This window comes from Marmota monax, unplaced genomic scaffold, assembly GCF_021218885.2.
Source record: "Marmota monax isolate L192 unplaced genomic scaffold, Marmota_monax_Labrador192_F-V1.1 WCK01_AAM20220418_F8-fsc00001, whole genome shotgun sequence".
Classification (NCBI taxonomy): Eukaryota; Metazoa; Chordata; class Mammalia; order Rodentia; family Sciuridae; genus Marmota; species Marmota monax.
The window spans coordinates 53506458-53794815 of NW_026693777.1; the positions used below are offsets into that span (position 1 = coordinate 53506458).

Sequence of the window (288358 nt, forward strand, 5' to 3'; positions counted from 1 at the left end):
CCTTGCTTTTTTGAAAATAATATTTCCTCGACCTAAAATGTTTTCAACTCATCTCTAAAAGCCACCTCTAAAACTCATTCTATTTATTCCTCAGTCGAAGAACTTATTCCTCTAGACTTCCTGGAATATTACTCCTATCTCTCTTGAGGAATGTACTATTTTCTACCTTGCATTAAATTATATACAGATATATTTCACTTCTTAAAATGTGTGCATGGTTCATCACATTTCATTTTTTCCATATCCTTATTGGCACATTATGGGATTTGTTGTTACATATGCATACATGCACACAATAAATTTGGATAATATCATTCCCTACTATTTCTTTCCCTTCCCCTGGTCCCTTTCCTCTTTACTGGTCTTCCTTAAATTTTCCCCTTTCATTTCCTTTTCACTCTATGGCTTTGACATATGAGAGAAAACATACAACCCTTGACTTTCTGAATTTGTCTTTTATTTCACTTAATATAATGTTCTCAAGTTCCATCCATCTTCCTGCAATTGACATTTTTCTTTATGACTGAATAAAACTCCATGTGTACATATGTCACACTTACTTTATTCATTCATCCATTGATGGACACCTAGGCTGATTCCATAGTTTGGCTATTATGGATTGTGCTGCTATAAACATGGGTGTGCATGTATCACTACAGTATGATGACTTTAATCCTTTATGATGAATGCTGAGTAGTAGTATTGCTGGGTCATATGGTGGTTCCATTCTCATTCTTTTGAGGAACCTCCATACTGACTTCCAAAGTGGTTGTACTTATTAACAATCTCACCAACCATGTGTTTCTTTTTCTCCACATCCTCTCCAGCATTTATTATTGTTTGTATTTTTGATGGCTGCTATTCTAACCAAAGATTGAATCTGTGTAGTTTTGATTTCCATTTCCTTAATTGCTAAAGATGAACATTTTTCATATATTTGTTGGCCATTTGTATCTTCTATTGAGAAGTTTGTTTAGTTCATTGCCCATTTATTAACTTTTTTTTTTTTTTTTGGGGGGGGTGTTTAAAGTTTGAGTTCTTCATATATTCTAGATATTAATCTTCTGCCAGAAGAGTAGCTAGCCAAGAATTTTCTACCTTCTCTTCACATTCTAAATTGTTTCCTTTGCTGTGCACAAATTATTAAATTTGATGCCATTGCATCTATTAATTCTTATATCCTGAGCTTTAGGAGTCCTCTTGAGCAAGTTGTTTTCTGCATCTTATGTTGGAGTGTTGACCCTATATTTTCTTTTAGGAGTTGCATTGTTTCTGGTCTCATTTCTAGGTTTTTGATCCATTTTCATTTGACTTTTGTATAGGGTGACAGAGAATCATCAATCTTTCTATATTCAATACTAAAGTGTTTTGTACGAGACTGAGACGAATCACAATCTGAAACCATTTTATTACCTTAATTACAAAGCTTTACCAAAAAAAGTTGACTGCTAGAATTTCATTGTCATACATTTTTGTAATTAAAACAAAATCTAAAACCACCAATAGTCAAAATTCTGCATATACAGGTATTTGAACTTCAGAAAATATTAGCTTTAAATAAGACAAAACTGCAAATCCAATCAATAGAAATTAGATCAATTTATTTATTTATTTTGGTATCTCACAAGTATAATTTTGGAAGGGCTGTTTGACAAATTTCAGCATTAACTGCCAACTCTAGACACATTTAACAAAAAAGGCATTTACTCTTGGCCTTTTTAATACAGGCATAATGTCCTATTGCATAACAAATGCTAGAGATTCAGTAGCAGATTTGAGGGTGTAATATTAAAGGAATAAGATGTTTTCTTTCAAATGCCATTTAATTGATAAATAACAGAATACAAGCAATACATTAATGGCTATCATGACCACCAGTGATTTGTAGAATAAAATCCATAGACCTACCTACCCAGAAGGCTGAAATTAGTAAAAAAGTATTCAAATTGGTGTTTTTATCCTTAAATTCAACAATCATAGAGTTCCTTTGATCCTAATTTTATAAGGTGTGGTGGGGATTTGGGGAAAAAAGACAGAAGACTGGCAGTGCATGCTGAGTTGGGACAGTGGCTCATATTAGTCATTATCTAGATTAGGATGTTTTAGAAAATGTGACAGGTCCTAAATTTTGGCATATTGGGATGGATATTAAGGATTAATAATTCATTAGCTCTAAAAAAATGGGCTTCAGGGAGGAAATGAAAAGTGGGAGAAATATGCTTGTATGCTGGGGAATGTGAAAAGGCCACCGGAGAAACTGCTTTGGTGACCACTCAGAAATGCTCTTCCCATATACTACCTGCTCCTGATCACCAAACACCAATTTTACAGCACAATTTAAGTACATACTACATTTCAACTTTGATAAAATTACACTATTTGTATTGTATAAGAACATAAATGTGATTTAGTAAAAAGTACCAATAAATATTAGAGGTATACTTTTGTTACATCAAGTAAAAAGAGCAACTAATTCTCACTGCTGAAGTAATAACAAGTAGAGGCTCTAGAGGCCCACCTTGATGAATAGTTAAGACATATTTTTAGGTCAGCAGCACAAGATTATTCAACAATTTTGTAGACTACAAACATGTTCCTTCCAATTCATCAAACTATCCTATTTCAATTTGCCAAGAACTCTTTAACTATTTTAGATGTAGCCTTCAAGAACAAAATGTTTGTCAAAACTGTACTATCAAAAGAGCTACTGAACATGAAACGGGAATTTACTTCAGATGGTAGCCAATTTTCATGAAGTATTTAATTCCAACTTCAGTTTACTCTAACATTAACTTATGGCAAACAGGACAATGATTAAAATTAGTCACTTTTCAAACCACGACTTCAAAAAAGTAGAAATTAAGCTCATCTCATCAAAATTTTCATTCAAGCAGTGATTAAAGAGCTTGCAAAATGCTTCAATAAACTGAGATTTGAGGCAGAACAAAAAATAGAAAAATTTAAAACCTCTCTATCCCAAGCACCAATGGAAGCTAAGCAATTAATTATATCTACAAATCCTTAATGACAGGTCTTTCCTAATGGGAAATCCTGAGATTTTAAGCACTGTGACTTTACAGAAGGCAGGTTGGTTTAATGAGTAACTACTTGTAATAAAAAGACAATCAACAATATTTTATTTTTGGGCACTTACTCAGTATTTCACAGATCCTCAACAAGTTTTGAGGTAGGTTAAATATTGTATTTTACAAACTAACACTCAAGCAGATGTTATGTCACTTGTCACAAACTACAAGAGTTCTATCATGGTTGGGAATAACATGGCCTCTCTGATCTTTCAGATTAATCTTTTTGATGTTTGGATTTAATGGTGATAGCTTGCAAATGTTCATGGAAAAAAAAGGACTAACTATAATAGAAATTCTATTTAGGGCTATTTAAAAATTCTTAAATGGATCTTATAGTATAAGTTTACATACTATGGAATAACATACTTGGTCTCATTACAAATATATTCATATATTTATATATCATTGATCCTTAAAATTACAAATGAGCACAGTACTGATTTTGTTGCTTTTCTGCCTTTGGGGTGGGTGGCGAAGGAAGGCAATTAGCCTTTAAGCGCAGGTGCTATGTTCAAGGCACCATCTACTATGATTTGGCATCACAGAAAAGCAGTTACAAATGAAGCCAAGACCTAGAAAAGATGCCTGGATCCAAAAGAGGATTTGTGCAAGTCAAAGATGAAGAGAAAAATAGTATCAGTTCTGTCTAGCAATCCTCATTATCCTGCTACCATATTACAGCTTGTGGGAAGAGCTCTAAGACAACAGTAAACCTGTCCTAATAAAGTGTTAAAGTTCTAACTGGATGAACCACAAGTAAAATTAAATTCATATTTTATTAAAGTGACATCTCAGAAGCAACTATCTAAATGTTTTTCATATGAATAAATCTTAGCTATCATGTATGTTACTCGTCACAAGCCTAATTCTTAGTTCATCATAATTACTTGAATTTAATTCAATCTGACAGATTCCTGGGCCAGTTCTCTCAACTATTTGTTTCATTATAAAATTTTTATTTAAACAATTGTTAAATGCCAATAATAATAATAGGGTTAAGTGGTAAGTTAACAACTGAGAAATGAAAGAGGGAAAACACCATTATTGTGTTACAAAATACAGCATTCAGCACAGCAAATTAAAAAGAGTAAGGCTACAGATGCCTATGCTATCATATAAACTAAATAGCCCAAATAGTCAAAAGAAGCAAAGACAGAAAAGAAAAGTTGGGTGGTGGGGCAGGGAGGAGAAGAAAACAGAAGGCAGAATATGGAAAGCCTTTTACTCTAGTGTCTCCAAAGTTAAGTGTGGAAGTAAAAAGTCTGTATACTTAAAAAAAAGTGTGTATAAATTATATGAACTGCAATTTTCGTAAAAGACAAAATGAGATCTGCATAGGACAAAAGATATGCCTAAGCAACATATCATATTTGCACAAGGCCACTGAATGTCATGGATATTAGTAACAATTGTAAAAGCTTAATTCTACGGCAGACTGAGTGAAGATGAAGAATTCAGTTTGGTATTCTATAAGCCCAAGATTGTAAACTACTCTTATTATATAAAAGCTATAAGGACATATTTTTTTGTGTAGGAGGAACTCTTGTGCTTCTCGATGGCACATTATCTACTTTCTAATATGTGAAATTAATACAGACATTTATGAAAGGTTGTGCAAAACTACTGTATTTACAAAAATGGCACAAAAGTGAATTCAACAGTTGATGCACATGCATACTTCATTCACATCTTCAACAATGAAAGGTATTTAACACTACAAAACTAAATAAGAATACTAGCTTCAATGGCAGCTGTTAAGCACTGAAGTCACGTAAGTTACACCAGAATGGGCAAATATTGCCCAAGTAAAATTCTATTGTTAAAGCTGAAACAGGTTTAAGGCCATTCAAGTTCAAGCACAGTTATACAAATCTTTCAAAGCCCCTCCTATTTTCATTTGAATTTGTGATCCTTCTTCAAACTTGTGGCTTAAACTTCTGTTTGACAAAATCCAGAAGGAAAATACAGAAGAAATCAATACAGAGGTTACATTAAATAAGAGTAACATACACAGCTATAATTAAGATAAGCGAAGAAGGCAAAACATTAAAATTGTAAAATTTGCTTATTACTTTTTGGAACCTATATTAGGAGTTAGGTAATATATACAAATATTTTCAAGTAGATTACTTATGTTGCTCTAACATGTCCTTTTCATCAGTGCACTGTTAAAACTAATCAAAACCTCTACACATGTATATTCCCTTACAATAGCAGCACACACTATCGCTACCTGCAAAGCCGTCAGTCTCATTTAAATGACTTAGTGAATGAAAGGAATAAAAAGTGGATAAGTAACATATGAGGAGAAATAATGGGAATTAGAAAATTCATGCAGGTCAGCTCTTTTAATCAGCCAGCCAGCTTGCTAGCAACAAGGGATGGTTTCCGTTGAGGAAGGTCCTGTGGAGTGGGAATATGGTCACCAGTGACCTCTGTCTTATCCGGGGCTGCAGTAGGAAGTTGCTTGTTCTTCATCTTTGCTTTTGCCATGTTGTAATCCCCAGAATCAAAATATTTTTGCTAAAAAAAAAAAAAAAAAAAAAAAAAAAGCAAAAACCAAAATTCAGATTAATGTTTTCATAAACATTAGACTGATTTAAGACATATTTGCAACCCTATGCCAGTATACAATGAGTTAATCTAAATAAATCTTAACAGGAAATTAATAGGATGAAACAGCTATGATTCTCTATTGATTTCTAGCATAAGTCAACAACTGAGAACTCAAGCCAGAACTCTTTCTTCAGGCTTACTTGGACCATTCTGACTTTAATATAGAACCCCCAAGACTGACTTGGAAATAAAAAGTACTGGACTTAGTAAAACATAAAACTTTAATTTACTAACAGAACCACCAGGTGGAAATTCTTGCTTAAATTATTTTGAAAATAAAAAAGCATAATTTACCAACTTGCATTTAGGATATGCTACCCACCTTCCAATCAACCTCACACCCATTAAAATTATTTTAATTGTTGATATTCCATCCTTTAGAATGAGCATTTTTCTGTAGGAATTTAAATCATATTTATGTGATCACTACAAATTAATTTGGAATGAAATGATGGCCTGAGTGAAGAGGGAAAAGGTCTCATGGGATGCCTCCCTTTAGGGACTATCCTTTGAAAAGCTTTATCTGGCCCATGGCCAGAAGGTTTAGAGTTAGAAACTGCTTCTCATACTGGACATTGAGGGCAGGGGTGCTTTATGTCTGAAGTATACCACTAGTATTTTTTTTTTTTTTTTTTTTTGGAGACAGGGTCTCACTAAGTTGCCAAGGCTGGCCTTAAACTTGCAATCCTCTTGTCTCGGCCTCTCAAATTGCTGGGATTATAAGTGTGTGCCACTGTAACCCTGCCTTTCTGCATAATGTTTTTGTTTTGTTTTTTGAGAGAGAGAGAGAGAGAATTTTTTAAAAAATATTTCTTTAAGTTTTCAAAGGACACAACATCTTTGTTTGTATGTGGTGCTGAGGATCGAACCCGGGCCGCACACATGCCAGGCGAGCGCATTACCGCTTGAGCCACATCCCCAGCCCCTCTGCATAATGTTTTAAAATGAGTGTAGAAAAAAAATTTCAGAACTCTGATGCACTGTATATTAAAGAGCTGCTTCTGAATTTAGTGACCTCTGAAAGAGAACAAAACAACCTGTCAAATTTCTTACTGTCAAAAGTACAGAAAGAAATTTATAGTGCAAAGTTTAGGCAGATTTTTGCCAATTTAACAAACTCAGTTTCTAATAATAACTATCTTACAATAAGCAAGAGTTCATCATATAAAGATCTTACTTAATTACAATTTAGACTGCTCTGCTTGGGGGGAAGCAATTAAATTTATTTAATATTACTAGATATAAAACTAAAATCCTTACACAGAGATCAGCAAAGACAATGACACAGCAAAGATGTCAGATAAAGAAGTCCATGCTTTAGGTAGAGGTGAACTAGATTGATGTTTTTCATACTGGGATACACAGATACAGTCTAAGGGTGATATTAGTTATCTCTAACAATTTCTCAATTTTTGTGAGTTGTTAAATAAAAGTATTTTTTAATTCACCAAACATTAAGTCTGATTCATCCGGATTATAATCTTATTAAAAGGTCCTCTTCTCACTCAAACGCAGAGGCCATACCTAAATTGGTATTTATAATAGCATTAACATAAAAAAAAGTGACTGTTTAACTTTAAAGCCATGTTTCTTAAAACTAGATCCTCAGTCTTCTTGGATCAGATGTGGAAAATACAGGCTAGACTGCTTCTTCCTAGCCTCCCCCAGCTCTGACAGTCAACATGAGCATGATGTGCATAATCTTACTATTAAAAGCCTCATGATAATATTATATAATGTTAACATCATAGTGTCACCAATGGGTACAATAACACATAAAAAGCCTTATAAAATCTAACGCAACCCTCTAAATAACAAAGAAACTTGCCAAGCTTACTAACTACTGTGACAGAGTAAAAATCAAAACCCAAAACCCCATGATTCAGACTGTTTTTAAATCAAGACTTTATTTCCCATATATATAAAAAATCATTGACATTCTGTCAGAATACCAAATTAATCTGAGCTCACTTCTCAACTTCTATATAATTATTTCTTGATTCAGTTGGCATTTTCCTCATTTCTCACTATTATCTATAACACCAAGAGGCAATGTATGTAAATTCTGACCTAAAGATGCTTAAAAAAATCATAAATAGTTGAAGCTAGAGGAAAATTATAATGACAACAGTCCCAACATACTGGAGAAAAGCCTGTTAGCTTATAATTATGCTAAATATTAGCAAAGGTTTTTGTTTACAAAAGATTAATAATCAGTCAAATTGAAATAATAATTTAATAGTCAAAGATGATATATTTAACATTTATTTCATAACTAAAAACATGCCCGATGGGACAGTTTTATATTTAGACTCAGTACATGTACATTCCACTTAGCTAGGTTCATAGAACAATTTTCATTCTATTTTTTTCTATTTATCTCCAATATTTTGATCTCTGTAATTATGTTTTAAAATATCCACATAATATTCTATTTTGTTGACTTATTAAAATTTATTTAACCATCTCTACTATTGAAAAGTGATGTTTTTTTTAATTAAAGCTACAAGGGAAAATCTTGAAGATATTTTCCTTATCTTTTTATTAACTCATTAGAGATTATTCATTTAAAGAAAATGAACATATTTAGTTGTATACACTACAGTATAATTTACATTTCATTGATTTCTATCATGATAAGCACTTTTCTTTGTGTTTATTGACTCTGCTAATATCCGTTATATAGGGGTACCTTAATGTTTTTCTTAAAGTTCACCCCCATTTTTCCTAATAATTCCCCTGTATTATGTCTCATGATATAAAAGTTTTACATTTTTATAGAATTACTGTAATTTTTCCTTATCTTATTATTTCAGACCTGTGAATGTCATTTCATGTAAGAGTAAACTACACCATTCTATTTTTTTTGACACTTTAAAGAATCATTAAAACATTCTTTTGGAATGTTTTACATGCACACACACACACACACACCCAAACTCACACACACTACAGATGTTGTTTTTAGTATACAAGCAACAGATACCAGTATATTTAAGAAGAAACACGATATGGCATCTCATTTGGTAAACAATTCTCTTCCATATATAATATCTCATCTTTCCCTGATCCCTGTATGGTAAATAACTGAAATGTGTTTAAGCTTAATATGGAATCCTCTAATTTGCTTTTCTTTCTTCTTTTTTAACAGAAATAAAGAAAAGGGTTAGATGAAAAAACTTAACAAACAGGTTCAATTCATCTCATTATTGAGAAATAATGGTTTATATCTCACACAAAAAGATAACAAGATTTTGAAAAATGTATTTCCAGTAACCTGAACTACCTAAATTACAGTATGAAAATTGTATTAGAGTAACTGTGAAACCTATTACCAAAGGAAGAGTAAGCGGTGCTTTATCCGTGATCATTTCATCCAAACACAAAGTATTTTAAGCCTTTGGATATTGTAGGAGAATCACTTTAAAACAGCTAAAAGTTAAAATATATGGGCAGCAGGGTAACTACCAGCTTCTGGTGAGCATTTGCTTTTGCAGCAAAGAAAGAAAGGGGCTATGTAGCATAGGGTAGGTTTCAATTACACACATATTACAAAGAGAAAACCAAAGTAAACATGACAAAAATACTAATATTTTAATATAAGTGGTGTGTCTGGATTCTGTTATCTTCACTATGCTACATGTTTGAAATAGTTCATAATTTAAAATGGTAAATTTTAAATTCTTTTCAAATTTATGAAATGAAAAGTATATTGAAAAAAGGTATACACAAACATGCATCTGCTAAGTACAGAGCTAAATATGCAGACACCCATTTCACAATCTGTCAGTACACTGAGTTCAGAAGATTTTAAATATTTGAAGGTTTACACATGACCACTTACCCCTTTCTGCAATCGTTTCCTTAAAAAATCTGAACCTCCAGGCTTTTGTCCCAGGTGAGGATACCTTGCTTTTAATTTTGCTTCTTCAGCTTTCTCTGGACTAGTCACTTTATCTTCCATTTCCTGAAATAATTTAAAATAAATTACTTCTTTAGTACAACTCAGTGATTTAAAATAATTCACCTTTTAATATCTGGATTCTGGCTTCAGTTGCTAAATGCCAAGTAACACAGCATCTAAGAAATCAAGCACAGAAGCCTTTAAAGCATCTCTGTCTTGTTTTTCAAATGTTCCATGTGATAGCTCTATTATAGCTGTGATGCATGTGTAGCACCCCACACACTGGATAAAAATATCAAGATAGCTCAGCTCTAAAGTCTTGCTTGCCATTACTTTCCAGTCATGTATAATACATTTATAGTTAGTCACCTTCTATGGAACTCTTCAGCTCTTTGTCTATATTTAGAGAATTTTCCTAATACTGCAAAAATAAAAAAGATCTTTTTGATTTTCTACTTATCTAAAATTATGTTTGATTTGAAGATCAATGGATTCTTTACTAGAAATTAACAGCAGCCTCCTTATTAGCATATTTTCCTGAACAAATTAATACAGAAAAAAACATTTGTAAAGAGATATTATTTTCAACAATCCTCATATCTGTTTTATTGCATAATTTCCCCCATGTTTAAAATAACAAACTGTTCATATCAAAGATCCCATTCTTTAATGTATCAAAACCTATTTTCTGATAATAGTCTATTTATTTTTGACACTAGTCTTGATTTAGTCTACATTTTTTTTTTTGAAGTGCCATATGTTATAGGGAAGCAGTATTTATCACGTCATAGCAAGCACTGCACAAGAGAGATTAGTCAAGAAAAACAAAGCTGTCCTGTGACTTGTAGGTTGGGTAACTGGCAAGGCACATTTTCTAATAAATTCATTTCTGCACACCGGACCAACAAAATCATAACTCAGCATATTTGGTTCTTCTGGATTATTTATGAAGTAAAAAAGCAGAAATGTTAAATTCATAATTGTCAAACTAACTTTTTTATACAGCAAGTAAATCACTTATCTAGGAATTGAAACAAATGTCATATAATTTTTGCAGATTTTCCTCAAAATTACATTCATACATTTTATAATCAGCTCTATTTGCTTGATGTATTGTCAATACTTTCTTCATTTTGAACAATTTCCCTGTGTTTTGTCATACCCTATTATCAATCTTGGAGTATTTGGGGAAAAAAGTATTGCTATCCAAAATACCTTGTTTTCCACAGGGCTTCTTCTTATATGTATATTTTCCCTTCCTGCTTCAAATTTCCTACTTACCTCTTTTATGTTGTAGTTTCATTTGTCTATGTTGATTTTCACTCTCCTTACTGTGGTTACATAATCCACTCACAAGATGTACACAAAATTCATCTTCTAAGCCCAAGAAAGCTGATTTTAGTACATATGTAGGTCTTCATTAACACTTTTATTTGAAGGTGCTGGGATTGAAGGCAGCAGTCAGCTTTGGGTGCTCAGCCAGAGATATTACAGACTTCAAATAATGGTGTTTCTACCAATCATTGCATACCAGAAAGGTATAAACCAGAGAGAGTCAGGTGCGAGGTATGGTATGTAAAAACTGCTGCTTCCACTTTCACCTTAATCCTATGGTATCTTCTGGTATATAAGCATATCAACATGCTTTCCTTAGGAGTTTTTCTAGAATGATTTTAGATATTTTAAATGAGATTTTTGCTTCAATGCCTTTAGAATCTAACCCCCACTTTAAGATAAGATTATACTGAAATTATCACAAAACTTGGAGAAATAACATAAATTTAAGGTTAATAGTTTAGAGTGGGAAGGTGGGCACTTGGTTGGCAACCAATCCACATTCATCACTGCACAGCTGCCTCTATGGCTCAGTCTTTACTGCAGATAATTCCTGTAGCCAAGGGTGTTCCTACTACTGTAATTTGTAAGTGGAAATGGAAGGAGGGACCTACTCTTGGTTTTCCTGGTACAGTTAATTTTAAATGAGTGATTGACAAAAACCCAAAGCTGACTGCTGCCCTTCAATCCCAGCACCTTCAAATAAAAGTGTTAATAAAGATCTACATATGTACTAAAATCAGCTTTCTTGGGCTTAGAAGATAAGAGCTTTCCACTTTTTCCTTTGATTTGAAACAGGAGTTCTCTAGGTCCCTGTTAGTGCAACTTTGTAGATGGATTCAAAAGTTGATGCATTAAACACCAAAAAAGGGTGTTAAATGCAACAAGGGTAAAGATAATATTACTTAAACTACATATTTAAATATGGCAAATACTATTCAAGACTTCCACAATATACTTTTCATGAGTCACACAAAAACATTCCTAACCTTCCTCAGATGTAATCAGTTTTAGGACATTACTGATGTTAAGCAAGTTCAAATGCTTGAACATTCAACTAACATTCTGAAAGACTTCCTTGGTTGGCAACCAATCCACATTCATCCTTCTCGAGAAGTCCAACTACATTCCCCAGAACAAATTCTTATCAGGCCCCACCAGTGGATGCCACTGATGAAAAGGCATGGGAAAAAGAATCCATTCTACTCCTGGTGATGCTACAGACAATGGCCAACAGCAGTAGCCCCTGTGAGTTCCTGCGGCTTTAAAGGAAGTTTATAGCAGCTGCATGGCAGTGGACATAGAGTTAATGGACTTCTCAAGTGATTATTCTTGCAAAGTCAAAGGCTTTGTGCAATCCTCCAATTCTGGAAACATAACCTTCCCCACTTCTGCTCCTTTATCTCTAATCTCATCCCAAGACATGTTCCTTTGTTTGAAATATGTAGAATGGTTTCTATCCTGTCTTCTCACAGGAATAAGATCAGGTAAAATGAGCAATTTATCTGTGTAGTTGTAGTTCAAAAATGGAAAACAACACAGAATCTGGTGTGAATACATGTTTTTGGACATGAAAGAACTCCTAGACATTTACTTCAGCTGGAATGAAAACAAATCTCCAAAAAAAGGTTTGCTACAAGAAGGAAATAGCAAACAAAGAAATTGGTACATATGCACATATACTGAGAAGTCAATATTCTAACTTGAAAGTCTTTTATTATGTGGAGTTTAAATAAAAGACAGGGGGCTAGAGGTATAGTTCAGTGGCAGAGTACATGCATGAGGCTCTTAGTTCAATACCAGTACCAGGGGAAAAAAGGAAAAGAAAATACCATATAGCAATATAGTATATTTTAGTGTTTAAGTATTCTCTAGTATTGTATCACTTATAAGAGTTTATAATATTTACTTTACTTTTAGTTTATTTAAAGAGGCATAAAAAAACTTTAAGGGGAACCAATTAACCCACAGAAACACAGTATATAACTTCCAAACTAAAACGGGGGTAAAATGGACAACATCAATTAAAGGGTGGGGCAGGGGGAAAGATCCGTGGTGGAGGTATCGCAGTGACAAAAAGAAGCAAAGATCAACACGGGAGAAACAAATCCTAAAATGTCATAAAATGTCAATAACTACAGAAACCATAGACAGAAAATAGACTGACCATTTAAATCCAGCAGCTAGATTTACCAAAAACAAACAAACAAACAAACAAACTAATTAATTAATTTATTTATTTATTTCTGGTCAAAAGTCTTTAGTTAAAAAAAAATCTAAAAATGAAAGAACACAGGTTAAAAATAAACATGGAGGGGAGGACTAAGTAAAAATATAGAAACTAGTGAAATAGAAAATACAATATAGAAGATCAACAAAAGGGAGAAGAAAGACAAGTTTAAGAAAAAAGTATTTCTTAAAATTTAAAGCCCTAATCAAAACAGAGATGGTACACCTAACAGTTAGAATTTTGAATTTTTTGCTGTAGGTTACAAATTGAGGAAACAGAAACCCAGGGTACAGTAACTGATATATGCTCATAATGGATCTAAAACAAAATATACCTTAAGAAGCATTATTAGAAACAAAGGATCTACATATTAATTCCTCTAATAAAATAGCCTCAAAATATACAAAAATTTATAGAACTATAGGGAATAATTAATGAGTCTACTTCCATGGAATTCAACACATCTTCCTCAATTATCAATTGGGGTGGGGGGGAACAGACAACATACTTGATTTTAATTTATACCCTAAAATTAGAGAACATATATTCTTCTCAAGCACCAATGGAAAAATTGACAAAACAACCAGGTTATAAAGCCAGTCTTAACCATTTTCATCTATACCACTATCTCTGACTGCAATTCATTAAAGTATGTACGTGTGTATGAATCTAACATTTGGAAATTAAAAAAAAATTACTAAATAATTCACAATTACAAAAAGAAATCTGCTAGGAGTGGTGGTTCATGCCTCTAATCCCAGATACGCAGGAGAATGACAAGTTGGAAGACAGCCTGAGTAACTCAGCAAGACCCTGTCTGAAAGTTAAAAAAAAAAAAAAAATTTTTTTTTTTTTTTTTTTTTTAAGAGTTGGGAATGTAGCTTAGTAGTAAAATGCTTACCTATCAACATGCCAGGTCTGGGTTCCCAGAGTATCACAAAAAGAAAAACTAAAAATCATGACTGATAATAAAAGTTATATATCTATATGTGTGTGTATGTGTGTACATGCGTGCACACATACACACACATAACTTTATTATAAACTTATAGGATAAAAAGGGCTTATATTAAACAATACAGTTAAATGTCAATGACCTATAAGTACACAAAGAAGATTAGGGGTGTAGCTCTTAGTGGTAGAGCAGTTGCCTGGCCCATGAGGTCCAGGATTTGATTCCTCACACTGCCCCGGCCCCAAAAGTCAAAGAAAGAAATGAACTCAAAAGAATATAAAGAGAATAGAAACTAGTGAAAATAGAAAATACAATATAGAGGATCATCAAAAGGGAGAAGGAAAGACAAATTTAAGAAAGAAGTATTTCTTAAAATTCAAATCTGGTTTTGAAGTTTTATTCTGAAAAAGAAGCCTCTTCATGACTACATTTTGGAAACAAATGCTGGAATATAAGTGGATTTACTTAAATGGTTTCTTTCTCTTTCTTTTTTGTACCAGGGATTGAAACCAGGGGTGTTACGACTACTGAACTATATCCCCAGTCCATTTTTTGAGCCAGGGTCCTGATAAGATGCTCTCCTGTCACAGCCTCATAGCTAAGTAATTTCTAAGCCAATGATCGGGGGCAGTGGGAGCAGTGAGTGAGGTATAAGAGAAACACTGGCAGAATTCTGAACATTTCCCTATAGGATTACAAATTGGGAAAACAAGAAACACAGATATATGTGCTCATGATGCATCTAAAACAAAATTCAAGAATTTAAAAATAGTAATCCTCTTTACAAAAACATATACCCCAAAGTTGTACACTCTACACCTAGCACAGGACCTGACATTTATCAATGTTAAGCACATGTATGTTTGTGAATCATACTATCAAGATACATTTGAAATCCCTTCCGTTAATGGGGTGAAAGTAATAAATACATCTAACAAAGGTTTTCAAATAATTAAGGATTATTTTATATTCTATTATAGCTGATGATTATTTCTGAACAATAGAATTTTTCAATCTTCAGCAGAAGTTACATAGTATCAGCAATAATAATCTGACCACTCTCAGCAAGTTCTCTATCTGCTCAGCAATGTGTTCACAATGATAGATGAATAAGTAGAAAGGATTAAGGTTTACCTCTAGACTTAACTTGCTATACACAGACCCAAACATCCACTTTGAACAGACAACTTGAGCCTTCTAGTGACCAAAGATTGTTATCAAAACAGCCCCACAAAGATACCAAAATTAACTGCAATTTTTTAAAACCTGGGGAAAAAAGCAATTGATAGCCACTATTTACTGGGGATATATGGAAACGGTCATGCATCACTTAACTATGGGGACAAGGTCAGAGAAATGCATAGTTAGGCAATTTTGCCACTGTGCAAACATCAGAGTGTGCTTACAACAATTAAGATGGCTGTCACTAAGTGATATAATCATATGGGAACATCATAATGGTGTCACTGTTGGCCAAACTGTGATTATGTGACACATTACTGTATATGGGTACTTAAATATCCATTCTCCCCTCTTCCCTATCAATTTTACTTATTTTATCAATATGACCAAGTGAAAAATTAATTCCGCAGTCTCTTTTGCAGTTAGGCATGACCATGTGACTAAGTTCCAGCCAAGAAGATATAAGCAGAATTGGCATGTGTGGCATCCAAAAAGCCTCCCTGAGGGAAGAGAATACATCATTTGCCCTCTTTGTCCTTTCTGCTGAATGAATGAGAATAAACTTGAACTGCCATATTGGATCATGAGGTGATATGCAAGAATAGCAAGAAATGAGTCCTAACAACTTGAGCCATACTCTTAGCCCTGGACTAGCCTTTTCTGTTGCTTCTTTGACATGAGAAATAACTTCTGTCTTCTTTAAACTATTATTTTCATTTTCCTGTCACATGTAACCAAACCTAATTCTGATTGAAACAAACGAAACAAAAACCAATCTGCTGTATGCAAGACCCTGTAGGGAATGCAAAGGTACTCAGAATTTTTTTTTTTTTATTTTTTTTTTAGAGAGAGAGAGAGAGAAGGAGTGAGAGGGAATTTTTTTTAATATTTATTTTTTAGTTTTCAGCAGGCACAACATCTTTGTTTGTATGTGGTGTTGAGGATCGAACCTGGGCCGCACGCATGCCAGGCGAGCGAGCTACCGCTTGAGCCATATCCCCAGCCCAGGTACTCAGAATTTTGACACACAAAGAGTTGGTCAAGAAGAGGAGTTATGGAAGAAAATATGAAATAAGTTTGAATTGCCAGGCACATCCGGCTGAATTTCTGATGATGATGAACACAGTAGAAACTTGCTCCCATGTGCACATAAAGAAACCCAGAGGTTACAGGACTTGTTCAAGGTCACCCAGCCAGGCAGTCTAAGAGTGAACCTTAGTTCCCCTGACACTGCCTTTGAGAGAATCTAGAGCTGAAATAGGAATCAAGTTTTTATAAGGAACTCTTGTTATGCAGCACATAACCATAATTTAAATAATAGTTCACTTCATCTACTGTGCAGAAAAGCAAAAAAAGTGTATCTTTTAACTGACAGATATATTTTAGTGGAGAGCTCTACTTATAGTTACCCTTTCTAAAACAAATCACACTTAGTTTGATGAATATCATATAACCTTTAGAAAACTTGCTATTAAGATCCTTAAAAAAGTTTAAAGTTTAACACATACAGTGTTAGTTTTTTTCAGATTATTAAAGAGAGTATAAGCTTTTTATACTGTATTACCATCATCTATCCCTCTTTTTTTTCACTATAGTACTAGCACTGCTATTTAAATTGGAGCAATAGTTTCAAAAGTTCTGAGGATGACTCAACCAACAATTTCTGAAAATACTAATCATTATGCTACTAGTACGGGAGAAAAGAAAGAAAGCAGAGGGCCTTGAGTTTAAGGTGCTCAAGATGAGGTTGCACAAGCCTCTTAGTTTAGTGTTATTAAAAGGGGAATTTACAGATGACCATGAGGATTCTTTAATCTAAAAGAAAAATGTAAGTATATCCAGGCATATGAGTTGACATTCATATCTAAGTACTGTCAGGACTTGTTAGAATTTTCATCTGATAGGGGTTCAGCAGACTTTCCAACTGTCCAGGATATCAACTAAAAAATGGAGCTGAATTCAAAATGTAAATTTATCTGTGACTCTAGAGTTAAATGACCTCAGATCTTACTCTTTATATATATATATATATATAGAGAGAGAGAGAGAGAGAGAGAGAGAGAGAGAGAGAGATTTTAGTTGTAGTTGGACACAATACCTTTATTTTACTTAAAAGTGGTGCAGAGGCTAGAACCCAGAGCCTCATACTTGCTAGGCAAGCGCTACACTGCTGAGCCACAACCCCAGCCCTCAGATCTTACTCTTAGAGAACTGAGTTCACCATGTAGCCAGGGGATAGTGAACTTGCCATCCTCAAAAAGTCCCTGCATCTTAATAATTGCTACCATATACTCAATATATTGGACATTTAGTTTCAGAAAACACCAGCCACACAGAACTTATAATTTAGACTGATTTTGTTTGGCGAAAAGTTAAAAGCTAGTAATTTATAATTTCTTTGCCTGCAGATATTCATTGATATCCCAATTAAAAAAATGGAGTCTATCTGATGTTATTTTTCTTAACCTTGGTACCATACTACTACTCAAAGTAAGAAATTGTTGAGTTGCCATTAATCTATGCAGAGTCCAGCTCTTTATTTTTTTCTGAGGTTAATAGGCTAATCTATCATAGAATCATAAAAAGTATTTTTAGCTGAATACTTTGGCTTTAATTGAAAGGTCAACTGGGTACACAAACAATAACCCAATTTTTTAGGTCATCTAACTGTTCTTCCAAAGAGAAGAAACAGGTGATTTGGCTCACAGAAACACAGAAGTGACTTTGCACATTTTCTTCCTGTTTAGGGATAGTATCTATGCCACAGGCACTTAACATCTACAGCCAATCTTCAAGAAGGGACATTGTATTCCCAATAGACTCTGGGTGGTATTAATGACAGCAGCTAAAAATCAAAGGACCTGAAATAAATGTTTAATGTAGACGATCGTTAAGACAAAACATTCATGCTATCCTTAATATTGTTAGAAGATATATGAGGCTGTTCAGATTAAAAACATTTACACTCCAGAAATCAATTCCGCAGAGTTAGGCAACTAACAGAGCTCATCAAAGAAAATTACCTAGAATACTACTGTGTACCAGAAGTCAAAACTGAGTTTGATTACAGTATTTAAGATGTCACTACAGACATTGGTTTGTTATTTTGAATTTATTTTCTGAGTTCCTAAATCCCAATTAATAATGAACACAATAATATCTTATAATAAATAAGCCATATTTAAAATTAGTTAAGTCTGTAACCCTTAACCTATACATACTCAAAAGTCCGTCCTTTTTTTCCAGAGTGTGAAAAATATCCTATAATTTTCACTGAAATATTCCAAAATAATGTAATTTGTTCTATTATTTCTGCTATTGATGTCTTCTTACTTTTCTTCAATTACTTACAGTTAACATAATTAACACAATTATCCAATTCAGGAAAAATCAACATAGTCCAGAACATATGGAATCAAATTGGTTCAAAATAATTTCTAAGCTGATCAGGGACATGGATGAAACATTAAGCATAAACCCTTGCAAAGGCCAAGGGTTTATTCTACCCAAATCCTATTTAAGGAAATAGTTTGATTTTTTATCAAAAATAGTTTGGTAACTCTCCATGAACAATTCAGGAAACAAGATACCATGGAACTTCTCATTTCTTAGCCATATATACGAAGGAAGGCTGGACTATACAAATATTGTGATGGCAGGGGCAAGTATTAACCCAGATAAATAAAGATTAGATCGGAAAGATACTACAAATTAGTTTACAACTAAAATATGGAATCAGGAGACAAAAAAAAGTAGTTTACAAAATATTCTTGTGATTTCATTTAAAACTAACTTAACAAAACTTTTAAAGCTCCAATCTTTGGAGTTTTGGTCGCGCACCATTGGCAGCCCCTACTGGCTAACGTTTTTGAGCTACATACTATGTGTGTCTCCTTATTTTTGGCCTCACAACAAGCGTAGGAAACAAGAACTATGAATGTGACTTTACAGATGAAGAAAATGAAGGGCAAAGAGTTTAGGAGCTGACTCTGGTCACCGGATCACAAGGGTTGGACTTGAAACCCCAGTGCAAGTCTACACCCCGGCCCAAACCACCTCAGCCGCCTCTGGAGTTGCCCGCACTTTTACCACAGCTAGTGGATGCTTCGGCGGGAAAAGGAAACTTCCTAAGCAAAGTGAAGCTCGCAGGAAAACTCAGGTTCCAACTATTAAGCACCGAGTCCTTGGCCCTCCGTGTTTTTAAAATAATGAAAACGGACACATCGAGTGTTTCAACGCCCAGCCCGCTGGCGCCCATCCAGGTCGGGAAGCCCGTCCTGGGTGTGGAGCCTGGCAGTCGAGGGCCGGGCTCCGGGCGCGCCCTCCGCACGCGGCTACCTAGGCCCGCAGCGCCTAGACCGCACTTACTTTCTGCTCCTCCGCCGAGGCCGCCTCCGGGACTTCCGCGGACATAGCGTTCCCTCTGCAGACAAGACGCCGGGAAAAGATGCGATTACCGGGTGGCCGAGGCCGCCCGGCTACCGCCGCCGCCGCCGTAGGCCTGCCCGCCTCCCGCCCTGTTCTCCCGGTGCCCGCCCGGGCCGTCGCCCGCCCGCCACCGTTCCCGCCGCCTTGTGACGACACGAGCCTCGAGCGTCCGGCCGGCGGCCGTCCCCGCCCGCCGCGGCCCTCCCTCCCCTCCCGCACCGCGCCCTACCTGCCCAGCCGCTCTCCTACGGCTCCGCGACGACCGAACACTTCCTCTTTCCTTCAAAGGTCGCGGCTGGCGCCCTACCTCACATCCGTTGGAGGCTGCCGGATGCTTCCTGGGAATTGTAGTCTGTAAGTGGAGCCCTGCCTCCCCGCCCTTTGCTGACTACTCTGAGCCACCTGGTTCCCGCAACCTTCCTGTTTCCACCTTCCACCCTCCCGGTCTCCTCCACGCTGTCTGCTCAGGAGCCACACGTGGGCACCACACAGCTGTGCTTCTCCTTCACTCCGCTCGTCCTTCAAACCTCCAGTCCTGGGTCCCTGCTTCAGAACCCTTCCTCCTGATCCCGCACACTAGGTCGGATCCACCCACTAAATTAGGCTATCCCAAGTCTGGAAAGTAACTCCAGTAACACCTTTCCTGTTCAAATAAGCCACACCAAGGTAGGGATCTTGTCTGTATTTCATTTGGGACCCTCTGAGACCTCAACATTTTCTATTCAATAAATAACGTTTGTTCACTCCCACAACTTTAATGAAAATACCGGCATCCAATTCCCCTAATTTTCTTAACAGCCAAATGCCATAGCTTTATATCTTTCTACTTGACATCTGAATAGCTGCTGTCAGTACACGGTGGTCCCTCAGAAACTTGGAGACAAGACTGCACTCTGAGAGTTAGTAGTAAAAAGATAAAGATGATGAAATGTGGGTGAGCAATCAAAACACTGTGTGGCTGGATAAGGAATTTGGAAACCGTCAAAATTCAACCTGGAAAAATTCTACTGGGATCGCAACTTGAAAAAACAAAAAGTAGCATTACATTCCTTTTGGAGAATAAAAGGATTCCAGAGGCCTACTCTTTGACAAAGATATCCCTTAATGTTTCAAGCTGGGTCAGCTGAGAAACTCCATAAGATTAACTACATATGTTATCCTGCCACATAAAGTAATCTACTGAAAATTTGCCTTTAAGCAAAACTACGAAGAGAAAGGTGAAAGCACTTGTTAGACTAAGTGGAGCACCTAACAGTAGTATTGCTATTAATAAATACTGACATTCTTAAATATATATCTGTATATTCTATATTTGTGATCTTTAGTTAAAATCTGACGGCCAACACACATACAGAAAATTGGTATATGTGACCACGGAGAATCTGCTTCTGAAAGATAGTGACACTTGCATGAAGACAGTTTGAATTTCTGGGGGATGGACTTTGGTCAAAGAAGAATTCACCAAGTATAATACTTTATTGGGGGACTTGTCTGGGAAGCCATCTTTCACAATTAACACTACTCTGCATCATCATGAATCATGTGTCTCCATGTTTAAAACTGTGCTGATCCCCAATACTCTTTTTAAAGCTCTCTTCTCTTCACCCCTAGCAGATGATTCTCTCATGGTTTCTCTGTCTCTCTCTTCTCTCTTTAACCATTCCTTCATAGTCTCGTTTGTTGAATCTTTACCTGCTTTTTAATAAGCAGATTCTAATAGTTCTGTCTTTGGATCTAGTGCTGCACTTTCTGGAAGATCACCTCCCACTTTGTATCTTCAGCTATCACCTGTATATTCTAGATTAAGGCTAATAGCACTTTCTGTGATGATGGAAATACTCTGTGCTAAGTAAAATAGTAGCCACTAGCCATAATATTGCTTTTGAGCATTTGAAATGTAATTAGTACAACTAAGGAACTGAATGTCTAATTTAAAATAATTAGCCACAACAATTTTTTGAATCCTACTTGACAGAGTTGCAATGGTAAGCTCCAGCAACCAATGCCTAACTAAAGCTCCCTCTGGTGATTTTGATGCATATGTGCAGAAAATATGTTCTTGGCTTGGTATTTGGTGGGTATATAAAAACTTTTAAAAGATCAGGGATATTTTTGAAGGTTAGTTGCTATAGCAGAACTGTATGTTCTGAAAACTCTCAATGGCATTTGCATGCCTTCTGGCAGTATACTAAGTTGAATAGCCTATGAGTTGCTACAGGAAATTTCTTCCTAAAGTTTTTTGTTTTAAATATAATTTTTTAGTTGCAGATGGACACAATACCTTTATTTTATTCATTTATTTTTATGTGGTGCTGAGGATTGAACTCAGTGCCTCAAACATGCTAGGTAAGCTTTCTACCACTGAGCTACAACCACAGCCCATTGTTGTTGTTTTATAAATCAAGATTATTTTTCATTTTCCCCATGATTAGTATGCATTGCCTTATGCATAGCTAATTATAAACTGTATTTCTAAGAATACTGCTGAAAAGTGTATTTCTTGTGGAAAAACAATAGAAAAAGGGCAAAATGCCAGCATAATATAGTGAAAGAGACGCAAGCTTCAACCTACATTTGAATTCTGGCTCTTCTACAAACCATCAGTGGAATGTTGGGCAAGCTATAGAATATCCATTGTCTCTCTGACGTATGGTTTTAAGGATTAAGTGACCTGCAATGCCCAGCACATTACAGGAGTTCATAAATTCTCTTCCTCTTCCCAGTGTCCAAGTTTCAGATATATCCCTCATAGATAATTTATGATGGAATAGAATCACCTGATTTCAATGTCATGTAGGGATCGTCTTAGGCAATGAGACGATGAATTCCTACCATTCTGAAAAGCCAACTAGACTGATCTGTTCTTGGTTTTGGATGATATAGTGTGTTATATACCAAAATTTCAAGTTATCACCCCTGTGAGGTGGTAGCTACAAGAGCACAAATGAGGGAGGGGACTTTCACACTCATTTTATATACTAATGCAGTGAGAAATTATTAAAAAATAAACATGTATTGTAAGGGTAAAAGAAATTGAAGTTAAAGTGTAAAAGACTGGGCATTGTAAATTGCAAGGCCTGAGTTAAAATGTAAAGGACCAGGTATTGTTAAGTTCCTATGCTACATGCAAAACCTGAAATTCCTGTAGCTGTTAAGACAATGCTTGGAACCGCCCAGTAAATATTTCCCCTGAATGCCTGGTTGTTTAATAACTTAAGGGCCCTGTGTGGCCTTGCACGTAGGCATCGCAGGGCCTGGATCAATCAGTTTGAATGTGTACCCTGCTTTAGAACTGACCTATCACCCCCGCCTGACCTGTTCCCGCCAATGAATGAACTAATCATGTTTAGGAGTTGTTGTTTGATTTTCCCGCGGTGTATGATGATTTGTTAAAGGAGACTGTGATGTATGTAAAGTCCCCGCCCTCCCCAAAAAGTGTACTTAAGCGTTGCTCAACCCCTGCTCTGGGCTCTGGGCTGCTCTCCTTTCTTGAGTGAGCACGGAGCCCCAGCATGCTGGAATCTCAATAAACCCCTTTTGCTGTTGCATGAGTCGCGGTCCCTTGGTGGTCTCTTCCTCCGACGTTCGACGGACCCTTACAGTATTACAACTTTTTTACAAAAAAAAATTTTAAAGGAGAACAATTGCTTCATTCACAAAATTAAATAGGAAAGAGTGGTAATTCCAAAGATAAAAGCTTTGAAGGAGAAATTTCCCCCTTTTTAACTCTCTAGGATTAACAGAGATCTGGTGGGAAAAATGTCAGGAGGGGAAATCTTTTGTTGAACATCTTAGTTAATTTCCATTTTTATACTTATGAGTATATATTTTTTTCATTCTCACAATAGATTTTAGCATTCTGTGAGGATGGCCTTAGGCCTGAGCCTAAGCAATTCCATTTTAAAAACTCCAGTGTGAAACCTTCAGTCTCAGCAGTCACACCTAATGGAGCCCTCCAGCATGATCCTCAGACAAGTCATTTTCCCTTACCCTGATAAACTGGGGGAAGCCTCTGGCAGGCTGTCCTTGCCTGATAAGAGGGAAAAGGGAGAAGATCAGGGTGGAGACCACCAGACCAGATGTTTCTGACCCCAGGGTAAATGATGTCATGGAGAAATCCAGTGGTAGCTGATCAGGATTGAAATGGGGATCAAAAGCCCCAAAATTTAGTATAATAGAACTGATGAACAGGGATTCAGTCAGCCGAAATAAGGATGCACTTGATCTGAAGGGCCTGATGAGGACCTGGACTGACATCTCAACTTTTCTCATCTGCCTGATCCTTTGCATCTTCCTCACCGCTCTCAAAACTTTACCACCTGTCTGGACGTTTGTGAGAGTCGAAACTTCTCCCTATGACCCTCTCCTCAAACGGTCATCCAGTTTGTTCAGGACCTGATCACCACCAGCCTGAGTGACTGTGCATCTGTTGGATGTAAAGCCTAAGGCTTGAAACTTTTGATCTGACACTTGAACTTAGCACGCAGAGGGAATGTCTGTCATGAGCCTGTCATGATTGTGTTTGCAGTGCTTAGAATTAATCTAGAATTGTTTGCTGTGAATTAATTAATCTAGAATTGTTTGCTGTGAATTGATTGCCTATTGCAATGCCTAGCATTAAGGATTGTCGTTTTCTTGATTAAGAACCTATAGAGTGAAATTGTATTAATTTGAGTGAGTAAAGCATTGAAAAGGGATGAAGCAGGTGGACATTCATTATTTCTCCCCCTCAACTGCATACCTCGCAGTTTTGCTCCTTGTGATACATTCCCATCTAAGAAAATCCCCCAAAACTTTTGCAGACTACTTGTTACCTATAGTTCCTTTTTGAAAGGAGTTATAACTCATTTTTAAAATCTTCAAAACTGCAAGTAAACCTGCAGTAAGTGGGATCTCTGTTATTTACTGTTGGTAGCAATATTAGTTGCTGCTGGAATCTCTACCTGCATATCACTCTCCTGAGATATAATCTAGTAATATAAATTTTTAATAGAAATACAGAATGTATGGTAGTATGAATGTATGGCCTGAGACTAAAGAATTGTAGAAAAATAACCAGGTTGAGAGAACACCAGAGTAGGTGGAGAACAGATAGGGGCTGGGTGACTATACCTCACAGAGGAAAATTATGGGCAAAAAATGGCCCCAAGAAGAAGGTACTCTCATACATTGTCAGTGGGACTGCAAATTGGTACAACCACTCTGGAAAGCAGTATGGAGATGCCTTAGAAAACTTGGAATGGAACCACCATTTGACCAAGCTATCCCACTCCTTGGCATATACCCAAAGAATGGATTTAAAATCAGCATACTATAGTGCAAAGCCACATCAATATCCATAGCAGCTCAATTTACAATAGCTAAGCTAATAGGAACAAACCTAGGTGCCCTTCAACAAATTAGTGGATAAAGAAAATGTGCTACATACACATAGTAGAATATTACTCAGCCATAAAGAAGAACGAAATTATGTCATTTGCCAGCAAATGGATGCAACTGGAGACTATCATGCTAAGTGAAGTAAGCCAATCCCAGAAAACCAAAGGCCAATTCTTTTCTCAGATATGCAAATGCTGACTCACAATAGTTGGGAGGGTGGGGCTGGGGGGTGGGAAGTAGAGGTTCACTGGATTAGCACAAGTGGAAATGGGGGGATGGGAATGGGAAGACAGTAGAATGAATTGGACATAACTTTCCTGTATTCATATATGAATTCATACCAGTATAACTCCACATCATTTACAACCACAAGAGCGGGAAGTTATACTCCATGTATGTGTATGTCAAAATACATTCTGTCATGTATGACTAAAAAGTTTTTTTTTTTTTAAATGAGCCCAAGAAGTAAAGGGACAAAATGTCAACACATGCTTCCTTTCTACAAACTTACCAGGAAGAGCATAAGATATGCCCAGATGTTCATCCAATGATATGACTTGGATATTATTTGAGTGTATCCCCCAAGGCTTGATGTGTTGAAATTTAATGCCCTTGCCAGGTAGTATGAAGGTGGAAACTTACTCCAAATATGGTAGAGATGGGGTCTTTGAGAGGTGATTAAGATTAAAGTTATGAGGGTACAGCCCCCAGGATTGAATCCCAGTGGCTTTATATGAGTGAGAACAGAAGAGATATATATAAACATGCACACACACACACTCCCTGTGCTTGTTGTGTATACCAGGACTCTGCTAACAGAAGAATATCACCAGATGTAGCCCCTTGACCTTGCACGTTTAGTACTGTAAGCCAAAAATAAACTGTTCTTTGTAACTTACCCACACAATGGCATTGTGTTATTAGCAACAGAAAATAGACTAATGCAATCAAATTGTCTAAAAATGTTCAGAAAGGTTGGGAAACTAGATAGAATTCGGGCAAGACTGCATGGTATTTTACCCCCAAAGATACCTACACAAATAGTACTAATTTTGAGGTAAACATCACTGGAGAAATAAAGAAGCAATAATATGATCAAGATTGACTTTTTCTAAATATACAAGAAATCTAGATATATTTATTGAAATATTTATTTTAAGAATTATAGCTGGGGATGGCAAATTCCTAAAATCCCAGCTACTTGGGAGGCTAAGACAGGAGACTTGTGTTTGAGGTCAGCCTGGGCAATGTACTAAAGCCTGTCTTTAAAAACAAAACAAACAGACAAACACAGACTAGAAAGATTATAAGAACTATATATTGCCTAGTAAAGAAAAAAGAAAGAAGAACTACAATGGCTAGCAAATGCACAAAACATGTTCAACATCTTTAGCAATTAGAGAAATGCAAACAAAATACTACACTGAGATTTCAGCATGAAGTATGCATACCTATATGTTTACAGCAGCATAATTCACAATAGCCAAACTAGGGAACCAGCCTAGGTGTCCATTGATGGATGAATGGATAAGGAAAATGTGGTATGTATACACAATGGAATTTTATTCATCCTTAAAGAAAAAAAATCTTGTCATTTGCAAGAAAATGGATGGAACTTGAGAGAGCATTGTTAGGCAAAATAAGCCAAACTCAAAAATCAAGTATCAGGCTGGGGCTGTAGCTCCGTGGTAGAGTGCCTGCCTAGTATGCATGAGGCACTGGGTTTCACCCTCAGCATCACATAAACCTAAATAAAGGTATTGTCTATCTACAACTAAAAAAATATTTTTTTAAAAAAGTCAAGTGTCATGTGTTTTATCTCATATATGGAAGCTAGAGAGGAAAAGGAAAAAGAAAACTATATGTGTGTGTGGGTTGGGAGGAGGTATCTTAAGAAAAGCAAAGGGATACCAGTAGAGAAAAGGGACCAGGGGATGGGGGAAGGGGAAATATTGGGGAACAATATTGGCCAAATTTATATGTGAATGTACAGATATGTAACAACAAATCCCACTATTGTGTAAAATTATAATGAACCAATAAAAATGTGGAAAAAGAATGAGAACATAGAATTTGAGAACATTAATGTCACTTTCACCCCATTTTTTCAATCACACGCACCTTGCTAGTAAGGTTAAGGAATTTCTGGAGCCAATTCCATCAGATACCATTAAAGCTTAGACTGCAATCAAGTCTTTGGCTCCTAGTCCCATGTTCTTTGTATATAGTCTGAAGATAAAAACAACAAATCTTCATAAATTTGTACCACTGAAATTATTTAAGTTTTATGGAATGAAGTAGCCTTTCCTTTTTAACTGATATTTTAAAAGAAACTTATAAAAGGCTTCTTTTTGCTTTTTCCACAGTCTATAACTACATATTCATTACCTACTCAGATTTTCTGAAGTATTCTGTCTAGTACCTGAATCTCAAAGTAAACAAGTTTCCTCCCTACCAATTCCAGACTTCTTACCAGATTCTAGACTCTCCTGGTCTTTTAGGTCTGACCTACTTGAGTCTGTATTTTATAATCTGCAGTCATAGATTTCTGTTAGCACTTCCAGTATTTTTGCCTTATTATCTAATCTGTTGTCATCCATTGTCCCTCCAAAAATATCTAGAAACACTTTGTTTTTTTCTAAGAGTGTGAGAAGATTTATGATGCTCTCAGTCAAGTTTCTGTGCTTGGTGGTGTTTCCAGTTGCCAACAGCCTTCTGTTATGACCCTAAACAAGGAAATGATAAATTGGGACAAGACTCAAGACATATTCCTTGCTTCTCTGAAAGGCAGATTTAGAGACAGGATGGAAATTGATGGCTAATTCACCCAATCACATAAATGTCTCATGTAAAAATAAAAGCCAAATACACGTTTTTAGGGTTTTTTTTTTTTGCATATATTTACAATATAAATACTAAATTTGTTTTCAAAGTACATATTAACAATTTGAAAAAATTATCTAGCCTGGGAGAGCAATTTAATGTAAAGCCTCTATAGTATACTGATTAAGGAAAAATAGAACCGTTTGGGGGATAAGGAATATGAATGGGCATGATGATCTGAACTTGCAAGGGGAATGGGAAGCAGCTTAATTAATCCTCACTGCACTGCCAACACAGCATGTTACAGGACTACTAAGTGAGACAAGCAACCTGGATGGGGTATTGTAAAAACTCAACTTGAGAGATATAAAAAGTACACATGCTTGCATAGTGCATTAATCTTAAAGAAGCTCAACATTTCATTCTCATTTTCAATAGTTTAAATGAATAGCACTTAAAACATCACACAAAATTAAAGACTTGTGCATATATTTCAGATTTCAACATTAATGTCAAAAATACATAGTATGATTTTACATAGGATTTGTGCTACTTTAGAACACTAGAGACAAACATCACTTGAGCATTAAGGAAAACATTAAATATTAAATAACTGAGAAATAAAATGTGTAAACACTAATCTAACTGGGGATTTTGCTATTGCAACATGTCCAATGAAGTGGTTTCAACAGTACAAAAAAGATTAGGACATGAGTGTTTCCAGTCTACTTGGAATATAGATCTCATTTTCAGGAATTCTTTAATAAAAACTGGTCCAGGATAATAGGAAAGGATACACTCTCCTGATTGTTAATTTGGTACACACCATTTTATGCTACTAATTACTTTCAAACTTGGATACCGAGCGTATATTTAAAATATATCACTCCTTATCAACATCTTGGTGAAAACTGAGGGTTTGTTGGCGATTCAGTGTAAGATTTGAGTTCATATGCAGCACCGCTGTCAACCTCCATTGACTTTCTAGAGAACAGGAGCCGTACATCTCTATGGAGGTAGATCTTTCCAGATTTAGAACTCTGGAACCTAAACAAATAAATAAAAGATAAGTCATTTCAGGGAATGAGTCTTTAAAACAAATAAACTTGTATAATTAAAATTTGAAAGTAGGAAAAATTTATTTTGCTACTATACTACATTAACACTAACTCTTTCAAATAATATTTAAGTGCCTCTACCTCCTGAACACTCTGTATTCCTTTTCTCTCTGACAATGCCCAAGGTGCTCATTCCTATGAGTCTGGGTTTCAAAAACAATCTTACTTTTCCTCCATGATTTCACAGCACATGAACCTTTCCTCATTTACAGTGTTAAGTTTCAGTTTATATGAGCTAATTATAATACTTTGGGCTTTTTAGTTCTAGCATCTTCTAGCAACATAGACAAGTCATACACGTCAGCCTCCCATGATTTGGTACAGATCAAAATAGATTCCACACTTGAAAATACTCAAATTTTCAAAATAATCCCAATTATAGGAGTTAAGGAAGAATTCCTATAATTAGTAATAGTCAGCTAAATAAACCTAACCATCATCAAAAGTCAACAAGTGACATGAAAATGGCTATTGAAACTGGATTTGAAACTGTTTCTACCCCCTGCTACTGCTGTCTGTCGCATAGTAAAAAGGGCTGTAGTATTAAACTTACTCAGCAGACAGACCAATACACCCCGTAGTGCTAATTTTTCTTTGTTTCCCCTCAGCCTAGAAGAAATACCCTCTGCAGATTTTAAACTGGTGGAAAGATCTGGTGCTCAGATGTGTATGTCAAAGCATATTTATGACTGGCTCACACATTTCTTCTCTCTGAAGTCTTTCACCTTCCCTATCTGAAATAGAACACGGTAAGCTTTGGAAAGTATACCATTTTTTTCCCAAGTAGATTTCTATATAGCATTTAAAGTATCTGGCCATTGTGTGGGGATTATAAAAGAATAGGCAGTTGATTTTTATTCTGGCAAATGTTACTTACATGTGGATAAGGTTGTTAAACTTTGAGAGTGGGCTATACCAGCTTAATGGTAGAGTACTTGCCCAGAATACCTGAGGCCCTGAGTTTAATTCCTGTAGCACCATAAACAAAACAAAAACCCGTAAGAGGAATGGTGTCATATGGAAGTTCATTCAAAGTTAATCTTTTCTAGGTTGGGCTGGGAGATATTCTTACAGTCTGCTACTTTTTAACATTTATCTTTGTAAAAAAGTTTCCAAGTCTGTTTTTGGTAGATTTTTCATTCCCATAATGTATGTAACATTTCCTATGAGATTCATATCAGGCAGAATCAGGCTGGGTTTAAATACATTGTGCTGGTTCAAAGTGTCTTTTGGAGGCAGAACAACAGGCAGAGATGAGAGAACCAATTAAGCAGTGTTTTGAGGGGCAACAATTACTAGAATTTTCAAGCATGGTACTTAGTTGCATGTACAGCTCACTCCTTATTCACCCCAGGTCACCAATGCAAGGCCGATATATACATTTAAAGATAGCTAGTGTTCACTACCTGTTACAGAATAAAGAAGCCCTCTGCTTGAACCCAGGAAGAAACGTGACTCATGATGAATAGAGCTCCTTATAATAAGGAATAAGTGTATGATGAATGTCATGGACATGTCTGAAAGCTTTTAGGAACCAGAAAACTGTGAGAAACAGAATTATGGGGAACAGGCTATTGAGCCCTCTCTTAATCAACTGATTTTGTTCATGATCCAGAACTACATTAGGATTTCAGGGACACCCTTGGATGATGGCAACTTGAAACAGAAGGGGAAAAAAAATGGGTTCTCACAACCTAGAATTATGAGTCGGGTAATAAAAGTTATAAGAAATTTCTTTTTCCTTTCTTTTTTTTTTGTATTTGGGGTTGAACTCAGACCCCAGCTTTTTTTCCTAAGACAGTCTTGCTAAGTTGCCCAGGCTAACCTCAAACTTGTGATTCTCCTGAGTCGTGCCCCACCAGGAAAATATATTTTTGATGGAATCATTAGAATATTCAACTCTATGACAGCAAAGATTTTGTCACTCCTGTTTCCCTAGCATCTAGAAGTATTCCTGGCACACAAACAGGTGTCAAAGAAGTGAATGAGTGAATTAAGTATAAGAACTTCCCTAACTAATACAGTAGCTTCTAGCCACATGTGGCTATTGAGCACCTGCAATGTGGCTAATTTACAAACTGAGTTGTGCTTTGAGTGTAAAATATATTCTTGATTCTAAGGATTTAGTAAAACAAAGGAATGTAAAATATCTCAATTTTTATATCAATTATATATTCAAATGATAACATTTGGATATGTTAGATTAAATAAAGTATATATTAATTTTACCTGTTTCTTACTATTTTTTAATGTGGCTACTGAAAAATATAGAACTGTATAAATAGCTAATATTATATTTCTATAGAACAGCACTGGTTTAAAAAATGTGTTTCACTGCCTCACATATATTTGAATTTTTCTTGGCAAAATATTTCACATTTGGGCTGGGGCTGTAGCTCAGTGGTATAGAGCACTTGCCTGGCATGTGTGAGGCACTGGGTTCAATCCTCAGTACCACATAAAAATAAATAAATAAATAAAAGGTATTGTGTCCACCTACAACTAAAATATTTTTTTAAAAATTTCACATTAAGGGGCTGGGGATGTGGCTCAAGTGGTAGCGCGCTCGCCTGGCATGCGTGCGGCCCGGGTTCGATCCTCAGCACCACATACAAACAAAGATGTTGTGTCCACCGAAAAATAAATAAATAAATATTTAAAAAAAAAAAAAATTTCACATTAAACAGCTATAAATGAAAAGATCCCTAATTTCAATAAGTAATAACTGCAGGGCTGTATGCCATGTACTTTCTACATCTTGATAATCATCAAGAGTTCCCATGCTAAGCAAAGTCTAAGGAATACAATTTAAAAAAAAAGCTAAAAAAGTTTAGAAGTATCTTAAAGTAACATTTTTATATAAATTTTAAACATTACCTCAAATGTATGAGGTAGCGTAATAACCGTTCTTCTGTATGTCGGATGTTCTCTTTATTAATACTTCTCTTCATGTCTTGTTTAACAGGTACAGAAAAAGTTCTTTGTCGTAGGAATGTCTGATGATTGGCTGGCATATCTCGCAAGTCATATATCACAACAAACATCTTCACCACAGTCTTATTAGGATTAAATAAGGTCTGAAGAAACAATATAAAAATTATTCTTTTAAAACAGTGATTTGTTGATATAATTCAGAATTATTATCCAATAATTAAATAGGCTTTTAAATAATAATTTAATCCCCATTGGATATAATTCAGTTTCAGGGACAAAAGTCATAAACTTTTGAAAATTTACAAAAAAATAGTTCTTTCAAAGGTTCAATTTAATTTTTTATTTCACAATAACATAAATTCCTGTAATAAAATTTTTAGTTACAAATTTCATATTAGTAATAAACATTATATAACTTATCCTTGTTCATATTTTCAGATAGTTCCACTAGCTTACGAAAAATATGCCCTTATTGGCTTAAAATATTATAATTCTTTTATTTCAAACTTAGCTTTTCTGTAGAGTATCAAAAGCAAAATTCACAAGGTGGAATTTTAATTTTTCTCACATTTTAATGGTGAGTAAATTGAATTTTTAAAATAAAACATACAAGTTCAATAAAATCAGAATTTTTGATATCTTAGGTATCTATAGTTATTGTAAAATTAAAAAGAAATGCTCAAAGGGGAGACTTTTCTATTTGAAAATTTTTTCATATTTAGAAAATAAAGCTCATTATTATTAGATCCAAAATAGGCTAAATAATACTTTAGGTATTCACACTTGGACTCATTTCAAAATTTGCAGTGACACTAGGCACTTTTTTTTTTTTTTTGCCTTAATGGGATTGAACCCAGGGGCACTCTACCTCTGAGCTACATCCCCAGCCCTTAAATTTAAAATTGTATTTTGAAACAGGATCTTGCTAAGTTGCCCAAGTTGGAGTCAAACTTGGAATCTTCCTGCCTTAGTCTCCTGAGTCACTGATTACAGGCATCAGTTACCGCCCCCAGCTAGGTTTTTTTTTTTTAATCTTCAATATTATTATAGAAAACAATATGGATCCTTTGTGAAGACTGAAATTATTCAATTGGTACTTGACTATTAATAATTGAAAAGAATGTCATTTTTAAAAGTAATAGTTTTTAAACAAAACCCCAACTGCTGATCTGACTTTAACCAAATTACCAACACATCAATAGGTAACTTGGTGCCCATGCTTTCAGAAGCTCATCCGTGGCACTGGACATCACTCACTGAATCAAAATGAGAAATATATCAATATTATGATCCAAATTTTGCAATCTAGTGAGTCTTAAGATTAAGGCTAATACATTTAACATCCATAAAATCTAGCAAGTCAGGAATTCAAACCATGATTATACATTATTGAACCAAGTAAGGAATGAAAGACATATCCAAATTTCATCTCTAAAATTAACCACTAATGTTGGCCATCTCCAAAATAAAAGGTAAATATATTGCCTCTGGGTTAATGATTCATTGTTATGACAGCTGACAGCCAGATTTCCAGTGACCCACACTTTCTCAGAGGCAAGTGAACAGAAGATTATTACTCCTTTAGTTCAAGAAATCCATTTCACATAAAGTGACCCTGTAATATGTAGTGATTCTTTCTTAGAAAACACATATAATGCAAAGTACTATGTTTCACTCCTGTGAGATATGAAATCAACAAACATACAGAGTCCTTGCAATTTTGGAACAATGGTGATAAGTAACAGTGACAGAACACTGAATACATTGAGGCCAAAGGTCACAAAAAGCTCTTTTGGTCTATACCAGATCTTGAGTGCAAGGAACCAGCCTCCATTAAACATATTACTCTGCAAACTTCATAAAAGACTTGAGGGCTTGAAGGAATATCCTGGATCAGGCTTGGAGATCAAACTCAACTGCACACTGGCCTTGAAATCACATTATGCTTCTGAGAACCCTAGACCAGAATAATAAAAAAACTGTTCTGGGCTAGACGGTCTCTTCTGAGCCAAAACATGATTACCACCCAGACTAAAGGAATGATGCTTTCTCTGCCCTGACATTTGCAGACTTAACATTTATTTCCACTTGGAGTGTTCATTTTATTAGACTGATCAATGTTATAAGTCATTACGGAAGGGAAAATATGATTTTGTTTCCCAAGTTTTCCTGCCAAAACAATACAATATTTGGAGCCTCCTTTTAAATAGGTCAATCTCAATATGGCTTATCACATTAAATAGAAGGCAAAGGTAATGTTAAGTTCTAATTATTTGAAAATAGCTCTACTTAAGTTATGCATTCACCTTGATTAGCTTATTAATGCTTTCCTTTTGGGGAGGTCCCCAAATGGGTCATTCCTGGGGCAGAGCACGGAAACTCCAAACAAAGCTGCAGCCCCACTGTTACTTACCAAAGTTGTTGCAGCAGCAGTAGCAGGAGAAAGGGCTAAGTTCTATATGTATGTGAGAGAATGATTATTGCAATTGTAGGCTATAAAACACATACCACTTGTATTGTTCCTGAAGGAGGTACTCGATAACCCCTTTTACCAAGGGACTCTAAAGTAATCACACCCTTGAAATAAAAGAAGACAAATTGAGTACAAACTCATGCATATTTATATAAAAGACTAAAATAAAAATAACATATCATGTAATTGTTAAATTTCAGAATTCCATTTCTATGAAGAAATACTCAAATTGAATTAGCAGTGATACATTCTAAGAGTAATAAAACAGTGATGTTTCCACTCCTAAACAATTTTCTGTTCTTCTGAGGCTGCTGCAATAAATAATATATAACATCAATGGCCACTGTGCTGAAAATTTCCACTGAAGTATAAGATTAAGATGTTTCCTAAACAAAATGGAAGGATTATTCCCATGTATAGTGAAGAGTGGTCATGAAGAAGCAAACAATTTATTGATTTTAGGGCATGTAAAAAGTAATGAGTGTGGAAGGATCTAAGCCTTGGCCCAAAAATGAAGTAATTATTCTTTATTCAGGGAATTAAGTTACATATCTGGATTTCTGACTACAGACAAGGTAAAAAAATAAAATTAATAAAAAGGAAGAAAAAGAAAAAGAGCATAAGAAAGAGCGTTTGGGAGTCTGTGGTTCCTGACTGATAATCTACAGGAGAAGAGATGTTCAAGGCAAAAAGTAGAAAATGAAGGTTTAATCAGCAACCTTCAAGACTTTTTTCTACATAAAAGCTATACAACTCCATTTTCTAAGGATTAAATATTTCTTGTTTCCAAGAATTAAATGTCATGTTGTATCTTACTTAATTTGATCTTAAGGAATTGCTTTTATTAAGGAATCTAATAATTCAAATTGATTATAAATCAGAACACAATGGATTGAAGACCTAAGAGCTAAGATTTGAGTCAAGGATAAATACAGCTAAATTGGGTCATTTCATTAAAATAATCCAAAAGAGGGAGCTGGGGTTATAGCCTCGCACATGTGAGGCGCTAGGTTCGATCCTCAGCACCACATTAAATAAATAAATAAATAAAATAATCCAAAAGAGGATATCAGGAGACCTCTAGGTTAATCTGGTACTCAAAGAATGGTCCTCAAAATATCATCAGTATCACTAGTGAACTTGTTAGAAACGCAGAATGACTTCTCAGATCTACCAAATCAAATCTGCATTTCAACAAAATTTCCCAGATAATACCTTCTATGCATTACAATTTGAGAAGCACTGCTCTAGTATGTGGAATTGTTTTTCTAAGAAGCCCAAACAATGGGGGAAAATGCAAATTTAAGTAAGTTCAAATTGAATGTGTAAAAGCTTCTCAATAACCAGGGTAACCAAAGGACTACAGGTGGTGATTATGATGATTAATTCTTAGGTAGCTTTAAGTAATGAATGCTGATTTGTTCATTTTAACTATTATTGAGTAGTGGAGGTAGTTAAATAGAATTAATGCTCAACATTTCATCATTCTATCGTTATATATTGTACATGCCAAAATATGCCAACCTTATATAAAAGTAAATATAAAACAGAAATGACCTATTAGGTGACAACTCTTGGGTTTGGAAGCTAGACTAGTGTTGGGAGATAAAAATGAGTGGGAAAAAGGAGAAGGGAGGACCAGATTTTGACATATAAATCCCTTAACTCCAAGTACATATTAATATTGGGAAATAGGTACTGAAAAGGCATACATGAGTCTTGACAAATCCAATTTATCACAGTCATTAAAGTACAAAAACAGAATATCATCAGACTGCATCATTAACCAAAAACAGCAGTGATGCTTTAACAATTTCTCACTCAAAATATTCTACATGTTTAGTGAGGTACTATGCATTCCACTTCTCATAAAAAATGCTATGACATATAATACCCTTCTTCTTTCTAGTTCAAGAAAGAAAAAGTAAAATATACCCAAAATAACAGCTCCTTTTTTCCTCTTTTATGGTACTTGAGTCTGAACCCTTGGGCATTTTACAACAGAGCTATATCCCCAGACCTTTTTTTTTTTTTTTCTTTCCAATTTTAAGATAGGATCTTGCTAAATTGCTGAGGCTGTCCTCAAACTTCTGATTCTCCTGCCTCAGCCTCATGAGTTGCTAGACTATAGATATGGGCCACTGAATTTGAAAATAATAGTTACTTTTAACATTACATTGCTACATGGAATACATTAGTATTCTTCACCATTCTTCACTCCCCATAAACACATAAAGGAAAACAGGTAAGGCAAAAACTACTAATATTCCTATGCTTATTTCTTTTAATATATATAATTCTGATAGTTTTTAGAATAATAGTAAATAATCAATTTATAAAGAAAGACCACATATTTTTGAAAAACTTTTTTAAGTTTAGAGCAACATTATTTTTTCAGTACTGGGGATTGAACCCATGGATATTTTGCCACTGAGCTATATTGTCCAAGCATTTTTCTTTTTCTTAAATTTTAATTTCAAGACAGGGTCTTGCTAAATTGCTGAGGCTGGCCTTGAACTTGTGATCCTCTTGCCTCTACTTCCAGAGTAGCTAGGTTACAGGCATGCTCCACCATGCTCAGCCAGGGGGACACTTTTGTAGTTCAGTTGTAAAGAGCCCCTGGGTTCAATTCCCGGTACAAAGAAAGCAGGGGTTGGGGGGGGGTGGGGGGGGTGAGAATATAAAGATAAGCTAACGCTAAATTTCAGTCAAAATCTTACACAAAACTTTCTCAAATTATTGTGGAATAGAGAACATGCAAAAATAAGTGGAAAACAGAGAGGTGTGCTTTGATTTGGTCAGATTTGAAAGGAAATCATACATGTCTCTGTCAATATGATAATAATGCAAGTAATATTCTAAATTGCCAATGGCACACCTATATTCGATTATTTCTGCCTAGTTTCACCATACAATAGATTCTAAACAGCTAAGTGTTGTCATGTAGCACTTGGAGATTATTTTTACCACTGACTCCCAATTAGAGAGAGAGATTATATGGCTTTGAGTTAATCTTTAAGGAATTCTTTAATGAAAAGCCCTATATCAGCTCTATACCACAAAAAATTTCTATGTTAACATTTTACCTTTATGAGTCATTTGTAAAATTTATGATGAGAGGTAACAAAGTTATTAGAATAATAAATAGGAGAATTGTGTCTCAGTTCTGATGGTCTATGAGATGTGTTATCTTTTTTTTTTTTTTTTCCTTTTTTGACCCAGGGGCACTTTACCATTGAGCTGCACCCTGAGACCATTTTATCTTTCATTCTGATACAAAATAAAGTTGCTAAGTTGCCCAGGCTGGCATGGAAATTATGATCCTTGTGCCTTAGTCTCCAGAGTAGCTGGGATTACAGGCATGTACCACCATGCTCAGCTGATATATAAGACATAATCAGTCCTTTGAACTGACTAAACTACTAAAATATAAATAATATTCCCTGAAGAAAAACATTAGTTTTATTAATTTACGGTAGGAAAGATTTGTGGTCTAAGGTTTGCAAGGGGCTCATTCCTAATAATAATGACCTAGGAAAAAAATATAGTAGATAGTTGATTAAAGATTATTATCAGAGAGAAGGAAGTCAGGGATTTGTAAAAGGATAACTTAATTCACTAACCTTATTTGTACCCTTCTTTATAAAAAAATCTGCAATTATATGTATTTCTGCAATTAGATGTATTTCTGTACTTTCTGGAGACACAGTGACAAAAACCTTTTATCTACTACTAATCATTCATTTTTAATATATTAAACAAGGTCAAGGATTAATGCTATTTTCTATTTTTTTTTTTTGGTACCAGGATTGAATCCAAGGGTGCTTAACAAGAGTACCACAGCCCCAGCCCTTCTTATTTTTTATTTTGAGACAGGGTCTCCCAAATTGCTCGGGTCCTTGCAAATTTTGCTAAGGCTGACTTTGAACTTGTAATCTTCCTGCCTCAGTCTCCTGAACCTCTGGGGTTACAGGTAGCACCTGGCAATGCTATTTTGCTTTTTAAAAGTATAGTTCAAATTATCTCTTGCTTATGAATTTTGCTCAAAGATATTTACTTGAGCTGATTTTTAGTCATTTCAGCCTTTTATCTTGTTTCTAAGCCATCCTAATGGCCATCAGGAATTCTATTTACTAATGACCTTATCTTTCTAGTCTCTATCACTATATACAGAATATGTAAAATGATGAGATTTCTTGATGTCCTGGTAAAGCAAAATGGACATCTTTCGAGCTAAATTTTATATTGTAAGCATTCCAGTATGAGAAGCATTCATTATGGTGTAAAACTTGCCTCAGTGATACTTTCCATTTTATTTACTGTCCAAAATTAACAGCTATTTTCCCAGAACGATCATGGAAAAGTGTGTATATCTTTCTATGGTAAATAAATAATAGGTGGTACATATGTGATAATTTGGCAGGTCTGTGAAGAGGGGACAGTGTCTCTCCTTTTGATAACAACTAATATTGTAAATTCTAATGCGTTAAGACCTCCAAGAGTAAATATTATTGGGAAAAGAAAACAGAACTATGAGTTTTCTATTAAAGTATGAAACACTGATCAGATTCTTGACTAAAAGGTTCTACCTTCAGGATGAAGTAAACCTAAGCAACTTTCCTTGAACAGTGTCAATAATAAGTCAGCTATATAAAAAGTATAACTTTCTTTCCTCTCTGTGGTTTCTCAATTATGTATAAGTTACTTTTTATAGCTTTTAATAATAAAAACATTATTACCAATGTTCTTGAAAACTTTAAAGGTGGGAGAGAGGAAGCAACTGGGCCAAATGGTAAGTTAGAAAGTTCAAGTGGCAATACCAGAGATGTACAGTTCCACATCTATAGTAATTTACATTTCTCAGAGTAAGACTTAACATGAAAACCCTTTTGACTCATTTGACTCCATATTTTATATCATCACTGTAAACTTTTTACAGATTTCCACTGTTAGCCACTTCTCCCTCTTTGTATTTTAAAAAAAGGACTAATACACACTCCAGGATTCAGAATCCTTTATGAAGTTTACCCACAACCCACTGGAATAAGAAGTAGGAAAGACAAAATCATAGGATTGAAGGCTCAAGACTGTGCTCTAATTCTCCTTAGCTCTCATGTTCTCCACTAAGACATTAGCATAAGTGAGAAATGGCTAGTATTTCACAGAACCCTAGGATCAGAAAAGAATAACTAAAGACAAAGCAAATAGGGGAAAGGGAAGTGAAAGGGCCTCATAGAGGCCTTAGGTCACCAGATCCTTACCTAAACTCTACTGAGATAAAGACCACACAGGAAGGCAATCCTTTTGGAAATAGAATACAGAGTAAGCACTTGAGAATTTGTGTAGAATTAACAAAATGAAACTGTAGTGTCACTAATCAATAAATCACACAGAACAGACGATTAGCACCATTCTCAAATGTAAAAGAGGTTAACTGCTTTTTGAGGTAGTTAGTATGAATTCAGCCTCTAATTTTTTCTTAGGAAATATTTAATTGTACTGCATTGAAACAATTAAAGGTATAAGTTAAGTTTGTTGATAATGGCATAAAAAGACAATTTAAAATATACTTGCCATATAAGGAGAAGGAGCATTATCATCTGAAACACTGTAGAATGACACTTCAACTGGAAGAGTCAAATGTGTGGGGCAAAAAATACCACTTGCCCCTACCTCAGCAGTAAAGCCATCAACTATGCCAAGAGGGTCTAAACGATAGTTTAACACAGATTCCTGGAAGACAAAATAATTTGGTAAAAAAATTAGAAAGGTTAGCATACTGATTTCATTTTTTATTTAAAGAAATATATTACATTACCATTCATTCTAGCAGTAGAAAAGTGATTGCTATCCATGCCATGTTCTTTATCAGACTTGAAATGAGCCTCATCTCCCATCAATCTTCTACCATCCTATACAACTGGTTCTCCTCTCACTATTCCAACCAATGCTGAACTCCATTACTTATACCTAACTGTGTAATGTTATTTTTATAGCTATAAGTAAAAAAATGTGCTCTATCAGAGAAGGTATTTATCTATTACATTGTTTATAGTACTAAGAAGAGAGGAGTGCTTGGAAACTTAAAAGATAACATGATGTGTTTTATCAAAAGATGAAGCCAAGCACTTAGAATTTTAATTGAGAAATATTGCTTCTTTTAAAAATAGTTTTTGTATTTTATTTTTTAATTTAAAGAACAGTAAGTGTGGGACTGGGGCTGTAGCTCAGTGGCAGAGTGCTTGCCTAGCATGTGTGAGGCACTGGGTTTGAGCCTTAGCACCACATAAAATAAATAAAATAAAAACATTATGTCTATCTACAACTACAAAAAAAATTTAAAAAAAGAACAGTAAGTGTGTTTTAGAAATAAACTTAAAATTACAGAAATACATTTCTTTCAAGCTTGGTTGCTAAAATAACTTCTTTTTTTTCTTTAAAACAAGTTAGTGGTTATCTTTTCAGGTATATGAAACATTTTAAAATTTTCACAAGCTTTATTGAATATACACGCATTAACACATATATCCATGCATCATGATATGTGATAAAATAATTATTTAATTATTTAAATAATTAATCCTGCAAATCCTCATGAATCCAACAGTCTATGTAGTCTAAATTGGAAACAGTTGACACATCAGAAATTCTAAAGTCTCAGGCTGGGGTTGTGGCTCAATGGCAGAGTATTTGCCTCCCACAAGTGAGGCACTGGGTTCGATCCTCAGCACCACATAAAAATAAATAAAGAGAAATGCAAATCAAAATTACTTTAAGATATCATCTCACTCCAGTCATAATGGCAGCTATTATGAAGACAACAACAATAAGTATTGGCAAGGATGTGGGGAAAAAGGTACACTCATACATTGCTGGTGTAGCCAATTGGTGTAGCCAATTTGGAAAGCAGTATGGAGATTTCTTGGAATTCTGGGAATGGAAACACCATTTGACCCAGCTATCCTTCTCCCCGGTCTGTAACCCAAAGGACTTAAAAACAACATACTACAGGGACACAGCCACATCAATGTTTACAGCAGCACAATTCACAATAGCTAAACTGTGGAGCCAATCTAGATGCCCTTCAGTGGATGAATGAATTAAAAAAATGGATTTTTTTACTCAGCAATGAAAGAGAATAAAATTATGGCATTTGCAGGTAAGTGGATGGTGCTGGAGAAGATAATGCTAAGTGAAGTTAGCCAATCCCCAGAAAACAAATGCCGAATGTTTTCTCTGATATAAGGAGGCTGATTCATAGTGGGGAGGGAGGGGGAGCATGGGAGGAATAGATGAATTTTAGATAGGGCAGAGGGGTGGGAGGGAAAGGGAGGGAGTAATGGGTTAGCAAGGATGGTGGAATGTGATAGACATCATCATCCAAAGTACATGTATGAAGACGCAAATTGGTGTCGTCATACTTTGTATACAAGCAGAGATATGAAAAATTGTGCTGTATATGTGTAATAAGAATTGTAATGCATTCTACTGTCATTTATTTATTTTTAAAAAAATAAATTTAAAAAGTAAATAAAATAATGACATTGTGTCTATGTATAATTAAAAATATTTTTTTAAAAAAAGAAAGAAAAGAAATTCTAAAGTTTCCTGGTCAAAAAGATAAGACTAACAAATCTGTGCCAAAACTGAATTTCTATATCTTCCTCCTTCTCTGTAATCAAACAATATCTTGTTGATTTTACCTCTCAGTTTCAAGGCCTCATCTCTTTTTTTCTGCTCCAGTACACTAGATCAGAACCTTACCACCTTTGCACTAAAATGCAACATCTTCTAGTCAGTCTTTCCATCTCTAGTGTACCACTACTCAAATTGTTGCACAGAGCCCCTGTGCTTCAGTTCCAACTGAAGTATGGGGTATTGGGGATTGACCTAGGGCTGTGCTCTACCAGTAATACAACCTCCAGCCCTGCCATGGTCTTTTATTAATTTTGCATGTGTACCTCTACATATTTAATTTTCTCTATCTGGAATTTCTTGTTATTCCCCACTACCCAAACAAATTTACTTGGCAAATTCCTACTCTTGTAACCAAGCTCAAGTGACAGTTCCTCATTAAAGCTGTCCCCAAAACCTTTAACAGAAATAGTAGATACACAAATACTGAGGAAACTTCTAATATAGTGCTAATTGCTTGGGATTTTAAATTACTTACATGTCTTTCTTCTTTAATAGTTGTTATAAAGCAGGAACTTTATCATTTAGCTTTGTATTTCTAACAGTATGACACACAGTAGGTACTCAACAAATCCTTCTTTCTTTTATAAAAAAATATTTATTTTTTAGTTGTAGTTGGACACAATGCCTTTATTTATTTCTTTTTATGTGGTGCTGAGGATCGAATCAAGGGCCTCTCACATGCTAGGCAAGTGCTTTACAAATGAGCCACAACCCCAGCCCCTTAACAAATGTTTCTTAAATAAGAAAACTATTCTAAAGATGGATAGAATTGTTATAGGAAGGGCACATATAAAAATGTTTATAGATAAAACAAATGACACATATTAGTTGCTAACTTTCTGGATAATTCAAATTTTGTGAATTTAATATACTAGCATATAGTACATTCCAGGTCCTACTTGGTACAATATGACAATGAAAGGAAATAGAAGACATACAGATTACCAACTAACAAAATTTTTCCTGCTTATAGATCACATGACTCTTTATACAGAAAACCCTAAAGAATCTTTATAAAAAACCTACAGAGATTAGTGAGTTGAGAAAGGCAATAGGTGATACACACACAAACACAGTTATATTTCAATATAATTAATTACCAAATTGAAATTAATTTTTTTTGGGGGGGTACGGGGGATTGAACTCAGGGGCACTTGACCACTAAGCCACATCCCCAGCCCTATTCTTTATTTTTATTTATGTACAGAGTCTCACTGAGTTGCTTAGCACTTCGCCATTGTTGAGGCTGGCTGTGAACTTCAGGTCATACTATCTCAGCCTCCTGAGCTACTGGGATTACAGGCATGCACCACTGTGCCTGGCCTTGAAATTAATTTTTAAGTATACTTTACAATATCTCTAAAAAACAGTATACACTTAAGTATACATCTACAAAAAATGTCCAAAATATGTAGGCTGAAAAATATAAAACACGGACTTAAAAAAATTCAAGACTATCTTATTTGGTATGGATTTCATGGATCAAAACATTTAATATTCTTAAGATGTCAGTATTCTCCATAATTGATCTATATCAATTCATCCTATACAAAAATATTAGATGGCCGTTTAGTAGTAAAAGTTAAGCTCATTCTAAAATTTACATTAATAGATAAAGGAACTAGAATAGTTAAAGCAATTATTATTAATATTATTTTATTTATTTATTATTTTGGTATAAGGGATTGAACCCAGGGATGATTTACTACTGAGTTACATTCCCAGCCCTTTTTATTTCTTACTTTGAGATATGGTCTCACAAAATTGATTAGGGTCTAACTAAACATTGAGCCTGGCCTTGAACTTGAGACCCTTCTGCCTTGGCCTCTCAAGTCATCGAGATTACAGATGTGTGCCACCATGCCCAACTTAGTTAAAGCAATTTTGAGAAAAAAAAAAGTTAGGACTCATACATGTTTTCAAGATTAGAAAATTTGACATCCATATGCATAAAAATAAATTTTGACTACACACCTCATATGACCTACAAAATTCAATTCTAGATGAAAACATAAAAGAAAATCTATATGACCATAGGTTAGGGCACTGGTTTTCAAGCATGGGATACTTGGCAATATTTGGAGACATTTTTGGTTGCTACAATATGGGGGTGGTAGTGGGATGGATCCAGTAGAGGCCAAAGATTTTGCTAAATATTCTACAGTGGTCAGAAAAGCTCCCTCTAACAAAGAAATATTATGAATGCCAAAGTTAAAAAGGCTTGGGCTAGGCAAAGATTGTTTTAGATAGAGTAAAGGCAATATACAGTAAAAAATATTCATAAATTAGACAAAAAAAAATATTTTTCTCTTAAGATACTGTTACAAAAATAAATGTAAAGCCACACTTCATATTTGGAGACAATACTTGGAAAACCTATGTGCTTACATGCAAATAAACACAGGAAAAGAGGGTCACCATGATTAATCACTAGGGAAATAGAATTAAAACTACAATAATTATTATTTTTAAATTTTAAATATTTTTTAGTTGTTGATGGACCTTTATTTATTTTTTTTATTTATTTATACGTGGTGCTGAGAATCGAACCAAGTGCCTCATGCATGCTAGGCAAGTGCGCTACCACTGAGCCACAACCCCAGCCCAAACTACAATAATTAAAAAGACTGACCAGTATAAACTTTGGGATAGATGTGGAAGCACTAAGACTCTTGTATACTAATAGTGCTACTTAAAATGGTAAAACTTTCCGGAGCAGTGTGTACCTGTAATCCCAGCAACTCAGGAGGCTGAGGCAAGGGGCTATAAATTGGAGGACAAGCTTGGCAACTAAGTAAGACCCTGTCACAAAATAAAAAATAAAAAGGGCAGGGGGTGTAATTCAGTGGTAGAGTGGCCCTGGGTTTAATCCCCAATACTTAAAAAAAAAAAAAAAAAAGACAAAAGTATAGTCACTTTGGAAAACAGTTTGTAAGTTTCTTAAAAAGTTAACCATATATATATACACCTTTAATACTAACCAGATATTCCATTTCCAGGTAGTTACCCAAATGAAATGAAACCTTATGTTCACAAAAAATTTATGCACAAATATTCATAGCAGCTTTATTTGTAATACGTAAAAACCGAATACAACCCAATTTCCAGAATTAGGTAAATGAATTAATGAACTGTAATCCATACAATGGCAATCAAAGGAATGAACTTTTTTAAAGTTAGGACAACAGGGATAATCTCAAAATAATGGTGTATAAAAGAAGACTCCAAACCTTTTCCCAAGAGTAAATATGGTATGACTCCATTTATAAACAATTCTAGAAAAATACAAGCTATTTTATTGTGACAGAGGGTACTTTATTTTCAACTTCTCTATAAATTTAAATAATATTCTCTACTTTAATAGGATTTTTTAGATCATAGGTTTTAAATAAATTTTAAATAAAAGTTAATGATCTATTCTTAAAAATTTATTAGAGAACATTTATCTTATTATATATTATAATAGGATTTTTGAGATCAAATGGTTAAAATTTTAAGATTAAATGGTTTTTTAGATTAAATAGTTCTTGTATGGGAAAAACAATCCATTTTCAGTGGTTGTTGGTATTATGTTGAACTGAACTGATGGAAGAAGATAATCACATGACAGATGAGTTGAATGAATATAATGAGGTTTTGCAATAGAAAACTCTTAATGGTAGCAAGAAAAGGTGACTAATTAGAAAAAGAAATAAAGGACACCCCTGCATTTGGGTGTTATTCTGGGTCAATGTGTTCACAGACTCCATTTAAGGCCTCACATATAATGTGAAAATACCCAAATTCCCCTCAACAACATTACAGGAATTAAGATTTTGTCCTGCTTCATAAAACAAGACCAATGTGAAAGTTAAGAATTCAAGACTATTCCCCAATACACCTTTCTTATTGACATAGAGTATCTAATTCACTAAGTAAATATCTTCTATAACTTACTGAAGAGAGTATCAATTTTATTGTAAAGAGAACACATATGGGTTAGCAGTCTCAGAACTTCCCTGTATTTTGTCCCCTGAGTCACATGAACAAAATGTATGCATATTTACATAAGTAGAATCCTCTGAAAACAACAATGTATAGATCTTTTAACCATCTTCCCTGTTCTAAAGTTTTTATATATCAGACTGCTTTCTACTCCCTCATAAACATTTTTGTCTTATAAAGGTTGAAGAGCACCTGACTCTCACAATGGTCTAAGCAATCTTAACTCTAAGACAAAGAGGAATAGAGTTCAGCATCTCTGGACTAATTGTTTGAAAATGACATGGAAAATAGATAATTTAACACAAAAATATCTTTTTTTAAAATTTCCACTAAAACTTTGAAAAATAGTCTCAACATTAAAATAATTATAAAGCACAATGGTCACAAAATGTACCACAACTCTGGTAAAGCTATTTAATTAAAAATACAAAATAGAAATTTTTTTCCCTAAAAAAATTCACCAATTAAAATCACTTTTAAAATGGCATTTTTAAGTTCATGTTTAATGTTTAGGTGATTTCTAATTAAAGGCAGAAAGCCAGGCTTTGTGGCACACCTAGCTACTTGAGAGGCTAAGACAGGAGCCAGCTTTGGCAACTCAGCAAGACTTTGAAAGGTTGAGGATGTAGCTCAGTGGCACTGTACTTGCCTAGCATACCTTGGAGTTCAATCCTCAAAACTGAAGACAAAAACAAAACAAACAAACAAACAAAAAAACCCCCAAAATCCATGAATAGATAAACTCATGATATTATGACATACTTTTTTTTTTTTTAAATATTTATTTTTTAGTTTTCGGCGGACACAACATCTTTGTTTGTATGTGGTGCTGAGGATCGAACCCGGGCCGCACACATACCAGGCGAGCGCGCTACCGCTTGAGCCACATCCCCAGCCCCTGATATTATGACATACTTGATCCCAAGTTTAAATATTCATATTATATAAGGAAGTAAATATATTAGAAATCTTTAGCCTTTTGATCTTTCACAAATTCTATTATTTTATAATTAAGAAATAGATTTAGATTTACAGAAAAGTTACAAATAAAATACAGAGAACCATTTGATTTTGTTAATTAATCTCCTTGATCATAAAGGGGTTGTTATCAGCCATCATCACATTTCCTGGGGTTGAGGTTATAGCTCAGTTGGTAGAGTACCTGCCATGCATGCACAAGGCCCTGGTACCACAAACAAAAAAAGAATAAACATTTCCTGGGTAGCAGAACCTTTTTTTTTTTTGAACAGGATCTCACTATGTTGCCCGGGCTGGTCAAATGATCCTCCTGCCTCAGCCTCCTGGATTGCTGGATCTATAGGCATGCTACACCATGCCTGGCTAACAAAGCCACATTTTCAGAGAAGATGTGGTAAACTCTTCTCTTGGCTAAAGTAACAGACACCTCTGTTTAACCTGATTTCACCAAAGTCCTTTACCTCCTCTACCAGTTACCCAATTCTAAGATGTCACTGTAGACAATTCTTCCAACTTCTTTTCTCACGAAAACAAAACATAATTAAAAAGGTGACTTCAAGGTTTTAGAAAAATATAGCTGATTTTTTTTTCCTTTTTGTTAAGAAAGTTAAAAACATAAATGCTATCCTGGACCCAAGTTTAAAAAACTTCAACGCTTTAGTTTCAAAACACATTACCTCAAAATTTCCTAGAAGACTAAGACTTGTTATAGGTGGAGCACTAGAACTCAAAAAAGGTTTTTCATGAATATCTGGATCATCTTCAATGTTTAAACATGGCCGAGTACTAAACAAAAAACAAATCAATAAAAGAATACATTAAAAACAATCTTTTCTAATTTACTTTTTACAAAATTAAATTAGGAGAATCTGAACAATTTTACTCAAACCACCATAATAATAAAATTAATGTCATCAAATTTTAAAACATAAAATTTACAGTTTAAAATTTCAGATTAGATTTCATATCTGTTATAATATTTAATATTATACAGGATATCCATATATCTGATAAAAGATGGAGATATGTATATGTATCTTAATCATGCTAAAGGTTTCCAGGTGGAATTTATGACATCATATAGTGGCAGCTACCAGAAATATTAAATAATTTAGATTTCTATATCAATCTTTATTTTTAGCTGAAAATAAAAATACAAAGGCAAAATTATGTGACCAAAGGATATAATCAGAATGCTGTGGATGTGGGTCAGTGGTAGAGCATTTGCTGAGAGAGAGAGAGAGGAGAGAGAGAGAGAGGGGAGGGAGGGAGGGAGGGAGGGGGGGAGGGAGAGAGAGAGAGAGAGAGAGGGAGGGAGGGAGAGAAAAGAAAAGAATAGAATCTGAATATTACTTGCCAACATGGAAAAAACTGCTAGGGCTTTCTTTTTTGCAAAGGAATAAAAAGTAGAGTTTAATGATCAGAGATATATAAATGTAGCTAAATGTTAAAATCTCTGTGCTTATTATGACTGTTGCTACTCATTGTCTCAATTTCCTTCTGATTTATCCTTAATAACTGTGTATGAATAGTATTATATTGAAAGTAAGATTTCTATTACAATTTGACTTTTACACTTAATATTATTTATTGTGCAAGATCAGAATTGTGTGAAGTTCTGCTTCATGTACACAAAGAAATCTTAAAATAAATACCTTCTAGATGATAAGCTTTTCAGATGCAATAATGAAGAATCCAGATCAAAACAACCCGATTGTGTCTTTCTTTGAGGAACCTAAGGTCAAAATAATCATTTGTAATATCAAAAGACTAATTTTTTCTTGAATTGAGAAAATGACTTTCAAATGAAAGCTACACTTATCTTTAAAATAATAAGATTTATCTCATACCAGTTTACTTCAAATAATATTATGTATTACATATTCTTCTTTGCCCATCCCAATCACTACAACATTCCCAAGTAGTCTAAAGCTTTACAGAAAATAGGTTTGGAAAATAATACCATGGATTTCCAAACACTGTGTATACCAGATTACAGTGACAAACCACCACTTACTCAAAATATCCTAAAAATAAAATACCCAGATATAAATTTATTTTGTGGGAAGGTACCAGAGATTGTATTAGGGATTGAACTCAGGGGCACTCAACTACTGAGCCACATTCCCAGCCCTATTTTGTATTTTATTTAGAAACAGGGTCTCACTGTGTTGCTTAATGTCTCGCTTTTGCTGAGGCTGGCTTTGAACTTGAGATCCTCCTGTCTCAGCCTCCCATGCAGCTGGGATTACAGGTGTGCACCACCTCACCTGGCTCCAGATATAAATTAAGGATAAAATATACAACGTGAAAATTAGATTTGATGGGCTGAGGTTGTGGCTCACCGGTAGAGCACTCGCCTAGCATGTGTGAGGCCCTGGGTTCAATCCTCAGCAACACAGAAAATAAATAAATAAATAAAGATGATATTGTGTCCAACTAAAAAATAAATATTAAAAAATGTTAGATTTGAGGGCTGGGGTTGTAGCTCAGTGGTAGAGCGCTTGCCTCTCACGTGAGAGACCCTGGGTTCGATCCTCAGCACCACATAAAAATAAATAAACAAAATAAAGATATTGTGCCAATGTATAACTAAAAAAATATTTTAAAAAAGTTAGATTTGATTCTTGAATATTAAACGTGTAAAGTATCTGATTCACTGGTCCAATTGGCATTAAAATATCTACATATTAAAATTTTTCAGAGTGGTACAAGGGTACCATGCTATTTATTTTAGTCAGAACTTATTTGTAAAATTTTCAATCTAAACTCTCATGATTTCTGGAATGTTCTCTATCTTCATTTCTTCTAATATTGGGTTTTATTATTTCATCTAGTCTTTCTTTTAGAACATCTGCTAGACTTATATTGAACACATCAATCTACCTTCTGTGGCTCTTTAGATTTTATCATTTATTTCCCTTTTTGTACTTCCTTCTAGGTGCTATGTATGTACTCAGTTGCTAAATTTCTATTCAGCTAATCTATTATTTTATCCATCCAAATTCAATATTTTTTATATCTATAATTTCTATTCAGTTATTTTTTAAAAGCATGTGTTCTTTCATCTTAATTCCCTATCTTTGCCTTCATTTAGCACTTAGAGCATTTAAACAGAATTATTTTTAATTCCCTTTCAGGCTACTCTGATGACAGGATTCCTATATGTGAATTCTTACATTTCTTGTTCCTACTAATGATTTTTTAAAGGTGCTTTGTAATTTTTTCCTCTCTGAGATCATTATCAACAAGGGGTAATTTTTTAAAGAAAATCAGTCCTTAGTGCCCTATAGATGTGGGATGGTTTGCTTCCTCCACTGGTTCACAATTTGGATTTCATGGATTCAGATTTAGTTTTCATGGCTATTTCTTAGCTAGACATGTCTAAATATCATTGTGGGGTTTCTGAATTTATGCTACCTATAAGTGCTTTAGGATTTAGGTCTAATTTCTTCTGGGGGTTTCTTTTTCTCACTCCACATATCCTTGGAATATTTTGAGTAAAGAGGTGAATTACAATTTTTTTTTCTCATTTAATAGAAAGCCAGGCCTTCCCTGGCTTTAATGAAGAGTTTAGTTTTTTCCAGCTATGACTGATGCAGACTTGCATCCTTGACTCCTAGCCTAGTAGGAGCATTATACCATACCTTCACTCTGCATTAGATTCAGATTTCCCAGAGGACTACAATTTTCCCCAAGTTTGTACTTGGGGACTTATTTTTCTTATTCTTATACTACATTATGTATTTAGAAGTTGTTGTATTTTATCCAAGACTTCTATGTTTGAAAGGAAGAAGAGTTTTCCTGTATTTATTTCAGTCCAATATATTGACCAAAGTCTTGTCTTACCTCATGTTTAACTGAGATGGCAGCCATATCAACTAATTACAGAGTACTTACTATGTACCAAGAATCATTCTAATTATCATCATAATACTAAGGTAGGTTCTATTTCCCCTATTTAGAGATGAAAACCTGAAGGTCTCAGAGATTTTTTCCTTACCTAATGTTACAAAACTATGGTGAAGTCATTGTGACTCCAAAGAGATGTTTTAAACCATTGCACTCAAATCTATAAACCTATATGTAAGCACAGAGTAGGGATATTTATATGTCTCACAATAAGACAACTAAATTCATGAGTTTAAAATCAAAGACAGGTATCAATTTATTTATTTATTTTTAAGTTTTGGGGGAACACAACATCTTTGTACGTGGTGCTGAGGATCGAACCCGGGCCGCACGCATGCCAGGCAAGCGCGCTATCACTTGAGCCACATCCCCAGCCCCGACAGGTATCAACTTAGTTCCCAGATGAACACATTCATCAATTCAGTACTTACTGAGATATAAAAACTTTTTTTTTGGTACTGGCAATTGAACCCAGAGGTGATTTACATTCTCAGCCCTTTTTATTATTTTTTTTAAATTTTGAGACAGGGTTTCTCTAAGTTGCTGAGGACCTCACTAAATTGAGGCTGACCTCAAACTTGCAGTTAACCTACCTCAGCTTCCTGAGTCACCGAGATTATAGGCACCATACCCAGCTACAAAGGCTATTATATAAAGTCCCCTAGACATCAGGGGGCTTTTTTGGCATTAATAACAATAAAAATATTGTTATTTTATGAAAATTTTAAAGAATTTTATGAAAATTTTTAATTCTAATACAATAAATATAATTTTTATTTATTTTTAGTGTTTTCCCCCCATATTATCACCTGGGTGTTATTGTGCTGTCAAATAATAAAATGTTTTACAACTGAAAATTTATTTCAAAAGCACTTAAATTTTTTACAAGTAAAATTTGAATATAACTCTTGCAAATATTTTAAATGTTTGTAGGTTTTCAGAATGAGATAAGATTAAAAAAAAAAAAAAAAAAAAAAAAAGCACTTACAGGACTTGAAAGAAGAGGCAATCCAGTTCGAGGATGAAAGGCTCTGGTTGAGGTTCCATCCAAGGAATGGAAATTATGTTTTCGCCAGACACTTGATTGTTTCAGTGTGGTCCTCTGTTAAGAAAATAGATTTTTTTTTTTTTTTTAGAGTCCTGGGGATTGATCCCCAGGGGCTTTCTACTACTGAATGTCATCTCCAGTCCTTTTTATTTTGAGACAGGGTCTTGCTAAATGTCTAAGCTGGTCTTGAGCTTGTGATCCTGCTGGGATTACAAGTATGTGCCATAGCACCTGGCTAAGAATTAGAATTTAATGGTATATTTAAATACCATTTAAAGAACTTGTGTAGCTTTTTGGTTTTTAGATTCATCCTTAATGCATTTGAGGTTTATATCCCTGGTGCTGAAGCTGATAATGTATCTCTATTTTGTCTACACACACACACACACAAACACATTCTAATTAGAAAACAATGCCTAAGGTATTTTAATATGCTGAATAAACACAAATATTCTAAAGTATGCCCCAACAAAATTGCCTTCTTAACATGTTAACTCAGAATCTAGCATCTAGTAAGCTAATATTTATTTTAATTTATAAAAATACAATGATTCACAGGTGGAAAAACTTAGTACAATATTCTAAAGCAAAATTTTGTTAAGTATCGTTTTCAGAGGATTTAATTTGGTGATACAGAAACATATGAAATATTACTAATTTAAAAATGCAGCAGCTCAGGAGGTTGAGGCAGGAGGATTGCAAGGTCAAGGCCAGCCTCAGCAATGAAGGGATACCTGGTCTCAAAACAAAAAATAAAAAAGGATTGGGGATGTGGTTCAGTAGTAAAGTGCTCCTGGGTTCAATCCCAGGTACCAAATAAATAAATAAGCAGTCACAGCACTATGGTTTTGATGTTAGTCAAAAAAGAAGTAAACCATATGTGGTAGCATATGCTTGTAATCCCAGCTCCTCAGTAGCTGGGGCAGGAGGATCACTTAAATCCAGGAGTTTGAGGTCAATCTAGGCAATGAAGTAAGACCCTGTCTCAGAAAAAGAAAAGCTAATTTTTAAAAATTAGGAAAATGTATGTAAAGATCAAAATTTCATAAAGAGCATATGAATAAAAATTAGGGGGAAAAACGATTAATTTAGATCCTGGTGCTACCATGTACTAGCTTTGAGACCTTGAATAAATTACTTTAATCTCTGGCCTATAGTTCTCATCTACAAACTGTAGTAAAAGCACCTAACCTCACAGGCTAGTGAAAAGATTCAGTAAATTAACATGTAAAATACGCAGATGAGAAAGCTTGAGTACACAGTAAACAGCACATGATTATATTTAAAAGAAGCACATGAAAAAAAAATGATTACAGTGGCTTGAAAAACAATGGCCAGATTAAGCTTCTCTATTAGGCATCACAAAGAATAAAAAATGATGGAGTCTTGTTATGCTGCCCAGGCTGTAACTTGGGATCTTCCTGCCTCCACCTCCCAAATAGCTGGGATTACAGGTGTTCACCGCTAGGCCCAGCAAAAACCCTAATATTCTGAAGGCCAGAGAAGGTTTTTGTGACAATTGTAGTTTTATGGAATGTATTTTATTTAGGTAGAACATTACAGGTTTATGAATTATTTTTAAATCTATTATTCAATCATTAATGCAACTCTGAGAGAGGCAAAAGACATTTAGCCTTCTTGTAAATTGACATGAGGTTTTTAGAAGTTATTTGACTTATTTGGTATAACTCAAGGACTAAACTGTGAAGCCCAAACTACAACTAGATGTTTTGACTAATAGCTTAGTGATTCTCCTAGAGACATGCCTAAAACTATTAACTGGGGTGGGGCATAAATATTGGGCAAACAGTATGTACTAGGTCAGAGTAGCTGACAAAAAAATCAAGCTAATGTGAGTTTCTTTTCAATTCCTGTTTATCTCCAATTATTCATAAATATTAAAATTAAAAAAACAGTAAGAATTAAAATGAACCAAGGACTTGTATAGTCCACAAATTTGTCCTTCATTATATAAGGCAGAAGGAAGAACTGTGGATTGAAAGTCAAAGACCTGAGAAAGGGCATGGTGTGCCAGTTCAACCCCCAAAGACTTTTATAGCTACTGGTATGTCATTTATTCTGAGTCTCAGTTTCCTCATCTGTCCTACCTGTCATAGTAAAGTACAAAAAGAACCAAGTGTTTTCTAATCATGTATTATAACTGAAAGCAATATATAAATACTATACAAAATCCAAGTGTTTTTATATCTGTAAAGCATTCATTCTCCTGAATCCACACACCAAATATTATTTCTTCTGAATAGAAAAAAAAGGAACAGATCTTTTAGATTGCAGATAATGGGGAAGAAACAGAGTTAAAAGGTCTCAATAATAGACTAATAAATCAATAAAAAAATTATTGTCATAAGAGCAGTTTTTAAACAATGAGATCTTTATTTTTTCTATGTACCTGGTACTTACCGTCAAGAGAGTATGTTATTTGTAAGGAGACTAACAGTTTGTAGAAAGCTAATTATATCAGAGTGAGTGTTCTATGGATAATGGACACCTCAGATCTTTAATAACTAAACTAGATCTTCTGTGAAGAAAATTCAAACCATAACAGTTGAGAATTATATTTGAAATATAAGATGCTACCTACCAATACTTCTGTACTTTTTAGTCGTTCACATGTAGACAAACAGTCTTTTATACTCTTTCTTTGAGAACAATTTTGAGGTTTTTCATCAGTTGAGTCTTCTTTCTTATCCTTATTTTTTAATTGGTTTATCTTTTTGCATTTAAATCCTTCATCATCTTTATTGAGATAATTTTCTATGCTATTAAGTCGAGTATTTTGCTCACATATCTTTGGCCTTTTTGAGTCTTTATCTGAACAATTATTTTCATACTTGTTCAGATATTCAGACATTTCCAACATAGTAACTTTTAACTTTGAGTCACTTGTCTTTGAATTATCATACTGGAGATTGTCAAAGGATTCTGGATTACAATTTTCATTTTTTATTATTTTTTCTTTGCACTTACTTGTGCAAATATGTTTGTCAATACTGTTACATTCTGAATACTGTTTATCAATTCCATTGCTAATTTCTTGCTCCTTAAATTGAGACTCAGAAAGTGTATTTTCCAATCTGCTTTTCAAATCTAACTTACTTTCATTGCAATGAGACATATTTGAGGAAGTCAATACACTAGAAGCTTTGTTCTGTGTCTCTTGATATATATTTTGGATGATTTGACTAGGACTGTTCTGACACTGATTTCTTATTTGAGGTTTTAAAGAAGACTTTCCTTTACAAGAACTAAAAGATTTATTAGGTATTAAATTTTTCTCATCACTGTTGTCTCCTAACAAGGAAAATTTTGTATGAGAAATGGAAATGGAAGAGGCATCATCCTTAGTTTTCTTTAGCAAATTTTTGTCTTCATATGAGCTCCTAAATACTTTAGAAGGAACCAAATTGGAATCATGCATGTTGAATGAGGGACAAGGAATATGTGATGCTGTTGGATCAATGTGCTCCAAATGATGAGCAATTCTTGCAATAACATCTTGTCGTTCCTGGAGTAAAGAACCTATCAAAGGATTAATTTCTCCAACAGAACGATGAGAATAAAGACCATTAGAAATGCAAGTTTCACTTTGGGAAGTTTCTAATTTTACTTGAATTTTCCCCTCATTGGTGCCTTCTGAGCAAGTAAACTCTGGATTACCAAAAGAAACAGAGAAAGTTTCTTTACATTTTCTCACATTTTCATTTTCCTGTGAAACCCGGTAAAGTTTGGAATTAAGTGAACTAGATTCTTGAGTTGTAAATGGATGTCCAGAAACATGTGAAGTGCTTGGATCACAATGAATCAAATGCTGAGCAATTCTTGCAATAACTTCTTGTCGATCCTGGATTAAAGAGTCTATTAAAGGGTTAGTATCACCAACTGTGTGCCAGGAACTCTGGTTGCTAGAGACACTAGAATCAATCATTGAAAATGATTTTAAAGTTCTCACTGATGTCTCATGTGACTTTATATCTCCTATACCACTGAAGCCCAAAATATTGGCTTGAGATGTCCCATAGTCAGATTTATTGCCAGAGCCTGGATATAGTTTGACATTTTTGATGGCTGCAGTATACTCTGGAGTTGTGCCCCTTTTTCCATGTAATACACTTTCAGAAGCCATGGTCCAAGCTGGTTTGCTACACAGACGCTGTGAACTCTTTGGACTACATTGTTCTGCTTCATTAGAATTGCGGTGCTGATGAGTTTTAAGTTCATGTTCTTGAATTCTTTTCTCATACAGGCCAATGTTAGTGTGAATACTACATGTCAAAACTGGGTAATAAGATTGTCTGGGTAAAGACTGAACGCTGACTTTCAAGGCCACATTGTGAGAAACGTTGGGAACAGGAAACACATGTTCAATTGGAGTCTGTGAAAAATTCCACTGAAGGTCTACATCAGCAGCACTGATTCTAGAGTCAAACAGTAAAATACAGAATCAATGGATTATAAAAGTCACATCTTTATCATTGTATATTAAAGAATATAAAGCAGTTGCATACTTATCTTTGTTTGCATTAATTACCACTGAAATTTACTTTTAGCCACTTTGCCATGCATATTACTCTGATAAAATGAGTCTGAGATTGTGGCTCAGTGGTAGAGGCACTGGGTTCAATTCTTAGCACCACATATAAATAAATAAAGGTCCATCAACAGCTTATAAAATATTAAAAGAAAACCCAACATAAGTGGTATCTTATGCTTAGAAGAGATGATCTTTTTAAGAACACCAGACTATTTAAGTATTCAAGCTCAAGAATATTATCATCAAAAATATATTTGTCAAAATAAAAAGAATAAATGGATTCAGCTAATTTTATTGTGCAAGGTGACTAAGATAAACTATTTCATGACCACCTGACTAAAGAGCTAATAGTTGCTTGGTAGGGGATATGTGTATGTGTGTGTGTGTGTGTGTGTATTTTAGGTAAGGTCTCGCTATGTTGCCCAGGGTAGCCTCAAACTCAACTCTTTTCTCTCAGCCTCCTAAGTAGCTGGGACTAAAGGCATGCACCACCATGACTATGTATATTCATATTTTTCAAGATGCCAAAAACTCAGGACTAGGGATGTGGCTCAGTAGTAGAATGCTTGCCTACCCTGTGCGAGGATCTGGGTTCAATCCCCAGTACCACACACACACAATAAAATTATCAAACTATATAGTTAAAATATGTGCATTTGCCAATCATGTGGTACATGTCCGTAATTCCAGCTACTAGTGAGGCTGAGGCAGAAGGATCTCAAGTTCAAGGCCAGTCTCAGCAACTTAGTGAAACTTAAAAAGGACTGGGGATATAACTTGTAGTGGTAAGATGCCTCTGGGTTCAATCCTCAGTAGGAAGGAAGGAAGGAAAGAGAAAGAAAAGAAGAGAAATTCAGAATCCCATAAAATATTTCCACTTTATAGTGGTAGCAGCAAATTGTTCTTCTCTAAAGTAAGTTTATCAAATTTATTTCAACAAGTAAAATTCACACTGACTCAACCTAAATTTCTCAAACTTGTTTTGAGAAAATTCTCATTAAATTTTATCCATTTATATTCAGAAATGAAGAAAAGAAACTGTTTTTTTAAAAATCACATTCAGTAAGTTAAGCAATGTGAATATACATGTCCCTTTTTTGCCTTAGACATACCTGTAAAGAATATTTCGTGGAATAGCACCATGAGAAACACTCAGCCATGCACTTAACTGAGAAAAAAACACAAACGAGCGGACAGCCAACAGAAGAGTCTTCTCTTCAATGAATCGATCACCATTCCTAATGAAAGTAACAAAGCCTAATTTAATTGTCATCAAGCACACATGATTGAATTTTAGGAAGATGAAGCTGAAATTAACATATCACTCAGGAGGTAGGCTTTTAAGAGCAAAAGAATGAATGTACCAATGTCGAATTTATGATTACTTAACATAAGTATTAAACATCTAAGTATTAAATTTTACTACACAGAGGAATTCTAAGATATGATATAATATTTTTTAAAAACTATAGGAAGTAATAAAAAAACTTGATTTATCAGGATCAACTTCAAACTTAAGCTCAACAACTTACTGTCGAGGAACTGGCTCCAATATCCATCTTTCTAATAGTAATGCATCTTGCTTAATTGCAGGATCATTTAGGTCAATGCCTTCTGTGGTAGGCCCATCATCACTGTAGCAGCAGTCTGGTAGTAGCATCACTTCCACCATGATTGGAAGATTATTCTTCCACAACAATGTGACCTCAGACCTGGTTCGTCTGGCTTGGCGACACTTTGAGAAAATGAATATAAGCAAAATTTCTCAATAATCTGCCTAATTTTGTATTTAAGTTTTAAAATTGTAAAGTAGAGGGGCTGAGGTTGTGGCTCAGTGGTAGAGTGCTCGCCTCTCATGTGCGAGGCCCTGGGTTCGATCCTCAGCACCACATAAAAATAAATAAGTGAAATAAAGGTGTTTTGTCCAACTACAACTAAAAACTAAATATTAAAAAAATTGTAAAGTAGATAGATATTAATTAGAAAGGAGTCACCTATTGCAGAGCTTTTGGATTTTCTCATTAAATAATGTATTCATGCTAGTGAATTCTGAGTTCAGGGATTAGTATTGAGTATTTAAGATGCAAATTTTCTTGGGGAAGATATCTTTGTTGTATCTTGTGAAAAAATAACTGCCATACACAATGTCTGACAGGTCTCTGAGTTAACCCAGCCTTGTCTACTTTGTTAATTTCATAGGAAAGATTAATTAATTATTTCTGTGTATTAGTTACTAGTTATTGAACCCAGGGGCATTCTACCACTGAGCTTTCACCCCCAGCCCTTTCATATTTTTATTTTAATACAAATATTAAATATTTATTTTAATACAAATATTTCAGGGTCTTTCCTGAAACTTGGAATGCTCTTATCTCAGCCTCCTGAGTCACTGAGATTACAAGTGTGTACCACCCACCATGCTTGGCTTAATTCTTAATTCTGAAGACCAACTCATTTTCATTAAACATTCAAAACAGGTAAGATATTTTTTAAGTTTAAAAATTTGGACTAAATTTGATAAACTAATAACTGGGAGAAAAGTTCCCAAGCCAAATTTTACTCTACCTACCAAAATATTTTAACAGTTATCATTCAAAAAATTAATACAATAATAAAAGGTATTCTCCCATTTAAAAAAAAGAGCACAGAGGGAAATTGGTTAATCTGAGGAAAATAATCATCAATTTACTGAATGAACAAGAACATGAAGTGGAAGAGACAGGGCTGAAACTCTAAAAGAAAACTCAATCAAAGAGAGTCAACCTGAGAGCATGAGAGGACAGGTGTGAATCACCCTGCTGACTGATCCACAAAACTACCTGCCCTGCTTTCAAGAGCCTTGTTTAAGAGCCAATTTTATATTTAAATGTGAAAATTATAATTGTGATATAATGAAGGTGATAATAGAACTTACATTAGTTTACATATATTTTTTTAAGCATTCAACCTGTGATTCTTACCTGGGCCAACTTGTCACTACATTCATGTTTTGTAGTTACTGGATAACAAGACTGTGCTGGAGGGCAATGGAAACTTTCCGTTCGACCTTTTACAGAACATTCAGGTGTTCGACCTTCTGTTATTAACAAGGCCAAAGAGACCAAGAACTCCTCTGCATCATATTCAAAATATTCATCTAGAGTATCTGGAATCAAAAGAAAAAAGAAAATCTCTGCATCATGTTCAAAATATTCATCACATTAACATACTTTTTTTTTTGGCAGTACTGGGGACTGAACCCAAGATCTTGCACACTCTAGGCAAGCCCTCCTCATTGAGCCAAACCCCCAGCCCTTAAGTATTCTTAAAAAGAACTCATCTATGTGCCTATAATAACAAATGTTACATTCCATATTCACTAACAAAAAGTGAAAGGAAAATACAGAAAACTCTTGATTCACAAGTATACAGAATTATAAAGAGATGATGGATGATTCCAAATTCCAGGTGAACAGACTGGTTAAAATTATGGCATAAATAAAAAAAAATTACGGAAAAATTATTTTTATCTAAATTTCAACTAGACTAGTCAAGATTTAAGAATATACACATCATCTAATGGATAATTATGTGGTTTTAAACATCAGGTACAACTTTTTTTAAAATATATCATTAATAGCCAAAAGGTCAAAATGTCTTTTATGTCATATTTTTTAGGTAAGATGTTTTATTGCCATTATTAAGTATTAGAAAGAAAACACAAGTCCAATTGTGTCTCTCCCTTTCTCTCTCTCCCTTCCTTAACTGATTCCTTGTTCTCATAGCACTAAATCTGTGATATGGACATTCACAGTCACAGGGTTCTCGCTGCTTTGTTATATAATAATAACAGTTTCAAAGGGACAAATGCTATAATAAGCTAGAATCAGAAGGAGACTTATTTTGCAATACAAGGAATGTGATATTTTGGTTGTTACATAGTTCCAAATAATCCAACCTACCAATGTTTTCATTTAGTTTTAGTAATTAAAAAAGTTCTCAAAGTGCTCTAAGTTTTTAACTTTAAAAATTATTAATTTGCTATACAAGTTGAATACTCATGAACAAATGTGCACACAATACTTCATTTAATTTATAATTTTGAAAACGTTGTTCTTATCTTTGCCAATTAAACAACAAATATTTCAAGTGTTCACTATACTATATTAGGTGATAGGGGGACATAGAGATATAATGTACATAGTTCTTAATTTCAAAGACTTTATGATTTAGAGATGACTTAAAGAAAACAGTACACCATACAATGGGTAGAAAGAAAAGTACAACTTGGACAGAGAATTTATGTAAAGAAAGTAAGAGAAAGGAAGGACTGGATCCAGATTATGAACAATTTTGCAGGAAGTAAACTTTATTGGCCCAAATTTAAGAACTTTCAGAAAATTCTCTCTAAAATAATCATGTGCAACATAAAATGACAGCCAACACTTGATAATAATTTATCATTGTCCAGTATTACCAGTGCTAAGTAGTTTCTATACATTGATTCATTTAGCTCCATCATTTAGCTTCATTTTAAAGATAACTGAAGCATAAAGAGACAAAGTAACTTGTCTAAGATAACTCAAATAGGAAGAAGCAAATTTGGAATCTGAACCCAGTTTGGTTCCAGTATCAGCCTCTTAACTAGCATACAGGCTGTCTTTCATTATAGCTATAAATTTTACTTTTATATACTTCAATGTATTTTTTGAAATATAAATGAAAATAAGATATACATTTCACATAATTGATTTTGGTATTCTTATTTAAAAATATAGAACTGTTTTCCAAAAATAGGACCTAATTTTTATAATACTGTGCCAATGGAAAGGTGGTGGTGGGGGGTCAGTGTTTCTCTGGGAATAAAATTAGGTCATAAATCAAGGGTCCTCTGAGATTCACTGAGTTAAATTATGGTGTCCTTCATAAATAGGGAGGCAAAAAGCACACAAAAGAAATCTATTCAACACCTCCCTGGTGGGTTTTCAAGGGTAGCTCAGGCTTGCCATGGGCTATATGGCATGTTAGCTCCCAGGACATTCTCTGGGCTCACCCTGTTCCCTCTCCCAGCATGTGGTATAATCCCAGAGAACTAAGAATTATAGCAGAAAAGTGGCTTCTAATCTAATGAATACTGAATGATGCCAAGAAGTAAGTTACTCCATGTGAGGATGGTCTACAGCCTAAGTAATGTCTCATATATGTGCTATTATTTTTTAAAAGCCTATAAATACTAACTGTATTACTAAAATATAAATTCATATAAAAGCATCATTGAATTAATACCAACTTTACATCATTATTTTATCACATACACTGAAAGTAAAACTTCAATAGTGTTAATGTTACTAAGCTTTTGCCTCACGTAATTGTCCACGTACATGACAAGTTTCAGGATAACTGCTGAGGAGTATCTTATCAGCTTGCTTATGGTTGCTAAGCACTCACACAACTCACAGTGACCTTAGCATCATTTAAGTCATGTAAATGAAGGCCTTTATCTGTACCTGTGAATTACTGGGCTGGAAACAACTCTTTATTTCATTGGATAGAATGTAAACTGTTATCAAGGAAATTGGCTAAAACTGTAACTTATTCATGGACGCTAAAAGTTAGGGCATAAATATACCACAAGGGGAAAGTTTTGACATTAAAATCTCAGGAAACCTGAGTTCTAGCCTCAATTTATCCAGTTTATAAATACTCTCCAATTAAGAGATATAGCACACGGGTCCACACTGGTAGACAAAACTGGTAGACAAAACAATTAAATACAAATTTACTGTGGTAACCACTAGTATAGAGGTTAGAAGTGTGGGCTGAGCCGGGCGTTGTGGTACACGCCTGTAATCCCAGGGACTCAGGAGGCTGAGTCAGGAGGATCCTGAGTTCAAAGCCAGCCTCAGCAAAATCAAGGCACTAAGCAACTCAGTGAGACCCTGTCTCTAAATAAAATACAAAAAAGGGCTGGAGATGTGGCTCAGTGGTTGAGAGCCCTTGAATTTAATCCCCAGTACCTGCCCACTCTCCCTCCCCCACAAAGAATAAAAACCATAGCTGTACAGGGGCATGAGGTGAAGGACAGTAGATAAAGAAGACTTCCACAGTAGTAAACTGCTACATAAGGCAAGTCACCTCATATTTTCCTCTGTAAAACAGAAGTAATATCTGCCTGCAAGAACTCTAACATCACACAGGTGCAAGCTTTACTGTCTAGAGTACACACTTTAGTTCACTGGATTAGACAAAAAGGAATGAAGGGAAAGGAGAGGAGATGGGAATAGGAAAGACAGTAGGATGAATCAGAAATAATTTCCTATGTTCATATATGAATACACAACCAGTGTAACTCCACACTATGTTCAACTATAAGAATGGGATCAAAATTATGAAGAGCTGCATCTCATGTGTGTATGTCAAATATACCTTACTGTCATGTATCTAAAAACAAAACAAAAAAAGAGGATACAATTTAATTTTCTTTAGTTATTATAACCTTGTTCCCCAACCTGACCCAATATAACTGATTTAAAGTGAGCTCTTGACCCAAGCTGGGCCAGAATCTCTTTCCCAGGACACTGGAATAAGGACTCAGAGATGTTAGTTGGTTCCTGCCTGCTACCTTGATCTGAGACAGAATACACTCAGTACCTATACAGGGCTACAGGCTGACAAAGGCATGGAACAGTACCAGAAGAGAATGAAATAAGAGGAACAGTGAATGAGAGATAAGAGACCTAATGGCTACAGGAAGCCAGATAAAAAGTAGTTGTCTCATTTTCTGACAATGATCCAGTCCCTCGGGAGGACTGTTAATATTCCTATTAATATTATTCCTATTAATCAATTTCTTTAAACTTCTTGAGTGGGTTATTTGTAATTAAAAAAAATTAATAACTAAAATGTTTTATTATGAGATTACAGAAAATGTTTGTCAAAAAATAAAAAGTATTCTTTGATTTCTTTCTTAAGGGTTCTGTAGTTTTCATTGTATATGTCTTTCACCTCTTTCATTGATTCCAAGTATTTTATTTTATTTTTGAGGCTATTGTAAATGGAATAGTTTTCCTCGTTTCCCTTTCTGAGGATTTGTCACTTATATACAGAAATGCCTTTAGTTTATGGGTGTTGGTTTTATATCCTGCTACTATGCTGAATTCATTTACTAGTTCTAGGAATTTTCTGGTGGAACTTTTTGGATCTTCTAGGTATAGAATCATATTGTCAGCAAATAGTGCTAATTTGAGTTCTTCTTTTCCTATCCATATCCCTTTAATTTCTTTTCGTCTAACTGCTCTGGCCAGTGTTTTAAGAACTATGTTAAATAGAAGTGGTGAAAGAGGGCATCCTTGTCTTGTTCCAGTTTTTAGAGGGAATGTCTTCAATTTTTCTCTATTTAGAATGATGGTGGCCTGGGGCTCATAATAGATAACCTTTACGATGTTGAGATATGTTCCAATTACCCCTAATTTTTTTAGTGTTTTGAATATGAAGGGGTGACCAATCAAAATCCCAATGGCATTTCTCATAGAAATAGAAAAAGCAGTCATGAAATTCATCTGGAAAGATAAGAGACCCAGAATAGCTATAGCAATCCTTGGCAAGAAGAGTGAAACAGGTGGCATCACTATATCAAACTTTAAACTATACTATAGAGCAATAACAACAAAAACAGCATGGTATTGGCACCAAAATAGAAATGTAAACCAATGGTACAGAATAGAGGACACAGAGACTAACCCACAAAATTACAATTATCTTATATTAGACAAAGGTGCCAAAAACATACATTGGAGAAAAGATAGCTTCTTCAACAAATGGTGCTGGGAAAACTAGAAATCCATTTGCAACAAAATGAAATTAAACCCCTATTGCTCCCCATGAACAAAACTCAACTCAAAGTGGATCAAGGACCTAGGAATTAAACCAGAAACCCTGCGACTAGAATAGGAGAAAAAGTAGGCCCTAATCTCCATCATGTTGAATTAGGCCCCAACTTCCTTAATAAGGTTCCCATAGTGCAAAAATTAAAATCAAGAATCAATAAGTGGGATGGATTCAAGCTAAAAAGCTTCTTCTTGGCAAAAAAAAAAAAAAAAAAAAAAAAAAAAAAAGTCTGTGAGGTGAATAGAGAACCTACATCTTGGGAGCAAATTTTTATCCCTCACACATCAGATAGAGCACTAATCTCTAAGGTATATAAAGAACTCAAAAAGCTAAACACCAAAAAAACAAATAACCCAATCAATAAATGGACCAAATACCTGAACAGACACTTCTCAGAAGATATTATATAATCAATCAACAAATATATGAAAAAAAAGTTCATCATCTCTAGAAATTAGAGAAATGCAAATCAAAACTACTCTAAGATTTCATCTCACTCCAGTCAGAATGGCAGCTATTAAGAATACAAACAACAATACGTGTTGGCAAGGATGTGGGGAAAAAGGTACATTCATACATTGCTGGTGGGGTTGCAAATTGGTACAGCCAATTGGAAAGCGGTATGGAGACTCCTTGGAAAACCTGGAATGGAACCACCATTTGACCCAGCTATCCCTCTCCTCAGTCTGTACCCAAAGGACTTAAAAACAACATACTACAGGGACACAGCCACATCAATGTTTACAGCAGCACAATTCACAATAGCTAAATTGTGGAACCAACCTGATGCCCTTCAGTAGATGAATGGATATATATGGTGTATATATTACTCAGCAATAAAAGAGAATAAAATCATGGCATTTGCAGGCAAATGGATGGAGGTGGAGAATATAATGCTGAGTGAAGTAAGCCAATCCCCCAAAACCAAATGCCGAATGTTTTCTCTGATATAAGGAGGCTGATTCATAGTAGGGTAGGGAGGAGGAGCATGGGAGGAATAGATGAACTCTAGATAGGGCAAAAGGGTAAGAGGGTAAGGGAGGAGTTTAGAAATGATGGTGGAAAGTGATAGACATCATTATCCAAAGTACATGTATGAAGATATGAATGGTGTGAATATACTTTGTATACAACCAGAGATATAAACAATTGTGCTCTATATGTATAATATGAATTGTAATGCATTATGCTATCATATATAACAAGTTAGAATAAAAAATTAAAAAAAAATTTTTAAAAGACAAGAGAGACATATTAACCTTCAGCCTTATTTTAAACAAAACAAATAAGAGACTACCCTCCAAGGTACCTCTCTAGGCAGGAATGCTGAGGATTGGTTGTGGGCTGAAGCAGCTCAAGCCTTGGCTCATTATCTTTCTGGTGCTGAGGCCTATGAAAGATGGCACAAAAGCCAGAGCAAGGAACTAGAAAGACTGCTTCCTCCCTTAGGACCTGTAGCAATTGATCCTAAAGGTTATGTCACCATAGCCATCCATACCAAACCTAGCTCCAAACAAATGGATGAAACAAATTTGACAACTAAAGTCATAAAAGAAGCTACTGCAGGCTAAGCTCTGTTAATATCTTTCCAAGGTCCTAGAATTCAAGAAGAGTGATTTGGATTTGGATAAAGGATAAAATCTCAGGAAAATGTGGGGAAGCTTTTGACCTTCACATCTCCAAAGAGAGCTTGCAGAAATTTAAAAAGGAAAAAAAAAAAGCAAAGAAAATAGAAAAATAAAACCTTGAGAAATTTTTTTTATTGCTAACAATACAGCAGCTATTAAATTGGAAAATAGATTTAAACACATAGACGGACATTTTAAAATAAGAATAACACTTGAAAAGTAAAAATTCTAAAAGTACTATGAATACAAGTTCTAAAATACCTGACCCCAAACAGCCTGGAACATGTTATTCTGATTTCATGGCATTACAACATATCAGAGTTGGAAGGATATTTTTTAAAGACCTTATTTAACTTCTTGCATTCTGTGATGGGGTTTGATATCCAGGTGAGAAACGTATTCAAGAACACATCTTTTTTTTTTTTTTTTTAATATTTATTTATTTATTTATTTTTAGTTCTCGGCGGACACAACATCTTTGTTGGTATGTGGTGCTGAGGATCGAACCCGGGCCGCACGCATGCCAGGCGAGCGCGCTACCGCTTGAGCCACATCCCCAGCCCTCAAGATCACATCTTGCAAAATGGTAATTAGAACCCAGATCCCTTGATTCCTAGTTGAATGCAGATTATCCTGATTGTTGACTAACATGATAGTATTTCCACAACTGTCAATTCTGGGGACTGCCTTCTAATTCAGTTTACAAGTGACAGAGGAAAACCTGTCATACTGCTTTGTAGCTTTACCTTATATTTTAAGATGCTTATCTATATAAATGTTCTTTATATCTTTTTAAAAATTATAATGAGCATTTTGTTTAAAAAAGTAAGCAATAATCTAGACTTGTAACTTGGGGTTAATTATTTGGGGGAAGTCACTGAATGTTATTCCTCCTCAATGATAACTTGCAATTGTCTAACCCAATAGCTCTTAAGGAATCTCTAAAAATCCTTAAAAGAAAAAAGAGGTCTAAACTCCATCTCTTACCACTTTCCCTCTCTCCTACTACAATTCTAGCCTTGTTCAACTATTAGTTCCTAGGACAAGACCAATTCATTCATACTTGACACACTCTGCTCAGAATGCTCTTCCCCCTAGTTTAAAAAAATTCTTTTTTTTTTTTTTAGTTGTTGATGGATCTTTATTTTATTTATTTATATGTGGTGCTGAGAATTGAACTCAGTGCCTCACACATGCTAGGCAAGTTTAGTTTTAAATGGCTAACTCTTTGTCATTCAATCAGTTTCAATGTTATCTGCTCAGAAAAGTCTTCCCTGACCACCTTCTATAGATTTTCACATAATCATTTTTATATTACTTTTTTAAAAAAATAATTATGGTATAGTCCTTAGCTCCAATATTTTTCTTTTCAATTTTACTTTTTGTTTTCCTCTGCCATCACTAGAATATAATATGTAAGTCTCAATACTAGAAAAAGTTTCTGGTACATGCTGGTTTTATAATATTTGTTGAATAAAAGCAGTCTTTTTTTACCTGATATTACTGATATCAATTCTAGTTCTTAGTTAATTTAAATGTTTGTTCTTTAAAAGAGGATAAGTATGTCACACTACTAAGTTCTAATTTCTTAACACCAAAACTACTATGCTGCTATCTACAGGTTTCTACAAATACCTGAGTTAAGTAACCGAACTATGAATTTAGAGATAATAGAGGTTTCAAAAAGTAATAACTCTGATTACTTTAAATATATGACACTGGATAGGGCTTTCATTTACATGTCATTTACATGTTTTCAGTTAATAGGAATTTTATAATTTAGTATACTTGTTTATGTGTTTGCCTTAGAGAACTGATAGTATTCTGTTGCACGTCTTATGTATGTGTAAGCACATTCAATCCCACAAACATGTGATCATATCTTCTCTCTTTTTAAGCATTTTTTTCAGTGTAGACATCCTTGTCAAAAGTATATGTATATTATTATTTTAGACATAACTATACCACAATATATTTAAACAGTCCTATATTGTTAGACATTTTGGTTGATTCCATTTTTTTTAAACAGACATAAACATTTTCATAAATATCCTTGAACATTTGACTCAGTATACTTGTTTGATTATATCCTTGGGATAAATTCACAGAAGGAAACTTTTTATTCACATTACCAGATTGTCTTCTATGAAATTAAAGGGATATTATTTTTGGATAAAATTTCTTCTTAGTAACCCCTGAGGTTTTTCCCAGACCTCTTTTTCCTATTTATTCTGTAGTAAGAAGAGCCAGGAATCTTTGTACTACTTTGGCAGGCTTTAGAAATAAGTCAAACAGCATATATAGAAGTCCAGCACTGGGAAAGATACTCTTCCTCCATTCCCTTTAGACAAAGTTCAGAAGTAGCTCTGAGCTATCTTTGGTTTTTGTTCTAAGTGAAGGATCCAAAGACAGCAGCAATATGTATATATTGGCTTAAAGGAACTCTCTATTAGGGTTTCTTAAGAAGGAGAGAGTGGTTGTAGTCTTCTCTCCTAGGGTTTCCCTAAACTTCTAAGAACAGATTCATAGACTCTCAGCACTGAAAACAAGTCTAATTCAACTTCCCACTTGATCCCTTCAAGGACACCTCCCTGGCAAATATTTATCAACCAGTCTTTGAATACCTCTAATGATGAAGAATTTATTTCCCAAGTTAGTCCATTTAATTATGGATCACTCTGAATGTTCAGTTTTCCCAATGCCTAAGATATTCACTTTTCTTGTTAGAACAAATGGGAATTTTAAGTAGTTGGCAAAACTCTAGAGCCAGAAGAACTAGCCTCTAAGAATGACTAGTCTTGAATCAGTCTGACTAGCTCCCAGACTGATTCAAGCATCAGTCCTCACAGTCTTAGAGAAAGAGGGCACCCAGAACTTTGTTTTGATTAAATACTTATCCATCTTATTCCTAATACAGAAAACCCGGTCTATGAAAATCCTCTAAGTTCAGATTTGATTGTTGTTGTTTGCTTGTTGGCTTCCTAACTATATGATGAATCCAGTATAAACTTAACAGTGGGGTCAGAGCCACCATATACAATCAGATACTAGACTGTTCAATGGCAGATGCTGATGTAAATGTTACTTTTGAGTTACACTTTGAGGTGTCCCTAGTTAAGATTCCTTTGGCTTCTTCAATTAATCTTTTTTACCAGTCTCCCCTAGTCTTTGGTTTCTGATTCCAGCCAAACTGCTGCCTATACAATGTTCTATTCATTTTCCATCTTGTGACATTGCTCACTTTTTTTTTTTTTAACATATTGAGCATGCCTCCTTCTTCCTTCCTCTGCTTTCCATTAAACGGGGTTTGTTTTTTAAAGAACTTCCCAGACTCCCTATCTTTTCCACAAAAGAAGCCTTTCCAAACTTCTCTCCACACTGATTTTTCACTGACTTTGTACTCCTCCCCAGAACTTACATAAGTCACCTAGGCTATAAATGATTACTTCAGGGTGCTGGCACACAATCTAAAGTCATGAATTTCATCTCCACATGGGTACATTTCACTTTGTTCCAGGGACAGACTGTACTGCTAATTTCCCAACCTTCTTCAAAGCTTGGGGCACTGATCACAAATGTGAACATGACAAAGGAAAGGACAGGTCAATGCAAATCAACATCACTTTTGGTAAAATTCAGTGCTATCTTGAGAGCTATATAGCTACATCAGTCCATCCATTTTTTTTATAATAACATTCTTAACATTTCATAGATAGATACCTACTAATGGGTTGAATTCTACAATCATTGAAGTATTTTTTGTTTTTCATTTATATGCTCCAATTTCAAAAATGTGTCTTATAGGTTTCTGTTATGAGAATTATAAAGTACCTTAGCAAAAATTTAGTCTAATCTACTTTACTTCTACATGAGGAAAATATGGTACAAGTATATCAACTTTCTTGCTCAAAATTGTATACTGCAAAATAGAATATATTTCTTCCTCCTCTTCTTCTTCTTCTTCTTTTTTTGGTACCAGGGATTGAATTCAAGGCCACTTAACTGCTGAGCCACACCCCTAGCCCCTTTTTATTATTATTTTTAATTTTAAGACAGGGCCTCACTAAGTTGCTAAAGCTGGCTTTGAACTTGAATCATTTTACCTCAATCTCTCAAACCACTGGGATTACAGGCATGCACTTCCATACCCAGCTAGAATACAGCCAGTACTCTTTATTCCCAGTGCAATCAATTAAAAATACTATGAGATGTTTTTAAACAGAGAGTAAGAGGCAAAGTTGACTCTAGTGACAAGTAAAAAGCAGTGGCTGTGGCTCTAAATAAAAGAGTAATTTTATACATGTACTATTATTTTAATGTTAATTATACAAAAATGTTCTCACAGAATAATATCTTGAAATGCTATTTTTTTGTTATGTTAGCCACGAACAAACCATAAACTAAAATTTTAAAACACTAAACACACTAAAATGAACAACACAAGTGATATATAAACAGACTCAGGGACCTTTTAAAAGCAACCCTGTAGGAGACTAGGGTTGTGGCTCAGCAGTAGAGTGCCCAGCATGTGTGAGGCACTGGGTTCGATCCTCAGCACCACATATAAATAAATAAAATAAAGGTATTATGTCCACCTACAACTAAAAAATATTAAAAAACAAAAAGCAACCCTCTAAACTTGAGTATGTTTGTTTAAATTCAATCAAATATCTCCACTCTATATCTATACTATATAATAACCATCAAAGTTCATCAAAGTTATGACTAAAGCACTGCAATATGAGGTAGCATCTTAAAGGCTGTATGTTTTTATAATGAAATACCGTGCTTTAAAAATTGGCTATATATCTATGCTAAGCCCAAGACCAATATCATTCTAAATGGAGAAAAATTAAAAGCATTCCCCCTAAAAACTGGAACAAGACAGGGATGTCCTCTTTCACCACTTCTATTCAACAGAGTCCTTGAAACTCTAGCCAGATCAATCAGACAGATGAAAGAAATTAAAGGGATATGAATAGGAAAAGAAGAACCGAAACTGTCACTGTTTACTGATGACATGATTCTATATTTAGAAGATAAAAAAAAAAATCCACCAGAAAACTTCTAGAACTAGTAAATGAATTCAGCAAAGTAGCAGGATATAAAATCAGTACCCATAAATCAAATGCATTTCTATTCCTCAGTGATGAACCCACTGCAAGAGAAATTAGGAAAACTGCCTCATTCACAATAGCCTCAAAAAACAAACAAACAAACTTGGGAATCAATGCTCTTGGATAGGCAGAATTAATATTGTCAAAATGGCCATACTACCAAAACTGTTATACAGATTTAATGCAATTCCTATTAAGATTCCAAAGACATTCTTCATAGAACTATAAAAAGCAATCATGAAACTCATTTGGAAAAATAAGATACCCAGAATAGCCAAAACAATCTTTAGCAAGAAGAGTGAAGCAGGAGGCATCACATTCCAGAACTTAAACTATACACAGAGCAATAGTAACAAACAGCATGGAATTGACACCAAAATAAAAATGTAGACTAATGGTACAGAATAGAAGACTTAGAGACAAACTCACATAAACATGGTTATCTCATACTAGACAAAGGCTCCGAAAACATACATTGGAGAAAAGATAGCATATTCAACAAATGATGCTGGGAAAACTGGAAAATCCATATGTTGCAAAATGAAATTAATCCTCTATCTCTCACCCTGGACAAAAATCAACTCAAAGTGGACCAAAGACTCAGGCAATAAAACAAGACCTGTGCCTTATACAAGAAAAAGTAGGCCCAAATCTTTTTTTTTTTTTTTTAAGTTTTTGGTGGACACAACATCTTTGTTTGTATGTGGTGCTGAGGATCGAACCCAGGCTGCACGCATGCCAGGCGAGCACGCTACCACTTGAGCCACATCCCCAGCCCCATAGGCCCAAATCTTCATCATGTCTGCTTAAGAACTGACTTTCTTAAGACACATCTAAAGTGCAAGAAGTGAAATCAAGAATCAATAAATGGGATAAATTCAAACTAAAAAACTTCTTCTCAGCAAAGGGAAAGAATCAATGACATGAAGAGAGAGCATATAGAATGGGAGAAAATCTTTATGACACACACCTCAGAACACAAATCTCTAGGATATATAAAGAATTCAAAAAAACTTAACACACACAAAAAAAATTAACCCAATCAAGAAATAGGCTAAGGAGCTGAACAGACACTTCACAAAAGAATAAATACAATCAATAACAAACATATAAAAAGTTCATCATCTCCAGTGACTAGAGAAATGCAAATCAAAACAAAGATTTCATCTTACTCTAGTCAGAATGGCATATAAGCAAAAGTGTTGATGAGAATGTGGGAAAAAAGGTACACTCATACATTGCTGGTGGGACTGCAAATAGGTGCAACCACTATAGAAAACAGTATGGAAATTCCTTAGTAAACTTGGAATGGAACCACCATTTGACCAAGCTATCCTACTCCTTGGTTATACCCAAAGGACTTAAAATCAGCATGCTACAGTGATGCAGCCACATCAATGTTTACAGCAGCTCAATTCACAATAGCTAAACTATGGAACCAACATAGATGCCCTTCAACAGATGAATGGATAAAGAAAAATGTGGTACACATACGTAATGGAATATTACTCAGCCTTACGAATGAAACTATGGCATTTTCAGGTAAATGGATGGAGCTGGAGAATATCAAGCTAAGTGAAATAAACCAAACCCCAAATATTTTCTCTGATAGCGGATGCTAATCCATAATGGGGAGGGTGGTGGATAGGGAAGAATAAAGGAATTTTGGATTGTGCAGAGGGGAGTAAGGGGAGAGGAGGGGGTCTGGGGATGGTAAGCATGTGGAATGCGATGGACATTATTACCTTATATACATATATGACTACACCATGTTCAGCCAGAGGAAGAAGTTGTGCTCTGTTTACAATGTGTCAAAATGCATTCTACTGTCATGTATAACTAATTAGAACATTTTTTTAAATTGGCTATAAATTTTCATTGAAACGTATCCAAATATTTAATTAAACAAAGATAATCCCCCATCCTTTTTTTAAATATATTTTTTTAATATTTATTTTTTAGTTGTAGTTGTATACAACACCTTTATTTCACTTGTTTATTTTTGTATGTGGTGCTAAGGATGGAACCCAGGGTCTCGCACATGCGAGGCGAGCACTCTACTGCTGAGCCACAACCCCAGCCCCTCATCCTTTGGAGTTGTTTTATCAAGTGCTTCTCCATTTTAATTCTTATGGTGTAGTATACAGAATAGTTAAGAGCTGAACTTGAGGTCTGGCCACCAGTTCTGTTACTTGCTAGCTGTTCAGGGTAGTTAAAAGGATTGAGTTTTGTATAATTTTTAAAATACTACCTGGCACATAAGGAGCATCATATAAATATTTGTTAAATTTAAATATCATAATATAGTTCTTTTCCCCATTTAAAATAAAAAACAACTAACTTCATAAATCATTTGCCCAAGGTCATACACATTATCAGTAGATGGAAAACCATCTTGAAGCCTACTTTCAATAATAATATTTATTAACAATTCATAAGCCTACTTTTCAATAATAATAGTTATTAACAATTCAAGTATAGAAATTCATATTTACCTTTATTTCAGATAAAAATGACTGAAAGGCCACCTTCCCACTTGAGGTACAGATTCTAGAAAGCTCTTCAGACAGATATATTTTTTAAGATTCCTAGTATTAAAATAATTTGGGCAGTTATATCTTTTCCTCTTCCTCTCTGCATCCCTCCCTTCTTTGCTGTGCTGGAGCTCTAACTCAGAGCCTCTGCATGCTAGGCAAGTACTCTAGCATAGACTTACTTACATCCCCAGCCCTCCTTTCTTTCTTTTAAAGCTCTAAACCAAGCTTGGTCCCTTTATCATCAAAGAAAATTAAGCAGCTTTTCTGGGCAAAAGGACAAAGGAAAGTTTAAAAAGTGTGTGGGAGGGCAAAGTGTTGGTTTGTGTAGAATTCAGGAAATAAGGAGCTTAAAGGAATCTTCTAGAACATGAATTTTTTTTCAGTTGTCAATGGACTTCTATTATTTAATTTATTTATATGCGGTGCTGAGAATCGAACCCAGTGCCTCAACATATGCTTGGAAAGTGTTCTACCACTAAGCCATAACCCCAGCCCCTAGAACATGAATTTTCATTAATTTACAGGTGAGGAAACTGGACTTCAGAGAGGTAATGTGCCTTGCTCAGACACACAGTAAAATAATGGTAAAGGGAGAGTTTAAGCCTAGGACTCCAGAATGCAAAATGCCAAAAATTTAGAAACTTTTTTCCAAGTCTCATCCTGCATGCACTTACCTAAACTCTAACTCCCCATCAGTCCAATTTCAATTCTCTGTTCATGGTTCTTCCCTGAGCCAGAACTGAAATTGGACTGAGAGATGTTAGCTCAGTGGCAAATCACCCCTGGGTTCAATCCAGAGAACCAAAAAACAATGAACACTTATGCATAGTTTACCGTATATATTATTTCTAGAATGAATTTTACTTTTTCATGTAAGAATAAAATTTTCAAGCAAGAAACCTATCTACTATTAAACATAACACTGACCCAAGAAACATATCTAGAATTGAACATAACACTGACCCAAGAAACTGCATGACTCAAGATGTTCTCTTTGGAAATTGAATAGGAATGGGCTGGGGATACAATTCTGTGGTAGAATGTTTGCCTAGCGTGAGCAAGGCCCTGGGTTCAATCACCACTGCTGCAAAAATATTTTAAAAAATTTAAATTGAAAATTTAAATTGAAATTGAAATTGAATAGGCAGTCTTTTGCTTTAACATTAGCATAATATTTGTTTTGTGGGTAAGTAAATGTCACTAAATACACAATAGACCCAGTCTGTGACAAAGTTGTACCTTGCTTCCCAAGGGTGCTATTTACATTTTGTAATGTAGTCCTTAGAAGTCATAGATTCTTTTCTGCTTATAGTAAAATAGATCCATATCTATGAGAAAGTTAAACCTCTTACAACTATATGATTTAGTTATTTAATATGGTTATTACCTGCTTGAACCTGTAAAAACACAGGGTAGGGACTTTGATCCATCTTGTTGACTAAGCCTCAATATCCACGAACTATATGATTGGCACATAACAAGCATTCAAAAATATTTATGAAATTATATGATTTATTATAAATATGTGAGCCAATACCATACTCAGATAAGACCCATGACAGTATTTCTTTTTTCCCCTTTGCTATTTTTTAAAAATGTTTTCTTTTTAGATATACCTGACAGTAGAGTATATTTTGACATATTATACATCCAAGGGGAATAACTTATTAGGCATTACAGTATTTCTTAAATAACTCTCCCTTTATTATCAGAAGTCAGCCACATATTCATTGATTAAAATACTTTCAAGGAGAAAAGATTCATACCATCTAAATTTAATTCAGAATAGTGTTCCTAAGTAAAAGCACCTTGGGCTGGGTACGTAGCTCAGTGGTAGAATACTTCTCTACCATATGTAAGACTGGGGTTTGATCCCCAAAACAACAACAAAAAGTTATAGAACCTCAATTTAGTGAGCATAAAATATTGACTACAGCTTGTAATAATTTCTTTTATTGGTCTTAGATATGATATCTTAAAGATTAATTTTATGGGCTGGGCTTCAGGGTACATGCGTGTAATCTCAGATACTTGGAAGGCTAAGACAGGAGGATCAAAAGTTTGAGGCCAGCCTCAGCAACTTAGTGAGACCCTGACTCAAAATTAAGAATAAAAAAGGCTCTGAGAGGTGGCTCAGAGGTAAAATGCTGGGTTCAATTCCCAGTACCATCACAAAAGAGGATTTTCTGAAGTTTTAAATAAGATTCTAATTTTAAATCTGAAATATTAAAATGTGATACTTTTCTGTAGAACTCTGATAGTAAAACTCTGTGGCATAACTGGGAGAAAAAACTAGGTTTCACGATCAAAGAGGTTTAAATTCAAACAGTGAACAACTCTAGGCAAGCTAAAACAATAACTGTCTCACCCCAACCCAGGGCTCAAATATGCTCCCAGTCCATGACATAATAAATCTTACCTCTGTGAAATCTCTGAGGGAAAAAAAAAAAAAAGACTCTAACCTTTGGAATTTGGCACACCTTACTATGGCAGGAATTATTAGATTTGTTTTTGGTTAATATTTAAGATTTAAATAGCAAACCCAATGTAGCTGATAAGTATTTAGTTTAAGACTCACTATAAATGGACTACTTTATTTAGTTAGAAAACATTCTTAGTGAAATTTTCTTACTTAAGACCAGAATTATTGACTTCATGAGGTATTTCCTTTATACTATATTTGATTAAAGGAATGTCATGAAGCATAAAATCTTCCTACTTTAGAAAATGGAATGAGATTACCTACAATATAACTGACGGCTAAATAAAAGTAAAAACTAAATAAAATACATGTGAAGAAAAATTTTGAAAACAAAATGATCTTTAATAACTGTTTTTTAATTGCAATAAGTAAAATATTCATTGGAGAATTCAGCTTTACTAAAAAGGGAATAAGATCCAATGAGTCCAACCTTGGGCAAGTTCAGGCATGTTTTTAATTTCTTCATTTATGAAATCAGAGTAAGTGTTAGGAGACAAAGGAACTTTTTCTCTTTACTCAAGTTGGGCTTCTATACACAGGGAGAACAGGACTTTACCACAAGTCTTATCTTCCCACCAGGAGATATGTTGGAGGGAAAACCTATGATTTCTATATTTATCAATTTTAACTAATTCTTTTACAAAGTAGGTGGGTAACATGACTGGTTTGACTTGAGTAGTCATCAGGTTGTCTCCAGTGAAGACAGAGTAATAGGAATGTGATTTATTCTCACACTTTGAACTAAACAATTTTTTTAAAAAATCCTATTTTCTGACACTGGTGACAGTTAGTTCAGGACAATGATTTCTAAGAGGGAAATAAACAGGTGAACCTCACAATGGTTAAGGGAGCAAATTATGTTAAAGCACAGGGAAGAAGCCAGACAGAGCCTGCCAGCTGCCCTGAATGAATGACAAAAGAATTAGAAGGGGAGGTGTCAAGGTAGTTTAATACCAGAGAAAAGAAAAGTAACATACCAGAAAAAAAAGCTCCACAGAGATGAACTAATTAAAGACATAAAACAAAACTCTCTCAATGAAGAATTCTGTTAAACATCAAAGCAGAATTTTTTTTTTTTTTTAGATACAGAAAAACTGAAAAAAAAATCATTAAAAGTTTAACAAGAAAAATTGTTAAAGGAAACCCTTCTGGCAGAAGGAAAATTCCATTTGGAATCTGGAGCTACATAAAAGCACTGGAAACCATAAAATATGTAGATAGATATGATACTGTTAGTGATAATGAGGGCTTTTTCTTAATGATAAAGGCAATTCATCAAGATAACATAACAACCCTAAACAAATGTCAGTAAGAGAAAGATACCTGCAAAAATCTCCCAATATTTGGAACTAAATGACTGGTATGATAACAGTCATTGGATGATCCCTTTATTCTGAAGTGAGGTCACTAAGTGCTATGGGCTAAAACTATGTCCCCTCTAAAATCCATAAGTTGAAGCCCAACCCCTAATGTGATTGTATTTGTAGATAGGGATTTTAGGAGATAATTAATCTTAATTAACCTTAATGTTACACGAGGTCAAATGGGTGGGATCCTAATCCCATAGGATTGGACGGGGAGGAAATGGAAAAAGGAGAAGAGGGGAGAGGGAAGGGAAGAATGAAGAGAAAAAGAAAGCATTCTCTTTCTCCCCAAGGTTCATATGGAGCTCACATAAGCAAGCCATGGACACTGCCCTCACCAGAAACCAATTTGGCAGCACCTAGGTCTTTCTTGGGTTTACCATTCTCAAGAAGTGTGAGAAAATAAGTATCTATTGTTTAAGACACACCATTTATGGTATTTTGTTATGACAACCCAACCTGACTAATACACCAAGGTTAAAAGCCAGGAATTAAGCTCCATATTTCCTATCCCTTCCTGAATTTCAGAGGAGACAGAACTGCACTTAGCTCCAGATTTCTGAATAAAGTATGGTGGGGCTTGTACTTAGAGCTAAGTATTCTCAGTTCATAAAGGAGGGAATAAAAATACCACACAAAAACTAGGGTTTTCAGAATTCTTACACTGGGAGGATTATTAGTGTACAATTCCACAAAAGAGGTTCTTTAGTTCTTATTCCACTAATAGTCATTGTATGTACATACTTTTGATTGGCACTCAGAGGACAAAATGGCATTTAAATGACTTGAATGTGTACCCCAGAAAGGATGTGTTAGAAACATAAGCCCCCGTGCAACAGTGTTGGGAGGTGGGGTCTTTGAGGACTCCACCCTCATGAATGGATTAATGTCAATTATAAACAGGTTTGAGAATGCAAGTTTAAACTCTTACTTTTTTGTACACATTTTCTTCCCCTCTAGCCTTCCACCATGGATGATGCAGCACAAATGCCCTTACCAGATATCATCAGCTCCTCAGTCTTGGACCCCTGGGTCTCCAGAATTACTGGAAATAAATCCGCTTGTTTGTTTGTTTTACTGAGACAAGATCTTGCTATGTTGTCTGAGTTGCCCAGGCTGACCTTGAACTCTAGATTCTCCTGCCTGCATCTCCCAAGCAGCTAGGATTACAGGAATCTGCCACTGTACTGGGCTAAATCTAAATCAGGGATTCAGTCATAGCAGCACAAAGTAGACTAACACAAGCTCCTTGAATTCAAAGCAATTATAATAACTATTCAGCCATCTTACATATTGTGATTAGAAGTGAGGTATATCAAACATTGAATCATTAGTCATAAAAAAATGTGTTGTATGGCATGATTACTTAATGAAATCAAGATGGAGACAATGGGCAAGGGGAGAAAACTGGAGAAAAAGATGAGTAATATGGGAAAAGAAAAAACAAATACAATGACGAATACATGTAGAATTCACAAAGTCCGGCATCATCTTCTACATTCCCTTACCATTTCAATCCATTCCACCTCTCTTGTTGGAATTTGATCTAAAATGCAAATATGATTATACTGGGTTAAGTCTCTATAACTATTTCCCCACTATTTAATATTTAAAGCTCAAACTCCTACTTTTTAAAAAATTTTTTAAAATTGTCAATGGGCCTTTATTTTATTTATATGCAGTGCTAAGAATTGAACCCAGTGCCTTGCACATGGCTAGTAAGCGCTCCACCACCGAGCTACAACTCCAGCCTATAAACTCCTACTCTTTTAAGAACTGGTTAACAAGTTGCTTATTAGGGGTATGTCTACTCCTTCTAGTATATATTTATTATTATTATTATATTGCTATTAAAGCTAATAATCAGTGAATTATCTCATTCATTCCTATTTCATACATTAGAATATTTCATATAAATAATGATATCACTGCAAGCACAGATTTACTTCTTTCCAATCTTTATGCTTTCTACTTCTTTTCTTGCCTTATTATAATGGCTATGTATGCAGTGTGATATGGAAGTGGCTTCACTGAGTACCTTATTTCTGATCTTAACAAGAAAGTGTTCATGGGCTGGGGTTGTGGCTCAGTGGTAGAGCATTTGCTTAGCATGTGTGAGACACTGGGTTCGATTCTCAGCACCACATACCAATAAATGAATAAAATAAAGGTCCATCATGTCTAAAAAAATAAAAATTAAAAAAAAAAGAAAATGTTCACTATTTTACCACTGAGGATTATCAGATGTAGATTTTTCGTACCTGTTCTTCATCAGGTCAAAAAGGTTTATTTGTAGTGCCAGGTTATTGAACTAGGGTTTTAGGCCTGCAAAGCACAGGCTCTACCACTAAGCTAAACCCTCAGGCCTAAAATTTGTTTACTAGGTTATTTTAATAAATAGCATGTAAAACAGATTCCTCAAAGAAATGGTATCTATTATTTTAGAATGCCTCAGAAAATCCAGTTAAAGAAATTTTAAAACAACAACAAAACCAAAAAATATCTGGATAAGAGGAGGCTGGGATTGTGGCTCAGTGGCAGAGTGCTTGCCTCACATGTATGAGGCACAGGGTTCAATCCTCAGCACCATATAAAAAAATAAATAAATAAAATAAAGGTGTGGTATCCATCTACAACTAAAAAAAAAAAATTTAAATAAAAAGGGCTGGAGGGCTGGGGTTGTGGTTCAGAGGAAGAGGGCTCGCCTAGCATGTATGAGGCACTGGGTTAGATCCTCAGCACCACATAAGGTAAAAATAAAGACATTGTGTTCACCTATAACTAAAAAATAATTTTTTTTTTTTTTTAAAAAAAAGGGCTGGAGATATTGCTCAGTGGTGTGATCCTGGGCTCAATCCCTGGTAGCAATAAATAAATAAATAAATAAATAAATAAATTTCTGAATAAGAGTTGCTGAAGAATACGCTATTCAGTGTATTCTTATCGTAGTTAAGAAATAACCATGTATTTAAAAAACTTACATTCTGCATTATAAAGGCAATTCTAAGAGGAAGTTGACAGCTATGAGTACCTACATAAGAAAATCAGAAAGATCCCATATAAACAATGATGCATCTCAAGACTCTTGAAAAACAAGATGAAACCAATTCCAAAACCAGTAGAAGGAAATAATTAAGATCAAAGTCTACCTTCAACAAAATGAGAATAAAAAAGCCATACAAAGGCTCACTGAAATAAAGAGTTAGAAAAAAAAATAAAGAGTTAGAAAAATAAATAAAGAAACAAAGAGTTAGTTCTTTAAAAAGATAAACAAGCCAAACTTACCAAACTAACCAAAAAGAAAAAAAAAAGACTGAAATGAAAAAAATTAGATATGAAAAATGAGAAAGCACCAAAGACATCACAGAAATCCATGGATCGTTAGGAACTATTTGCAAAAGCTTATATTCTAATAATCAGAAAAACCTAGAAGAAATGGATACATTTCTAGACACGTATGACCTGCCAAAATCGAACAAAAAAAATAGAAAATCTAAACATACCAACAACTTGTAAAGAGATAGAAAAAGTAATACAAAGCCTTCCAACAAAGTCCAGACCAGATGGATTCTCAGCTGAATTCTACCAGACCTTCAAAGAAGAACTAATGCCAAAAGTCTTCAAAGTATTCCATGAAATAGAAAGGGATGGAATATTTCTAAATTTATTCTATGAAATTTGTCTCATACTCATATCAAAACCAGATAAGGATACATCAAGGAAAGAAAATAAAGTATTAGCAAATCATGTTCAATAACATTTTTTTTTCGTACCAGGCATTGAACTTGGAGGCACTCAACCACTGAGTCAAATCCCCAGCCCTATTTTGGGTCTCAATGATTTCTGTGGGTTTGCTAAGGCTGGCTTTGAACTTGAGATTTTCCTGCTTCAGCCTCCAAAGCCACTGGGACCAATAACATATTAACGAGATTATACATCACAACCACATTAATTTTATCTCAGAGACACAAGGATGATTTAACAAATGTAAATCAATAAAAATAATTCACCACATAAATAGAATTAAGCACAAAAACCACTTAGTGATCTCAACAGATGCAGAAGGCCTATGAAAAAAATCAGCACCCATTCATGAGAAAAACACTGAAGAAACCAGAGGTAGAAGGAACTTACCTCAGCATCATAAAGGGTATATACCCAAAGCCAAAATCTTAGTGAATGGGGGAAAAACTGAAAGCATTTCCTTTAAAATGTGGAACCAGACAAGGATGTTCACTCTCATCACTCCTATTTAATATATAGTGCTAGAAATTCTAGCCAGAGCAATTAGGCAGGAAAAGAAAATAAAAGGGATAAAAAATAGGAAAACGAGCTGGGCACGGTGGTGCCTGCCAGTAATCCTAGTGGGTTCAGAGGCTAAAGCAAATTCAAAGATAACTGCAGCAACTTATCAAGGTCCTAAGCCACTAAGCAAGACCCTGTCTCAAAACAAAAAATAAAAAAGGGCTGGGGATGTGGCTAAGTGGTAGAGTGCTCCTGAGTTCAATCCCTGGTACCAAATAAATAAATAAATAGCTTTCCTACATACCAACGATAAATATGCTGAGAAAGAAATCAGGAAAATGTTTTCATCCACAATAGCTTCAAAAATAAATAAAATACCTAGGAATAAATCTAACCAAAGAGGTGAAAGACCTTTATAATAAAAACTACAGAAAACCAAAGAAGACACAAGAAGAAGGAAAGATGTTTCATGTTCATGGACAGGCAGAATTATTATTGTTAATGTGGCCATACTACCCAGAACAATATACAGATTCAATGTAATCCCCATCAAAATACCAATGACATCCTTCTAGGAAAAACCAATCCTAAAATTCCTATGGAAGAATAAATGACCCCCAATAGCCAAAGCAATTCCAAAAAGTCAGTGCTGCAGATATCACAATACCTCACTTCAAATTCTACTACAGAACTATAGTAACAATAATTGCATGGTATTGTCATAAAAACAGACACAAAAGTAAAAATAGAAGATTCAGAGACAAACCCACACATCTACAGTCATCTGATCCTTGACAAAGGTGCCAAAAACATAACACTGGAAAAAAGACAGTCTTTTTAACAAAATATGCTAGTAAAACTGGTTATCTATATGTAGAAGGATGAAACTAGACTCTTACCTTCCACCATGCACAAAAATCAACTCAAAATGGATCAAAGACTTGGGAATTGGATTAGAAACTACTCAACTCCTAGAAGAAAATATAGGGTTAACACTCTAGCATATAGGTACAGGCAAGACATTCTCAATAGGAGCCCTAAAGCTCAGGAAATTATGCCAAGAGTTAATAAATGGGAAGTTATCAAATTACAATGCTCTGCACAAGAGAGTTAACAATTAAGAATGTGGAGAGAGAAGCTACAGAATAGGAGAAAATCTTTGCTCCCTACTCTTCTAACAGATAATTAATTTCTAGAATACAGAAAGAATTCAAAAAACTTTATACCAAATAACCCAATTAATAAATAGGCAAATTAATAAATAGACACCTCTTAAAAGAAGAAATACAAATGGCCAACAAATATATGAAAAAATGTTCAACATCGTTAGCATTTAGGGAAATGCAAATCAAAACTACATTGATATTTCATCAGAAAGTGTCAGGGACTAGAAGGAAATTCTCCTTCAAAGAATAGCCTGACAGCCCCCTGGGAGACATCCTGTAGCTACCTATCTCCCTGGAACATCCTGAGGTTATCAGGATCATCAGATATCCTGCAGCTGGCAGTTTTACCACCCACATCCAGCAATTGCTGATTAGAGAGCTTCCCCATCCCCAGCATATAAATACTCCTGTGTGAACAATAAAAGTTTGCAGCTTGATCAGAACTCCTGCTTGCTGTCATCCTTCGTGTCTCTTGTCCCTTCATTCCTCCCCACCTAGGTTCGCGGCCCTCATTGATGTGTCCTGCTGGTCGGGACATTTGGCGCCCAACGTTGTGTGCTCGAGCCTTTGACTGAGAAGGAACACCATCCTCCGGGAAGACTTGGCCAAGCGGAGCTCACGATTGCCTCGGCAGACACGACCGAGAGACAGATCCAGGAGGAAAGTGGGGACGATGCACGGTGAGTGACCCACCATGGGACAAGCAGTTTCGTCACATGATTTGTTTTTGTCAGGCCTCAAGGAGGCCCTCAAGACACGGGGGGCACGTGTTAAGAAAAAGGACTTAAAATTATTCTTTTCATACATAGGAGAATTGTGTCCGTGGTTTCCCCTTGAAGGGACCATTGATGGTAAAAGATGGCTTAGAGTAGGAGACTGTTTAAAAGATTATTATGAATCCTTTGGCCCAGAAAAGGTGCCTGTTCCCACCTTTTCTTACTGGAACTTAATTAATGAAATTCTTAAAAGTTCACCCTTTGACAATGGTACCTTAAAACTTGTCAGGATTGGGGAAGAGGCTATGCAAAAGACCTCTCTGTCCCCCTCGGCATGCCCTTCAGTTAGTATAGAAATAGACCCTTCTCAGTGTCCCCAGGACCCTGGGAACCTTCCTGTTCCCCCTCAAAATCCCACCCTAATGAATAAGGCTCCAACGGTTACCAACTGCCTTTATCCAGTTTTAAATCCCGGAGACACATTGACCCCTGGGGAGGAGGCTACCTTGGAGAAGGAAGCAGCTCGCTACCATTCAGAAGACCCGCCACCTCTCAGGACCCTGCCACAGCCTATAGGACTTACACATCCACCTCCCTCCTATATCCCTCCTGCCTTTTGTGCTCTGGCCCTTCAGGGGCCAACTGCCCCCTCAGATATTTTTTCTCCACTTCCCCTGCCTAACCTGGCTCCCTTGCGAGAGTCTCTCCAACATAGACGGGAACAGATCCAACTTTTAAAAGAATTAAGATCCCTTGACTCTGAGCTTCGCTCATTAGCCTTAGGCACTGAGTCAACCCGAGCTGGCTCAAGGCAGTCTAATACAAAGGCTAAGCCGAGCTGTAGGCCTGTTCTCGCCTTCCCAGTCACCCGCAGTCAGATAGATAAGCCCGCCCAGGCTGACGACAAAGACTCAGAGGAGGATCAAGAGGAGGAAGCTGGGGAAATGGATCAAGGGGACAAAGCGGGGGAATGGCAAGAGGAAGATCAGGACTCAGAGGATGAGGAGTTCACCCCTAGGCAGGAAGGAACCCAGAGTGTCTACAAAAAATTAAGCCTGCGTTTTCTTGAAAAACTTAAAAAGGCTTGTGCTCACTATGGCCCCACTGCGCCCTACACGTTGGCTTTATTAGAAAGCCACAGTGCACAATGGCTTACTCCCAATGATTGGAAATTTTTAGCCCGAGCTACCCTCAGTGCTGGAGACTTCCTGTTATGGAATGCAGATTCAAAGAGCACTGTTGGGAAACTGCTCAAAAAAATTTAACTAAGGCCTCCTCTAAATCCTGGACTTATGTTAAGCTAGTGGGCAATGCGCCTTTTGACACTAACCCTAAACAGGCGCGTTTCCCTGCTGGACTTTTGGCGCAAATTCAGACAGCTGGCTTACATGCTTGGAGACGCCTCCCTCAAAAGGGCTAGGCTACCACTTCCCTGGCAAAAATTCGACAAGGGCCTGACGAGCCTTATAGCGACTTTGTTGCCTGGCTTAACCTAGCTGCGGAATGCCTGCTTGGACCAAGCGAAACCGAAAGCACCTTTGTAAAACATCTTGCTTTTGAAAACGCCAACCCGGCATGTCAAGATGTTCTTCGACCACATAAGGATAAAGGGGAACTTTCTGACTTTATTAGACTCTGTGCCGGGGTGGGTGCAGCCCATGCCATGGGTCTCGCCATAGGTGCCGCCTTTACCAAGGCCTTTCGCAATCCTGGCTCACGTACTTGCTTTACTTGTAAACAACCTGGCCATTTTGCACGCGAGTGTCCGACAGGCAAACAAAGCCTAGGGATAGTGTCTCCTCATACTGGGGCTAAACCGCCCCCAGCCACCCTTTGCCCTAGATGTGGTAAAGGTCGTCACTGGGCCAATAAGTGTAGATCTAAGACAAATGCCCTTGGACAGCCTATTTCTTCCCGCTTCTCGGGAAACTCCTTTCGGGGCCAGGGGCTGACCTCCCCAAGGACAAACCCAGGGGCAATAAGGTTTGTTCCCTCCCAAATTCCCAACCTACCTCAAAATCCTTCTCCATGATTGCCTCCCTCCAACGAGCCACCCCAGGCAGCGCAGGATTGGACCTCTGTGCCACCACCGATACAATATTAGACTCCATGCAAAGGCCCCAGATAATACCCACTGGAATTATGGGTCCCCCTCCATCTCATACGTGTGCCCTTATTCTTGGAAGAGCCTCTACTACCTTACGAGGTGTTCAGGTCTTCCCTGGCATTATTGATAATGATTTCACTGGAGAAATAAAAATACTGGCCACAGCTATTAATGGAGTTGCGGCCATCCCAGCAGGAACAAGACTTGCACAATTAATACTCTTTCCCTTAGATTCCGGAGGCACGTCCACCGCCCAAACCCTACCGCGGGGGACTGCCTCCTTGGGCTCCTCTGATGTGTATTGGGTTCAGCCCATTTCTCACAATAGACCCACCCTTACCCTACTTATTGAAGGAAAGGAATTCCAAGGAATTCTAGATACTGGAGCTGATGCCACAATTATCTCTCAAAAACACTGGCCATCAGGTTGGCCCCTCACCCCATCCTTGACTGACCTTAAAGGGATAGGACAGTCAAAAAATCCTCTGGTCAGCTCTAGGGCTCTTAGCTGGACTGATAAAGAGGGTAATAATAAGGGAACTGTCACTCCTTTTGTTGTTCCTGACCTCCCTGTTAACCTATGGGGCCGAGATATTTTGAGTCAAATGGAAGTTATTCTTGCCAGTCCCAATTCCATGGTGACTCATCAAATGAATTTTGTCCCTGGTACAGGCCTTGGGAGACTGAAACAAGGACTGGTTGAGCCCATACAACCCATACAAAAAACAAATACATATGGACTTGGGTATTCGGATTTTTAGTGTCGGTCCCTGACCCTCCTGTACCCCATGCAGATAAGATTATTTGGGAGACTCAGACTCCTGTGTGGGTGGATCAGTAGCCCCTTACCCAAGAAAAATTGGAGGCTGCCTCCATGTTAGTGCAGGAACAGCTGGCAGCCAGCCATGTAGAGCCCTCAACCTCACCATGGAATACTCCTATTTTTGTTATCAAGAAAAAATCAGGCAAATGGCACCTTTTACAAGATTTGCGTGCCATTAATACAGTTATGCGCCCGATGGGAGCACTACAGCCAGGCATTCCCACACCAGTGGCTATTCCCAAAAACTATTGTAATAATGATGGTGGAGGACCCACTGATGCTGTCAAGCATCTTCAGATAATCAAACTTTTGAAACCCCAAATCCCTGAGCTCACATATCATCCTTAATGCTGCCTAAATCCCAGCTCCCAGATTTAGATACCAATACATTAGATATTTTGGAAACTACCTTCTCCTTGCTTAATAATTCCAACCCCACACTTGCTGGTATTGTAAAATGGTTATTGACTTAAAAGATTGCTTTTTTACCATTCCTTTACATCCTGAGGATAGACCCTATTTGGCCTTTAGTCTCCCTCGCATTAATTTTCAGGGCCCTATGCAGAGATTTCAATGGAAGGTTCTTCCCCAAGGTATGGCCAACAGCCCTAGTCTTTGCCAAAAATACGTTGCTCAAGCAGTAGACCCTGTGAGAGCGCGATGGCCACAAATTTATATTTTACATTATATGGATGATTTGTTAATTGCTGCACCTAATACCCATGACCTTAATAATTGTTACTTGGACCTTTACAAAGCCCTCACTACCTTGGGACTACAGATAGCTCCTGATAAGGTTCAAACACAGGACCCTTATACCTATTTGGGCCTTAAACTTCAAGATAATCAGATCCAAATTCCTAAAATACAACTACGTGTGGACCATCTTCACACCCTTAATGATTTTCAAAAATTACTGGGGGATATTCAATGGCTAAGACCATATTTAAAATTACCCACTTGTGTACTTTTGCCCCTTAATGATATTTTGAGAGGTGATTGCCACCCCTCCTCCCCTCAAAAGCTTACTCCCGAGGCACGACAGGCATTAAACCAAGTCACAGAAGCCATTGCCCAACAGTTTGTTACACAAATTTCTTATAACCTTCCTCTGGTTCTGGTTATTTTACACACTCCTCATTCACCCACAGGAATATTTTGGCAGCGGGATCCACATTTTAAAAATAAAGGCTGCCCCTTGCTTTGGGTCCATTTACCCACCACATCCTCCAAGGTTATTACTGTTTATCCTGCTCAGGTAGCTTCTATTATTATTAAATGTCGCTTGCTTTCTCGACAACATTTTGGCAAAGACCCTGATAATATTTTAATTCCACATACTAAGGACCAAACCCAATTTTACTACAGACAGGGGATGAATGGGGTATTGCCCTATCAGGCTTTTTGGGAACAATTGATAACCACCTCCCCAATGACCCCCTTTTACATTTTGCCCAATTACATCCATTTATTTTTCCCAAAATTACTCAAAAGGCTCCCATTCCTCAAGCCCTTACTGTCTTTACAGACGGTTCCAGTAATGGCCATGCGGTCTTTGTTGTCAATAACCAGCCTACCACCTTTGATACTGTCTATCAGTCAGCACAGCTTGTGGAATTGTTTTCCATAACACAAGTTTTTATAACATTTTTTGATAAGCCTGTTAATATTTATACAGACAGTGCCTACATTGCTCATTCTGTGCCCCTGCTGGAGATTTCACCCGCCATTAAGGCTTCTTCCAATGCGGCCTTTCTGTTTCACCAGCTTCAGCAGCTAATTCAGGCCAGACAACACCCATTTTTCTTAGGACACATCAGGGCACACTCTGATCTTCCCGGCCCTCTAACACAAGGTAATGCCCAAGCTGATGCAGCAACTCGGTCCATCTTTCCAATTTTTGTTGGCTCTGTTCAAAAGGCCACAGAGTTACACAATCTTCACCATCTAAATTCCCAGAGCCTTCGATTACTTTGTAAAATTACCAGGCAACAGGCACGAGAAATAGTAAAAGCATGTCCTGCTTGCGCTGTCTCCCTCCCCATTCAACACTTGGGAATTAACCCCCGAGGATTACTGCCCAATCAGGTTTGGCAAATGGGTGTTACCCATTTTCCTGAATTTGGAAAAACCAAATATATACATGTTTCTATAGATACCTTCAGTGGCTTTATTTTTGCATCACCACATTCTGGAGAGGCTACCAAAGATGTCCTTTCTCATCTTGTTTCAGCCTTTTCCGTAATGGGTAAACCAATACATATTAAAACAGATAATGGTCCTGCATATACCAGTGCCAAGTTTTAAACAGTTTTGTGCTACCTTACAAATTTGTCATACTACTGGAATTCCATACAACCCTCAGGGCCAAGGTATTGTGGAACGTGCCCACCTTACCTTAAAGACTTGGCTAACCCGCCTTAGGCTTCTGCCCTTGTATTTACCACTCCCAGGGATCGCCTTAACCATGCATTATTTGCCCTTAATTTTCTTACCCTAGACAGTGAAGGCCATTTGGCCGCAGACAGACACTGGCATCCCTCGTCCAATTCTCTTCGCCCACCTGTTATGTGGTGCGATCCCCTTACAAATAAATGGAAAGGCCCAGATCCTGTCCTCATCTGGGGACGAGGCTTAGCTTGTGTTTTGGACCAAGAGCAAGCAGCTCCAAGATGGTTACCAGAACGCCTGGTTAAACAGGTTAATGACTTACCTCAACCCAGGGACGGAGGCCCTCCCCCTGAGGACAAATTTTCCTCTTTTGCAGATGCAGCCAACAATCTGTGTGAGGATCCTGCTTAAGGCACTTCTGCTAAACAGGTTTGTATACGGAGGCCTTAGCCCTCCACCTTCCAACATCAGGGAGTACCTTTTTGGCCCCCCCTGCGAATGCAAGGGAGGATCTTGGACTCAGGCTCCCACTAGTTGGACCCAGACTGCTGACTGCTTGACTAAGGTGGCTTACCTCCGTGCCGAGGTTGACCATAAACTCTGAGGAGTTCATCAGCCTGAATGGGTATGTGTTAACAAGGCAAAGATTATTCCCCCCAGTACAAGTAAAGCTCTCCAAAATTGTTCTGCAACTTGCATGCATACCCAGGCGATGCATGTCTCTTGTTATGCGTCAGCCTCAATTTGTGTTAACAAGCAGGGAGAACAATTTTTTGAAGCCACCCTAACTAAAACTCATGCAGCAGGGGGGACCACTATTCATTATACCCCTGTTCTCTTTGACCGGGGAGGAGAAGGCATATACACCAAGTTACAGTCAGCTGGATGCCAAGGCACTGTCGGTAAACCCTCCTGCTGGCCCATTAAGGCCCCTACAGGGGTCTCTGATGGTGGAGGACCCACTGATGCTGTCAAGCATCTTCAGATAATCAAACTTTTGAAACCCCAAATCCCTGAGCTCACATATCATCCCTTAATGCTGCCTAAATCCCAGCTCCCAGATTTAGATACCAATACATTAGATATTTTGGAAACTACCTTCTCCTTGCTTAATAATTCCAACCCCACCCTTGCTGGTAATTGCTGGCTCTGCACGACAACAGGGGCAATCATGCCTATGGCAGTTCCTATTAATTCTATCTTAGACAATGATAATACATGCCAACCCGGATTTCCTTTTAAAGCACAGCCTATAGGCACTTTTACATCATGTCTTTTAGGCGCGATGCAGAATAATACCTATGATATTGATGTTGGAGTTACTTCCTTTGGAAATTGCTCAACAGAACAAAATTATTCCTCACCCACCCCATCTCTTTGTCCCCCCAATGGCACAGTTTTTATGTGTGGAGGAAACTCGGCCTTCCCCAGGCTTCCAGTGAATTGGACCGGTGGCTGTGTTCTTGCCTTATTACTCCCTGATATAACTATTGTCCCAGGAGATGAACCTCTACCCATTCCTAGCCTAGACACCTTAGTCAAAAGACACAGGCGGGCAATACAGGCCTTACCACTCCTTGCCAGCCTTGGAATAACAGCTGCTGTGGGCACAGCTTAGGCACGGCTATACACTCTTACCTATACACTCTTACCGTCGCCTATCTCAACAACTTATAGATGATGTACAAACTCTATCAGGAACCATTATAGATTTACAGGACCAAATAGACTCCCTGGCAGAAGTGGTCCTTCAAAACAGACGAGGCTTAGATTTGCTGACAGCTAACCAGGGAGGTATTTGCTTGGCCCTAGGGGAAAGATGCTGCTTTTATGCCAATAAATCAGGCATAGTACGCACTCAAATTAAGCAGCTTCAAGAAGATTTAGAAAAGAGACGAAGGGAACTATTTGAAAATCCCCTCTGGACTGGGCTTAATGGATTTCTACCCTACCTTCTTCCCCTATTAGGCTCTTTGTTGGGTTTACTTTTAATGGTGTCCATAGGACCCTGCATTATAAACAGGCTGGTAAAATTTATTAAAGAACAGATTAATATTTTGGCCTCTAAGCCCATACAGGTCTACTATCATCATCTGGAGATGGAAGACGGCGCTGCCAACATTTAAAAGGATGTTCTACCCTTCTCACAGGCTTATTTCTTAAGTTTACATCCCCACAGATCTCTCTTTCTTATAAAAGTATAAGTAACAGCTCTGACCAACCATCTTCTGCCCTTGCCATAAGGGTTAAGTTATTGCTCCTCCATGGACCCCTCCGCTTGGGGGAGGACGCACCCATGGAGTGAGGACGTTAGGCCATAATAACGGAGGGTGCAGGAAGGACTGCAGGAGGATGGATCCACGGATCCCAAAACCCAAGACCTCTGAGTGACACGCTCTGGTGCATGGCAGTTGGCATGCTTCTCCCTCAAAATCGTCTCCTCCAAAAACATGCCAAGGCCACCACGAAATCTCCTAGTGAAGACGCTCGCTCGGATCAGGAGATATTCTAAGGCCTCCTAGAGGAACAGAGCCTCTATCACCCCCTAAAAACATGGCCAATAAGGTGTGGTCAAATATTTTATATAAGAAAGGGGGAAATGTCAGGGACTAGAAGGAAATTCTCCTTCAAAGAATAGCCTGACAGCCCCCTGGGAGACATCCTGCCTGGGAGACATCCTGCAGCTACCTATCTCCCTGGAACATCCTGCGGTTATCAGGATCATCAGATATCCTGCAGCTGGCAGTTTTACCACCCACATCCAGCAATTGCTGATTAGAGAGCTTCCCCATCCCCAGAATATAAATATCCCTGTGTGAACAATAAAAGTTTGCAGCTTGATCAGAACTCCTGCTTGCTGTCATCCTTCCTGTCTCTTGTCCCTTCATTCCTCCCCACCTAGGTTCTCCTTGGCCCTTTGATGTGTCCTGCCAGTTGGGACAAGAAAGGCAGTCATCAAGAATACAAACAATAATAAATGCTAGAGAGGATGCAGAGAAAAAGGAACACTTTTACACTATTGGTGGGACTGTAAATTAGTAAACCACTATGGATTTAGTATGGAAATTCCTCAAAAGACTAGGCATGGAACCACCATACCAGCTATACCACTCCTTGTCATTTCTCCTAAAGAATTAAAGTCACAATACTATAATGATTCATGCATATCCATGTTTATAGCAGCAAAATTCACAATAGCCAGACTATAGAACCAGCCTAAATAAAGAAAATGTGGTATATATATATATATATATATATATATGTGTGTATACATACATACACATACAATGGAGTTTTATTCAGCCGTAAAGAAAAATGAAATAATGTCATTTGCAGGAAAATGGACGGAACTAGAGACCATTATGTAAAGAGAAATAAAGTCAAACTTAGAAGGTCAAGGGTCACATATTCTCATATGTGGAATCTAGAGAGGAAAAAGAAAAAGAAAGGTGGGGGTGGGGATCTCATGAAAATCAAGGGAAGATCAGTAGAGGAAAGGAACAGGAATGGGAGGAAGGGAGGGAGTGGGAACTGTTGGGGAGTGATTGGCCAAAGTATATTGTTATAGTGTGTACATGAATGAATATGTAACAACAAATCCCATCATTATGTACAACTATAATGCACAAATTAAAAAATGTTAAAAGAAAAAAAATTTATTTTCCATAAAATGCCAGAGAAAACATAAACCTTATTCACCAAAAGTAAAACCTAATATAAATTACAGATTTCAGATGATATGTGTCACTATAGGTTCATCAGCTGTAACAAAATGTACCACTGTAGTGTTGGGGCGGTAAAAAAGACACATGAAGAACTCTATACTTTTTGCTCAATTTTGCCATGAACAACAACAAAAAAAATTTAACTATCTCCTTTATAATGCCAGAAAAATTATTTTTATTGTTCTGCAAGTTTAAAAAGGAAAAACATCAATAATGAAAATAATCTATAATTTTATCCTAAAATTATATTTAAGAAGAGTCATAGGGAAGCATGAATTTTGAAAAAAAACAACAAAATTACTCAGGAGAAAGCATCTTCAATTAAAAAAAAAAAAATGATCAGTGCTCAGAAAAGTCCTTAGTAACCCAAGACAGAAAAGGGGCTTCTATATAAACCTAACAGTTTATGTCTCAAATATTTTAATGCCTGATAAATATGAATACACAGTACTTACAAGTCTTCAGTGCCTGAAAAATAGACAAGGTTAACTACTGGAAGAATGAAGATGTGCTATGTCTGTAATGTTTGCTATAGGACTTGTATTACAAACAAAATTGTTAAGCGGCTGAGGGAAGCACAATTTTATACTACCTGCCATTCTCAGTCTACTGATAGCACCTTGTTTCTCATACAACATTTGATGCTAAATTTCTTGGACAAAATTCTCTTGGATTAGACTTGAATATCTGTATTAAATTTTCACATTTTAGAAATAGCCAAAATAACAGTCTCCAATGATTAGTACGCTGTTGTATAATAATAGCTTTCAGAATTAAAAAAAAAAATACAGTGGTCTCAGAAATACCAATTTAGTGCCAGTCAGATTTTTGTTGGTAAAAGGACTTGTCTATAGAAAATGACTGAAAAAACAGTTGATATCTTTCATTTACACTGAAGAAAAGAAGGCTGGACATTTATCCAACAAACCTCTTATTTTAAGGAAAAATGGAGGAGATAGAGATGCGGGTGTTCATAAGAATTGCATTCATACTTTCTACTTATATATTTCTAATAAAGCTATACTAAAGTAAAAATACAGTCATCCAAAAGTATATTTAATAAAAACTGATTCAAGTAAATTTATATCATACAAAATGGTGTCAAATAAGAGGATATTTATTAGAAATTAGTTTCATGGTTAAGAGCATGATTAACAGACAATTTGAATCCTGGTTATGCTTCTAACAGCATATGCTAACTAACAAAAATTGTTTAGTCTCTCTGAATTTTACTTTCTTGAAAAATGGGCACAACAGCTATCTTAAAACATTGTTTACTTCACAAGGTAATGTTTGTTGTGTTGAACACAGCATCTAACATACAGTGAACACCCTTATGAAATATAAAATTCTACTGATCCTTAATAATTTCATTGTTAAGTTTTCAATAGTTCTAAATGTTCTGGTTTTGAATCCTAGCTGTACCTGGAACAAACTAGAAAGCTTTAAAAAGATAAAACAAGATATTTAGAAGCAGAACTAGGATCAAATAGTTGGTTAACCATATTGGGTTCATTTGTTTACAGGATAATAAAAAATAATTTATGTGAGCTGGTTCAATTTTTTAATTTATTTTAATTTTTATTTTTTAACTTACATAGTTACGGGAGGCCTGAAAGAGAGGCTGAATGGATTCAAATCTAAGCACTATTAAATAATGGGGAGGCTTTCAACTTTTTGTAAAATCTTTAAGACCCTCTTTCTTCTTTCCCTGCCTGCCTGATGATACCCTGAAGTCAGTAAAAAAAAAAAAAAAAAAAATCATACTTAGGCTTTCTAAATAAATGACAGAATTCCTAATACGGTATAAATGTTTGTCTCTCTCCAAAATTCATGTTGAAATATCATTCCTAATGTGATGGTATAAGGGGCAGGGCCTTTGGGAAGTGATTAGTGCTCTTATAAAAGAGGCCCACCGTAGGTTGGTTGTCTCTATTTCAGGATACAGTAAGAAGGTACATCTATGAAGGAGAGGAGGAGCCCTCACCAGATGCTGAATCTCAGTCTACACTACTGTGAGCAATGAATCTCTCATTTATAAATTACCCAGTCTGAGGTATTTTGTCATAGCAGTCCACATGGATTAAGATAGTTCCTAATACCAGGTTAAACTTCATTATTAAAAGTGATTTTTCTTCACTTGCCCCTTAAAAGTCCCTATCGATGTTAAATTCAGGACATTTAAAAATATATTTACAATATAAAATTTTAATTTCATTAAAGTCAATACAGCAATATTTATATTGGAGTTTTTCTGGCAATTATTTCCACTAATTTTCTCTGGTAAAAGATTAAAGAAGTATCAGAGGAAAAAAAAAAAAAAGTCTAGACAGGTTATGTAATCTTCCCCAAAATACAGAAAAAGTCTACAACTGACACATCTGGGTCCATGTCAATACTTGGTTCCCTAGTCAACACTGCATCTGCTAAGTCAAATGCAAATCTCACAACCAATTTTCTGTCTTTAACCACTGAAACAGAGTTAGCCCATAAGCAGTCTCCATGATGTCCTAAGGATTTAGTAAACGGATAATTGTAAATGCTATTATTACATTTGATAATAATTTGAAACTGCTGAAAATATTTTACTTAGCATTTAAAAACAAGGAAACAACCACTTTTCGGTAATTTTACTATTTTTTGACCAAAATTTTAATTAGTTATTAAATGTGCTACTTAGGCTTTTTAATACTGCTGACATGGACATGAAAAAACAGTACTGAGATATCAGTGAGTGACAGAAATAAGTTGCAAAACAGTGTATGAACCACCATCTTTTATTTTCAAAATGCACACAAAACTGTGCAGTTCTACAACCATATTAATTATTTACAGAAAAACAAATCAAATACATATTACACTGTTGCTATTAGTCAATTCTGGGGCTGTGAGACAGCACTACGGGGAAGTCATTAGTTTACATACTTAGAAGTGCCCAATTTAGCAAATAAAAATAAAGAATGCCTAGTTAGATTTGAATTTCAGTATAGGACATACTTATACTAAAAAGTTACTCATTTGTCTGAAATTCAGACTTAACTGGGGCATCATATTTTATTAGAAAACTGGCTGATCAAGTAAATATTACAGTATGCCAATGTCTAAACTTTACATTTATAGGGTACATATAGGATTACTGTTATATATCTATCCAGCAAAACACAAAAACAAAAACAAAGCCTATCATAAATATCCAAATGAATTCATTTCTCCTTATAATAAATAAACTGAATGATCAAATATTCAAAAGAAGGACTAGAGGTGTGTCACTCAGTATAGTATGTGTGCTCAATGTGGGAGAGGCCCCTGGGTTCAATCCCCAGCACCAAAATCAGCCAACCAAACAAACAAAAAAGAAAACAAAAAAGTCCAAACAATACCTTTCTACAATGGAAAATTATGTTAAAGTTGAAGATACTCAAAAACATCCTAGTATGAAAAAAACGAGTTAAGTCAGGTGTAGTGACATGCCTGAAATTCCAGCTACTTGAGAGACTGAAGTAGAAAGATCACAAGTTTGAGGCCAGCCTGGGCAACTTAGTGAGACCTTGCTCAAAATAAAATAACAAATGGGCTAGGCATGTAACTCAGTAGTAGATTGGCCCCAAATTCAATCCCCTGTACTGTAGAGAAAAAAGATTAAGTTATAGAGCTTATATAGTATGATCATTTTAGTTTAAAAAGTTTTAAGATATACAATATCATGCATACTTATATGTGGATAAGATAAAGACTGGAAATATATACACAAAACTGTAGACACTGTTTATTCCTGGGAATAAGGCATAAAGGGAAGTAAGAAGGAATTAGCAGTTTTTCCTACTTGTTTATACACTTTTTAGCTTGGATTTTGTTTCAAACAACCATATTCCTTTTCTATATTTTTAAATCAAAATTTAATAAAGTAGCAAGTGGAGGGAATCAAAGACACTTGCAAAGCTTTTAAAATTGCAGTTTAGCAATGTTTACCAAAAAAAAAACAAAAACAAAAAAACAAAAACAAAACCCTAGAACCAATGACTTTCTATTTGATAAAGATATATTTTTAAAAGATTACTGGAATAAGATACAGACATCCTCAAAAGACTAATTAGATATAAAAACATTATGGTCTCTACCATTTATAATCTTTACAAAACAGAAGAGAATTTACTAACATTTTGAGTCACTGAAGGAGAAGTATAAAGTATCTATCATACACTATTGGTTGTCAAATTTTAATATGTATTACTAGTATTGTGGTGGACAGAATAATGCACCCCCCTCAGAAAGATTCATGTTCTCAATCCCCTGGATCCTGTACATACATCATTTACATTCAAAAGGAATTTTCATAGAACATCCAGGAATGCCTAACATGATCACAAGGATCTTTATAATACATGCAGAAATTCAAAGAGATAAGATGTTAGTTACACTGCTGTCTTTGAAGATCCATAAAGGGGCCTTAAACCAAGGACTGTAGAGACTCCAAAGCTGACAAAGTCAAGGAAACATTTCCTCTAGTCATTTGGACCCATTTTAGACTTCTAACCTCCAAGAATATGAGACAATAAATTTGTGTTGTTTTAAAGTGCAAAGCTCTGATAACTGGTTAGAGCAACAACACGATCCTAATACCAGTATACCCTGGAATCAACACTCAGAAATTTTGACTCAAATGGTCTGTATGTTTACCAAGAAAGCTCTATAACTTTCATACAAATGACCTGTGAACCACATTTAAGAAACAGTACCTTATATCATGTACCAAAATAAATACCTCAAAGGTAGAGAACCAAAATATAATTGTAAAGGGGAAAACTAGCATAATTTTTGATACACATTTATTTGACTTAAAGAGTACTAAAAAAACCTCAGCTTTGAAATAGTATGAAAATACACAGAAAAATATTGACACATTAAAAATATATAAAATCTAAATATTTCTGAAATATAGGAGAAGGCTGGGGTTGTAGCTCAGCCACAGGACACTTGTCTAAATATGCAAGGCCCTAGGTTTGATTTCCCAGCATTTTAAAATTTAATAAATTAATTAATGAAAGAACTCTATCATATTATCAATAAAATAGTCCTATTTCTATATTATTCTACTCAAACGTTAAATGAAAAGAAAAATAATTCACATAAATAAAATAAAATGGGTAAACAGAAATGTTTGCTCTCTAATCAAAGGAATGAAAATCAAAATAATATTAAAGATCCATGTTAGATCTAATATAGTAGGAAAGGTTTTTATAAGTTTGAAAAAAATTATGGTAAATGGCTATTATCAACATGATGAAACATCCTCCAGCTCTTAAAAATCAAGGAACCAAATTCCTTGAAATAGAATGAGTACTCTTAGAAAAATGCATGATAAAGTCCATTAACTTAAATATCCACATACACAATTTATATTTGTGTGATTTTTCAAGTATATAAACATAATGACATGTATCGACAATATGAAAATTGAAATAAGCTTTCAAAAGCTGAAGGATTAAAAACTACCAAAGCAGGGTGCAGTGGTGCATGGCTATAATCCCACTGAGGCAGGGGGATTGAGAGAGTTCAAAGCCAGACTCAGCAATTTAGCAAGGCCCAAGGCAACTTAGCAAGACCCTGTCTCACAATAAAATATAAAAAGGGCTGGGGATGTAGCTCTCTGGTTAAGTACTCCTTGATTCAATCCCCAGTAAAAAGAACAACAATAACAAAATGAAACTACTGAAAAAGTTTTACTTTCTAAATAAATGCAAAACTGGAAGAAGAAAAAAGAAGATACCATATATAAAATGTTGTACTAAAAGCCAGAAGACCTGGATTCTAATTTCAGCTTTGCAATAAACTGGCCTTTAAGTCCTTGGGAAAGGTCAATTAAACTCTGTGACCCTTGGAAAACTCATTTATAAAATGAAGGGCATGAAACTAGATGGCCCCTTCCAATGCCAATGATTTGATTTCACATAAACCAATTTTTGTAATTATAACTGATCCTACCTCTAGCCTAACACAAACTAAAAATAATCATAGGAGTGTTGGACAGAGTACAAAATCTGTCCCAACCACAACTGTTTTGCTTTTTTGTGATTTGAAACCTTAGAATCACCTATGACTCCTCCCTATCTCTTGTCCCTTAAGTCATCAGTGTGGTAAAGTCTGACTTCTTCTATTTTCAATAATCTCCCACATCTGACCACTTACCATTCCTAGACTGTTGGGGCACTGGATGCCTAAAGGGGAGTAATGAAGGATGAGGTAAAAAATAAAAACCACTCCCTACTTTTTTTCACCTCATCCTTCATCACTCCCCTTTGCGCATCCAAAGCTGTGGCCAAACTCATTCTCTCTCCTAGGATCACCTCAAACTGTTCCACCCTCTGTATTCCACTAAATCACTAGAATTCCTCTTGTTCCCAGCATTCCCCTCCTGGCAGGTCTCATGAAGCTGTACTATGGAAAAAATGTGGTCAGAAGGTGACTCATCCTTTTGTTTCTTCCAATTCTCTTAACACTCTTCCTGCTTTTCTAATCTTCAAATGAATTTATCAGTGCTTCCCCAGAATTATAGCCAACAACTCAAAAACCTCTTCAAGTAATTTTTTAAAACCTTCATTTCAAAGGTTTAAATCTCAACATTTATGAAAACCTTTTAAAATATTATTAAAACCTTCACCAGTTTCTGAATATATGTACTAATTCTGAATATATGTACTAAGCAAAATTCGATGTTTGTTGCTCTTATTGAAAAGGTTTTTTCATTATATTTTCTAATATTATTTCTATTCTTGAAGAAAAAAAATTAACTTTATCATATTCTACATATTTAAAAAGTCATCTATGAAACAGTCAGATGATCTCTATTGCAGTTCATATGCATAATCCTTCATTAGGTCTTCAATCCACTACTATCTTCCATGGCTTTTACTGTTTTGTTTTGTTGGAGTTCATTAGATCTTATACATTTCCTTCCTAAAACTTAGCACAAATGAAGCACCATGAAAACAAGACCAACTGCTTTACCAATGCTTAGCATGTAGTGCTTTGCATGAACAGGCATTTGAATGAATGTCTAATGTCTCATTGTTTTCTTATTTTCAGCTTATTTCTAGTCTAAGTGATAAAAAGCTTGCTGTTACCCTTTCCAATAATTATTACTTTAATTTTCTCTTGGATTTAATATTTTAATTATCAACTGTTTTACCATCGTCTCAATATAATTATCTTAAATGGAGCAAGGAAACATTTGTTTTAAAATGGTTAAGCTGCATTAGGCAATATTCATGAAATCTCTAGTATGAGAGCAAAATTTATATTATAAAAAAAATAAGGGGAAAGAGCACTTTTCTGAGTTCTACTTTCCATATTGATTATTGGAATTTCTAGACCGCAACAGTCTTTTAAGGGATTATTGATCCAATACATTATAGCAAACTACTAAATGCTTGTGTGAGAAGTTGAGGGCAAACTGATGCTCTCAAAAGAAAACTAAATTCTATGTAATTTTAAAGATGGGCTAGATGTTTGATATTTGTGTCCAAACTTTCAATAAAAATCAATCTTTTCTATAGAAAGTAATGGGAAAACAAGCCATTATTACCACCTTAAAACAGAGTTAGTTTTATGGGGTAAGACACACATAAGTCTAATTTACAATGATGCAATAAATGAAAAACGGGTAGATCAAGGTGCTATGGTAATTGGAGGAACTGAATATTGGACAGCAGAGAAAGCTGGTAAATGTTTCAGAAATAGAACTACTCAATGTACTGAGGAAATTTACTGGTATCCTTTGTTTTGTCTCCTTAAAGTTGAGGCTACCAGAATTAGGCTTTTAGTCATGCATCACAGATGCATGGGCACAAACTTAGAGCCAAACAGATTTTATTCATTGCCTTCTCACCTGCACTAACCCTACATAATTTCATTTGTCTGTGCACAATGTAAAACATCAGAACTAATTCATTATTGTTTCAGGGAAACCCTCAAGTAGAAAATGTTGTCCTTTTCACTATCCCTTATGGGAATATTCCTGATTATATAATGCTATAACTCCAAGCTCCATACAGAAAGAACTCTGGGACAGTGAGCTAAGAAAACATGGTCACAGAAGGAAACAAAGTCCTGTCTCTCAAAACCACAAGTTCTAGATTTAGCTCAGAAGAATACTCTGTGCTAAAAGGGCAGCAATCTACTATTCTAATGCTATTTTGTTTTGTTCCAGTTTACTAGTTTCAGATAGTTGGCACATAGTTTTCAAAAATCACCCTTAAATTTAACCTAATTTAGTTTTAACATTTTTCTCTCCTGGGGATATGTTTACAACATAGACTGGTACCAAAAAAAATGCACTGTCCTTTCAACTTCTTTCCTTCTACCACATGCATGACCCCTACTTTTAAGTACTCTCAACATTCATATTTTCCACTGTGTGTGTGTATGCGTGAAACCTAACACTCCTGGGGAAACTGAAAGACGATAAAAGACAGAGATGTTTTTAATTAAGAGTTGAGAAACGAACACATACAACAAGATTAGTTCAGCTTGATTATTTTAAACAAAGATGGAATTAGGTAACATTCATAATCGAGACCTGTCATTTCTAGTGTAGGATGATTTCTGGAAGAGATTTCAGGTGCGGCTTTGTGGCTAAAAGGTGTCTTTTAGGTTTCCTCTAATCTCAGTGTACAACTCAGAGACCTGAGCAATGAATTTCAGGCTAGTCTTTTGTACTAGGTTCTTTGTCCAGAATATAGAGTTCAATGCAGGAATACTGGGTATTCATCAGGACAAACTATCTGCAAAAGTACTAATTTATGGAGTGCTTGCTGGTACATTTTACCATTTCCTCTGAAGCTAAAAGACAGTGTGCCCCATATTCACTATGTACCACTCTGACGGAATACATATCCTTATCCAGTCTGTTTTAAGCCTCATATTTTTAAAAATGTTTTTAAACTCTGACTAAAATGAAATTATGTTTAATAAAATGTCTTAACCTAAGAGAATATATAAGCCTCTGGATATTTTCCACAAAATTATGTCTATACATACACAGATACAATGTTTTTTTTCTCCTAGCAGGGGATTGACAGTTTTCAGCATATTCTCAAGTGGGTCAGAATGAGTCAATGGCATTAAAAAACCATTCTTTCCCTATGTGGATATTTTTGAGATAAGTGATTTAAGGTAAGTATGCACTGCCCAAAACAAATAAACCAATATAATTCAGTCAGGTAAAATCAAGACATTTTTTATTTTTAAAAGTGTTCCTCTCCCATGTTGTCAATTGCAAAGTGGTCTGTAGGCACAACATAGAAGCATACTGCTGGATTCCTTGACAGTTATAAATGGAGTGTACTTAGAAAATATTGTTTTCTCTTTTTTCATTTGCTTGTTCTCTAATTCTCAATAAGCCAAACTATATCTTTAGTAAATTAATAATGAGAAAAGTCACTATGTTCAGACTTTTAGATACACAATAATTTATATTTATATTTATGTAAGAATCAAAAAATCCAGGATGGAACTCAGATTAAATGTTTCCCCCCTAAATAATACAGAATTATCATTAGCTCATAGCAGTGAAAATACTGTGGTCAGTTGAAATTTTTTGTACTTCTGAAAATGATAAATAATAATAATAATAATAATAATAAATAATCATTTTTCTGAACAATTTAGCTTTGAAGTTTGAGTTTTCAAAACAGCTCTATTCCACCTGATTTTTAGTCTCTAAGTTTTTAAATTCCAAGACAGTTACACTAATCATATTTGTGATGATATTTAATTTATAACTCCCAGGCACTGGGTTTGTCATTAAGATGGATGGCAAAAAAAAAAAAAAAAAAAAGTTGGATGGCAATTAAGAGTCATCTTTAACTCAATGCTGCTAGCTGAGGAATTCAAAACAAAACTCAAAAACAAGTAACTTCCCACTTAAAAAAAAAAAATCCCAAGGAATTTAGCAACTGATTAATTAATCAGCTCAGTATTTGGAGAGCTATGAAGCACACACAAAACAATAAAAACAAACAAACATCAAACAAAAGTTTCATTTACTTTCTCTTCTCATTTCACTCATTTGTAATTTCCTTACCATTATTTACTATTATCTATCTTCAGATATTTACTCATGTATTTCCTCATCAGCCCTGACTTCTCTGTCTGGATCCCCATATTTTCATGGCTTTCTAATTCATAAAGCATTTTAGAAAATTGAGAAACTATATCTGTAAATGTAAAGCTCTAGGGGAAAGTCTTAAAATTCTCATAATAATGAGAAAAGTCACTATGTTCAGACTTTTAGATACACAATAATTTTAAAGAAAAGGAGAGTCTATTATAATAATATCTCACATTTTATTGTTAATACTTGCTCGTTTTTCTAAGTAGTTTTCATAGATTCTTTATCTTTAATCCCACAATTACCCTCAAATCTCATTATCCTGATAAGGAAACTAAGGCTCAAACAGATAAAAGCACTCCCAATAACTCATAACTAAATAATAAATCATATAGGTAGCCACTCAAATTTTGATCCTCAACAAAATAGGGATGGGGTTGTAGCTCAGTAGTAGAGAGCTTGCCTAGCATGTATGAAGCACTAGGTTCAATCCTCAGCACCACATAAAAATAAAAATAAAGGTATTTTTTTAAAAAAATAAGAATATTAATTAAAAATTAATAACATTAAATATTAATGCCACATATTTAGCAATACAAAATAAAGAACAGGGACATATATAACTGGCTAATTTTCCTCTCATACACTAGATGACAGGAAGCTTATAGCAAAATCTGAGGCCTAACTATATAGAAGTTAGTTGATATTTCTTATATCCAAGCATGATTACTTCCTATAATTATAACATTACATTCCTATACTTATCAGAAAACTTCTCATTCAATTTGATGTTCAGAAGTCTCAGAATGAGTAAAATTGAGGAGACCAGTAAAGAAAGAAAAAGAATCTCAGTTTCTCAATTAATAGTCTTCATGTGGTCAATTTTATAATGAAGTCCCATAACAAAGGACTATACAATCAGATTCAATTAATATCATAAACAACTGTATTTTTATTTTATTTTTTTTTTTTTAAAGGGAAAGACTTTATTTATTTTTTTTTTTTAATAATAAAAATCCTCCTTTATTATCAAATTCTTTTTTTTTTTTTTTTTAATTTTTTATTGTGGGTTGTTCAAATACAACTGTATTTTTATAACTAAAGTCTTGAATTTAGATAGTGATATGTGAATATTTAAAGAAAGATGCTATATCTTTGCAAAGGCAAAAAATGTTATGCAATAGTACCACTATGTGAAAATGATTGACAATAGCCAAGCACAGTGGCATACACCCATAATCCCAGTTAGTTGGGAGGCTGAGGCAGCAGGATCATTTCAGCCCAAGGAATTTAAGGCAAGGCTGGGCAACAAAATGAGACGAAACAAGAGAGAGAAAGAAAGAAAGAGAGAGAAATGGAGAAAGGAAGGAGGGAGGGACGAAAGTCTGACAAAAAGTTGTTAAGACCAAACTTCCTAGCCCAGCTGACTATGAAAATATATCTTTCTTGGATTCAAGAGGCTATGAAGAAGTAATTGAATTTCTAAAAGCCAAAGAAGCATTATGCCATGTAGCACTTATGGCATACATTTAAATACTTGCGGTATCAAACATTTATGATAATACTTAAAGTAGTAATGATATTTTGTAGTTATTTATTTATTGATCAGATGGTGAAATAAAATTCATTTATATTATATAGAAATGATAATATGTTGATAGATCTATATATTGATAACATTCTTGATATGTTGGATTTTCAAAGATTTTTTTTAAATTTTTTTACTTGTTCTAATTAGTTATAATGACAGTAAAATGCATTTCAACTCATTGTACACAAATAGAATACAACTTCTCATTTCTCTGGCTGTAGATGATGTGATCACAACAGTTGTGTAATCACACATATAGACAGGGTAATAATGTCTGTCTCATTGCACCATCCTTCCCACCCCGTTCCCATCCCCTCCCCTCACTCCCCTCTACCCAATTCAAAGTTCCTGCATTCTTCCCTAGCGTCCGCCCAGGCCATTACGGATCAGCATCCACCTATTAGAGAAAACATTTGGCCTTTGGTTTGGGGGGGTTGGCTTATTTCCCTTAGTATGATATTCTCCAACTCCATCCTTTTACCTACAAATGCAGTAATTTCATTCTTCTTTAAGGCTGAGTTATATTCCAATGTGTGTATGTATATATATCACATTTTCTTTATCCATTCATCTGTTGAAGGGCACCTAGGTTGGTTCCATAGTTTAGCTATTGTGAATTGAGTTGCTATGAACATTGATGTGGCTGCGTTACTGTAATAGGTTGATTTTAAGTCCTTTCAGTATAAACTGAGGAGTGGGATATCTAATGATTTTAAAAATCTTCCATAGAAGACCTAGATCCCTTTCCATCCTGTGGTTTTAAATTACATAATTTAAGAATTATAAATGAAATAATATATTTACATTTTATAGACTATATTTATATAGTTTCAAAATAAACAAAAAAAATCAATATTTTTAAAATCAGTTATAGCAATCACTGAATGTGATAAACACTAGCATTTCTGTTTGGTTTTGTTTATCAGCCAAAATAGCCAAAACAAAAATTACTGTATTATGTCCAAATTATAGCTCTGACACATAAAAAGGCAATGAAAATCCTATTGTCAAATAATTTTGAACTGAAATATGATAGCAATACTACTGTAATTGACCAGATTATAAACTTCAATTAACCTGATATTTTTTATTTTTATTTTTTTGTTATAGATAAACACAATATCTTTATTATGTTTGTTTGTTTGTTTTTAATATGGTGCTGAAGATCAAACCTAGTGCCTCATGTACAAAGGGAAGCTCTCTGCCACTGGGCCATAACCCAGCCCTACCTGAGATTTTAATACTGAGCAGAAACTGGTATCTGGGATTCTGCCAAAAATATTCCTTTTGAATACAATGGTAATGACTTTGTGTGATATAGTAGTACATTCAACTTCCTTATCAATATCATATTTCTCTATCTTATGCAGTATATAAATGAAAACAGCCTGCTTTTAAAAGTGCTATTAATTCTTATGCAATAAACCAGACAGAGAAAGGTAGTAAACTAAAACTTTGGCTTTTGTGATTCTATAATTAGAAAATAAAATTAGTAAAAAATGAAAATGATTAGACTGACCCCATGTGGTTAGAGTCATATTTAAATCAACTTAAGTCTTCTCTCATCCCTCTACCTTCCTCTCTTCCACTCATGTCCTCCCTCCTCTTCTGAAAATGAATTTTTCATAGTATGGAAGTCAACAAGTCCAAAGAATAACATTTTCTTGATTTGGCTACAATTTTCATTATAACTTCTATCAGGTTCAAATTTTTTAAGCTATACCTAACAAACTATAAAAACTAGGAAATGTCAAAGTCTTTCAAAGTTCAACAACATGCAGGTCCACATAAAGTACTTTGTTAATGTTTAAGGACAACTTATTTTGTAAATTGCCACCAATAAAATTTTAAGTTATTTTAGCTTAATAAAAATATGTATGTATTGTTAAAAACAAGCAGTAAAGGGGGCACAGATGCATGGATATATTTTGAGTTATTTCCAAAGAAAGGTAACAGCTCTCTTCACTTATTATAAAACTAACATTGATAAAACTTTGATAGATATTTTTGAAAATAACAAAACCAATCCTATTCCAAAATGTGACATATGTAGAGAAAAAATAAAACTCTAATATTAATTTTGAACCAACTTTACTCATTAGACACACTTCACTGAGTGAATTTAAAAGGAACCATTTAAGACAACTACGTGAAACTGAAAAATTCGTTATTAGCTCAACACTGATTGTTCCTAAAAATGGGCATTATGCTAATTAGCCTGCTCGGCTTTAATCAGTTTAAAAGAATCATTAGCTAAATCAATTATATAAACTCTTATTTCACAGTATTTGAGAAAATACAAAAAAAATTCTGTTTCTCTAAAATACTTTAAAACTTTCATTTAATCTGTTAGACAAATCAGTTTTTCCAGATCCCATATAAATTGCAACTTGTATTCTGTTCCAATTATTACAAATATTGAACTAAGTGGTTTAAAATAATAAAATTTTACTGTATTTTCAGTATCAACTAAATTGGACGTGGACTTATTGCATATGGGAGGCCCATTTTAATTCTAAAATACTATCTTAACCATTTGTGGTACATTGCCCTCAAAATCCTTTACTCTTCAGTTTTCTAGATGAACACTTAATAGACACTAAATTTGCTGTTCAATTATATTTCTTTTATTTGAACTGCACAGAACTAGTCAACAGATCAAGCTATTAAGAGACTGTAATTTGAAGTTTATAATCTGGTCAATTACAGTAGTAATTGACTAGCATATATCAGTTGTTCAAAATTATTTGACAATAGGATTTTCATTGTCTTTTTAAGTGTCAGATCTATAATATGGACTTGCTTTTAAAAAAGACAACATAACAATTAATTTATATTAAAAATCTCACTAATCTAAATTCTGATGATCTGTCAAATTCAGAAATAATTAATCCAATTAAAAATAGATAACATATTTAAATACATTATTAACAGCTTTTATTTTAAAAACATCTTCTGCCCCCATATATAGTTAATACTTCTGGCTAACTCATATTCCCTTCCCAGTATTCTTATTTCTATCACATTTTTTCCCCATTAACGTGAGGGCACTGTATTTGGTTTCTTTTCTTCCTACTCATTGTTCAGATTAGCATTTTAATAATCTTTTAAGCAATGCTGTTCAAAGAAAACAGGCTATATGAAGCAAAGAAAAATTTCCTAAATCCCATGTTTTTCGAAGTGAGATCATTTTCCTAGACCTAATTTATTAAAAATCCATGCAAAACAAGCACCACAACTGGTAAACAGCTACAGAAAATTGGAAGCTTAAAAATAAAGCCGTTAAAAACACTTCATTACACACCTTCTCTGTGCTGCCCTTTGTTTCCACTGAAAACCATACTGGAATCTTTGTATGAAAGAAGTTGCCTTCTGGCTGTCAATAGCTATACTGTCAGTGACTGAAAGATCCAGATGTCTGCAGCGGTTAAAACAAATGTTCAGCTTGGGGCGCTGATTCCACTTCCCTCCCAGTAAGGTTTTTCACAAAGGCAGCAGAGTAAGAGCACACATAGCAACAGCACTCACAGCTGATTGGATGAAGCTTGTGCTCAACCTTCCCTGCTCGCTAGGTCCACTACAGCTTCCTGTCTACTTGGCAGCACTGTCATGTTTTCTTTGCTCCTCTTAGGAACTCAGCTGTGTTTAAGCAACTTGAAAGGAAAGAACAGTAGACTGATAATAATGACAAAGTATTCTAGCATGAGCTCCTAAAACGTACTTCTAGTTGTTTTTAAAAGAGAGGAATGCATGAGATGAAAATTTATCTCAGCTAGTGTTTCACATAAAACTGAGGACAAAGTAAGGGTGGTAAAGGAAATTAATTATTTCACATTTCAAGTAAATCAGGTTCTCAACCAAACAAAACCCTTTGAAATGTGGAAATAGAAAAATTTATAAATAATTTTTTTAAAAAAGAAAAATCTACAGCAATCAGAATAAAGTATCAAACTCCATTTACCTAGAACTAGGAATTATTCTACAAGGAACATCACAAATTCCTAGAAAAGCACAACCAGTTAGATATTTAAAATGAGATATGGTCTTAAAAGTAAGCAGTACCTTTTAAGAAAGCAAGAAAAACAAGTTACAGAGTGATTAGAAACAGATTCAAAAAGGAAAAATGAATCAGTTATTTAGTAAACTCTGAAAATCCAAGACTTAACGATGCATTTACAGTAAATGTCTCTTATTACACAAAACAATTTAACTTTGTCTTCAAATTTACTTTATCTTCAAATCACCTAGAGATATAAAGGTATAAATTCTTTGTTTTCATGTTTCAAGCACTAGGTTTTAGCATACCATGCTATCTTCAACTTTATCAACAAAAATCCTTTCCCAATTTACAAAGTTGTTTAGAAGACTCAATGCAGGTAGTAGGAATGAACAGATATGAAGGATCAGAAAAATTTCTCATTTCAGAAATATTTCCCCGGAACATCACATCAACAGATTAGTATGTTTCAAACTTTTAAGGCAATGGAAAACTTTATTTTTTTTTTATCATCAGTGATAGCTCTAGGATTTCAGGAAAGTTTTGTAATTTCAGGCCGTAGCATATGAATGCTGTTTATCATTCAGATCTTTGTTTATTTGAAGCGTCTTTTTTTTTTTTTAAGAGAGAGAATTTTAATATTTATTTTTTAGTTTTCGGCAGACACAACGTCTTTGTTTGTATGTATGTGGTGCTGAGGATTGAACCTGGGCCGGAAACATGCCAGGTGAGCGCACTACCACTTGAGCCACATCCCCAGCCCCTATTTGGAGCATCTTGAGTGGGAAGAAGTGCAAGATGGTGGAAATACTGGCTACTAATGTACCCCATGAGCACCATGGGGCTATTTTTAAATGAGAGGTCACAAACAGCACTGCAGTTTCACAAAAGCCCCAGAATTCACAAGATATCACCCCTGAAAAAGCTTCCAGAATCCCTGAGGTTCTGCAGTATAAAAGTAAATATAACCTATGAAGAAGAGTTAGATCTCACAAACATTTAAGGAAAGAATCTGATCACTGGTGAAAAGGAAAGCTTCTAAATCCCCTGAGAAATAACAATAAGGGATGCATGTTCAGGAACACAATAAGCCTGTGAGGTAGATAATTCAGAGAAAGAATGGCATGGTAGAACAAGGTTTTGGAAGTCAGGCCAAACTAGGTTCAAAACATGAACCTGCCATTTACTAACAGTGAGACCAAGTATAAAATACTAACACACTATAAGCTTCAGTATCTTCATCTGTAAAATCTTCCCTGATCCAAAACTTGTCTCAGGTACCCCATACTTTTTTCTTAGGCTGAAGCAGGAGGATTGCAAATTCAAGGCTAGCCCCTGCAACTTCATGAGATCCTGACTCAAAATGAAAAAAATAAAAAAGCTGGAGATATAGCTCAGTGATAGAGTGCCCCTCGGTTCAATTTTTAGTACCAACAAAATAAAACAACAACAAAGGAATAATAATATATATTTCCTAAGGAAGAATAATATATATTTCCTATGTGGTTCTGTAATATTTCCTCTCAGTTATAATTCTCAAACTTCTTAAAGGCTAATGCTATCATAGATCTGTGATATAAACTATTAACATTATAAAGAGAATTTACAGACAAATATTAAACTTTAGTCAGAATATGTAATTATAAATGAATAGAATGTACATCAAGAGATGTGCCACCTTAAAAATGGGGGGGACGTGGGAAAAATAGAGGAACTTTGGGCAAAGAAGAGGGAGCGGTGGGGAAGAGACATGGAAGCAGGAAAGATGGTGGAATGAGATGGACATCATTATCCTAAGTACGTGTATGACTGCACATATGGTGCAACACTACATTGTGTACAATCAGAGAAATGAAAAGTTGTGCTGCAATTGTGTACAATGAATCAAAATGCATTCTGCTGTAATATATACCTAATTATATAAATAAATAAATTTTTTAAATGCTTCCTTTGAGCTGCTAGTTTTCTAAGAAATTTCAGAATGGCATTTTATATATTTCTGAAAAAGACTTACCTTTCCCTGATTTTTTAATCTTGGTAAACAAATACAATGGACATACTGTAAAATAATGGCACATTATCTACTTTCTAAACCTTGAGTCTACAAGCTAAGAATTAACATAACAGGAAATTCTAAACAAGTGCTAGACTTCGTTCTCAATTCTCAAACCACAATAACAACAACCCCTCCCTTCCACTAAAATCTAGTATTTTCTTCAATTGGACCAGTTTAAGAAATATATTATCCTAATGTAAATAAATAGGAAAGAAGATCTTCTATAAAAGTTTTTTAAACTATGTATTCCAAATATAAAATGGAAAAACTTCAAAAATCAACTACTTGAGATCATCTCTGCTTTCTGACAGTAGTAATAATTGGGAACCATCTACTGATAGTAAGATATTTTAGATATAATAGTGCCATCTTTGATATGTTCTAAACAAAAACATTGCTCATAGAAAAATAATCTTTAAAAATAATCATTAAATAACTCCTAATTATATTAAATATATTAAACAGCTACTAGATCCTGGCCAAGCATGATGCTAATCCCTTTACAAAGCCATCTCCTCGGACCTCCAGATAGTTATTGTCCCCACATCTAAGGACACTGGCTTGCTACTTGACCAAGTAACCAGAAAACAGTGGTCAGGACCAGGATTCAAATTCAGGTCCTCCTGTATCTAATGTATATTCCTTTTATGGTACTGAGATACTTGGCTTCACCACTGAGCCACATTCCCAGCCATTTTTATTTTTTATTTTGAGACGGCGCCTTGCTAAGTTGCTTAAGGCCTCACTAAGTTGCTGAGGCTGGCTTTGAATTTTCGATCCTCTTGCCTTGGCCTCCCAAGCCACTGGAATTACAGGCATGCGCCACAGTGCCTGGCTAGTGTGAGCCCTTAACCAGTACTGTCTTTCCCGTAATAATTCTTTCCTTACATGTATTTCCATAAGGCAAATAGAATATCACACAAAAATTAAAGTTTAAATGTAGAAATCTTACATTCACATTTTTTATCTATTTCATTTAATAACCATCACTATAGTCTCATTACACATCGAAACTATCATTACACACTATTTATAACAAGAAAACTGAACTTGACTGCTAAAACAGGGAGCCTGGCTGTAGCTATTAGTATGATCCTGAGGATAATAATAAAAAATTCAACTTGTAAAACTTCACTTTGTGAACAAAGATTACTTACTCAATTCAGACAAAGTAAAAGGAAGTAGCAAAGGACATTGATCCAGGAATCACATATTTGAATTCTGGCCTAGACACTAACCAACTTTGTGATCTTAAGCACTTTGAAATTCTTCATTCTGTTTTGCCTACGATGTTAGTATGCTATAAGGGTCAAATAGAATAAGATAAAATTGTTTTGAAAACAGCAATGTAACATACAAATAGAATATATTCATCCCTGATAGTCTTCTCAGGGGTTGAGAGTAAGGTCCTGATATAGCAGTGGGTCATACAAAACCCAAACTCTTTATGGAAAAGATCCTTTAAAGCAGCAAAACATAGTGAAGAAGAGTCAGGTAGTCTAGGGATTCAAACTATGTTATCAAATTATTTAGTCTATCTGAGCCTATGGATCAGATCCTATAATAAAGGATCTCATACTCATACCCAGGCACACTGAACATACACAAATAGAGGACAGTACATTAACAGTATCCCATGTTAACAACAATGGGGACAAAGGGAATTGAATGGAAGTGAAGAATGAGATTAGGAAAGACAGTAGAATGAACTGGACATAACTTTCTTGTGTTCATATATGAATACATGACCAGTGAAACTCCACATCATGTACCACCACAAGAATGGGATCATAATTAGATAAGTCATGCTTCATGTATGTATAATATGTCAAAATATACTCAATTGTCATGTCTATCTAAAAAAAAAACAATGGGGATGAAATAAATCTTGACTAATGAAAGTTTTCTATAATATTGTTTTTTTAAAAGAGTTCCTTAAATACTTTCATATTTAAAAGCTCAATAACTAATTTGCAAGAGGGACTATACAATAGCTACAATTCAATGCTGTTAACTGTTATGGAAAATAGGGAAATTTATGACTTAAAAATACCAGAGTTTTTAAGAAAAATAAAATAAAAAACCAAAATATTATTCTGTTAGGTCAGTACAGGATAAATTAAGCTACATGTTGCATTATTTCTCACTCTCATAGAGATTCCTAGCAATCATATTTGCCGAGATGATTACCCAGTCTTTGTTTTCATTAAGATAATGGTACAAATAAGCCAACCAGCCAAAGAGCAACCCCAAAATACTAGGTTTTTAAAAGTCAAAACACATCCTTAAAATTAATATACTAAAAAGTACCTTAGATACTTAATTAACAGCTTCATCTTTCAAAAGATTTTGGATTATGATGACCTAGATTTGTTCCAGGAGCAGTGCCTTCAGAGCCTTGTTTACAAAATCTAAGATCTTGGAGAGAAGAAAATGTTCTAGCCTGTTTTTTTTTTTGGCATCATTCATACTACATTGTTTAAAATGAGCTAGAACAAGGGTTATTTATAATCTAAGCTACTGAATGTTTTGTCTAATAATATATTGTACGCATTTTGGACAGATTTAATAAGCATCAATATCAAGTATAAGAATTCATTTTTAATATCCTATAATATTTAGTCTTTGTAAATTAATATCACCATTATTACATAAAATGTGTGTCAAGGTATACATGGATTCACCTTCCTTAAAGATATGTTCTGGGATATTGCTAATGTCCTATTATTATAGTGTTAAGAATGTTATGTTCATTTTAATCTTAAAAATCTAGAACCAGTTATGGATTTTTTATTCTGATAAATTGACATTTTATTAAAATTGTTCCATGGTGATGATAAATTCCATATTTTCTTGTTGATATTGTAATTTTGTGAAATAATATTTTGAAGATAAAGAAACTGAATCACAGAAATCAAGGCAGCTAGGTAAATTACCATCACCTACCTCATACAATTTCAAATCCTATGTTTTTCCCCAACTACCTATCACTGATATATGTCAAAACCTCTATTAATAGATGCAGATAACAGAAATCTGGCAGAGTGAAAACAGTTATATACACTTACTAAACATCATGGTAGCTTTAAGAACTCAATCATTAAGTGCCCAAAGATTCAATACTACTTGCTTGCGTTGTTTTTTTCTTTTTTTAATTTGCTAATTCGAGACTATTTCATAGAAGCTTGTTTCCAAGTGATATGACTAAACTCCTCTGGCTAATCATAACTCTTTAAAATGCTAAGATATCTAAAACTGAATTAGTTTAACTGTGAATAAGATTCACCATTATCATTATTATCAGGGATATATTTTCTTTTTCTTTTTTTTTTTTTTTTTTTGAGAGAGAGAGAGAGAGAGAGAGAGAGAGAGAGAGAGAGAAAATATGAATCTTTTTTGTAGATGGACACAACACAATGCCTTTATTTTTATGTGGTGCTGAGAATCAAACTGGGTCCCGCTCATCCTAGGCGAGCACTCTACCACTGAGCCACAATTCCAGCCCCAGGGATATATCTTCAACTCCCGAATTCAGGAGGTAGGAGTTTTTTCTTACACAAATGCCAGAATCAACCTTTTAAACAAAGCTTTCTATTTTCAGTGGCAATTTCAGCCAAGAAGGTACTTGTAATTTGAATACAACAACATTTCTAATATCTTAGACCATGCAGGTTTTAGCTGTACAACCTAGGAGAAAAATTAGTAAGGTGCTCAATTTATGAGCACTTGTGGGGAACAAGTTTCCATTTCTCATTCTAAAAAACAAAATATCTAACATGCACTCCTATCCCCATATTCAAGTCAAAAATAATTGAGATGACCACAAATACAAAGGGGAGAATAGAGTTTAAGGATTCTGAAGGCCATCTGATAACTCTTTTTCTCTGGGTCAGTTCCCCTACCCCCTAACTCAGTTCCTGATTTGTCTGTTGACTCAGGAAGAAAGTCAGGGCTCTTTTTTTTTTTTTACCCTCCTATAAGTTCCTGAGAACAGAGGCCACATTAGTTGTTGATCGTCACTGTATTTCCAACACATATATGCCAGGGATTCAATGAATATCTGATTCAGAGAAGACAGGGAAAAGGGTCCAAATGTCTGAAGTTTTACTATATAGAACAATAAATTCTAAAACTATTAAGTCATATTTAACCAATGTAACTCTATAATCACTAATTATTTATGTAGAACTGTTCATAAGAATTCAGACTGATTGTTTTGAATAAAAATTGCATTCAGTAAAACATTTTTTAATTCTATATTCAACTTTAAATTTTTATTGATACATTATAATTATACACAATAGTGGGAGGCACTGTTCATATTTGTACATACATTAACAGTTTGGTCAATTTTGTTCCCCAAAAATATCCTCTTTACCTCTCCTCTTCCCTTTCCTGGTCCTCTTTCTGTTCTATTTTCATGAGATTCTCCCCTGCCCCGCCCCCCTTTTTTTTCCCTCTAGCTTTCACATATGTGAGAAAACATACGACCCTTGACTTTCTGAGTCTGGTTTATTTTGTTTAACATAACAGTAAAACATTTTATAAATTGGGCATTGCTAAAACAAAATGGGAATTTTTGTGCTTTGTACTAAACCAAAACACACGTTTTATGTTGTCAATCCCTTGATTTTACACAAAGACCCAAGTAAATTATAAAATATTAGATACAATATTCTATACAACACAACTGGGGCAAATTGTCCATATTTAAGCTATCTAAGTACAGAATGAAACACCAGCTAATGAAAGACGAGATTTGAGTACACTAGCAGAAAAACAAAATCATTAATAGAGTGACCATAAAATTTGTTGTCCAAAGAATGACATATTTAGGGTAAAAGATGATGATGATGAAATAAGATTGGACATAGAAACAACAGGTTGTATAGCAGGACCATTCCAGGTAGCATTGAATCCATACCATCCCCTTAGATAGGATGAACCTAATAGTTAGAGATATAAAAGTTAAACCAACTGCTGTAATTTTCTGTGAACTTCTTATTTTGTAAAACTATTAGTTCAAATATAAAATTTATAATATCTTAGAACTTATTATTTGAAATATTTGACAAAATGTGTTCCATTTTTAAATATCCTTTAAAAAATGATATTCTATGCAACTTACTAGCTTATTGTCTGAAGGGAGGAGAAAAGTCAGTGCTTTTCCACAAGGGACTGGCAGTTATGAATCAAGCAATAGGTACTTCTATGCTTTTTTAAACATTTTATAAAAGCCAATTCTGTGCAAAGCACTGTGACAGATGTGAAGGGTACAGTAAGGGAAAAAATCAGAGTATTTCCCTGTCCTTAGAGAACAAATTTTCTAGGGAAGGAGACAGTAGAAAATGAGGAAATGAAGAAAGTACAAATTGTGTGTGGTAAGTGCCTGTTCTTCCTTCAGTACCTAGAGCATACTTGTCTCTAAATTCAGGATCTTTACAAATAATATCATGTTGGCCTGTAACTCTTCACACAGCTGGCTCTTTTGTTTTCTCTGCTTATTTTCTCAGAGAGGTCTTACTTAACCATTCTAAACAGAGGGCTTCTCCTTACTCTTAGTCTTTCTTAGCCTTCATAGATTTCCTTCAGAGTACTTGGTATATATGCTTATTTTACTCACTGAAGAGAAGCTAATATATTAACAATTACAACAGGCCTGTTTATTCAGAATCAAATAGTATTCTAAGCTTACTTCATTTGATCATTACAATAATGCTTTAAGTAGGTTCTACAGGATAGAGGTACTACATTATAGAAAATGCTAGACTACTAGGAAATTTGAGTTCAACTATTGTAGTTGGACAGGTTCTTTCTTTTCTCTAGGAGTTGTTTTCTCAACTGTGAAAATGAGAGCGATTCATACTCTCTAAGGACCTTTCCAACTCTGATTTCTAACAATAAAATGATTGTGAGAGTAATTTCAGAATAACAAAAGCATTTTCATGTTCTGAGCTCTTCACAATGAAATTTAATCTGTACAACTATGTAACCTGAGGACTACAGAAGCATGCCTCCAGGATCAGCATTCACTCAACACAATAATTACCAAGACATGAATATACTTCTTCAAAAGCATAGGTATGTTCCTTACCCCAGCTAGTAGCTAGTGGGCCAATGTAAGGACTGACATGCCCAGATACACAATACTAAAGAAAGCAGTTCTGAAGGACAGAATATTAGACCTAAAGAAATCTCTGAAGGGGGCTGGGGATGTGGCTCAAGCGGTAGCACGCTCCCCTGGCATGGGTGCGGCCCGGGTTCGATCCTCAGCACCACATACAAAGATGTTGTGTCTGCCAAAAACTAAAATGTAAATAAAATATTAAAAAAAAAAAAAGAAATCTCTGAAGTCATCTAACTATTAGATGGGCCAAATGATGTTCAAAAAGATTGGTGATTACTACACAGGGCTACAGAACTAAGACTAGGAATCTGAGATATATTACATAAGCCTCATTACTTTTTGATTTTTTCTTCTTAAAACTTGGGTTAAAAGTGTTTCTTTGGTTGGGGAGGGGAGAGGACAAATGTCCATCTTTCCTTAACACAGCTAGGGAAGCTTGTCAATATTGTGGAGACCTTTCTCACTCTAATAGTTCACATGAAGCTGGTGCGTACTAAGGCCTCTAATTCCAAAGAATTTATTACATTTCTGCCAGCAATTGTCTACAATAAGAAAAAGAATCCCTAATTTTACCCTGAGTTTGTCTCCCTTCTACTTTTTTATTTTTTGAGGCAGGGTCATGCTAAGTTGCCCAAGCTGACCTCAAATTTGTGATCTTTCTGCTTCAGCCTACTGAGTAGGTGAGATTAAAGGCATGTAATCTCAGAATGAGCCACCCTGCCTGGCTCATTCTACTTGTAACACACAGTTACTTTAAAATAATAGTGTAGTTTACAACTTTGACCAGAGCATCATAAAACAATAGACATGGTATTATTAATATTGAATACCATGTTAATATTCTCAAAAGCCTTTGTAAAAGGAAATACCAATCCTTCACTTGCCCTAAACAAAGAATGGTGGAAAAGGAAAAATACATAAAGAAGAAAAAGCAGAGATCAGTGTTAGATAATTTTTATAAAAGCAAGTCATAATGTAATTCTGAGAATTAAAAGATTGAATTTAAGACTACTAGATAACACTTAATATTCCTGTATTGGCTTTTGATGAAATGAAATAAACAATTATTCTTCCATAAGACTCCCTTTAATTATACCAAAGTACTTAATAGTGCCCCACTGTCAAATGAATGAAGTTCAATCTCCTTAGTTTGACATTCAAAACCCTAATCTCCTCCTATTACTAAGCAAGCCCTCCGATTTACATTATTCAACTCACCATTCCTTAGACAAATGAATTCTACCTCCACTTCATAACTCAGAATGTCCTTTCAGTCACCTAAACCCCTAATCTCTTTAAATTTTCATCTATTCAAATCATACCTGTCTTTTAAGGCTCAATACAGCTGCTACCTCTGTCAAAAGACAGTTCTTGCCCTGAAATTAATCTCCCCAGCAGAAATTAATCATTTCCTATGAACTCTGATAGTAGGCATTATTTTTACCATTCATTCAGTTATCAAATGTCTTGCATTATATTTTTCTTCCTTCTTGTATTATACTTTTTTTTTTTTTAAGTGAAGTGAATGACAGCTTGTGTAAATAGGGAAGGGTGGGAGGAATAGGGAGTATTCACTTAAAAGGTACCTGCACTACAGTGTTATTTGGCAGTGGTTTTATATATATATATATATATATATATATATATATATATATATATATATATATATTTTAGAGAGAGAGAGAGAGAGAGAGAGAGAGAGAGAATTTTAAATTTAATTTTTAGTTTTCGGCAGACACAACATCTGTTTGTATGTGGTGCTGAGGATTGAACCCGGGCCATGCGCATGGCAGGCGAGCGCGATATCGCTTGAGCCACATCCCCAGCCCCTTGTATTATACTTTCAATAGGGCAAAGAACACAACCTATATCTCAGAGGTCCTACCACAGGATACTTCATTAGTAAATACTATTGAATGAAAAGAAAAAAATTTTAGCTCAATGGCTTATACAAAGCCAGCCATACCGTTTTCAGATTACATATTTGTTGTAAGACAAAGAGTTGTATGTGATGTTAAATGACACATACTGTATCTATTTAACCATAACTTTGCTTAGTGAGATCTCAAAAAAATTGGGGGATAAATATTCATTTGGGATGTTACAGTTGAAACTAAATATGTTGTTTTGTTTTGGTGCTTATTATCAAATCCAGGAACACTTTACACCAAGCTATATCCCCAGCTCTTTTTATTTTTTAGTTTGAGACAGGGTCTCACTAAGTTGCTTAGGCCTCACAAAATTACTGAGTCTGACTTCAAACTTGCAATTCTCCTGCCTCAGCCTCCCAAGCCACTGGGATAACAGGCACATGCCAGCATGCCAGACTATGATATATGTATTTACATATCTCTAATGCCATAAAAATCCAAATTCATTACATAGTACATCTGAATTCTACTCAACCATGGAAGCATAATGTTTCTTTCCTTTAATATTTATTTCTTTTAATTATACACAATACCTTTGTTTTTATTTTATTTATTTTTATGTGGTGCTGAGGATTGAACCCAGGGCCTCGCATACGCTAGGCAAGTGCTCTACCTCTGAGCCTCAATCCCAGCCCTAATGTTTCTTTTTTACCAAACTGAAATACTGATGAATCAAAGGAAATCAATGTCAGAGTTTAACTTCATAAAAACCTACTCTGTCCTTTGCTCAGTCCTTGCTATAGTAGAAAACCAAGGACTGATAAAATCCTACAGTTGAACACAAATATCATGAGGACAAATTCACATATATGATGACACAAGCACTAAAGCTTTAGAAATTATCTCCAAACTGAATCCCCAAAATTGCTTATTAGATGACAAAATGTAAAAAAGAATTTTCTAGATGTTAAAATAAAGTTTTATAAATGACCTGATTTCAGATATTAATACTAAATTATTGCAGTCAAGAATATGTTTGGTAAGTGGGAAAATAAAATATGGAAACTTCCTATAAATTAAAAATATTAATCCCCAAATACAAATTATAGTTGCACACCAATATACATTTTTAAATCTGAATAATGGTCAAATTTAGAATATAAGAAACCTGAGTTATAGCTAGATTTTCAGACTAGCTTATTAAAGGTTTCTTAACCTATAATGGCCATAACTTGCAGTACATGAAACAAGTATAAATTTTGGGTTTATAGAAGCAGAAGGGCCATGCTCCAGGCACTAAATAAATACCAGGTAATATTCTGAAATAAAGAAAAGGGTAATTTGGGGTAACAACTCACCATTCTATATTTTCCACCAACCTCCTTCTAGTATCTACCCTTATTCCAATCTCTTTGCCCTAATGCAACTCTAAACTGCTCATTATAGTGTATTATCACCCAGAAGTAGTTGTTTATAACCCCAGTTACCTATTTTTCACCCTCCCATTGCATTCTCAGGAAAGACTATGTAATTCAATGCTGGTTTTGATTTCTTCTATTTTGCATACTGCAGAAGAAAAAAATTGACAGTAACAAAGGTTTATTGATCTCATATATCTATTACAACTAGTTGTGTATATGTGTGTGTTTAAGACAATGGGGATTAAACCCAAGGGCATTCTACCACTTTATTATACTCCCAGCCCTTTTTTTTATTTTTTAAAAATTTGAAGCAGGGTCTTGCTTAGTTGCTGAGGCTAGCCTTAAATTTGTAGTCCTCCTGCTTCCGCCTTCCAACTTGCTGGGATTACAGCTGGGCACCACCAAATCTAGCACAACTAGTTTTAAGAGAGTATTTAAATACTCATTTCCTCAGAAGAGCTGTTCTAAGTCATCTATCCTTGAAAGTAAAGGAAAATTGAACTAGGCAAAATTCCTACTCTGTGCTAGGCATATGCTAGGTGACACACCCTATGTTCTCAGTTCACCTTTCCCACAAGGCTTGCTGTGTTACAGCAAAAAATAACTATCATTCCAACAGGCTATGTAATTTTCTCAAGGTCATTTGCCTAATAAGTGTTGAAGTTAGAATTTCAGGCTAAATTTTATCCTAAAGACTTAGGGTCTTAAGTCTTCTTACATTACCATCATGCAAAAAAAGGAACCATATGAGCTAACCAAATATGTCCATTATTTCAGTACTATTCAAAAAACATAATCAAATATATATTTATTAATCCAAATAAATCTCTAGTTGGTATAATTTCAGTCAGGATAACAAGATCAATAATATTCAAACTTAATAAGTAACATAAGTTATAGCTAGATTTTCAGACTAGCTTACTAAAGGATTCTTAACCTTTTATGGTTAAGAACTCTTATTTCAAATGCTTTATTTCAAAAAAACAGAATTTGCTCATTGTGTGAATAGATATTTTTAGATGGAGAGACCCCAAAATTTAATTGATTATTTTCAAGAACCCATGGTCCTCTGTTCATCAATAAAAATGACACCACCCTTAAGGTAAATTAGTCAACATTTATTTAGCATTTCACATCTTACAAATTCTTTGACACATTATCTCACCTGAAACTCAGATGCAACATTCTGAGCCAGGTACATTATACAGATGAAAAAATAGGTTTGGGATTTGAACCAAGTCACAAACCAATAGGTGATAGAATGAGTCACAAATCTAAACTCTAAATCCTTTAAGTCTCTTTACTGTTATATCCTATTTTAACTTCTTCTACTTATAAGCTGAAGTTTAACAATTTAATTGCTCTCTCCATCCTTCCCTTCCCATCCCTCTGAAACAGCAACAGCAGTAAATTCAATAGGAACAAGTGGAGAGAGGTCAGTGAGCTTCCAGCAAATGTTTATGAATGGATCATTTTTGAATCAGATATATGTGTGTGTGTGTGTATGTATGTATGTATATATACAAAACGGAGACAACTGACTCCAAACAGCTTTTTCCTATTCTTTATTTTAGAGTTTTTAATTTCAATTCAATGGGAATTTAATTAAAAAACACAACATTTCTTTAAGTTATAGGCAAGTGTTTATTTTTGGTAGTACTAGGGATAAAATGTAGAAGGCAAAGCTTGCCCCTGGACTACATCTCCTTTTTTTTTTTTTTTTTTTTGGTGGGGATTAAACCCAAGGGCATTCTACCACTGAATTATACTCCCAGTCCTTTTTTAAAATTTTTTAAATTTTGAAGCAGGGTCTTTAATTTTGAAGCAGGGGAGACAGTCTTCCTAAGTCGCTATGGCTGGCCTCAAACTTGGCCTCCAACTAGTGTTCCTCCTGCCTCAGCCTCTGGAGTCACTGGGATTACAAGTGTGCACCACTGCACCTGGCTGGGCAAGTGTTTTAAGTGTACTTGAAAATGAATGGAGTATAAAGTTGTAATAACAGTCTAATGTTCATTAAGTCAAGCAAATCCCTAAATTGGTAGAATTCCAGTTGGTATCAGTGAAATAATAAACGACTACTAACTATTTGCTGCTATTCCTATTTACTGTACAAACACAAAGGCATGCTAGTCATTCATTCATTCAACAAATATATATTAAGCACTTCTTAATCACCTATAATGCGCCTACCATGTGCAAGACTTTCCTGGGTGATGAAACCACAGCTGTGAACAAGAGACAAGATTTCTGGCCAGTGGAACTTCAAATCTAGTTGTAGAGACAGGCAATAAATAAGGAAAAAAGATAAACTGAACACTTAAAATACATAGAGTAAACCTCTCTGAAAAACTTAAGCCTACATAGGAAGGATGACAAAGAGCTACCCATATGATGACTGGGGAGAAAGTATTTTTAAGCAGAAGGAATAGTGCATATATAAGACCCTAAGTGGTAATCAAACACTTAGTGGGGCTGTGCATGGTAGGCAAGAGAAAGAGATGAAAAAGGCCTTGTTATAATTTTACCTGATGACTGTCTTTCATAGGGAAAGGAAATACAAGAAAGCTCAACTCAGATTATTGCTAGGAGTTTAGATATATACATGGGCTCTTAGCTTAATGCTTTGATTAGTTACTGGCATTTTTACCCAGTCCATCTGTTTCAGTTTAATAAGAAAGTCTGACATAATCAAGGAACTACTCTGATTTTTTTCACCCATTTAAGCAAAGACAGAATTAACTACTTACAAATTTGCTTTACCTTCTAAGAAAGAAGTACTGTTTCCAGGTCTAATAATTTTTTCCTTTTCATTACAAAAAAAGTCAGTATTAAGTTATTCCAAATTTTAAAAATCCTTAGCCTCAGAAGGAAGGATTAGATACAAAGATGAGAAGGGCAAAAGAATAAACATAAATGTTCTTTATTCAACAACTAAATCTTTTTCCATTACTTGTTCACAATGCAAAATGCTCAGACACCATGGGTTTCTTCACATTCTGAAGATAATTGAATTTTAAGTCACTCTTCTTATATACACAGGGTCTCAATTCTACATTCCAATTATCTTTTTTCTCATCCTTCAAAGAAATGACATTATTCAGTTCACTAAATCATTTTCTTCTTACTGGATGATAGGCGAAGACATAGATAGGGTACCTCTATTTGAACCCCTTTACTATCTGAATCTCAAGTTGTATTCAGCCAGTAATTATTTAACAACTACCAATGTGTCAAGACTCATCAATATAAATGGATGGCAGGCCAACAAACAGTAGCCAGCTTTTAAATTGAGATTACAATGACTATACAAAATGTGCAGCTAAATTAGTCCCTTAGTTTTGTCGTCCTCAGCTTTCACTAAATGATTGGCTTCTTCTTAAGAAAATGTCCAAAAATAATAACAGCTCACATTTGCATTCTTCCTGTCAGCCACTGTTCAAAGTATATTATAGATATTAACTTAATTCTCAAAATAACACTAATCCAAGGTACCATTACTTCCTCCATTGTAAAAATGAAAAGGCCAAAACAAAGAGAAGATAAGTAGCTTTCTAAGATCACAATACTCATCAAATATCTGAGCTAAGTATTCCTCAAGCCTATTTTTAAACCACTTTGGTCACACTATCATACAATACTTTAAGACAATTTACTGCTACCAATCAGAAGATTAAGATACTCAAAGCTCACTTCAAATTTGGGCTTGCCCTTTTATTATTTGTGTAAATTTGGAAAAGAAACCAAACTTCTCCCAGTGACTCAGTTTCATTTAGCTATAAAACGAAGATGACAACAGCATCTACTTCTTGAGTAATTGTTGAGGATTAAAAGAATTACATATACAAATCATTTGGAATCATGTCTGGTACATGGTATGCCTAAGTATTAGCTGTTATTACCAATACTATCACTACTACCTCTACCTAGGAATTTAGCAAAAGATCAGTCTTTTTAAATCTAGTCAACATTTTTTTTTCTTTTCCTCCAACATCTATCATTTCTGTTGCTTGATTTACATAAACTAACAATGAACTACTCTCAAGAAGTAAGCAATGCACCTAATTCCCTTGCCATTTTCTTCTAGTCCTTTTATCTTCCTCCTATTTCACATACCTAGGAAAGAATCATTTGAAGTTAACAGGATTATATTATGCCATAAATACATTCAGAAGCCACAGTAATACTAAGCCTAATACCAAAATTTGTAATATAATAAAAAGAGGGAAAAAACTAAGAGAGAACTCCTCTCAGTTTTAACCACACACACACATGCAAATGAAAAAGAAAAGAAAAAGAAAGTAAATTGTTTGGCATTTTGATTGTGGAACAGGTTTTGCACTAACAGGTTTTATTTAGTCATCATGACTGGGTGTTTAAATATGAATTGATATAGTATATTTAAATTATTAACTTCTGGATAATTAAAAATTTTGGTTCTTAATCTTTCATAAGTTTTGATAAGCTCAGGGAGCATTTAAAGATAAGATTAGAAATTCCATATATTTATAACATAATATGAACTATTTTAATTATTTGTACACAAATAACATTTTAGACTTTTCTTGAAACACTGGGCCTTCAGTATTAATATATCTAGGACAGGTCCCAACTTGTACATCCTTGAGTCCAAGGTAGAATAACATTGTTTGATTTCTTTCTCTAGTTACCCGGCCCTAGTCAGCAGTTAACACCATTTAAAAATCTAATTATTGCCAGAAAATGTATTTCAATCATACATATCACCCCTACATACAGAATTAAGCTATAATTATAAAAGCAAATGACAATATAAATAATAGATTATACATACATTCAAGTATCCTTAAGGTTTTATATTTTTTCAGACAACTGTATATTAAATGTCTACTAAATCTGCTTGACCTTGGCAGACTGAATACAATGAATGTAAAACAAGATAAAATAGTGTTAGGTTATTACATTAGATTATTTTCTTATCTCTGTTGAGTATATCTTGCAACTAACATACAAGCATCTGTAATGTTTTAATTAGCCATACAAAAGGTATTAATCTAATACTTTTTAATGTCAACTACTGTCATATTTTATTCTAATAACTTGGAGTTTGTAATCATTTCCATTTTATAGACAAGGACACTGAGATAAAGATTAATGTGATAAAGATTACATAGCAAGCAAGTAATGGAAAGTATATAAACACAGGTCTGATTCCAAAGCCTGTGCTAATGATAACATCAGAGACTCACAGTTGGCAGCATTACCCAAGTAATGTTATATAACTGCCTAAAATTTTTAAAAATATTTCTAACCTTAAAATATGTTGACAATATTTGACTATATTGACTACTGTGAAATGTAGCCATTGTTCCATACACTAACATCTTATCTAAAAGTAGAATAGAAAATCTCCTAACTAACCTTCACTTAATTAACTGGCAGAATTGACCAGGGCACATCCATCATAAAAACAAACTGACAGACATTGCTGATACTGAACACCAGTGGCTAAAGGGTACTTTCTACTTGCCTGCACACTTCTGTTTCCACTAGTTGAGTTACATGTTTAATAAGAATCTGGTCTTTTCTTCCTTATAAATCTGTTTATGACATTCTACTTATAATTAATAATAACTATTATAATAAACCAAGGAAACAAGGGCAAAAAAATTATTTCTGTGACAACTAAATTTAATGCTTTGGGAAAAGTACATTTTGATAAACACAATTTGCGGGGTTGGGGGGCGGGTTTTGCTGAGAAACAAATCCATAGCCTTGCACACTTTAAGACTGCACTGTAACACAGAGCTACATCCCTAGCCTCAATATTTATGATGAACATAAATTCCTACTTTCCAAAAACAAATTCCTGTTGAATTATAATGTGCTGATAAAATTGTGTGTAAAAAATCTTAAAACTTTGAAATTATTAAAAAATATAAGATTTCACCCCTTGCTTTGGAAAAGTCTTATTACACCTTAATGAAAACAAAACTAGAAACTTTAGGTGTACATTGTTGCTATGCTTTATACAAGAAAGATCATGTCCAATTCTAAAAAAACTCAGACCCTATCTCATTTTCAAAAAGAGCCTTGAGGGCTAGGCATGAGCTCTTGTCCAGCATGTGAGAAGCCCTGGCTCAATCCCCAACATTGGGGGAGAGGGAAGCAGAAGAAAAGCTCACATGAAAAGACAGGTGAAAAAGTTAAGGTTGCTATATTTTTCCATGATTCCCCACTTAAATTGTTTCTATTAGCCAACTATCACACCCAATCATAAGATAAGAGGCTCCAATTACACTTAGAAATTTGAACTCCCTGAAGCACAGCTGTATTCAACTAAGCAAATATCTGAGCATCTATATTAAAATCTATACTTACATTCTGAATGAATACTTGAGAGGTTCTATTATTTACTTATTTTACAAAAAACTTAATATTAAGTATGGTTATCTAGTTCTTTAGTCCACAGATTAAAAGCAGGAAATTAAAGGAGGCAAGAATAAGCATTATAGGAACAAAAACTGTTGATACCAAGAGAATATAAAAATCACACAAATCTAAATATGTATGTGTAAGTATAGATAAATAGATAGATAGATAGATAGATAGATAGATAGATGGATGCAAGCAATAATCTGGTAGTTTAAGCTAGATAAACTGGACTAGTTCAAGCTAGAAAAAAAATCTCATAAATTTAAATATCTTTTTCAGGCATCTCTAGATTATGATCCAGCAAAAAGTTGAAACTCACAGCAGTGTCCTTTTATCATGAACTAAAAGTTAAATTACATTGACTCTGCAAATTCTTTTTCTTTCTATAAGAAAAGGGCAGAGGACCATTAATATTTTAGGTATCTCTCAATATATCATGATTACAAAGGAACATATTTCTGGCATTAGGAGTGATATTTAAGTTATCTAGAAATTTCACTCATGAAATAGTTCCTTGGAAACCAATGTATTAGTATTTTTAGCTAAAGCCTACAACTATGCCTTTCAAAATCAATAGGTTGTGACAGCCAGCAATTTAAAAAGTGAAAAAGAACAGAAAATAGAAGATCATATTGCACATAGTAAGGGTAATACATTTACGAAAAACATTTCAGTATTTTTGTACTAATTTGCTAAGTAAAAGATATTAATTACTCTGGGTCCTGGTCCAAAAATCTGTAAGCTTAAAAAACTTCATTTATTATTATGGAATATAATCAATACTAAATTTGTAATCCCATCATTTTCCTGAGAATACTAAAGTAAGACAAAATTTTAAGGGGGGGGTGTCGCTTTCTTTGGAATTTTTAAAATTATTATTATTACTTTGTATGTGTGGTACTGGCGACTGAATCCAGGATGTTACACATGCTAGGCAAAATACTTTACTACTGCACTATATCCCCAATCATTTATTTTATTTTGAGACAAGGTCTCACTAAATTGCTCACCAAGATTGGCCTTGAACTTGAGATCCTCTTGGAGCCTCAACCTCCCAAGTAATTGGGATTACATGCATACACTAAATTGAGCTCTTTGGAAATCTTTATGAATGAATTTATTTTCCCTCCTTATCTATTCAGGTGTATAATTAAGTATTTTATTTGGTTTAGCACTAGTTTAGCCTAAAATATGTGATGCTATTTTTAAAACTGCTATGACTTTAAAGCAACTTTTAACAACAATCCAAAACAAATAGTGACTTTGATTTTATTTGCTTGTTTATTCTGAGATGCAATTACTGACCTTGGTGCCATTTTTCCAAAGTCACTAATGTAATCTAAAAATCTAAACTTCACATTGTAAGCAAGCAACCTGCTCAATAACAGCATACTTACTAATACTTCATACATACCTAGCTATTGCCTGATTCTAAACAAAATTAATTTAAGCCACTAAATATGTCTTTGTCTGCTTCTAATGCATTTTAATAGATATTATGACCAAAGAAATGTTTTAGACAATTTGTCTAATTACTTATAAACAGAAAAATAGCCAGTTAATATATATCTTTTTAAAGTAATCATCTAATTCATAGGATAAAATACTATTTTGAATCCTAAAGTCTCAGAGTTGGAAGGAACCCTGTGACCTAGTCTAACTATCAAATATGATAATCCCCTCTTTACAGTGTTCCTTCGAATCAAACCCATAGCTGACTAAAAGCCCTAGAACTACATTAAAAACTTCTAAATCTGGTCCTTGCCATTAATCAGAAGACTGATAATCCCTTTGAAGTCCTTGAAAAGCACAGTGTAAATATTATTCTTTTAAGCCCTGAAAATACAGGTTTAGAAAGGAAGTAGCATGTACCTATCACCAGGAATTTTGGTAGCCTTAATTGTCCATATGATATATAGAATGCTTGAGTACTTTGCAATCTTTTGGAGTCTGCTTAAAGCAAAAAAATCAGCTAATGAAAGCGTAATAATAGTTGTCAACAATCTTAAATGTTCGCTATCAAGTTCAAATTCGCAAGAGCTTAAAAGGCTTGTTTAAAAATCTTGTAAATATCATTAAAGTTGAAGTTGGATTCACTTTACCTAAAAGTATCACTTTTAAATGATACCAATAATTGTGGCAACAGATATAAATGCTATTTTTGATTAATTCCTTTTAACATACACTAAATTTTCTATTGAAACTACTGCTCTACAAGCACTTTTGAAGAACTGTCCTCCCCTCCTAACCCTCTCTTCCATATGTCCTCCTTTTCCTCACCAGCTGGAATCTGTCACAGAAACAGATAATTAAATATGATACAGAAATAGTTGATTCTGCTGCAGAATTAGGTTAACACGTCTAAAAGGAGACACAGAAAACAAAACAAAAAACAGGTCCACTTAAATAAATCATTTACCTCGGTCTGGCTTCATTTTCACATCCAATTTCCACCCAGAGTGCTGTGAAATACACTTGGGGGTTCTTTCAAAGCGCTCACTGTTGATTCGAGGGCTTCTACTTAGTTTTCAAAATGCTAAAAGAGATCAAAATAAAATTAAACTGGTCCTGCTCTAACATCAAGACTGTACAAGAATACTGTTAAGTTAGGCCTATTGTGGTACAAACTACTGTTGACAGCACCATCGGCAGATGTGAAAAATGCAAAACTCTTTGCATGGTCTCCCCCATCTCCTCCCCAAGGAGCACCCCTCTCCCCGCCCCTCAACTCTCCAGGCCAAGGTGTCCTTTTCTGACACAGCGTCTCCGAACCAAAGCAAGGTCTATTTATATCCCGGAGGTACAAGCAAGAAGAAAAAGATTCAAGCAACACAAACTAACCAACCCCTTTGAGGGGGAAACAAAAGCAAACCAAAAAAAAAATGCTTCTGGGAACAGTGGTACCTCCTCAATGCTGGTCTATAAATTCTTCCACCTGGTGCCAGGGGGCTGGAAACTCTTCCGGACCCTTGCGTTTCCCAAGAGCTCCGCCCGCCCCGCCCGGCCTCACCTGTGTAATTACCCTCTGGCTAGCCTTCCTGAGGCAACAGCGGCCAAGTTTACACAATAAGAGGGTCTCAAAGAAATTCGAGTCATCTTCTGGCGCCCAGCCCCCAGCTCAAACGAACTCTCCCGGACTGTCCCGGGTCGCCCTCTACAAACCCCGTCCCTACGTGGCCCAGCCTGAGGTCTGCCCCCAAGGAAGGTGTTTACAGCTGAGCGCTCGCTCACCCACTGCTCTGTGCAGCCTGCTCGCCGCGGGCCCCTTCCGTCCCGCCGCGGCCCCGGATTTCCTTCAGCCCCGCGGCACCGAGCGCCGCGCCTGCCCCTCTCCCTGCTGGAGAGTAGTTTTCATGGCGCTCTCGGGCTGGCCCGCTCCTCGACTCCCTCGGCAGACCTCTGCTGACTAACTCGCTCTCTTCTCCCGTCCCAATACCTCCTCCTTTTGGCACTTCTCTCCGCCGCTAGTCCAGCAGCTCACATCACACTCCCACCTCAGACCCGAGGCTCCAAAAGGCGCAGGGCCGGCGAGAACCGAGTGTGGCGCGCAGCGGCCCCCGGGGCTGCGTTAGGGGACCATGGGGGTCCGAGACCGCAAGCCCGACTCGGCTCCCCGGCGCCCCTGTGGCCATCCACCCCCGCCTCAGCCGACGCCTCGCTCCGCTCCCTGCCCTCAGCCCCTCGCCCTGCCCGACTCGCACCCAAGCCCCGCGGCCCCGGGGTTCGCCCGCTTGTCGCCCCGGCCGGCCCGCTTGCCCCGCGCCTCTGCCAGCTCCTCGCCCGCCCGCTGTCGCTAGCTCTGGCGCCCCAGCTCTGGATCCCCCTTGCTCGCCCAGTTCTTTCTCTGCTGTTTGCCCTGTCAAAACACTGCCTGGGTCACGTGTCCCAACAACAGCCAACCCACCGCTCGTCACTTCCTCCCCGGCGGCCTCTGCGGCGCGGGCGCCCGGTTGTTATAGCAACGCCGCCGCGCGCCCGGGGGCTCTAGTCTGCGGGCCCGGTTTTCCGTGCAAGTGCCTGGCGGGCGCTAGGGCGCCAGAGGTGGCGGCGCCGGCGGGCCCGCCCGCCCAGTCAGGAAAGCTCGAGACGTTGAGCTTTTCGGTCTCGCTCTCGGAGCTGACTGAGGCGCACCATCTGAGATCAGGGATTGGAGCTGCGCTATTAGAGCACGGAGTAACCGGGGAGATGTCATTCGAGGGCCTGCCCCAGACGTGGAGGATAGTCTCCTCCTTCTCCTCCTCCACACTAGATGCTGGCGCAGACCTGTGACTGAGCCCCAAGTGGATTGCAGTGCACCGTAGTACCCGGGTTTAAAGTGGCCGGGGCAGGAAGGTGGGCAGCCATGCATGTCATGGAGCGGGGAGTTGAAGGAGAGGAAGCTCTTCCACCGCCCGCCCCAGATTTTCCCAGATCACTAGGGGTTCTAGTGGGATTCAGAACCCAAGCTTCTGAAGCACTGGCTGTGCTAAAAATAACTCTTATAACTTCTAAAACACTGACTCATGGGCACTGTTCTAAAACATGACACCATGTTATTGTTGGGGAGCTGTAATTTTGTTGTTGTGTTATAACAATGTGACATGATGACATTTCGTGTTGTGATGTTGTGTCATCACTTAAACACAAACAGATGGCAAGAATCTGTTGTAGATTTAAAAAAAAAAAAAAAAAAACAATCCTAACCAGGGCTGCAGCTATTAGCTACTAAGATTATAAACAAAGTACACATACATGACGTTGTGAGCCCAAACGGAGATAAGAAGTACAGAATTTGCAAGGCTCTTTGGTTTCATTAGGGAAAAAAACATTTTTTTTTAGAAATATTTTGCATACAAGTGTCACAACAGGAAAGTACTAGGACAGGTCTAAAAATGAAGTTTTTTTGTGAACTACAGACTGGCAATTGCTTTTTCCCCCCCTTCAGATCAAATACATGAAATTGTTCTTATGAAAAAAGGATGTTTAGATATTTACAGTAAAATAGCATGCACAATTGCAATGGTTCATTTTTAACTCCATAATTGTAACTAATAAGAACAGGGCATACAATTGAGAAGGGTAACATTTCTTTTTCACTGAAATGTTCTGGCCTCATGAAGATGAAACTTCTGACAAATAGCAACAGTTCTTTAATATTTAAACAGTTTTTTAATAGTGGTTACAAATTTTGATTCCTAGTAGATATGACACTGATATTATTGGATACTGTATTATGTAGTTTTTAAAAATGCACTGAAGTTTTAGTTGTTCTACAATCACTTCTCAATTAACCTTGGTAATGGGAGACTGAAGCAACAGTTTACAGATAATACAAAATCCTAAATTTAGCTCAACAGCTGGGTCAGATAACAGCTATTGTAAAAGGCTTACTGGGTGAATAGGCAGCAAGATCTGTGATTTAGCTCCTCTACCTATACCTAGTTTGAAAGAAGTATAAAGATCAGAGAAATGTTAAGTGCACAAGTCAAGAATATTGGATAATCTGGAGCACAAACTATTCTCTTTTTGAATAAGTTTTAATAGCACATGGATAAATGAAGATGTCTGACGATTTGTTGGACTAACAAATATTTTTTATCGAGACTTTTAAATCTATTTAAAATTTTGATATCATAGCCAGATACAATGGTGCCTGCCTATAATCCCAGCAGCTCTGGAGGCTCAGGCAGGAGGATTGCAAGTTTAAAGCCAGCCTCAGCAACTTAGTGAGGCCCTAAGCAACTTGGCCAGACCCTGTCTCAAGATAAAAAAATGAAAAAGCTGGGGATGAAGCTCAGTGGCTAAGCTGAGCCACTGCCAATCTGTAGTTCACAAAAAAACTTCATTTTTAACTGGGGTTAAATCTCCAGTTCAAAAAAAAAATTTAACATTATTAAGTACTGGACAAAGTAAGAAGTATATTTCTGACTCCTTAATTATTCAAGTTATTGTTTCATTCATGCAACATGCATTTACTGAACACTATCTGCTATGCACATACTCGTCTCTGAGAATACAAGTCACCCAAACCACACAGGGTCATCATTCTCATAAAGCTTATAGTGCTATACAGTTGGATAGTGGCAGTCAAGTCACATTCAACAAACCTTAGTTTGACATTACAAACATGGGGTGTTTAGACTCTGAAGTAAATAATCTCTTTCCTTTCAAATTCTAAAAGAATCCTGTAAGTGTATAAAACATGTCCAGAGTGTTTAGAAATAAAGCCCTAAAATGAGAATCACTCTAATTTTTGAAGAACAAACATCTCTAATTTCTACTTGGTAATGGGTAAAACAAGTCAAGACAGCTGGCAGGAATCTAACCCTTTTTTCATCTGACTTGCTCTCATTTTGTTTTCCCCTAATGCTCCAAAGCCATATGAATAATTAGCTTCAAAAAAGTTAACTCATCTTCAACATAATCATCCCTTCAGCTTCTACATATCTTATTGAAATGAGCAGTGCATAACAAAAACTGTATTTAATGAAGTTCATTGAGTTATTTTTCTTGCTTAAAATGATGAAAATAATTTGTTCGCTTACAATTATGCACAGTTGTTATTGTGACTAGTGTTATGGAACCAGGCCAGATACCCAGGATGAGCTCTGCCAGAGCAGGGACTGATACCCTGTTCTTCTATCCCTACCACGTAACAAAGTCCCTTACACAGAGTAGGAATCCAATAAACCTCATCCTTTGTATTAATAAACTTTTCTTGTATGTATCCATAAACCATATTCCTAATGCTGGCTGGAATTTTTCTCCCTAATGGGATAAGGCTAAAGAACTGAGAAATTGGTAGGTGGCACAAACTTCATTTGTGAATGATATATTTTCATTATACTTTGGCATTGTCTTAAAACAGCAGGAACCTCTGGTGGGTTGAATTGTGACCCTCTGAAAGATATGCTAAAATTCTACCTCCCTTATTTGTGAATGTGACCTTCCTTATTTGGAAATAGGATCTTTGCAGATATAAGCAAGATAAGATGAAATCATATTGTTGGGCCCCAAATCCAATGACTAATGCCAACATAAAGAGAGAAATTTTTGAAGACAAAGGAGACCCAGAGAAAATGACCATATGACAAGGAAAGACATTGGAGGTTTTAAGATTAGTCACTAAAACATGGAGATCTTTAATATTGCAAAAGCTACAGTAGATCAGTTGAAAATATTAAGAAAATCTCTCAGATATCACAAAATTACTCTATAGCCCATAGCTAATGGATAATAGTGAAAAATGATTGTGAATCATCAAATGAAAACATACTATTTTAAACATAACAATTGGTAGATTTTTTTCATCATAAAGTATGTGGAAATAAAAATGTAAATTAGTTAAAATATATAGTAAACTTAAGTCTTTCACAGTAAGTAAAAAACAACTGTGACACAAAATGAAATGCAAGCTGAACAAACTTAACTATTGAAGCAAGATCAAATGCAAACTATCTTTTCCATATATAAATTATTTCTGACTATTCACTTACATTCATTGTGGTTTATTTCTTTCTAAGTAGGAGAGATTATGGAGTCGCTGCTAAGGTATTGGCTTCTGTAAACGACACTCTACCTTTCCTTAAATTGGTTGGCTGGTTTATCCTTTTTTTGAGGTTCCTGTTTGTCTAGTCTCTATAACCACAGGTATAAGAAAGTTAAAAAAAGAAAAAGAAAAAAGATTATTTCTGTTTCCTAACTGCTGAAGTGACTGTAGTACTTAGAATATATAGGCCTGTAAACTTCAAGGCAAGGAAAGTTCTAATGCATTTGAAGGTTTGCTGAGTCAAAGATTTGCTGAAGTTTGTCTATGGACTACCAAGGCTTAAGGTCTTTTCAAAAGTTATAATAATCACTCATTTGCAACAGTAATTGTGTTTCACACTTCACATATATTATATATTTGGTCCTAAGTGGGTGATAATTGGTAGGTGGCACAAACTTCATTTGTGCCATGGATTGAAAATTGAGGCTTAGTGAGACAAATAACTTTCTTAAGATTATAGTTAATAAATGGAAGGAGCCTACTTCCTGTGAATGGATTAATTTAATTTCCACTGTAACATTCTGAAGCAGGTTAAATAATTCTGAAAATTTCAAGTGGGGAAACAAAGGCTCAGAAACATTGAGAAATGGTTGTACATTTGGAATTTCAATTGGTTTATATAAATTTAGGCTCAATATTTTGGGACATAAGTTCTAAGTAGATTACCTCTGGTTTGGTTAGTTTTTGTCGTATATAAATTCCAAAGAGCAAATAGTCACACTCAGATAATAACAGCAACTAAAATGTCTTAGATACTTAAGTACTAAGCACTATTCTAAATGCCTAATATGTATTAGTCCATTTAATCCTCACAACATCCTTATATAGTATTATTATCCCTATTTTTTAACCACATAAACAGTAAAAGGAAAGATAAATAACTTGCCTAAGGTTAATCAATTAGGTCAGAACCAGGATTTATTGAGAGCCACAGCCGAAGGGGCCCCAGCAAACTTTCAGCTGCCGGCTGATGATTGGCTCACAGCGGCCCCAGCAACACCTAGCTGATTGGCTCCTCTGCGGTGATGCTCATTGGGCTGTTTCCCTGCCCTTTCAGACCACGGAGCTGCTCATTGGGGGACTTTTTTGGCTCCGCCCACGTGACCCAGCCAATCAGCCTCAAGAGCAGGAGGATTGTGGGAGGTGGAGAGAAGCTTGTGGGGGAGAGAGAGGCTTGTGGAAAGCCGGTGGTGGCAGTTGAGGCTCTGAGGGTTTTTCCTGAGAGGCTGTTTTGTTTGGCGTGTGTGGTTCTAAAAATAAAGTTAGTTTCTTTTGACAAGTGGCTCCTGATTGTGCCCAGCCAGACTGCGGCATTTGGTGGCTCGCACGGGGAGCGACTGAGGGTAAGTGAAACTGCTTGCCCCTGAGGGCAGGGCGAGAAGATGGGTAGCCATTTTAAGATTCCTCTTTTATTTTGCTTCACTTTTGTTTTAAGTTGCCTGTCCCTGGAGATGAGTAAGACGGAAGAAAAACCGCTCACATCTGAGGAAAAACTATTTACGTCTGAGGAACAGATAGGGAGAAAGGACGGATGCACATGTCAGGAGGATAGAAAGGCTATAATGACTTTTTGTTGTTCGCATTTTATTTCATTCTGTCTCGGTTTTGTTTGGCGTCATCTTGTTGGGTTGTATTATAGTAGAAATACGGGATCAGAAATTAGTAAAAAACAAACTGAAAGAGTGTTAAGTAAATTGTTAGAGGAAGGAGGCATCTCAGTAAAATCAAGAACAGTCAGGGCATACGTTGATACAATACAAAAATGTAGCCCATGGCTTTTTAAGGAGGAGTTGTTAAATATATCACAATGGAACCATCATGGTGAAGATTTAAAAAGAATAGAAAAGAAAAGCCCAGGGACTCTGCCAGTTGGCACTTTGCCATTGTGGACGTTCATATCTTGTTTGCTTAGTCCAAAGCCTTCAGTTCAGACAATGGTAGAGGAAGGAGAAGACATATTGATTCAAGTAAAAGAGAAGGTCTCTCAAGTTAGTCAGACAGAGGAAAAGATTCAAGTAAAAGAGAAGGCCTCTCAAGCTAGTCAGACAGAGAAAGAAAGTGTAAAACAGAAAAAGCCATCAGGGGGAAAGTTACAACAGGAGACTGCTACTAACACCTTTCTATCACCAGAGGACATAAGTGTCCAACTAACAAGGCCACCTCCATATGCTGGGAGGTCCCCAACCCCCGCAGTTGATAGTTGGGATCCTGAGACAAGATCTCAAATATTAACATGCCCTGTATTTGAGGCAGGAGGGCAGCAATTTTACCAAGTTTTAAATTTCAAAACAGTGAAGCAGCTAAAAGAGGCTGTAACAACCTATGGTCCTCAAGCACCCTTCACTGTAAGCATGGTCGAATCCATTAACAACTTGAACATGACGCCAGCAGATTGGGCTAATATGTGTAAAGCTGTGCTAAATGGAGGACAATACCTGTTATGGAAGGTTGCCAGTGAGGAATTTTGCAAGGAGACGGCTAGGCGAAATGCAGCAGCTGGTTATCCTCAGAGAAATCTAGATATGTTGTTAGGAAAGGGACCTTATGAGGATCAGCAGCAACAAATTGCATATGATCCTGGTGTATATGCACAAATTGCTGTAGATGCAATTAAGGCATGGAAGACTTTACAAGGACATGGAGGTTTACAAGGTCAATTATCTAAGGTAATACAAGGAGCTAATGAACCTTATGCTGAATTTGTAGATAGGCTTATTCAAACAGCTACCAGAGTTTTTGGGAATACAGAACAAGCAATGCCATTACTAAAACACCTGGCTTATGAGCAAGCGAATCGTTGGTGCAGAGATATCATTAGACCATGGAAACATGAAGATTTAAACACATATATTAAATTATGTAGAGACATTAATGAACAAGAGCAAGTCGTGGCAGCTGCAGTAAAACAGGCTTTAGATGCCAGAGACATTAATGAACAAGGGCAAATTGTGGCAGCTGCAGTAAAACAGGCTTTAGATGCCAGGCCAAGAACATGCTACAATTGTGAACAAACAGGACATTTTAAAAGGAATTGCCCCATTGGAGGAGGGTTTAACAAAACTAGGTATCAAAGGAGTAGAATACCAGGTATTTGCCCACGATGCCGTAGAGGGAGACATTGGGCTAATGAATGCCGTTCTCAAACCACCATAGAGGGTACTCCATTATCAAAAAATGAACAAGGACCAGGTGTTTATCCACGATATCGTGGAGAAAGGCATCGGGCTCCATTGCCAAAAAATGGACAGGGGGGCCCAATGCTCCGGGGCCCAAAACCACAAATATACGGAGCACTGGAGGAACCCAGCAACCCCATCAGGGTAGTGCCCAGGACACATTGTCCATCAGATCCCTCATCAGACAAACCAGAGGGAGCGCAGGGTTGGACATCTGCGCCTCCGCCGGAGCAGTACTAACTCCAGAGATGGGAGTTCAAATCATTCCCACAGGGGTGAAAGGACCTCTTCCCAAAGGAACAGTAGGCTTATTATTGGGACGCAGCTCTTCTACTCTAAAAGGACTTATGATAAGTCCTGGGGTAATTGATCCCGATTATGAAGGTGAAATAAAAATTATAGCCAGTTCTCCAAAGGGTATATCAGTAATTTCACCAGGAGATAGAATAGCACAGTTACTAATAATACCCAGCCTACATGATAAATTTTCCAGTCATACTGTAGAAAGAGGTTCCAAGGGATTAGGCTCCACAGGTGTAGATTGGGCTATGCTTTCTTTAAATTTAGATTCTCGACCCATGCTAAAACTAAATATTCAAGGACATGAATTTAATGGGCTACTGGATACAGGTGCAGACCTTAGCATCATCTCTCGTCAAGAATGGCCAAAACATTGGCCATTACAACAAGCCACTCAAACGCTTCGAGGCCTAGGAGTGGCGACTAATCCCCATAGAAGTGCAATGGTATTAGATTGGAAGGATCCTGAAGGATGTGAAGGAACTATACAGCCATATGTATTGGATCATCTTCCCGTAAATTTATGGGGACGAGATGTCCTAGATCAATTAGGTTTGACATTAACAAATAACATCAACCAAAATGCACCCACTATTATGACTAGACAAGGTTTTAGGAAAGGAAAAAGATTAGAAAAACAAGAACAAGGTATAGCAGCACCAACACAAATAGATCAAGGAACAGACAGACATGGGTTGGATTTTCAGAAAGGGCCACTGAGACAATAAAAATTACTTAGAAATCAGAAAGACCAGTATGGGTTCCTCAGTGGCCCCTGACTAAAGAAAAGATACAAGCAGCCCATGACCTGGTCAAACAACAATTAGCAGAAGGACATATACAACCTTCTGTATCTCCCCATAATACTCCCATTTTTGTCATCAAAAAGAAATCTGGTAAATGGAGATTATTGCAAGATTTAAGAGCCATTAATAATGAGATGGTTATTATGGGACCTGCTCAATCAGGGATTCCTCAGTTGTCTGCTTTGCCAAAAACCTGGTATGTTTTAGTTATAGATATTAAAGATTGTTTTTTTTCAATTCCAATTCATCCTGAGGATAGTCCACGTTTTGCATTTACTATCCCTGCACTGAATCATGAAGGTCCTGATCAGAGATATGAATGGAAAGTACTCCCTCAAGGGATGGCTAACAGCCCAACTATGTGTCAAATTTATGTTAACAAAGTAATCCAGCCACTTAGAAATCAAAATCCTGAACTACAAATATTTCACTATATGGATGATGTATTATTAGCACACAAAGATAAAAACACATTGCTAGAATGTTATGCCACACTTACAAACTTATTAAAAAATTATAATCTAGAGATAGCAATAGATAAAGTACAATTAAATTTTCCAATTAATTATTTAGGAGTTCTATTATCCTCAACCATGGTCCGTCCACCAAAAATTCAAATACGAGTAGATCAACTCAAATCACTTAATGACTTTCAAAAGTTATTAGGAGACATAAATTGGATAAGGCCTTATCTAGGCATACCAACAGGAGAGTTGGGACCTTTATTTGATATCCTAAAAGGTCCATCAGATCCAAATTCACCCCGAATGTTAATGCCTGAAGCAAGAAAGGCATTAAAAATCATTGAAACATATATGGAAAATATGCATTTGGATAGAATTGATATAAGTTTGCCTTTATTATTTATTGTACTACCAACAAAAAATATTCCTACAGGAGTATTTTGGCAAGAAGGTCCATTATTATGGATACATTTATCTTATTCTCCTAACACTATTCTTACTAGGTATCCTGAGGCTGTAGGACAATTAATACTCAAAGGAATAAAAGCAGCAAAGGGAGTGTTTGGAATTTCTCCCAATAAAATTATTACTCCATATACTATGAATCAAATTGATGAGTTAGCTAATGAGTTAAATACTTGGGCAATAATCATGTGCAAATCTAATGTTTCATTTGATAACCACTTACCATCTAATCCTTTATTGTCTTTTTGGTCATTGCATCCTGTAATTTTTCCAAAAATGACAAGAAAAACACCTATCATGAATGCTCCAAATATATTCACTGATGGGTCAAATAATGGTACAGCAGCAGTAGTTACCCCTGATCAAACTTTTACATTTTTAGTACCCAAACAATCAGCTCAAAAGGTAGAGCTTAATGCAGTTTTACAAGCTTTTGTGATGTTTAAAGATTCTGTATTTAATTTATTTTCTGATAGTCAGTATGTAGTTAATGCTATAGTATCTCTTGAAGATGCTGGTAGGATTTCCCCTTCTTCTACTGTTTTCTCTTTGCTTTCCACTATACAAAGTCTAATCTGGGACAGAAAAGATCCATTCTTTATAGGACATATCAGGGCACATACAGGATTGCCTGGAGCCCTTAGTTTGGGCAATGATTTAGCAGATAAAACTACACATGACATACATATTTTCTCTACACTAGAAGAAGCTATAAATTTTCATAAAAAGTTCCATGTCAATGCTAATACTTACAAAAGCGCTTTAAAATAACTAAGGAACAAGCTAGACAAATAATAAAACAATGTCAAAATTGTGTGACCTTTTTACCACAAGTTAATCTTGGAGTCAATCCTAGAGGATTGATACCTAACCATATTTGGCAGATGGACGTCACACACTTGCCAGAATTTGGAAAATTAAAATATTTGCATGTTACAGTTGATACTTCTTCTGGATTTTTGATGGGCTCCCTTCATGCCGGAGAAAAAACTAAAGATGTTATAGCTCATTGCTTACAAAATTTTGCCACTGTGGGTGTTCCAAAACAGTTAAAAACAGATAATGCCCCTGGTTATACTTCTACCTCTTTTAAACAATTTTGCTCAACATTTGGCATTACTCATATAACAGGAATCCCATACAATCCACAGGGACAAGGCATAGTTGAAAGAGCTCATCAAACTATTAAAATGTACTTATTAAAGCAAAAAGAAGGAATTGGGAAGGGGTATATATTCCCCAAAGATAAACTTAAAATAACCCTTTTTACTCTAAACTTTTTAAATTTGGATTCATCAGGACTTAGTGCTGCAGAAAGGCATATGTGTCCAAAAAATGTGCATAAGCCCAAGGTACTTTGGAAGGATATTCTAACAGGACAATGGAAAGGTCCTGACCCAGTAATTGTCTGGAGTCGGGGGTCTGTTTGTGTGTTTCCACAGGGAGAACAGCAGCCGATTTGGATTCCAGAGAGATTAACCAAGGTCCTGACCCAGTGATTGTCTGGAGTCGGGGGTCTGTTTATGTGTTTTCACAGGGAGAACAGCAGCCGATTTGGATTCCAGAAAGATTAACTAAAGCGATTTCTACAAACCAAAAAGAAGATGATTTGGCTCAAATCCATAACAACTGATATCCAAAACTCCAGTTTGGCTATTCTTACATCTGCAACAGAACCAGGATGCTTAAGCCATTGATGAGGTTAATGCCCTCATGATCCAATCACTTCCCAGAAGCCCCACCTCTGAACATTATTACTACAATGGACATCAAGCCTTCAACACATGAGATTTTGTGGAACACTTTATGTCCAAACCATAAAACTTAAGTGATTACTGAAGACCTGAAGCCAACCCTATGCTCTAGAACTGTTCTAGCCAGTACAGAAGGCACAAGTTACCTGTGGCTATTGAGTTCTTGAAACCTGACTAGTAAAACTGAGGAACTGAATTTTGAAATTTATTTAAGTATAAATTTCTAATAATGAAATCTAACTCATTTTGTAAATTAAATATTTTGGAACTACTTGGGTATGTCAATGTTTTTTAACTGCAAATTTTAGGAAATCTAACTCCATATCAGTATTTCTAAAGAAACATTAAGCTCCAAATTGAAATGTGCTGAAGTATAAAATATATACCAGATTTCAGAGATTTTGTGTGGAAAAATATAAACTATTTCTGTTAATTCTTTTAAAATATTGATTACATGTTCCAATTATGATATTTAAGATATATTAGGGCCACTCAGAGTAGTACAGCAACATGGGAGGCTGAAGCATAAGGATAGAAAGTTCAAAGCTAGCCTCAGCATTCTAGCAAGACCATGCCTCAAAATAAAATAAAAAGGTTTGTGGATATGACTCAGTGGTAGAACACTCCTGGGTTCAATTCCCAGTGCCAAAAAGAAAAAAAAAATGGACTTTTTTTTTAATTTTATGTGGTTAATGGAAAACTTAATTACATATGTAGCTCACACAATATTTCTATTAGATAGTATTGCTATATGACTTAATGGCTTACCCAACAACAAAAACATGCTTGAAAATCACCCATGTTCTTCAGTCAAGTGATATGATGTAAGGAAAATTTGGGGCTGACAAAACTTGCTGCTTGCCCTAATCTTATCAAGAAATCAGTGCACCTTAATGAGAATTGAGAAGGTGCACCCTACATCCAGTGGGAACATTTGCATAGAAATTATTGTTCTCTTTATGTCTGTTAGAAGATCACACACAGAACTACCTTACCCCAAACAACATGAGCTATTTTCAGAAGCAATAATGAGTAGACATCACTAAATAACTGGATTGTTCACAAGCTGGTAGAGATATTAAGTATATTATAAATCAAGTTACTAATCCTTTAAATCATTTCACCAGAATATAATTTGCTCATTGCATCAACTGAAAATGCTACAATTCATTGTTTAAAAAAAAAAGAATTTCATACCATGACTTGAAAAGTAGATATAAACAACAGTAGTGATCTGTTTCAAAATAAACAATGTAAATTAAATGATCAGATTTTTCCAAAAAATTTTTTAAAGAGTTTTTTCCCTTCAAAAAGTTTTTTAAAGAAAAATCTTTCTTGCAGGGCATGGTGGCGCAAGCCTGTAATCCCAGCGGCTCAGGAGGCTGAGGCAGGAGGATCAGAAGTTCAAAGCCAGCCTCAGCAACAGCAAGGCACTAAGCAACTCAGTGAGACCTTGTCTATAAATAAATTACAAAATAGGGCTGGGGATGTGGTTCAGTGGTCCAATGCCCTTGGGCTCAATCCTCAGTGCAAAAAAAGAAAAAAGAAAGAAAGAAAAACATTTCTTATGTTAATATCTTAGGCTTTTTTAGGAAAAAAAGTTTTTAAGCATGCACAAAAAGTATAGAAATTTTCCATCTCCTTTTCACAAATGGGAAAACTCATAATTGATACTAATTTCTTCACATGTAAACACAGCATAATAGAGCAGTCTAAATTATACCTTTGATAAATCTAATTTCTGCTGCTTCTGTGAGAACCCCAAAGCTCAGTTCAGCATAACGAGAATTGTAGAAGTGACTCCTTTATTTGCTTGCTGTGTATATCTCAATAATTTTATACTGCCTTGCTTCAGAAAGAAACATTAGCTGCTTTCATATTTTAAATTGCACAAGCAAATTCTGTACCTGAAACTCAAAGTAATACTCTTTATTTCTAAAATATCAGCTCTGTCAGTACATGTATGATTACAAGAATGGTGTGTTTCTACACCATGTACAACCAGAGAATCAAAAATATTGCACTCCTTTTGTGTATGATGAATTGAAGTGCATTCTGCTGTCATGTACAACTAAGTAGAAATAATAATAATAATAATAATAATAATAATAATAATAATAATGTCATTTCTGTCTAACATAAGTTTAATTCAAATCAGCATTCATTGAACTTTTTAGGACAAACACTTTCCTGGGCCCTAGAGAGACAGAGACCAGAAAAGTAAGTACTTATTACCCTCGAAAAGCTTTATTAATCTAGAAAGGAGACAGCCATGTGAACATGAATTGCAATTTAGTCTAATGACAGCAAAAACATCATGCATACAGAAAATAGGTGGTATAAAAAGAGGTCTAGCAGAGGAGGGTCATTAAAGAACATATTAACTATGTTTGGGAGGATGAAGAGAAGATTAGATAGGCAGAGTAGAATGGGATGGATTTGGGCAAGTTGTTCCTAACAAATGAAACTACATGCCACTGACACATGATAGACCTCATCAAGACGCCATATTGCAAGATCAGATTCAATGTAAATGATAGATGATAGATGAAGCATTAGAGATGTTTGTTTTGGCCAGTCTTCATGCCTCTCCATATCCATTCCTTTACCAAGTAACTTTTTTTTAGTTGTAGATGGACACAATGCCTTTATTTTGTTTATTTATTTTTATGTGGTGCTGAGGGTCGAATCCAGTGCCTCACACTTGCTAGGCAAGTTCTTTACCACTGAGCCATAGCCCCAGTCCATTTGCCAAGTAACTTGCAGGCCCTCTAATTAATAGGTCAGAATATATTTCCCAGATCATGGTTCAGTCACTTGACTTACTTTTATAAATAGAATAAGGCTGATGTGACAGTGTTCTAGTTCTGAGCTAGCTCTGAAAATGTCTTGCCTGTTTTTCCTCTTGTATCTCCACTATTACCATGAAAATCAGATGTCTGGGTCAATCTGCAAATGCTGGTCCCATGAGGGGGAGACTAGAGCTAACTTATGGAATAGCCTAACTTGGATTAGCAGAACCACCACAGCTGACCAATAAATCCATAAGAATAAATTATCGTTTTAAGACACTAAGATTTGGAAGGGTTTGCATTTAGCATTATTGCAACAAGAGCAAACTAATACAAAAGTGGTGGTGGGATGGAGTAGAGAAGACAGACTGGAGAGAAATTTAGGAGCCAAAATTGATAGAACTTTGGAAGTGATTGATTGTAGGCAAAGAGAGAGAGCAACCTTCCCATGCCCTGCTTCCCACCTTGAATTGTTGGTAGACTATTGTGCACTTTAATAAATGTAAGAGAAATGTCAGATTTGCTATGGAGGAGTGGTGGGTGATGGGAACAAAATTAGTTAGTTTTAGACACGTTGTGTATTAAAAACCTGCCAGTATCTAAACTGACATTCTGAAGATAGAAAAAGATTCTCCTCTGGAGCTCATGGATGAGGTCCCATCTAGGTATGTATATTATTCAGAATGCATCAGCATACAAATGGTTACTACTCCATCAGAGTAGATGAAGATATTGATATTGTGGGATATTAAGAAGCAAAGGGTACTCCACAATGTTGACTGTTGTGAAGAAGTCAAATAAGGTAAGGACTGAGAAATGTCTTTTTGATTTAGTAATCATGTGTCACCTATAAAAGAAGAAACAATTTTGAAACATTTTTTTAACAGATGGAGAGAGGTTGCCTAGGCCCAATTAAACTCACTATATATTTAGAAAATAATCCATAATTGGGAAATTCAAAATGCCATTGCTTTGACTCAAATCACTATTTCACACTAGGTCAGTGTGGCACAAAGTTCTGAGAATAGTCAGTAGATTTATCCTGAGCACATATTTTGGGAATTAACATCATTTGTACTAGATCCCAAGAAGACTATTATCCATGATCTCATGAGATGTACCAGCAAAATATAACATGCAGAGATTTTTCAGAAATTGTTTTTCTGGAAGTAATTTATTTATTTTCTAATATATAGGAATATCACATATGAAAAACTAAAAAATCTTCCTCGTTCATACTCATGAATGTCCATATATTGAATTTTTCTGCAATGTGCTATATAAATTTTCTTCTCAGTAGATTATGGCTCATTTCTGTCTCATCATAATACACCATGACGATCCCAGGAAACATGACTAAGTATCCACAAGGCAAAGATATTTTGTGAAGATGTGGCAACATAAATATGAAAATAATCAGTATGCGTTGGGATTGTTAGATACTGATACATGGCAGTTCTTAATTATTACCTTTAATAGCAAGAAGCCATTGGCTTGGAGAGGTACCTCAAAGTACCTGCCTGCCCTTGTTGCTGTGTAACCCTAACTCCCTTGGCCACAAGTATTTGAGCCAAGGATTGGTATCTGACCTGAAGGCATCCCTTTATAAGGTGGCCAAGTGGTATACAAAGTGGCCCAGTGTTGAAGAACTGAGTCCAATAGCAGTGTATTATACTGATTAGTGACTGGCTAGGCATATTCTTCTTAATATTTTTTAGTTGTAGTTGACACAATACCTTTATTTTATTTATTTATTTATTTACTTATATGTGGTGCTGAGAATTGAACCCAGGGCCTCGTGCATGCTAGACAAGTGCTCTACCACTGAGCCACAACCCCAGCCTCCCTGGCATATTCTTTATGATCGTGATAGTGAAAGGGGTTGTGATATGCTTCAGACATACAGAGTTAGTAGCGGTTGCCGGTGTCAGAGATCTCCCAAATGGTAGGCAAGAGCACCGCAGAACCCAATTCTCAAATAACACCAAGTGCTTTTCAGCCAAGAGCTGCACTTAGGTTCCTGGAGGTGCCAGTCCCATGTGATGAGAATGATAATATATTTTTCTGTGAAGCTTGACTATACACCTACTGAGAATTTTTTCTCTTTCTTTTAAGGGCCCATTAGTCTTTCCGATAAAGCCGCATAACAAAGGTACCTAACCATTTGATACTTGAAAATATCATAATTTTACATGATTTTCAAATCATGAGTGAAAACTTTAAAATATATTATTAGATTCTCTACATATACCAGTTCATTGCTCAATCAAAATATGTGCTGATTACCTACTATGTAGAAGATATGTACTATTTAGGAAGTTAGTAGGGAACAAGATTGATACGACTCCTGCCTCCCTAGCGCTACTAAGGAGACTACTCTGTAGTTCTTAGACTACTTGTGCCTTCATATGTACAGTATAAACAAACCTAAACTTCACATATCTCAGAAGTTTGTGATCTATGTTTGATTGGTTTTTTTAAAAATATATATTATCTTCCAAATACATTGATAAGGATATAACATTAAAACCCATGTGTTATCATTTTAATCTAAAGATTAATATCAGAATAAATCTTGTATCAGAATAAACACTTAGTTCAAAGCTTCTAAATTTTTTTTAAATTGTTTTAAGTTGTTGATAGTCCTTTATTTATTTTACATGGTGCTGAGAATCAAACCCAGTGCCTCACACATGCCAGGCAAGTGCGCTAAGGCTAAGCCACAGCCCCAGCCCTCAAAGCTTCTAAAATTTAGCACAGCTGAGACAAAGCAAACAACAGAAAGTAGAGTTAGTAAAATTATAAGCTATTAACTGGACCAAAGGCCCTAAGTAGAGAGATAACAAGATAAAAATTTCAAGAATCCAAAAGAAGAGAATAATATGATAGTATTTGTAGGTTAGCATTGGTGGGGTTTTTTCCCCCTCTTTTTGAAAAGTAACTATGCCCATTTCAATTTATTTTTATTTTTTATTTATTTATTTTTTTGTTAGAAAACTGCTTTAATCGAGTTCTGTCTGCATTACAAGCCCGGGGACAGGCAATGGAATGTACTCGTGGCCACTGCGCTCCATGTACAATACTGAGCCTGTAGTTGCTGTTATCAAAACATATACGTCACCTTAAAAAACCCGATGCGCCCCTCCACATCTCAACAGGTATACACAATTATAAATATTTACACCCTTGTCACACTCTATGAAACTGGGAATCCGAGGAGACCAGCCCTGCTGCTGGCGTGGTGGGACCAAGGTGTCCCCCAGGGTAGGAGGGTGGTCAGGACCTGGAGGTTCCCACCGCCTGGAGTCCCAGCATCAGAGCAGACAGGAACAGAACCATGACTTGGGTCCAAAATTTAAAGGAAAAGGGGGAAAAAAAAAACTCTGAAAGTTCTAGAGTTGGTCTTCCTAGGCAGATCTGGGAGGCTGAGTAAGGCTACTGAGGCAGGCGGTGCACGGCAAGGCCCTGCCCCCACGGAGGCTGGGTCTTGCCTGTGACCAAATTGATTACAAAGAATAAAATAGAAAGTACAGCATACAAAGTAATATCAATTTATTTTTAAGAATATACTTATATTTTAAAAACAGGTCATGTGTGTACGTAAGACTAACAGCATGGCTTACACACACAGACCAAGTCCACACTGGTAAGCTTTTGAGAATCATTTAATGTGTTAGTAGTATTGGCGCAGGCAGACAGTAAGAATACATAATAGTGCTTTGGGAAGTGCAGGAGTAATGTTTAGGGTAGGTAAAGAAGGAGCCTCATCAGTGGAAGCTATAGTAGGAAAAAATCCCCAGTTGTGACATGTGGAAAGCTGCTCATCTCCACAACAGAAATGGCCCAACCTACCCAGATGGCCTCCCAACTGGGCTGGCAGCTGCAGGGGTAGAAGAACTTGGGCACAGTGGGCACAGGGATAAGAGGACTGGACCCAGAGAAAACTCAAAAGAAACAGAATTCAGACAAGCGTGTGGGTCACTCACACACACCCATAAAGGGATTGCACTGTACAATTTCACAAAGGAGCTCCCAGCCTCCCTGTCACACTTTGTCACTACATCAGACCACCTCAAATGCTGACACACAGACATCCTTATTGAAAGGAAGGCTGTCCTGTGTGGTGAGGACTGGTCTTTTGGTGAGAGCAAAGCTATCATAGCTACATCATTAACTGAACACCCCTAGACAAAAAACAATGTTAATTGCTAATTGCAAGTATACAAGCTAAAATTACTTCATTTCCCATTCCCCAAGGCTGGGTCTAGTCAATCATTTTCTATACAACAGTGATTGTGCTTCAACAAATAGAATCATGGAGTAGACAGCAATAAAAGAGAATAAAGTCATGGCATTTGCAGGTAAATGGATGGCTTTGGAGAAGATAATGCTAAGTGAAGTTAGCCAATCCCAAAAAACAAATGCCGAATGTTTTCTCTGATATAAGGAGGCTGACTCATAATGGGGTAGGGAGGGAGAGCATGGGAGGTATAGATGAATTCTAGATAGGCAGAGGGGTGGGAGGGAAAGGGAGGGGGCAGAAGATGAGCAAGGATGGTGGAATGTGTGGACATCATTATCCAAAGTACTACGAATTGGGTGTCAACCTACTTTATATACAGAGATATGAAAAATTGTGGTATATATGTGTAATAAAAATTGAATTGTAAAAAAGTACACATATAATAAAGACATGAATTGGCATGAACATACTTTATATACAAAAATATGAAAAATTGTGTTCTATATGTGTAATAAGAATTGTAATGCATTCCGCTGTCATGTATTTAAAAAAATAAAAACAATTAAAAAAAAAAGAATCATGGAGTAGAGAAAGAAATTAGGTCCTAGACGCTAATATTTGTACTTACTGCTATAAACTAAGTTTTAAGGTATTTCTCGAGTCAAAAATAAAAGCAACTCTCTATGGACCCACTAAACCCATGACAGACTTTGATCTGTCATACTTGTTCATGTCTTTAAGTTAAGCCCATGGTAACAGACCCTGTCCAGTGTTTTAAGTGCATCTAAACTGAAGAAAAACTAGAGACAATCCTGCATAATTAAGTCTAGTCTCTGCACAGGAAGCTACAGTGGCTGGCTGGCTGGCCTGAATGTTGGTTGCATTGAGGAATAGAGAAGTAGCTTCAGATTTGGAAGCCTTTGAAAGTTCTCACACTCAAGATGCTGCCATTCAGCTCCAGGTTCTCTTTGTTGGCTCCATGCCTACTGGCACAGGGTGTTTTCTTTCCAGAACAAGTGGAACTGACCACTGGCTTGCTGCCAGAAGGAGGAAGTCGAGACACAGGGCAGTGGTAGATTGTCCCCGCAAAGACAGGCCTATGTTCCTATTGGCTGTAGCACTGGACATGATAGCAGTTTTCAGCTTCTGCACTTTGCCCGGCGTGTTGGGAGGCAGAACTTGCTGCTTGCTGGGCATCAGGGAACACTGCCATACAGCATCTCTGTCTCTGTCTGCTTCTTGTTCTTTAGTTGTCTTTCCTGCTTGGCTCTTTTTCTCTAATAGATTCATCTCCCATTGTTCTGCCACATACTCCATGAATTTCTGTCCATTCACCACAAATGTTTTTGATTGCTCCTATTCCCACATTTCAATCCGTGCCTTCAACTCTTCTTTTATCGTAGGGAGCTTTCTCTAGAGCTTAGATTATCGCTTTCCTTCTCTTAAAAGGTTTCCTTCCCGGTTTGTAAATCAACTTGGATCTGAAGCTTTTCTCCCAAACTCTAAGAAAAGCCTCCAGCTCTCTTCCCACTTTCTGGAAACCTTCAAAGAGTTCTTTATGAACTTCAAAATAGTTTCTTCTTTTTTTTTTTGTCTTTTTAAAAAATTTGTTTTAATTAGTTACACATGACAGTACAATGATCTTGACATATCATACATTTGAATCAGATGGGATATAATTTCTCATTTTTCTGAGTGTACACGTTGCAGAATCACATTGGTCATGCAGTCATGTATATACCCACAGCAATAATAATGTCTATTTTATTCTGCTGTCCTTCCATTTCCCCCTTCCCCTCCCCTCCCCTCCCATCACTTCTCTCTACCTAATCTAATGTGACCCACTGCCTCTTTTTATTTTTCCCCCTCACATCATCTTACCTGTATTCTGTATAACGAAGGGGGTCTCCTTCCCTCTTCCGTGTAATTCCCATTCTCCCTCCCTTTCCCTCCCACCTCTCTTCCCTATCTAAAGGTAATTTTCTTCTCATGCTCTTCCCCCCTACCTCATTTTGAGTCACCCCCCCCCCCTTATATCAGAGAAGACATTCGGCATTTGTTTTTTTGAGATTGGCTAACTTCACTTAGCATAATCTGCTCTAATGCCATCCATTTCCCTGCAAATGCCATGATTTTGTTATTTTTTAGTGCTGAGTAATATTCCATTGTGTATAAATGCCACATTATTTTATCCATTCACCCATTGAAGGGCATCTAGGTTAGCTTCACAGTCTAGCTATTGTGAATTGTGCTGCTATAAACTTTGATGTGGCTGTGTCCCTGTAGTATGCTGTTTTTAGTTCTTTTGAGTATAGTCCGAAAAGAGGAATAGCTGGGTCAAATGGTAGTTCCATTCCCAATTTTCCAAGGAACATAATAGTTTCTTAACTGCACAATCTCAGCATCATGTAGTTTGAGCAGGTTTTCAGTGTAGTCCTCAGCACAGTAAGGGGCAAAAACTCATCCCTGCTCCTGGCTATAAAACCACTGGTCCCAATACTGAGCAGCTCCACTTAAATTGCCTCAATCACTTTCTTCATGTTTTGCATTTTCTTCCAGCCAATCAGCTTCTAATTGCAGCGCTTTTCTGACATTGGCTTTTGATCCAGTCATAACCATTGCCACAGCTTCTCTCTCATCTTCAGGTATCTGCAACCTGTCCCAGAGTTCCCAGATTTGAGCACGCAGTCCCTCACACACGGTTTCATTTTGTGGTTTTTGTATTTCCAGCTGCCGCAGCAAATTTTATAGCATTGCAGTTTTCTCCAAAGACAAACTAAAGGCATCTTAATCTTCATATACCACATCTCTTTCAAAGCTTGTGTCTGGTGTGTGATCTAATTCCTCCATACACAGTATGATCTGTCTATGTTGACAAACTCCTCATGCCTAGATACTTTTGTTTCCATCAATGTTGTCACATATTGTCTGACCTGGTTCAGCTCTTCTGAGCTGGGAACAGAAATGCTGTCAATGTCATAGTGGGGCATGCAAAGAATTTCACACAATTTTTTTTTTAGTTGTAGATGGACACAATACCTTTATGTTATGTTTTATGTGGTGCTGAGGATCAAACCCAGTGCCCTATGCATGCTAGGTGAGCACTCTGCCACTGAGCTACTGCTCCAGCCCCACACAATTCTTGATCTTGTTCTTGAAGTGACTTCAGTTCCTGTTTTCTCTCCTTTTTCCTTTTTTTTTTTTTCATTTCAATTCTACCTGAGCATGCAAATCTTTTTCTAGTTGATTCTCCCTCCTCCTGAAATCAATGTAACTCACCGCACAGGTGTTCAGATCTTTTGGACAGATGGATATGTTTTTGATAAGCCTCTCCTCAGGCTCTCTTATTCAGCAACCATCATATCCAGGACACCCTTGATATGCTTCTTTACAACCTCAGTTTTTCATAACAACATTTCTGGTCCTCTGGAATCCCAATCTATTCCCATATTTTCTGAAGATGATTTAGGGCTTTCTGGAGACATACTATGGACTCCTCTGCCAGTACCTCACTTCTTCACTCCAAGTAGCCCAAGGGAATTGAGACCCCCTACATCCTCCATGAGGGTTCAAGGGCAGCAACCAGCCACACACACTGGAGATCTTGCTCGGGGTAACCACTCCAGGGTAGCACTTTGCAACAGCCATGATGTGCTACCTATAAATGAAAGTAGGTCCTGAAAGTAAAAAGGCTGAACATTTTTCCTCATCCTAAGTAAGAGATAAGCTGAAAATTAATGGCATGGATTTCCCAAGATAGCAGGCTGAAAATAAAGAGAGAGGTGATTCATTAAATTAGATTAAAGAAAAATGGACTAGATGGGATCTGATGTTTGGTGAAATTGAAATGTCAAGGAATTGACATTGATGCATTCTGTGATGATCCTGTTGGTAACTAAATAACCAAGCAAAAATTTTTAATACTATATTTCTTAGACCAACTGAAATTAAGAATGTCTTCCTCAGTGGAGTTAAGATGGCCCAGGGCAAGAGGAGAGTGGGGAAAACACTGTTAAGCTCTTCAAGGTTTCTCAGACTCTTTAGGTATTATTTCATTTGAGCATTGAGGAAATGAAAATGTGTTCTTAGATATATCCTACCACTCAAATTTTTACAGGCTTTCTTTCAAGATACCCACATTCCTAAATACTACAACTTTTTATTGCTGTATGAGATATAATCTGGTTGCTAAAATACTATTGTGGAAATTCTCTCTTGTCTTCAGTTAAACAGATTGCTATTTAAATGTCTGCATCTCTCTAAGAGAACACAAACATCCTTAGAAATTAGAGAGATGATATAAATATCTACAGAAGCTAACTAATGACCAGAGTCAGGGGGTTTTGTTTGTTTGTTTGTTTGTACTGAGGATACAACCCAGAGATGCTCTACCTCTGAGCTACATCCCCTGTCCTTTTTATTTTACTTTTGAGACAGGTTCTCACTAAGTTGCTGAGGCTAGTTTCAAACTTGCCATCCCCTTGCCTCAGCTTCTTGGGTTGCTGGAATTATAGGTGTGTCCTGCTGCACCTGGCCAGAGAATTTTATTTATGTATAATTTGAACATGCAAATTTGAAAATTAAAACAAATGGATGTGGGGGGGAAGGGCGGTACTGAGGATTGAACTCAGGGGTGCTCTGACACTGAACCACATCCCCAGCCCTTTTTATTTTTTATTTCGAAACAGAAAGAAAAAATTGCCTAGGCTGCCCTCCAACTTGAATTCCTCCTGCCTCAACTTCCCAAATTGTTGGGATTATAGGCAGGTGCCACTATGCAGAGCACAGATGGATACTTTCAAAGAAACTATAAGCTATAAAATGGAATCAAGAATCAGTAGAGAACCTGAATAGACCAGCCATTATCTAAGAAAGCAGTTGGTCAAAGATCTCCTTAAAAATACACCAGACTGTGCCAGGTGCATTGGTGCAGGCTTATAATTCTAGCGGCTTGGGTGGCCGATGCAGGAGGATCACAAGTTCAAAGCCAGCCTCAGCAAAAGTGAGGTGCTAAGCAACTCAGTGAGACCCTGTCTCTAAATAAAATGTGAAAGAGGGATGGAAATGTGGCTCAGTGGTCAGTGATTAAGCACCCCTGGGTTCAATCCCTAGTACTAAAAAAAAAAAAAAGTCTGAAAAGACTTTGAGACTTCCACCAAACCATCAAAAAACAGATAAGTCATTTATTATAGAAACTATCCTAGAGTAATGAAAAAAAGATAAAAACTCCCCATTTCATTCCGACACCTACATAATCCCAATAAACCAGAATGGAAAGTACTCCTCCATCCATCCAGAAATATAAGAAACAAACCCCACTTATTAATGTAAAGAAAAAATCCCAAATACATTATTAGCACAGAATCTAGCAGTGGATTAAGTGAATATTACATCATGAGCAAGAGAGTTTATTCTATAAATACAGGAGTGTTTCAACATTATGAAGTCTATTAATATAAATCACCATACTAAGGAAATAGAAAATAATCAACTTGTGTTGAAAAATGCACTTGACAAAATTAAATACCCGTTAGTAAAATGTCCTTGAGAACTCAGAAGAGAGGAAAATCTTACTTACAGAGCATTTATCACTATTTCATAGCAAGCCTCATACCTAATAGTGAAACATTCGAAGCAAGAAGTCCCTTAAAATCAAGAACAAGAATGCTTACTTCCATCATTACCATTATATTCAAAGTTTTGGTCACTACACTAAAACAGGAAAAGAGACATAAGGTACGTGTAACTAGAAAAGCTGAGACTATTTCAGAGGGTTATAAACTAGTAAATACATAGAATTTCAGTGCTATGTTCGAATAAATGATCTACATTTTAAAAACTAATGGATTAGGGCTGGGGATGTGGCTCAAGCGGTAGCGCGCTCGCCTGGCATGCGTGCGGCCCGGGTTCGATCCTCAGCACCACATACAAACAAACATGTTGTGTCCGCCGAAAATTAAAAAAAAAAAAAAAATTAAAATTCTCTCTCTTAAAAAAAAAAAAAAAAAAAAAACAACTAATGGGTGGCTTCTAGTATACCACCACCAGCTGGAAATTGTTAGGGAAAAGGGATCTATTCACAATAACAAAACCATTTTTTTTTATATATATATATACCAGGGTTTGAACCCAGGGACACTTAACCACTGAGCCACATCCCCAGCACTTTTTTCTGTTTTATTTAGAGACAGAGTCTCACTGCGTTGTTTAGTGTCTCGCATTTGCTGAGGCTGGCTTTGAACTCGTGATCCTCCTGCCTCAGCCTCTCAAGCTGCTGGGATTTCAGGCACGCACCACCACACCAATAAAACCATTTTATTAGTCGAAAACTGTTAAAGACTTGTATGGAGAAAAAAAAAAGTTACATAAAAGAAGATTTTAAATGAATGGAAAGAAAGACCATGTTCCTGGATAGGAAATTAATGCCTTATTATCTATTTTTTTAATGGGGTTTCATTATGTGGGCTTAGCTGGCCTTGAACTCCTGGGCTCAAGGATCCTGCCTCAGCCTCCTGAGTTGCTGGCACTATAGGCACACACCACCACGCCTGGCAAGAAAGTTAATGTTTTAAAGATAAATATTCTCAGTCTATAAATTCCATGAAATCCTAGTGAAAATTTCTGAAGCACTTTTTAAAGAAATTTAACAAGTTGATTTTAAAAGTTTATGAAGGGCCCTAGAATTACACTTAGCACAGTGAAATGCTTACTCTAAGAGAGGCATGTGAAAACTAACACTAACTAATGGAATAGGTTCTTCAAGCATTGCTTCTCATGCTTACAAAGAAAAAGATACTAGTTGAGAGAACAGCAGATATGAGTGCCTACTCTCTTTAATGTTCTCTCACACCTAGCTCTCTGCTTTTGTTCAATAGATTTGGTGTGTCCTCTAAATTAAATGTGTTATACAATGTGACTGATTCACATTTTTATATATTCCTTCAAATACACAAGGTAGAATTTTGCAACTTTGCATGTACATCACCTTGTATGACTCTCTTAGACCCCTAGCCCAGTATTCTTTAATATATGATTGCTTAGAATTAAAGCATGCAACAATTCATGGAAATTTGAACTAGTGCCTGTGATTGGATCGATTAGAAAATATAAAACAAAACAAAACAAAAAACATTATGACAAAACACCACTGTTTTAAAACAGTATCGTTACCAAAATATTATAAAAATCCATAGCATATATTTTTATTTTTTAATACTGAGCTAACCGTCAGTATTAACCCTCAGTTGCTAAGGCTGGCCTTGAACTTACAATCTCCTGTCTCAGCCTCCCTAGTCACTGGTATTATAGGCATGAGACACTCTACCTGCCTAATTCATGTTTTTAAAATCAAATTTAGAAATATATTTTGTCTCACTGGCCAACAACTACCTCACGGTAATTGGCTTCCAAGTCTAGATTCTAGCACCAATCATCTTTCCTCTGACCTCCAGACCATCCAGCTATCTAGAATAAGTTTTTTGTTGTTGTTGTATAATTTGGCAGTGCTGGGAATCAAACCCAGTTCATTGTGCCTTCTAGGCAAGCACTCTACCACTGAGTTACACCCTCAGCCCCTGAGAGGCTTTTTTCCAAATAGGGTTGTCAAGAGTAGGCCTCACAGGGGTGAACTGAAGGAGGTTAAGGGTGCAAAGACTTGAATAAGTTAAGGGAATCAGTGTGTGACCACCTAGATGAAGACCATTCCAGGTTGATGGAAGGAAGAGTCAGTGCAAAGGTTCAAGGCAGGAGCATCCCCTTATATGTTTGAGAAGAGCGAGAGCAGCTGGAAGTCAGTGAATGGAGGTGAGGGGAATAATAGGAAATGAGACTCAATCCCCACTACTTCCAAATTCAAAACAATAACAGGGATGGAAATTTGAATCATGTGGGGCCATAATGACTATTAAAAGGACTTCGACTATCACAGGATGTTGAACAGAGACATTATGTCATCTTACTTATGTTTAAAGACTACACTTGGACTGCTCTGTTGAAATTGGGCCCTAGTGGGGCAAAGGAAGACACAGGAGACCAATTAGTAGCCTGCTATACAGGTACAAGCTGGTATGTCTTGGTGTGCCATCCTCTCTCTTACCCAAGCTAGAAACCTCAGTGAGGTCCTTTAGTCATTCCTCTCTCTCAGTTCCCCAAGCACTTCCCTAACTCTCCCCCAACCCACATCTGGATTCAATTCCCAAATACCACCACTGCCCTATACTCCACTACTGTAGTCTCTATTCAGTCTTATCTGGACCACTGAAATGGCCTAACTGATCTGCCCCTCCTTCTAGCTTATCCTTCTTTCCAGTCTATCAGTAGGGGTCTTCTTTTACTTACTGAGGATGTAACCTGAGATAAATACATAGAATTCATGGGGTCTCTGGGAGAAATGTATAGAATCCATGGGGTATTTTCACTTACATATAAGTGAAATTTAGTATATTTTTTTTACTATGAATATAAGCAACAAGCCATAGCATTAACAATGCTTATGACTATCACCAACAAAAATTACAGATATTTTCACCTCATATTACAGTTGATATGTCTATTTTATGACATCTCTTACACTCATTTCCACTTTGAAATTATAATAACATTAGACCTACCACTAGATTTTTTAAATGTGCTAATACCGGAGCAAATATCACGATTAAAAATATTCTGTTTCAATGTTATTGAATTTCTTTTATTTATATTTCCTTATATTTCCTATGTATTTTAATTTAAACATTTAAAAATTATATTCTGAGGAATTCATATGCTTTACCAGACTGCCAAAGGAGTTCAAGGCCAGAAACTTCTGTTCTAATCATATCAAATCTTCTGATCTGATCTTGTTACTTTCATACTTTGAAGATTCTTAGGTGGCTTACCAGGATACAGGATAAAGTCTCAAATTGTTTCGGATTTTTTTCTTTGTTCATTTGGCTTGTTTGTTTACAGTACCAGAGAGAGAACCCAGGACCTTATGTATACTAGGTAAGTGCTTTACCCCTGAGTATAATCCCATCCCTTAATACAATGTACTATTTTATGTTTGAATTGCATTTAAAAAAAAATAAGAAACAGGGTCTCTCTATGTTGCCCAGGCTGGCCTTGAACTCCTTGGGCTCAAGGAGTCTCCTTACCTCCACCTCTTGTATAGCAGCCCCATGCCAAGCACAATGTGTGGTAAATCCCAAATAGTGCTGACAAAGTTCTCCAGATCTTCACTTGACTAACTTTCTGCTTTGCTACAAGTCATTCCCCCTTTTCCCCACCTCACATTCTGGCCATCTCAGATCCCTGCTGGTACTTGGCCATTTCATTCCTCTGGGTATTTGTTTCTCATGTTCCCCTTTTCTACAAAGTCTACCCAACCAAGAAAAACTCCTGCTCCTTCTTCAAGATGTACCCTCTTACAATACTGCTTCCTCTCAGGCCAAATTAGTTTCTCCTTCATCTTTACTCCTCCAGCACATGATATTTGGCTTTATACATCCCATGACAAGTCTTGGTTGACCTAATTGCCTTTCTTGCTCAATAGTAACACACCATGGGTAGGATCTGTTTTACACACCTTGGAATCCCTAGAGGATGTTGACAGATGCTTCTGTGGCAAATTGAATTGAACTAAATTACTACCATTTTAGATAATCTGAGAATATGACTCACTTCCTTAACTCATAAGAATACAATGAAATATACCTCACATCTTTTCCTCAGTCTTCTTTAGTTCAATAGGGTTTTATATAACTCAGCAGGAATATGCAAATTAAAACCATAATAATAAATCATTACTCTCACCCTCAAAATGCTGTGTGTCTGTGTGTCTGTGTGTGTGTGTGTGTGTTCCCAGGAATCAAACTTAGGGCCTGAGGTATGCTAGGCCAGCACTTTACCTTTTTACTTTTTATTTTGCCCAGGCTGGCCATGAATTTGCAATCCTCTTGCCTCAGTGTCCTCAATAGCTGGTATTGTAAATGTGTACTACCAAACCTGGCCAGAAAGATTAAGAATTTTTTGCCAGGGGAGGAGCAAATATTTCGAATTTATTTTCCAACAGACACACAGCATCAGCAGGTTCTGCACAGGTTTCTCCATAGATTACATATTTGGTAGGTATTGTGAGCTCAACAGTGAGAACACTGGTGTGTTCTCTGTAGCAACATCTATGGCACAGTTAAACAGGTACTGTTACTGTGTTCACTTACAATTTCAGAAGGAAAGGCACAACTTGGTGAAAACATTTTTTTTTTTACCCTAAAGTCAAGTGCAATAACTAAGAGATAAAACTTTGGGTAACAGTCTTGATCCACATTTCAATAAGGGCATCCACACAGCCAGAAAAAATCCTCAGCCCCAACATTGGTGTTTATTTCCCCTTCCATTCAATCATTAGAGCAATATTTCATCATTTACATTATTACATGCATAAAAGGGAGTTTTTAAAAAAGGAATCACAAAGACAATGGCAGTGTCTAGCTGTTCCCACCAATATGACAACTCTTAGGTTTAAAGCAAGGCCTGGGAATACTTTAGCAGTCATAAAATAGGGAAATACAGGCTATGGCTACAAAAATAAAAAAAAATAAATCATGTAAATAAATTAATGCTTTCACACCCAGGACTTCCCAGTTCTAATTGTGTTAGCCTTCATTTAGCTCAGGGAAAAATAAAAATCTTCATTATTACTTGGCATAAATTTTTTAGGGAAATTTTTTAAAAAATAAGAATCTGCAATAGGAAGTACACCCTTCCATGAGTTTCTTCTCAAGAATGAAAATGCAGTTCTTCAATAGAGTAGGCACTGGCAAATTACATCAAGTCACCTAAGAATCCCCCAACAGGTGCTACCTCTTCTGGTGTTGGGGAAGATGAAGGCATCTGGACTTGTGGGGAGTGGTTGTTAGTCTTGGACCTTCAAATGGACTGTCTTTAAATAAGCAGCAACTTATTTACAATTTCAGAAGGAAAGGCACAACTTGGCAAAAACATTTTTTTTTATCCTAAAGTCTAAAATAAGTCCAAGTGAGGGGATCTTAGGTTGAAGAAATTTTTCATTCTACAACCTTAGATTTTGTTTTTCTTTTTTCTTTTTTTAAAGTACATTCAAAAACAAAAACAAAAAAATGGGCATAAGGTTGGAAGGCATGTAAAATAGGTCCTTAAGTAGACCTGCAGACCTTGTCCATCTGCCCACATATGTGCTTATGGTTACCATGAAACAGAGAGTACCCTCACCCACCCAATTAGGGTAAGTAGTCGTCTTTTTCATAGGGTGCAATAAGTTCTGTTTCACCTTGAAAGAAGCAACAGTCATTGGAAACAATCATCTAGGTTGTACAAAGCTTCTATGTATGTTGATTGTTGTCACAAGTAACAAAGATACTTTGCAACACCCGCTTCGCTCCCAGATTAAAATAATAAAAAAAAACAAAGATTCTAGCTTGTTATGGTATGCTTTCTTTCAATCTTTCCTGTTATTGTTTTCATTTTTTTCCAAATAGCATAGCAATAGTTGTGATGTAAGACTGTCCAAGGTTGCAATACAACAATAAACATCATTTGCATATCAGTAAGAAAAAAATATGAAATGCTTCATAAACTTGCATGTTGTCCTTGCACAAGGGCCATATGAATCTTTTCTGTATTGTTCCAATTTTAGTATATGTGCTGCTGAAGTGAGCACCCAAAAGGCTGAAATTTAAAAGATTGATAATATCAACTTTTTTCATGGATACAGAACTCTCATACATTAGTGTGGTGGGGCCCTCAAAATAATGTCTCTTTGGAAAAGCACTTGTTAGTTTCTACCAGAGCTAAACACGTATTTGGTTTATGATCCAGCAAATCTATTCTTTACACCTAAGAGAAATAAGTGCTTACGTCTTCTCATTTGTGGAATATATGGTTTTAATGGTTGTTTTCATAGTATCCCAAAGCTGAAACAACCCAAATGCTCATGAATAGACATAAATAAATTGTGGTACCCTTATCCAATGGAATACTACACCTCAATTTAAAAGAATTAATCAAGCCAGGCACACAATTGTAAATTCAACTACTCGAGAGGCTGAGGCATAAAGATCACAAGTTTGAGGCTAGCCTCAGCAAATTGACAAGACCCTGTCTCAAAAAAAGAGAAGGTGGAGAGTTGGGGGCTGGGGATGTAGTTTCGTGGTAGAACATCTGCCTAGCATTTGTGAGACCTTGGGTTCACTCACTAATGAAAGGAAGAAAGAAGGAAAAAAAGAAAGAAAGGAAGGAAGGAAAGAAAGAATAAAGAGGGAAGGAGGGAAGAAAGGAAGAATGGATCAGCTCCAGCAAGATGGAGAAATCTCGCAAATCCTATGTCGAATGAAAGAAGCCAGACACAAATGAGTTCTGATTCTATATATACAAAGGTTAAGACAAGCAAGACTTGAATGTTTATAGAAGTCAGAATAGTGATTAATCTTTCAGTGACTAAACCGAAAAGTATACAAGAGAACCTCATGAGGTACACAAAATGTTCTATAATTTTAACCAAATGGTGGTTAACTGGATATGTATACATGCAAAAATTCAACTTGAACACTTAAGATTAGTACTGTTTATATACTTTACTGTTTGTATGTTATTACTCATTAAATAATAAAATAAATAATCTTTGATAAATCCACAAAAGTTGTAGTGATTTTGGAAACTCAAGCCATGGCAAAACTTTGGAAAATGTTTTAATGTGGTCCAAAACAAACTGCCATTTGACCCAATGGAACAAATAAAAAAGTTATTTTTGGATGAGTAAAAGGAGAACAAAAATAGAATTATTTTGAAAATAAAAACATTTTACATAAATGTTCACTGTTATCAAGCCTGCCTCAGCCTTGGACAAATAAAAAAATCTTAGTTAACCAAGGTGTACAAACCCATAGTTCCAGCAACTTGGGAGGCTGAGGCAGGAGGATTGCAAGTTTGAGACCAGTTTGGGCAATTTAGTGAAACCTTATCTCAAAATAAAAAAATAAAAAGTCCTGGGGGTGTTGTTCAGTGGTAGAGAGCCCTGGATTTGATCCTCACTGCTTGGGAAAACAAAGAAAAAGCCTGGGTTAAGCCAAATACCTCAGAAATCATAAAGTATCATGACAATGCAGCCTTTTAACCACAAGGACATTTTTACTATCCACTTTCTCCTTTCTTTTCCTTGTCCGTGCCTTCATATTAGTAGCACTTGGGACTTAAGAACATTTTTATTTTTGTTTCAGAGAGTCAGAAGGCGGAAAATGCCTTTGAATGAGATCATTTAACTAGGGAGAAAGAGACTTGGGCCTCCAAGTTCCAATACCCCACCACCACCCATGTCAAATGTATCCAATCACCACTTAGTCTAATTCCTTTAGTTCTATTTTATGACAGCCACTGTCTTTTAAGACACTCACTGTTGCTCTAATGCAGCCTTCTTTTTGTCTCAGAAGATCTCTCCACACTGCCACCACAACTTGACTGAAATACAGTGATTTACCTCCCCCAAATTGGATCTGATCATGCCATTCCATTTGAGTGATTCCCTTTGACTCAATAAAATTTGAACTCTACGATGGTAACTCTGTGATGTTATATGTACATATATCACCCTCTCCCAGCAAGCATCTTATGTAGGTCTTGAGACTGTGAGACCAAATGGGAATGTATCCAGTAGCTTGGAGAGGATCATAATTCCCCAGAATTCTAGGGGTGTCTCTGTTGCCCCTAACTGTAGTATTTGGATTTAGTGTTTGTGGGAATCTGAAGGATACTGGTGACATCAGTAGCAATTGAATTGTCAAGTCTACAGTGAGATGTCTTTATCTGAAGGAAATAAAACTCAACATGTGGCATCACAGATATGGTTAATGCTCAGAATATGTATGGCATGACATCAAGTACTTTACTCTCAGTGTATAAATCCACTTGAGGTGTGTATGTGTGTGTGTGTCTGTCTGTCTGTGGTGTAACCTGGGATCAAACCCAGGGAAATGCTCTACCATCAGCCCTCAATGTAAAAACCTTTAAAATTTTTTGTTATTGTTGTTGCAAATGGACACAATACCTTTATTTTATTTATTTATTTTTATGTGGTGCTGAGGATCAAACCCAGTGCCTCATACGTGCTAGGCAAATGCTCCACCACTGAGCTACAGCCCCAGCCCTGTATAAATCATTTAAATCTAAGGTTTCTATTTTTTTTAAGTGTTGGGGATGAAACATGGGCCTTGTGCATTCTAAACAAGGGATCTACCACCCTAAAGTTTAGATTCTTGACATGGAATTCACAGAACCATCAATGCAGGGAGTTCTCCTACCAGTTTTCCAGGAACTCCCTTAGTATCTTCTTGGTGGGACTTTGCTTGCCCAAATAAAACTTGCTTAGAACCAAATTAAGTAATAAAGCCCTCAGAAGGAAGAGAGAAGCAGGAATTATAGGAATTACTGTCAGGGTGTGAAGTGCCCAAATCCAAATATTGCCTACCCATCTCTAGATCTATAATCCTGTAAAATATAACCCATAGGACAGGGATTCAAAACTAGAATCTTAAGGATTGGCTTCAAGGAGTCAATGCCTTCCCCTCCAACCTTTAGAAAAATTGTGTAAAGTTCCCATATGGATGGAAAGCAAGTCCATAGCTTTCAGATAGATGTTCAATGAGATCCAAGACATCTTCATAAAATAAAACAAAACAAAAGCCTTATTGTGACTAGGCTTATTATTCATACCTAGAAGCAATTGTCCTTCATAAAGCACACTCAAGGAAGTGATATTAAGCAACTTGAATGTTGCGGAGTAAGATGCTTATGATTCCTGAACACAATTAAAGATAATTAGGATGTAAAAATTATGATTATTTTGGTGCTGGGGCTTGAATCCAGGGCCTTGTGCCTCCTAAGCATGATTTCTAGCACTGAACTACACCTCCAGCTACTATTGTTTTCAAACTGCTGCTTTTATTTATTGGAAAGTAAAACAGACTTCCTGGTTTTACCTTTCGCATGAAAGTAATCTGTGGTTCAGTTTTCAAATATATTTCCTCAAACATATTTATTTAACAAAAGAAGACTTTACCAAATGGAAAGATATTCCTTGCTCTTGATTAGAATATTCAAAGATCAAAATGTCAGTTCTCTCTAAGTTAATTTATGCATTTAACATGATCCCAATAGAAATAATAACAAGCTTTTTTTTTTCCCCTGGAGCTAAATAATACTAAAATTCAGGTAGAGAAATAAACACATGAGAACAGGTAGAAAACCTCAAAAGGAAGATCAATGTGGGGAAGAGGAGAGGATATTTAAAATAAGGTGGTACTAGCATGTGACAGTTGTTGCACATGGACACAATACCTTTATTTTATTTATTTATTTTTATGTGGTGCTGAGTGTCAAACCCAGTGCTTCAATAGAATAAAATGGAAAAAGTATATCTAGAAATATAGTAAACGAGAAAGGTGAATTCTCAAATAAACAAACAAAGCAAAATAAAAAGGACTTTTAAGCTCTCAGTACAATTGGATAGCCATTAAGAAAAATAAGGTCTTCATACCACACACAATCAACCTTTATGGGTCAAAAATCTAAATGTAAAAAGTGAATGAATATTAATATAGAATAAAATGTTTTAACTTCTCTATGATGTAGGTATTGGGAAAATATTTCTAACTATGATTAAGACATGATCAAGATATGATAAATTAAGATATGATCAAGAAGAGATGAGGCATCAACTACACAGATATTTTAAAATGCATATAAAAACACCTTAAGTGAAAATAATATACAAATGACAAATTGAGAGAATATTTATAACATATTAAGATAAAGGTTTAATATCTCAAATGTATAAAGAACTTCAAAATTAAAGATCAAAAATTTTACAGAAAAATAGGCAAAAGACATTAGCAATCACACACACACAAAAGTGACATTTGAGGACTGGGGATGTAACTCAATTGTAGAGCACTTGCCTAGTAATGTGCAAGGCCCTGAGTTCAATCTCCAGCACTGAAAACAAAAAAAGAAAGAAAGAAAGAAGAAGAAAAATGGCATTTGAAAGATGCTCAGTTTCACTCATAATAAGCTATTCTTCTTATAGGTATTTGCCCAAAGATTTAAAAAAAAAAAGTATGTTCAAAGACTTATATGCAAATGTTTATACTAACTTTATTTGTAGTATTCTCAAACTAGGTAAAGCCTAACTGTTCATGTATATTCACATAATGGAATACTATTCAGTAATAAAAAATAATGGATAAATCTCAAAATATCACTATACTGAAAGAAGCCAGACAAAAGAGTACACATCATATGATTTTGTTTTTATACAAGTCTATAAAGTGAAACTTTATCTATAACGACAAAAAGCAGATCACATTTGGTTAAGAGGAATAAATTCTAATTTTCTATAGCATAGTAGGATAACTATGATTGACAATGATTACTTGCAAATTTCAAAATAGCTAATAGAGATTATTTTTGAATGTTTCCAACACTAAAAAATAATAAACCTGTAAGGTAATGAATTTGCTATGATATTATCATTATACATATAATACTACACTGAGATACTATTTCTCACATATCAGATGGACAAAATCATAATATAACCTGTTGGAGAGTCTTTGGAGAAACAAAACCCATATGAAAGGAATTTGCTATATTTATCAAAACTACCTACATGCTTAACATCAACTAGAAATTTTGTTTCCAGGAATCTATTTAAAAATAGATCATTAAGCATATAAAAATACATATGCACAAGGTTACTTTGCAGCATAGGTTAGTGGACCAAAATATGGTATATGTATTTATTAGAGTAATATGCTAATATTACTTTTATCATTATACATTGTGTATATGTATTGAGATGTCAAATTGTACCCCATAAATATGTACATTGCTGTGTGACAATTAAAAACATATCTACTTTTTTTTTTTTTTTTTAAGTAAACTAAGGTTCTCTGGGCATGGGGGAAGGCAAAAAGAGCCCTGGGGGTTAGACTAGAGAGAGTTATTAGTGAGAATTCAAGATTTCCAATAGGGCAGTGTTTATTAGTCAGATTTTTCACTGCTGCAACAATAAGACCTGTCAAAAGCAATTAGAGAAGGAAAAGTTTATTTGGGGACTCACAAAGAAACAAATAATTAATAATAATTTAAAGTAATATGCAGCTGTGTTTAAACAAACAAACAAACAAACAAACAAACAAAACCAAGAAGGCCATTTGAACTGATTTGGCATGACTTCCAGGACATATTAGGCAAAATGAAAAAGAGTAACGAAGTATGTAAACTTTTTTTTTTTTTTGAGAGAGAGAGAGAGAGAGAGAGAGAGAATTTTAATATTTATTTTTTAGTTTTCGGCGGACACAACATCTTTGTTTGTATGTGGTGTGAGGATCGAACCTGGGCCGCAAGCACGCACGCCAGGCGAGCGCGCTACCGCTTGAGCCACATCCCCAGCCCCAAACTTTTTATAAGAAAAAAAAAAAATTGAGGAAAAGACATAGATCCATTATTTTTGCAAAAAAGAAGAGAAAAGAAAGATAAAAAATTTTTCTCCCTACAAGGGGTAAGAGAGGAATGGGTTAGAAAGGTTGGTCAAGGAATGACATGAGTATAGATTTTAAATAATTTTTGCTTTTAGAGGCATATTCTACATATTTAAAGTATAAAACAAAGGCAAGATGGGGTATAAAAGACAAGAGGATTGCGAGTTCAAAGCCAGCCTCAGCAACAGCGAGGTGCTAAGCAACTCATTAAGACCCTGTCTCTAAAAAAAAAAGTATAATTGAAGGCAAATAAACAAATGAACCCAATTCTGTTTCAACTGAGAAATAAAACTGTAGTGAAGAGGGAAAAGGTACTAATTAAAAAAAAAGAGTACTAATTCAACTCACCTGTGAATACAGTATTTTGAATATAGACTCAAGGTGTGGAAAAAAGAACTACAAACAAATCCTGTGCTCTAGTTGGTTAGCTTTCCATAGTGGCATGGGTTTAGTAACTCTGAAACTATTTTATATATATTGTAGCAGTGAGCAGATGAGTAAATGCAATGATATCACTGGGAGTTAGGGTTTTCATAGGGAAAGAAGAGACACACAAATATGAAATGGGGGAAGGCAAAAAGAGCCCTAGGGGTTAGACTAGAGAGAGTTATTAGTGAGAATTCAAGATTTCCAATAGGGCAGTGTTTATTAGTCGGATTTTTCACTGCTGCAACAATAAGACCTGTCAAGAGCAATTAGAGAAGGAAAAGTTTATTTTGGGACTCACAGTTTCAAAGGCCTCAGTCACAAACAAATGGCTTCATTTCTTGGGGCTCAAGGTGAGGCTGAATATCATGGCAGAAGAGTGTGGTAGAGGAAAGTGGCTCAGGACATGATCAAGAAGCAGAGAGACTAAGCCCAGCTCACCAAATACATTCCTCAAAGGCATGCCCCAATAACCCACCTCCTCCAGTCACACCCTGCCAGCCTACAGTTACCACTCAGTTAATCCTGATCAGGGGATTAATGCACTGATTAGCTTCAGTCTCCCATAATCCATTTCACCTCTAAACCATCTTGCATTGTCTCACATGTTAGCTTTTGGGGGACATCTCATATTTAAGCCATAACAGGCAGAAAAGTACTGATACCCTAGTGGCAAGGAGCATGCCATCATCAGATCTGGGTTTTTCAATACTATTTCTCCACTAAAGGCTCTTTGAAAAGGCATATTACAGAACTAGATTCAGGAGGTACAAGATGAGCTTGGATATAAAAAATTGTTCAAAAAAGTGATGAGGACATGTCAAAAGAACACAGAAACCTCCCTGAAAGTCCCAAATCTGGAAAAGCAAACGTCAAAATAATAACAATAATGATTATAACCTAATGAATAAAAATAGCAATTCATAAGTACATATGTGTCACATGCCATCCATGGGCTGCATGTGGGCCACCACACATCCAGCCTAGTGGATAGGAACAGCTGGTTGTCACCAGTGGTCTGTGGGCTATGTGTGAACTGCTGCACATAGTAGCCTCCTGAGGGGATAAGTATGGCATTGGGAACTTCCCATGGCACCTCCCATAGGGACTGACCACATTATGCAGGTAAACTTCTTCCTCAGGGTCTGCCTAAGATCCCGCATAGCACTTGAGATGGGTGTGACCTGCCAAGATGTCAATCAACCTCTTGACTGCAAGACATCAGAAGCAAGACTCTGCCCTTGAAACCTTATCCCTGCCTTTGATGTACCCCCTTAAATAAACCATTGGAGCTATCTTTCCTTTGTCTATTCCAGCTTTTGAGTGGACTGGATCTATCAGGGGCTCTGCTTTTGTAAACACATTTCTGACTCTCTGACTTTTGTTCTTCACTAATTATTTTAGACCTTAAGTTCTCAGGTGGCTTACACCCTCCCCAGCAGGAAGAAGAAACACCCAATGAGATATTGGTGGTCACTCCCTAAGCCTATGTATAACAAATAAAATAATTCAGCAATAAAATAAAATGAAGTACCAATACATGCTACAATACGGATGAACCTTGAAAACATGACCCCAAGAAAAAGAAACCAGTCACTAAAAGTCACAAATTGTCTGATTTCATTCATATGAAATGTCTAGAAAGGCAAATCTTGTAGAGACAGGAAGTAGATTAGTGATTGCCTAGGTCTGGGGAAAGCATCTTTGTGGAGTGATGAAATGTTATAAAATTAACTATGGTAATGGCTGTACATCTGTGTGACTATACTGAAAACCACTGAACTGTAAAAGGGTAAATGGTCTGGTATGTAAATCATGTCAACAAAGCTGTAAACAAAGAAAAGCAAGGGGAAGACTTCCTCACAACAGAATGTCCTGTGATAAATGTTGAGGCAGCAGTGGAATAATTAGAAAATTATTGTTTTGCAAACATCATATAGAATGGTTTGAACAAAAATGGATGCTAAATCTGGAGAGGAAAGTTTAATGAGGAACAGGATATTTGCGTTGTCTCACTGTCTTTCCATGACTGTTTATGAGTTGCAAGGCAACAAGTAGTGAAAAAATAGACAGTGACTGGGTGATTAAAATTAACATCATCTAATAGAGACAGATAGATATCATGTGTCTCTAGAAGTGACATTCTGAGGATACAAAATCACCTATGTAATAATCCAACCTGTAGTTCATACTCTGAATCTACTTATGAGGAAAGACCAGATAAACCAATTCAGTCATATAGAGTAATTGACCTACATTCTTCAAAAATGTCAACATCAACTGGTGCAGTGGCACACACCTGTAATCCCAGTAGTTTGGGAAGCTGAGGCAAGAGGATTGAGAGTTCAAAGCCAGCCTCAACAACTTGGCAAGGCCCTGAGCAACTTCTTAAGATCCTGTCTCTAAATAATAAAATAAAATGAGCTGAGGGTGTTGCTCAATGGTTTAATCTCCAGTAGCTGCCCCCCACCCCCTTCGCAAAAAAGTCAATCAACATCATGAAAGCAAAGACTAGGGAACTATTCCAGATTAAAGGTGGTGAAAGAGACAGGATTTAATCCTACAGTAGTGAGAAAAATTTTATCACTTTGAACAATTAACAAAATGGGAATATAGACTATAGATTAGATAAAATAATGAATAAACTTCAATGAAATGTCTGTAATTTGCTAATTATATTGTGACATGTAAAATAATACCCTGTTCTTCGGAATTATACATTGAAGGACCATGATATTTGCCATCTACTCTCAAATGATTCATTTAAAAAAGTTGTAAGATAGTGGTGCGGATAGTGAAGGAGAGAGCAAAGAAGGGAGACAGAATGTGAAAGCAAATAGGGGCTGGGTGACTGTAATCCCAGCTACTTGGAAGGCTGAGGCAGGAGGATGGCAAGTTCAACGCCAGCTGCAGCAAATTAGTGAGGCCCTAAGCAATGTAGGAAGGCCCTAAGCAATGTAGAAAGACCCTGTTTCAAAATTAAAAATAAAAATGTCTGGGGATGTAGTTCAGTGGTAAAGTGCCCCTGGGTTCAATTCCTAGTACAAAAAAAGAAAAAAAAAAGTAATAATAAATAAAGGTAATTTTTGAAAATTGGTCAATCTGGGGTCAGGGTATACAAAAATTCTCTCTATTATTCTTAGAAGGTTTCTATAAAAAATGTTTAATAAAAGTGTGTTTGTGAGAATAAGAAATGCTCATTAATGGTCCAAAATGGCATTGTTAAATTAATTTGCCTTTTATAGGTGAGCTCCTGAATTCAGTTTTGCTTTGAATAGCCAGGAAAATCTTAGTCCCCAAACCACACTATGCCTATGTCACAGAAACCTTGTTACAGAGGCCGAAATCACAGGAGATTTTGGGATGCTTTCTGGGACTTCAGGAAAGAGGAGTAGAGTTATCCTGGGAAAGCCACAGTGAAAATTAAATTAGAACAGTCATAAATAGGACAAATAAAAAAATGGACAAAAGAAGGGAAGGAGGTAAGTGAGGCTTCATCAGCCCTGCTTTCAGTGAACATGAAAAACATTTATGTAGGCTTCTCATTCAGTAGTAAACACCCTACTCCCTTAAAACCAGCAACTTCGAAATGCTAGGTGAGCAGCAAGAGCAGGCAGGCTAATAAATACCAGGAAAGAGGCCGCAGGCCAGTTTCCAAGACAAATATGAAACTTCAAAATAACCATAGGAGCCAAGCACTGTGTTGCATGTCTGTAATCCCAGAGACTCAGGAGGCTGAGGCAGGAGGATCACAAGTTTCAGGCTAGCCTCAGCAACTTAGCAAGACCCCGTATCCGAATTAAAAAAAAAAAAGGGATGTGGAAGTAGCTCAGTGGTAGAGCACCCTGGGTTTAATCTCTGATACAGAAAAAAAAAATCATCATCATCACCATCATCATCATCATCATCATCACAGGATTGGTAGCTGAAAGGGAATTAAATATCTTCTAATATAGAAGGACAAAGCTGACCCACTTGCTTGTGTGTGTCTTATTGGGTCTACACGATTGGGTCTGCCCTCCATATTCTTTACCTCATCCTCAACCTATTACAAATCTATCATCCTCCTGAGCCTCTTCAGTCTCTTCGCCCTGCATCCTGTATCCCTCCCATGCTTCCCGTCCTATTTTATGTCTTTATCCCCATCACCCCCTTTAATTCCTCCCTTTTCTTCAAGTACCTACCAGGTCATATCCATACCAGCCACTGAAGGGAGGAGAGCTGAGGCCCTGGGACAGCAGCAGCAGGGGAGTAGGTTGGTGCTCTACTGTAAATAGAGCAAGGCAGGAGGCGGAGCCTGGGAGGGAGGAGCCCCGAGGGAAGTTAATTAAAGAGATTTGCCCATTAGGAGTCCTGAAGGAGGAGGGGCTTGAACTGCCATAGCTTGCCTAACCCCCAAAATAGTTTTGCTGTTAAAGCCAGGTCCCCATATCGCAGCCTGATTCCTTTCAGGATTATAATGAGAATGATGTTGAACCTTATACCCTGACATTTTGTGTTGTTGAGTCAGTATTTGCCCCACAAGAACACCGAACTACCAACGTCCAGAGCGAGTGAGATGATGAACAATCCCTACTGTGCCGGGTTCCTGGCAGCTGATGCCAAAGAAAGGCAGCACTGAGATCAGGTGTCTTGAAAGTCAGAGGCCTGTGGGCAAGTATGAGAGTTAGCACCTGCAAGACTGCAGCTGAAACTTCAAGTTTCTGTTCCTGTTATACATGTATTTATATTATTTTGGGTCCATGAAAAACAGGCTGGGGCCACCAGCAACTTTGACCCTTGCTACTGTTTGCAGTTCTGCTCTCCCTGGAATCCAGTCTTCATCGTGGCCTAAAAGGTCCTCCCTGCTCTTTCCCTGACAACCTTTCAACTTTATCTCCTACCATGTATGCTTCTGCCAAACTATCTTCTCAATGTTTCATGTAGCTTAGATAAGCCAAATGACTTCTGCCTTAGGGTCTTTGCACTGGTTATTTCTGCTTTGTGGAACGTTCACCTGACTGACCCTTATTTTACTCAACTATCTGGCTTCCTGTCATTCATTGGTCAGCTCATGTTTTTCCTCTGACTCTTCCCTCTTGGTTCATAGCTATTAATGCTGTCTGAAATCACTGCATTTATTTACTTGATCTCCAGTATTGTCTTGCTGCTGGTTCCATGAAGGTAGAGTTTGGTTTGTATTGCTTTTGTTATCCCCCCCTTTCAAGGAATAATGCCTGAAAACATCTAGGTGTTTATTGTATGCATAGGGCTACATGAATGAGACGTTATTTATTCATTGATTAAATAGTATTTCATACTTAGTGTGTGCCAGGCACTGTACTGAGTGCTGGAGATTCAACAGTAAACACTATGGGCAAGTTGGGGGTGTAGCTCAGTGGTACAGCACTTGCCTAGCATGGACAAACCCCTGATCCCTAGCATCGTAAAACAGACACTAAAACCAAAAGCAAGATAGGCAAGGGCTCCTCCAAGGAATTTACTGGTCTAGAAGAGAAGAAAACCATTAAATTAATAATCAGTTAATTGAATTTTTTTTTTTAAAAAACAAACAAAGGTAAGCATGGTGGCATACACCTGTAATCTCAGTGACTTGGGAGGCTGAGGCAGAAGGATCACAAGTTTGAGGCCAGCTTCATCAATGTAATGAGGCTCTAAGCAGCTGAATGAGATCCTGTCTTGAAAGATTAAAAAAAAAGGAGGGGGGACTGGGGGTGTAGTTCAATGGTAAAGCTTCCCAGTATTTAATCACCAGTACCAAAACAGACAGACAAACAAGATACCAGTGTTTATTCAGAGTGTTATGAATGTACATAACATTGTTGGTGGGGGAAGTGAGCTTTCAATCACAGAGCCCAGAATTTTCTGGAATCTGCCTCATGTTTGTGAATTGATAAAGGGATTTTATTCCCAGAAATTTGATGGGATCCCAAACATCAAATGACCCAGGTCTAGTTCTGACTAATTTTTTTGCTGAGGGGTCTAGTTAAGACTGCCCTAGGCACCAGCATATTTTTCAGGCTTGAAGTGTTTTACTGGAGACTAATCTCTGAATCCACATTTCAACATCCAAAGAATACAGATTCTGGGAATGTCCTAGGGCTCTGAGTGTTCTTTGGAGCTTATAAAAGAGACCTGGCATGAGGAAGGGATTGCAGTAGGCCAGTGGGCCTTCCTTAAAGTATCAGAAGTGGATTGGGACCAGAACACTTCCCTCTAGAAGTCAAACACAAGAAATCTTGTTGGAAACTTCAAGTTTCCCCAGACTCCCAAGTCTCTATGTGATCCACTACCTATCTGGCCCCTTAAGGCACTTGATTTTCTAAGTCCTACTTCTAGGCATCCTGAGAGTTTTAGGATTCTGAAATCCCTGAAAATTTTTTGTTAAACAAATGCACTATTATTTGGCTCCTGTATCTCCTGAACTCAGATGTACACCCTAGGCCATTTGATATAAAGGCTCATTAATATAACACAACTGTGTTGCCTGGGTTTCAAGGCTGCTTTTACAAGTGTGAAAAGCAATCTGGGGTATAGATTGTAAAAGAACCAGAGCTGGAAGAAACCTTAGAGATTATCTACTTTAACTCCTTTATCTTGAAGATGGAAACTGAGGCTTAACCTCTGTTGGACACCTATCCCAAGAAACATTTGTCAATGCCAAGCCAGAACTGGAAGCCAAGTGTGCTTTCTGAGAGTAGCTTTTTCAAATATAAAAACTGCATCTGTATATCTTAAAATATGCCTGGATCCTGCACCCTTAAGAATCAAGAATTTATATCAGTCCTTAGGAATCTTTTTCTTTTATGCTACATATTTTTAGGCAATATACTAACTCACTCACTTCCCCAAGCCTCTGCTTTCTTGTCTATAAAATGGGAATGATACTGTCCCTGACTGCCTTATGTGGTCATTGTGAGGATCAAATGAGGTAATGTTTGTGGAAGCACTTTGAATAAACTTTGTAGAGGGATTATGCAAATATAGGTGGTTGATGGGTTTGGATGCTCTTTGCTAATATGTAGCTCTCTCAGTTCATAATTTGATTGGCTTGAAATGTTCATAGACTCACCAGTGCACTGAGTCATTTAAACTAGCTGCTCTCTTTTTTACCTCTTTGTGACACACAATGAATAATTGAGGCAAAACTGCAAAGCACGTTTCCAACGATACTTAGAGATAAAACCCAAGATATCACAGATATCTCCCTACCGTGCTTAGGAGCTGGAGGATCTTCTGTTTGTTTTGAAAAATTCTGTGTGTTGGACAACAGTTAGGCAGTCCTACCACTAATGTTTGTAGGGCTCAGGGAGGAAAACAAACTTTTGGCCCAAATGCCTTATGTCTTAATATTTAGAACTGTAAAAAAATTAAAAAGCTGACTGTGTGTTTAAAAAAAAGTGCTCTGTCATATGCACTTTGATAAAACAAGCAGGAAAATCTGAGTTTGAATTTTAAATTCTCATATTCTCACAGAATCTTTCTGTGGCATCACACAGAGAGCTGAACCTGGCCCCTAGACCCAGACCCCTGAGCCCTTGATCCATAGCCCACTCACTCTTCTTCCCTGGACACCATTCTGCACCAAGAACACCTCTGGCACATATATGTAGATGCCTCACCTCCCATATCCAAACTGCATGTCCACAGCCCCTTCGAAACAGCCATGCAAGGCCACCCTTTAGACCTGAGGGTGTGCATACTGGTTCCATATTCATCACAGGAAGCCAGACCCCAGCAAAGATCCTGAACAGGCTCTGGAAACAGGCTCAGGACTGTTCTGATAAAGAAATTCAGAGTTCAAAAAAAAGTATTTTAGTAGTGGTCTGAAAAGTGGTCTGAAAGTGGAGACTTGACTCCAAGTGGCATGTCCCCCATCTCTGCAGTGTCCTCATTTTGCCAAGAGAGGCACAGACAGAGGAGGGCAGGCCAGTGGCTCCTCTTGCCTGTTTTTAAGAATGGGACCGCAGTGAGAGGCTCCTCAAAAGTGCCAGTGAGTCTGTGTGGTGGCATACACTTGTAATTCCAGCTACTCAGGAAGCTGAGGCAGGAGGATAACAGTTTGAGGCCTGGGCAACCAAATGAGATACTGTTTCAAAAATCAATGGAAACTTTGCCAGGTGGTGCACACCTGTAATCCCAGTGGCTTGGGAGGATGAGACAGAAGGGTCCCGAATTTAAAGCCAACCTCAGCAACTCAGTGAGAACCTGTCTCTAAATTTAAAAATATTTTTAAAAGGACTGGGGATGTGGCTCAGTGGTTTAGCGTCCCTGGGTTCAATCTCTGGTATATAAAAAAAATAAAATTTAAAAAATGATTCAAGCTTACCCATGTTGAAATGGAACCAGGATAGGTGTCCATTAACAGATGAATGAAGAAAGAAAATGTGGTATATATACATGATTGATTTTTATTCAGCTACAAAGAACAAAATTATGTAATTTGCAGGAAAATTAATGGAACGGCAAAGCATCATGTTTAGTAAAATAATCCAAATTCAGAAAATTAAGAGTTTTATGTTTTCTGTCATCTGTGGAAGCAAGAGAGGAAAAAAAGGAAAAAGGGGATCTCATGGAAATGGGGGAAGGGGATCAAGGAGAGGGAAGAGATAAGGGCAAATGGAGATATGGGGGGATGAAATTTATCAAATTATATTATGTACAAGTATGAATATGTCACAATGAATCCTATTATTATGTATAATTATGTACCAATAAGAAATGTTTTTAAAGGCTGGGGATGTAGCTCAGTGCTTGCCTAGCATGTGAGAGGCACTGGGTTTAATCTCCAAGACCACAAAAAAAAAAAAAAAAAAGTCCCAATCACAAGGCTGTAATCAGAGAAGTGAAAAGGAGATGGTAATTGTGAAAGTCTTAGTGCATGCCTCTAATCCCCTGACTCAGGAGGCTGAGGCAGGAGGATTGCAAGTTTGAGGCAAGTCTCAGCAATTTAGCAGGGTCCTTAGCAATTTAGCAAAATTGTCTCAAAATAAAAAGATAAAATGGGCTGTAAATGTGACTCAGTGGTTAAGCATCCCTGGATTCAATTACCAGGAAAAAAGAAAAGAAAAAAAGTCACATGTGGAAGTTTTTATAGTACTTAGGGACCAAATCTTCTATGATTTATGTTAACCTGTATGAGTTTTTCCTGAGAAACATTTCTTTCCAAATAATTTCAAACACAATTCTTACCATTCATATGTGTTCAGAATGGTGCAGATATTTAAGCATTTGCTCCATGAGGAAATATAGGAACACTTGTTTTATAGCAATATCTTATAGTAGCACACTTTAGGAAAATGTGTAATTTTTATTTAAATATTATTTCACCTCAAATCATACAGTTGAGCTTCTTTCTGCAGTTATTTATTTATTTATTTTTATGTGGTGCTGAGGATCGAACCCAGGGCCTTGCATGTGTGAGGCGAGCACTCTACCACAGAGCCATAACCCCAGCCCCATTCTGCAGCTTTTATGAATAAGAATTTGATCAGCTGTAAAATTGGCTCATTAAAATTGCTTTATCACTATTTTTTTCTATGGTGCTTGGGGTCAAACCCAGGGTCTTATGCATGCTAGGTTAAGTGGTCTACCAGTCCACTTCTGGGGTGGAATGGTGTGAGGTTTTACTAAGCCTGAGTCCTTAAAAGTCTGAGACATGCCTTTTCCTATCACAGGTCAATCCAGCTGTATAATAGGTGGGAAACAGGTAGAGGGATTATAATTGTTCTGATTGGAGTGCGGCCATGACAACCAGCCAGTTAATCATTCAGTCATAAAATAATGGTTATTTGTCATTTCATTGCTTTTTATGAGACATGGCAATAATGGCTTGTGCCAGATAACTCTGAGAATGTAATTAAATTCTAGAATTATTATTCTAAATCTACTTGTGATAGGAGAAGCAAAAGTTTAGTTTTCTTTAGAAGTAATCCATTAAATGTTTGCTTGAAAGAAAAATTTTTAGTCCTATAAAGTTTCATTTATCAAAACAACCACAGAATTCCCAAATGGTTTTTCCTAAAAAGTAGTTAAGGATTTAAAAAATGTCCCACTCCTTCAGGAACAAGACCAGGATGTCCACTTTCACCACTCTTATTCAATATAGTATTGGAAGTCTTGGCCACAGCAATAAGAAAAGAGAAAGAATGGGTTTCCAAGCCAGACACTGTGGTGCACGCCTGTAATCCCAGTGGCTCAGGAGGCTGAGACAGGAGGATCATGAGTTCAAAGCCAGCCTCAGCAACTGGTGAGATGTTAAGCCACTCAATGAGACCCTGTCTCTAATTAAAATATAAAATAGGGCTGGGATGTGGCTCAGTGGTTGAATGCCCCCAAGTTCAATTCCTACCACAAAACAAAACAAAACAAAACAAAGGAACAAACAAAAAAAAAATGGGTCTCCAAAGAGGAAACAAAGAGTCAAAGTATCCCTGTTTACAGAGGACATAATGTTATTTCTAGAAAAACCTAACTACTCCATCAAAAAACTGTTGTAACTGATAAATAAATTCACTAAGATCACAGTATATAGAATCAACATACAAAAATAAATACCTTCTTAGTCAGATGTGGTGGCACATGCCTGTAATCAGAAACTTAGGAGGCTGAGGCAGGAGGATCACAAGTTTGAGGCCAACCTCAGCAACTTAGTGAGACTCACAACAGCTTTGTGAGACCCCATCTCAAAAAATTGAAAGGACTAGGGATATAGCTTAGTGGTAAAATGTGCTGGGTTCAATCCCCAGTATAAATAAATAAATAAATAAATAAATACCCCCCTCCTTTATACTCCCAAACCAAATTACTGACAATGGTTTCTAATAACTATGAAAAATACATAGAATAAACTTAACCACAGAAATAAATGATCTCTACAATGAAAATTACAAAACTCTAATGGAAGAGAACACAGAAATAAATGGGTAGACACCCTTTGTGCATGGATTGGAAGAACTAATAATGTTAAAATGCCCATACTACTCAGAACAATCTATTATAGATTCAATGTAATTCCTATCAAAATACCAATGATATTCTTTAAATAACAAGGGAAAAAAATCACAAAATTCATCTGGAACCACAAAACACCTCAAATAACCAATGCAATCCTGAACAAGAACATAGCTGTATCTAACTTGAAAACATATTGCAAAGCTGTAGTATCAGAGAACTGGCATAAAAACGTACACATGAACAACTGGAACAGAATGGATAATTCAGAAGTAAGTTCATGTATTTACAGCCAACTGATTTTCATTATCTATACCATATATGTGTTTATATTCATACACAAATACACATTTACACATATACACACAAATACACACACATACATATACATGTATGGGAAAGGAAAGCCTCTTTAATAAGTGGTGCTGGAAAAACTAGGTATCCATATGCAGTAGGAAGGAACTAGATCCCTATCTTTCTTCATGTACAAAAATTAACTCAGAGTGGATCAATGACTTACCTATAACACTTTGAAACTTTGAACTCACTATAAAAAAATGTAGGGGAAATGCTTTAGGACATTGGTGTGGGCAAAGATTTTTTAGGTATGAGCTCTAAAGCTCAGGTAACACAAGCAAAAAATGGGATCATATCAGACCAAAAACTTCTGTACAGCAAAGGACACAATCAACACAGTGAAGAGACAACCTGCAAAATCAGAGAAAATATTTGCAAACTATTCATCTGACAAAGGGTTAATTTCCAGAATACATGAGGAACTCAATTCAATAGCACAAAACTGAATAATCTGGTTTTAAAAAGTAAAATGGGGCTGGGGGGTGTAGCTCAGTGGTAGAGCGCATGGTTGACGTGCTTGAGGTTTAATCCATAGCATAAAGCAAGTAAACAAATAACAAAAACAGAAGGGAGAATGGCCTGGATAGACACGTCTAAATAGACGTTTCTCAAACGAGGTTAAATGAACCAAAAATGATATGCATAACATTAGTAATCATTAGGGAAATACAAATCAAAATCACAATTAGATATTATCTCACCCCAGTTAAAATGGCTATTATGAAAAACACAAAAAATAATAAAATACTGTGTGCTACAATTTGGATATGTAATGTTCCTCAAGGACCCATGTGTTAGGGCATTGGTCACTGGCCTGTGGCACTGTTGGGTGGTGGAGAGACTTTGGGGAGGTGGGGCCCAGTGGAAGGAAGCTGGGTCATTGGGGGTGTGCTCTTGAAGGGTACACTGGGACCCTGAGCCCCCCTTCTCACTGACCACTATGAGGTGAACCAGCTTCCTCAGCCATGAATGTACTATGATTCCACAGGCCCAAAGTGACAGGGCCAACTAACCGTGGACTGAAACTTCTAAAGCATGAGCCAAAATAAACCTTTCCTTCTTTTAAGCTGTTTATCTCAGGTATTTGTCACAGAGACAGAAAGTTGACTAACACAGATGGCAAGGAGGCTGAGAAAGGGGAACGTTTGCTGATGGTGGGAATGTAAATAAGTACAGTTGTTATAGAAAACAGTGAAGTTTTCTTTAAAAACTAGAAATAGAAGTTCCATATGATCCTGCAATCTCATCACTAGGTATATATCAGCTGCAGGCATTGGTCAGTAAAATCAGGATGTCAAATAGACATCTTCACTAGGTTGTCTCCTGCAGCACTTTGCACAATAGCAAAGACATGGAACTAACCCAAGTGTCCATTGATGGATGAATGAATAAAGAAAATGTGGATTATATACATACTAGAATATTATTCAACCATTTAAAAAAGTATGAAGTTCTGTCATTTGCAGTAACATGAATGGAACTGGAGGATATTAAGTTAAATGAAATAATCCAAGCACAAAAAGATGATACTACATTTCTCACTAATATGTAGAAGCTGAAGTTGGAGATATATATATATATACATATACATATATATAATTTTTTTTTTTGGTAGCAGGGATTGAACTCAGGGGCACTTAACCGCTGAGCCACATCCCCAGACCTTCCTTATATTTTATATTGAGACAGGGTCTTACTGGGTTGCTTAGAGCCTCACTAAATTGCTTAGCCTGGCTTTGAACTCACTATCCTTCTGCCTCAGCCTCCTGAGCTGCTGAGATTATAGGCGTCTGCTACCACGCCCGGCTCACACAGGTGGAGAAGAGAATGGTGGTTACCAGATCCTTGAATGGGTGTGGGGGAGGAAGGAATGAAAAGAGAATGCTCAATGGGTATAGGGCTGAGTTGCATAGAAGGAGTAAATTCAATTATTCTCTGTCACAGTAGCAAAACTAGGGTTGATGACAATTGGATATTTTAAAATATCTGATAGAAAGGAATTTGAATGTTCCTAACACAAAGAAATGAGATATGTATGAGGTGATAGATATGCCAGTTACCCTGATCTGATCATTACACATTATATTCATGTATTGAAATGTCAACAGTACCCTATAAATATGTACAACTACTATGTGTCAATTTAAAAATATGTCAATAAATAAAGTGATAATAACCCTTCTCTAAAATGTTCCGCTCTTATCTGTGCATAGACTTGAATGTATCCCCAGTTGAGAGGCTCTAGAGCATTTCAGTAATTCACAGTGTACCCCAAATCAGAGCCCAAGGAATGCTGGGAAGAACTGAGCAGGACACAACCATATGGTGACCCCATCCTCATCTCTAAATATATGTGCTTCCAGCTCCCAGAATGCATTTGACAAACCCAAGGTCTCAAATGGGATGGGAGAGGAGGGTAAAAACTAGGAGGTGTGTACAATATGGCTAAGAAAATATATCAGAATAGATTCTTGTTCTTCAGGGAGCACTGAGAAGCTAACGAGTAGAATTCCTTGCTAAGCCACTTCTCTGGAGTTGCTGTTGACAAATTAGAGACACCAGGCAATCACATGCTTCCTCCCTTCTGGTTCTGAATCAGTTGAGAAATAGGTACATCAGTCCAGTGGAAATCAAAATACTTCCTTACTAATGGGAAAGCTGGCAAGGAGAACATAGCTTTCACCTCTGATCCTGGGGGGGACTATTGCTGAAAGCTGGGTCCTTGTGCCTGATGACAATCCAATAATGAGGACACAGTTTTGAGAAAAAGGAAAAAGATGGTTTATTGCTTTGTTAGAAAAGGAGAAACACAGGGGACTCCTGTCCTAAAGGCTGTGATTCTGCCCATCATGGGGAACAGGGTTTTTAAAAAATAGGTGATTTAGAGAAAATGAGATTAGGAAGGAGAAATTGGGAAGGAGATCAGGGAAGAGAAGGTTAGGGAAAAGAAGATCAGAGAGGAGAAGATCAGGTAGAAGAAGTTTGGGAAAAAAGAAGAAAACACATAAGTTCAAAGCCACAAGGAAACAGTCAAAGCATCAAGTGAACCCCTGTTACAGGACCTTCTACCAAATAGACTTCCATTCTGTGGCAGAGAGAGCTGCTCTTCAGAGCACACTTTACCCACCTCTGTTGAGAAGGGGGTCTTCACCCTTATTCTCTATCAGACAGGGAGATTCAGAGGGGGACACTGCCCTTCAGAAGTAGGGCCTGAGCCTTCAGCAAGCTCCCCTAATGCATGGGAACAAAATCAGAGGACAGTGTGCAGGCAGGTCTCAGCCAGAGAGAGTGAACAGATGACCTTTACCCTCATCTGCCTGGTCATATGGGTCACTCCTTCCCATATGCAGGGCTGGGAGCAGCTTTCTCACTTCTCTGAAAGGACAAAGTGTGGGTAGAAGTTACTATTTTAGGGGCCAATGATGGAACAGGATAAGAAGGAAAGACATGTTCCTGAAAGACATGTTCCTTAGCTGGCATGTAACTCAGCCTTATCCTCTCAGAAGAACATTCCAGAACAGGTGGGTCTGAGACATTAGATTTCTAAATGAGCTCAAGTTTTAATCAGGGTAGAGCTGGCTCACATCCACTCCCTGTTGCTTATGGGTGGATAAATGTGGGGAGGCAGATGTAATTTGCAGTCTGAACTTTTGCAACTGAAACTCTGAGATCAATCCTGGAAAGGAGCCAAGGATTTGCTCCCAAGAACCCCGCAGGACTTGTGTGGAGAGAAGAAAGCAGTTTATTTTTTACTTTAAACTGTTCTGAGGAATGAGAGGTGTGTCACTCTTCTGAGGCTGTCAATCAGAAGGAGAAAAAGCCTGAGGCTGAGTGGGGGTGTCTAGAGCGTGTTGGAGGGCCAGGTTGAGTTTCAGCAAAAGTGTGAAAATCGGGTTTATTTCTGATACCTTCGGTCTTCCCTTCCTTTCACAAAAGTCCTCCTTCATGATTCCTTCATCTTCCAGGTGACCTTCCCTCCACCTAAACAAAAACAGGCATTCCTTCATTCCTTCATTCCTTCAAGTGCACCTCACAGGTAAATGATAGGAGAAAAATTAATTAATTAAAGTAATTAACAATGAAATGTGAGTCTTAGGTCTCATTAGCCACCTTGAATGCATTCGTATTTTAAAAGAACAGTGCGTTTACATGAACAAATATCTCATCAGTATAAATTTCAGGCAGAATTCTGAAGCTATTTGTCTGGGAATTGGAGACAGAATTGTTCTCAACGTGGAGCAGACAATACAGGCTTCTGTGGAATAGAGAATGAGTAAGGACCAGGCACAGAATCAGCAGAGGTCAAGAAGGATGAAGACAAAGAAATGATCATTGATTGGTACAGAATGAGGTCATTGGTAACTTAAAGAAACTGGGGAGAAGTAGTGATGATGCACGATTATGCTGTGTGAATTCAACCCCCATTAGTTTGGGGGTACTTATTATCTGCCAAGTCCTGGGCTGGATGTAACAAAGCCTGAGGAAGAGAATACACTCAGTAGAAAGAATGGGGCATTGCTGGGAAGGGGAGTAGAACAGAACCTTTTAATATTCTGGACATTTAACTGGTGAGTAGACTTCCCTTTTTCTAAGGGAAGTCTGAGTCTTAAACAAATGTCAACTTCTCCTTTGCTGCAGAGCTCAGGAGCATGCTCCCCCTCCTGCTGAGGTCTGCCCTGGGCCAGTCTTCTTACCCGTCCAAATGTATATTCTGTTCCTCCCCCAGGCCATCCTTCAGTTCAGCCAAGTTGGTTCCCCAGGGGTGCCTCCTGTTCTTTATTTCTTCTCTCTGCCTCTGCTCTTACCTCCCAAACCAGGGCTTTTTCTGATCCTTCTGAACCCTGCACATCCTTCAAAGCTGGCTCAAGTACTCAGATACATCCTTCTCTAGGCTCCCCTGAGTACCAGGATCTCTCCTCTCTCTGAACTCTACGTATACTATTAATAATCATAAGAACAACAATTATAGCAATAATAATAAATACTTTACATTGGAATATTACTAAAGTTTTAAAAGTGACCCTACATACTTGGTTACATTTGTGCAACACAGGATTATTCAAAAGATAATAAGGGATTAATATTATTCTTGTCTTTAAAAACAACAACAACAACAAGGAAACTGAGGTCCAGAAAGAATAAATGCTTTTCTCAAGGCCCGTGTTCTAGGAGGCATTGTGTCTACCATTTTGGTCCCTCTGATTTAAGTTATAGTTTATGATTAAATGTGCCTGACAGAAGCTGGGTATTGTGGCACATACCTGTAATTCCAGCTACTCGGGAGGCTGAGATGGGAGGATTCGGAGTTCAAGGCCAGACTGGGCAACATAGCAAGACCTCCTTTCAAATAAATAAATGAGTGTTATTTTACAGTGTTTTCAGATATTTTTTCCTGTTGCTAGTCTTAGTTCTCTAGTGAGATTATACACAAGGAAAATCTCTTTTTTTATGTTTTTCCTTAGCACCCAGAATTATATTAATTGGAGTATAGAAAATGCTGCTGTGAAACCGGACAAGGTATATCTGCAATCCCAGCGACTAGGGAGGCTGAGACAGGAGGATTGCAAGTTTCAGGCCAGCCTCAGCAATTGCTCTAAGCAACTTAGCAGGACCCTGTCTCAAAATAAAAAAAAATAGTGCTGAGTGTGTTGCTCAGTGGTTAAGCACCTGGGTTCAATTGACAGTACCAAATAATAATTTATAAAAATAAAATTAAATGCTGCAGTGACAATGTGGAGAGCTGCAGATTTAAGCTCCTGAGCACTGTATGGGTATGGACACTCAAGTTTGCTGGGAGATAGTAGGGTCCTATGAGTCCTTTTGACTCTGTTTCCTGTAGCACATGTGGGTTGAGGAGGAGCTCTGTGAGATGGTGACATTGCTAATCTAAAAGGCTGTCAATGATGGTATGAAAATGGGAAGGAAAGAAACATATTTCTTTAAGGCCCCATGATAAGTTTGATCTGGATGTATGAACTCTAACCCTTTGAACCATCTGATGTGAAATTTCTGCCTCTCTCTCCTATCAATAGTGGCCTTTTGACCTATACCTGGTCCAGTAGGAATAAGGGGAAGCACAAACTTCTGTGATTGTCACCGCAATAATGCTGGAAAAGAGCTGGGAAGGTCGGCCATTGTGCTAGTGACTTGTCCCCTTGAAGGGGAAACTAGGGAGGCATGAGATAGCCCCTTTCTCTTCTGGGGCTTTGGGAAGGAAAGATGGTCTATGGGTCACCAACCTGGCTCTGTGGTTGAGGCTGGAAGAGAGGAAAGAATGGGGCTCTGCACATGCTCCCAACCAGACTTCTTTGAAGGTGGGGCTACTGAAGATCATTGCGGTGACAGGGTAAGAACAGTTTGGGATGCAGTTCAGAAACAGGCTGACCACATTTCCCAGGAATGAAGAGGCTTGTTGCTTATGTAAATTTGTCCTCCAATTAGGATATTCAATCTCAAAGTATAATGACATCATGATGATCTGCTTACATTTACATTGATGAACACCATGGGGCATTATAGTTTCAATACTCGAAGTAAATCCTATCAAGTGTTGATCATTGTGTAAAAGAGTAATTTGAACCAGCATTCAAATTTGAGCATGTAAGCATGCCAGCAAGATTACTGATACAGAAAATACCAATGTATGCCTCCCAATTTCTGAATCACTCTTGTGGATAATTTTTAATAAACATGCAACAACTACTTCACTTCTAAATAATGACATCAAATGTTCCAGAGAACTTGACCTTCTCCAGAGGGAAATCAATCAAACTATGAAAATATAACAAACATCCTGAAACAAACATAATAGCAAGGGAAATAAAAATAATATGTATTTTGACAAGAATTATTTCCTCTTCCAGAATTTTTGCTTTCAGATTTGTCAGACTAGCAATTCCTAGAATTGGCTGTGAAAAGAAAATGAAAGAAGTAGTTTAAAAAGTCTGAGTAAAAAATATTTAGAAGTCAACAATGCAAATATGGAAATGGTTTCCTATCTTCTTGAAGTTTATATGTATCCTTAGAATAAACCCTTATTCACTGAATAATAATAATAATAATAATTATTATTATTATTATTTTGCATATCACAACCTGGAGGAGGAACCTGACTGATACAGGCACTTACCATTCACCCTTCCCCATGTGTCATGGCCAAACCCTGATAAATTTGTCCCCAACCATCCTTTCTAACCCATCTCTTGACTGAAGGCCCTTAACCCTCTTACCAGGTGCCTGCAGGGCCTCCTAGCAAGACCTACTTCCAACACTCAGAAACATAATTTTCTAATTTGTTTAAAATTCATTCCAGTGAAGAATCTCCATGAGTTTTGGACTCATTTGTTTAAAAACTTTAAATCTACCCTCTTCTGAGTAGTATGCTATTACCACTGATTGAAATCAGAGAATATGAAAATTTCTTAGCTGAATTTCAACAAAAATGCTTGCATAATGGATATATAGGATTGAAAAATAATTATCATGATTTATAAGCATATTTATTCCTTTAGATCTGTTTTACTTTGGTGAGGTATCATTTATCAGCCATGACCAGCCACTAAAACACCTCAAAATATACTAGTCTTCTATAAGTCAAGATTTTCAAAATAATGAATCATAGCCCAATTTATCACTCACAACTAAACTACTAATATTGTCTTTTTTTTTTTTTTTTTGGTACTAAGGATTTAACCCAGTGGTGCTTAACCACGAGCCATATCCCCAACTCTTTTTAAAATTTTGAGACAGGGTCTCCTAAATTGCTGAGGCTGGTCTTGAACTTGTGATCCTCCTGTCTCAGCTTCCTGAGTAAATGAGATTACAGATATGTACCACCATGCCAAGGTTATTAGTATTGTTTTAAGGAAGGACAAATATTTTAAAATTGTTTTGGGACTGAGATGGTAGCTTGGTGAAAAAAAAAAATGCATGTTTAACATACATGAGTCCTTGGGTTCAATCCCCAGCAAACATAACAACAACAAAAATAATTAAAATAAATACTTTTAAGTATTTTATTTAAGATACTTATTTAAAATTATTTTGATTATACTTTATATTGCACATATTAGTAAGATAGTGCAAATATTGTAGATAGGGCCACAAACTCAAACCATTTCAATAAATGAGGTGATTCAAAAGATTGGCGGACCCTTGGCCTACAAGATAAATCATTAGATCTTTTCCAGCTATCTTCCTCTTGACTTTCCCCTCCAGCCATTCTCCACCACAACAACTCACTTCATTCTAGCTTGCCATTTCTGGAAGATCAATCTCCCTTCCTGGCTTCACTTCTATCAGGCAATCTCAGGTGACCTCCTCCCTCTTCCACCAATCTAAATGGTCATTTTATTCTTTTTACAAAAAAAAAAAATATGGTTTTTAATGTTTTATTTCTTGCCCTTAATAGTGATACAGGTACTAGGTTAAATTATGACTACATCTAACATTTTAATTCTTGGCCAGATGTGATGGTGCACACCTATAATCCCAGAAAGCTTGGGAAGCTGAGGCAGGAGGAGCACAAGTTCAAAGCCAGCCTCAGCAATTTAGCGAGGCCCTAAGCAATTTAGCAACACCCTGTCTCAAAATTTTTAAAATAAATAAATACATAAAAAGAGCTAGGTATGTAGCTCAGTGGGAAACTGTCCCTTGGTTCAATCCACAGTTAATAATAACAATGATAATAATAAAAAAAATAATTCTTTTCCGTAAAAAAATTTTAATTCTTTTCCGTTTTGTATTGGTCTACAAATTATATACTAACATTATAATTTTATATTGACAGTGTTTATTTAGACTTACATACATAGTAGCCAATGTGTGGACTCATTATTTCTTGTAGTACACCAGAACTTTTCCTTCCACAATCATTTTTCATTTTCCTGCAGTACATGGACAGTAGATGTTGCCGGGAGCCCTTTCATATCCCCTCAACACCATTTTCCAGCCTAGCTGGTCCTTCCACCTCTCCACACCTGTGACTCTGCCTGAGGGCTCTCCCTGGCTGCTCCAGTTACAGTCAGGAGCAGACAGAAGGTGTGAGGGGATAGGAATACCTCCTGGGAGCAACCTTCAATCAAGACCTGAAGGGAGATGTCCATAGTCTCTCTTTCCTTTAGGCAGGAAAATTCTGGGACATTTTCTTACTGGTCCCAGGCTTCCTCAGTTGGATTAAGCTCCAGTTGTTCTTATGGCGACCTTGCTTGACAGTGTGGCTTTTTTGGCTTCCTTTCCTTTCCTCTCTCATTTCTCTACTTGCCTGCAAGTATTTCCTGGGATCATTTCTCAAATAAGCTATGCACTGAAACTCAGAGTACACCTCAGAGGGAACTCAAACTAAGATCATTCAGAAGTTCCCTTCATATAGGTCTGTCGGTGGTAGATTCAATTTGTGTTTGTCTGAAATGCTTTCATTTTATTCTTGCTCTCGAGAAATAGTTTTGCTGGATATAAGTGATAGATTGTCAGCTGTTTTCTCTCAAACTTTGAAATTGTTATCCACTGTCAATTGTGGGGTTTTTTTGTTTTTGTTTTTTGGCAAGGGGCGATTCCTGGGGATTGAACCCAGGGGTGTTTTACCACTGTGCTATCTCTAGCCCCTTTTATGTTTTATTTTGAGACAGGGTCTCATCAAGTTACTGAGGGTCTTGCAAAATTGCCAAGGCTAGCCTCGAACAGGCCTCTACCTGCCTCAGGCTCCTAGTCTCTTTGATTACAGGCGGGCGCCACCACACCCGTATCAACTGTCAGTCTAGTTACTATTCTTTTGTAGGTGATCTGTCTTTTCTCCATGAGAAACGATCTTTCCTTTGTTTTTGTTGTTCTCCAGAATTCATTATGATAGAACTAGGTTTAGATATTTAAGAAATTTGTCTTGCTTTGTACAGATTATTCTTACTGGATCTATGGATTCTTACCTTTCACCATTCTGGAAAATTCTAAGCAGCAATCTCTTTATATATTGCCTCTTTTGCGTACTCTCTGATCTTAGTCTCTGAGACTTTAATTATATGTATGCCAAATATTTTCTGATGTTTAAACATTTGAAGATTTATGTTCCAATCAGCCAATTCCTGCTTCAACTATTTCTAATCTGTTTAATCTCTCAATTGAATTTTTGGAAAAAAATTTTAGTTCTTTTCTTATTTTAAAAGTTCTATAACAGACCCCGCATGGTGGCACATGCCTGTAACCCCAGGAGCTTGGGAGGAGAATCAATATGAAAAAATAAAAAGGGATGGGGATGTGGCTCAGTGGTATGCTCCTTATTTCAATCCTCAGTACAAAAAAAAAAAAAGTTGTATGCGGATCTATTTCTACTCAACTCCCTCATTTTTTATTGTCTCTTGGAACTGAGGATTGAACCTGGGATGCTTAAGCTGAGCCATATCCCTATTCCTTCTTATTTTTTGAGATGGGGTCTTGCTAAATTGCTTACAGCCTTGCTAAATTGTTGAGGCTGGCTTTGAACTTGTGATCCTACTTTCTCAGCTCCAGAGTTGAGGATTAGAGACATGCGTCACCATGTTCTGCTCAACTTTTATTTTCTTTATATGTTTCATATTTTACATTCTTTATCCAACAATTCTGATATTTAAAGTTTCAGGGGGGTCCTGTCATTTTGATAATGCTCACTCATGGTGATCTTTCCCCTAATTAATCTTTGGTTATGAATGTATACAGTAGCCACCCCACCTCCATTTTCACTTTCCATGGTTTCATTTACCTGTGGTCAACTGTGATCTGAAAATATTAATGAAAAATTCCAGAAATAAATAATTCCTCAGTTTTTATATTGGGCACCATTCTGAGTAGCCTGGAAGAAACTCCATCCCACTCTAGACATAAATCTTCCTTTGTCCTGTGTATCAACACTGTATTTGGTACCTGTCCTTTGTCACTTAGTAGTTACCCATTGTCACTTGGTTATCATATTAATCGGTTATGGTGTCACAGTGCTTACCTTCAAGTAACCCTTATTTTACTTAATAATGACCCCAAAGTGCAAGAGTAGTGATATTGGCAATTGGATATGCCAAAGAGAAGTATTTTCTTTAAGTGAAATGTTAGAGGACTCAGTGCCATCTATAGTTAGGAGGCATCCACTAGGGGTCTTGGAATATATTCCCCAAGGATAAGGAGAGACTAATCTATCTGATTTTAATCTGTAGGAACCCTCAGGACCTAAACTAACTAATTAACTAACTAGCTAATTCACTTCTTTCAGCAGAAATTCTCATTTGTGTCTGCACACAGGCTACACTCCCTACTTGACATTATTTGGCTCATTCCCAGGTCCTTGGCTTAAGCTGAAGTCTAAGACTCAGCATCTTCATTTTATTGCTGGCCAAGTTTTAGGTTCTGTTGTGGAATAAATTGTGTCCTCCCCCATATTCATATGTTGCATTCCCAACCTACATTATCTCAGAATGTAACCATATTAGAAGATAAGGACTTTAAAGAAATGATTAACTTAAAATGAAGCCCTTGGCCTGGGTTTGCGGCTCAGCGGTAGAGCACTTGCCTAGCATGTGTGAGACACTGGGTTTGATCCCTAGCACCACATAAAGAAAACTAAATAAACAAAATAATAGTATTGTGTCCATCTATAACTAAAAATAAGAATTAAAAAATGAAGCTCTTTAGGTGAGACCCTAGTGTCTGTCTTTCTTTCCTCCTTCCTTTCCTCTCTTTTTTCCTTTCCTGGATACTGGGGATTGAACCTAGGCACTCTCCACCACTGAGTTATATCACCAGCTGTTTTTATTTTTTGAGACAGGGTCTCACTAAATTGCCAAAGCAGATTTTGACTGGTGATCCTCCTGTTTCATCCTCCTGAGTCGCTGGAATTACCAGCCTGCACCACATGCCTGGCTGACCCTAATGTCTTATAGAGGATGAGGCACTAGGGAGGTGTGTGCACACACTGATCATTGGAGAGATAGCTAGAGGGCAATCTTCAGGCTGAGGAGAGAGGTCTCCAAAGATCCTAACCTCCTCAAGACCTTGATCTTGGACTTCCAGCTTCCAGAATCCTGAGAAAGTAAATTCCCTTTGTTTCAGTCACCCAGTTGTGGTATTTTGAGATGGCAGCCCTAACAGTCTAATACGGGCTCTCTAGGACAGTTTGTTGGGATTCTCCCTCAGAATAATTACAACTTTCCCATGCACCTTTTGTTCACTAGTTGGATTCAGTTCACATTTTTATCTTGGAGCCTGGGAAAATTCTCTTAATTCCTGCAAGCTCACTGATGCAAAGAAAACTATGTTTCATTGCAGGTCTGGTTGTTCCACTGGGGTATCTATTCAGAGCCTCTAATCTGCCATATTGCCAGAGGTGCCCTCACACTCTATTGCTTTCTGAAGGAGCAATTTTTAAAAAAAAATTATCTTTTAGTTTGTTCTTTTTATGTATACATTATAATAAAGTGTATTTTGACATAATAGATATATATATGGAATATAACTTATTTTAATTAGAATACCATTCTTGTAGTTGTACATGGTGTGGAGCTTCACTGGTCATGTATTCACATATGAACACAGGAAAATTATGTCTTTCCTTTTCCCATCCTCTCCCTTCCCTTCATTCTCCTTTCACTAATCCAGTGAACTTCTCTTCTTCCCCCGGTTCCCTTATTGTGGGTTAGTATTCATATATCAGAGAGAATATTTAGCCTTTGTTTTTTTGGGATTGGCATTTTTCACTTAGCATGATAGTCTGCAGTTTCATCCTATCAACAGCAAATGCCATAATTTCATTTTTTCTTTGTGGCACACAATGGAATATTACTCAGCCATAAAGGAACAATTTCAATCTTCATTCTTCTATGATATCTTCCCAAGTAATCTTCTTCCATAGGAATCCTTCCCTTCTTAAACTCTTAGCTATATCTTCTAAAAAAGGTTAGGTCTTAGGCCTAGTTCTCTTAGGCAGCTCATAAGGCAATCCTAGCCACAGTATGCATTGATTTCATGTTCAATAATCAGAAATCTGTTAGCAGTCAATATTATATTAAACAGACTGCATGAACCATAAGATTGATTACAGTTATCAAATGGTCTAAAAATGTTTTAACAATTAAATGATCACCTCTATGGCCTGATTCACAGAGAAAAATCTTTGGTTTATTGGTCAGAAAAAAACCCTGAAGGAAATGGAAATTGAAGTAGATCATATGGGTAATCCTAATTTATTTAACAAATTCTGATCTTTCTGAAAAACAACCCGAATAGTAGAAACTAAATGTATCTTGTACTGCCCCAGGTCAGAAAGGAAAACACAGTCACATGTTATGACTCACATATTCTATTTGGCAATGATTTCCAGATTCTTCTTCCAGTTAAGAAGCCAGGCAGAAGGACCAAGATTGTGAAGTCTGTGTGGCAATATGTATTAGACCATAGCTACATAAAGTTACTTAGAGTGTGGAGACTTGGTAAATGAATTTCAATTTTAAAAATTACTGAGATCTCAGGGTTCTGCAAGTAATTGTATCATTTCATATGGCTGAACAAAACAGAAAGGAATGAAGGGAAAGATATAGCTACGTAGACACAACAATTTAAAATTTTATTTTTAGCTGGACGTGGTGGTATACATCTGTAATCCTAGTGGCTCGGGAGGCTGAAGCAGGAGGATGCCAAGTTCAAAGCCAGCCTCAGCAACTTAAGGATGCCCTTATCAACTTAGTGAGACCCTGTATCAAAATAAAACAACAACAACCAAAACAAACAAACAAACAAAAATTGAAAAAGGACTGAGGATATGACTCAGTTGTTAAGGATCCCTGGATTCAATCCCAGTTACCAAAAACAAACAAACAAACAAACAAACAAATAAATAAAATTTCATTAAAAAAAAAACTCCCAACAGATAAAACTCAATCAGGAAGAAGGATGAGTAGTTAGGAAGCTGAAGGGTGGAAAGATGGGATGGGAATGTAAAATAGATTCCATAGTTGAAAGGAACCGGCTACCAAGTTTACCTATTCAGGTGACTCAGATATCTAGAAGCAACCTTCTTCCTTCCAGTCTTGTGGGGCTTCCTAAAGGGGTTCCAAACATGCATTTGGAATCTGAAACAAGGTAGGCAGCTTTAAACTACACATAATCCAGTTCTTCCCTCACAACTGGTAAAATTCTAAGTCCACAATACAGGATATAGTTCCTAGTTTACCCTGATCCAAGAGACTGCAAGAACTTCAAGTTTATTCTTAGGCCAGTGTGAACCCCCAAAACCTAGACTGAATTTGATTTAGACTCTTGAATGAGCTCCATTTTCCAAAAGACCATGGAATTAAAGGGTCACTTACAGCCTTGTAATCAGGACTATGGTAGTCTCTACAGATTTATCTTCCTGTTGTGCTGCTTTCTTGAAACAAACTCATTACCTGCTCAAGGTTAGCCTTTTCTCTTCAGAGAAGAGACAATTATCCCAAAATGATTACAAACTAAAGTTACTTGTAACCCCAGCACTTACTCTACTGGAGGCCTGTGAGGACACACATTTACTTATTATTCCTCTTTCACTAAAAAAAGATCTGTAAATCCTGTTGATCACTGTGGTGCACACCTGTCGTTCCAGCTACTTGGGAGGTGGAGGTAGGATGATTTCTTGAACCCAGGAGTTTAGGGCCAGACTGGGAAACATAGCAAGACCTTGCCTCAAAAATAAAATAAAATGTCTATAAATCAGTATTCCTTCACTCTTTCTTCTGTGAGGAAAAAAATTACCCTCCTGCAATTTTCAAAGACCTTTTCTGTGCAGCACATATGTTTCAATTTCCATCCTCATCTCATGGGCAACATGATCAATTTCCTGTTGATTTTATTTCTCTCATGCATGTGCCATTAGATACTATGACTAATGCATGCCACCTTCAGAGAGGATCTAAATAACCTACTTGTAATTCTAGTTCTTTTGTAATAGACTCACATCTGGTTTCTCTTCCTGGTCTAGTTAAGGCAGGTGATGCATGGTTGATTTTTCTATCCTCTTCCCCATGGACACAAGGGTGAGGCTAGCTACCCATCTCTGCACTGCACTTCTGAGTTAGAAATAAAGGAAAGATAATTTCCAAAGGGCTTCTGGGAAGCCTAATAAATAGCTTTTGTTTATTACAGCTTTTATGGTCCAAATTCTCCGAGGTGCATATAACCAGCACACTGAGGTAGAACAAACGAGTCTGTGTCATATCTCAGCTTTCTTATCTCATAGCACACCCCAGAGAATACCTGAAACCCCCAGGTAAGTCAACACCAAGGTTAAAAATACCTCTCTTGCTGACTGGGGAAAAAACAGGACTGTACCTTGTAGAGGGATGGTAAAGGCCACAGCCACACCTGCTGGAAGCTGTTGCTGGACAGCCATCCATATATAGGTGTAGCCCACCATATACTTCCTCCAGAGCACTGTGGGGACAAACTGGGAAAGACTTTCTTCTGAGTAAAATACTTTCCCACCCTGATAACTGGCCACCTGAATCTCTTATCACAGCTGTCTAGCTGAAGTCATGTTAAAAATGCAAATTCTTCCAAGAATGGCAACATTATCTATCAATATATTTTTTAAAAACTTGAGATTATTTAAAAAGTCATAAGTGTGCTGGGTGCAGAGGTGCATATCTGAAATCCCAGCAACTCACGAGGCTGAGGCAGGAGGGTCAGAAGTTCATTGCCAGCCTTAGCTGCTTAGTTGCTTAGTGAGGCCCCTAAGCAACTTAGTGAGACCCTGTTTCAAAATAAAAAATAAAAAGGCCTAGGGATGTGGCTCAGTGCTACAGCACCCCTGGGTTCAATCCCCAATACTGTCCCTGCCCCCCACCAAAAGTCATAATCACATGTGGTAAAAAAAAATCAAATAATATAAACGTTTATATAGTAAAATTTGTCTTCCTCCCAGTTCATACCCTCAGAACCCCAATTCCTCCCTCTCCACTGCCCACCAGAAATCATACTTAGCAGTCATTTGTAACCTCCCAGAAATGTCCTGAACATACTCAGGTATATGTATGACTATGACCCTTTGTAGATGCCCTCCCTTTTCTTAACCTAAGCATGACCGCACACTTGAGTTTCCTTGCTCCCTCTTCTTCCTTTCAATTACCTCCTTGTTTTTCTTTTTTTTTTTTTTTAATTTTAATTTTTTATTGTGGGTTGTTCAAAACATTACAAATTTCTTGACATATCATATTCCACACTTTGATTCTAGTGGGTTATGAACTCCCACCTTCACCCCATACACAGATTGCAGATTCACATCAGTTACACATCCATTGATTTACAAATTGCCATACTAGTGTCTGTTGTGCTCCGCTGCCTTTCCCATCATCCACCCTCCCCCCTCCCCCCCTCTCCCCTCCCCTCCCCTCCTCTCTCTCTACCCCCTCCACTGTATAACCCTGAGGGTCTCCTTCCATTACCGTGCAATTTACCTTCTCTCTCCCTTTCCCTCCCACCTCTCATCCCTGTTAAATGTTAATCTTCTTCTCCTGTTCTTCGTCCCTACTCTGTTCTTAGTTACTTTCCTTATATCAAAGAAGACATTTGGCATTTGTTTTTTAGGGATTGGCTAGCTTCACTTAGCATAATCTGCTCTAATGCCATCCATTTCCCTGTAAATTCTATGATTTTGTCATTTTTTAATGCAGAGTAATACTCCATTGTGTATAAATGCCACATTTTTTTTATCCATTCGTCTATTGAACGGCATCTAGGTTGGTTCCACAGTCTTGCTATTGTGAACTGTGCTGCTATGAACATCGATGTAGCAGTGTCCCTGTAGCATGCTCTTTTTAGGTCTTTAGGGAATAGACCAAGAAGGGGAATAGCTGGGTCAAATGGTGGCTCCATTCCCAGCTTTCCAAGAAATCTCCATACTGCTTTCCAAATTGGCTGCACCAATCTGCAGTCCCACCAGCAATGTACAAGTGTACCCTTTTCCCCACATCCTCGCCAGCACTTGTTGTTGTTTGACTTCCTAATGGCTGCCAATCTTACTGGAGTGAGATGGTATCTTAGGGTGGTTTTGATTTGCATTTCTCTGACAGCTAGAGATGTTGAGCATTTTTTCATGTACTTGTTGATTGACTGTATGTCCTCCTCTGTGAAGTGTCTGTTCAGGTCCTTGGCCCATTTGTTGATTGGGTTGTTTGTTCTCTTATTGTCTAATTTTTTGAGTTCTTTGTATACTCTGGATATTAGGGCTCTATCTGAAGTGTGAGGAGTAAAGATTTGTTCCCAGGATGTAGGCTCCCTATTTACCTCTCTTATTGTTTCTTTTGCTGAGAAAAAACTTCTTAGTTTGAGTAAGTCCCATTTGTTGATTCTAGTTATTAACTTTTGTGCTATGGGTGTCCTATTGAGGAATTTGGAGCCCGACCCCACCGACTGTAGATCGTAGCCAACTTTTTCTTCTATCAGACGGCGCGTCTCTGATTTGATATCAAGTTCCTTGATCCATTTTGAATTCACTTTTGTGCATGGCGAGAGAAAGGGATTCAGTTTCATTTTGTTGCATATGGATTTCCAGTTTTCCCAGCACCATTTGTTGAAGATGCTATCCTTCCTCCATTGCATGCTTTTAGCCCCTTTATCAAATATAAGATAGTTGTAGTTTTGTGGATTGGTTTCTGTGTCCTCTACTCCTTGTTTTTCTTTGCAGACTGACTTGCTCAAAGGGTCACTCCGTACTAGGAGACTCTGGCACTGCCTGCAGTTCCCTGATCTCCACCATAGAGGGCAAAGTTTTAAGGATGACCTTAAACCTTAAACATTTCCTCAAGAGAAGCAGCAGTCATGGTCACTTTAGGGTGGCTTGTTTTCATAAGACACAAGCTCGTAGAACTAATTATTTATTCCACAAAACCTGGTAAACTGTTTAAAATTGTTTTGAAATTAGAAATTCTTAGGGCTGAGTATGTAGCATGGTGAGAGAGCTTGCCCAGCATGTGTAGGGGCCTGAGTTTGATCCCCAGGGCCACCTCAATTCAAATGCTCTTGTAAACCTTGAGAACAAGGTAGAACTTCACATTCAACCTTCATCTAGCTGAATTTGTGTTTGTTCTTGGTGTGGCACTTATGGGTTTGGGGCCAGAACAGAGACCAGGCAGAGGCAATGTGAAGTAGGAAGGATTGGACCATGATCAGCATCAGGAGTGGGGTTGGGGCAGGGCTGTGAGTCAGAAAGTAGAATTAGACAAATCCACTTTCAAGAGAAAATAAGGGAGTTTCCTGTAGAAGAGTCAACTATTCTGATAGTGTTTGTTCAGGTTTCTTCCAAGTCGTATAAGACCATATGTCTATGAGTTACTACAGTCTAAAAGTAGAGTTATAAGTAGCTTCCCATCTATATAGTAAACAAGTAGTCTTTGTGTTTCATGAAATTAAGTTAAATATGGTATACTCTGATATATGTTCAATACTTTATATAATTTGTGTATTCATCATCTATGGAATTCAGCTTTCTAAGTGATGCTTTTTCCCCTTACAAAATATTCTTAGAATTCTGGCACTTTAGAAATATTTAGCTTGAATCTCAAACTTTGAAGGCTAACTTCTAGGTTATAAGAAAATCAAGGGGTAGAGAAACAAGCTAATTAGCATTGCAAAGAAGCCATTCAGTATACCCAGGAGGCCTGGCAGTCCACAGGGCAGTGGATTTCAGGTCGGCAGCAAGTCAGCAGCATGACAAAAAGGATCTGCTATGGTTTAAGGATCATAGGGACATAAAAATCAGGTGCAATGTATTCAAACAGACTGACTCTAAAGGATATTTTTTAGGGATAATTTGGGAAATTTTGAATATTAACTGGGAATGATATAATCTTAAGGAATATTCCTTGATTATATAACTCAATTTGATTAAATGTGAAAAGTATTATTTGACTCTAGAAAAATATTCTTATTTTTAAAAGATGTGCCCTGAAGTTTAAAAAACAAACTTTTTTCTTCCTGGAACTTTGAGTATTTAAAACAAGGGTAACCAGATTAGGGTAAACATGGCTGTGCTAGCTATGTTTTCCTTTTTGTTTGGTTGCTTAAAAACAGGTGCCATTGACAACCTGGGGCAGGATGTGTAGGGAAGAAATTACAGCAAATCAAAATGTTTGCAGTCATACCTGGCTGCCACCCTAGAGTTGCCTCTTTGTGAGTATTGAGTTCTTGTATTAAGTTTTGCACCGTCAGCAGGGCAGCCATGTGTTATATAAAGTCAGGATTCTTGCATCACAGTGTTCGAGCCCTCTTACCCACATCCTATCACATTCAACAGTATGTGTGGCAAGAAACTCCAGCAAAAATGGGCTGCTCCAGTCCTAGTGTGTTGAGGTTCAAAGTGAACCACTAGGACCCCTGCTTAGGAGGGAGGGCAGATACATTTGGGGGTTTTAGTTCTCCCAAGTGCACAGACCTCAGAATCATGTCTATACCTCTACCATCTAAGTCTTGTTTAGGAAGAACCAAGGAGAAGAACCACCTAATATCTGGGCTCTCTGGCTTCCTAGGCTGAACGATTTGGACTAACTTGTTAGATTCCCACAGAGACAGCAAAAAATACAGTGGTCCTAATCCCCATCTGGACCAGAGACTCAGGAACAGCTCCTATTGGAATGGATTCAAAAAGCTCATCCCTGTCTGTCCTAATATCTCTCAAGCTTAGGCCCCAGGGACCCTGGGCTCTGGCTGATTTTGAGACCATGTCCTTCCACCCATCCTTCTGACCTTCCTGAGTGGGCTGGGGGAGTTGCAGAGAGCTGGGCCAAATGTAAACTGAGTGTTTCAGTGCTGCAGGGGAGCTCTCTGAGCAGGCACCACAATGCCCATCTGTCAATTAGCAGCAGGCTATGGATTAGGAGTGGTAGAAAGGATGTCTTTAAATAGATTTCTTTGTTTGTTTGGTTTGAGGCCTAGTGATTGAGGTCACTCTGGGAGAAGCTTCAGAAGCAGCAGGAAGCTCTGGTCGGAGGCTTTGGGTTTTACATTTCACAACCACTATCCTTCCACTTGAATTGGGGAGAAGACAAGGTCAGCTGGGTGGAGGACAGAAGTGAGGAACAGAAGTTCTCAATCTAGAATAAATACATTTCAGGGTGGGGGTGTAGCTCAGTGGTAGAGTACTTACCTAGTATGGGCAAGGCCCTGGGTTCATTTCCCAGCACCACAAAAAGGAAAACAAAACAAAACAAAACTCCACATATTTCTTATGTCTTAATCATTGCTGGGAAGGTTTGGCATGGCAGGCTCCACTCACCTTGATCATGAATCCTTGGTGCCCCACTGCTGGAAAACAACCCCTGTCTTTGTCCCCTTTGAGCCCATTCTTTAGGGCAAAGGGCACCATCGTGAAACAGGTTTTTGCTCCATAGACAGAGAAATGGAACCGGATGCAGTGTCACACACCTGTAATCCTGGTGCTTGGGAGGCTGAGGCAGGAGGATCGCAGGTTCAAAGTCAGCCTCAGTAACTTATCTAGGCACTGAGCAATTCAGTGAGACCCTGTCTCTAGATAACATATTTTAAAATGGCCGGGGATGTGACTCAGTAGGTAAATGCCCCTGGATTCAATCCCTGGTACAAAAAAAAAAAAAAAAAAAAGATAAAAGAAAGAAATGGACTCAACCAGTCTTGGCTTTAAGTCCTAACACTGGCACTTGGTAGTGTTGGTATTTTAAACAAGTCTCTTGGCCCCTGGGGCTCAGTGGCTAATAAATAAAGCTGAGATAACTGTAATCAGGTGTGGACTTGGGCAACTGCCCATTGATATGAGCCTGTGGGCTTGTGAGGGAAGACAGAAGAGAACTGAGTGGAGCTCTTTCTAGGCCACAGTTCTAAGAAAAACCACCACCACCACCTCCTGCTTCAGCCTCCCAAGTAGCTGGGATTACAAGTGTGTACCACTTTGTTATTCTTTAAACGGTGTGTCATTAAGTACCAGAGAGGCATGATGCCTAGGGCTCCTTCATGATGTTCCAGGGTAGGGGTGGGAGGTGGGTGGGGATAGGGTGAGGGTGGATAATTTTGCCTCTAAGGCTTACATCACTGTTTGCTAGTTCATTCCTGTGTGCCCCATCACTTAACTTTCCATAAAAATGGCATCTTCCTATGGTGACTGAGCATCAAATAATGATATTATTCCCCTTAGTTCCTGTATTGGGACTATCTCATTGTTTTAGTGACCTTTCAATCTCCTCTCCCTTTAGTGGGGGGGGGGGGGGGGTTTGTTGATGGGAAAGTGGTTAGGTGCTGCCATCTACTGGCCAAAGTGTATGTAAGGAGATGTGGACTGGAAAATTTAAGGTCCACCTTACTATCACAAGTTCCTGTGTTGCCACTTTTCACATAATTTTGTTAGCAACCTGTAAGCAAAGAAAGGTCTCACAACAGTGCTTTCAGAGAAAAATTAATCTGTAAATCGTTGCATAATAAAAATTAAGGTTTTTTTTCAATATTGAACTAATTTTAGATGTACAGAAAATTTGCACAAAAAGTACAAGGAATTCCGTTTACCCTCTACTCCGCTTTCTCACTAAGAGGAACACCTCACATAGTCTCAGTACAATTATGGAAAGCAGGAAAATAATATTTATACAGTACTTTTTAAATATTTTTTTTCAGTTGTAGATGGACACAATATGTTTATTTATTTATTTATTTTTATGTGGTGCTGAGGATTGAACCCAGGGCCTCACATCTGCAAGGCAAGCGCTCTACCACTGAGCTACAGCCCCAGCCCCTATACAGCACTTTTAATTACTGTATGGGCATAATTTGAATTTTTCCAGGTTTTTCACTCATATTCTTTCTCTTGTTTAGGATGCAATCATAGTTCCTATATTGTGTTTGGTTGTCCTATCTCCTGGGGCTCCTCTAAACTGTGACAGCTCTTCAGTCTCTTCTGACCTTCACACTTTTGAAGAGTGTTGGTCAGTTATTTTGTAGGATGCCCTACAGTTTGTTTGATTTCTCATAATTAGACTGAGGTAATGCGTCTTTGGGGAAAATACTACAGTGTTCTTAGTCTCACATCAAGGGATACATAATGTTGATGTCTTATCAGTCAAAAGTGATGCTAATGCCCAACTATTGGTTAACTGTCAGACTTCTCCACTGTAAAGTTCCTATTTTTCCCTTTATAATTAATAAGTCATAAGAATTTGGGGGAGCTGGGCTCAGTGGCACCTGCCTATAATCCCAGCGATTCCAAAGTTGGAGGCAGGAGGATTGCAAGTTCAAAGCCAGCTTCAGCAAGGCTTTAGCAAGGTCCTGAGCAACTTAGTAAGACCCTGTCTCAAAAATTTTTTAAAAGATGAAAAATGAGCTGGGGATGTGGCTGAGTGTTTAAGGGCCTCTGGGTTCAGTCTCTGTGCCAAAATAAATAAATAAATAAACAATCAAATAAATAAATAAATAAATAAAATAATTTATGGGGAGATACTTCTGAGATTGTGCAAATATCCTATTGCTCATTTTACTTTTACCTGTTGATTAGCTGATTAGCATTCATGGATGTTTCTGGCTTGCAACAATTCTCATTGTGGTATTTGTCTAATGATTATTGTCTATTTCCATCTCTCCTCTTTTTAAAATTGAAATTCTACTATAAGAAAGAACTTTCTTTTCCCCACATTTATTCATTCAATTATGTACTTATCTCATTATAGGCTGATGGATGTTTATTTTATTCTGTAGATTGTAATCCAATTCTTTCTTTCTTGAGGTGCTGGGGATCACTATTTATTTTGTTGCTCAGATTGTCCTAGCTTAGGCTCTGGGAGTTCTTTCAAGTTCAGCTCCTGTGCCTTTCAACATGCTCTATCATTTTTTAAAAACAGAATTTTATTGCGGTATACTTGACAAATAAAATTGTATATATTTTCAACGTACAACTCAATCAAGTTTATCAACATACCCATCATTTAATAAATGTTTTTGACATATAATTCACATACCATCAAATTTACCCTTTTAAAATGTATAATTCAGTGTTTTTGTAAGTTCACAAGATTATGCAATCATCATCATTAATTCTAGATATTTTTATACCCCTCCAAGAAAGTCTATAAGCATGATCAGGCACTTCCCATTAATCCTGTCTCTCTGGCCCTGGCAGCCACTAATCCACCTTCTGCTTCTATGGACTTGCCAGCTCTGGACATTTCACATAGATGGAATTATAAGATATGTGGCCTTTTCATTGGCTTCTTTCACGTAGCATGATGTTTTGAGGTTCATCAATGTTTTAGCATGTATCAATACCTCATTTCTTTATATAGCTGAATTATTCAGACGTACAATGCTTTATTTATTCATCGGTTAGTGAACATTTGTGAATTTCTCTTTCCCACTATTATGACTAATGCTGTTATGAACATTCATGTACATGTTTTTGTGTGATATGTGTTTTCAATCCTTTTAGTTATACAGCTACCAGTATAATTGTTGAAGTAGGTGGATTAACTTTTTGAAAGGCTGACAAATTGTTTTCTAAAGTGGTGACACCTTTTTATATTCCTAAAAATAACATAAGAATGTTTGAATTTCTGTATAGTTTCTCCTACCCTTGGGGTATTTTTTTTTGGTAACTTTTAAATTTTTTTGGATGGAGTTGTTTCTTTTTTAATTATTTTTCATTATTGCATTATAGTCATACATAATATTGAGGTTCATTTTGACATATGTATACAAGCATGTAATATAATTTGCTCCAATTCAGTTCCCAGTGCTTCTCCTTTCCCTTCCTGCCTCCCTCCACCTGTTCCCCTTCCTCTATTCCACTGTCTTCCTCCTATTTATTTATAGTTTTTTTTTTTAAAATTAGTGCTTTATAGGTAGACATAAAGATGAATTTCACTGTGGTATGTTCATATATGTACAGAAGATAGTTTGGACAATTTCATTCCATCTTCCTCCCATTTCCCATCTTCTGTCCTTCCTCCCCGATCTTTTTGTTTGTGGGGTGTGTGTGTGTGTGTGTAGTGGATATAAAGTAATATTTCACTGTGATTTTGGTTTTCATTTCCCTAATGACTTAATGATGGCAAGCATATTTTCATGTTTTTTGGAGAAGTCAATGTCTACTCCAATTCTTTACCTTTTAAAAATTCTTCCCTTTTTTTTTTTCCCCTCTGATACTGGAGATTGAGCCCAGGGATGCTTTACCATTGAACTATATCCCTAGTCCTTTTTATTTTTTATTTTGAGACAGATTCTTGATAAATTGCTGAGGCTGGCCTTGAACTTGTGATTGTTCTACCTCAGCTTCCCAACTTTCTGGGATTTGCTTGTGCACCACCACACCCAGCTTCTTTGCCCATTTTAAAATTAGTGTATTTGTCTTTGTATTGCTGAGTTGTAAGAGTTCTTTATGTTTCCCATATACAAATTCCTTGTCAGATATGTGACTTGAAAATGTTTTCTCCTATTCTGTGATTTGTCTTTCACTTTCTCAATGGTATCCTTTAAAGCACAAAGGTTTTTAATTTTGTTACAGTTAAATTTCTTGCTTTCTACAGTTGAGTGTTAAATCTTTTGTTGGTGTGTTTTCAGTGTCATAGCTAAGAAACCAATATCTAATTCAATGTTGTAAAGATTTACCCCTTTGTTTTCTTCTAAAGGTTTTGTAGTTTTGAGACAGGAGCAAAGGACAGATTGTCAGGGAAGGTAGTAAATGGGGGGTTGATTATCAAAGAAAAGGAAATAGGTTGCTAACACCTCCGAAACCACCCCCCACCCCCCCTTTCTGGGGGAGATCTGCACTTTGCAACAGAAGCCATTACCCCTTGGGCTGCTCCCTCCTGCCCTTAGGCACCAAATGCAGGGAAGAAAGAGAAGGTGCAGAGTGAGAGGAAATCTGGGGTCTACAAAAGGGCAAGACACACCCCTGCCTGCAGGCACCCAGCTCTGGGCCTGACTTCTTTCCAGAGAAGTCTGCCACCCTTGATCTGTCTACTTGCTGTGGCAGTGTTTAATCTTTAACATCAGGTGAATGAGGATCGGATCCTGATTTCCAAGACTGTTATCAGTTTTAGCTATTACGTTGAGGTCAAGATCTAGTTTGAGTTAACTAATGTATATAGTCTGAGGTAGATGTACAACTTCATTTTGCTTGTGGATATTGATTTGTTTTAGCACCATTTGTTAAAAGAATACCAACTTAAGTTCAATGATTTATAAAAACATTGTTCCTATATCCCATGAAGGTCATTTTTTGTTTGTTTGTTTTGGTACTGGGGATTGAACCCAGGGGCCACATCCCAATCCTTTTTTTTTTTTTTTAGAGAAAGGGTCTGGCTAAGTTGCTTTAGGGGCTCACTAAGTTGCTTTAGGGGCTCGCTAAATTGCTGAGACTGAATTTGAACTTGTGATATTCCTGCCTCACCCTCCAAAACCGCTGGGATTATAGGTATGTACCACTCGCCCTGCTGAAGGTGAGTTTTATGTGTTGATTTGGCTGCTCTTTAGACCTCCCATTGCAATTAAATACTAAGCTAGGTGTGGCTATGTTTTGTAGCTTGATTATTGTTAATCATTTGTTGAGTCTGAATAAATGATATTATGCTATATAGGTGTGCACAGCTATTCAGATTCCCAGAGATAAGTCAGAACTTTCCAAGGTCCTGTATGGTTATCTCATTCCCCAGCTTTTTCTTTTGAGTTTTTTTGATTAGCTTCACTATCACACTGCATTGGGAAGCTGCAATATTAAACACTTGTCTCTGTTTTTTGGGTTTGAATCCAGGGGTACTTAAACACTGAGCCACATCCCCAGCCCTTTTTATATTTCCTTTTGAGACAGGGTTTCACTAAGTTACTTAGGGCCTCACTAAATTGCTAAGGCTGGCCTCAAACTTGTGATTGGTCTTTCTGCCTCCGCCTTCTGGGTCACTTAGATTACAGGGCAGTGCCACAACACCTGTTTTTTTTATTTTGTTTTTTGATATGGGTTTTTACCAGGCTGGTTCTTCAACTCCTGGTTTGTAGGGATCAGGCACTTGGCTCTGGTTCTTGTCGGCTAATGCCCTAGGGACAAGGATGTTAAAAAAAGGTGTCAAAAGATCTCAAGTTTGAGACTAGTCTGGGCAACTTAGTGAGACCGTCTCAAAAAATAAAACTGATTGTGTATGAAGTCTAGTGGTAGAACACCCCTGGGTTTAATCCCTGGCACCTCCAAAAATAAGTAAATAAAAATTGAGAAAACTGAGTCAGGTGAAATTTTTTAAAAAAGTTTGTGAAAGGGGGCTTCCAGGAAACTTCCAGAGAGTTCAAATAATGACAGTGATCTGAGAAGGGATCTTTGGAGAGGTCCAAACCCCTTCTGCCTCCTCTAGTAGCTGCCAGACTGTTGGTTTTCTTTCTGATCCTTGAGTTGTTTGGTTTTTAAGGCTAGTGTAGAACTGGGGATGGGAAAATGGGAAGAGCTCAAGTTAAAATGTCACACAGCTGGTGTGTTTACTGAAATTCTGAAGAATGTTAACCATTCTTGGTTGTTGCAAGCCTTTGGCTAATACCAGAGCTTGAAAAAGTTTATTTTTGATTTATTATTATTATTATTATTTTGCCGGTACACTTATTGCTTTTATGGAGGAGGGGCTTTGTGTAGCTCCTCTGCCATTCCTCCTGCCCTCAGGATGAAAGTACAGAGCAGAAGTCCAGGTGCCCTCTCTGTAAGGGAACAGGGCCATGATAATGGTCTTCAGAACTTTTTAAAAAAAATTTTTTTTGGTACCAGAGACTGAAACACAACCCCAGTCCTTTTTAATTTTTTTTTTTTAATTTTTGAGACAGGGTCTCACTAAATTGCTTTAGGGACTCTGCCTCCAGAGCTGCTAGGATTACCGGTGTGGGCCACAATGTCCAGCTCAAAGATTTTTTGAAACCTTTTGTAACTTTGCCATAGTTACAAAAGTCTGTTTCTGTACTAAATCTGTTTCTGCAGTAAGATGCAAAGGCCCTTGGGCTCTGGTTGTGTACAAGTGACTGTCTTGTAAGCAATGGGTAGTTGCTCTCAGAGAAGAGAATGCCATCTGCCCTTTCTGAGAACAGTGAACTCATCATGGTGTCTCTGTGAGGCTGCTAAGAAAGTCCACAGACATTTCAGCTCTGAAAGTCTCTTAAAAACTATTCTTTCTAGATGAGGCTTAGGTGTAAGTGTAAAATCAAAGCTAGATGGAGCATTGGTCCACCTGGAGGGTGTGTGTGTGTTGGAAGACAGGACAAAAACAAATAAAAACATCATCAAAGACAGAAAAGTATGGTGGAGATGAGGGGCAGGAGCTGTGCTGAAGAATCACAGGGAGGGGACCAACTATCTCAGGTGGTCAGACATGAGGAAAAAACATTTAAGAAGGATGAGGCATGGTGGTGAGAGCAATTTTGCTGGGTAAAGGGACAAACAGCAATGCAGGCAGAAGGAATGGCCTTCAAAGGCTAAGGAAGACTGAGGTGCAGAGAACAGCCTGGAGCAGAGTGGTGTGAGGTCAGAGAGGATAGTAAGGGGCCAGTGCATGCTGGGCCTATGTGACTGTGTGTCCTGGTTTGCCCAGCATATCGTTGGTTTGTTTGTTTATTTGTTTATAGTACTAGGGATTGAACCCAGGGGTACTCGACCACTGAGCTACATCCTCAGTCCTAATTTTCTGAGACACTGTTTCCCAGGCTAGCCTCAAACTTTCAATCCTCCTGCCTCAGTCTTCCAGGAGCCAGGATTACAGGTGTGCACCCCTGTACTCGGCCAGCATATGATTTTGACAATACAGTGCCCCTGATCACAAGTCATGGTGATCATTATAATATTAAGAATTTGGGGGCTGGAAGTGTAGCTCAGTGGTAGAGCCCATGCTTAGCCTGCATAAGGCCCTTGCGTTCAATCTTCATTATAGAAAAAAAAAAAAAAGATAAAAATTTTATCCTGGATGCAATGGAGAGCCATGGGTTTGGGGACAGAGAAAGACCTTCACTGGGGAAGGTGAATTAGGCCACAATGTGAGATGAGGGAAGGTTACAGCCAACCAACCAGATCTCACTCAGACTGTTCCAAAGAGCTCATGGTGTTGGCCTCCTTTTTTAGATTTTGTTACATCAGAATCATTTAATGCAGATTTGTATGCCCTATTTCAGACCTGCTTATTCAAATCTGCTAATGAATCCTGTATTACTGGGTACTCCCCAGGTGGATCCAGCATTTTGGAGTCAACTGCCAGTTGCCACCCAGGCATGTTTCTCCAGATGCCATCGACAGCAAGGAGTGAGCTGTGCTGGCATGTGCTGGCAGAGGTTTAATGTTTACTAGTCACCTGGGGATTTTGTTAAAACCCAGATTCTGATTTAGTAGGTCTGGGTTGGGGCCTGAGATTCTACATTTCTCATAACTCCCAGTGATGCTGTTGCTGGTGGCCATTGGATTTTACTTTTAGTAACAAAATAGGAAAGTGGCTCAAATGACTAAATTTGCTTTGTCACCCCCTAGCTATGTTTTGATTAGCTTAAAAAATAATAGCTATGTGTTATATGCTTGCTCTCCATAAGGCACAACACAAATACCACATACTTGCAGTCATTTTATGAAACAAGTACAATTGTTATGTCCTTTTTATAAAGGACACCGAGCCTGAGAGACACCAAGTGATTGCCCAGAGTCACAAATCTGGTGACCGTTACTATTAGCCTGTACTACACACCCCACTCATTCACTTGTTTACCCTGAGAATCTCCTGGCTCTTTTAGAAACTCTTCTCAACTAACTATGATCTCTCTTCATTCTTGCTTTCCAGGAATCCAGTATTTTCTTGCCACATGTCATTTGTCTGAAAAGAAATACCTCAGTGGTAGTGTAAGGCTTTCTGGCTGTCTTCCTCCCTCCAACAATCAAACCATCTTCATGGGACAGGAACAAACTGAAGGCACGACAAGGAAATTGAGTTGAAACATGCATGAGAATCTGTATGTCTGTTTTCTATTATTTAAAAATATGGGGGTATCTGTTTTCTGCCAACCTATTACCAGGATGTCATTTTTTAAGCAGCTGTGGTTTCTCACACTGCTGGATAACCCAAAGGAAAAAAAAAAAAAGCATAGATATCATATCGTATGACTGAAATTCTTGTTGTTTTGGCAAGGTGACTTTTAAAACCTAACCCTTTCCCCAAACAAAAACCCTTAAAGATGAAGCTAAAGGCAAAAATACTCTTGCTTCGTGTTTTATAAGGAACTGACTGATCCCATAAACACGGTGTGGTCCTGGCCTTGACAACTTGACTAAATTCATTCCTAGAGATGGATGTGAAGATTTCAACACCTGAGTAGAGAGCAAGGTGCACTCCCTTTACTCAGCCCCCTCATACTCAGGAGCATATCTTCAGAACGCATCCTGCGACAAGACTAGTCACAGCTGGGTGCCATGGCACTACCTGTAATCACAGTGACTTGGAAGGCTGAGGCAGGAGGATTGCAAGTTCAAGGCCAGCCCTGGCAATTTAGCGAGACCCTGTCTTAGAGTAAAAAAAAAATTAAAAGAACTGGGGATGTAACTCAGTGGTAGAGCAAACCTGGGTTCACACCCCAGTACAAAAAAAAAAAAAAAAGACTGTAGTCACTAGGAGAGATGACAGAAACAGAGATAACCCTAACCAGTGGAGTAGAAATTGGAAAAACTGCTTTGAAAAGAAGAAAAATCAATTAAATGTTATTGATAGTTATTTGCTCTCTGCAGCCAGGACTATTTTCAGAGTTTTTTTTTTTTTAATTGGTTGTTCAAAACATTAAAAAACTCTTGACATATAATATTTCATACATTAGATTCAAGTGGGTTATGAACTCCCATTTTTACCCCAAATACAAATTGCAGAATCACATCGGTTACACATCCACATTTTTACATAATGCCATATTAGTAACTGTTGTATTCTACTACCTTTCCTATCCTCTACCTCCCCTCCCCTATTTTCAGAGTTTTAAAGAAATAGAAGAGAAATACCACCTTGGGAAGGTTTCCATTTTTCTTCTGGCTTGTCCTTATCCCTGGGCTTAATTTAAAACATCTTCCCCAGGTACTCTTAGCCCCCTCAGGTTTTCCCTGCAGGGCTTTCCAAATCTTCCCAAATTGGTTCCACTGTGGGGACAGTGTTCAGGACACCTCCAGGAATCTCTTCTTTCAATGTGAGGTTCAACGTTTCATCCTCCAAAAACTTCTTATGGAAAGATAATTGCTTTTTCCTTTCTGCTGTCCTAGAACTTAGACTTTTAGCTGGAGACCTCTACAAGGCCATTTGAGGGGTCCACATTCATAGGCCTCTTGATTAGTCACAACTAAATAAAAGAGGATCCTAACTTCCCAGGCTCCCCTAGCTCCTGAGACATAAAGCGCACAAGCAGGCACGAATGTGCATCCCCACGCATGTGCATCCCCAGGCATGTGCATTCCCACACATGTGCATTCCCACCATGTGCATCCCCATGCATGGTGTTTTGCTAGAGAGGACTTGTAAGGGCCATCATTTCCAATAATAATTGGGTTTCTAGAAATTGCTAACCTCTGGAAACAGTGTTTCACTTCTGTTGAAAGACACCGTTTTGCTCCAGTAGGGAACACCTTTTTTTCCCCCTTTAATTAAACTTTCTTTGATAATGGCACTGGCTTTTGTTTCCCAGGGTGCTGTCCTCTCAGCTTCACCCTTTCAAAGGAAATGCATGAACACCTTGCTTAGGATGGCAGGTGGAATAAAAACAAAAGAAGGCAAGAATTGTCTAAATTTAAAGTGCTGGAAAATCCAACATTTTTATTTACTACATTTTGGTGACTACATAAATGCTGAAACATTTTAACACTGGAAAGCATGATGGCATCATCGCTTGCTTTTTTTTTCTTTTTTTCTTTTTTGCTTAGCAAACACAGCAGATGATATTGCACGGCATAAAGTGAGAACAGTAGCGAAGCTTTTAAAAAAATGAAAGAAACCTTAATGCAGTACAGGAGATACTCATAAACAAACCAGAATAATGCCTAATGCATTACACTTCTTGTTGCTACACACAAAAATACAGAAGCATTGGACAAAGAGTAAGAGAGAGACAAAATATTAGCAAACAACCATAACTGGGTACAATAATCATTTCATCTGAAATGTAGATGCAACGTAGAAACTACCACTGTTTTCTAATTGACAAAGAAAATGACAGCAACATTTGTCTTTTATCAAAAATTTCTAAGCCCCTCATGGTTAGGTTTTTAATTCCTTATGTCTTTTTTTGTTTGTTTGTTTGTTTTTTTGTTTTTTTCTTGCTAAGGAAGAACTCCCTCTGCTCTTGGAAGATTTTTCTACTCTACTGATCTTTTAAAATTTTTATTTTATTATTATTATTTTTACCTGATGATTGTCTTAGGCACCCTCCTTACATAATAAACCATCAAGCTAACTTGAACAGGGAAACTGAGTCACACTCGAACAATAGCTAAGGTCAGAGATGTACCAAAAACAGGAAAGGGGAAAAGGACAGGTCTAAGTGAGTGACAGATGGGCTGAATCAGATGGGACAATAAACACAGGGAGATACGAAGACAACTACCCAAGCAAGTGGAAGACAATGTTTTAAAGTTTATTTTTCTTTAAAAAAATACTTGTCACTTGGTTCAGACGGCAAATCTAAAATGAGCCCACAATGATTATGTAATAAATGCAGAACATACCACAAAAAATCAAGACTAACACACACACAAAAAAACCCAGAAAATGTGACCTTGCAAATACAACTCTGCTCCGTGCTTCATTGCTGATGTCAACTCCCTCAACAATTTTTGTCCAGTTTCTATGACTAACTGACCAGCATTTGTATTAAAAACACGTAATCCATCCATGCTTACCAACAGAGCACTGAATGATCCTGCAATTCAGAGCAGATTTATTGCCCTATTAAAATACAGAATGAGTATAAAAGTGTTCCTAAGAAAATGTAACTTTTGACCCAAAATCTAAGCCCTCCCTTTCTTTCCCCACCCAACACACCTGCAAAAGAAAATAAGGTAAAATTCTGTGTCGAAAGGGAAAATATTTACATCTATGAGTTTATGAGACATAGTCAAAGCAATTTATCTCACCAAAATGAAACAAAACAATGGCACTGGCTCTTCTGAGGATGCCCTTCATCATTTAGAATTCTGCGTGTGCTAATACAAAGTATGAGGGGTGGGGGGGTGGGCTGCCTGGGTTCAGGGGCCTGGGCAGGGATCAGCTCTAGTGTGTAAAAACTAGTGGGAAGATGAAGAGTAAGAAGAGACAAACTCAAATAGCTCTGGGGTGGATTCATTCCCGGGGAACCTTTGACATTCAAAGGTAATTCTTCCAATTGTGGTAGGGATATGTGGGAAGGTTGCGGGGTGGGGGCAGGAATATGCAACTCTGAAACATTTTTTTTGAAGAAAACGAGGCTGAACAATTGTTTGGGTTCTTCCAGGAGCTGTCAGACCCACCAGGATGGATCAGCTTGACTTTCTTTTTAAGGGCATGACTCTAGTTAAGCTCTCAGCTTTGCAAAAAGAAATGTCTCCAGGCCCTGCCCCTGCCTGGAAGAAATTTAGAAACTTAGGGAAACAGAGGATTTCCAAATTCAAGTTAGCTTGTCTCTGTTTTTACACTCTTTACTTCTCATACCTGTTCGAATGTTGAAAAAAAAAAAGTAGAAAAGTATCTCACAAATGTCGGTGCTTGGAAACATTAAAAAAAAAGTCTTAAATTCTTTGTATTTTCAGGTCTTAACATGCAAAGTAATTTTTTTTCCAAAAAATAAAAAAATTTTAAAATAATAAAATTAATAAATTAAGGGAAGAACGTGAATAATGCCTTTCTTCTTTCTAAATGACAGAAAGGACTACCTTAAAACACTCTTTCTGGCATATACAAGTTTTTGAGGGCAGACCTGGCAGTGTTCACAGCACGTGTGGAAGTGCCTGCTAAGAAAAACTAAAGATAACACCCTGCAGTTAAGAGAAGCTCCTGCCTCCAGCTAATCTTAGCATCAAGAACAAAAAGATTGTAACAGAAAGCTTTGGCCATTTGATTCTACTATATACATTTTAAAAACTACACAGTCATAAATTAAAGCAGTGATTAAATAAGCTCATATAAAATGTAATTAAATTAAAAAATCACAGCACATTATAGAGAAAAATAGGAACCAGTTTCACAAAAAAGAGATTATATATATATATTTATATATATTTTTTGTTTGTTTTTACCCTGTGGAAACAAATTTTCTACGAAACACAAAACTTTCATAAGTAACTGTCAAAATGAAAACCATTTCTTACTCCATTCTTGCATTTTTACACAACCCTTAACCCACCTGGGGAACATATCCAGAAATTAAGTCCTTCCTTGAGCAACAGAGCAGTTCTGCCAAGAAAATAAACCCCAAACCAAAGGGGAAGGGAAGGGAACATCCCAAACATACAAACTACAAAATAAATAAGAATTATAAAGTTTTTTTTTAAAGTAACCTTAACAATTATCAAACTAGTAAGTTCTGCCTTATCACATAGACTCTCTATACAACATAACCCTAAAACTTTATTACTATGAGGTATTTGGAGAAATTGGTAAAAGTGATGCACGGCCTGCCTGGTGAAGGGACCCAGGGAAATGGAGAGGACCTCGAGAGGGAACAAGGAGGAGCTTTGGTTTATCAGCAAGAAATTGGGGGTGGGGGGGAAGTCATCCTTTGGTATCAAAGAAAGTTTCATTGCATGGTTGCACGGAAAAAGCACCACGGTGAATAATTATTCCTTTTTTTTTTTTTTTTTCATTAGTGGCCTTTCTAAGAGGCTGAGGTATTCAAAGAGTATAAGGTGAGAGAGGTTAACAGCGGTTTAACACTTTGGTTCAAGCAAGGCACTCATCCTAGGAGTTTACAAAGTTTGCAACATGTTTGCCTAGAGATTTACAAGAAGAACTAGCAGTAATAAGAGTAGTATTTCCTAACGTTGTTGTTACCGTTACCTTATCATTATTAAGAATGAAGACAAGTTTACACACTGAGTGAAGAGTGAGGAGGGGAGAGGAGGTGGGGGAAGGGTGGGGGCGGAATTCCCTCTGCAGACCAAGGCCGGCATGAAAATATCTTTGGTATTCTTTGGTATCATCAATGTGATTAAAATCACCAATGGAAATTGAGTGAGGTAGCGTCTTTGGTTCACACTATAAATAGTAGATCTTTACACTTTTTTTTTCTTTTTTTTTTCTTTTTTTTAACACGTGGAAGTAGCTATTTCTTACCTTCTGCTTCTTTGTCCTTACTATTTAGGAAATAGTTACCAAATGTACTGTAAAGCTAACCACACCACAATAATAATCCAGAAGGCCAAATGTGTCTCAAAACAGCCTCTGTCATTTGAATGCACCCTAAACAACTAGATAGAAAAGGGAGAAGTGCTTTCTCTTTGTTTGCTAGATGCATAGTTTTCATCCTTTATGTACAAAGAAGGGAGGAAGTCCTTGGGAAAAATGTCTTTATAGCTCATGTGAAAATGTCCTAGGACTCTTTGGTATAGCAAAATTTGCATTTAATCTGCAAAAAGATGGGTTATTCACCTGGGGTAGCAATGGGAGTGGAATGAGTCCAAATGTAGCATAGTGCTTTTACAGTTTCCTGGAAAACTAATTACACTTTTGGGGGGCACAATGAGTGACATGTTCAGTTAGAACTTCTGGACTTCCCCATACATTTTCTTTGGTCTTTGGGGTCTATTCCAGCTGTATCAGGGATTGAACTACTGAGTTCCTGACATCCAGAACTCTCTAACCTGAACATTTACTGTAGTCTGGGTTTTTGTGTTGTCCAGACTTCATACCTCTTGGCCCTCTTTTAGGAAAGCTTCCAATTATGAGAGAACCTGAATGATGTATGTCCAAAAACAAAAAACAGACTAACTTCCATTCTACCAAAAAAAAAAAAAAAAAAAGGATCATTTGAAATGCAGTTTTGTTATTTATAAACATACAAATGAAAGAGCAAGATATCTTTTTCAGTTGAATTTTTGCTAAAGGATTCAGAAATGAAAAGTGAACAAATGGCACGTGACCTGCTCTGTTAAATGTGGTAGGTTCAAAAACAGGAGCCATAAATTAATGCCACACTAAGGAGGAATGGAAGCATTTTTTACTACCTGCCAGTTCAGAAACACATAAAGAATCAGTCATACATGATGGGGTAAGTGTATTGCTTGTGAGGAGCTGCTTGTTCATTATGACTTTCTAAAAAGAAAAGGTTGTGTATGCTTAAGTAGTTAAGTAAAAAAAAAAATTGCTTTTCAGGCTCTGATTTGTGCATCTGTTTATGAGAAAATATATCTCTAGGCCCTGAAATTGCATAATGGGTGCAAATTCAATGCTGGTATGAAAATCATCTTTGGTGTCAGCAAGTAAGATAACTGGTTATTTTTTTTAAAAAAAAAACATTGTGGTTGGATATTTAATGTGTAGTGATATTCTTTGAGACTGTGTCTACACAGCACCAAAATAATTGGTTGAAAATGCAAAATGCAGTTGGATTAATTTTGAGGGTAGTACAGTAAAAAAGAAAAAAACAACATGGTTGTCTGAATTCAGTTTTTTTTTTTTTCCTGGAGTACTAAAATTTGGTAAGATTGTGTGTAGACACAGTTTGAATTTCCCTGCATTTTAAATTCTCATGCTTTAAACAAATAAGGCTTTCCTCCCTCCTAAATTATAAATACATTATATAGCTGTACCCCACCTCCCTCCATTCCTGAAGAGAGAAAATACTATTCATATGTTTCCTTTTTGTTTATGTCCTTGATAAAATCATACTTTTAGTAAATCTTGAAGGGTAGCCATTTAAATAGTCTCTCAACAGCTGAACTATAATTGTGCCATATTTAGAAGGGAAAATTTTAAGCTGAAATTTTGGATGACATTTAAAAAAATACTAAGACAAAATATGTCAAGGCAAATGTAGTATTCCATTAAAGGAGAAGTACATGTAGTTTCCTTTTCTCAGTCTACAGCAGACTTCAGGAGAGACAGACAGATGGCCTGTTGGTTTAGCTTCAGCCCTCCAGGTGCCTGACTGTTTTAAACAGAGATAAGATGCTGAGATTTGATTCTAAGGAGTTAGGTTTTGTGTCAAGATAATTTAATTTTTTTTTCTTCAGCATTTGAAGTGAATCTCAATAAGCAACTCATTGTTAGGATGATAATTTTTAGTTTTATATTTCTAGATAGATGTGGTAATTAACTAAGAGTATCCAATTCTTTACCTAATGGTAGTACAGACATCTATTTATATAAGTTATGATTCAAGAGACGTTTCTGGGAATCAAGTGATTCACAAGGGTACCACTAGTACAACATTATTATCTTATTATTTTTGCCTTGACTTACATGGCCTCAATTGAGTGATTTGAAGAAACAGAAATTTAAAATTGTGTATTTGGAAGCTCAGGCCTATTTTTTAATCTGCCTCTGGAATCTATGTTATAAAATTTCCAGTTTCATGCAGTAGCAAGAAAGAATGTAGTATGCTTTGAAGGCTATGCTTAGTGAAATAAGTTGCATAATACTAATAGAACCAAAAATCTTGTGTGCCATTAGAATTCTGGCTTTCTCTATGCAGTTCCACCAATTCCAACACTTCTCGGTAGCACATATTGTCTTATAGATGTCCAAGTCATAAAGTGTCTGAGATTGGCAATAAAATCACTATGAATATTTTTTAGGATGATTACAAATTCTTGGACATTCATTTTAATAATAATGTTAGTCTGCTCACCTTATTTATGTTTGTAAAAAAATTTAAAGATATTTGGTACCAAATGCATTAAGCAAATTGAAGTCAAATTAATCTAAGTTCTTTTACTAAAACTCGTCACTTTGGCATGTTCACTTTAGCCACTTTGAACAAAGTTTCTAATTTAGTTGCCCTTGTTAAACTTAGTTTTCTAGTGGTGCAAATGGGGTCCTATTTTAGAAGGATCCTTGAGTTTTCTCAGCTATGTACAGATTATGGTATTGTGTCCATTTTTCTATGTAAGTGACATTTATGAATCCTGGAGAGGAGTGCCCCACCTGGATGTACATGTGTACTGCATCGACCTCTCTGCCATGATATTAATTGCTTCCCTGAAGCTACATTCTTTCTTGCCATTTCTGAAAACTCATATTTCAAATGCTTCAAGAGTCATAAATAATAGCTGTGGATCTATGTGGCATGTGTATTCCAGCGAGATTAGTTCATACGTATAACTTTACATAGTATCTTGTGTAAAAATAGCTTTGGTTATTAAAATCATTGCAATAAAATACCTGAACTATAATATCAAGTGTGTTCTTTGGTACCTAGGTGATTTTTTTTTTAATGGATGGACTCTTGTTTCATTTCTTAAAAAATATCTGAACATTCCTTAACAAACAAAGAGAATGCACTGGTTTAGGTGTCATTCAAATTTTCCTTGCTGGGTTTGAATCTGCATTTAGGTTGTGAGCCTGGCAGGTTCAAACACTGGGCTAGACGAGCAAAATCACACTCTTAATCCAATGAACTCAGACAACCCCACACCATATTGGTTGCACTCCTACAGCACAACTCTTCCTGAAGACCAGCCCTGCCTAAGTTTTAAACCACTGGTGGTGTACGTGGTGTGTGTGTGTGTGTGTATGTGTGTGTATGTGTGTGTGTGTACATGCGGGTGTACCCACACACAGTACTGAGACACCATACACCTTCATGGTACAGTGGAACAGATAACGATCTTAAAACTGTCCACACAATGGCTCAAAATCACTATGCTCCAAACCACTAAACAGCCAAGCACAGCGAGAATGATCAGGGATTGAAGGTGTGAGATCCAGTGTTTTCCCACTCATAACTTCTTGCCGAGTCGTCGCCCTGCTGAAGTGTGTGTCTCCGAACAAAGTCAGAATGCAGGTGAGCTAAGTCTTTGGTTTCTTTGGACTATAAATATCACTTTTTTTTTCTTCAAATATTTCTAAGTATAAACCTGCTATCTTGAGGTCCTGGTCTTTAAAAATTTTTTTTTTTTTTTTTTTATTTAAAGCTTTTCCACCGAGGTTTTAGTTTGTGGTTCTTTCTTCATGCTTTGGTACAAGTGCTTGATGAAGAAGATGAGTTGCCTGAATTGGAGCTGCCCTCGTCCTGCCACTTGTCCAGACTCCTCCTCCTTGCGTTCATGAAGAAGTTGCTGACCGTGCTCAGCTCCAACCCCAGCTGCTGGGAAATGGTGATTTGCAATTCTTTGGATGGACGCTTATTTTCCTTGAATATTGCATGTAGAGTTCGACGCTGGACATCTGTGAAGACCAACCTGGGCTTTTTGGGTGTGTTGCCTCTATCTTTCCCATGTTCTTGCTCTTTCCTTTTGCATGCTGCAAAGAAACAGAAGATGTTAGAACAAATTACCTGGGGGATCAGGAATAGAAGGACTGAGCCAATAATTTTTTTAGCCATTCCTGGTGGCCTGCTTTCTCTCTGCTGAAATCTGATTGAAATGCCACAGAGGGGTCAAAGGAAAGTATAGGAAAAGAACAGAGAACTGGGACAAAGGTAAGGTGTACTGGAATAGCTCTAGCATCTAAGATCTTAGGCATGGGTTCCATCTTTGATGGGTATCTGCTTTTTGACTTATGTATATCAGGTAATTCCATCTGGGCCTCAGATTCCTCATTGTAGAGTACAAACCTCTTAATTAATGAACTGATCACTTTAAACTATGATTTTTCCCTCTGCAGAGTGGATATAAGAATAATTACCTTGCGGGTTATACTATGAAATAACATATAAAAGCTCATGGTAACTGAAATGCTTCACTAATGCAAGGTATTATCAGCAAGAACTGATTTTAAGTAGACCTTAGAGGTTTATGGTCTGCTTTTGGTAGAAGAGCAACAGTCCAACTGAGAGTCTAAAGGAATAAAAACGAATTGCATTTGTTTCCCTGCTGATCTTTTTTCTGTTCCAGGAAATTCTGCACATAAGATTTTGGGGCAAGGGTTGTGGCTCAGTTGGTAGTTTGCCTAGCACAGATGAGATTCTGAGTTTGATGAGATTCTAGATTTGATTACCCAGAATTGAGAAAGGAAAGAAAAGAAAAGGGAAGGGAAGGGAAAGAAAAGAAAAAAAAAGAAAACTCTAGCCATTTTCATTTGGGGGTTTCTCTGTATCCATTTGGCTTCTTGTATAAGTCTTGCTCGTGGAGTCCCCTCCTCCCTTACCTGGTTTCCCATTGAGAGACCCAGTCCTTGTGCCTGCCTTTCTGGTCCTGTATCATGAAGCTGCTTCTTAGATGCTAGAGCTATTCCAGTACACCATTCCAGTGTGGCCCTTGGGCCCCCACAGGTTGGTGCTAGACCAGCATCTTTCTCATCTTTCCAGCCTAATGTGACTCACTGACTTCCTCATGCCAAAGGGCACTAAGGGCTACATTACTCACAACATCCATCCCCCTCCCCATCTCCATTATCAATCAATCCCTAACCATACACCCCAGTAGAAACTGTGCTCTATTCGTGTTGATACAGCTTGAAAACAAGCCTCCTGTGCCCTGACTCCTATCAGACTGTTGCCTTTTGGGCCCCTACATAGGCGCTCTGGAACAGCCACTGCCATCTTCATACTGGCTGGCTACACCTCTCTCTCCAACCATAAGAAGCAGTAGAGCATGTAGACCTCCCTGGGGGGTCAGGATTGCCACTCTCACACCTTGTACCTCTAGTTGGCATCCTTGTCTGCGGCCGCTTCCTTTTTCACCTCACTCTCTGTGTGCTGTGGGTTCTCAGTCCCTGGCTAGTTGTTTCACCAGCTTTGGCTAGATTCGGGCTCTGTGCTTTCTCTAGATGGCTTGCTTCTCTGTCTAAGCCTCTACCTTTCATTCCTAGTTATTCCAGATCCCAGATTTCCAAGTTCCTCTACAACCTAGGTACCTGCCATACAAATTAGCTCTGCAAGAGATCAGCTGATGTGCTAGTAGGTGAAAGCTGAAGAAGCCTCCAATCTTTGGAGTCCAATCAAAAGGTCTCCAATTTTTTTTTTAAATAAAAACAATGTGTTATTTAGTTTTAAAAAAATGTTCACAAGGCCAAGGGTGTAGCTCAGTGAAGACATGCTTAAAGTATGTGATGCCTTGAGTTCCATACCAAGCACCTAAAATTTTTTTTTTGAGTATAGACTCCCTTATGTTATTTATAAATTAGACATGTGTTACTATACTACTATATTATGCACATAATAAAATACAGGAATTTTAAAAGGGGTAACACAGACACGAATAGACATAGGAATTCTCTTCTCCAGATATATCAGCTTGCCCAGGCTCTGGAATGCATTCACCCCACTTAAAAGACCATTGGTCCAATCATTAGTAAATACTAGAGAAAGAGCTTCAGAAGTAAGATTCCCTAAATAGAGTTCTTCCTTCTGGGGCCTGCAGCTCTCACGGAGCAACCAAATTAAGTCCCTGAAAAAAAAAATGAGTAGATTAAAGTCAACTCGCGTTAGTTTGAGTTAACCCCAGTAGGAGGAGACTGGTACATGATGACCATGGCTGACTAATTCATTCATTCACACTCTATGAATATAATCCAGGCTCAGCTCATAAGAAGGTCTGTCTAGTGGTCATGTAAGCAAATAATTGCAAGCGTATTATTACCTCTCTTTGAGGTTAATAAGAAAGGCATTTCAGAGAAGTTACTAAGATGAGCCCTAAAGGCTAAATGGATGTCTGCTGGTAAGAGAAGTGGGTATCCTTCCCAGCTGAGGAGCAGCATTGGTAAGGGATAGAGCACCATCATGGTATTTGTGGCTTAAGTGTGCATGTGAGGGGAAGAGCCAAGGGAGATAAACTTCCATCAGACAGATCATATTTGAATCATCTTGTGGGTAAGGAGGAGTTACTGAAAGGAGGTAATGTGATTAAGTTTGGGATCAGAAAACCCTTCTGGTGGTGTTGTGGGGGACAACCTAGAAAGCAGCAAGACATTGTGGTGAATGATGTCCTATTCTACTCTGCTTCCTTTGAAGGCTGAGGCCCTCATACCTGGTTGCTGGTGACTCTCAGCTGAGATCCCTGGGTTGGGATGGGTGCTGCTCACATCCAGTGGCAGGTGGGAGCAGTAGGAGATGGCAGGGTGAGTGGTGGTGGTTAAGGAGAGTGGAATTTGTTACTTTAAGGTCCCCTCACCTCAACCCCTTACATCAAGTTTGGATAAGTCGTAAGGGTCATACAGTTCCAGAGCACCCTGGAGGAATGATTGAAGTTATTCTTGCAACTACAGTGCAGTTCAACTTACTTTCTCCACTCCTCACAAAGGTATTAATTTCTCTCGCATGCACTCTCCAACAACCTTCCCACGGAAATCTCAGAAACTTAAAGTTTGCTTCCCAGAAAGCCCGACCTAAGATAGAAGACAGAAAACTGCAGTAATGAGTACCCCAAATTAGACAATGGCAGTTGAGGACAGAGAAACCCTTCTTAGGAGGTAGAATTGAGAGGAATAATAACTTGGCTGTGATGGTAGAGTTTAGAACATCTCCCCGTGTCTGGTTGGAGGGAAGTGTTGGGACCTTTGGGAATGCAGAGATGCATTTTATGAGGGCAGCAATTACTTCTATATCGGATGAAATGTACTGGAAGTGCTTGCAGGACATTCTGTTAAAGATCTTCAATAGGTGGTCATCCAGCAGATAGTAGGATGAATGGGGTTTGGAGCTCAGGGGAGAAGTCTGGGCTAGAAATATAGACTTGGACATCATTAGGGCTCTAGATGATAAATTACACAACATGCACCTATGGAAAAGTAAATAACAGTGTTGGTTGAAGCCTGGACTTATCTATCATTCAAAAGGAAGAGCTAAGGGAAATCACATAGATCCATTTTCTACCTAACCAGATGTACTTTTAAAGGACTCCAGTCTGGTCTCAGTGCTTAGCAGGATTGAGGGGGCTAAGGCTACCCTGGAGCCAGCATTTCCCAAATAGCATCAGAGGAATGATGGGTCTCTAGCAAAGGTTCTGTGAAAAGATGGTTTGCAGATCAAGAAATTCAGAGAAAACTATTAAAACTGTTAAATACAGCCTCTTCCTCAAAATTCATAATGTGTGTTAAAGCACACCCCCTATATATATATATATTTTGCAGATAACATTGACTAATGTATTATATGGTACTAAGGCTGGGGGACTCAGTTTGGAAGTTCCTGTCCTATGATCTCAAGCACTGTAGCTACTACAATGCCAAAACCTGGAAAGCAAGATTTTGTTGGAGCAGGGACCTGGCTGACTAGTTTTCAGTTTCCAGGCCATCCTAAATAGTGCAGGTAGAAGAGAAACTTACAGCCCATGTGGGGATTGAGGGTTGTGTCTATGAATAAATGGATGCAGTTATATCTGGAGAGAACTCTGCAGAAGTTGGAGAGAAGGCAGAGATAGCAGTAGAGTGGAGAATCGACTAAACCTTGTTGAGGATTCCCTGTGACCAGAGGAGGTGAGGAAGAGCAACCTATAGAAATGAAGTCATACTTCTAGAAGCTTTCACAGGACTGTAACTGTTAGAACCTTTGAGAGCATATGAATGGCATTCATGTTTTGGAATGTTTGAGGAATGCATTTTGGGGTAGAGATTATCCATCATAAGGGAGAAAGCCATCAACTGGAGGTTGGAGGGTCTACACACATGTGCGGGGTGGAGAGATAAAGAGTAAAGTGAAAGTGGGAAAGAACAAGCACTGATGCTGAGGGAATAGCAATGCAAGTATTTTAGGTGACAGTAGTGTTTTCTGTATGGATATATAGTTTCCATTAAAAAGAGAGAAATATTTATCATAGAACTGGATTTACTGTGAAAGGTAGTACCGAAGATGAAGAAGATCCATCATGAATCACCTCCATGAAGGTGGGCAAGCAGGTATATTTGCAAGATTCAGCGGCCAATTATAGTGGCAGTGTCTCAGACAGACAGGTGATTTTTGATCTCTATGTGTAAGGTCGCCGCCCATTGCAAGTGCCATGAAGCAGGATGAAGCAGACCTGGAAGATGGTAAAAGTCAGAGAATGTGCCCAACAGAAGTAAAAGGTGATAATAAAGAAAAAAAATTTTAAAAAAGAGCATGAGGACATGGGCAAGGACAGAAGCTTCTATTTCAGGCATGCCTGGGGACTTGCTCTGCCTATAATAGGCAAGGCAGAACCAAGTGTGTTTCAAGAAATGGATGCAGTTATGTTTGGGGGATGAATCTGCAGGATGTTAAAAGGTACTCTGTGAACAATGAGTTATGAGGTCAAATCAGTTAATAATTACACAAGCTTCTTTAATGCAGGACTTCTCAGAGCCCTTGATATGGAAGTGTTGTACACCAACATTTTCTATCATATGGGATCCCCCTAATAATCCAGGAACTCTTTTTTCAGGGCATTTCTCTCAGAAATAGCATTCCTTTGAAGAGTGTTTCTCAAAGTATGATGGGCATGCTGGTCTGCAAACTGTTACTGACCTACAACAAGATTGGTGCAGAAAATGGAGAATAGTTAGAAATGTTTACGGAAGCTTGACACTGTGCAACATTCAAGTGGTTATTTTTCTACTAATACATTTTTATTGTATTGTCAGAACTACTGGTCTGGGACAGATGAAAATTAGAAAACAAACCAACAAACAATTAGTTCCTTACAACTTGGAGTTTAAGAGGCCCTATCTTAGGACATACTTCATAATATGGTATGTAATAACATTCCAGAATCAGACGCCAGTCAAGCATTTTTTTATCTGAATGCTTTCATATTTATAAAGTACAAAAGGCAAAGGGAAGCTCTGTAATTCCACAATAGTTTTAGCTAAGCATATGTACTTCAACTAATATCCATTTTCCTAATGTAATTCTACAAAGTCCCTTACAACATCTAAAGTGTTGACAGTTCAAGAATTTGTTAGGGATATCTGAGCACAGATGTATTGCCAGGAAGATGGCAGGGCGAGATGGATTTATAATACAACTTCTTAGATGAACCTGGATTCAGAAGACATAGTAGCCAGCTCTGAGGCCACTGATAGAAGCATGATCTTGGGGGCTGAGGATATGGTTTAGTGGTAGGGCACTTGCCTAACACGCTCAAAGTCCTGGGTTCACCTGGATTCAATCCCTAGCACCACCAAAAAAAAAAAAAAAAAAAGTTTTTATTGGGTATTGTGGTGCCTTCCTATAATCCCGGAGACTCAGGAGGCCCTGAATTCAATCCCTGGTATAAAAAAAAGGTGTGATCTTGGGCAATTCCCTCATCTTCTTTGAGCTTAATGTCCCCAGTTGCAAAATGAAGGGTAATAGCTTTCTTACACTTCTCAGGATGGTAATAAGCATTAAGTAAGATAATACATGTTGGATGGATTAAAACCATTAACCCTTAAGGAGTACTGTAGATTCTTCTTCCTTCTTTTGTTAAAATACAAGTATGAATACTGGACTTACACATTAGGCATGAGTCTTTGATCTGACTCTAACCTTTGGTATGAACTTGTAGAAATCCTTCAATCTCTTTTTCTGCAGATGTCTTTAAATAAGCAGGCAGTATTCTAGGACCCCTGTGGGTTCTAAAGCTCTTATGCACAGCTGTGGTGTCTCTTGTTTTCCAAAATCTATTACCTCAGTTAAACAACGTCCAGGGTAACCTTTCTCTCTTTTGCAACATACAGCTTCTATGTTGACTTTTCATTGTATCATGCCCATCCTTCATGATTTCTCAAAGAGTAACTATTTTGCAATCAGCTGGTACTGTAAATAATCCAAACCCATGTTCATCTGAACAAAGGTGGCAAAACATAAACTCACAGACCTACGGTTGCTTCCATCTGATGAACTTTAGACAATAAAGTAATAACAACTGCCATAGAGTCCAGTTAAGCCTTTGTCCTCCTAGGACTTGAGTCATTACACAACCGATGGATGGACTGGTTATTTTTACTGAGTTTCTACTTTTGCATTAAAATCGTAGAACAATTTAACATGCTTCCTGATGGTCTTGGTATATTTGTCCTAGGGTTGGCTGCTTCATACAGATGAGGGGGGAAGGTATAATCAGGTGTATGTCACTCTGTGCTCCCAGTCCATAGGGAGGGGGCATCATGGGAAAGTCTTGGTCTAGTTGTCTGAGGATTTGGGTTCTGCTCCTGGCTCTGTGGCTAATTAGTCAAATGACTGGGTTAAATCCTTGAATCAAGCTGGCTTCAGGTTTCTTAATAATAATAATAATAATAATAATAATAAAGGACTGGACTACATAACCATCTACATGACTTGATGCATGTCTACAACCTTCAGCACCAATTCAGGGGAAGTGGCAGACAGTGTGGACCCTGATTACTGTTGGTTTCTGAGTAATCATTGGACACCCTGAGAAGTGTGAGGTTTGCACTATTCTCTCGAAGGACAACTGGACAACCCCTCTGGTCCATGTCTTGTCTTTTGGCAGACTGTTCGTGTACCACTGCCTCAATCTTACTCCTGGAAGGCAGAGATAAGGCTGAGGTGGAACAGATGAAGATGAGAAAGGCTTTTGGTAAAGCACCTTCAGGAGAGGTAGGAAAGAAATGAGGTTTGTGTGCCTAGTGAATAATCATCAGGTCTTGTAAGATTAGAAAGCTGAAATTCATAAATGGAGTTATTTTTTTAAATTATTTTCTTTATAGTCTTTTTCCATATTTTTCATTGGTGCATTATTATCATACATAATAGTGGAAATCATTTGTGGGATTCATTGTTACATGTTCATACAATGGAGATATTCTTTTTTTTTTTTTTTAAGTACTTGGGATTAAACCCAGGGACTGAGCTACATTCCTCAGAGGGAGGAGGATGACAAGTTCAAGGTCGGCCTTAGTAATTTAAGGAGTCCCTATCTCAAAAAGTGTGTGTGTGTGTGTGGGGGGGTGGGGTCTGGGGATATAGCTCAGTGGTAGAGCACCCCTGGGTTCAATCCCCAGCACTGAGAAGCAAAACAAAGTAGTAGCTGGGCAGGCACAGGAGGTGAGCCCTCAGCCTTCAGCCGACTGCCACTGGGAAAGAGTCCCTTCTGGCCTGTTTCAAGGACAATAGCTGGTTGGTGTTGATGTTCAGTGAGCCCCCAAAGACCCTCTCTTATGGGCCACAGATGTTTCTCAAAGTAAACTCCAGGAGACAACTCAGGTGGACGAGCAAGTGTGCAACAGATTTCATTAAACAAGACCAGGGTGGGGAGAGACTCCTAAGGAGAAATGATGGAAGTGACTGCAGCTTCGCCTGAGCACGTCTTCCAGGCTGGTACCCACCCATACTGTGGAGATTAAAGAGTTGGGCTATTGACTGGAACAGCCTCAGGATTATAGTTCAGCCTCCAGGCATTCTGGGTCAGAATGTTATCTGCCTTGCCTGGAGTTCTTTTTCTGTGCTGTGTACATATTTACAAGCAGAACCTCCAACTGTTTTAGGAACAAGGCAGGTTTTAAGTGGCAAACTGCAGGGTGCGGCATAACATGTGGTTTGAAAGGCCACACTAGCGAGTTCTCACTGATATGGCCAAGGACAGCCTTGGCGTGGGAAGAAAACTTCTGCACAGATTGTCTGGAAACTGATGTCCAGCATAGGGAGGTGGAGCCAACACACTCTGCTGGACACAAGCTACGTTGGCTATGTGTCTGTGTACGTGGGGGTAGCTAGAACAACTATGGAAACTTCTGGACATGCACATGAAAAGCCTAATACAAACACTCAGCAGATTTTCCCAGCAAAGAATTATCATCATAACTCACACTGTATTTTGTTTTTCAGTGCTAAAACACCTCCAAAAAAACTTCATGTGTGACTTTACAAAACTCAGGTGAGGTATAAAATGGGTATTCCCTTTTTTGTAGATAAAAGACTATTGGAGAGGTCAGGTGACTTGCCTGTGGGAACAAAGCTGATGAGTGGGGAACATGGGCCTTCAACTTCACTGTGCCCTGGGCGTTGAGGTGAGTGTGGTGGACACATCTCGAGAACCTTCCCAGGATGGTGAGATGGCAGGAGCATATGAAGTAGAGCCTAGGGAACCCCGGGTGAACTGTTGGCCAGTCAGGCAGCAGGCCAGTAGTCAGCCAGACCTGTCTCTAGGTAGCTGAAATGTCTGTGCTTTATCCATTCAATGAAGTAGTCTGGATGGAAGTTGAGATGGAGGCAGTTTGGGCAACATAGTGGGCAGCACCTCCATGCTGGCCAGGGAGAGGGACCTGAGTCAGGAGGGGGCTAGAGAGCATAGATCAGCTGACTCAGTGTGGAAGAAGAACAATGGGGCATAGAGGGCTTTGGCTAAAGTCAACAGAGGTAAGTCTGCTCCATCCATTCAGGTGGGAATGGTCATCCAAACTTCCCACCACTACCCTGCCCCTTGTTGCTTTTTGAAAAGATCTATCCAGGACAGGCACCTGCCATCCCATGTTTGCTGCCTGAAGTCCTTCCAGAGTCAACGTATACAACACTTTGATCCATCTTTCTTCTCTAGGTAAAGCTCAGTGGTAGCCCAGGAGAGGGGGGCCCCTGGACTGTGTAAAAAAGGTGGACCGCCAGGAGGGATGGAACAGGACCCCCCCCATCCCTGTGCTAAGCCCATATGTGAAAGGCCATGCATGGCCTCATAATAACGATTATTATCTCTAATTGACAAAAGAGCAGCCTGAGGCTCAGTGAGGGTGAGGGCCTGGGCCAAGGTCACCCCAATGATCTTGGTGGAGCTGAGGTTTGAATCAATATAGGAACCAGTGATATTACTAGAGGTACCAGGAGGTGTGGCTCCAGTGAGCCCTCAGGCACAGACTGGGGAAAGCAGAGAACACAGGGCCCTTTTTGTGTGATTCTAGGATATCTTAGCTCATTTCTCCCACCAAACTGTCTTTCCTCATTTGTTCTGTTTTCCTGCTTGCACAGGCTGGGAATCCCTGTTGAGTGAATGCATTTCACATTCCAAATACACTGGCCTTGTTCTCTTGCTGGCTATTTTAGCCCCAAAACACACCTTTCCTGAGCATAGGCTCAAGGATTTCTACACTTGGCAGGAAGAGACACCTACTGACCTGAACCTTCCTGCCAAAGTGCTCTCTCTCTATTGCAGCTTCATAGCTGCTGGTGGGAAGAGAGGGCAGGGCCTTGTACCTGATTGTTTAGTTGGCAGCAAAGGGGAGTATGGTTCTTTTCCAAAAGTTTGGCTCAAGAATTTTGATTTTTAGATTAAAAAAATGAATTTTGATATCTAAATTCCAAAACTTCTCCTCCCTCCTTTATTTAAGAAATTTTTAAAAATTTTAAGATTTTATTTATTTATTTGTTTAGTTTTGGTGCTGGGGACTGAACCTAGGGGTGCTCTACCACTGAGCTACATCACCCAGGCCTTTGTTTCTATTTTATTTTGAGACATGGTCTCACTGCATTACAGAGGGCCTCGCTGAGTTGCTGAGGCTTGCCTCAAACTGTCAATCCTCCTGCCTCAGCCTCCTGAGTTGCTGGAATTACAGGCATGTGCCACTGTGTCCAGTTAAATTTCTAAACTTCTGTTAATGCCTGACCTACTAGAATTTTTTTTAACCTCTATTTAATTTATTTCTTTTTATGTGGTGCTAAGGATTGAACCCAGTGCCTCATGGGTACTATACAAGCATTCTACCGCTGAGCCACAACCTTAGCCCCCCACTATAGTTTTGATACATCAGTGTTCCTTATTTTTAAAAAGGCCCTCAGTAGTTTGGAACCCAATAATTGGAAATATATGATATGGATCTCCTGGTTATGATGCTTATATGACAAAACAACCAAAATGGACAAATTACATGCTTGACAAATTACATGCTTATTATGCATTTTTATCTCATATAGGCCAATTGTGAATTAAAGTATATTGGTTCCACTTCTATAATTAATAGCTGCACATATTACTTTATAATATTTGTAGCAACTGAAAGTCATAAAATAGTATTCCTTTAAAAATAATCTACTAACCAGGTGTGGTGGCGCATGCCTGTAATCCTAGTGGCTTGGGAGGCTGAGACAGGAGGATCGTGAATTCAAAGTTAGCTTCAGCAAAAAGTGAGGTGCTAAGCAACTCAGGGAGACTCTGTTTCTAAATAAAATATGAAATAGGGCTGGGGATGTGGCTCAGAGGTCAAGTGCCCCTGAATTCAATCCCCAGTACCAAATACATACATATATACATACATACATAGTAAATAAATAAAAATAATCTACAACTTTACTTTTCACTAAGGTATCAGATATTTTCCACAATTAATTTCAAATTAGTGAAATTTGCCTTGTTTGCAGTTCTGGAATTTGTCTCTAGAATCAAATTGCAAATGCTAAGCTGCCAATAACATTTATCATACAATAAACTTCTCAAGGGCCTCCCAAAAGCCCCAGAAGAAAGCTCTATTCAAGGACCTTGACACTCTTACCTCAACAACCTTACCCATCTCACTCCCCATTACTTGTCCATCTGCTACCCATCACTCCTGTTCCACTCTCAGAAGTCATTCCTAAACATTCGATGCACTTCATACTTTTAGTCCTTTATTCAAGCTGTTCCCTGCACTCGGAATGTCATTTCTTTTTTCTATACAAAAAGTTACCTATGTAATCAAGGCCAAGATCAAGCATGGAACACCAGAAGGCTTAGGTTCCCTGCCTGTTGTCTTCCTTACTAAAATGGGTAGTGATTGGTTCATGTGCCTTAGTTTAATATAGGGGAGAAAAGGATTAGATTTATGGATGACAGCATGTATCCACAGAGTCTGTGCAGTAGAAATCATAATAACATATTAATGAGATGATCTTAGGGGGTTAGTCTTGAAGAAATTCAAATCCAAGGGATGAAAGACTCAAATAAAGAATGCTTTATAGTCAGGTGCAGTGACACACATCTATAATTCCATCAACTATCGAGGCTCAGGCAGAAAGATCAAAAGTTTGAGGCTAGCCTGGGCAACATAGACCCTCTCTCAAAACATTAAAAGGGCTGAGAATGTAGCTTTAGTGGTAGAGAGCCCCTAGATTCAATCCCCAGTACCACCAAATAAAGAGAATGTTTTATAAATAAGGTGAAATGATATACTGCAAAGTCATTGAACATTTTGCTCTTTGAACCTCTGACTACTAGTGCTCTGGATCCCTGGTTGAGGATATCATTCTTTTCTCCTGGGCTTCAGGGCTAGCCTAGATTCTGCAGTGGGAGTCTGGGGGTATCCTGAGAAGTTCTTAGTCTTGGCTATGAACTAGAACCATCTAAGAAACACTATGAACACTGGTGCTTGGGACTCATCTCCAGAGACATTGATCTGTTTAGTCTACCAGAGGTCTAAACCTGGGGTTTTTGAAAGTTCTCTATGTAATTCTAGCTGAGAACCATTACTCTAAATCAGTGCTTCTCAAACTTGAATCACATGAACATCTTGTTAAGGTGAAATTCTGACTTAGTAGCTCAGGGTGGGGCCAGAGATTCTGAATGTCTAACCTGAACTAGGTGACACTGAGTTGCTGGTCCAGGGCTATGTGCTGGGGAACAAGGGCCTAGAATCCACACTGTGAACTTTAATCAAGGTATGGTCCAGATACATCCACATTACCTAGGAGCAGGAGCAAGAAGGGGTGGCTTGTTCAAAATGCATATTTGGGAACCTTATCCTATACCTAATGAACTGGATTCTTTGAGAGTATGATTTACAAATGAACATTTAAAATAAGCTTCCCAAGTAATGAAACCACTTGCTTTGAGGCCAATATTTTTTTCCAATTTTCAAATATTTATTATCAACTGTTTCAGTTGTTTGCTTACTCTTATTAAACTGATTTAAAACAAAACAAAACAAAAAAACCCAGACCAAGCAGAGCAATTCACAAGCACCATCATCAAGCAGACTGCAAATCTATCATTGTCACAGAGCAAGAGGACACTTAAAATCACCTTAAGAAAACAGCTTTTCTACAGGGGTACCCACATCCACTTGTCATTCCTGGACCTCACAGCCCCCTTTTAATTGACTAAACCTTAACCCAGTTTCTTTTGATAGTCTGAAATATGGAATCACCAAGTGAGGTACCCTTTTAGAACCTGTTGAAAATAGATCAAACATGGAGATAGCCCAGATCCCTGATCTTAAATGTTAAAAATATTTTACATTAGTACATAGAATATTCTTAGATACATTCTGTTATACTCTAAAGAGCTTTAATTCCTCCTTGATAATGTCTTCCATTTCTTCTGAGACCTTTCCTTTATAATCTTCAGTTCTATTGCTTTTAACTTCTCCTGATACCCCAGTATACTCCAGTGGGGATGAGGGAGCATGCTCATAATTTGTCATCAGGTAGCTTTGATAGGTTCTTTCTTTTCCTTTTGAAGTTGAAGCTTTTAACTTCTATTACAACATTTATTCCACTTTTAATTCCTTCTTGCTCATTCAAAAAAATTAAATTGCTTTTGTTAATTTTCCATACTCTTCCCCAAACTTCATTGCCAGGACTTTGAAAAATGGTAGCTATACCTCCCTGCCACCTTTGACTTATTTTTCCTTGGAAATTGCCAAAGTCAAGCTTAAAATCCTTCAGATGGGCCATACAACAGAACAGGGCCAAGGGGTTTCAGAAGTGGATCCTCTCTCTCAGTTGGTTGCTGTCATAGGCAAAGAACAGAAAACTCATCCTTCTGGCCCACACTTTCCTCCCTTGCATCATGAGTTAGCCATGTCTCACCAGAGTCCTGTACCACCCTGTGGGGAGGGAAGCAGAGGTGCCAGGAGCCAGCAGAAACCTAGCCTGGCTGCTGGGGCAGACATCCCTGAGGCCAGTATTTTTAAACTTTCAAAAGAATCATCCCATACACTTATCAAAAACAGAGACTGATGGAATCAGAATTTTATGAGAATTGTCTGGGAGTATGTGGTTCTAATGATAGCAAAAGTTGGGCAAGAACCAGAGAAGGGTCAGATATTATTGACTGTGAAGTTTTTTTTTTTGTTTGTTTGTTTGTTTGGTTTTTGCTTTTGGTGCTGGAGATTGAATCCAGGGGCTCACAGGGCTATGAGCTTTTTAGCACTAACTGACATATCCTCCTTCATCTTGCCAAGTGCCTATAGCAGAGGGGAAGGAGCTATGGGACTTGAAAGCATTCTCTTGGGTAAATAGAGTATTTCTGGCCCAGAGAAAGGAAGAACAGTGTTCCTGTGTCACCCCCTGATTATCCACCAGGCTGGCACCCATAAAAATATTTTTAAAATGCTGAATATTTTGATCTGTGCTTCTCAAACTTTTGCATGCCTTAGACTCACTTTGAGATCTTGTTGAAATATAGATTACTGGGCTCTATCCTACAGTTTCTAATTCAGTAGGATTTCTAACAAGCTGTCAAGTGATAAGTGGGGCATGTGTAGAGGGGAGGGGGTAAGAATTGCTAATGAATTTTATCTAAAAATGTTTGACCAGTTTGATTACTTTATGAGTACGTATGAAGCAATTTTGAAACTACTTAGATGTATTATAATACTGAGCATGTGAGTTTGTGTGTGAGAGAGATGGAAGTAGATTGTTGGGTATCGGGGTTCTCACTGTGGGGATATATTGCAATTGGAGGTGGAGGTACTTGTATAGGCTCATTATTTTAAAAAATCTGTACATAAGCATGTTTACATAAACATGCACAAGTGTGTTATGTATGTATAAGAGTGCATAAGTGCATATATTTGTATATTTGTATCTATGTATATATTAATTGTATGTATATATTCGTCATGGTTTTGTCTGAGAGGGTGGAAAGACAGTCACCCTAGCAGCCAGAAGCATACTCAGCATCAAGGTTTTCTCCATCTTTAATACCATACCTGATCAAAACAAGCCAGTGGCAGAGTAGATAAGATTAGGACATTTTTTTTTTTCAATGCCAGAAAGCCGAAAAAAAAAAAAAAATAGTGGGAACATGTCACAAGGGCATAGGAGCCAGGTTAAAGGGATTCCCACCAGTCAATTCTGACACAATCTGAGCAACAAAATACTTAAGTACAACAATGAATTATAAACAATTGGGAGGGAAAATGCATGAGTCCACAACAGTAAATGGATAAGTGAGAGAGAAAGCAGGCTGTTACAACTCATTGCAGAAAGCCGAGGGCTGCCTGTCAAACAAAGCAGGAGTGCTGGAAATGGAAAATAATTTTGGAACCATCAGAAAACAAATTGGATCATGCAAGAATCAACCAATGCTAGTCTATGGGGAATTTTGATAAGGAGTGGGATATTTGCATGGTCTAAAAGTTTTTCCCCACAAATTGCTTATTAGTTGTAAGGAATGGAAAAAATGTGTTATGATCATACAGTGGAGAAATTAGACAACACTTCAGGTGATTAAAATTAACTCACCAGTTAAGTGAGGGACAGACAGTTGGGGGCCTCCAGATGTGATCCTCTGAGAAGGATATACATGCAGCTTTCTGGATAAGAAAGCATAAGCTCAATGGAATCACCAGGAAACATCAGAAAAACACATTAACTAATTTATTAAAAACAAGGGGTTATGAAGACAAACAACAGTAAGTGTTGGCAAGGATGTGGGGAAAAAGGTACACTCATACTTTGCTGGTGGGACTGCAAATTGTTGTAGCCAATATGGAAAGCAGTATGGAGATTTCTTGGAAGATTGGGAATGGAACCACCATTTGACCCAACTATTCCTCTCCTCGGTTTATACCCAAAGGGCTTAAAAACATCATACCACAGGGACACAGCCACAATAATGTTTATAGCAGCACAATTCACAATAGCTAAACTGTGGAACCAACCTAGATGCCCTTCAGTGGATGAATGGATAAAAAAAAAATGTGGCATATATACACAACAAGATATTCCTCAGCAATAAAAGAGAATAAAATCATGGCATTTGCAGGTAAATAGATGGAGTTAGAGAAGATAATGCTAAATGAAGTTAGCTAATCCACCCCCGAAAAACAAATGCTGAGTGTTTTCTTTGATATAAGGAGGCTGATTCATAATGAGATAAGGAGAGGGAGCATGGGAGGAAAAGATGAACTCTAGATAGAGCAGAGGGGTTGGAGAGGAAGGGAGGGAGTATTGGGTTATAAATGATGGTGGAATGTGATGATTATTATTATCCAAGGTACATGTATGAAGACACAAATTGGTGTGAGTATACTTTGTATACAACCAGAGATATAAAAAATTGTGCTCTATATGTGTAATAAGAATTGTAATGCATTCTGCTGTCATATATAAATTAAAAAAACACAAGAGGTTGTATTCTTCAAACATGTCAATATTGTGACAAAGGACGATTGTAGGAATGTTTCATAATAAAAGAGGCACAACAAATATGATCACTAAAGCTGAGACTGGATCCTGCACTTGAGGAGAACAATGCTCAAAGGATATTATTGGGTCAACGGTGACTATGTAAGTGAATGTCCCTATTCTTAGGAAAAACACTCTTGAATATTTAGGGGCAAGGGGCCATGATATATGTAACTTACCCTCATATGGTTGAGGAAAAAAAAAATCTGTGTATGAGAAAGAAAGAAAATCGTAAAGCAAATAGAATAAAATGTTAACAATTGGTCAAATTTTTTGTTGTTTTTGTTACCCAGGATTGGTACCAGGGGTGCTTTACCAAGGTGGTACATTCCTGGCCCTTTTGATTTTTTTATTTAAGAGACAGGGTTTCACTAAGTTGCTTAGGGCCTCACTACATTGACCTCCCAAATAGCTGGGGTTACAGGCATGCACCACCCTGTTGGCTTCCATTTTCAACCCACCTAGATGGTGTTACCCTATGCCAGTTATTCAGACTGCAGTACCTTGCTGAGTTTGTAAACACATTTCTAGGGAGGAAATGTTCAGTCAAAAGAATTAAAGGGGGGCTGGGGTTGTGGCTCAGTGGTACGGCGCTTGCCTAGCATGCATGCGGCACTGGGTTCGATCCCCGGAACCACGTAAAAATAAAAAATAAAGGTATTATGTCCATCTACAACTAAAAAATTTTAAAAAAATAAAAAAAAGAATTAATGGAAGCAAGAACCATTCACTATTTTCCTTAGAAAGTTATAATGTGGGAGATGGAAGAGGCCCTTAATTGTTTTAAAAGAGGGTTACACATATATACACATGCTTACACACTTGAAACGCCATAGACTGTCTTCCAAGAATTCAAAAGAAACTGATCATGGATTTCCTTTAGGGGAGGAGGACTAGGTAACTATGGAATAGATTAGGAGAAAATATAGTTTTCTCTGTATATCTATTTATGATATTTAACTTTTTTTGTTTGTTTGCTTTGGTTTTGATATTAGGAATTGAACCCAGGGATGCTTTACCACTGAGCAACATCCCTAGCCTTTTTTGTATTTTATTTTGAGGGTTTCTCTCTCTCCCTCAGGCTGGCCTCAAACTGTGATCCTCTTGAGTCACTGAGATTACAGGAGTGTGCTACTGCACCCAGCTGGGCTGTTTAACATTCTAAAAAAAGATGTGCATATAGCATATATTTAAATATAAATATCTTTTTAAAATTTTGGGCTTATGGGACAACCATAAAAAATAATTAGACTAGAGAAAGGCCTTTTTATGAAAATATCTTGTCTTTAGAATGCTTATCAAAGATGGGTTTGTGAAAACCAAGACTTGCCAACACTTGTCTGCCCACCAACAGGTCTGTGTTCATATCTCCTCTCCTATTGTCCTCAGTTACAGACAGATGGCTCCTGATCTACTATTTACTGGGGATTACTTTGTTTCTCTAGCAGCAGGAATGGATTCAGATTAACTTTTTACCTTGGTTCTTCAAGACTCCTGTATGCCCAGGGCAGCAGTTGGCTGAGAGAAGAAGAACCATCTCAAAACTGGATCTGAGGGAGTGAACCCAGAATCTTCACCTCATTAGCATCATGCTCATATCACCTCTCATCCAGTGACAAGTTTGGGTGAAACACAGACAATCTGATTTGGTATCTCAAGTCTATACAGAGCCCGAAGAGCCCATATATCTTAATAAGCAAGTTTGAGAAGGCAGTCTCTTCCTAAAGTGTCTATCTTTATAGTTACATCAACATAGCCATTCTGTGGTTAAAGGTATATCCAAGCACCCAACTTCCCAAGCCAGGGCCACAGGAATCAGTTGCTCCTCCTTTTTCACTCTTCACAAGATCTTCTTGATTTTAATTTAGAAATAGCTTTCAAAACTTGCCCACCCATTTTCTCTACCTTGGTTGAGAGTGACATATGATCAGACCCTCCTTGCCATCCTTCCTAGCTTACTACTAGTTCCCTGATACTTCTACTCCTAGTACCTCCCACTCGGGCACACTTTCAAAAGCACAAATCTGACCATTTCCTGCATGACAGGTCACAGTTTCCTTTAGGTCCTGCTGTCATAGGCCAAAGGCCCTTGACTGCACAGACATACAAGGTCCTTTGTCATCCTTTTTAAGTTTTCTTTCCATTTCATTTTCTTTTGGCACAGCACTGTATTCCTACCTAGATCATGGCCCTCACCAGAGATATGGTCAGTATTTCCCCACATGCTTTTTCTCCAGGATGTGACACATCATTCCTCTTTTGTGCCCCAGGGCCTAGCACATGAGAAATATTTGGGCAAATGAAGAAACAGGGACCCTCTGAATGATGTAACATAGCCTTTGATGGTGCTTCTTAGACATTACATACAAAGAAATCTTCTGGGGCTCTTGTTAAAATACAAATTCAGACTCAGGAGGTCTGGCATAGAACCTAGTCTGCATTTCTGATAAGTTCCCAGGTGATGATGATGATGCTGGCCAGGGAGCCACACTTTGAGCAGCAAGGATATAGAACAGTAATAACTTTAGATGGAGGAGCATGGGGATCAATTATTTCTACAGGGATCTTGAAATTTTTAGTGAATTTTTTTATTTCAAAAAGATCAAAAGGCTGGGCACAGTGGTAATCCTTGAGACTCAGGAGGAAGAGGGAGGAGGATCTCAAGTTTGAGACGAGATTCTGCAACTTAGTGAGACTCTGTCTCAAAGTGAAATTTAATAAAAGACAGGAAGTGTTGCTCAGTGGCAGAGTGCCCCTGGGTTAAATCCCTAGTAACATATGCACACACACATACACAGAGATCAAAAAAAGTCAAAGATTTTATATACCCACCACTTAAACAGTGAGCTATGGAGATATAGGGTATTCTAGAAATGAGGGTAAAATAATTAAAAAGCATTTGCTTTTAAATTATTGTATTGCTATTCTAATACTTAATTTGGAATCACATTAGATTTACCTGGGAAGCTTTTTAAACAACACATATTCTCCTTCATCTTTTCCACCAATCTGAATTTCTCCCTAGAGTAATATGAAACCTCCGGTCCATGGCTCCCACCACTGAAAACTACAGCCTTGGAGAAAGCTTTTGTTATTGATGGGACTATACAGTGTCACTCAGCTGTGCTGGGGAAGCAACAAACTTTCAGTTATATAGTAATTCATATACAAGAAATCTTCCTGGAAACCTCTTCCTCCATTTCTGACCCAAGTCTGACTCATCCTCTAGGTCTTCAAAATTGTCCCTTCATCATACTCAGCCCTCTCCTCCCTGGAACCATCCCCCAACACACACACATGATGTGAACTGACATCTGTCTCTTCCCACTAGACAAGTGTGTTGTACATTCCATCCCCAGTCCAGACCACAGAACCTGCTAGAATAAGTGCTCAAATGAATGAAGAAATCAACTCTTTTTTTTTTTATCTAACGAATTTCTTCTTTCACTTCTTAAACTCTGTCCACAATTGGCTACATAAAATTCCTTAGGAGAGGGCTGAGGTTGTGGCTCAGTGGTAAAGTGCCTGCCTGGCATGTGTGAGGCACTGAGTTTGATCCTCAGCACCACATAAAAATAAATAAATAAAATAAAGGTACTGTGTCCATCAATAACAAATAAATAAATAAACAAATAAACAAACAAACAAATAAATAAAATCCCTAGGAGAGCTAATATTTGGTATAGAGCTAAGACTTGCTTAAATGACAACACAAGATGTCTTGGTATCTGTTTGCTGTAAACTGTTTGGGTTGGGGGAGCCAGACAAAAATAATCTCTTCCTCCTCAATGTTCAAATTGAGTAATATTTATTGCTTACAAAACAATATACATCATGTTTGTAAGTTATGAAGCAGTAACAAAATGAACACTATGAATACACCACCCAACAGAACTAGAACGTCAGCTGCCTTGTGAAGCCACAAGCATGTCCTCTCCTCTACCTCCTTGCATCCCCTCACCTGAGGCAAGCATTCTCCTGAATTTGTGGGTTTTTAAAAATTATTATTATTGTTATTATTTGGTGCTGGGGATGGAACCCAGGGCCTTGTGTAAGTCTGCACAAGTGCTCTCCCATTGAGCAACATTCCCAGCCCCATTTTTTATAGCTTTATATGATTTATTATTTTTAAGTGGTGCTGAGGATGGACTCAGCACTAATGCCTCACATGTGATAGGTAAGTGCTCCCATTTTTTTTTTTTTTTTTTTTTTTGTGGTGCTGGGGATTGAACCCAGGGCCTTGTGTATGCGAGGCAAGCACTCTACCAATTTGTTTTTATTAAAATAGTTTTTTTAAATCACATATTTGTGCATCTCTAAACAGTAAGTGGTTTTGCCTTGCTTGCTTTTGATCTTTGTAAAACTGGTATTGTTCTGGTATGGTTTTCTATAGCTTACCTTTTTTTTTTTTTTTAATCAACATTGTTCCAAAGACTCATATACATTGTTATGTACAGCTCTGGCTCATTTATTTTTATAACAGCATATTATTGCACTACATGAGTCCATCATTATGTATTTATGCTTTCCTTGTTAGTGGACATTTAAGCTGTTTCCAGGTTTTTGGTCTTAACAACAATGCTCCTATGAACAGTCTTTTTAGGTTTCTAGGCATACTCATGAGTTTTTCCAAAACATATACAAAAGAATAGAATTGCTAGATATGTGCAGGTACAGGGTTACAAGTGGATGCCAAATAATAATAATAATAATAATAATAATAATAATTATTATTATTATTATTATTATTTTGAGTTTCTGATGATCCCCATCCTCAATAACAGCTTGTTTTACCAGGACATGGAATCCCAAACTGGCACTTTTGAAGGCAGCATTCCTGACTGGATGGGCTATTTCCTTGGACCACCTGGCTGGAAAGCCTGGCCTGAGACTCCATTCATAAGGTTGGGCCCTGAGTCTCACACCTTGCTGGACCTTAATATTGGGACAGAGCACTAAATTGAGATAAGAGACCAGGGTGCCTACTGGACTTTGCTGTGGACACAGTAAAGAAGGCAATCCATCATAGAATGTGGGACCTGGCAGGAACCCTAAGGCCAAATACTTCATTTTACATTTAAGGAGACTAAAGCCCAGAAAGGTTAAGTTACTTGACAAGGTCTAAGAGTTAATTACTGCAAGAACCTTTCTCCAGGGCACTTGATTCCTAATCCAGAGTTGTTGTTTTTCATCCAGTAATTTAAGATGGTATAACATGATCCAAAAAATTAACAATGATGCTAAATATTCAGATAACTAATTTGTTTTCAAAGTAGTTGTTTGATTAAGTAACTGATGAATTTGATAACTAGCTTTTTTGGCTTATGATGTAATATTCAATGAGATAAATAGTGCACAACTATGGTTTCAATATACAAATTAAACTACTACAAGACTCAGGTCTCTTGAGGAAAGGTATTCCTAATCATTCTTGCCCTTGGATTATCCCCCTGCCCCAAGGAAAACATTAGGCACCTCTTTAAGAAGCCATTTTTGTGAGAAAGGCAAACTTCAAATTCATTCATTACTTTATGATCACCCATAATTAAGCTATCCTAAGAGGCTGGGAACCATGGAGCTTATGGCAAAACAACATCAAAGAGTTGATGGTTTATAATCCAAAGCCTCTTTCCACAGGAAGGTAGAAAAATATTGAACAGAGAGCAATTTGCTGTAGAGGTACTTAGCACTCTTCAGAGCATGTATAATAATCAAATGTAGCATAATTGTGTGCAATAGGAGTCTGTCCCCATCCATCAAAGGCAGTAAAAAATGGAATTGAGAGGCAAAGAAGGACAGCTTAATAACAGGAAAGGTGCTTGTGTAAAGGAAAGTGGCTTCCAAAGCCTGTAGTGGAAATGTCCATTCTTTTTACTTTAGGAATTCTCTTCTCCACTCCTAACCATTTGCCATGCACCCTGCCACCCAAAGAATCCATTTACCATTTAAAAATAATTTTTGTTTTTCATTTAACAACATCTGCAGATTGATAACAAGAGCTTTCTGTGAGGTATTCTCCTTTTTATGTCAGGAGGGTTTTATTACTTCAGGGTGGAGGGCTTGGAGGGAAAGAACCTCAAGTAATTTTGCCTCAGGAATGCTGACCAAATGGTATTGAGATACTTCTAGTTCAAGTTTTCCTCCTAGCAGTCATTTTAATCAGCACTTCCCGTATTTAATGAGCTTGTAGTGCCATTACATAATCACCCAGCTCACTGGATTAATGATGAAAAGAGGAACTGATTTTTTCAGTTGCATCATTTGAAGTAAATGTTAACTTTCTTTCTGAGTCCTTAGTTACCCTAACCGCATTAGTGTGACAAATATGTCTTTGTCTAGCATAAGTAATTAGAATTTAATCACTTTAACTGCATCTTAATTACCCCAAATGAATTGGAAGGACATTTAATAGCAAAGATTAAATTGCCTTAATGAACGATTTTTGTGACTCCATCAATACTTGAATCACGTTAGCCACTCCTCTCACGCACTCCAGTAGAGGAACCGGCAGTGAGCACAGAGGTCACTAGGTGGCGCACTTCTCTCGTTTGTTTATTTAATTTCCCCATTGATCTGTTTTAGAAGACAACAGGAAGGAAAGCGAAAAGCACATAGTTTATTGTGTTCTTCTGATAACCTCTCTTTGGGACTATGAGATCATCACCAGATGTGAAAACGAAAGGAGTGATTTCAGAAACTGTCGATTCTGAGTACCCTATGGCATATGCAAAGAAAGATGAGAAACACATGGGTGACTGGAAGCACGCAGGGTTTGAAGGAAACTGTAAGTTGCCCTCTGGACAATTGCCAACATATAATCAGAGTTTTAGTGAATTGATTATTTTGTATGTATGCAGAGTCCTAAAATATGAGTAACAGTCAAGCTTTGGAACTGAAAGGCAGGCACTGATGTGGAGCCAAGAAATGTAATTGCTGCCCAAGTGCAGATTAGAATACCGATGCTTGAAAATATGGAAGGATCTGGGCCCTTGGGGCCTCCTCCAGGCATGGGTCTCAAGGGGCCAGCCCTACCCACAGAGCACATCTAATGAGATGGGTCTTGCCCATCAATAATTGTTTAAGTGAACAAATGGATAGAGACTTGGGTTCCATGTATAGCTCTGTTACTGCCTTGCATTCCCCCTGGCTGCTTCTTCAAAGGAGAGCAATAAAAAATCTCTTTTAAAAGTCTTGAGTAAAAATGAAAGAAGTTTCCATAAGTAACACTCTTTGAGAGTCCCAGAGGGAAAATACATTCTCTCTAATTTCAAGAATTTTATTATGCACAGACTTCCCATTGGGTGTTTATGACCATGAATCAGACATTTCCACACTCTAGGTCCACTGACCTGGTGGACCTGAACCCACAACAGAATCATGAGGTAGAGGATAAAAGAGTTATGGGTTTTGAATTGGGAATGCTGAGTTTAGGGCATCAGTGTTTTCCAGTTGTATTAGTACAGGTAAAATTATTTAACATCCATAAAGAAAGCAACAGGGAAAATCATGGTAACCACATAGACTACTGGTTCCAAAACTTCCCTGCACATTAAAATCACCGGAAAGCTCTTAAAAATGCCAATATCCCAATGCCTCATTATGCAGGGAGTACTGGCATAATATATATATATATATATATATATATATATATATACATATATATATATATATATATATATATATATATATATATATATATATATATATATAATGCCAGCTACTTGGGAGACTGAGGCTAGAGGATCTCAAATTCAAGTCCAGCCTGGGCAACTTAGCAAGATCCTGTCTTAAAAAAACAAACAAATAAATAAAAACAAAAACCTGATGCCCAGGTCATGTTCCATACAAAATATATCAGAATATCTGTTTTTACAACCAGATATTAGGGTTTGTTCGTTTTATCTCTAAGTGATTCCAATGTGTTGCAAGACTTAATAGCCACTGGCATAGATGATGAGTATTTAATGAGAATATATATGTGCCTACTGTAGTGTACAATCAATAATATGCACAACAAACTTAAGTTTCCTTTATTATTTATTACTGACAAATCTGATGTATTATACTTTAGTGTCTGGTTATTTTCAGCTTTAATCTTATTAAATCACCTTGCCTAAAGGAGAGGAATATTTCTAGAGCTAAACTGTTCCAATTTTATGATATAATATAACATATTTTGGGAGGGATATATGTAGATGATTCTATTGCAAGACCCCAGGAAAAATAATTTATATGTTTGTGTCAAAATAATTTATATGTTTGTATTATATGATTGTTTTGAGATTGGCCTAGTCAACTAATCCAATTCTATCATCTCAAAAAAATTAAGCTTCATTAGTATTAACACACTTATATTAAAATAAAAACCTATAAAAACTTACTGATAAGAGGGCTGGGTTGTGGCTCAGCAGTAGAGCGCTTGCCTAGCAAGTGTGAGGCACAGAGTTTGATTCTCAGCACTGCATATAAGTAAGTAAAGATCCATTTACAACTAAAAAAATTAAAAAGCCTACTGATAAGAGATAGGAATTTATGATTATATGCTAAATTCATTCAATTAGAAATAAGTTTTTCCTTTTTAATGCACTATAACACTGATCTTTTTCAAGTGGAAATTTGACTTTCTTCTCATAAAGGTGCTTATCTTATTTAAATAGACATAATGAAAAATTACATTTAGTGAATATTTGTTAAATGTCTTTCTCTAGCATGATGAGAAATGGATTCTCTGACATCCTGACTTCTGTAAAAGCCTCCTTCTGTTGCTATCCTAGGTTGGGGGCCATTCAATTTTACCTGCTTTAGTGGGGACCGAAATGAAACTAGTTATTCCTCATTCCACCCATGAATATTCTGTGGTTGAGGTGCAGTATTTAGTGTGTGTTTAAATATTCCAATATATGGAGTTCACAAAGAACACTCAGTACTGCCACTTCAAGGACAAGGCCTCTAACTACAGAGGGCGAGGAGCAAGACACCCCAGAGCCTCCTTTTTAATTTTCCCACTGCATTCGTTAGACTTGAAGATTTTTTTTTCTTTACAAGAAGATCGGGAATAAATTTTACTGATATGCTCTGTAAGAACTATTTCTTCTGAGAACTTTGGGCAGCAGCATCTGTTTGATTAGCTGAATTTGCCATGAAGGTGGAAATGATGACATCAAACAGCTCGTGTAACAACCTCCTTAAAGACCTCGTAGATTAGAGATGACTATAGATTTTCCCCAACGCGGATCAAAGGGACTGAATTGAACGTTTTAGCTTAATGATCCAACCCCTGTCACACCCACAGGGACACGAATTCCGATTTTATAAGCAGGTGTGCACGTGCACTCAGACGCATACACAAAGCTGCTGTGGGGGACGAAAAGATCAACCACAGGATCGACGCCGATAGGTTTGATCTTTTCGATTACTTGACTGCCACTATATATACTCCTGGCAGGTCCTCATGCTCTCATAAACTTCGGAATATTAACTGTTAATTTTCGTTTTCTCACTACAACTTTTTAAAAGCAGGCATCCCAGCCGCCTTTCAGGGGCGCAGACTAGGTGACGTGATGGTGGGGCCCTGTCCAGGGTCCTGACGCCGAGAAGCCGCTCCAGGGCTCCAGACCTATCGGCCTCCGAATGCCCTTTCACCCACCCCACAGGAGAGAAAACAAAGACTTCCAAAGCTCAAGGTCTCAGAGCTAGCTGCCTCCTGACTCGGGTCGGTTTGCTGGAAGAGGAAACAACAAAACAAAGGAACCACTAATCCGCTCAAACTATATCCCTTGGCCCCAACTTCCAACTTCAGACCGCCAGCATTACCTTTTTTTTTTTACACTGACTCTGATCTTCTCAAATAAAAACATGTCAGCAAAAGCATCATTTGGATAACAAATCCAAACATGTGCCTGTTTGGGGAAGAGTTGGGGTGTTCTTTGGGAAGATGAAAATTTTGTCTCCATGGATGGGGCAGCCCTAGGCATTGTTGAGGTTAATTTGATATCCCCTTCCTCCTCCTCCACACCCTGTTCATATCGAAATAGTTATCGGTTTGAAAATCCCTAGGACAGAGATGTTCTAAAAACAAAGACTCAGCAAGCATCCCTTTCCTCTCAGCAGGCTAAACAACGGACGCTTGCTGGGCGTCTAGCCCCGGCGGCCCGCAGGGGGCGCGCGCAGCTTCCGCAGCTCAGTCAGTCTGGCAACCCGGAGAAGGTGAGTCCAAACGAAGGGAATCCGGGAGCCCAGCAGTTCAGCACCCGCTTGACTCACAGAGCACTTAAAGCTTGAAAATAAAGACACATCTCGGGCTCTGGGTCACTTTGCTGCTGCAACATAACCGTGTTATTGTTGGTACTGTTGGTCCCAAGTATCAGTTGTAAGTGAAGATGTCCGGGCTGAGTCTTAAGCGATTGTGGTGCCCTGGACCTTTGATCTAGGATGTGGATGGCTCTCTGGAGGCTTCCAAGTAGCTCGGGGCTGCACCTACTGCCAGAACCAGACATCCTCTGATCAGGCTGTGGGGTTTGTCTCTGTGGGCATCCTCCCTGCACTGACACCAAGGTCCCCAAACAATAGCCACCAGGTTTCCTCAAGCCTCAGAAGCAGGGTTAGACCACTCCAGTGAGACTAACAGGCTTCACTCTTCACCACCTGAATAAGTCTTCTTAACCCTATGGGCACACCCCTCCTTCAATGGGGCATGTATTTCCTCTGGGGACTGCACAGAGGGAACTACAGGGGACCCCTTACAGTTCACACACCCTCAAGGGGGCAGACAGAGGCTGAGAAAGGCTGCAGAGCCTTTTAGTGACTGTCTCCAAGACCTTTGGATTTTGTAATTCAGTGGTGTGTGTGTGTGTACGTGTGTGTGTGTGTGTGTGTGTGTGTGTGTGAGAGAGAGAGAGAGAGAGAGAGAGAGAGAGATTTTCCCCATGGAATCCATAATTCATTGCCAACATTCATCCTGGGCAGGCTCTGGGACTCTCAGTCTTCTTCTGACAACAGGCCATCCCCTGACCATGCTGGAAGGAGGTCATTCCAGACCTTTTCCCCCAGGCTTCTAGCTGGACACGGTCGGTTGCGCCCCTTGGGCTCTTTGTTCACACGCAGCAGGCTAGGAGCAGCTGCTCCGAGAGGCTGAGCACAAGGAAACCCGTCCCTTGGCGCCTTCTCGCATTCTTGAGCCCATGCCCTTACAGCTTCCTTGAACTCACATCCGGTCCTGTCTTTTCTCCTGGCCCAGGGACTGAGGAAGTGCGGTTCCTAGGGCCCAACATTGCATTCCTGCCTGGCTCCCGTGGCCCAGGGAGGCAACAGGACAGTTGAAATGTCACTGGCCGAGGTAAATATTAACAAAAAGCAAATGGACTTGTGCGGGGCCAGTTATCAATCAACCAGGCCGCAAGGCCACTAACAGCAAACACAGTCCAGGTTGGATCTGGCGAGACTTTCTCATCGCCGCCTCTATGTGGAACCCAGTCCCCCTGGCTCAGGTCCTCCAGGACTTTCTAGGTCAAATATATGACCAGTAAAGGGGCGAAGTCCTGGGTGCTGAAGGCCTGACCATTTCCCCCGTACTGTTTGGAGGCTTCCTCGCCTGCCAGTCCTGCAGTGTTAGAGTGGCCCAGCAGCTACCCACTTTGGAACCATGGGCCTGTGAGCGACAGCCTCCTAGGTTTACTGTGCCTTGCCTATTGGTGGGTATCTGCTGCCGTCTCTTCCAGCGCTGGTAGCTCCTGCGGTGCAGCCAAAGCCTTCTGAAATCTTTAATTGGAAACTAATCTCCTGCGACTTGATAGGCACCCACGTCAGAGGCGGAGCACACCCCTAGCCCAGGTCCCCCATCCCACTCAGGATCAGAAGCAGCCACGAGCCCAGTCGCGCTGTGTTGTAATGGGGAAGTAGCAAGTATAACATTGAGAGAACATATATTGATTTTTTTAAAAGGTAGTTAATTTGGTGAGAATTTCCTTCTGTCGCCCATTTTCCACCAGAGTTGAAAATTCCAGACCAAAGGCACCTCTCCAAACATGCTGCCACATGCAGAAGGTTTTGACCATTGGCAACAAGCTGTGTGGAATGTAGGAGACAGAGGTAAACGGAGAAGCCACCCTCCCTCCGGCTGAGGAGGGAAGGAACACATCTCAGTGTGATTCTGATTCCCATGAGGATAGGGAGGAGATTGCTGGCCCCTGTCTTTGAGGGCAATAGCAAGCAAAGCTACAAGGGGGCACTTCTGCATTGGGGAGCTGGTGGAGGAGGACAAGCACCAAGATCCTGAAGCCAAGGCCAAGTTGGTTTTCAGGATCCTGCACTCCTAGCCTAGACATCATTTGGAGGGTTCAAAAAACGACTTCACGTTTTTTTATTTTCTTTCTTTCTTTTTTTTCTTTTGGTAAGAAATTGTTAAGGACTCCAATCGCTGTTACTCAGTGGTTTAAAAATAGGTCATGCGTTTGTGGCTTGAGGGGTTCCCTGCATGGGGCCCTCCTGGCCAGCACTGCATGCTCAGTTCCAGCCCTCCACCCCACCCCTTTAAGTCTGGGGGGGGGAAATCAAAAGTAGAAGACTCGAGGTTCCATCCAAGTATCAGGACACCAAGTCCCCCTTGGGTTTGTTGAAAAAAGTGTGTCCAGCCAGAGTCTCCTATTTTGCACTTTTTCTAGGAAAAGGCCACCTGCCTGGGGCAAAGAGCATCCGGCTTGACACAGGCTGCTAGGTGCCCAGGCAAGCGCCTCTTCAATGAGTACCTGCCTAGCACCTCCAGGCCTTGCCTCTGTTGTGCGGGTCGCGGCTCTTTTCTCTACTCACCACCTCAGCTCTCCACGCCTGGAGATCAGAGGGCACACACCTAGAACAGAGCACTAGATCGGTTTCTAAGGCACGGGCTGGAATATGCCAGGGGAAGACCAGAAGAAGTGGGGAAAGGCGGGTCGATGAAGTCTGGAGTAAGAGCTTTGACTGGGGGTGGGGTGGGGCACTGGACTTCCCCTGAGGGAGTACCCTTCGTTTCACCTCTTTTCCATTTTTCTCCGTCCCACTCGCTGAGTTTGGGTCGCTTCTAGGCGAGCGTTGTTCGGGTAAAAGGTCCCGAACTCCAGCCTTGCGGTGGGCCTGTGAAGATACACTACCTTGGATGCCCAGTCAGGTTGAGCAGTCAGGGCAGGGAGTGACCCCTTCGTCCACCCTCTTACGAACCTCAGCTGTTCGTAGGGTTTTGGTCAGACACCCACGCGGGGCAAGATGATGGTGGTCCCAGTGCTAGAGAGTGGAAACACCGGAGCCCAGGATTCGCTGAGATACTCTGTCAGCCTCTCCCTTCGGTCTCCTTACCCGCTGCCTCGCCTGGTTTCCAGCGGCAGGCAGCAGGAATATGCCAGAAAACGTCGCTTGGAGAAGGCCAAACTAGGCTTGAAAACCCCACAGGACAGAGGCTCAGTCTTGGTGCTCCGGACCGAAGACCTCAAGCGCCCAGACCCAAGGAACGCTTTGGGTCGCTTCAAGGCTCGAATCTCAAGCTCACTCGCACCTGCCTCCCTCTAGCTTCTTATTGGCAGGCACGAGATGGGGGGAGGGGGTTTCGGCTTTACGCTTTGATTTTAGACTGTGAAACGGCTCAGTGCCCCCGGCTCAGAGCGGATTGACTGTGTCTTGTTCTCCAGGGACGAATTAATGGAGAACGATCAGTTAATTAACAAACCCTCATTCCGGCTTTTACCTTTCTCTTCGCCAAGGCTCAGGCCCCGGCGCCAAGCTGAGTTGTGCGCGCGGGGCGGGGGTGGGGGGGCACGGACACAGGAGTCAATCAACTTGGCAACCTCCGCCCCGGTCTCATTAAACCCAGTCTGCCCTCGGGTGCCCTTGGCTCTATCTCCCCTCGTGTCCTCGGTCTTCAGAGGTCGCCGAATCCGCCCGAAATCCCCGGTGCGGTTCCGGCTGGGTTCAGCTGTCTCCTCGGCCTATCTGCAGTCTAGGGGAGCCAGGCGCGCTTCCACGCAGCGCCACCGAGACCTTACCGCTTAACTACAAAACAGCCGGCTTGGGATTTGGGCCCAGAAGACCTTTGCTTGCAGACTTGGGGGTCATTTACATACTCCCACCCTCCTGCGCTGGGATTCAGACTGAAAGTCACTAAGAGGAATAAAACAAAATGCCAAGTCTTTTTGTAAAAAATGCAAGCGAAGGTGGCCCCTGGCCTTCGCTGCGAGCTCCCTTATTGCTCTGCGGTTCTCACCTGGATCTCTGTACTGTCTGCCTTCCTCCCTCTCCTTTCCACCGTCGGTTCCACACTCAGTGTGTACCAACTTTTCCGACGCGTCCCCTCTGCACACACTCCGCTCCATAACTTGGGAACGGTTTGCCCGCACTCTTAAAAGTGCGGTTCTCCGGAGCCTTACTGGTGCCAAATGAGCCCAGGAAGGGGTCGCCGCAGCGAGTTCAGCCAAACCTTTACTGGCAGCTGGCAAGCTCCAGCCCAGCGCCCGAATATGCACTTGAGGGTACTGAAAGGGAGCACCTAAGCGCAGTTCCAGACACGCGTGTCCCCAACCCCACTTATCAAACCCGGAGTGCTCAGCTGAGAAGCTATGCACAGACTGTGTCCTAACAGGTTCGAAGATTCCTCCGGCTGTGTGACCCTCCAGCGCGGTCCACAGCACAAATGCGCCCCTAGAGTCACCGAGGCCGCTGCAGCTTAGCTCCCAGGGCCTTCCACAGCCCATTGCACTAAACCCTGAAGGAGGTAATCTGCTTCCGAAGCCGTGTGCTGGCTTTTCCAGGCCCAGGGACCCCTTCTAAGGAGAGGGAAGGATGAAAGCTCTGCCTACTCTTTCCCTCCCACCTTCAGGCCCTTGAGTTTCCAAGTCCCTTATCTCGCTTACGCGCCAAGCTCTTTGGCCCGCTCACCTGCTAAGCGGAGCGCGGACATTCGCTGGAACTCGGGTTCCTGAAGCCACTTCCACATCCTCCGGAAGGTCTCTCGGCCGGACTTGAGTTTGCTCCAGGGTTTGGGGTTGCGCAGCAGGTCCGAGAGGGTCCCCTGGGAGCGGCAGAGCACCCTCTGCGCGAAGATGGCCTGTGGGATGCTGTAGCGTTTGAGCTCGGTGGTGATACGCTGCGCCACCTCTTTGGTATTGATCTCTTCCATCTGCCCTGAATTACTTCCATTGCTGACCTGCGCGCCGGTCACCGAAGGGTTGGGCTCTCGGGCCGTTCCCAGGAGCTGTCCGTGGCCCTGGGCGTTCAGGTGGGCATGGGGGTGGTGCGGAGGAAGGCCATTGATGGGCACCATGCCAGCGGAGGTGGGCGTGAGATGCTGCTCCCCGTGGCGGCCGAGCATGGCCGGGTGGTGGGCTTCGAAGCCGTTGGGGGTGAGCATCTTGTCGGTGGGCATGGCAGCTCCGGGGTGGGCATAGTGGGGAAGCCCTTGCTGGGAGTTGTGGATGCTGCCCAGACCGGAGCCGGAGAGGGGCGAGAGGCTCTGGCCCATTCCAGCCACGTCCTTGTGGTAGGGGGTATAGAGGTTATTCATGGAGGCCAGCCCGCGCTCGTCCCGCATGAGTGTGAAGCTACCGCTCACGTTGCCCGCCAGACGCTGGTGGTGGTGCGGGTGGTGGTGATGATGGTGGTGGTGGTGATGGTGGGGGAATTTGTCCGATACGGTGGAGATGGGCGGCAGCGGCTGAAGAGGGGTTAAGGTGGTGTAGGTGGTGGGCATGCTCATACCTGGGGGAGTCTCGCAGGCCATGGTCATAGTGGGGTGCAGGGGACCAGCCAGGCTGTGCTCAGGGGCTCGGTGGTGATGGTGGTAATCGCTGCCTCCGCCGCCGCCGTCCAGGAGGGACGCCATGCCCATGGAGCGCGGGTGCGCGGGAGGCAGGTGGCTGCTACGGTGTGCCACAGAGCTGCGCGCGTGGGGACTGCCGCCCAGTAGGTCGGCAGGGGCGGGCACCGGCTCATGGCTCACCCCGTGCAGCTCGCCGATCGCCTCCATGGTCAGCTGCGCGTTCATCGTGATCCCGGCGAGCGGGCGGCGGACACAACATCGATGTGGCCGGGCAGAGGCTGCGAGGAGCGCACGGAGTCCGGTCTTCACATTGGCTGCCAGCGACTGTAGCCTTTCTTCCTTCCTCTCACTGTGGGTCTGTATGAGTGTGTGTATGTGTGTGTGTGTGTGTGTGTGTACGCGTGTGTATGTGTGTGTATGTCTCCTTTCCTCTCAACCCCACCTTCCCCTCTGCGTCCTCCGCTTTTAAAAAATATTAATTTCCAAAAAGGATCCGCGTTGTTGGGAGAGCGCGATGCCACCAGCCCGCCTAGCCCTGGTCCCCTCTCGCCCCTTTTCTTAGAATTGTGAGGTCCCCGGCTCCCCTGACGCGACCGGCGCGCCTGCCACGGCTGCTGCCTGCCCGCGCCGCTCGCCAGCTCGAGCCATGGCTCGGTTACTGTTGCAGACTCTGTGGCCGCGGTTCAGTCGCCGCCGCGGCTGCAGCGGCCCGCCCTCACGCCTACCGGTCGTACTGCGCATGCGTACGGCTCGGCCCCGCCCCCTGAGTCCCCGCGATCCCAGCCCCTGAAGTCCCCGTACAAATGAAGTGGGGAGGGGGTGGTCTTGCGCCTTTCCAGCGGCGCCGGATGGCCTGGAAGCGGTGGGCACGTGCAATGAACTGGGGCGGAGCGCGTCCTGGGGCCGCCGCCGCAATCTCGGGAGACTTGCTTCCCGCTCGCCTCCCTTGCACTGGTGAGCTCTTTCCTTCTAGCCCCAGGACGCTTCTGCCAGGCTCCTACCACGGTTGGCTCGCTGTGCTCGGAGCTTTGCTCTTCTCTCGATAGTTGCTGCTTCCCGGGGAAGGTTGCCCGGGAAGCTGGGGATTGTGTCATCACTCCTTTCACCCAGGCCCACTAAGCTCTATTTCCCGGAGAGATGCTGTAAGTTGGCGCTTTCTGCACCCTTATAAATGTTCGCCTATTGGAGAAGGGAACCCTAAATATCTTAAAGGTCTCGGTCAGGTTGGCAGCTGTTGACCAGGCATCCTTCATCCTCCCAGACACTTCTCTGCCCGCCCTTCCTTACCCGTGCCCTGGGGAAGGAGCATTAAGTGCCAAGAGTCCATACCTCGCTGTCCCTAGCCGCCTGTGTCCTTCTTCCGCGCAGCTCATAATTAAGGCTGCACGCCCGCTTCACCAGTGACTCGGAGGGGAGGGGGAAGGAGGAGGGTAGGAGTGCCCTGGTGGGTTCCCCTGTTAACTTCCGGTGCTGAGGGGGCCGCCAAGGCTCCGGCGGTTGGTAGGGTTGCCTCCGAGGCTCTCCTGGTAAAGCACCCAGAGGCCGCTGCTTGTGAAAAGTACTGACATAGGCCAGGTAAACGCTGCCACGCGGGTCTCCGCTTGGCCCGTAGGGACGCCCCTTTCCCAGCGTCCCTGAAGAAGCCTCCGGTTGAAAATTAATTCAGCTTCGGACGTAATTTTGCCCTTTCCACTGTCATGTTCCAATACGGAATCAAACCTGGTTCTTAGGTCTGGACGCGTGGAGAAGCCCCCAGTGTGGGATGTACACCCGGCCGCCACATGCCGCGGCTTTCTTTCATTTACAAAAGAAAAGAAAAAAAAATCCGTAACAAAAGGCAGAGCCGTGTCCGCTTAGGTGCTTTCATCCCTCGGAGAAAGGACAGATGTGCCCATTGTCCGGCCCTTGGCAGTTATGGCCGGGTCAGCGCCGAGCCTCAGCCGCGGGCGAGCTGTGTTCACAATGGGGACAGATTCTCAGAGCCAGGGTATCTGGGCCTAGATACAAAATAAAGTTTGTGTGTGGCTTGTACTGGGCCAAACTCAACAAACTCAAATCATAGGTTTGTTTGCTGAGACACCGGGCTGAAATTCACCACCGGTGTTTCCACTGTAAATGTTCCCAGACCCTTGAAGAGGCCAGGGCTGAGTTGGTATCATGGTGGTGGTTGAGCTTCCAATAAGAAAGTTTCAGCTGGACAACCTTTAGGGAAGTACCCATCAGCTAGGGTGGGAACTAGTCAGGTCCATCTCCTTGCCTAGGTTCCACCCACCACAGGCCAACATCATGATTCAGGTAGGTCACAGTCAGTGGGCACAGTCAGTTTGACTTCCTTGAAAATGCCTTGTTCTGGGGCTGGTTAATATGGCTGTCCCAGAAACAATCTCATCCTATCCCAGCAATTTCTGTGGAGGCCCTGAAAATGGGGGCTCATCTCAGTGGACATCATTTCTACTTGCTCAGTGAACATTGAGGAATATCCCTCCTCCCCTGGCCAGGAAAAGCCCTTTGGGAAAAATACACTGGCCAAAATAAACTCAGAAAAACAATCACTCTATTTTAACATATCTATATCTACCTGTTCATACACATATATACACAAGCATAATACATTTGTTGTCTAGTACATCACAGTTTGTTGGTGGGAAGCTTTTTTAAAAATATTGTTTCTGCTCTCTTTTCTTATAGCATAGAACATTGGCCTTGCATATGAGCCCAAATAATGGGTTAAAATAGCAGGCAGCCTTTGAACTAAACTGTCACCCCCTCCCATATTTTAATCCTACAGATTGCCCTTTTGACAACTCTCATCCCAAAAGGCAGTGTGTTAAAAGAAAGAAGTAAATACCACCAAGTACACAAATTGTTCATGGTTTTCTCTTTGTGTAGCTAATTAGGGGCTTGATCTTGGAAACCCTCCTTGTGAGGCTCCTAGCTGATCCCCTGGTGGCCACCTTAAGGGGGCTTGGATCAGGTGAGCTTGACTTCACCCATCCACAAAGGGACTTTTGAAAAGGGGGCCTGTTTTGATGTTGATCACTTAAGGGGAAGTGAAGGGAAAAATCTGGGCAAGTATGTGTTGGCCTTGCTTAGTTCAATATTTCACACTTTTCCTAAAAGATTTTCAAAAATGGCTCAGGAGGCTGAGGCAGGAGGATCTCAAGTTCACAGCCAGCCTCAGCAACTGGTGAGGCACCAAGCAACTCAGTGAGACCCTGTCTTTAAATAAAATACAAAAAAGGGCTGGGGATGTGGCTCAGTGGTTGAGTCCTCAGAGTTCAATCCCTGGTACTCCCCCTACTCCCAAAATGCCTGTGAAGGACTTGCTTGGGTCTGTGAATCTCCCTCATTTTTCTTGGCTATTCACACCTTTTATTTAACCACTGTCTTCCTGCAGTTGATGAGTTGCAGTGATCTCAGTCAGAATATTTTTCTTCCTTGACCTCTTACAAAACTCCAATTTACTAAGAATGTATGATGGGTAGGAAGGGTGCTCTTCTCAGGCCTAGTTAAGGTGAGTGCATGTGTGGGGATGGAGAGGCACTAGATAGATTGCCAACTGTGGGAGGGCTGAGATCATTTTTTTTTGTCATCCCCCCCCCCTTCTTTTCCATCTGCCCCACACAATGCCTCTTCCACATTAGATGCAGTATGGAGAAGGAGGGAATTACAGTACAAGGGAGAGTTCTTTGATACTTGGAGGTCAATGAATGTGATTGAGAGGAAGGCTTATAATTAGATACTTAGATTTTGAGTAGCTGCAGAAAATTTAAAGAAAAAAAGTGCTAATCAACATCAAAATTACTACAAGTATATATGTTTTCTAAAAAAGGAAAATAAAACTATTGACTTGATACTTGTTGCTGGCAATATTTTCAGTTTAGAAACAAGGATTTCAAAATATTTATTTTGTAAATGTCAGAAGAAGAGCCTGGGGGGATGGGACGAGCAGGTACACTCTCATGCTGGATGCTCTACAGATTGCCAGGCAACCCTCCAGGCAACCCCATCAGGCTTAAAAAATTAAAAGAAGAAGCCCATTTTTCGAAATGCTGACCACACAAAGTTCTCTGAGAAGCTCCTATTGGTTTCAAAGTTAATACTTTATTTTTCTTTGTGAGTAGTAGAGGTGTAATACAGGATTATTTCCCAGTCTTCAGGACCATTCCAAATAAATGTTTCTAGACCCCCCTGAGCCATCAAACATGTACTTTTCATTTTTTGGTGTCACAAACAGCAATCCTGGGTGTCAGAGCAAATATCTCCAAGGTCCCAGGGGAAGACCCACTCCTTGGCTAGAGCCTCAGAATGGAATTCATTATCATTTCTGATGACTACATTCAGTCTAGAATTAAACTGCTGGTGTGGAACCATTTCCTTGATATCTAACTACAATAAAGCACTTGATCGCTGGGGGTGAAGGATTTGATCCTGGGTGCTTCCCATTGGGCTCTCCTGTCTTCCTCGGGAGTCCTCCCATCTCTGGAGAAATTTCATTCAGAAAATTACTATTGGCTTAGAATAGAATTATCAAGAAACATAGAAGGGACTGGATTGGTGATTTGCTATTGAAAATAATTTTTTAAAACACAAAAACCAAGTTACTGGGCTGAGGGTGTAGCTCAGTTATAGAAAGATACTAGGTTCCAGGCCCTGGGTTCAATTTCCAACACTGAGGAAAAAAAAATAGTGACCCTCACTCTGGGACAAGGAAGTTACCAATTATCCTGGCCTTCTTTTTCAATCTTTGATCATCTTTTTGTCTATAGTTTTTATTCACCTTTTCGTTAACTTCTCCCCTACTTTTTCCTTCTTAAATTCGGTTTTCACGCGTGAATTTTAAAAAATTCGGCATTTTCGCACTTTTCTTTGTTTCAACTTACTCTACTCGTAACTCCAAATCCCAAAGAGAGGATACTCTGCTGAAAGGCTGTCAGCTCATGCCAACCCTAGAAATTCCAGACCTACCAAGAGCCACCTGAGTGGCCATCCTGGAACATCAGACCACTCCTGGTGTGTCTGTTACCTCCTGGGTGCAGGAAGCAAACCGCTCCCCTTTCTAGGTTCCCTAGCTGAACTGGAGGCAGCGTCACCTGGGTTGAAATCCCGTTCCGGCAGTCATCCACTCTGGCGAGAGCTTTTCAAGGCTTCGAACCAAGAGCGTTGAAGGAAGAGTGGGTGTCCTGACGTCCTGAGCATGAAGGAGGGGGTCCAGGTTCCTAGGTGACTCTCTGGCCACAGGACTGTGCTAGTCGCAACCGGCGCGATTCTGGAGAAGTTGGCCAACCGTCAACCCTTCACGGATTTTCTTTCTTGGTCACTTTACAACGTTGAAGAATATTACAAAGGGAACCTACCCACGCCTCCGGGGCGGTGAATTTTCCAGTCTTTAGACCGCCGGAAATGCTGTTCTTTCGATGCTTCCACTTTTGGGGGACAGTACGCCGAATTAACCACGGGCAGGTGTTGACTTCCAAGGCTGGGGACTGGAAAGGAGAGCGGGAAGAGAGGGGGCTCCTCCTCGGTGCAATTTAGAGGAGGCGGGTGTAGCAAAATCCCTTTGAGGTGGTCCCTAAGAGCAGAAGTCACGGGATGCCGTCCAGCCTGTACCCTCAGGCCTATTGAGCGTGGACCAGCCACCCGACCCTACACAGATTGCGGGCTAGGCGGCGGGGCGCCTGGCCCACTTGGCGAACTCCTCCGCAGTCTCGCCGGGTAACGCCGACCTGGACCTGAGAGCAGCTGCACTTGGGGAGGAAAACTCTTTAAACAAATCATTTTGGTGTCTAATCAATTAGTGTTTGCGCAGTCAAGTACCATAGATTTAACAGAATAATCGTTACCGCCCTTGTCTTTATTTGACCCGCAGACACCTAGAAGATTTAAAAATAAAACGCTGGTGTTCTGGTTTCCTCACCCCTTGCCTGTGTCTCTCTCCTGGGGCCTGCTGGGGCTGGACCCCGGCCTTTTCTTGCTTTCTCCCAAGTCTTTTCCCTTCCCTCTTCATCTCTCACACTTGCCTTCTGATACTTTACCTTCTTTTCTTGCCCTTCCCACCCGATCGGCCTTCCGCTTCTTGTCCACCTCCTCTGCTTCCCTCCGCCTCCCGGCTGGCACAACAACCAGCCCCCGTGTTTCGGACCCGGGGCTCAGGGCAAGTGCACCTGCCCTCTGGCCTGAGAGCCTTTCAGGCATAGGATTATGGAGTCTCCAAGCGTCCAGTTGTATTTTCCCCAGACCCTGCTCGGCTTGCTCCTTCCTGAACTAGCCCGATACTCAAGGGATCATGTTAGAGTCCTTTAGTTTTTGTGCATGGGAGCTTTTCGGGGTCTTGTGGCATAAATGCGGTGACCCAGGGCTCGGGAGTGGGGTTAGGAGGAAAAGCTGAGAGTACACAGACTGATCTCTAACGCGCCAATGCTGGGCAGGGACGTGGGACCTGTGGATTGTCACGAGCAGAGCGCCCCAAAAGCACAGCTGTTGTGAGGGGGCGGGGAGGGTGAGGGTGGGGGAGTAGAGGGGGAGGGGACTGTCTTCTCTGAGGTTCTCTGAGGTTCCAAGGGTCCAGGCGGGAGGGTCTCCAGGAGCTCCCGAATAGCTGTTCCTGAGTTTTCCTCCCGGTCCGGTGTCTTTTTCAGGCCTGACACGTGTGGGCTTGTATCTGTATGTAGGCAGGACAGCAGTGCGCCATGCCCGGCTCGCAGGCCTCCAATGCTTTGCTGAGGAAGTGTCCGGCCCTGAAAGGAAGTCCCAGAGGTTGGCTGGATGGTCATTAGGGCCAAGAGACCTGGTGGTGGGGCTGTGGGGCTGCGGGGAATCTGGGTTTTAGGTTGAAGAGCTTTTGGAGACCCTGATGGACAGGAACACCTGCATCCTTTAGTTCTTAAATTAATTTAGAGGACCAGGGAGGTCCAGGGTGGAGGCTGATACTTTCAGATAGTGGGTTGGTTATAGGTGAGGTTGTAATTTTAAAGGGGGAGAAGGCTACTGAACTGCAGGTTTAGCTCCCCCTCACGCCCCACTGCCAGTCCTCTTGGGGGTTCTGCTGCACGGAACCTAGAACATTTGGAGATACCTGGAATTGCCTCTCAGTCCAAATGCACCATCGTCCACACAGTGAAACTTCAACTCTAAACAATAGATGATTATAATACACTTGACTACTGCCTGTATTTTCCTGTTTAACATACATTAATCCGAGTAACAAAAAAATCAATATTGCTAACAACACTGCAAACAAATCCTAGTCTCACACAAAAACCTCCAAGGGTTTTCAGTCACTCCTACCTCCTTGAATTTTGTTATTTGCCTCTAGCCCACAGGTAGATCCTGACTATCCTGGAATACAATCCTGTCTTAAGAGCCCTTCTCTAAAGATTCCGATTTCGCTTTTGCCATGGAGGAAATCAGGGATCCTCTAAATCCCAGCTTTTTCTCTCCTGGCATCTTTTGAAGACCCTGGGTTTTACTTCAAACTCTGTTCCCTCCAACACAAGCGAAAGCCTAAAGTCACTGGCCAGTGACTATTTTTTTTTTGTTGTTGTTGTTGTTTTCTCCCTAACAAAACCCCACCTTATATGTGGCAACCCCAGCACCTCTCCAGGGCAGGATACACTAAACTGGGCTTTTAAGCCATCTTGCTCCCATTCTAGCCATCTGAAATGAATCTGGTGGTTATGGTTGGATATTTATGAATCTTATTATGACTATTTTAAAAAATGGTGTTTTCCACCTGGAAGAAACAAACCAGAAGAGCTGGCTAATGAAGAAACTTAGGTTTGCAAAACACTAAATTATTTAGTATTGTATTTCAAGGGAAAAATAGCTTTCTTAAATCATCCCCGCAATATAAATTGCAGACTTACAGTATAGTCCTGGTAAGTCTAAATTTTTAAAGGAGCAATATTCAAAGAGACATAGATGTCTGTATTAATTATTTATTCGCCGGTGCCTTCCTTCGTTTCTAACTTATTATTAATTAGGCGCCTCTAGTCTTTTGCAGAGCGCTCCACTGAGCCGGTTGCAGCTTTAAATATGAATTAAAAGCAAATCCAAGCTACTGTAATGCGAAAATTATTCCGTGTCTTGCATGGCAGAGATGAATAGCTGCGTGGATCAATACCGTGAAACTCGGCTCCCAACGACAGGGTTATTGATAGCTTATATTAATGATGTTAATGATGGAAAAAGGAAAACAACTGCCCACCCGACTTAGAAACTTTTTAGCCACTGAAACCCCGCAATAAAAACGGGAAGGGGGCAGGGATCTGGCTTAAGTGTAATAAGAAAATTATTTATGAAACCGGATAAATGACTTCAGAGCTTTGATGCATTTGAACCTAAGGCTCTTGGCTCCTGGCGGCCCTGGCTCCAGCTGGGGAGACCGCGAAAACCCCAAGCCACGCGGAACTGGGGAGCCAGGGTCTCTCCGGCGGCCTCAGCAGCCTCCGGTTTGCTCCCTCTGCCTTGGTCCCCGCGGGGAGAGCCTTCTGGGGCGCCGGTCGCTGAAGCGTTTGGAAGTTGGCGGAATAGGGCTGGCGGGAGGCTTGTCCCTCTACTGTCTGGGCAGGGACAGGTAGCAAGGTCAGTGGGGCCCAGCGGCTTGGGACTTTGGCCCGATTTCTCTATTGGTTCTCTAGGCACCTGCCCCCAGAGGGACGTCTAATGCTTTGACCGTGCCGGGGGGACCCTGGTCCGGGTCTGCACTGTTGCCTCCTGCCCATCTGGCTAAAGTTCTCGGGATTCTCCCAAATGTAAACTAGTGGCCGTTTCCTGAGCAGGAGAGGAAGGGCTTTATACGAAGAGAAATGGTTCTAGACGGGGCGGAAAAACCGAGGGAAAAGCTTGTTCTCCTTCCCCGTGTCTTAGCGGGTTATTTACCAGGCCCCAAGTTTAATGGGCTTTGGCATCCGGCTCTCGGCAAGCGCGGGATCCGCTAGGCTCCGCGTTCCTGCGTGGGGAGAGAATGGATTCTCTGGTCTAAGCCCCATCCTCCAGTAATTCGGCACAGGCGCCGGCCCCCCTCCCTGCCAGCCCCAAATATCGACCCACTCTCTCCTCCCCTCTAGCCGAGGGCCACTGAGAAGGAGGAGGGCGCAGAGTGGGGAAGCGAAAGGTTAAATCCTGACCCTAGAGGACGGCGGGAAAGGTCAGAGCCCGAGGGTCAATCGCAGGCCCAGGTCCCATCCCCCCTCCGCTGGGCGTAGAGCCGTCTGGTCCCTTCCCCCAGCCAGGGTCCTCTACCATCTGAGTCGTAGAGGGGTCGACCCCTGGTAGCAATGGAAGGGTGCTGGAGAAGCTTGTGTAGGTATTGGTAGTCCCCTTCTGGCAGCACAGAGAGGCCAGACCTAAGTTTAAATTTTTGGATTCCAGTAGGAAGGGAGGAGGGGCGTTCGGGAGCTGCAAGAAAAGGCTCAGGTAGATAGGGGCAATCTCACTTTCCTTCTCATAGACTGGACACATTTGCACTTTTCTTCATTATATACTTTAAAATTTCTCTCTCTGTTTCTCCTCTTCTTTCCTTCCTCTTCACCAGCCTTCCATCTCTCCCCGGCTTTTTCCACTTCTCTTCCCTTCCCTTTCTGTCTCCTCACTTCTTCCTTTTCATTTTTCCCTTCTTTCCTTCCTTCTCCACTTTTCTTATTTCCTCCCCCCTTTCTCCGTATTGTTCTTATTCTTTACTTCTAACTTTGTTCTTTATTCCTTCCCTCTCCTTCTCTAGGTGGGGTCTGGTGCAGATCTTTGTACATCTGTACTTTCATATGAAAAGTGCTGGCTTCATTTGGCATCAACATAAACTAATCTTGTTTTTGAAAAAGGAGAGAGACTAAGGAGGCTCAGGTGAGCCACTGCGACTTTGCTGTAACTGGCTTCCACAGTGCTTCTCAGCTAGGTCTTTGCTACAACTATCCATGTTCCAGTGACCCAGGTCTGGAGTCTGGGGCTTGTCATCTGTGTGGGGTGGGGACAGCTTTTCTGGCTAATTCTCCACAGTGCCGTGGTGTAGGCCTCTGACAGCTTCATATTTTGGGGTTATTGTTTTTATTTACTTGATTTTACTAAAAAATTTAAAACAAAGTTCATCTCAGAGGCCTTAATCACTGAAAGCACCAGTCAAGCCTTAACTGTCTTTGCCAGGAGTGGCTAAATTGAAACTGTTATTTAGATAATTAGAGAAAAATTCCTGCCACGCGAGAAAAATCTTCTCAGCTCTCTGCTCTCAAAGTCCACCATCAACTACGTGTTTCAGAAAAGCTCTGGCTGCATAGACTCAGTCTCATTGCCGCACCATCTCAAACACAAGGCCCTTCTTCAGAAAGGAAACACAACAGACACTGCAAAAAATCACTTGATTCTGGAAAAAAATCAATATCAAAATTAGATTTATTGTCTGCTTATGTGATTAAAAATGACAAAGTGTTGGCTTTTATTTTCATAAAAAGACAGAAGCCTGAACAAAATAATTTACTATCGAGTACTTCTTGCTTCATTTGCCTGGCAAAACCTGGAGAAGGCTAGTGGGCCACTTGGAAAGTGCAATGTGGGGAGCCGGATGCTCCCTGCACAGAGGTGAGCTCCAGGTTGAAGGATTTGTGTCTTATTGTATGTAGGAGGGAAATAAATTTCCTAATCTCTAATTTGCTGCAATGCCAGTGCAGCTGGTTAGTTCTCAGTTTGCCTTGTTCCAGAGAAATGCTGGGTGATCTGTCCCTTGTCCCTAACTTTTCAACTCAAACTCAAGTTCCAGGTCTTGTTCCCCAAAATGACTTTAGAGTGTTGCTGACTTATTGGTTTCTGGTTTCCAGTAGAGTCATACACTTTCTGGTTAGCTCGGCTGGCCTTCCTGATAGCATCCAGCCTTAGACCCCTGTGTGTGCTTTTGAGTGTGTAGTTTCAGCTGCTTCGTGGGGTGAGTTCTCTTCCCCCGGAGGCTTGAGAGGTTTTCAGAATCTGGGCTGGAATCCAGAAAAGGGGTTTCCAAAACCTTTGGGCAGGAATCTTCAAGTGTTATGGGTGATGTGCACATTCTAGGAATATCACTGTGTTTGGGAGGATTGATTACTCCTGAGCCCAAGGTTATTTATCTTCATTAAAAACAAAATAGAAAAACTAAAAAAGAAAAGACAAAAAAACACAGTGTATATTTCATCTTACATTTCCCATCATCCTCAAACCAATTCAGAATCTACTCTACTACTCTCGGGTGAGCATCCTGCATGTGAAGCACACACTCTCACTAGTTCACTGCCCACACTGGAACAAAGTGGCTCCATGACCATGAAAGGTTATGGATCGTGGTCCACAAGAGTGCCAGTGGTTTCACACACATGTAACAGCATCATTAGGAAAATAATACAAAGCTGGGTTCCTTAGATCCCCTAAATGCACCTTCCAATTGAGAATTGACGCTGTTTGCGGGATACACATGCCAGGATTCATTTGTGGAATCAGTAATTGGTCCTCCTTTTTGTTCTGGAACCCAACTGAGAAGGCTTATCTCCTGGTAGTTGTGGAAATGACACCCAACCATCTCCTCCGAGGAATCTCCACGGGCATGGCTTCTCCAAGGTTATCTTGCTCTCCTATTGGATCAAGGGCTTAAGGAGAAATAGATGTGGATCCTTGGTTTCTTGGAAATCTGACAGCGTCCCTCTCTTCCCCATCCGAACAGGCTTGAATTTCTGTTTTTGCACCTGTCTTGTTCGGGCCAATGCACCCCCAGAGTCCTTTGCCTTTCCCTCAGACGCCTGAATGGAGGACGTGTTGATCCCTACAGAAAAGTCTGTCTAGGCCGCCTTGGAGATGGTGAAGATGCCCCAAGGTCCAGGTGTCCGGTGGTTCTTGCTGTGGGGCAGCACTAGCTCCTTTCATCGTGAAGACAGGTTCTGCCATTAGCTTCTAAGGGAACAAACCTGGCCTCTTCCATTGCTCTATCAGATCCTTTCTCCTGCATCTTCAACCGAGAACCTCCCTCTCCAGCCTGGAGGGTCGAAGGTCAGGCCTTCTCTAGGCACACAGACTTCTCTGTACCGCTGGCTGAAGCAAGCACTGGAGCGGTCTCCCCTGTAATTGAGGCTGGATGCCCATTGCCGACCAGGGAGAACAGACACAGATCTTAGAGCTTCCCAGTCCCCGGACAATTTAGCCTGTATCTAATGACGTGGAGTTTTGAGGGGGTGGGAATAGAGCAATTTTATTTAGGAAATTATGAGTGACTACATAAAGTCACTCATCTAGACATTTTAGGAAGTGTTTTTTTTTTTCTTTAAAGGAAGCGCGGTTTTAATAATTGTGTCCACATTTGGTATCTTCTAATGCATCATTTCATTGCCCAACCTGGCCAGAACTGAAAAGAAGTTGCCAGAAGGGATACAGGAGAGGCAAACGAATGTCCAGCCCTCCAATTAGACAGTTCTGTTCCAAAGGGGCCGACCTTTTGATTGCATGGGGGCAATGCCGACTGGCAGAGCAAAAAGCAGATTTCTATGCATGTTCACGTGGCCCAATGTAATGAACACATCTCCATCAATTCCTGGAGGCAGAGGGCTCAATTTACTTGTTTTAGCTGTGTAGTGTTCTCAGCCTCAGCTCTGACTGACTACAGAGCAGCTAGTAGTTAGAATTCTCTCTCCAACGAAAGCGATGGTCAATAGAATTCTTGGTATCAAATGAGCAATAATTTGCTGTGGCTACATGCTGGATAATGAAAGATGTTAGTGGGATCAATAAAAAATGAAAACACTTTTACTTACATCTTGAGTTACTGTTTTAAGAGAGCGAATGCGGTGCAACAAACCCAAAGCTAAGTTCAGAGCTTCCGGATACCTTCTTCAGAACCCAGAGGCAGAGTTTTGTCACTACCTGACTGGCTCTTCCTGTTCCACGGCCACTACCTTTTCCTTCAATGTTGATAGGAGAGTAAATTATTTGCATCAAATTAACCCTGTAGAAGCCAGTAATAATTTAACTGCAAGGGCTCCATTTCTTCTCTTCCTAAAGGCAGAAATAAATTTTAAATTGTTTTCCACCAGGATGAAATGTCACCTAATTGATTGTAGTTTACCAAAAATGTATGCAAATGTCCCAAAGCTGAATTGTCTTTTGAAATGCCTCAAAACGTGCATTTGATCAAGATGGCCATGAGGGCCTGTGTTCTTTGGTTGTACATATAGGGGCAAAGGAAAATATTTAATTCCTTTTGATTTGGTTTGTGTTGCTATCAAAATCTGGAAACTTCAGGCCATAAACTCATTTTTTTTTTCTGATAAACGAATTCCCCCATCTCCTTACATAATAATTTCATCTGCTCAATTTGTTTTCATTTTATATTGGGTTTATTTGTCCTATCCACTCTGCTTTTCTCACCGTATGATCCCAACTGCTCTCTTATTTATCTTGTCGTTAGAATGCTTATTGTGAAATGATCAGAGAAACATTACATATTAAAAGATACCAAGACTTTAAAAAAAAGGCACAATGAAAAAGCTCATTCCCAGACAGCTCCCAGCACCAGAACCGATATAAATAAAGAACATTTGAAAATGTGTTTGACTGCTTCAGAAGGCTTAAAAAAACAAAACCCTACATTTTGCTCACCACATAAAGCAAAACATACGAATTTAGCCACCGCTTTAATTTCCTCTGACTAGAGGAGCTGGTTGTGCCACCGAGTTCACGGTCAGTTCTGCACGATCAGTGGCCTGTGATCATCTTTAGCGGGTTTGGGTTGGATTTGGAGAGACATCGAGCAAGAGGGAAATTTAAAAACAGTGAGCTAGACTAGGGAAGTGCAGAAAAGTTTCAATTTGGGGATATTCCCCAGTAAGTGAATCGAGATGGCTTGGTTTCTTACAGGGCTGTCTGAGAAACAGGTTCGTTTAGCCACCGCACGCTGCCTAGAGGGAGAACCTCGCACAAACCGGAGACTCTAGCTGGCGTACCCGCCACCAGCGCGGGGCACGCCCGTGTTATTTACACCCTACTCAGAGGGCCGGTCTCCACTCTCATTTGCCACTTTAAACTCCCAGGGAGGACCCATTTGTTACCTGCCGTGGACGGGCAGGCAGGCTGGGAGGGAGCCGCCCCCGCTGAGCTCTCCAGCGGTGACGCTGGAGTTGCCCTCCGCCGGTGGCCTCTACCTTTTTTTTTTTTTTTTTTTTTTTGTGTGTGTGTGTGTGTGTGTGTTGCCACAAGCTCAGCAGTGGACCAGAGTGGCCAGGCCCCTGGAGTCTGCTCCGGCCTATCGTCCCCTTCTTTTCCTCCCCCTACCGCCACATACGCCTTGAGACTGGCTTACCCTGGTGGGCGAGTCGCGGCGCATTAGCGGATTTCATGGCAAGTTGCTTCTGTGACATGCGATCAGGTTCGCGTTCGAGGATTTGCCCCCTAGGAGGGAGGGAAACGAGAGTCAATTTGCATAATTTCAAATAAGAAATAGGAAAACGGGGAACAGAATTTTAAGCCCACAATTCCTCCCTCTGCCCGGAAATTATAAATCAATCCCTCTCCGCCCAGTGCAGAGCAGGAGAAAGTAATCAGCACACGTAGCAGGTAATACCTTTTATTGCGCTCATTTTAAAGACAGGGACGGGACGGCCCCCTGCTCCAAGACTTTCCTTGTAGCCCGGCCCGGGGCAGGCGGATCAGCCGGGGCGCTCTTCGGCCCACGGATTCCTGCCAGGTCGCAGAATAAGGGGCGCCGAGAAGAAAGACCCTTGGCTTGATGCCCAACGGCCCCCCTCAGCGCCTAGGGTCTGAGCCAGACACACAGACCCAAATTCCCTCCGGCTCCTTCGTCTCCATCTTTAAGTCCAAAGATCAGTTCCCTCCCTCTCTCTCTGGCTCGCGCACACACATTTGTAGTCAGAAATAAATAGCTCCCAGCTAAATCAGGAACCGGAGAAGAGAAAGGGAGAAGGAAGGAGAAAAGAGAAGGATGAGAACCGTGGCGCGAGTCTCTCCTCTCCCGGCGCCGTGTGGCTCTTTTTGGTCAGGCCAGCCTTGCATTTGGGGGATGCAACTTGCATTTGAATAGCTGCCTGGGCTAGTTATGGACCCGGGAAAGCTCTGAAAGGGAATCACTATGCAAATTGTCCCAGTTACAATCGAAAGGTTCGATCTCCAGGAGCTGCCTGACGGAAGTTGATGTCAGCTATCTGTGCATTAGGGTTGCATTACCGCCTTCGCCGTCCTCCTCACCACCCCCTCTTGCGCCTGCCCGAGAATTTTTTTTTTTTTGCTTATGTGTATATTTTCCCTCAGTAATTAAGGGGGGGGGGGAGAAATAAAGACTGAAGGTGGCGGCATAGCTGGCTTGGGCCTGGGAGGCCCAAGGGCGGAGAGGCGAGGAGGTGTGGCCGCTCTGGGGGTGGGGGTAGGGGTAGTCATTCTTTTGCAGCAGGTGTTGATGGTGTGTCTGAAATCAAATATTTAGAATTTTTTTTTAATGCTTTGGAAGACGAGGTGGTGGGGGGCTGGGGCGGCGACGTCTACCTCCTCCCGTCCGCTTGATCCTACAATGTTGGCTGCAGATCAATACTCGCTCACTGTAATCCCAGTAATTGTAGGGCTCGAAGCTTTTATTTTAAAGAAATAGGACACTAGGGCTCAGGCAGGCGGCTGAGCGGCACGGTTGGGTCGCGGTACCTTCGGGGTCCTTTTGGGGCGCTCATCTTTTACCTGGGAACCCTAAAGCTCCCCGCAGTAGTGTGATTTCGATATTGCAGCACCCGGCATTAGCCAGGGGCCATCAGGGGAGTGTCTGCCAGAACAGGGATACGGCGTTGCTTCCTGGAAGGAATGGCGTTGGGGAGAAGGCGACGTGGGGGACTTAGGGCAGGCAGCAGGCGGCCGGGCGTGAGGCTCAGGATCCCACCTCTTGTTGGCCTGGGTCCTGACCAGCGGGTCAGGCCTGGGGCTGGGCATCTTGGGCTTGAGTACTGAGCCTGGGCCAGTCCCAGACCTTTCTGTTGGGGCCGAGGATGCTGGAATCAGCCTATATGGAGAGTTTTTGTCCATTTTCTGCTTCTTTCCAGCGCCAGAGTCCGGGCCAGGCTGCAAACTGGCCTAGTTTGGGCCTAGTCTTCGTTGAATCCTCGACTTGGGAGGCAGTCAAGGGCACTAGGACCCGGCGAAACAGCCCGGTAGACCGGGGCTTTCTTCGGAAGAGCACAGCCGCGCGTAGGGCTGACGCCCACCGACCCCTTTGCGCCGGCTGGACCTGCAGGTTCCGCCCGCCGCCTGCTGCCTCGGCCGCCCGCCCTTTGCTGGCAGAGTCCTGGCAAGACTGCTGGGGCCTGAGACTGGCCTCCGCGCCGCTGACCGCCGGCAGCTTCTGGCGCCCCCGAAAATGACCATCTGTCATTCAATTAAGGTTTCAGGGCAGCTGATGGGGGAGCCAGGGTCAGCGACCCCAGGACAAAACGGCCTGCTGCCTCGGATAGGAGAAGTTCAAATGTTAAATGCAGAACATTGTGCCTTCTCCCAGTCCCGGCCCCCACCGGGCCGCAGGTCCGACCGGTGGACAGCAGCGGGGTGAAGGGCAGCGGTCATTAGCACTTAGATTTCAGCTCTGGGCCGGGCTCCTTCTGTTGGGCTATTTTGACCGGAGAACCTTTAACCCTTTCACGCCAGCCAACCCTCAAGGGAAGGACAGATTGTCCGAAGAAGGAAGAAAGAAAGATCAGATGCTCCCATATAAAGAGGTTTCAAACTGTATTTCTGGACACTACTTTATAGGAAAAGCAAGCAACATACCTTCAGGATACAAGAAAGTTCATTATAGCCAAAACAAACTAAACGTTTTTGTTTTTTTATAAAGTTTTAAATTTGGGGAAGAGGTACATTTGTTAAATATGACCATGGAACTACTGGGCCAGTGTCGGGAGAATGGGTCTGTAAAACCTTCCAGACTTACCTCCTATAAATGTGTTTACCCAACATGGGTGAGTGGTGATGAGCTCCAGCTAGCTCAGATAATTCCCTCTGAAAGGTTGGTGATGATAATCTCCATTGCAGTCAGTCTCATATACAGTTGAAAATAGATTGGATAGTTGGCCTTTCCCTTTTAAGACTTTTCTTTAATAAGAAGAGGTTGGAAAATAATTCTAATAGAATTCATCAAATACATTCATTAAGCAATCAGATATTGTGGGTATTTAGGTATTAATATACTTGGCTTCTCCACACTAGATGGAGGGAGAAGCAGCCACATGCTTAGCAGTTTTCTGAGGAAAATCCAACTATTCCTCTTAATTACTAACCATGAAGCTTGAAACAGCTCTATTAGCAAAATACCATTTCAAGGCTTGGAAATCTAGGTCCTTCAGCAGGCTAGTTAGTAAGAGAGGAAAGTTCCAGGACTATCAGCTTCCAGCCTCCAGTTCTCAACATTGAACCCAGTCCCTACTTTTTGGAACTATCAAGCAATCAATTAATCAATCAGGCATTCAGCATTGAAGCACCTTGGCAAATTTTTCATTGGATAACGATGAATAATGCATGGCCCTCCAGTATATCGACTGTGGTAAATGGTCTTTAAGGTAAGGTGCTGCAACAAGTACCTTTAAATAAAATCAAAATAAAAAGTTTACCACAATCATAATAAATTGTTCAGTCATCTTCCTATTGACCTACATAGCATCTTTCTTCAGGGGCATTTGAAGATTCCCCACCCCCCCCCACCTCAGAAACAGACCAGAACAAATTGATGAATTGAGCTTTCACTATGCTAATTTAGACATTATAAATATTTAATTAACATCTCTAATAGCCAGTCATAGAGGGCCCCCCTCCGCCCTACTTTACACTCTTCTTAATCTAAAGTAAATGCTTTTCCCATTAATAGCCTGATGCCATTTTAGCAGCTTCCTCGGTAAAAGGGCCCCATTTAGTCCAAAAGGAGGGGGGCACTGAGTAGTCTGCACTAGGCAGGGGTTTATTCCTGTTTGTAAAGTATCCTGGGAACAGCATCAAGTCTCTAATTCTACCTTTCCCAGTTGTTGCTTAAGTGATATTCTTCTAAGAACAGGGAATATCTCTCAATTTCATTAGTTTTGTTGAGACAAGGTAATCTTTTGAAGTTGTAGTAGAATAAAAATGTATGTACTTCAGTAAGGCTTACATTAAAAAGTGGATTAGATAATGGATGGCAAATTTCCAGTCATGGAATATGCTAGTTTTTTTTTCAGCAAAGAGTGGTGTTGTGGAAAGAATTCAGGACCAGGAGTCAAAGGACCTAAGTTCAAATCCTGTGGCACTCACTAGCAGTGTGGCTCTTGAGCAAGGGAATTTCCTCACAGAGCTTCAATTTTCTCTTTTAAAGTGGAGGTAACTAATGACTAAGTCACGGAGCTAAAGATTGAGTGGGAGAATAAATTACTCAGCATATAATAGATACTCAATAAATATTGGGTTAATTTGTAAATGACTGCTGAAAATTCATTAACCCGTCCCTTCCCCTTGTAGCTATTCTTGTAGTCTCTAATATACTCTGTCATAATATGAAATTGTAACAATACTCTGTATTTGCAAACATTGTCTCATCAGTTCTTTGATTTAGCTTCTACAGCATGAATTAGGGAGAGACCAGGAGGCCAAAACACTGACCAACACTGGCAAACACTGGTAAGGTAAGGACAGATACTGGAACTTAGATGTTCAATAGGTCTGAATCATAAACGCTGATCCCTGAAATGTCCTTACACAACAGCCCTTGTGTGGTTTAGAAAGATTCCAGAAGCAGCATTTTATTTCCCTGGGGGCAGGAATCAGATCAGAACTGAGAGTTCAAGAAATTAGAAACTCTCCAGTCTGATCTAACTCTGGAACTAAAATCTGCAGATGTGGAATATTAGAGGAAATGGCTGAAGAAAGAAACACTCTCAGGTTTACAACTGAAAAGACAAGTCATCTTATTGAGAATTAATTCTCAAAAAATTTGTGATAAGACAATTGATTTGTTAGATGTTACTGGTCTTAGAAATATAACAACTCTGATTTTTTTGTTTGCCAGCACAAAATAAATATGCACTACTTAATGTAATATATGGATTAATAATGGCACAATAGATTTTTGTAAGTAGTGCAATCATGTAATTTAGTTTTTTTTTGGTGCAAATCAAAATTTCCTTTTTGTTTTTGGTTAGCAGTGGAAAGGACAGATAGAAAGACAAATGGAAAAGGGGCAAAAGATTGGTTGGGGCTGTTTCCTAAGGAGCAGGGAGCAATAGGAGGTGTGAACTGATAGCAGAGTCTGGCCTTGGATAGTTTGTTCTCTCCCCACTCCCCATTTATATATTTATCTGCAGTGCTTGGAACCCAGGGCTTTAGCTCAAGAATAAGTAAGATCTCTACCCCTGAGCTTCAACCTTAGCCTCTTTAAAATTTTATTTTGTGAGAAGGTCTTGATAAGTTGCCCAGGATGGCTTCTACTTGTGATCCATCTACCTGAGCCTCCTGAATAGCTGGGATTATAGGCATGTGCCACCATACCTGGCTTTATTATTTATATCTTGCTCTGCTCTCTTAATTTTCTGCTCTTTGTCTCATACTCTGTCCTTTTCTCTTTTTACTTTGTGATAATCTATTAAATAGAAAAGAAAATATATATATTTTTACTGCTCCAAACCCCATACTATTTTGTTTTGAGTTAGCCATGGGGAAAGTTTATAACAAATGGCTCCCAGGGATATGTGTTGCTTTCTAAGAAAGCCATCTGTTCTATGGGCATGCTTGGTGTGGCTTAGAGAAAGAACCCTCATCTATTTCTGTGCCTCCTGTGTGCACTAGGTTAGCCTAGGGAAAGTTCCCAGAAACTGGGAAGAAAGTTATTTGCAGCATGGAAAACTTTTCAGTTTGCTTGGTTGTCCACTGCCTATTGTGTGCCAGGTACCTTGCTGGGCACAGGCATGCTGAGAAAATAAGAAGCAGTTCCTGTTTCTAATCTGAGTAGAGTGGTAGACATTTAGATATCTTTTCAGAAATCTGAAGAAAGCTTTGAGAGTGAGAGGATGAGTGGTGCTTATGGAAGGGAGTTTTTCACTGAAGTCTTTACCCAGAAGGTAACCTCTTAAATGCAGGAGGATGAGCTGGGCAGGTGACAATGAGGATGGGGGAGGACAGAGAGGCAAAGAGATGCACAGGTTCTACAGTCTGAGACTTCCACCTGGCAGATATGAGGGTACACAGCCCAAGGAGAAAGTCAGCTGGAGCCTGTGAAGGGTTTTGTTGCCAAGTAGGGTTTAGATTTTATCTATTACTCAGTGGGGAACCAGTAGACATTTTTAAGAAAATATATGAGAAGATATGATGTATTGCTTAGGAAAATAACTAGTGACAGAATAAGGAGGTGGGTGACAGGGAGGCCAGCATAAAAATGGTAACAATAACAAAAGAAAACAAAGCCGGTATCCATCTTTTTGATATGTAAAACTTTATCTATTATTGGGATTTTCCAAACGTCCATTTTTCTTATTTAACTACAGAGAAGTCATAGTATCAAATTTGTTTGAGGAGGATAATTGTGTGATGTTTTTCTATTTACTATTATTTTTGGTTAAATTTCCCTTCTATTACAATAAGTATCCCATAGTTTTGCCTTGAATTTTGTTGTTGTTCTCTGTAGAACTTGATTTGCTTGTGTTGGATGGACAACCTTTTCCTGGAAGTAAGACTCTGCCTCAGGCTGAGGTCTCTCTTCAGGGGTAGTGTGAACTGGTCATATTCAAAGGAAACACTCAAAAAGCCTTGAAGAATAATATGTATCTTTACTCTCTGTCTTCCTGAATTGTCTTAAAATCTGCACTGCAGGATCAAGTATCTTATCTGGATTCCACACAATAAACTTCCTAAAGGTCATCTTTAGACATCTATGCTTACCTCCAAATTTCTCTCAATTGCCACAAAAACTCAGAATCACTCTGAGGGGTCCTCTCTGCCATGTTGCTCTTCCCGTTGGGTGTCTCCCTCCCTGTTCCCTGATGGCTCATACACCACCAATTTTAGAAGCTCATTCCCCCAGTACAACCCTGCGGGAGAGAAAGCTGCCCTTCCTCTCTGATTGCATTTCTGTAGAAGGCATCCCTGCTGGAATTTGGCGGGGGGGTGGGGGGGGGACGAGAGACTCCAAGCCTTCATCTTAAACTTGGTGACTATAATACTCCCTCACATAAAACATCAGAGGGCAATGAACTGCTAACAGGGTTGGTAGATTCTGCTATGAAAATTGAGAAGACAAAGACCAGTTGGACTCAGTAATCAGAAAAGCCTTTAGGGAAGGGATGAGACTTGAACCTCAATTGGAAAGATTTGGGAAAGTAGCAGAAGGGAGGTCATAGGACATTTTGGATATGGGGACTAACCCACAAAACGGGCAAAGGTACATGGCTAGGGACCAGAGATTTTCTTTGTGCTTTCCACTATAAAATGAAGTATTGAGTCAGGCAGAACTATAGAGTAGAGAGTTGAGAGGCCTCAGAAGTTCACCAGGTCTGTTTTGTAACAGAGAGCTTAAATAGGCAATGATTAATCATTACTTTTAGCATCTGTGAACAGTTAGTTTAGTTCTCCCACCCTTAGGGAAATCTCTGGTTTTTAAGCAATAAATGAATTCACTATCTATTCAACGTCTGTTCTTTCCTTCTGCAGTAACAAAATGCCTATATTGTTGAATATAGCAATGAGCCTAGTTACGCAACTGTATTTCTGCCTTTTCTTGCAGAAGCCATATTGGTCCCTAAGAAGTGAGTGAGTATTTGTAGTAAGACTTCTGAGAAAGTACTTCAAATGATTCTGAAACAATCAAGATGTATGACCTTTGATACTTGCTCCATTCTTTTTTTTCTTTTTCTTTTTTTTGGGTACGAGGGATTGAACTCAGGGGCACACAGACACTGAGTCACATCCCCAGCCCTATTTTGTGTTTTATTTGGAGATTAGGGTCTCACTGAGTTGTTTAGTGCCTTGCTGTTGCTGAGGCTGGCTTTGAACTCGCGATCCTCTGGCTTTGAACTTGTGATCCTCCCGTCTCAGCCTCCAGAGCCCCTGGGATTACAGGCATGCACCACCGTGCTTGGCCTCCATTATTTTTCCTGATGCCTGGATCATGAACTTGATGGTAGGAGTTGTAGTGATCATCTTGTAATTATGAGGCATTTTTGAGGCTAAAAGCTATAAGCTAAAGATGATACAGCAAAAATTATAGAACCTAATTCTTGATTATGATGGAGTCATCATCTAGCCCTTGGTGTGTACCTTCTATTATATTTAAGTCAAGGTTATTTTACATATGTTACTAGCAGCTGAGTATATTTCTAAGTGATACAATGCCTATAGATTTTGAAAGCAGATCCTAAAATCTGGCAGTCCTAGCAGGGGTATGTTAATATTAGTCATTCAATCAAAATAAAACAATATTTCCTCACTTTGACAATCTGTAACTTATCAGAGTGTACTGGTTATTTCCCTTTTCGTCTTATTCCATGTAGACACAAATGGTTTCTTGTTACTTAACATTAGTTTTTTTTCCCTATATCCTCCCATTCAGATGTCCTCTTTTATTTACCTGTGTTTTCATATAAAGCATATAAAAATTTTGGAATTTTTTGTTTCTTAAGCCAGACTTACTCATTATTGATACTTATAAGCATCCAATTATTTCATTATGTCTTTTAATGCAGTCATGTGCCCCACAAGAAATTTGCTTGCCCAGATTGAGGTAAGCCTGCATCCAGGTGGGGTTTGAGGCCGTAGAGATGCATCCACTGAAAAGAATGAAACGTTGGCTAGTTGAGAGGCTGCCCTAAATGACCTTGTCCCTGAGATGTGCAATTAAGGTTTTCACTTGTGCTTGAGTTTGATTTATCTATTCCTGTCTCCTTTGAAACTTATAATATCTTTTCTGTTGTGATATACTGTCTTCCATTTCAGATTTATCAATATAAATAGTAAAATCCCCAAATCTGCAGAAAGCTCTGTTCATGTGCCTCTTGCTCTTATCATTGCTTATTTCAGTACCTGGAAATTTGGCTTGCTACCAAGAGTAGTGCCCAGCTACACATGAGAAGGGGCAGTGTTTTGTGGCTTGCTTGTTTTAAAGCAAAGTTATACTCCCAAAAACAAAATGTTGGACACATGAAAATATTGAATGTATCCTTTGAAATATATATTCCTTCCCCTTTGTGTTTTAGAAATTCAAAACTCACTGTCATTGTGATCATAGTATCTGGAAACAGAATAAAAGTAGAGTGAATCATATAAGGAGAAAGAAATGGACAGGCAATTAGAAATAGGAATAGATATGGAATTAATACTCTAAAAATAAACATGATGCTTCTTAAATTTCTGTTATACAGTTCATTGTTATTATTTACTTGCTTTATTTTTTGTGGTCCTTTGGATCAAATATAGGGCCTCACTCATGCTAGACAAGTACTGTACCACTGAGATACACCCCTAGCCCTAAAATTCATTCTTTTTAATAGTAGCAAAAGTGAAATGTCAGCAACTTCTGTACATTATAAAGCATGACTCTTTCTTAGGAAAACTGGGGTGAGAGGGTGGCTTAGCAGGTGGAGCTGTGGAGTTTTACCTCCATTCAGACCAGAGTAGTTCCATTAAAAAAAAAAATATATATATATATATATATATATATATATAAAGTTGTAGATGGACATGGACACAATACATTTGAGGATCAAACCCAGGGTCTCACATGTGCTAGGCAAATGCTCAACTACTGAGCTACAACCCCAACCCCAGAGTAGTTTCATTTTATAAACTATTTTGGATACAAATTTGTTTTGATGGAGAGCTATTCTCCAAAAGCAATAGGAGATCATTGACATTGAATTCAAGTAGACATAAATAATCAGTATTTTTCACACCTCTGGCTAATTTAGTTTTTCTCACTTGTAGAAAAATATATGACTACTAATAAATGACTCAGTACAATGGAACATTCTCTTTTGCAAATTAACTTAAGCATTAAAACAAAAATAAGTTTTGACTCATATTGGTAAAAATATTCCTTTTGTTTTTCTGAGTTCTTAGTTTTGTTTTGAAATGTCAAACATTCCTTACTAGATAGTTGACATTAGAAAATGAATGACAGTCCCTTAGTGAGATGAGTGGGTTATACATTTATTTCAAGACCTTCTTTACCATAATGACAATACATATACATTTTTTTCTCCATAGAGATAATCCTGAACTGGAATAACAGTGCAATTTTCAGAGATATTAGAAAACAATACAGATATTTAAAACATGGTTTAAAAATATGCATGAAAGAGATATAACATTCTAGTTCTTAAAGACTTTTTGCAAAACAGGGCATATATTTGATGCTGACTTAATGCTACTCTGTAGGATGAGTTATAGCTTGAAATTCCATTAATGATCAATTTACATTTAAGTTAAAGTAGATGTGGTCATTTCATTTGAATGACCTCACTATATGTTTCAATTTTTCTAGTTATCAAAGAACAAGGTATCTGCCTATTTGTTTCAGGTTTTAACTGGGAGGCACAAATATGGGAGTACAGATGTTAATTTAAATAAAATGATAGAGATGGAAGGATAATTATTACTTTGGTTGTTGTTATAGATGGTATGCCATCTTCTTCTGCTGACTTCAACAAAGTTGAACTATATTTGCTCAAAATCGATTAATGTGCCTGTTAAGATGGACTAATTTGATAGCTAACACATAATAGTTAAGGGCTACAGTGGCACAAGACAAGAAGGGGGAATCAGGCAGGGGCTGGACTATGCAGGGGTCTCATGGCTATGATAGAAACATTTGTATTATATTCCAAATTCAATGGGAAGCCTTTGAATAATTTTTTTATTCAAAGAAAGTATCATGGTATAGTTCATGTTTTAAAAAGACTCCTGTGGATGCTCTATGGGGAATAAATAGTGGGGGATCAAGAGTGAAAGTGGGGAGCTTTTGTTTGGACAAAGGTGGTGGCAGTAGAGAGGCCAAAGAGTAAAGACTTATGGAATATGATTTGGAAGTGGAGTTGATAGAACTTGCAGATGAATTAGGAGTGTAGAGGTGGTAGTGAGGAGAAAATAATTTGGCTTAAACAACCAGATAGACAGTGGTACCATTTACTGAGATGAGGAGACTTGGGAGGAGCAGGGTTTTTTTTTCTTTTAGAGAGGGAAGAAGGGAGAAGTAGTCCCCATTTCACATATTAAATTTGAAGAACCTCTTATAAATCCTCATTTCTTCCTATGAAAGAGAATAAAATATAGTGAAGACATCAGGGGTCAGTTTAATGCTATGAAACTGGTGAAATGGATATATTGAACTATGAAATTATTATTCAGTGTACTATATTTAATTGTTTCCCTGAAGATGCTACATTTAAAAAGATTTGTTTATTGTTTCTAGGGATTTTGCGGAAGTGCTGTAATATGTCATCTTGATCAAACTGTTACAGGGAAGACAGTGGTCTATATTCTGAAAATAGTAAGAGCCTGCTCATAGGAGGATAAATTGCTGCTAGAACATAACCATGGATTTACTTTTCTCTCTATGACTCTGAAGAAGGCAATACTGATGCACAGTGGCAGAGAAATAGTTGGACAATGTCCTTGGCTATGTGCTCAATATTTTTATCAGTTGGTAGATTATCTACTGTAACAACTAACCTTGAAAATTTAAATGGTTTGCCCAAATCAAAGCTTATTCTTACTTCTCATCAGACAAGCAAAGTTTAACATGGATTTTCTTGGTTGGTGGATATCCTTGGTTGTGGTTGCTCAGGGATGCAGGCCCCTTCCAACTTGGTGTTCTCTGATGGACACTCTGCCTTAGTTTGGGAGGTAGGGGAGAGAATGGTGACCACCCATTGGAGATCTTATGGGCTAGGTCCAGGAGTGCCACATGAACTTCACCTACATTTCATCAGTGAGTCACATACTAGCTGCACATCTGGTACAGGTAAGTTTAATTTTGTGTTCAGGAGGAAAGGGAATATGTAAGCATTGGCTACAAGTCTTGGTTCTGAAAGGCTCTTGAGTATTCAGTTCATCCTTTGTCCTTGTTGAAGCCATCTTGGATTTAAGGGAAAAGAGGTAGAGAACACTTCAACACTGACTTTCCTTCCCAGTAGGCCTGACTTTTGAAAATTGGAAATTTATGCTTCAATTCTTTTCTCTAATACAAGATTATGTGTTTACTCTCAAACAAGCTCTTCCGCCTGTTTGCTGCACCTTGTTTAATAGATTTACTGGTTGTCAAGTCTTTCATTTGAAACATTTAAAAATGTTGAAATTCAATAATTTTTGACTTGCAAAATAGTAATTTGGTATTGTTCGACCTAATAGTAGAGTCAGATGCAATTTAAATACATTTCTTTTCTTCTGACATTAATTGTTCTCCACATATGGGTCCTTTTTCTGAAATGAATGGGCAAAGGATATGCACAGATATTTCTCATGAGAAGATATAAAGATGGCCACTAAGTGCATGAGCAGCTGCTCAACATCATTAGTCACTAGGGAACTGTAAGCCCAAACCACAGTGAAATACTTCACCCACTAGGGTGACTATAATAAAAAAGATGGACAGTAACAAGTGTTGAAGAGAATGTGGAGGTTATACATTATAGGAGGGAATGCAGAATGGTGCAGCAGCTTTGAAAGTTGGGCAATTCCTTAAACATTCAACAATGAAGTTACTATATGACCCACCACTTCCAACTCCAGGTATATATCCAAGAGAAATGAAAACCCATGTTCACACTAAAATCTGTATGTGAGTGTTCTTAGCAGCAATATTCATAAGAGTTGTAAAGCGGAAACCACCTAAATGTTCACTAACTTACCAATGGATGTAAAATCTATAATGTATCCATACAATAGAATGTTAGTTAGCCATAAAAATGAATGAGGTGCTCACACATATTACAATATGGATAAATCATGACAACATCAATCTAAGTGAAAGAGGTCAGGCAACAGAGGCTATTTATTCTTTGATTTAATTCATATGAAATAGTCAAAATAGACAAATTCATAAGGATAGAGTACATATTAGCAGTTTCTAGGGTGTGGACATAGCAGAGAATGGGCAGTGATTGCTAATGGATATGGAGTTTCTTTTGAGGTGATGAAAATATTCTGGAATTAGATAGTGATGATGATTGCATAACTTCTGAACACAGTAAAACTTATAAAGATGAATTTGATAGTACATGAATTATATTTCAGTAAACTAAAAAGGAATTAATAACATATCTTTCAGATTGTTAACATATAACAGGTTTTTTTCATTGTAGCACACGTTTTCCTAAACATATTATATTGCTGTTTTTTTGTCTATTGTCCTTATAACTCTCAACAATTCAGTACAAAATCACTAAGACCCACCATATACATTTTAACTAAGCTATATAATTTTATTTTTGTCACCTTTGCCCCTTGGACTTGAGTGGAAATAACTTATTGGAAAGGCCTGTGTCTTGGAATTTAGATTGATGAGCTAATTCTCCCAAACACACATGTGCTCATTGTGGCATGAAGAACATTTGGGCTTCAACTCTCTTATAGAATGTGTTTTCTGCAAATCAGAAATAAAATGCAAAAAAGCAATACTTGCTTTCTTTGATCATGTTTCCATGTTTACAACATGGAAATAATTTGGCAGAGGATGCTATGGAACTCAGGGAGGTGGGGAGCTCAAGTGGATACAAAGGAACCTACTGAATTAACTTGGCCCACAACTCAGTTTCTTCACTTCTCTTGAGAATCACAATGTTTGTTTCTGATGTAGCCCTTATAAAGCAAGCACTCATGTGGTTAATTCTGGGAATTTGGCAAAATAAACACAGCCAAGTAACCACCAGTTCAGAATAACTCAAATCCTTTACCTGTTGTATCACTGATCACTGAAACACATCATAAAACCCTCTTTCCCTTTCCACCACTTCTCTAGAAAGTGTGGGTCATTTTGCTTCATAATTCACCTCCATCCTCTTCCTAATTCCACCCCTGCTGCTGCTCTTCCCTCCCACCTCACTTTTTAGACCTTTACTGTATAAATCAAGTTTTCCTCTTTTGGAATAAGGAGGTGGTGAAATCAGGAGTTGGGGGGTGGGGAGTCGGGGAAATTATAGTATCTTTTTTGTCAGGGTGAGGTTAGAAAAGAGGTGGTGATTATTTCCATATTAATAATTTTGATGATATTATGTCAATGGTGTAATGCAAACTAGATGCTCAGTAAATATTTGTTGAATATGTGAATGAACTCTAATATTCTCATTAGCCCAGAAATAGTCCTATAACCAATCAGTTAATAAGAAAACCTAAGAATACCAGGAGATATCAGCTATATCCTGCTATCAAGTTGGATGGAAATAGACCTAAATGGACTCAACTGAAACCATCTTGTCTGGCATGTTAGAGTTTTCCTGGGTGCAAAGTATACAGTTTCACTAAATCACATTTTGCCTCAAGTGACGAAATATGGAAGTAGCCTTGTTTGTGGCTGAATTGCATTTATGTTGCTTTTGTTAAAAATCATAGAAGCCAATCTTAATTTTATTCTATAATGCTCTACTATATGTTTCAGGGATCTGTTTATAAGATGATCTATACCATCTATCTATCTATCTATCTATCAATCTATCTATCAATCATCTACCTACCTACCCATATACTATCTCTGTTAGGTTGACTGACTTGTGCCAGTTTGTTTGAGACTGTCCTGATTTTAGCATTAAAAGTCTTGCACTTTGAGCTGGACATGGTGGTACACACCTGTAATCCCAGTGCCTGGGAAGCTGAGGATGGAGTATCAAGTTCAAAGCCAGCCTCAGCAGCTTATCGAGGCCTGAAGCAACTTATCTAGACCCTGTCTCAAAATAAAAAGTAAACAAAGGTCTGGGGATGTGGTTAAGTGCCTTTGTGTTCAATCCCTGGCATTAAAAAAAGTCCTGCATCTCAAGAACCCCCTCAGTCCCAAGTAAATTGGGTGATTTGTTTATATGTGTGTATATGAGTGTATGGCCCCTATTCCAAGAGATCTTTAAAAATGCAGCAGAGGGGCTGGGATTGTGGCTCAGCACTTGCCTAGCATGTGTGAGACACTTGGTTTCGTTCTCAGCACCACATATAAATAAATAAAGGTCCATCGACAACTAAAAAAAAAATGTAGCAGATAGCATCCCTTTTGTCCACTTTTAACTAAAATTGCTTTTATTAACTATGTAGGGTATAGATTTATATTCTTTTTAAAATATATTTTTTTTAATTGTAGTTGGACACAATACCTTTATTTATTTATTTTTATTGGTGCTGAGGATCAAACCCAGGGCCTTGCATGTGCTAGGTGAGCACTCCACCGCTGAGCCACAACCCCAGCCCCTAGATTTATATTCTTACAATTAATAGATAATTTTGCCTTGCATGTTTTCAGTATCTTATATCGTAAAATAATTATAATGCTTTTAATGACCTTGGCACGTCTCTTGAAGTTTCTTCCAGCTTTATGATTTTACCTTTTGGAATCTAGTCTATTCAAAGCCTGTCATATCTTAACGTGTTTTCTGCCAAGTTTCAGTTACAGAGAAACACCCCTTCCCTTGTAGTCACATTTACTTCTCACAAATCTCCCCAACAGACACAGAAATACTTTCTGGTCTTGTCTAGTTTTTTATTTTCAATTATTCACTTCTTGACTAAGTATTCTCTTTTCCTCCTATGACTCAGGAGGAAGAGAGAATATCCACTTGTTCATCAATTGTTTTGGATAGTCACATCCTTCAAGAACACTCCTTAATAATAATTATTTTGTGGGGACACAAAGAAAGCATTTTAAGGAATGATTAGTTTGAATCATTTATTTGAAATTTGTGATAGTTGGATTGGTCTTTATATTCCACTAAATTTTTTTGTCATTATAATTAAAAGAGCAAACAAAATGTATGAAGGTGGAAGGAAGGGAGGTGAAAAGATTGTTTAAGAAGTAGAATTATATTCAAGTTTTAAAAGCAGTATCATTGGGGGATGGGGCTGTGGCTTAGTGTTAGAGCACTTGCCTAGCATGTGTGAGACACTGGGTTCAATTCTCAGCACTGCATATAAATAAATGAATAAAATAAGGGTCCATCGATATCTAGAAAAAAGTTGGTATTATTTAATATCAGTAATACTGTGTAATATTGACATGTTTATATTGGTGCAGGTCCAATGACATATTTTTCTCTGTTTATTATCTTTTTTAGTTGTAGTTTATTTATACATATACACATATATGTGTATATAACACACATTTATATACACATATACATACACATTTATACATATGGATTCATATATGTATGTATATATGTATATCTATATATGTTATAATTGTAGATACTTCTTTCTTTTCTTTTTTTGGTGTTGGGGATTGAACCCAGGGGCACTTAACCACTGAGCCATATCCCCAGCCCTTTTAATTAATTTATTTATTTATAACAGCGAAATGTATTACAACTCTTATTACATTTATAGAGCTAAATTTTTCATATCTCTGGCTGTATACATAGTATACTCACACCACTTTGTGTTCTCATACATGTACTTTGGATAATAATGATCATCACATTCAACCATCATTACCCCATGCCCCCTCCCTTCCCCTCCAACCCCTCTGCCCTATTTAGAGTTTGTTTATTCCTCCCATGCTCCCCTCCCTATCCCACTATGAATCAGCTTCCTTATATCAAAGAAAACATTCTGCATTTGTTTTTTTTAAACTTCACTTAGAATTTTCTTCTATAACTCTATCCATTTACCTGCAAATGCCATGATTTTATTCTCTTTTATTGCTGAGGAATATCCCATTGTATATAAATGCTGCATTTTTTTTTATCCATTCATCTATTGAAGAGCATCTAGGTTGGTTCCACAATTTAGCTATTGTGAATTGTGTTGCTATAAATATCGATGTGGCTGTGTCCCTGTAGTATGTTGTTTTTAAGTCCTTTGGGTATAGACCGAGGAGAGGGATTGCATCCCCAGCCCTTTTTACTTTTTATTTAGAAACAGGGTCTACCTGAGTTGCTTAGGGCCTTGCTAAGTTGCTTAAGTTGCCTTTGAACTTGTGATCCTCTTGCCTCAGGTTCCCAAGCCACTGGGATTACAGACATCACCACTGGGCTCAGCATAGCTGCTTATTTCTAAACAAATCTGAAATCATTTAAAACAAAAGAAATGCAGCCAAAACTAATAATATACATGTTAAAAAATCAACAGGGTATAATGTGAAACAAACAAACAAAAACCTCTCTGTATACTCCTTACCACTGAGGAACTATTATTAGCAGTTTCTCATGTAGTTTTTTATGCATTAAAAAATTTAGAGGAGATATCTGCTCTCTCATATTTTATTGTAGCACTATTCACAATAGTCAAGAAACAGAAACAACTTAAGTGTCTATCAACTGATAAGTGGATAAAGCAAATGTGGTACATATACACTCTGGATGTCTATTCAACCATAAAAAAAGAACAAAATTGTGTCATTTGTGAAAACATGGGTGGAACTGGAGGTCTTATGTTAAGTGAAATAAGCCAAACACAGAAAGATAAGGATCATATTATCTCATTCATGTGAAGTCTAAAAAAGTTGATTGCAAGGAAGTTGAGAGTAGTATGGTTACCAGAGGCAGGGAATAATTGGGCATATGTAGGGAACAGCATGGAAAAGGTTGATTAAGGATCACTAAGTTAGGTAGGAGGAAGAAGTCCTCGTGCACTACTGCACAGAGGGAGGAGTATAGATAATGGTAATGTACTGTACATTTGAAAAAACTAGAAGAGAGAATTTTGAGTTTTTCCATAAAGAAATGATAAATATTTGAGGAGATAAATATATTTATTCTCATGTAAGCCATATGCAATGTGTACATATGTCAAAACATCACATGGTACTCTATAAGTATGTATGACTTTACATGTCAATTAGAAAAGTAAAATATTTTATCCCCTTTGTATATGCAGCATATGCTTTTAAAACATTTGTACAAAAGGAGTGTATTTTAACTACTGTTATGAATCTTTTTTTAGTGTCCTTTAATAATATATTTAAAAACATTTTCATTCCATTTTAACTGGATATACCTAATTTTTTTTGGTCAGGGCTATAAAATATTCCATTGTATGGAAATGCTATGATATATTAAATTGATGTCCTAACAATGGATATTTAATGTTGTTTGATTTGTTTTGTCATTGCACTCATTTTGTCATTGCCACTCATATTTGTGTGTATGTGTGTATATTCTTGGCAGTGGATTTGTGGGCTTAATGAGTATGCACATTGAAAAAAATTTTAACAGATTTACCAAAATGTTTCCCTACAAAAACATTTGTCCTTTCCAAAGATGTAGGAGAATGCCTGTTTCCATGACCATCATTAAAAACTGTGCATTTTCAGTAATAAAACTTGCTAGTCTGGCGAAATTTCAAAGGTGGGCATTATGTGGTTATTTTGATTTTCAATCTGAACACTTTTTCATTCAGTGTTTGCAGGTCTCAGCATCATTGCTTCCTTCTTTGGAGTTGACTGAAGATCCTCTACTAAGGAATAGTCTCCATGATCCAACTTTCTTCTAAAATAAGCCACTTGAGAAAATGGTGATGATTGGTGGAGTGTGAGAGTGGGTCCTGGTGGGAGGAGTAAGTGGTTTTAGGTCAGGGAAGGCTTATGGTCTTTCATTAGTCCGTAGGGAATGGAGATGGGTCATATTATTGGGTTTAGGTTGGAAAACTCTGGAACTATAAGAAGCAGCGAGTTCCCAGTGACATATTTCTGCCTGGCTATTGATGGAGTATGAATGTATAGTCCCATTCCCTATAAGCTTCTTGGCACAGGGCGACAACACGGAGAGGAGCTTGGATTCTGAAGCCTGGCTGCTGAGGTCTGACTCCTGGTTCCACTACCTGGTAGCTATGTGATCTTGTGCCTCAGTTTTCTCATACATAACACTGGATGTTGACTGTGCTACTTGTAGAAACATTGAAGGCCTTTTTCATATGTTTGACTAAAGAATTGAGCTCATGGGAACTTCAGAAAACTTCTGTGGTGTTCTTGGCCTAGTCAGGTTGAACTGGCATTACTCAGAGGAAAGGCACTCCTCAGTTGGGATTAGGACATGGGGTCTTTTCGTCTTCAATTTGGACACATTTCCCTAGGTAACCATCATCTCTGCAGTTTCTGGCTCTGACTGGTGCCTCTGTATTTGTAAGTAATGTTACATTGTCCAGGTTATACGTGCTTAGCCAATCCTGAGAAGTTGGATATAGTTAATTCCCTTCCCTTTTGTGTCATGTATTTATTTGCCATTTATTTTGAAATTCTTAAGATATGTCACTAGGTATAAGAAATAATGTAGCCAACAAGCAGAGGCCCACCCTCCTGCTTAAGGAATAAAGCAATCACGTGTGCTATTGAAACATCCTATGTGCTCTTTTGCTGTCATGTCTCATTCCCTCTAAAAGATTACCATTATACTGCATTTCTTTGCATTCTTACTAAGCAGTGTAAAGCTTAGCATATTTTAAACAGATATAACTATTTTTATGCAATTTACATTTGATGCGCAATGTTATTTTTGTGATTTAGCCATGTCAGTCTACCTTCAGTTTATTCATTTTCATTGTTGAATACTATTCCTTTGCATGCCCTGACTACCATTTATTCATCTATTCTTTTATTAATAGAAATTAATAATTAACAAATAATTATTTCTGTGGTTAACTAAATACAAAGGGTAAACTTTTCTGTGGTTGTCTTTTTATGTACCTACAGAGAGTTTCTCTTGGGTACCTTCTGAGGTGAGAAAATTCTTCAATTATAATAGATATTGCCAAATTATAGTACTAGGTTTTTCCCTGGAAGTAAGATTATTTCACAAATTCACCAACACTTGATATTGTCAGACTTAAAATTCTGGTGATTTGATGATGTAAAATTGCATCTCACTCTAATTTTTATTTGAATTTTTCCAAGTGAAATTTAACCCATTCTTTTTATGTGTACTTTTTTGTAGACTTAAAATAATCCTACATATGCATATTTTTATATTTTTCCCATTTGTAATTAAAAAATATTTTTCCTTTTACATACTCTTCATAAATAATTTTAATGCCTGTATAATATTCCAACATGTGCAAGGAGTAAAACATTCTTCCATGATTAGAAGTTTGGGTCACATCTAGATTTTCAGTGTTACAGCTGAGGCTCTAAAAGAATTTGACTAGAAAGATTTTAATGTATTTTGGGTGATTTCCTTAGGTTGGCTTGAAGGAGGCAAATTATGCACAATTCTAAAGCTCTTGCTTTGTACTTTGCCAAATTGCTCCTATAAGCAGTTAAGATCACATCCTGGACTGGAGGACACAGAGAAGGGGCAGGCGCTAAAGAGAAGGGTCAGAGGCAGAGGTACTACAGAGTGTCTTGTCCAGAGCACAGACCTGCTCCTCAGTCCTGAGGCACTTTACCTCTCCTTCATGGGAAGGCCTGACTGTGGGAAGGACAGGGGAAGAGCCTCAGGACTAACAGAGCCCGTGCAAGAGTTCTTTCCCCCAGTTTCTTTCCTCTTGTATAGCCTGTTTCTGACTTCTTCAAGCAAATGATGATTGCTGCAGATAAGAATTCACTTTTAAAGAAGTTGAGCTAATTCCATTTTTCCTTGGAAGTAAGATAGTGTATTTACCAAGTTATATATAAAATTTCATTAAATCCAACAAATACTAGGCACCTGCCTTATCCTGGATAGTCCCTGGGGACACAGCGATGAACAAAATCATTACAATAGTGTATTATTGTCAGATGAATTCTATGGTAATATATTTAGTATATTAAACATAGTAAAAATTTTTTATTTGATTTTATTTTTTAAAACACACAACAGTGGAATGCATTACAATTCTTATTACACATGTAGAGCACAATTTCTCATATCTTTGTATATAAAGTATGTTCACACCAATTCATGTCTTTATACATGTATTTTTTTTGCCTTACAATTCTTATTACACATATATACCACAATTTTTCATATCTCTGGTTGTATATAAAGTATGTTGACACTCATTTCATGTCTTCAATACATGTACTTTGGATAATGATGTCCATTACATTCCACCATCCTAGCTGATCCCCTGCCCCCTACCTTTCCCTCCAACCCCTCTGCCTTATCTAGAATACATCTATTCCTCCCATGCTCCCCCTCCCTACCCCACCATGAGTCAGCCTCCTTATATCAGAGAAAGCATTCGGCATTTGTTTTTTTGGGATTGTCTAGCTTCACTTAGCATTGTCTTCTCCAACACCATTCATTTACCTGCAAATGCCATGATTTTATTCTCTTTTATTGCTGAGTAATATTCCATTGTGTATATATGCCACATTTTTTTTTATCCATTCATCTACTGAAGGGCATTGAGGTTGGCTCCACAGTTTAGCTATTGTGAATTGTGCTGCTATAAACATTGATGTGGCTGTGTCCCTGTAGTATGCTGTTTTTAAGTCCTTTGGGTATAGTCCGAGGAGAGGAATATCTGGGTCAAATGGTGGTTCCATTCCAAGTTTTCCAAGGAATCTCCATACTGCTTTCCATATTGGCTGCACTAATTTGCAGTCCCACCAGCAGTGTATGGAGTGTACCTTTTTCCCCACATCCTTGCCAACACTTATTGTTGTCTGTCTTCATAATAGCTGCCATTCTGACTGGAGTGAGATGATATCTTAGAGTAGTTTTGATTTGCATTTCTCTGATTGCTAGAGATGATGAACATTTTTTTCATATATTTGTTGATTGACTTAAACATAGTAAAATATTTAGTATACTTAGTATGAAACATTTAGTATATTAAAGTATATTAATATTAAATATGCCATAATACCCACATAGGTTGTAGAGAGAGATAACAGTCATGTCTATAATTAGCAATAATATTTAAGATAACTAGAGTGTCTATCAGCGCCTGAGAATTTGTTGTTATGCAAAAGTATTTTTCCAGGCACTGTTGGAATTGAGTATTAAGTATAGGCAGGTTTTTTTCCCTCTGATTTTCCAGATCTTTCATAGCTGAGCCGGCATGCCAAACTGGTGGCTTATTACAACTGGCACAGTGCCCTGCAGGGCTAATGTGTTAGTAATAGTTTAGTGTTCCTTCCCGCACTGATCCTGCCCCTCATTAATGTCCCCCTAGGATCTGCTGCTGCCATGTGGGTCTTCATTCTGCCCCTGATGTTCCTCTGAGAGCCTCCTGGAGTGGAGTTTCAGAGCCACTCATACATCATAGGTGACTTTTAAAAAGAGATCTTAGAGATGTCAGGATAATTTAACCATCACATGTGATATTTGCAGCTCCAGAGGCTAAGATGATGACGAAAGCAATGAAATCTTGAAGGTCCAGAGCAGGGTCTTTTCATCTGACAAGGTGAAGAAGGCACCTGCTTGCTGTCTAGGCATGCCGGGAGGGGTTTCTTTTAATTTTTTAAAGTCTTTCTTTTACTGTTCATGTACTTACTAACAGGTCAGAGGGAAAGAAAGGTAGAGAAGTAGCTGAATAAGGCACTATGATATTTTGAGTTGGTATGATAGAATGAGTTCTTGCACTTGTACAGTGGGGAACAGATGAGGGATGAACTTCTCCCGGACCTGGGCTAACAGCTAAGCAGTCCAGTTAGGAACCTCTTGGTTGCAAACACCATGCCGTTCATGGGGAGGGCATCCTGAGGCTGCATCAGTTTCCTGTCTCCTGCCTCCTGCCTCAGCTTCCTGAGCCACTGAGATTATAGGTTTGTGCCACTGCTCCTGGCTGCATAGCATTTTGTTGTAATCCCCCAAATTATGAAGCTCCTTCTGGGCAGCATCATGTGCTAGATGCTGCCTGGAAGGAAAGATGAATATGACAGGCTTCTGTCCCTCTGGGATCACTTGAATTTGAAGAATAGTTTTTATGTCTTCTCTGAACACACTTCCTCAAGGATTTACCTTTAACTTAAACAACTGTAAGATTTAATGATATATGTATTGCAATGTCTCAACTTTTGCTATTTGGCAACACTTTCCAATAATAATACAGGGAAAAAAATATCTCGGAGAGCCCGATTGTTAGTGAACTGATTTTGTAAGTTGATAGAATTTAAACACTCTTGGATAAAATTTCTCAACATAAAAATTGTGCCTGATTTATTAATTTTATAAGCATATTCATTATTATTACTATTATTAAAACTAATGAATTCAACTTGGCACTGGATCACCATATAACTGGAGAAATAAAATTCTCTCTCTGAATGCTGAATTCACTGGCAATTGGTAATTTGACTACTCTAGCCAGTTCTATTATTAATTTCAGGGTTGTTCAGTTCAGCTCCAATTAAAATCAAACATTTATTTTATTACTTTGAATTGAAGTGAATTGAATTGTTATCTTTGAATGGGTAATGTGGGTAATATATCCACACGGTAATATATGCAACGGTAATGAAATTCAAACAGAAAGTCTCCACCACTGACCCTGTATAACTGCCCCCTCCTTGATGGTAACCAGTGTTGTCAAGAGTTTTATTGCATATCTTTTGAGAGATTTACCAGAGATATATACACCCATTTATATCTTTATATAGCTCTATCCATATCTGATTTCATTTTACATAAATGGGAGCATAGTATATACACTCTTCTGCCTTTTTTTCCCTTAATGTTATATCTTGCCCATGGTTTCATCTCTTCATCTCTTTTTTTTTTTGAATGGCTACATAGCTCTTTTTTTTTTTTTTTTTTTGTACCAGGTATTGAACCCAGGGTTGCTTTACCACTGAGCCACATCCCAGACCTTTTTAATGTTTGATTTACAGACAGGGCCTCACTGAGATTCTTAGGGCCTTGTTAAGTTGCTGAGGCTGGCTTTGAACTCGTGATCCTTCTGCCTCAGCCTCCCGAGCTGCTGGGAATACAGGTGTGTGTCACTGCACCTGGCTACGTAGCATTTTGTTGTAATCTCAAAATGTATGAAGTGCCTATCATGTGCTAGATGCTGCCTGGGAGGAAAGATGTATATGATAGGCTTCTGTCTCTCTGAGGATTACATTCTGGTGGAGAAGGTATGTACCTGGGTAATCAAGAAGAATGAGCTGTAGGTGTTCTGTAAATGAGCCCTAAGCAGAATTCAGAAAATGAAACTGGGAGAAAGAGATTAGTTCTATTTGGAAGATGTGAGAACTTTTCCTGGAAATGGAAGATTTGAACAAGGTACTGAATAGGTTCTCTGACAGGTGCAGATGTGGGCTAGGTACACCCAGGTAGGGAGGGGTGAAAAGGGATGCATGCTGAATTTGTTCAGGGAATGGGAACTGTGGGGGTCTAGGGAGGGGATAAAGCTAGAAAGATAGCTTGATGCTTTGAATGTCAGTGTAGAGCTATGTGGTGTGTGTGTGTGTGTGTGTGTGTGTGTGTGTGTGTGTTAGTTATAGGAAGGCCTGGAAAAATGGGTGGCAATGAAGGAGAGAAGGCTTTTATATAGGCCAGATATAAGGAGGGCTTGAATCAGAACAAGTTTTTTTTTTTTTTGGAAGGGAAAGGAGGGGATGAATTCCTGAGATATCACAGAGCTAATTTTTCTTATGAATAAGGGTTGGCAGCTTTGTAACATCATTAGCCATTCTAAATCTATTCCCTGATGAACTTGGAGTTTTGAATTCCTAATGAGGACACTCTGACTGACAACCCATTTAGGATAATATGCTTTAATAGAACAGTCAAACACACTTATTTCAACAGAGACATGGAACACCATTAATTTGCAGAAGAGAAATAACTGCGGGGTGGCACCCCTTTCCATGCAGCTATCACTGCTGATTGAAAAAGTCACTGAATAATTGTATACATGGGATTCTGAATTGGAACAGAGAACACACTTCTATGTTCAGTTGTGTATTTGCAAAGGTGATTTTTACAAGCCAAAGTGCTAGAAAACCCTGAAAAGACAAAAAATGAAGGAAAACAAAATGCAGGTAACCTTAAGAGCAAAGTATAAATGACATTTTGCAAGCCAACTTCATTAGCCTGTTTCCAGTATGAGCCCCATGGTGACAAATAGACATTTCTTGTTTTTCATATATTTTGGGATCTCTTACAATTCCAAGTGGTTCTCCATTAGGAAGTGGGGAAGTTAGATAATTAGTACATGAATTTATTTGTCAAATTCAAATTGACTGAACTGTTAAAAGAGTGTAATTTATTTCTCTTAGCTTATGATACTTTTTTTTTTTTTTAGACTTTTCCTTGCCCTCCAGGGAGAAATACATGTACCACAGTAAGTAAAATTAATAACCTTTTCTGTGTGCCCCTAATAAATAGTTTCTTGCCCTGAGCTAGTGGCTATTTGCAGTGCCTGTTGAATGTTTCAGATTGCCTACTGGGGAGACTCTGAGGTGAGTGATCCACTGCCTTTGTTTGCCACAAGCCGTTTTAGCAGGTGGTGAGCCACAGCAAAGATTCCATAGGTTCCCACCAAAGTCTGGGCAGAGGATTGAGACTCTGTAACCTGAGAGTCATGACTATGTTGAGTGAGGACAAGTGGCTGCACTTGACAATCTTCATATTTCTTGGAGACCAGAGTGGCAGGGAGTGGTGAGGAGAAGGCATTGAGCTCTTGGTGAGCTCAGGCATTGTCCTGCCTCCAATGGGGAAAGTCCCTCTGCAGCTTGCTGTATCCTCATCTCCCCCTGAACACTCCCAGAGTCACACACATCATGTTGGAAGCCTTCTGAAATATTAAGTTGATTTCTGCTTGTTTAGAATGCACTTGTCTTAGCTATACCAAAAGAGCAGAACTTTAGGGTACATAAGAATCACTAGGGATTGTTTTTTCCTTTTCTCTTAAATATTTTTTTATTAGTGCATAGTTATAGTTATACATAGTAGTGGGGTTCATTTTGACATTCATAAATGCATGTAACTCAGTTGCTCCATTTAAATTCCCAGTACTTCCTCTTTCCCTCTCCTTTCCTTCTTCTTTATATATTTTTATTATGGAAAAATTTAAGCATAATGCCAAAGAACCTTTTTTTTTTTGATACTGGGGATTGAACCCAGGGTGCTCTACCATTGGGTGCTCTACCACTGAGTCTTTTTACTTTGTATTTTATTTATTTATTTTTAATTTTTTAAATACATGGCAGCAGTGGAAAGCATTACAATTCTTATTACACATATAGGACACACTTTTTCATATCTGTATAGAAAGTATGTTCACGCCAATTTATGCCTTAATACATGTGCTTTGTTGTTGTTTTTTTTGCATTACAAATCTCAATACACATTTATACCACAACTTTTCATATCCCTATTTTACTTTTTATTTTGAGACAGGGTCTCACTAAATGGCAGAGGCTGGCCTCAAACTTACGATTCTCCTTCCTTACCCTAACCAGTTGCTAGAATTATAGTTGTGCAACACAATGCCTAGCTTAGCTGCTTTTTTGATGTAGTAATTAACAAAAAAAATCTCAGGCATCATATAATTTATCTGCATGTAATTCAAAATGCATCTCTGCTAGGTGTCAACTTTTTTTCTACGTACATAATGTCATTATAATACATAACAAAGTTAATAATAATTCTCTAATATTATCTAGTATACAATACATATTCCTATTGTTTTAAAAATGTTTTTTAAAGGACTGGGGTTGTGGCTCAGAGGTAGAGCACCCACCTACCTTGTGTGAAGCACTGGGTTTGATCTTCAGCACCACATAAAAATAAAATAAAGATATTGTGTCCACCTATAACTAAAAAATAAATATTAAAAAAGTCTTTTAAAGGTGGCTTCCTTTAATCTGGATTCAAACAGCATCTGTACATCACATATTGCACTGGATTATATATATCTTAAGTGTCATTTAATCTATAGCAGCCCTCCTATCCATTTAAAAGACATAATTTATATGTTGAAGACACCAAATCATTTGTCCTATAAAATGTGTCACATTCTGGACTTGGCTGGT

At 38.0% G+C, this 288358-nt stretch overlaps 3 protein-coding genes, 1 long non-coding RNA gene, 1 other non-coding gene and 2 pseudogenes across 13 annotated transcripts; all 7 read right to left on the bottom strand.

Annotated features, from left to right (window-relative positions):
* Positions 1 to 1580: 1580 nt before the first annotated feature.
* On the bottom strand, positions 1581 to 20061 carry Arpp19 (cAMP regulated phosphoprotein 19). 2 transcript variants are annotated; one of them, XM_046461299.2, is made up of 4 exons: positions 19969 to 20061; positions 19680 to 19734; positions 9550 to 9672; positions 1581 to 5612 (listed from the first exon to the last, which is right to left on the bottom strand). In XM_046461299.2, exons 2-4 carry the CDS (start codon positions 19722 to 19724, stop codon positions 5442 to 5444), a joined length of 339 nt encoding a protein of 112 aa, XP_046317255.1. In that variant the 5' UTR covers positions 19725 to 19734; positions 19969 to 20061; the 3' UTR covers positions 1581 to 5441. The 2 variants fall into 2 exon arrangements, with proteins under 2 accessions (XP_046317255.1, XP_058440791.1); XM_058584808.1 differs by lacking the exon at positions 19969 to 20061 and having other exon boundaries at positions 19680 to 19839.
* An 8352-nt stretch (positions 20062 to 28413) lies between these two features.
* Atosa (atos homolog A) lies at positions 28414 to 170147 on the bottom strand. Of its 6 annotated transcripts, none has more exons than XM_058584809.1 (13): positions 170072 to 170147; positions 128807 to 128923; positions 59599 to 59783; positions 58171 to 58373; positions 57751 to 57876; positions 54689 to 56522; positions 52027 to 52140; positions 48782 to 48861; positions 47804 to 47912; positions 40041 to 40199; positions 34502 to 34570; positions 31937 to 32136; positions 28414 to 28988 (listed from the first exon to the last, which is right to left on the bottom strand). In XM_058584809.1, the coding sequence occupies exons 2-13, from the start codon at positions 128820 to 128822 to the stop codon at positions 28835 to 28837; spliced, it is 3249 nt and encodes a 1082-aa protein (XP_058440792.1). In that variant the 5' UTR covers positions 128823 to 128923; positions 170072 to 170147; the 3' UTR covers positions 28414 to 28834. The 6 variants fall into 6 exon arrangements, 5 of the variants coding, with proteins under 5 accessions (XP_058440792.1, XP_046316862.1, XP_046316859.1 ...); XM_046460906.2 differs by lacking the exon at positions 170072 to 170147 and adding an exon at positions 130089 to 130234; XM_046460903.2 differs by lacking the exon at positions 170072 to 170147 and adding an exon at positions 129619 to 130041.
* Positions 147208 to 151292, bottom strand: LOC124104191 (protein regulator of cytokinesis 1-like; annotated as a pseudogene).
* LOC124104870 (U6 spliceosomal RNA) lies at positions 159483 to 159589 on the bottom strand. The gene has a single exon (XR_006855554.1). It is a non-coding gene; the product is annotated as a U6 spliceosomal RNA (small nuclear RNA).
* A 38622-nt stretch (positions 170148 to 208769) lies between the features above and the next one.
* On the bottom strand, positions 208770 to 247989 carry Onecut1 (one cut homeobox 1). 2 transcript variants are annotated; one of them, XM_046461526.2, is made up of 3 exons: positions 246456 to 247989; positions 230613 to 230683; positions 215467 to 215590 (listed from the first exon to the last, which is right to left on the bottom strand). In XM_046461526.2, exons 1-2 carry the CDS (start codon positions 247558 to 247560, stop codon positions 230616 to 230618), a joined length of 1173 nt encoding a protein of 390 aa, XP_046317482.1. In that variant the 5' UTR covers positions 247561 to 247989; the 3' UTR covers positions 215467 to 215590; positions 230613 to 230615. The 2 variants fall into 2 exon arrangements, with proteins under 2 accessions (XP_046317481.1, XP_046317482.1); XM_046461525.2 differs by lacking the exon at positions 230613 to 230683 and having other exon boundaries at positions 208770 to 215590.
* Positions 222484 to 230602, bottom strand: LOC131424833 (gamma-glutamylcyclotransferase-like; annotated as a pseudogene).
* Positions 247990 to 251419: 3430 nt separating the features above from the next.
* Positions 251420 to 262522, bottom strand: LOC124104686 (uncharacterized). 2 transcript variants are annotated; one of them, XR_006855491.2, is made up of 5 exons: positions 261893 to 262522; positions 261632 to 261720; positions 254324 to 254391; positions 252693 to 254072; positions 251420 to 252604 (listed from the first exon to the last, which is right to left on the bottom strand). It is a non-coding gene; the product is annotated as an uncharacterized LOC124104686 (long non-coding RNA). The 2 variants fall into 2 exon arrangements; XR_006855489.2 differs by having other exon boundaries at positions 251420 to 254072; positions 261893 to 262496.
* Positions 262523 to 288358: the final 25836 nt, after the last annotated feature.

What these genes read in the sequence shown, in the direction of transcription:
- Arpp19 (XM_046461299.2), bottom strand. Translation starts at nt 19,724, where the DNA reads ATGTCCGCGGAAGTCCCGGAGGCGGCCTCGGCGGAGGAGCAGAAA. An exon ending in CCTCGGCGGAGGAGCAGAAA is followed by an intron (nt 9,673 to 19,679) that starts GTAAGTGCGGTC and finishes AAATTATTTCAG; the next exon opens with GAAATGGAAGATAAAGTGAC. An exon ending in GGAAACGATTGCAGAAAGGG is followed by an intron (nt 5,613 to 9,549) that starts GTAAGTGGTCAT and finishes TTTTTTTTTTAG; the next exon opens with CAAAAATATTTTGATTCTGG.
- Atosa (XM_058584809.1), bottom strand. An exon ending in CCACGAAATATTCTTTACAG is followed by an intron (nt 56,523 to 57,750) that starts GTATGTCTAAGG and finishes GTTTGACTCTAG; the next exon opens with AATCAGTGCTGCTGATGTAG. An exon ending in CGCTACCTCATACATTTGAG is followed by an intron (nt 28,989 to 31,936) that starts GTAATGTTTAAA and finishes TTATTTGTTTAG; the next exon opens with GTTCCAGAGTTCTAAATCTG.
- Onecut1 (XM_046461525.2), bottom strand. Translation starts at nt 247,560, where the DNA reads ATGAACGCGCAGCTGACCATGGAGGCGATCGGCGAGCTGCACGGGGTG. An exon ending in GTCCGCGCTCCGCTTAGCAG is followed by an intron (nt 215,591 to 246,455) that starts GTGAGCGGGCCA and finishes GTTTCTTTGCAG; the next exon opens with CATGCAAAAGGAAAGAGCAA.